Source organism: Lytechinus pictus, chromosome 14 (genome assembly GCF_037042905.1).
Source record: "Lytechinus pictus isolate F3 Inbred chromosome 14, Lp3.0, whole genome shotgun sequence".
NCBI lineage: Eukaryota > Metazoa > Echinodermata > Echinoidea > Temnopleuroida > Toxopneustidae > Lytechinus > Lytechinus pictus.
In genome coordinates, this window is record NC_087258.1 from 11302147 (window position 1) to 11590504 (window position 288358).

Consider the following 288358-nt stretch of genomic DNA (forward strand, 5'->3'; position numbering starts at 1 on the left):
GACGACCTGGGAAAATCATACTGGAGTGGAATTCTGGCAGGTACTTCATAGTTATTGCCCCTTGTGACATGTAATGAGTAATAGAATGTTCTTTAATAGACAAGAAATAATGTATGCAGAGCTTGAGAATGGAGAGAGAGTTGGGTAGTGCCGATATGTGGAAATAGTTTTGTCTTCTAAAGTTGATTTAATTTGGTTCGTGATTGATTTTACCCCTAATTAATCTGGAAAAAGGATTTGTTTATATATATATTTTTTCAATTAGGAGCTGTATACATGTTGAGTGAAATAGTAAAATGATGTCATGCTTCCATACATTGCCATTATACATTGTAAGTTTGAAGGTTTTTTTTTTGTATTCATGGTTTTAGAGTGAAATGAATGATGATAATAATAAAATGCTAGTTTCTGGAAACATTCAAGAAGCTTACAAAGATAAAAGAGAACTCCATACTAACTGTTTTTTTTCTTCAAATTCTCTTTGATATTCAAAGTTACATCGGTGAAAAACCAATTCAATTATGGGGCCTAAGATTTTAGGCTGATAAAAGTAGTGAAAAACAAAAGCGAAAAGAAAAAAAAGAATTGGAAATTTCTTCATGATGGACTTTGAATACTCAGAAATGTTTATCCAATTGGTCAGGTTGATTAATCTCCATTCGTCTTACAAACGGTTTTCTTTTAACCAACAGTTGGTTCATACACGTATATTGACCAACCCAATATCTTTTCACTGTGAGAGTGAATGAATGATATTTCAACAGAAATATGTTCATTATTTGCTCTCTGTGCCTGTACATAATGTACTTGTCACACACTCCTAGTTTTCATTCTTTCATCCTTCGTTCTTACATTCTTCTCTCTTCACCTATCAACTTTTCCACTCATCTTATTGTATATTTGCGTGTGACAAAGAAATAGAATTGCCATATTTCTTCTGTGATCGACCGCCTTCCCTTGGGCGCTTGTAATTATGGGTTAGCTTTCTCCTTTTCATGACACATCAAGCATCCGCAAAAATCTAATGTACCCACCCGCCATTCTATTTTTTGTGCGATATATATTTCGGTCTTTGTATTTAGACTTTATTACTGTTTCATTCTGTATAAAATCAGTATTTTTTATTTCCAGAGACATGTAAACAGTTAAAATGGAATGCAACTTAAAAATCAGAAGAAACTTGAATGTTGGCCAATCAGAAGAGAACATTTTGAAAGCTTTGTTTGATGCTTAGAGTGGTTTTTGAACAAAACTTTTGCTGTGGACAATAGACCACAGACATCTTTGAAAGCCCTTTGAAAGGTTATTACTCCCCTCCCCCTATAAACAAGACAGAAGAGTCAGCAAGACAAAATTGCCTTATTTGTGATATAGCAAGACAAGACAGTTGTCTTTTTTTGTGATGGTGGTTTTGCAAATTTATTTAACTTAATATTTTTAAGACCCCTTGAAAATTGAGGAATAAAAAAGAAGCATCGTAGCATTGAATGACTGAATAGCATTATGTCAACATTGTTGAATCGACAATATAAATTGTGCCTCTTAATTTACTAAAATGAATCATAAAAAGAAGCCTGAGTCTGTTGAATAAGACTACATGCATATACACCAATCGTTGTTATCTGGGGGAAAAAAAGAGTAATATTTTCCACCTACATGTACTTTTGATGCCAAACTATAGTGCATTGATATTTAAAGCATTTATAACAAGATATCCAGGGAATAGATATTTTCCATGCATGTGAAAAGACACTATAGACCTACGGAAGAGTGACTGCAAAATTCATAACAATAAATCAAAAGGAAGGAAGAGAAGGTAGTGAAAATGCGAGAGAAAATACCTTGCATCAAGTCTTTTGTAATTGTCATATTTTTAATCAGTTGGGAATAAGATCTTCTTATCAAAGATGCGATTACGGTACACAGATCATACAACAGTCGAGTGGTACAAAATATGGTGACCCCGTCACCCCCATGCAGTATTTTTATTGCTGTTTAATTTCTGTATGAGCATGCTCTTCAAAATGTACCTTGTCATTGCCGATCTTGATATCTTATCTTGCACTTGAGTTTGTGGAACATCGACATGTATACTGAAAGGGCAAAAGGGCATTATAGACCTTATTGGAAGCGAAAAAATGAACTGATGAATTATGCACCAATTAAAAGCTGAGAAGCTAATGAAAAACAACAAAGTCAGCTTCATGCATTTTTACACCTTACCAGCTGAGTATTTCTTTTAGAAATGTTCCAATTCACTATGTTCAGGAAAGAAGGTAATACATGTTATCGTCATTGGTCTTACTTATGGCTTGTGGTTTTGTATTGATGCAGCAACACCAACACCAGATTTCAACACCATACTTGAAATCACACATTTATAAATGTGAGATTATTCAAGCATGTGTGGGGGAACATACTTGCGCTGATGAAAGTTGTAAATTTAAATCCCCTCTATTTGTTTTATATGAATATGCTTTTTAAAATCAACCCTATGTTGCTGAAAATGGTACTGCCCAGACAGTAGCCTGATACTGAAAATGTGACTATAACCCATTTACCCCGAGGGGTGTCACAAAATATGGAGCAAGAATGGAACCCAGCTTGACACAAGATGGTTGCCTACTGATGGCTGTTCCATTGATTGTCTTCACCCCCCTATGTGGATTTCGTGTAGGCATACATATGTACAGGGGTTGTTTATCTTTGTTTTTCATATGAAATTGTACAGGGTATGTTGAACGTAGTTGGTGTGCCCTTCCTCTAGATTTCTTCTGGTATTGGTAGAACTATTTTTTTTAGAATCATAGTTGTGTAAGCCTTTTTTAAACAGAACAAAGGGCTATTACGGTATTTGTGTCACTATATACCTTCATGTATTTCTTGGTAATTTTTGAACATCTTCTGAACATATTTCTAATTAGGGGTTTAGATTGAGTTGATCATGTGCATATTTATAAATTGGCATTTTGGACTATACAATACACACTAGTGTCAGCTGTATTCTGCATCATATAATATTTTTTAACGTCATATTAAGCAGTGATGTTTGTTTCAAACTTGCATGTATTTGCTATGACAATATGTTTGTGTAATGATCCATCTTGAAAGAGTGAATGAATGTACCTGTCATAAAATTCTTATCTGTAGGCATGTAGGGCCTAATACATGTACATGTACATGTATATTTCATTCATTCAATCATTAATAGGAATCATTACATATTCCATTCTTAATTTCACTGATTTTCGCTGTTTCATTGTCAAGGTTAATGTGTGCATTCTGGACCCAGTATCAAAGCTTAGCAATCAATGAGATTGAATAAGATTTTATGATTTGTTGCATTGGTCATTATGTGCAATCAATATACAAATTAGCTCTGCGATCAGTCACTGGATTTTGTGAATCAGGACCCTTACGTGTATGTGTTCATGGGTCAGGAATGGCTCTTTATCTGGGCAGTGGATAGAGAACAGATTGCGTATTTTAATCAAGGAATATGGCAAGCGAACAGAAGGAAATATCCAAGCAATTTCGCATGACTGCACATGATGGAAGATTGTATGGCAGGAATGATGAATTGTGAGTCAGCATGTTCATGTCAGGTTTGGGGAATTAGCAGTGGTGGGAAAAGAGATGGAAGGGAGTAAGAGACAGAGATGGAGAGACATGAAAAGACAGGGAGAGAGGGTGAGGGAGGGAATGGAGAGAGGAGAGAGGAGAGAGGGGAGGGGGATGATTGGGGGGATGCAGAGAGAAAGAGACAGAGGAGGAGGGGGCACAGAGAGAAAACAAGAGGGTAGATAGAGGGAAAGAGAAAAAGATCGAAGGGGGGGGGGGGATTTGCAAGGAAAGGAGAGGGGTGCAAATAGAAGACAAAGAGGGGGAGAAAGATTGAAAAGACAGAAGGTGCAGTAATAATTATGAGGGGGATTCTATAAGAGAAAGAGAAAGCATTATAGTCTTGAATGCTTTTGTTGAGCTGACATCGCACCACAAAGGGAGATGAACATCGATGATCAATGCTCTGTGAATAGCACAAGGTGTGAAACATGCATTAGCCGCTTGAGATAAACCCATCATGGCCACCGAACATTACCAGGTTGTTATGTACTATGTAGTCTGCTGGTAGTGGTAAACATCCTTGTCTGTTGGTATTCAATATACATGTACTGCTGAAGAATAGGCCTTTTTATCTAAACTTTCCCAACTATTCAGTCTCTCACACCATGGACCTTTAGAGAAGTCCACGCTCACACCCATATGTGTACATAGGCTTGGGAGAATGATCAAAGTGATAGATTTTAAGAGTTATGCTCGGTTCAAGAATAAATGGCATTGTTATTCAATTTCTTGTCAACTGCCTGCATCTGTAGACTAGTTGTCATATGACCAGCTCACCCTGAGTGCCCCCATACTCATGTTTAATCTACATGAGGAGTTAAATGCTCTCTCGCAAAATAATGTTTGGATAGTCACTCAGGGCGCTGAAAAGAAAATTGTCTTCTTTTCAATGCTCATGGTCTAATAAAAGTCTGTCCATCAATAATGTACAGTGTTGTATTTTGTCTGCGTCTGCAGAAATGCTCTCGTATGCCGAATTGATTGATTGACGAGTGTGGTTTAGAATTCAAATACCTTTATGTTAGAAGAATTATGATGTAAATTTTGGCACATTTACACCTGTCTGATGAAGAAAATACTCATCAATTTATGAAGGCTTCAAAATTTTGATATTAACGTAGGCCTACTTATTTCATGCATCCATAATTATTAAAAGCACTGTATAAATGTTGCATATTATTATCATCCACAAGACCTGGAGCCGGAAATTTGTGTCTGTTCCCATGTCATCTGTTTACACGCTGATGTTGGCATTTCATGCAGCATTTTCAAAAGTTTGTTTTTGTAATATCTAACTTGTATAAACCTGTAATTGTATCTTGTGAATCAGTTTTGAGTACCCAATAAAAATATAAATAAAAAAAAAAAAAATGTCATAGGCACTTAAAAATTGGTGTCAAGTCCACTTTGTTATTCCACTTGTGCTAGTGTGGGACTCGCAAACCACATAAAAAAGGTGGGCTACATGTATGATTGAGATAAAGGAGACCTTAATCTGGCTTTAGAAAATTTGATGTTAGACTATAAACTTACACATACATGTAGACCCTATGCATTATGTTGAACCATCTCTGGATTTCAGATGTGAATTGTATTGTGATAGTGCAAGAGACATTGAAAATAATTATTCAATTTAATAGTCTGTTTTGAAGCAGTAGGCCTATATTGTTTGCTTTGAGCAATGTACATGTATGCTTGATACTTTGGTTATGAGTACTTTGCAAGGAATGTTCCTCTAAATACTTGAGATATCATAAATATGCTTATACCTTACAGCTGACCTGGAGGTCATGACCTTTTGAGGTCAAGTTAGAGATACCTATCAAACAGTCAGTCTCACTTGTGTGTCTGTTTCAGTTGTTCAGGAAGGGTTGTTGTTGTTTTAAGTTGCATCTAAGGTTCTGCATTATGTCTTAAATTTTTTTTTTTGGTAATAGGGCCTTCACATTTCAGTTCTTGGGAGCGCAAAGAGTTTACTGTTTTCAAAGAGATCTCTGTTGCATTTGAGCAAGGTAATACAGCATGAACGTATTCAGTACTAGTAGTCATTATTCTACATTGTAAATCAATTGGCAGTTTTGACACCAAGCAGAAAATCTATATTTTATTTATTTATTTATTTATCCATCGATCGGTCTATCTATCGATCTATCTATTGATCTATCTATCTATTTGTTTATTTAAAAGAAATATTTATTAAGATTATAATTTTTTTTATTTTGGGGGAGGCCTCCTAAAACTGCAACATTGGAGAAGCTTTAAAGGAGAATGAAACTCTTGGAGCAAGTTAGCTACTGTGAAAGCAGAAAAATCAAAGAATAAGATCATCAAAAGTTTGAGTGAAATACATGTAGGACTAGCAATAGAAGAGTTATGAGCATTTGAATGTCGAGATCACTAATGCTATGGAGATCCTCCCATTGGCAATGCGACCAAGATCTATGATGTTACAGATGAACAACTCTCCCCTTTTGGACACTGAAAATATACCCCAAAACATCTCTTTTTGCTCATTCTAATCATATGACAAACGATTCATCAATGATATAATGTTGTGAAACCTCTGTACTTGTCCTCTCATAAAGAGAACACCTCACCTTGTGATAGACTCTATAAAAGTGAGAATATAAGTGAAATAAGTACTAAAGTAATGAGGGAGTTGTACGTGTGTGACATCACAGATCTTGGTCGCATTGCCAATGGGAGGATCTACATGGCATTAGTGATCTCGACATTTAAATGCTCATAACTTTCTTATTATTCATTCAATCTTCCTCAAACTTTCAACAATATGTTTCTTTGATTTTTCTCTTTGATATGGATTCAGCTGGTTTCAAGGGTTTCATTCTCCTTTAACATTGCAGTGAATTGGCATTTTCCATAGCGCTTTTGAGAATTTCGTGGGTGCAATAACTGTAATCACCTTCAGCCCTCCCCATGTTATTTTCCTCCTGATTGACACCTACATAATGGCCGTACAGTTTTCTATAATGTCAGGAACAGTGTTTTTGAATGATGGTTTCCTCTGCATGGTCAGGTCTGTAGACAGTGATGATGATCACCCACCTGAACCCTACTATACCTCCTAATTGCTCTCAAGGGAAACCATTATTGACAGCTCTGGATCATCCAGCAACCATAGACACCGTTCTCACTACCTTCCTAAAACTAGTTCACTGGAAACTAGTTCAGTGGAAACTAGTTTAACATGTAATGAGAATGGTTGAAGCGGTCTTCCAAACCGGTTCAGAAAACCACCTCGCGATGTAGTTTTGAAGATCGCTTTGCCTCGTTAAACTGGTTTTAGCATATGTGAAGACAACCATTCTTCAGGAAGCGATCTTCACACATTTCGAGCGCGCTACTCCACACAGTAATTGAATGACCAATTTCTACCCTGGATTTAACACTATACCTCACCCTAAACCTCACCTTCAACATAACATAAAACCAAACTGCATCCCAAACCATATAACTTACTGGTAGACAAAATAAAGCTCACAGCAATTGATGCAGGAGCAATTGTTGTGTCACATTTTACTCAACCTCTAATTCTTGTATGGCAAATGCAAGCACTGGCTAGACACAATTGTAACAAATTGCATTCTATCTTGATCTTTAGTGGGCAGGTTTTGCCTGCCCTAGCATCCTAGGATGATGAGTGTAGATCATTCAACGCTTAAACCCCCATGTCCACTCCTGAAGCATTCTGATCAGGACAGACCAACATCTCAAGTTCAAGATTGTTAGGGCCAATGGGAACAGTTCCTCATCAGCCATGTACAAATAACCCACTTTCAGACAACTCCACTGGTCAAGTTGTGGGCTAAATCGTGTTAGTGAATTATTGAATTTACTCTCCCGGTGATTAGTGATTAATATCCCACAGACTCCCCTGTGGTGACAAAGATAGATGGTGCGATAGCAAATTTGTCTACCTTGTTTTTATTATTCATCAGTCTGTGAAGAGATGATATAATATCCGCAGGTTTTCCATGATATTACATGAACTCGATTGTGGATAGGTGGTTTGTATTATTAAGCAGTTTGTATCATGCCATGTTATGGTATCTTATTAAAAAAAAAAATCCCAATTTATCCAATCAATCAGCAAAATTAAACTGAATGTTGCACGTGGGTATAATACTACATGTAGGTCTTGGTGTTGTTACCTGCAGGCAAATTTCCATTCTCTACTTTTTCCAATCTACCGTAAAAAGTATAAACCAAAGATTATTTAATTGGGAGAAGCTCACAGCAAGGATGGAGAGATAGGCCTCTGTTTTCTTATTGTCAGAGGCTGTAACATCTTTTTCAGAGAGCTGATGATTTCTCTATTGCTACAATACATGTTGGATCCATTGCAAATTCTAGGTCTTCAAGGAGAATCTGTTGACTGTTCAGACTGTTTCATGGAGCATCTTGTCAGTGAATTTTCACTGACCAATGTGCTCTCAGCCAATCAGATGCAAGCATTTCAGTAACTTATAACAAATAGCACATGAAAATCACTGACTGTTTGTATCATGAAATGCTCTCCTGTTGACTGTGTGAGTCTACTCTGTATTCAAGTCTGAGATGGGACTCACATGTCTCATGTTTTCCTAACGAGAGACTGCAAATAGTAACAATGAATTGTAGGGCACATTTCATATTGACATTACAATTTGAAATTGTCTGAGATGGCAAAGTGTATGGGTAATGGTGTTTTAATGTCCATTTGGTCATGTGATTGGCAGCGCCTGTTTGATTTGGGACCCTTTCACATTATTTCTTAAAACCGTTACTGTTGTTTGGGGATGTGGTCTATAGTTGCATAATGCAAAGAGGCCTCTGCATAATTCCCTTGCAAATACATGCATTATGGTAGATTATTACTGTACATGTTTGTTAGGTAATATCATTTATCCACGCTTACTACAAAATTATAAAAGAAATCCTACTTGTTCGTATGATTATTTGGAAAAGTGATAGGGCATTTATCACACGTGAAAGTTCCCCATAATTTCTGTATAGTGAACAAACAAGGTCAGACATTTCTGAAATATTCTGCCCTTTTTTATCATTTCTATATTTGTATCTTGTGAGCTGTCATAGACATCGGAATAAAAAACTGTCAAGAGTGAAATGGGCTTTAAAATTTCGGGAGACTTGTATTTTTTGTTCTCGTCTTTCTGATATGTGCAATCACTAAAATTGTAAGAGAGAAATTTGAAGGACCTTTAATGAAGCATAACATAAATAACAATGGAAGCGCCGTCGTTTAGCGGTGTAGTGGTTCTGACTCTTGCCTTGTAATCAGAGGGTCGTGTGTTCGAATCCCACCATGGCCTAGCGTCTTTTGCCAAGGCCTCAATCCACACTTTGCCACTCTCACCCTGGTGCTAATTGGGTACCGGTAGGAAACAACCACCATTGTGGTTGGTTTTAATAGCAAGTGTGCGCCTAACAGGCTGCTAGAAATGCTATGAATCCATTAACCGGATAATAATAATTGTGAAGCGCTTTGAGTAGTAGATTGATAAAGCGATATATAAATGCCAATTGTTATTATTAATACCGATATACATCTTGAAGGCCTAAGTAGTACATAATGTACATGTACTAGTAAATCATGGAGACAATGTGGATATGTAGCTTCCAGTTGAGTACGCCTGCTTATATTGTGCTTCATTTTTTATTTGCTTGTTGAGAAATACCATAGACAGTCTATCCTCTCCAACCCTCTTTGCCTCTTTTGGGGTGTTAATGTGCTTCCCACTGCATGCACCCAGGGACCCATGAATAACAACATAACACTCCAGACATCTGAGCATCAGAACCTCTCCTCCACGCAGAAATCTCAATTCAGTCCCACACATTCCTTTTCGATGAGGGGGAACTCATTCAGTAGCAGCTCAAATCTATTCCCGACCACTTCAAAAAAGAATGGGGTCGGGAATAGCGGTAGCCTATTGTGCCCGTCACAAGAGCCAGTCCAAGTAAACCCCATTGGGGGACAATAGCGAAGGGGCTGAGGATGCATTGTAGAAGGGAGCAATCTCTGATTGATAGGGTACAACAATGGTTCGGCCACCAAGGGGGGCATTGGGGAAACCATTAGCACTTGAAATAAAACTGCCGTTTCTATGGTTGGGACTGAAGAGTTGGGGGAGGGATTCTTGTTGTGTTATGGTGGGTTTTTTGTGTGTTGCTTCATACGAAGAGAAGTACTGGAAATCGGATTTGGGGGGAGATTTACATTGGAATGGGGGCTGGATGAATGATGATAATGACATAAATAGAAACTAATGATGATTGGAAACAGTTAAGCAGGCCTATCTCATTTTCAAAAGAACAGATAGAAGACTATCAATGTTGTAAGAGGTGAAAGAAAGTGAGAGAGGGAGAGAGGGAAAAAATATTGTATCGTAACAAGTCTGAAGTCACCAAAGCATGCAATATGCTATTTCCCATTCCTACCAAAAAAAAAAATAAATAAATACTGTGTTTTTTTGCCGAGTCTGATGTAATATAAAATAATGAGATAGCGAAAAAAAATGCGAACTAAAAATGAATAAAAAACAGAATTAAAAAAAAAAAAAGATGGGTATGTTATTTGATCATCATACGATTCTGTGACCTGACTGGTTCATTTAATCATAAAAAAAGTGTGCTTTTCTTCTAGCGAAAGCAGATAAAGATGATTCCATAGGCTGTTGAAGCAGATGGATCGACAGAAGCCCGATCAACGATTGACAAAGTCCAGGCAGGGAGCACACAAAACATCCACTGTGGGCAAACTATAACAATTCCCTGCTGTAGACCTGTGGATATTCAGAAAAGGAATTTAGCATGTTGATGCAATTGCACTCCTGGATAAGTTGGCCTATAAATAAAAACCCAGACGCAGAGATTACCCCGAAAGTACAGGCCGAATTACATTTCAACATGAGTTGATGCATAGGGGATGATCGGGAACCATCCCTGCAATGGAAACTCTAATAATTACATAGCTGAAGGGGAATACCACCCGTAAACAAGTCAGAAGCAGGGTTGTGCCGTTTGTTGGATATTTTGGCTAGTTGAAGTGTCATGTACACTTTTTCTTAATTATAAATTAGGAATTACATGTAGCATGATTAAATTTCTTTCATGAACTTGAATAACATTACATTTACTTGATATGAGTCTCATGAGGAGTCAAACCATATTTTATCATGAGAGAGAGAGAGAGAGAAAGAACAAAAATGAAGAAATATCATGGGTGAAATATAAATTCTAAAGGAAAATTGAGTAGATCTGTGGCACATGCTCACTCATCACTGTCTTTTACTGTTATTAAATATAGTGTCAAACAATAGAAAAATGAAACTGTATAGTACTCTGAGGTTTACTTATTCAAATTCATGCAAATCAACCTAATGTTCAGGCATAGAGCTATTATTCTGTGTTTTATAGCTCCATGGTTTAGGTGAACTTGTAAAGTTTCATGTGTAGTAATGTAGATGTTTACCCCCCCTTCCACATCGGGAGACTTACATATTCTAGTCACATGACCGATTTTGTGGACAAATCAGATTACAATCACATTCTTTTATGTTTGGGGATTTTCAAATCAAATGAAAATTTGTTCAGCTTTGTCAGGTTAAATGCTATGTTGCAATCGAATGAAATGGCCCTGTCTCTCAAATTTCATGTGAGGCATGACTTGCAAATTAATGAAAAGGGATGAATTTCATGTTGATCTTGAGAACAGACATTTTTAAATGAAGAGGGCAATATGTTGAGTTTGACAGAAAGGAAGAGGGTGAAATATGGAGTTAATGTAAGATGGAGGAGGGGAGAGGCCAAGAAAGAAGAGGGGAAAAGTATATGAGAAGGGGAAGAAAAAGATGAAGAAGAAGAGGGAGAATAGAGGGATAGAAGGATGAAAAGACGGAGAGGGGGGGGGGTGGAGGGAAGAGAGGGAGGAGGAGATGGAGAAAGAACAGGAGGAAAATGACGATGAGGAGGATAAAGGGTGAGAAGGGAGATCGTGAGGCCGAGTAGGGGGATGTAGTCAAAGAAACACGAATATACTCTTGACAAAAAAATGTGCAAATTCTTAACTCTATGTGGGAGAAATTGCTGGGCAGCGAAAAGTCAGTGTAAAGTCTCTACAATTGGAAGGAGAAAGTCATACAAGTGGAAGAAATAAGAAGTACATGTAAAATGAGCAGTGCATGGGCTGGGGCGAGAAAAGGAAAAGGTATTTTTCCAAGAGTCAATATCGAATTTGCTAACCATCCAAGCAGCTAGAATGAAGATGTTGCTTTTATCGATCAATGTCTGTCTGTTCAAAACCGTTAACCCCATGCATACATTGCCCGATTCATTGTGTTTTATTGACTTCTTTTGCACTACACAATGTATGAGCAGCAATTCTTTTCAATGCCAATGGCAGTATTATACTAGTCTCTTTAAAACTTGTTATGGGAAAGATAGAGCCAATTATCATGAGCTTTTAAGTTCTCATATTTACTTACATGTAGTTAGAAGGAATATAACGGTACAAAGTGCCACTTTCAAATGGTTGCTTCTCACATGGTTTAGCCCAAACATTTTTGTGTGGTCCCATTCATGCATTTCTGCAAGTGTGTGTGGCTCTCTGCAGGCTCGGTCACTCGGGTCAATTTCTTTTTATTTTGGTGATTCCCATTTTTATTTTTAGTATTTGCAAATTACTTTATAGTGTATCATCAGTATTTTCCTTTACTTAAGGCAGTTTCTTCTAACATGTGATCAGAACTGAAGTTTAACCTTTAACTTTGTGAGAATTTATCATATGCCCATATTGGCCACAAATACTTTATTAAGAAACAAGAAGAATTGTAGTAGTTATTAAATTATCATGCGATAGAACATGTGGAAGAATGGAATGTGGTAAATCTGGTTAGGTACATTCTGAGAAACAAATTTTGAAATGAAGAAAATAGATTGGTGGAATTATCTGATTTCTCAATTATGAGCTAATGTTCTGTGCAGGTTGAGTAGTATTAGCCTGTGTGGTAGAGCACTCATGATCTATGCCCTTTTCATTTTTGTTCTTTCGAATGTATTTTTGTATTGTCCTTCCTTGCAGTCATTTTTATCATGACAAAGGTAGTTAGCCTACGGACCACTAATCAAGCAGATAGACCCTATAGAGTAATGTGCAGACAGTGTGTAATGCAGTCTAATGGAAGGTGAATGAGAGGGATGTATGGCATAGACTCTAATGTAAACAAATCTCATTGAGTGACAGATTAGTCTCTTTGACCCCAGCATGGCTGAAACTAGACTTTTAGTGACCCACGTTGACCTTTGAGGAAGGGGGGGGGGGGGGTAGATGGCAGAGTATCAGAGCGTGGACCCTATATACATGTAGGTCTGTGATCAGAGAGAGACAGAGCATGAAAGGGTGGGGGGGGGGTAGAAGAAAAGGAAGGGCATATGAATTTTATAATACATCTCTAGCAATGAAGAAACCGATGATGATTACTTTGGTGGTGGTGATGCTGATTGTGTGATGCTGATGGTGTGATGCCGATGATGTGATGCCGATGGTGTGATGCCGATTGTGTGATGCCGATTGTGTGATGATGATGGTGATGATAGTAATGGTGATAGTGATGGAGACTTTAATAGTAATAATGATGTTGATATCGATTGATGTGAGTGCATGATGATAGCAGTGGTGATGGAGGTTATGATGTGACTTTAACAAGATGGAGCCTTGTTCTTGAAACATTTTACCCAAGAAAACTTGTAAAGCAGTCAAAATTACATCCTGAACCTACACGTATGCGTCCTATGTTAGGTCTGGCATGCTTACTTTCAAATACCCCCTTGGTTTTTGCCCCCATAGCTTCTCTCTAATCTTGATAAAGCTTTCTACCTAAACATAAGCAGCATCTGGGTTCCAGCTGATAAAGTAGTCTTCTCCAAGAATGCTGAAATCACCTCGGTAATATCAAAGGAAAAATTGATTTGTTGGGGGGATAAAGACAAGAAATAAGATATTCATTTTTCTCCAACAATGCCACAACAACTGCTGTGTGAAGTCTGCCTGTGAAAAAAAAAATCACAGGTGGTATTGTTGGAGAAAAATGAATATCATATTTCTCGCCTTGGTCATGTATGTTAGCCTTGAGGAAAGACTATAACATTTCTGCTTCAATTTGTTCATATACTGTATCAATGACCTTATCAATATCAGGAATTATTCATGCTTGTCAAAGGTTTCAATTAATTCTGGAAATACAAATATGAATTGATATGTTTTTTTTATTTCTTGTATGAAAAACAAGTCTCAGCAGATAGTATTTTGAGGCTTATACTATTTAGATTTGAATTTTAATCGATAGGATTTATAGTATTTTAGATTAACATTTATTTGATTTGCCACTTAAAACAACACTCTTCTATTTATTTGGCATAATAGTCAATGTTATATACATGTGTATCCATGGCGACTCTGAAGTATGGGGAATCGCAAATGAACTCTGTCGTGAAGACTTTATTACAAGGTCTTCGTCTGTGATTGCCTGTACTTCAGAGATACCATACGAGTAGTATATACTATTCTCCAAGAGTGGTCTATCGTATCGTCAAAATAAAGTATGTCGCAACTGTTATCAACGTACCTGACTAGTATCTGAGCAGTCTGTTAGATTTCTAGGAATATATACTGGTAATATGGAGAATACTTCGGGGAAGATATAAGTTTTTATCTGTGGGTGTATTTGATTACATGATGAAAATCCAAATGAACTTTGTGTATTGTAAATCATCTTGTGAATCCTCCCCAATCAACTCCCTTCATTAATCCCAATCATTAATCTCTCTCCCCCACAAGCCCCCCTATTAATCCATATATCCTTGCCATCCTCCCTCCCTAGGTCACCACCGCATGAGGAGAGACAAGTACAATAACTGTGAGTTTTTATGCTTTGGATTGATTTTTTTTTTTTTTTTTTTTACCCTCTTCACTTTTCTCCTCTTCTGTCATTCAGACCCTATTCACACAGAATCGGGTTCCTGTCTGGACGGGTCCATACCAGTCTGTGTGTATGTGGATTGGTCCTCTTTGGTCCGGTTCAGATCGGTCCATTTCACCTGGATTAGAATGTCTGTATGAATGGGGTCTAAGCTATTGCAGCACTCACATCCACCTGTTAACTGTACATTTCACCTTCCTAGACCTTCATTTATCTGTTACCATAGAAACAGTAGACATCCACCATGCTCACTCATTTCAAGTTCTTCCAAGGAGTGATACATACATGTAGTAGATTACTTTCAAATATTAATAAGCAATGATTTTCACTCTAGCTTGCAAGCAGCTTTCTGCTTTGGTATCTCATCTCTCTATTTTTTCAATGCACTTTTTCAGATTAAATCGTTTGCAGTGCTTAGGTATATGCCTACATGTAACCTTTTTGACCCTTCACACATAGCATGCAGCAAATCTTTTGCTTTAAGCCTCTTTGTCTTTCAGCTTTGGTTGAATATTTCTCTCTCTTCTTCATTGAAGCCTATTTATAAGGTGTAGTGGACGTAGATCACCACATTGCAACAAGTACAACATTGTAGAAACTTCTCTCTCGCATGTTTGCAGTGCTCATAATTAGAGTAGTTAGTACAAAATAAGACTGAAAGATTTTTTTTTTTTGGGGGGGGGGGGGAGGCAGCACTTTGAAGATGTCATTATTGGTCAATACATGTACACAGGATTTTTAAAGTATAAGTCGTATTAAGGTTATGGATTAGTTACGAAAAACTTGACTTGAACTTCAAAGCCAAATAAAATGCTGATGGGAAAATTTTGGCCGTGTTCTTCCAGAATGAATGATAGCCCCACAGAATACTTAATGCATAAAAACTTATTATCTACATTGTTGAAATTCATATGCATATTACTTCAATTTTTGAAATAACAGAGAAAAGGTGACAAAATGATAACTGTAAAATATTGAAAAAAAATATACCCTTATGGTTGCTATTAAGTCCTTCTTGAAGTTATACATGAACATATTTATAATTTTTCCTTAGCCTGATAATACTCATTGTTATTCACTCTTAAAAAAGGGGGCAACTCTGCAAACTAATTTCTACTCTAAAAAATTTAATTTCCGCTCTTCCTATTTGTTGCTGTGTTTCTCAACTTGGCTTTAGGATTTTGAAATGTTTCCCGCTGTTTGCTTCTAGGTCATGTTATTAGATAAAACTCCTTCCGCACCTTTGCCTGGGGTTTTCGTATACATAGGCCTATATATTATCACATTTCAATATAGACATGCACAATGTAGTGCTAAATAGATACACAGTTGCAACACCATGTAGTTGTCCTTACGATCCTGTAGAAATAGCTAGATAATAACAAAATTTATTGGTATATTATATGTTGAATTTGTTTGTTAATGATTTATCTTTTGTAAAAATAAGATAGAAACCATTAAGCATTTTTTTAAATATGGTATTGGCCTTCTCAATAGATCAGGAAATGCATAATATCATAGAATACACATACTGTGTATTGCAATTAATTTGGACAATTTTCTTTCTGAGCGAATAGTATAATAATCTGTAAATGTAATCACTATCAGGTAACGTCTATAAAAATGAAAATTAATAGAATATGGAATCATTGATGTTACAGAAGGCTTTTTCATGCATTTCAGCATCATGGATATTATATCTCATTGGAGTTTGATGAAAAACATTCACAGTTGGTGGGGTTTGGTTTATGGGGGGGGGGGGGGCCCTGCCGCCCTGGAGATTAGATTGTATGAATACCTTTTAAGCCCCGATTCACATTGCCCCGTATTATGAAGTCAGGTTTAACTTGACCACGGTCTAACTCTATGCTAAAATTATGGGGAGCCACAAGTTCAAAAATTCTGTTTATATTGTATATTTCTTATGTTTACTATTTTGTTTCCTTTTGCTTTCATAATGAATTTTTTTTTTCAGTCATCATTCCCAGACAATTATGAACAATTTGGGTGTCATGAGTTAATATATTGAATGTGTACTGTTAGGGATTTGTGCTCCAATTGGCTCTCAATAGTTAAACCACAACTTTAAACCAGGGTTTAATTTAAACCCAAGTTCAGAATACGGGCCATTGAGTTTAATGATGCTAATCGGGCTTTTATATAGCCACAGTGAATCAGTTCATGTCATATGTGATTCGTGGTGGCTTTCACTCATGTGCCACTGAAGTATGGTCTTCAAAATGCTGAAATGCAAAAAGAAAAAAAGAAAAAAACCCACTTAGGTCTTCTATAGTTACATAGTATTACTACTGGAAGTATGCCTTAAAATTTGTTTAGTGATATCCGATCTTTACTTTGTGTGTGCATCATTTTCTTCTAGTCATATTTCAAAATTTCACCATAAATTCTATTTCTGTCTTATAGTAGTACAGTATGTCACCTATTCATGTGATTATGCGGAGATAGAGTCATTAGCAATGAGAGTGATATTTTCTTAACAATCATGTATGCTTAATCCATACCTAAGGAATGACACCCCTCGAACAAGCAACAATGATATAATATAATTGACATTTAGTTGCACATGGAGATTACATTTTTAATTGTAACATCTTCCGTTTTTTCCTAATTCCCACCATAACAAAGTTGTCCGAAATATGCACAGTATATGTAAGTACTAGCATTTCTCATTTAGTTACATTTGTATTTTGTTTTTACTGCACAATATAATCCATACATCTTTGTTTTCACCTGGATTTTGTGTTTGTATTTAATCACCATTTTAGTATTATTTTACATTTTATTTTTATTTTCACCATTTAATTTTGTTCCAGTTGAAACTGACGATCCCCTATTGTGCATAGATTTACGTAGAATAACACGGTATCCCATATAACACCCATTTCCAAAATTAGTCAATGCACTTTGTCATATTATAGTTTTGTACACCCAGAATATCCCAATTTTATGATTGGTAGCTTTGTTTTGTCAGATACTGTATATAACTTATTGAAATAAAAATAAAGAGTAGAGATTTGTGTTCAACACAGAGACATGTTGAGCATTCTGCCCCCTTTTTGTTTTGGCTGTATGATTGACTGTCAGAGATTGGGCACTAGATGGGGCTATTGTGGTTAGTGTCAAACTCTTGTGCCAACTGGCATATGAAATAATTATTACTTACAAAAAAAAAGAACCATGTGACATTTTATATTTGATAGCTTACAAGTTAAGGTGTAATTAAAAATGGGAATTTGATTATGCAGTGATATATTAAAGTTTCATATTCAGAGCATACATGAAGGAATTTCAAATGTATTCAGAGACTATTTTGAAGATATTTTTTTTCACATATTTTGGGACATTGGGTATTTGGTGGTACATGTACAATGTAGATTATTATAGTAGACGAGTCCTAAGCAATTTACAATGCTTTTAACATTTATTTGTTTGATTTGCTTTTTAATCCGAATCTATGCTTGTTTTCTTTATTTGAATTGTTTTGTTTTCAATGATTTGAATTTGTTGTTTTCATGATTGATTGGTTTTTGCCTATTTGCCACTATTGATTGGATTTTACCATTACTGAAAGTTGATTTGTTATTATTTCATATTTTGGTGGAGTTTTATAATTCTAAGTTCTATATTACTTTTGCATGTATTCCATTTATTTCTTGAGACAAATTAGAAATTGACATCTGATTGTACAGATCTGGAACAACAACATCATTGGTCAAATTATTTTGTAAATACCCTGTTGAGAACTATGCAGGGAGTCACTTTCTTCAATTAAACATGTGTATGTAGCGGATGAAGTCATTATAGTTTTTTGTTAAAGGGTTAATAAAGCAATATCTTCATCAGTATAAAGGGGTGTGATGGAAGGGGGGGGGGGTAGCAAAGATTTCCAAGTGCCATTAGCATTGCCTTTTCTCATTATGCATAACTTCCTATTTGGATCACCACTGATCGTTGGTCATGAACTTTTCCTTTCCACCCTGCGGAGAACAAAACAAGGAACCAATTCCTATTATGATAGGGATGAAGCCCCCTTGTTTTGGTAGGGTAATGCTAATGTAAACCAATCACACTGGAGGTTCTGACCTTTAATTGATGGGAGATCTGTCAGTGAGGGAGCACGTGCTCCACTCTCTCCTGGAGCTGAAGACATTCACAGAATTGTCCACTTTCTTTAATATATTACATGCAGGTTTTTTTATTTTTATTTTTATTTTTTTATAGATATTTCAGTATTTATTGAAAATTCATGTCCTTGTAGACTCCACTTTTTGGCTAGGATGCATTTTTAAATTTGTTATGTTGACAATCTTGTTTTTGTACAAATGCCAATCATAAACTATTAAAATATGCTTGAGATTGATGTGTCTCTGTATAAGCATGGTTTCTGATGAAGCATGAACATGATTACATTTATTTTTCACTTGATTTGACAATTGGTATGTCACCAATAATTATTGTGCGATGAAGGCTCTCTCAAGTCACACTGTTGATGAGCACATGAAAGTTTATCAGGTTGACCTGTCAAATGTAAACTGTGATTAATACCAAATTTTGGCTGGTTAGCTAAAGAGGTAGTCCCAGAATTTTTTTTTTATATAAACTATTCGTCTTAGGCCTTTACAAGAAATACGACCTATATTATTAATGAGGTTTCAACCATTTGTTTCTCGATGATATGCAAATTAGTACTTAATAAAGTCTGTCGCTTATGGAATTTAATGTTTGCATATTCAAAACATGATGTTATTATCAATGATTCTGAAAGTGATTTTTTACCACTTCATCTCCTGCCTACATTTCCTTGCAAAATATGCATTCACGTGCTTGGAAGAATTCTTGTGCCTCAAGAAATGCAAGAAAAAATGGAGATAAAGATCACTTTACAAGTGCCGATTGTCTCCCAGAGCTGTGGGCTGTGTTGATAGAAGTTCTCCTGGGTCATGAATGTATTGTGACAACCCCTGCAGCCCAATTTATTATCCACAAGACATCTTCGGCTAAAAAAGGGACACCATTGAGCTTAGGAAAACATTCATGTGGTGCACCTTCAGAACATTATCAGCGGAGAGATCTCATCCTCAAATTGGCAGTGACACGCATCTGGTGTCACGTCGGGTGGAATTACTCCAAACTGTCACCACCTTTGTCACCCTCACAGCAGTTGGGTAAATGCACTCGATTGCCGGCAGGCCATTCTCCTCCCCTCCGGTCCCATCTGTGTAAATCCGTGTAATGCCTAGAAACCCAAACTTCCCAGTCCCTAGTTGTTTCCGGTGATCACTCTTGGTCCGGGAATAAATAAACAGGGCACTTCACTTGAGCATTTCGTGAAACAAACAGTCAATGATTTTGCACTGACAACTGTTACAAGCTATTGAAATCCTGACATCTGATTGGCTCAAAACAAATTAGTTGGTGAAAATCACTGAAAAGATGCATTAAGAAACACTTCCAAGGTTCTTATCTTACTCTTTTAATGATTACCATTTTTTGTGTCACCAACCTTTGTGAACAATGGTTTCAAAAGAAAAAGGTAATTTCTCTTATTTATGTGCTACCAGAAGCAGTTGACCCCATTCTAATAATTTCAATTCATATTGATTTCATACCCATCGACAGACAGAAAAATTACCCCCTGATGATTGTAAAATGATAAAATAATAAAACCAGTGAAATGAATGAATCTTGCATGAGAAAATCATATTTTTCTTAAAGGACTGTTTCAGTCTTGTGACTTTTTCTTTAAAAAATTGAGTTTTAGTAGGCCTATTATTTATTTGATATCTTTGTCCATACCAAAATATGAGTTCTGAAGCACTGCCCTGAACAACTGTTTCTGAAATGTAAAAAGAGAAATGCTATTTTGTTTATGTTGGGACTGGAGGGACATTTTTAATGAAGTTCATGATTATGGACGGGAAAGTGGGGGGGGGGGGGGGGGGGGGGGGAGGTATTAGGTCTTTTGAATTTATATCTTTTATATTAGGAGGAAAGTCAGACCAATATTGACATTGTAGTTGGAAAATATGGCTTTTGCTGATTTATTTTTAGTCTCTCCAGGGGAAAGGAGCTATTTACCTCTCTGCCTGTGTCATATTATTTGAAATTTTTTTAACGATTAAAAACGGAAGATAACCTTGAATGTATTTTCATGCGATGGTAAGGTCAGACAATTTTTATAATGATAATGATTCCAAGTGGCTGTTAACTTAATATCTCTGGAATTTTAAAAGTATACTAGCTTGGCAATTTCCCCCTAAACAAAACATTATGCAGACATTCTTTTCTCAGGGACTTTGATGCTTTTATAAGTGTTTGAAACTGTGAGTCTCATTGTACTCTTCATGGTCTGTGAAGGAAAATGGATACATTAGAATGTCACGGTCAAAATAGCAGAGGTAATCTTATCAAAATCGGATCAGATTTGTGTTGAGTGATAGTACAGAGTTTGCGATCCTGCCTTCTATATACCATGCGTAGCTGACCGTACCCTCTACATTTTGATCTCTATCATTTATTGATGACATGTATTCTTGTATACATGTAGGGTATCTGATTTGAGGTCTTGGTATTTTAATTGGATAGGATTAATACAGATATAAGAATCTGACATGTGATGTGGAGATCAAAGCTTTCTTATAAATTGTTGTTATTGATTTGAATTTATCTGAGATTGAAAATTTAAATCTCAACTCTTCATCTGGAATCTTGGGTATCCTTTTATTTTTGGTTACTTATACATGTTAGTCTTGCTATGGATTTACATTTCTTGTGATAACAAGTTTTTCTGGATATATTTCATTTATTTATTCAAATGAGATGTTAATTGAGATAAAATACTAATTTAGAAAAGGCAATGTTGTCCAGGAAACTATTTGAAGGCTGTTTTCATTGTTCGTGGTCCCTTTCTTTACTTTTAAGTCTTGCAGAGACTTGAAATGATTAACTTTCCATGAAATTGTAAAAAAAAAAACATAACTAATTTTTAAGACACTAAAATGAGATCACCTGAATCATAAAGCATTCAGGAAAAAAAACTTTACGGTTCTGCAATGGTTTCATGTTCTAGGGATCTTTATTTTTTATTTATTAAACATTAGGAATGTCTATGTGACACTTGTTCCAGACTCAGACTCTTTGAGATGGGCAGGAGGATATTCTTTGCAAACATGCAGAATTCCTAGATTATTCAAGTCACGTCGGCCCAGAATTTGCCTAAAATCTTTGGATGCAGGGAGAAAAAGTCTCCTCCGGTTTAGCCCCTTGATTAAATACTAGCTTCATTTACATTTTTTCTGCAAACATCTTGAAGATAACCCGCAGTGGAAATCAGTCACACAGTTGGATGCTAATGGAGGCTGATTATGCTAATCCTGGACAGAATTATATCACTTGCATCATGGACCTACTTTGCTTGCATCAAAATATTAGGCGTGTTCAGACAATTCTAGATTCATGTAAAGAAACATCATTCAGGAAATATACGGTATGAATTTGGTAGATATTTGCAACATTCAGGGTAGGCCAAAAGTTTAACATTTTTTTCCTTCTTATTTTCAGGGGTTTCTTTTTCACAACCCACTGACAAAATCTGTAACTTTGGATAAGCTTTAACATTGAGCTAAATGGGGAATTTCTGGGGCTCCTTACGCATTTTTTTTTTTTTTTACTTTCCAGGGCTGTTTTGATAGTTTTTAGCATTTTTTTGGAAAAATCGCCCAAGTCCTTGTGTAATCCCCCCCCCGATTCAGAGGGGGAATAATAATTTTTTTTGTAGAGATATGAAATTAATTCTGCTGGTATTGAATTTAGGCCTACTGTACATGTAAATCTATTCTGATCTCTAAATTTTATGGATTTCAAATCGATCCAGGTTGATCACCAGAACACTCACTGATTTATACTTAAAAGATTTGAATTCAATGGTTAAAGATTTATTTTAATCCTTTAGATTTTGAAATCCTTAAGATTCTAATTAAATCCAGGGTTTGACTGCTCACTAACCATAGTATAATATGATTTATTTTGAATGTCTTTATGTCGGTGTGCATATGCCATTGCGTGTCTCCAAGACATAAGATATTTCCATTCCCTAATACAGTTATTGAAATTTTATACATGGCTAAGCACACCCTTTCAAAATGTTCTTCCTGAGTAAACGTATCCTTACCATTTGATGTCTGGAGCTGTGAGGGGTGAACCCCCTCCTGATGTTGCTATTACTCAACCAGTAGGAGGGCTAATAAATGCAAATTATGCAAATAATTGCTCAGCTTGCCATCAGCCTCAACATGGAGTGAGTCATGAACACAGACTAATATTAGTCTAATAATTCCAGACCCATTTCTCAGAAATAAGAAAAATTAATCGTTCATCTTGAAGTGTTAATGCTGAAATTCAACAAAAAGTATTAAGATGGTGTGAAAATATGTACTATTTTCTAAGCATATTCCAGGCAGAAATTTTTATAAGTGTTAAGTTTTATAAATGAATAGACATTACTTATCCAAGACTAGCGGAAGTCTATTGCTGGAAGGAGAAGGGATGGTGTCATCTTTTGAATAATAAAGATGAATATTCTATAATAAATAAAGGCCAAGTCTGACATGACACTGCTTTTCATGAAATTTATTACATTCACTCTGTGGAGCTTTTCATGAAGTGTCTTGTTGGTGTTTTTCATTGATGAATTGCTCTCAGCCAATCAGATACAGGAATTTCAGTAGCTTATCACACAGGCGTCTGTGATTCTTCTTGAACTCCTACTCAAGTTTACGTGAAATCTGACCCAAGTTATGTGGTGTATGGGTAAGGAAGTAAAACTGAAAAATTGATAGAACGGTATAAAAAATTGTTGATCGTATGCATGTTAATTTCACAAGGAGACATGATGATATCATGAAATAATGCCCTCCAAGCTCTTGTCCAGGGAACATGAACTGCAGCTCTCATGAAGAGGGGGTTTATAGCATGAAATAATGCCCTCCTAGCTCTTATCCAGGGAACATGAAATTCCATGCAGTATGTATGACTGTAATTGCAGTTCTCATGAAGAAGAAGGGCTCATAGCATGAAATAACGCCCTCCTGGCTCTTATCCAGGGAACACAGAATTTCATGCAGTATTCCTTGTATGACTATAACTGCATTTCCCAAGAAGAAGGGCTCATAGCATGAAATAACGCCCTCCTGGCTCTTATCCAGGGAACACAGAATTTCATGCAGTATTCCTTGTATGACTATAACTGCAATTCCCAAGAAGAAGGGCTCATAGCATGAAATAACGCCCTCCTAGTTCTTATGAGGGTAAGATGTCATGTCATCTTGTATTCTACCTGTCACATCACTGTGATTGGTAAAACAAACATAAAATCCATAGGGAGATGAACAGGAGCATTATATTTTTATTCAATTAATCCCATTGACTGAGTCATAGCATGTCTATAGAATGACACCTCAGTTTCTGCTCTCACTCCTAGATCTTATTATATGCTGCATAAAAATTATTTGTAATGATCATTTATGTGATTTTGTTGTAGAAATCTAAAACGGTATTTTAGTGAAAGGCATGTTTGAGAATTATATTTTTTACAAACCTGGTTATCTTTATGTGTGGTTTGTAATCTTATTAGTATAGCATTGGTTTACCAGGGAATTATTACTAACAAATCCCTGACAATTTTTTTTTCTGTCAAGGGTGAGATTTGATAAAATATTTATATTTAATATGTAAGCGAAGGAGCAAAGCAACCAAGCTTATTAAAAGGATGTTTTTGCATTTATGATAGCAAGTTTTTTAAATTCTTTTTTGGGGGGTGGGATAACTACTCCCTGTCTTCTGCTGAAATGACTATATAATAAACATAATCTTAGACGAAATTGATTAGGGTTAGATTATAAAGCAACCTGGGATTACCCTTAATATTGGACATAATTTTCGCATATAAATTGTAATTAAAAATAGTTATTCTCAGCATTAGATAATCAACAGTTATTTTTTGAAAATCAAGATGATCAAGAATATTATGATTATGATGGACATAGCAAGTGTTCAGCCAAGGCCTCAGAAACAGAGAGTGCAACTTGGGCCTGCCAGGTGATGTTTGTATCTTAAAATATTAGTAAACATATAAATCAACAAACACAATTCAAAGTGGCCATCTGAGGTCATTGAAGCAATGAAATCACTACTTTATGGTGTAAGTAATTTCCTTTCTAAATGATTGAAAAATGACCGTTGGAATGCCATGTCAAGGTAGTCTTTGGTCAGGCTTTCATGTCTAATGTGATGTTTATATTTTGATGCAGAGTAACTAAATAAATTATTTTGAAGACCCAGGTGAATGAACAGACACAGAGCAATTAGTGAGCAACTCTGGATCTTGTTATGTCAGCTGTTGTTCCTGTATTCATTAATGAATTGATATACTATTTCTCATCTATTTACCATTTAGGACTCATTTATTTTCCATTTAATTCATTCTCTATGTATCTACTTATTTACTCTTTGTTTATTTATGAATTGAATTTATATGTACAGCCAATCATAAATCCCTTCAGACATAGGCCTACTGGTATTCTTTCAGAAGTATTGATTTTTTTTCTTCTTTTTTCCCCCTTCAAATTAGTAACAGCTCAGGAGAATGGGTACCATAAAAAGAGATAATCTCACCAATCAAATGTCTCTATCTTGGTAGTATAAAGCATATACAGTACAGCAACCACACTTAATTTTGTTAGTTTTGTGAAAGGGGGCCCTTGAATGTTGTAAAGTATACCAAGCCGAGTCTGGTCACCAAGACTACCAACTCTCTACCAACAAGTGGTCAAGTGAGGTCACACACACCAGCCAGCGAGGGCGATGTAATCCTCCCTCCCTGGGCTCAGGGGAGGTGCCTGGTGGTATTAGCTCTGACAAAAGACAGAACCAAACTCTGGTGTCTAATCACTTCCCCTTCGTGATCCTCTCCCGCTTCCTCTCCCCCATCATCCTTACCACCTCATCCTCCATACATGTACCTCCTTATCCTTATCGCAGAGACTCACTACTTTGAGCATCCCCTCATCACTTTTCTTCTAGGATTTGGTAACCAGCTTGGAATACATATCATGGTTTTGGGGGCGTGTTGGTTGAAATGTACATCCCATGTGCGCCACATAGTTGAGATTCTGTCACATGTTGTGTTGGTATGCTTTCAACTGTTTTGTAGGTGCTGCCGGAATTTGAAAAGTGCGTTGTGATCATGTTGCTCTATACGATTTCTGGATATTGTTTCTGGAGAGTTTGTTGGATACCTGAGATGGAGGTCTTTGTTCAAAAGTCATGTCCTTGAAATTCTAGATGGATTCAGTCAGAAGAAATGATTTGAAAGTAATCAATGAAATGATCAGTGTCGGTTATACCCAACAAATGTTGCATGTGGTCCAGTATTAAAGTAGTTGTATGCTGGTTGGAAATGCATTTATGAAGTTGAAAGCAGGTATGAGCAGGATAGAAGTTGACAGCCGGATATCTAGTCCTATTATGGAAATGGAATCGTGACTTCGCACCAAGCTCTCAAATATCTGGGACAGGTGCCTAACTGGTTTTTACGTCCTATCAGTAGGATTTGACACCAGTAGTCGGGTGTACTTGCAATATATGCAACCCACAGCATATGGAGATGATCAAATCTGCATGAAGTGTTGTCAGTCAGATGATAAGGCTAATTTAATTTACTTTGTAAGATGTAGTTTAATGCTATGAGTATAAAGGCTGATTATTTCAATTCTTTCGTTTGTTCAGCGTACTATGTATTTTGTTATATTTTTCTTTTACTTTTACTTTAAAAAGTAAAAGAACTTCAAGAATGACAAGAACCAAATCACTTCAGGGGCTATCATCTTTGTGTATTCAAAATGATCTTTATCGGCTTTGAGAGCATACATCGATAAAGGTCTCTTACAGATAGATATTTTCTGTTACATTTGGGCCACGCCATTTCTCTTTCTTGTTTGCAAATAATGCTCTTAACTGTTATTGAAAGCTGTACAGTTTTGTTCGATTTCAATAAGTTAAAAATAAACTCCTCAAAATGCACCAAAATGTTTAAAAGGCCTATGCTTTCATCCATATATTGACCTTCCATTCTTTCTTAGAAAGGAGCTGAAAAAGAAATCACCCAAGATAACAATTCCACTGGCCTTCCAATTTAAATAAGTATATCCCATGTATTCATCCATCTTTTACTAACCTTGTTCTCTATCTATTGATTCACTAAAGTCCCATATTCATCCATTCTTTTGTGATCTGGTCATGGAAGAATATTGTTAATATAGATTTCCAATTTCTCGTCAGCTGATTTGACTTTTATGATCCTTGGATTATCGATGGGTAAATGCATTTATATTTTGACCTCATTTGTCTGTCTGAGTAATGGTACAAGGTCATAATATTTTGTAGATGTAATAGAAATGTCAATAATTGTATTTAATGATAAGTAATGATGATTGACTTCATATGCTATTCAGGTTTACACAAATCCTTTTCAGAGGGCAGTGGAGTGTGTGTTATGTTTTATGCAGGCCTAGGCCTATTTATATAAATGGTTCTTGACTTGATAAATATCAGTCAGAATTGTTTACTTTTTTCCATTGTTATTGATAATAATTTCTACATTTTTGTCTTCAGTTTTGCGAAATACATTCATTTTTTTTACCTTGACCTAGACCTATATAATAATATATCTGTTTGTTCAAAATTGATACAGTTTCATATCAAAATAAGAAGGGATATTAGTCGCGATGGTAAATTAAATTGGAGGGAGTAAGAAAAATACCAAGCAGTCCCTTGGCAAATCTCTAGGCCTACAGGCTCCCATGATATCATAAGGTCAATCACCCTATCAGCTGGATCCTGCTATAAAATGATCAAAAGAGATGAGAAAAAGTTCAAAGCTCTAAAAACCTTCTAAATATCTGAATAGATTGATTGAAAATATAACCTGCTGAACTTTCTGTCTTTTCTTAAACTCTCTTTGATTGTTTTCTCCCCGGGCTACTTTTCCTGCGATGTCTCAAAATATCAATGTTTGTTGTAAATCTTGTAAGCTGGATGAACGCAGAAATGTTGTTTGAGATTAGGTTTATCCAAACCCGGGGTTAGATTCTATTTCATGAACATCTTTAACTTTGATTGACTGGTTGAAATGTGAAGAAATCACCGTATTCTTAGAATTTTTGATGTCATGGAAATTTGTCAGAAGAGAGATTATTTGTGATAGTCGCTTTGTAGTTTGTTCAGAAATAATATACATGTACTTCCATTTGAGTTAGGAAATGAAAGGTACAGAACAGAGCATCCATTTACACATTCTGGCATCTAATACCCTTTTTACACACGCTGAAATTTCCTTAACCCCGTACTATAGATGGGGCTAAATTGCCATTTAACCCCACACTATAGGTGGGGCTAAATTGCCATTTAGCCCCACCTATAGTACGGGGTTAAGCTTAGCCCACTTTCTTTTTACACAGCATTTTTGCAAAGTGGGCTAACCCCACCTTTAGTACAGGATTATTTGGCCCTACAAAAAAGCAGGGTTATCCCAGCAATTGCGGTGCTATTAAAGAGCGATAGTACGGGGTTAAGATCGCTAGTGTAAAACGAAAGTGGGCTAAGCTTAACCACGTACTATAGGTGGGGCTAAATGGCAGTTTAGCCCCACCTATAGTACGGGGTTAAGGAAATTTTAGCGTGTGTAAAACGGGTACGAGTGAATGAGCTACCACTAGTCCGGAGTTAGCGAGTTTCGTGTGTGAAAAGCAAGCATTCCGTATCTGGGGTTAGCAATAACAATTTGGCATGTGTGAAAAGGAAAAAAAATAGTATGGGGTTAAGGATAGTACGGGGTTAGTGATAGTCCGGGGCTAAGAAAATCCTGTGTAAAAAGGGTATGAAAGGAATATGTAGATGTGCAGTTTTCTTCTCTTCATAATATTCTCTTCATCCACACTAAAGTTAATCTCCACTTTCATTGTTCAATTTCATCCAGACGCTATAGCAGACTATTATTCTATACCAAGTCCTTGTTTGAAGCAGTAATATAAAAATTATGTTTTTCATTTGCTTTTCATTATACAATGTTTTTATTATTGTGCAGCATTTCAATAACTTTGCGGGATTGCTCCATGCATATATTATTTAAATATGTTGCACCTAAGCTTTGGTGTTGTAATTCAAAGCATTGTCTATAACGAAGTGGATTCTGTAATTTCCACTAATTGTTATCAATAATCATTGGGCCTAGGATTGGCGGTTACTTGATTTCATTAGGAATATTCAAAGGAAAATAAACAGACATTGGAAATGAGTAATACAGTAATCAAGAAGTGGGCAGCCATCAATGTAGTTTGAACCTTATGAATTAATGATGCAATTGATAAAGTGAATTTGACATTTGTCAAAAATTTAGTCCAAACTTTTTTTCAGTTAGATATTTGAGCATCGTATAGCTTCCCCATTCATAATAAATTGAGAGGAACGGCAGCCAAGACATAAATTCTAGATGACAAAAAGAGTGTGGGATTCTGTTAGACAGCCTCCCTGCATTTCTGTTTTTATTTGCGTATTTGATTTCAGTGGGAAATAGAATGTAATGAGAGCAGATGTTTTATTTATGGATGAAAGACAATATCACACTTTTGGGAGAGCTGTCTTGACCTCTAGAAATATCGATGAAGGGAGGTTTTGAACTCGAAACGATGGTGGTCTTATCGTCACACTCATGTTGATGGTATCCTTGAACATGGAAAAGCTTTGGCTGGAAAAAAAAATGATATAGAAGCCAAGATCTAGAAGGGAAAGAATAGACAATGAACGTTGAATATCTTTTCGATATGGATAATTTTTCCTTCATGATTTTTGTTCAGAAAATTAATGTAAAGGCTGGAAAAAAAAATCAGGCTTGCAGTTGTAATAGGACAATTTATGATTTTATTTTGTTCCATTCATAAGGAAGCAGTGAAATTGATTCTAATGAAGAAGTAAACCTTATTGCCAAATTAAGGATTCTTTTGAAGAATAGGTATTTTTGAGAAAAAGAAAAACTGTGCTGGGTGTACATTAAGTCCCCTACATTTTTTGTGATGCTTGAGTCGTTAATGAAAATTATGCTTTCTGTTGAAAAGCTAATATTTTTAATCATCCATAAAATAGCCTATTGATTGAAAAAGAAAACAAATTATATCATACTTAAAGATAAATTCCAGTTTTGGTAACGATCTCAAAATGACTTTTTACAGAATCTAATATAATGACCACCCAGGTGTCTGTTTGGATGAATAAAAAATATGTGCCAAAGGATTCTGGAAGAAATTGTGTAATTGCTGAGAAATAAGCCAAATAAGCGCGGATTCGGTCACTTCCGTCGGGTCTTTATTCCAGCAATAATAATACACTGTCCCACGTGTGCCTATCTGTGTTGGTGATCTTCAGTGTGAACATTTTTCAGCGTAGATTTCAAGATTTCACAAAGTTCAGTTTATGTAACTGTACCAGATCTAGATCATCGATGATATACTGACAATTAAGCCTGGTTTTACAGACTTTCTCATGAAATCAGTGTTTACTGCAACTACTGGCATTTCTCTTTAATTACAGAAATGTTGCAGTTTTACATTTTATTATCTGACAGTTTCATTGGAACAACCGGAGTTCATTGTGTTTAAAACCAAAGGGGAAGTTAATGTAGTGTTTTATCTGCATTTAAAAAAGTTTCTTTGTTTTGAATTATAGGCTTGTCTTTATGCACTCCTCAGTTCCAATGTATTATATCAAAGACACTCAAACCAGTTCAAACAAACAAAAGAATTGAATGAAACACCCCTGGGGCCCCGTCTTACAAGTAGTTGCGATTGATCCGATGAACCACAACTATGGACGGCTAGTAACGTCAACACCTATTAATGCAAAATAGTATCTAGATATGTATTCATCGTTCTCTTGAAGATGCAGTGTGATTCTCTTTGTTTATAAAGGTGATTGTGCAAATTTCCTGAAGAAAAAATGATGATATAGATGGATTTCCATACAGTTGAGATTGATCGGATCAATCGTAACTCTTTGTAAGACGGGCCCTGCTCTCTCCCTCTATCTTCTTGACCCATTATTTATTGTGTTGAGATATGATTTCATCACTTTGATTTCAAAGACCTTGCGGGCACTGGTGATCCTTTTAAATGTGTCCAAACAGTCTGACCATAGTCAGAATTCCGATCCATGATGATGTTATGATAGTATCAGTGCAGCTGGGCTCCTGTAAATACAAACCCTGTGTACAGTAATTTCAATTTAAATCATATATCTTTGCCTGACGACATTAGGTGGTTTCAAACCGCCTCGATCACAAGAATCCCCGTTAAATTACGAGAACATTTTTAGGCTAAAAAATACCCATTAATTATTCCTGCATTCACACCGCCCCGAAACATACTCTTCGGGATAAATTCCTGAAGTTAGGAGCATGCGCAGTATGGTCTTATAAGCAGGCAAGGCGCGAGATTCAAAACCACTAGCCCAGCAGCCACCCACGGCGCCCGCGCCCAACGACACGCTGGGCTAAAAGTTCCCGTAAATTGCTTTCACATTGCCAAAATACCTGCGACCTTGGAAAAATCCCCGCGAAAGTTCTATTTAGCGGGTATTTTCTTTCGGGGCAATTACGCGTAGTTTGCTTTCACATTACCAAAATACCAGGTATTTTCTGATCGGGGTAAATTTCCCGATCAGAGAATACCTGGAACTGACGAACTTCGAGGCGGTCTGAAACCACCTATTAATATAGCCATGGACCCTACTTAAGCACCAAGTTAATCAATATATCTTCATATTTTTTAAGGTTCTTTAATTGCTACAAGTTCTATTTAATTTTCATTCGTCTTTATTTTTCTTGTATAGTTTGTCTCCTCCAACTTTTTGTCCTCTCTGTATAGCCCGTTATTTTCCCATAAACCCTGTTCATTATTGGTACAGTGGGACTAAATCTCAATCGACTCAAATTTCTGCCACACTTTGGGCTGCACTGTCATAAGTCTTATTTTTTTCCTAACTACAACCATTGGTGATTATGCATAAGGTAGTCTATTTTATCAAGACTGATAGATTTTGATTTGTTTGATAATCTTGCATAACATTTGAATTTGCTAGAATTACTCTTAATTTTGATTTGGGTATGATTTTGAATACCTGTAATCAAAGTGCCTATTTAATAAAACTTTCTCTTTAATGTCACATTTGAAAGTAAGACTTTTAATGATTGAGGAAAACAAAACCACTTCAATTTTCCCAAGATTCTTAACCCCTCTTCTCCCAGTGAAATGATAAAAGGCAAGATTTGATCTAGTAAATACAATATCATATGTCCCACTAATTGACACATTAAGTCAACCACTGTGACTCCCTTATGACTTGTTTATGGATTCAAGTAAACAAAAATATTGAGAAACTGGCTTGAAGTTGATGAATATGTTGATATAACCTTCATCCAAAGGTTCAAAAATAATATGACCAAGGTATTAGAGACATTGACAAGATCAAGTTTATAAATAGGATTTTCACCTTCTTTGCCTCACTCCTCAAGATTTATAAATTGGTTTGGGGTACTTTTTTACTTGTTACATGCAGGAGGGGGGGGGGGTTAGTGTTAATATTGTGCAGTAAAGTATTTACTGAATGAGATATGTAAACATGACTGACAAGGTGTAAATTTATATCCATCCTTTAATGGATCCTGACCATGCAGTTTCAACTATCCACACAGGAGAAACTGCTTTCACCCCAGAAAGTTTGGTCTCGAAACAAAATGCATTGGGTTATTTTCATTCACAGAGTTATTCTTGCTTGCTGGTTATATAAATTCATATAGCCTCAGTAAATGGTTGTGTTCTTGGTATACATTCGTAATTCCGACGCTTCGTAATTCCGAAGGTTCGTACTTCCGAAGGTTCGTAATTCCGAAGGTTCGTAATTCCGAAGGATCGTTAATACGAAAACGAAATAAGGTTCGTAATTCCGAAGGTTCGTTAGTCCGAAATCGAATTGAGGTTCGTAATTCCGAAGATTCGTTAATCCGAAAACAAAATAAGGTTCGTTACGAAATTACGAACGTTCGGAACATCGAACCTTATTTTGTTTTCGGATTAAAGCACCTTCGGAACAACGAACCTTATTTCTTTTTCGGATTAACGAACCTTCGGAACAACGAATCTTATTTTGTTTTCGGATTATCGAACCTTCGGAATAACAAACCGTCGGAATAACGCCACAAATGTTCGGATTAACGAACCCTTTTTCGTTTTCGGATTAACGAACATCGAGGTATAGGCAATTTACGTGGTTCGGAATTACGAACCTTCGGAATTAAGAACCTTCGGAAATACGAAGTGTAACCGTGTGTTCTTGGGATCAAATTTTGCCAAGGATCACGGTTTTGAAATAGTTTGGTTTCAAAACATGCATGGTTATAATGCGATTCTCCATTCAATCGTGCATGATAAAGACTGCAGGCCTACTTATTCTATTGAACAAAAGATATGTTTGACTTTGGCCCTGTAACATATTTACAATGTACATGTATAGTTTTTATACAATTTATTGTAATTTGTTGTGTTTAGCTTTTTATAAATTCACATTATAAATTATGAGCTAATTTAGCAAATAATTTATCATGCAATTTTTCATCTTTTTTATGTAACAGGGAGCTAATTTGCTTGAAAGTAAAATGGATCAATCATGATATTGCTGGATGCTACTATGCTCAGCAGAAGGAATATTTTATAAAAACTTCTAAATCGAGAAAAGGGCCCCATTTTTTGTCTCACCTGCATAGCAGAGTGAGACTATAGGCGCCGCTTTTCCGACGGCGGTGGCGACGGCGACGGCGGCGGCGGCGTCAACACCAAATCTTAACCTGAGGTTAAGTTTTTGAAATGACAGCATAACTTAATATGTATATGGACCTAGTTCATGAAACTTGGCCATAAGGTTAATCAAGTATTACTGAACATCCTGCATGAGTTTCACGTCACATGACCAAGGTCAATGGTCATTTAGGGTCAATGAACTTAGACCATGTTGGGGGAATCAACATCAAAATCTTAACCTAAGGTTAAGTTTTTGAAATGTCATCATAACTTAGAAAATATATGGACCTAGTTCATGAAACTTATACATAAGGTTAATCAAGTATCACTGAACATCCTGCATGAGTTTCACGTCACATGACCAAGGTCAATGGTCATTTAGGGTCAATGAACTTTGGCCGAATTGGGGGTATCTGTAGATTTACCATCATAACTTTAAAAGTTTATGGATCTGATTCATGAAACTTGGACATAATAGTAATCAAGTATTACTGAACATCCTGTGCAAGATCAAGGTCAAAGGTCATTTAGGGTCAATGAACTTTGGTCAAATTGGGGTATTTGTTGAATTACCGCCATAACTTTGAAAGTGTGTTGGTCTAGTTCATAAAACTTGGACATAAGAGTAATCAAGTATCACTGAACATCCTTTGCGCATTTTAGGTCACATGACCAAGGTCAAAGGTCAATGAACTTTGGCTTAATGGGGGTATCTGTTGAATTACCATCATAACTTGGAAAGTTGATGGATCTTTCTCTTGAAACTTGGACATAATAGTAATCAAGTATTACTGAACATCCTGTGCAAGTTTCAGGTCACATGATCAAGGTCAAAGGTCATTTAGGGTCAATGAACTTTGGTCAAATTGGGGTATTTGTTGAATTACCGCCATAACTTTGAAAGTGTGTTGGTCTAGTTCATGAAACTTGGACATAAGGTTAATCAAGTATCACTGAACATCCTGCATGAGTTTCACGTCACATGACCAAGGTCAATGGTCATTTAGGGTCAATGAACTTTGGCCGAATTGGGGGTATCTGTAGATTTACCATCATAACTTTAAAAGTTTATGGATCTGATTCATGAAACTTGGACATAATAGTAATCAAGTATTACTGAACATCCTGTGCAAGTTTCAGGTCACATGATCAAGGTCAAAGGTCATTTAGGGTCAATGAACTTTGGTCAAATTGGGGTATTTGTTGAATTACCGCCATAACTTAAAAAATATATGGACCTAGTTCATGAAACTTGGACATAAGGTTAATCAAGTATTACTGAACATCTTGCTTGAGTTTCACGTCACATGACCAAGGTTAAAGGTCAATGAACTTTGGCCGAATTGGGGGTATCTGTAGATTTACCATCATAACTTTAAAAGTTTATGGATCTGATTCATGAAACTTGGACATAATAGTAATCAAGTATTACTGAACATCCTGTGCAAGTTTCAGGTCACATGATCAAGGTCAAAGGTCATTTAGGGTCAATGAACTTTGGTCAAATTGGGGTATTTGTTGAATTACCGCCATAACTTTGAAAGTGTGTTGGTCTAGTTCATAAAACTTGGACATAAGAGTAATCAAGTATCACTGAACATCCTTTGCGCATTTTAGGTCACATGACCAAGGTCAAAGGTCAATGAACTTTGGCTTAATGGGGGTATCTGTTGAATTACCATCATAACTTGGAAAGTTGATGGATCTTTCTCTTGAAACTTGGACATAAGAGTAATCAAGTATCACTGAACATCCTGTACGAGTTTCAGGTCACATGATCAAGGTCAAAGGTCATGTAAGGTCAATGAACTTTGGCCACGTTGGGGGTATTTGTTGAATTACCATCATATCTCTATAAGTGTATGGGTCTAGTTCATAAAACGTAGAAATAAGAGTAACCAAGTATCACTGAACATCTTGTGCGAGTTATAGTAGTTTTCAAAATCAGCACTGCTGCTATATTGAATCGCGTGATGCAGGTGAGACGGCCAGAGGCATTCATCTTGTTAATTTCTAGACGTTGGTTTGCCTCTATCCATTGAAATTCAGAAGATCTCGTACATGTACACTGCCGATATCCAGGTGATTTTCCTACACATACCATTTAAATGCTAATGGTAAATGTTTACAAAGGACACCTGCTGGCCAAGAATTGAGAATAGCCCCTTGAAAATTGAAGAGGAAAATCTCTTCCATAAGAGATTTAAAGCAGGGTTAGCTACTTGAGTTGAACAATAGAGGGGGGTAGAGAGGATGAGAGTGTCATAAGTGGAAAGGGAATTTAATGACAAATGTTGTTAGATGGATGTGAGTGTAAGACATGCTATTTCTCTAAAAAGAGCAACCTTTTGTCGTGTGTCTTAAATATAGATTAATACTGACTGACAGTTTTTTTTAATTTACTTGGTCCGAATGGTCATCCTAGTATCTGATGAAACTATAGAACTTAAATTTTAAATGATAAGCTGATTCAGTTTCATTTAGATTATAAATGTTCCCTGCCACTATCCAGATCTGTACTTATTTAAACTAGATTTATTGTTCATAGATCAGAATTAGGAATAACAAATGATAACTTTTTTATGGTGAATATTGTTAAAAATCAAATTTAGTTAGGAATTAATTTTGGTTGGAAACTCAATACCCAATGATTTTGCTAAAGAAATATGACCACCTCCCTTGAAAATTGCCTACATTGTACATGTATAAAAGTGAATTTTCAAATATCCTCATTGTTGTAATGCTTGAATTGATGTTTATGGAAAAAGAGCTGTACATTTCATGCAACTAAATATAATCTTGTTATCTATTCATTAGAACAATGTGGCCTAATTAGATTCCGCACTTGATCAATCCATACCCATCCAGATATTCAAATTGGCCACTTCATGTCTGTAGTAACCAGCCTCGCCGGCTAGCCTCGGTGCTGCCAGTTAACATAGAAATCAATACAGCCATTGGTAGCTGGACCTTTGTGTAGTCCCAGGCTAATTGTCCTGGTGTTGGTAATGAGTTCCGGTTGAGGGCGGATGTCTATTGTGACATGCAGTCGATAAATATTGTGAGCGAAGGCGGAGGTGGTGATGGACAGATGGTTTTCTTGGGAATCGGGTCAGAGGAAAGAAAATAAATAATGAAGGAACAAAAGTGACAGAGATAAAGTTTGAGGGGGGGGGGATGGAATGATAATTATAAGATCTAAGGGTCTTTAGCAAAGAATTGATAATTTGAAGACAGTTTGAAATTTCCATAATACCAAGTTATTTTTGGAAATATTCAAAATAAAGACCAATTTTCTGATAAAATAAAGGGGTATGAAGGGGATTTCAAAGGAAGTGATATAATTTAGATTTTATTATTTCAGTAAACGAATGCTATTAAAATCATAGCCAGTGTAAATTCCTTCAGCAAGAAATTTATCCACATTTTGCTGCACTCTACCCAAGTGACGTATGGGTATCCAGGAAGGATTACTGGAAACTTGCTGGCTCAAGAGTAATAATTTTCAAGTTCCTTTGGAAGTTCATACATGTAGAGATGTATGTGATATGCGTTATACATGGGCTGCGTTTATGCGACCTCAAGCCAGAATCATGATTTGAATCATGGTTTGAATCATGATTCAAAACACAAACATGAATCACAATATCACAGAATCAGCGTTTAGACGACCTTCATTCCAATGCTGTTTCTCCTCAGATTCGGGCCAATCCAGTGCGCATCACTAGTGCGCAGTTTGACAGAGGAAGTTTTTCGCACGTGTTTCGGCTCTCGAAAATTCTTTTGCTTCCATCAGAATTCAGTCTATACCTCATTTTGTTTACTTCTATCATAAAGGGTCCATATGCTTCTATTCATCTTGTTAGTTTATCCAAAATGGTGTTTGGAAGTGAATTTCAGCGTAGATCCAATTTGATATTGATACTGTATACTCAACAACAACTGAGATCATTGTCTGTCCAGTTAATCCATTTACTAGAACTTGAAGTTGAAGACATGACCAAAAAATCAAAAGTAGTGGACGATGCGATGACCAACCCAGAACTTGAACATGACAAGAAATGAATTCATAGTACATAGTCATGTACATACAATGAGCATATAGAGCGCCTTGAGCTTGGCAAGAGTCAAACCGAAAGTAGCCCGACGCAACAGTGAGGTCATATAATCATGATTGTAATCACGATATCGTTTATTCGAACATTTTCGTACGTGATTCTGCAGAAACGTCTTTCCAAACGCCCCTTTTTTCGTGTTTCATGTTTGTGATTCTAATCATGATTATATTCAATTTCGACTAAACGCAATCGTGATTCTGCAGAATCATGATTTGAATCATGATTCAAATCATGATTCTAGGGTAAAAAAGTGGCGGATAAACGCACCCATGGACTGAATATCATAATTATTAAAGAAGATCAGTTTGGGAATCTTATGGGGAACATTCCTGTGGTTTTGTCTGTCTATCCATCGTCCCTTGGTGTTTATATTTGATGTTTAGTTTCAGAACAGTAGTTCCTGAAACTCTTTTGAAAGGAACATCAAACGTGAGGGTAGCGCCTTTTCTGACTTGTTCTGCTTTCTCTTCAAACTCTGCTCCATTGTTTTCTACATGGACTAGATGTGTGATAGGTCTGGTTCTATTTACTTTCATTTACCATATTCAAGGCCATAGTTAAGAAGATCTGATCTACTTGTACTTTGAATTATTTTTTGATATGACTACCATGGTACTGTAGTCGTAAAGTATTGAACTTGTAATGTACATTTACCTGTCATGCACATAAAATATTTTTTTTTACTTGAATGATAAGACACTTGGCCTGCCAAGTTACTTCTAAGAGGCTTAACATCAATTTATTCTGTTGGCATTTCGAGAATCCCTTGATTGACCATAATTTCCAGTCATTTTCTGGAGATGTATTTTGAATAAAAAAGGTTTAACGATTAACAGTAATGTTGATTGATCATATAGTTGATTTGAATGATTGATTGCACATAATCATTATGTAATTCATCATATAATCAGCCTTGCAATCGAATGCTTAAGTTTGTGTCCTCAGGGTATAGAAAAAGGATAGAAGATGCAATAGAGAACATCACCCTCACCCTCTGTCTTTATTCTTCACTCGATCATCAACACCCTTGGTCATCACTTCCACTTTCACTAAGATCGTTTAAAGAGCAGGCCATAGTAGAGCGGCACTCCCTCCCATTAGAATCCGATACAGTGCTATTGCAATGGTCTTGACAGAGGAGAAGACATGGTGAGGTTCACAGATGACAGAAATGTTGCAATGTGCTCCTTTCGTTCTGTTGTATCTCTTTCAGTGATGGGGATTTAAGAGGTGGTGCTGAATAAATGTTTTGCGTTGAGGTATTTATCCCAAAGAAACAAGACGTCATTGTTGTTGTTGGTGTGTAGTCGTTGGCGTAGGGTGATGACTTTTAAATGACCCAAAAATCTATTTTCATTCATTCCTTTCGTCAATGTCACAAAAGGTTTGTTTCTCAGTGATTTCATAAGTCATGGGAAAGGGTGTGAGAAAAAATGCTAGAAATGAAGGCGGAACATCAATATAGACGAAGTGAATGTAATTATAATGTGTAGAGGTTCAAATTCTCTCCACTGACTTCAAATATATGTATTATTGGTATTCAGTCCTTTCTTGTGAATTTGAGGAATATTTCCAGAATAGGTCGAAATTGTGAAAGACGAGTTCACATTTGTGAAATTAAGAATCATTCTTGGGATGTATTATGGTATGTTAGCACATACAAGAAGAGATATTCACGGGGGACATATGAAACTTGTAATATAATCTTAGTAACAAGGTTTGATCGAAATTACTTCAGTAAGAACAATAACCCCAATAAATTTAAAATTATTCAAACACTGGATAATCATGTCTTTCATTGCGATTAGATGATGTGTTATTTTTGTAATGAAGAATATGATGCATTCAATTATTTCCTTCAAAGATTTAGCAAGTAAATACACCAATTCGTACAATCCCATGTTACCAACTGATTATCTGTCAGTCATTAATCCATCCTCCCCTTCACCTTCCTAAATCCCCTTTGCCCCCTCTTCAAATCCTGTCGGACAAGTCTTCATTTTATTAGAGAAAATTGACAAACAATTATCTTGTCATCCTCCTCCAGTCACCCACAAACAAGATTATAGTATTGATCCAAGCTGAGAAAAACTTATCCAAACCATTTAGTTAGGCAGACCCTCCTGTCCCTCAAACCCATCAATCATCATCCCCGCCCAGTGTGGGTCTATTTATTGGAAGGGGGGGGGGGGGGCAGCGTAGCTATGGTTGCCTCCTTTAATTGGGTCTATATATGTAGTACGATGGAAAGTAAATTCCCAAATTATACTAGTCAGAAGTGTGAAGTTGACAAATGTGCATTCTAAGGTTGTTAAAATTGCCATTGCTGAAGAGATTTTCCATGAAAATATTTGCCATTTAATAGTCTAATAAAAAGAAAGTTGGAAAATTAATACAAATTCTATCTTTATGATACAAGATAAAAGAAACTTGGCAATTAGTACAAATTCTAGCTGTATGATACATTTCCCCAATCAAACTTATTTTGTCCTTTCCATAGCAATATTTTTGTATTAACCCCTTTTCATTTTGTCTTTATATGTACCAAACTAATAATTGTTTTTCTCCCCCAATGCTATTTGGTCTGTATCTACAGAATTAGTTTATGACACCTTCGGGACAATTTTCATCAAAATGACATTTCATCACCAAAAAATCCTGATAACCTTTAACCTTTGTTAGGGAACCCATACACCCCTAATGATTGGTAGTAGTTTCTAATATCCCCCACCAAGCTTTACATCCCTGCTTGCATTGAGGGTTACTAATGATATTCAGAGGTTGATATCTACTAATGACCGTGTTAAGAGATTTCAATAGTTGCCTAATGGATGTGATTGAGGAAGGAAATTTCAATCCAGTCAAAACTTCATGCAGTTGCCATGAGATGGGGTCATTGATTTGTTATATTAGATAAATATGGTATATAACACTATCTATCCCAAAGTGATATGATGAAATAAAATACATCAAAGCAATGAATGAAAATTGCATTTAAAGATATGCTTCCATCTTTACGAGTTGTATTAGCCAGAGCAGTAAACGGGAAACATTAAAAATGAACAGTGAATAAAGCAGAAGAACATTAAACATGAAGAGTTTTTATGACCGGTTATGGCGACAGTGTTGACTAAGGCTGTTTGGGTTTGCATATTGATTATCATATTCATATGTTGCTAGATACGGATTGAAATCTGTTAGTTTCAAGGTCAATGAACTCTCCAGGTCATTGACATTGATTATGTGACGGGGTCATAGAGCTGTCACAAATGATGCCATTCATCTTTTTCAAAGAGTTATTTCCATTTTCCATTTTTTACGAATGAAGGGTTCTATTAATATCATCTCTCATAATCACTGGAGGTAAACGTAAAATGAATACAGATTTTTTTAACAACCTCCCATAAAATATTGTGAGGTTTATTGACCCTCTGAAAATCATATTGATTAGCATAAAACTAACTTCAATGAAGTGAATTGTGACTCTGGTGTTATTGTAAACACTTGTGGGATTTTGATACAGACATTCAGGGCCAATTACAATGCAAGAAATCTTTTGGAAAATAAAAAAAAGGCAAAACAAATCCATCCACCCCCTTTGAAAGAAGTTATCGTGAAAGGAGACATTTTGATTGGAGCTGAAATGGCAATTTAATGACCATTCACTCAAAAGACAATTTCATGGCGTGCTTTGATGGAGAAGAGTGAGCGTTTTACTCAGAGATAATCATCGGGACAATGGAGTCTATAGACGACCACCTTTCTCTCTCTCGGTCTCTCTCTCAGTACCATGGGTCACGCAGAGAAGTGCAATGCATGTAATTGCTTTTGTGTTTTAGTGGTACGAATGAAAGAAAGAAAGGAGAACCCAGGCTGCTTCAGAATGGTCATCTCTTATTGATAGTGAAAACAGAGTTATAGAGAGACTGTTTGTAGGGATTCAGTTCAGTCTGTTAGAAGCTCTGCTCCTGATGTCACTGCGTCCCACGCATGTCTGTTGGGGTTCAGTCAAAGACAATATTGTTGAATCGGACTATAAGCGTCCATCATTGTTTTTGCGTTGTGAGGCTTTGCTCGGTCAAATATTCTATTCTCTGGAATCATCCTCGGTACTTTTGTTGAAGTTGTGTATGTCTTTTTAGCATTGGACATGCTTTCTTCTTGAACTTTTATAATTGTATGTGTGAGTCACCATAGGAAGGGACCCTTCCAGCATCCTCTCCACTTTGCCACTCAACACAATGAAAGCAGTTATCCTCTAGGACAATAACATTGCACCCTTGAGAAGATAAATGGATATAGAGTGGGGAATGATCTGAAGAGCAGCGTTAAAATCTTCAAACTCCATTGAGGAGACTGAATCGGCTCTAAACCTATTCTCCTTGCATGATTAGACTGGAGACATTTAACAGGAGGGCGCAACGTAAAAAAAAACCTTGTGAACCCAGTTAGTGGGATTCCTGCAGGGGTCCGGCCATTCAGTCATCAGCGACCCTTGTCAAAGAACCTGGAGTAGGGAATACTCTTCTTCAATCCCATTATTCACAGATACATTAGTATTTATCCACCTCGATGTCTATTTATCTTCAGCTATATGGGGGACCTCTTAAATGCATTGCATGTGGAAAGTCCCATTTTGCAAATGATGATGAGGGTGATTCCTTGTCTGGTAATACTAGCTCCAGGATATGTTCCTTATAAACATTCTCAGTGGGGTTAAATCAAAGCCGTTGCTCCAAGCGATCATCAGAGATGTGTCGCTCTGGTGTTGGATGTTAGCAAAGCAGACATGAAACTTGTCTTTCATTGTTGCCAATTTGGTTGGGCAGCCGGTGTAACATTCCACGCGACAGAATGTCAACAGTTGTGATTTTAGATATGATCCCTTCAATGGTCTCGACAGTACAGGATCCGATAGCATCGATGAAGGCATCAATGGTGCATCAACGAGTTGTGAGATGCATTCAGTATCATCTTCAAAATTTTCCTCATGGACCCCATAATGCAGTGTTCCCGTGTTATGGTTATAAGGATATTTGCAAGTTTTTATGAATATTTGAGGATCCGTGCATAGCTTTATTCATAATCACCATTCGCGGTGTGTTTGTGCACAGAATACATACGTGTATGATTTGTATCTGTTGTGGAAACAGTATACATGTATCTATCATTTCTCATCATGTTTTATGTACAGCGATTTGACATTTGCAATTGGCAAAGTTGCCATTTCTTGTCAGTTACGATTGGAAGTGGATTAAACACAATCAGGAATTACCATAAACCTTTTCATTGGATTTCCGCTCCTTGATGAACATCGATTAGCATGAGATTGTTCGAATAAAAGACATTGTGCGGTTATCTTTATCAGAGTAAAACAATTTTCTTATATATCTTGTATGGGGAATTCCGCGATCAAATCCCCACGCTGTTTTTGCCTGCCCCCGATCCTCTTTGCCCGTTCCACCCGCTGCCACCCCCGTAGTGATAACCTCACTTCGGCTCGTTCGGGCGTCCAGATGCACCTCGTAGCGGAGGCCTATACTTTCTATTCTTGCCATCATTATACAGGTATAGCCATGATTCATGTGTTTCTCTCAATATTCTTTACTAATTATTAAATGCAAGCATTATGTATTCAGTCTGTGTAATTCAGGTCCAAATGCACACTTTCAAGAACATTGAAAAACAAATCCTAGTAGTTACACCTTCAGCTATTTTCTAACTCATTTTTGTCACTAATTTGTAAAAATTGCAAAGTTGTTGAACGAAATAAAATTGAATTTATTTTGCAAAACATTTAGATAATTTATAAATCATTATTCTTCATGTATACATATGATAATAAGCCAGGACATAAAAAAAAAAACAAGGAACAATTTACTTGTAGATGAGACCCTGATAAGTTGTACCATTATGGGTAACTTTCAGGCCTGGTATTACTTTCTGTGGAATAATCTTTGGACTCCAGTTTGGAGGACATCTAAATTATGGGTGACGTTGAGCCTGATGACCATGATATTCGCCATTGGTGGCAAGTTTGATATTAGATTATATGTAATTGGGAAAGATATTTGGGGCAGTCCATTGGTTCAGGAAAGTCTTGATTGCTGCTTTCTAAAATAGGATATATTAAAGTGAAGTGCTTGAAATTGCCAAATGTCAGAAAAAAAGCAATTAAAAAAAAAAGTCAATATTCTTTGGTTCTAAAGCTATTAAGAAACCTATATGATTTGAGAAAAGGAATATGAATGACTGCAAATGAATAAAAATGCTAAGCTGGCTTTTTTTAGGTACTATTCTTGATAAAGTTATTAAGTATAAAGTGGTCTATAATTAGTTTCAGGGATCTACGATTTCGCATTTAAAATCTGTAATGTTCAAGCTTCTCTCCTACCGAAGACATTGTGAGGGATAAAAGCATTCATGATCTCAGAAAATAGCCGGGGGATTTGAAATCCATTGGGCGCAAATCCCTGATGGAAATAAGATAGATTGCATCTAATGGAGAGAAGATCTACAAATATCAAGCACTAATGTAACCCTTCCACAAAACTTGTATTGTTGTGTCGGAAGAAAGGGTTTATATCTTTGGAAAGCTTTCCATTTTTATTTAATCCCTTATTGGGGTTCTACGATGATGGGATGACCCATTGATAGATGTTTGTGAATGTTTTTTTTTAAGTAGTCCCCATCCAATGTATTCAATTATGCTATTATGTTAGGTTGAGTGAAGTAATTCTGAGTTACTACTCTTAGAGGCAAGATAGAAATAGAAATGTTAAGCCGTTAAATGCAACTTGGAGGCACTTCCCAAGTTCCCACAGAGAATATGTGCATTTCATGTAAGAAATTGTGATTTTATGTAATATTAATGAAAAATATGATATTATATTCAAGTTGCAGAATGTTAAGGTTTATTATTGAATTCATATTTGGGTTTTAAAAATACATATACTTCAACAGATGTTGTTTATTTTTTACATATTTTGTATTTATGTGTATGCTGAATATATGTTTAGAAGATGCATACTTGTATTGTATGCATATTTGGGACAGGAGCTCTAATGTTCAGTGTATTGTTCTCTTTCTCTGCATGAAATTTGTTAACAATTAATTTTGCTCTCACTTTTCATTTACGTTCATACTTCATACTTCCACCTTTGCACAAAGACTGCTTTCGTATATCCATTGGGTGGTCTTTTATGTACAGGTTTTACTGTAATTCAACTTTCATTGATAATACATGGTTTCTTTGTTCATTATTGGGCCATGGAGAAACCAACCCCTTATCCATGGTAAATGTAGAGCATATGCTACAAATGGCTACAAAGACAATTATTTAATATTCCAGTTATTTCATTTGTTGTGTTTTTTGTTTGTTTCATAAGAAGAGTATAAATTAAATCTGATTAGTTAAGTAACAGTTGTATTTGTATCTTTTTTGTTTGTTTCTTTGCAGTTTCAAGGAGCAAGAGAGATCATCACCATCGAAGCGGGCATGGATACGAGAGTTCGTCAACGTTGATGAGCAGCGACATCGACTCAACGAGCTGCTTTGACTCAACGGACGATGACAGCAGGTTTGTTAAAACTCTTTTGAAGAATTCTGAATTATTTGACTTTCTTCAGCAGATCATCTGCAGATCTATAAATCGAAACTCATAGACCTATGTAAGAGAGAAGTCTACGTTGTCAATTCAGTAGGCATATCAATTAGTATTGAAAATAAACAAACAAAAAAGTTTAATAATAGTCAAAGTGGGTGACATGCGACTCTACGACCTGCTTTGACTCAACAAATCTTTTTAAAACAATTCTGAACTCTTTGACTTCCTGTAGCAGATCATTTTCATATTGTACCTGAGCCAGAACTCCTTACCTACACTGTACTTTATGGAGAAGTCTACCTTTTTTTTCCAATTCAATTTATGAAAGATAGACTAGAATCAAATATGCCAAACTGTGAATTAATCATTAAAATTGAGTGACATCGAGTAGACGAGTTACGGTACGCATGATCGGAACTTGTTCTTACGTGCTAAGTCAGCTACTGAGGTATATATCATCTAGCACTGGGTCACCGATCGTGCACAAATTCATGCATAAATTATGACCAGCTTTATGAACTGGCCCCCAACACCCATCATGTTTAAAATACTCCTTTGAAAAGATTGATGAAGCCTTCACGCAAATTATGAATCATGGAAGTGGCACGATCAAATTACAATATTACGTTCCTATCACTCTATCCCATATCAAATTCAGTCGATGTATGTATTTTGTTATAGTTTACATAGGCCTCCTTTTTAAAATCGCCCCATTCTGTCAATAATCTGGCAGTATACCGTACACAGTGCTGTGAGAGTTCAGATTTTTATCTGATTTCAGATTTTTTTTGTTTTGATTTTCAGCTTAATTTCAGCTTATTTTTGGCCTTCCTCCGTACAAAAAGTATGGGAGCTCTTTCTATTTCAGACTTTTTCAACACTCTTCAGCTCTTTTCAGATCTTTTTATTTGTGACCACTCACACCCCTGACCATACATCCAGACGCTTCAGCAACAGTTTTGCTACGGAGAACAACACGTTATCCTAAATTGAAGTGCCCTCGACAAGACTCAATTTCACCCCTCTTTTAATAATCAAGTTTCTCCCCTTTTCCCCAAAGCAAACTCATCACCTGTGTCATTATTGACATTTATGGAGAAAGAAATTATTCATAATCTGTGTGCAATATAAACTGATAGGTGCATGCCAAGAATCCAAATATTGACAGACCCATATGAAGGTTTTTATGAGGTTTTCATACTGTTGGACAAAGTCCTTGCGTGGAACTTATAGTCTGTTCAGACTAGAGGAAATGGTATTTGAAACTGTTATTGTACATGTAGTGTAAAAGGGGCACAAAATGCATTTTTTATTTAAAAAAATTCTTTATTACACTAGATGTTCCAATTCAATTTATTCCACTCTAAAAGCTATTACTTAGTAAAATGCCAGAAATAGTGGTGGGATTTTCAAAAGCTCAAATAGTGACTTATTCATTAAAAACTTGTCATTAATTTGAAACTTGTTTTGCGGTGTTAAATATGGGATCATACAACTGCCAACATGAAATCAATATTATTTAATAAAGTAGTTTGATGAGTTAGCAATCCCCAGTACATACTAATCTTAAAAACGATCATTTTGACATGAATTGGCTCTGGTTCTTTGAATTTATTTATTCATTTCTTCTTTATTTAACAGGTTAGCCCCATCAGTAATTGCAATACTGTCATACTAGGGGGCCCTGCGTATGAATGAATATAAAGAAAATGTCTTTGTATGTATATTTGGTTAGAAGCATTGCTGATTTCAAATATATTTTGAGGCAAGATGGAGTCCCCCTCTAAAGGATACATTTGTATAATATGCATTATGATATGATTATGATATAAGTTTGAGTGCAAGAAATTTAATTAGTCTAAAAGGGGGCTCAGTGAGGCTTCATATTTATCTAGGAAGTGTGAAAATTTTCTCAAAGATCTTAATCTTTTTGGCATGCTATTGAATTTTGCCTTGGAACATGTAAATATTAACAATTTTATTGTGGGGTTAAATGTGGAATAATTGGTTGAATACCCCAGCTGTCCTTGAAACTTTATTGTATTTGTTTAGTAGTTCTTTCAATAGTGGTATTGTCTGGAAAAATAAAGTATGCATTAATATGTGTATTACAAAAAAGTGGACTTGTGGGGCCCCGTTTCATAAAGGACTTGCAACTGTTATAACTTTGTCATTATGGCAACTACAATGGAAACTTTGATTATGATTGGCTGCTGAGCCCTGTTACCATGGTAGTTGCCATTTTGGCAAAGTTGCAACAGTTGCAAGTCCTTTATGAAACGGGCCTCTGGTAAAGGATGATAAACTTGTAAAGAATGTTTTTTGTTGTTCAAAGAATCATGATTTGTAGATTCTTATCATATAGGCCTATTTAACTTAAGAACTTGAAATTGAATAAATAGATTATTCAGCAATCAAATCAATAAATAATTAAGTTTGTAAATGAGTGAATGAATTATTGGGGGCTGTTTCATAAAACCTATTCAAATATTGCATAATTGTACACACAGCTGGTAACCCTTTCTCCTGCTTAGTGATATATCCCTATAGGTTGTTTCAAACCTCTTCGATCATACGAATCCCTGTTAGATTACGAGAACTTTTTCAGACTAAAAAGTACCCGTTGATTATTCCCGCAGTTCCTGAAGTTACAAGCATGTGCAGTATGGTCTGATGAGCAAGCAAGACTCGAGATTCAAAATCGCTAGCTCAGCAGCCACCCACGGCGCCTGCGCCTAACTGCACGCTGCGCTAAAAGTTCCCGTAATTTGCCTTCACACTGCCAAAATACCTACAACCTTGGAAAAATCGCTGCGGAAGTTCTCGTAATTTTGACAAGTACCTACATGTACTATTCAGCTGGGAGATGACACATAATTTGCTTTTACACTGCCAAAATTACCTGGTATTTTCTGATCGGTGTAGATTGGCAAATTTCTCGATCAGAAAATACCTGGAACTGACGATTTTCAAGGCGGTCTGAAACCACCTTATGTAGCTGACTTGGTATCTACAAATATGTTCCAGTTGTGCATAATATCATTTCCTGAAGTTATGCGTTAAGTCATTTGCACATTTCTCTTAGTGAAATCATACAGTCGTGTGTACCATTACAAAGAGCTTCATGAAATTTATCCAGCTTCTATTAAGCTCTAAAAGCTGAATTTACTCATGAAAAAAAAAAAACATTGATTGTGTGTAACAGAAGTCAGCATTTTTTGGGGGGTATTCGTAATTTAAAGATAAATACCAGTTTTTGTAACGATCTCGAAATGAGTTCGAGCAGAATACAATAAAATTACCACCCAAGTGTTTATATGTATGAATAAAAAATATGTGCCAGGTGGCTCTGGAAGAAAATGCGTAATTGCTGAGAAATGAGCAAAATAAGCATGGAATTCCATCAAATGTCAGGCATTTTTTTCGAGCAATATTAATACACTGTCCCACATATGCTTTTCTGTGTTAGTGATCATCAGCATTATCTGTTTTCAGCCAAAATTTCATGATTTCACAAAGATAAGTTTATTTCAATGTACCAGATCTAGATCTATGATAATGTGGCAATTAACCTTGATTTTCAAGACTTTCTCATGAAATAATTGTTCGCTGCAACTACTGTCTTTTACCTTTAAGCTGTAACCTTCAGGAGCGATGTAATCAATGCACAAAGCCTATTAAAATCACAGAATTCAGGAACTGATGGGTTAAATTTCATCCATATTTTTTTCTTTTTCAGATTCAGCAGTGCCACAGAAAGGAGTAGCTTAGCAAGACCATTGAGAGGACAGAAGAATAAGAAGAGGAGGAGAAGACCGAAGATGCCACCTGTACACAGAGTATGACACTTAGACGTCTTTAACCCTATCTAGGCCGGGATATTTGGGGAGATCATATGGTCGGGGGAGATGAGATAATAAACAGTATAGAATGAATCTACATGTATTACGACCAGCAAAAGTAAAAAATAATCATTCAATTATGATATTGTGCTGAAAACACAATTTGCATTGACTTTGTACACAAAATCACGTTTTTGAGCAATTTTGGGTCTGACATGCACTTACAAAATGTTGCATGATTTCGGAACCGTGTACCTTGGTGTCACAAATTTGTTCTCAAAAGATGTGCAAGACTTTGAAGTAAAAGGTCTGTGAGCGGTGTGTTCAACATATTTTGTGCAGAGTAAATATTGCACGAAATGGCCTAGATAGAAGAATTTTAAATAAAATCAGAAAATAAGAGATAAATAGTAGTCAAAGAAAATCGTCAAAGAATAAGAAAGTATTGAATTTTTGAAATTGTGTGATGTCACATACGAGCAGATTCCCGTATGTCATTTGATATAATTTAAAACTTTTCATTGATTCATGATTGGAAATATTTTACAGAAGGGGGTATGAAATGATGTATCTGATAGGAGGTATTAAAATCATTCTCACTTTTCTGGGGAAATGTTTTTTAATTGAATTTTTTATCACAAGATACCTGGAGAAGCTGCTCACATGAGACTTGACAAAATACTAACTTTGAAAATCCACGACTGTTATTCTTTGAGGATTTTCATCAAACCTTCACAAAGAAATTGATTTTGTCTTTCTGCATTTATCAAAATCAACTAGATATCAGGGTAAAATATTAATTTTTGCATGGACCATTTTGGTTTACCAACTAACCTGATCTGTCCAGCACCTGAGTATTAACAGGGTCCGACGTTGAGCCCATCCCCTCTGATGCTATGTGCAAACATGGAGGAAACTTCTTTCCTCCAAGGTGCAAATACGGAGGAAATCTATGCCTCCATGGTTATAGGAATACATTATAGAGCTCTGGTCACTTTAAGAATGCCCTGAAGGCTGGCCAAGAAGGCAGGAAGTTCAGTATTAATGAACTTAAAACTTTTGGTATGTATTTGGGGGTGTTGGATTTCAAGTGAATACAGTATAAAAAGATTTAAAAAGACTGAAATTGCTTGGAGTTATATATGAATTCAAGCACTGCCCGTCTGCAGTCATTCAGACCTTTAACTAATAACTTACCATAATTCTGATGATATAAATTAAGGATTATAAATTCTTGAAATAGCAGTCCAATAATGCTTGAATCATATTTAAGCCCCTTCTCTCTTGTGTCCATGACTTGTGCAGCTTAAAAAAGCAGGCAGGCAGACATCTCAAACTATTTGGAATATGAAAAAAAAAATCTGTCCTTTAAATACTTCTTTTAATAAAGCAAGAAACTTTGGTATTTGTACTGAGGTATTTTTGTATCAAAATTCTCTCATTTTTAAACCCCCGGCATACTTAAGCTCAAAATAAATCAGTTGAATGTGTTTTCATTAAACAAACACGCTGCATACTAAATTTCCATTTTGTTACTGCAAGTTTGTAAGTTTGATGTAACAAATGTTTGTGTTTCGTTTAATCACATTTTACATTCATTGCATCAACCTTGAACGTTCTTATTAAAGAAGTGATTACAGTCAGCCCTCGTTCACGATGTAAATGTAGTCTTCGGGTAGATTTGGTAATTCCAATATTTGAGCCCACTCAAGACCTTAGAGCTAAGTCATTATCTATTTTGATGTTTATTTCTTTCTATGCAGGCATCATCGTTTAGTAGTATAACAGATTCGACAATGTCACTCAACATCATTAATGTCACATTAAATTTAGGTAAGTTACTTTCTTATTATTATTTGTGAGAATTTCAGCTTCACTGCTACTATTAAAAGTCATCAGTGCTTTGATTGTATTATCAATTAATTCAATTGCAATTATAGAGGAAGGGGTACTGTTTCATAAAGACTTTTTTTTATAATAACAAATACACAATATTTTATAACAAATCTACCATCAGCCAATCAGATAGATGGATTTCAGTAGCTTTTAACTGTATATTGCAAATTTGTTATTACATGTGTTATTAAAATGGCCCCACTTGTTTTGCATTGTTACAAACTATCATTGTCACATTCTATTTCTTTGAAAATTCAAATGTTTAATTAACATCTATGTGACTTAATATAGTGGTGGTGGTGAGGGGGGGGGGGGGGGGGGAAGCTGTTATGCAGCATTGAAAACACTCAACAAATGCCTATTTTTATTATATGCATATACGTTATACATATAAATTGTATTTTCTTTTCCAGATAAAATTAATTTTCTTGGCATCAGTATTGTTGGTCAGAGTAATAAAGGAGGAGATGGAGGCATTTATGTGGGCTCAATTATGAAAGGGTAAGATATTTAATCTTAGCTTATTTTGCTATTTAATGATTTTTTTTCACTTTATTTTACAAAAATACTTTGTTTACATATCCTTTTCTTTTTCTACATGAGTGATTTTTTATCTTTCTCTTTCATGTTGATATGTTCCCTTTTGAAAGTTTCACACTCTATCTACTTTTTTCCGAGGTAGGCAACTTCAAAGAAATTTCCTTTTTAGATGTATTTTCTACAAAATAAAGCAGCCTAAATTAATTACGATACCCCCAAATAAATGAAATATGCAGGATGTAATGAGCATGCCTGATCCGTGACTTAATTATAGCTAATTTATATTCATTGATTGGATATACAAGACTGAAAATAAGTGGAATTTTACTACAAAGATGCCAATTTCTTTATTTGGGTTGTTATTTAGGTAATGCCTTCTTAGGCATTTCCATAACATTGTAATCACAATATTTCCTTTTCGGACAAAGCATGTTTATTCTGCTTGTCCCAACACAAGGTGCACACAATATAGTCAACATGGCTTTTTGGACAATGCAGTTATTTTCACAACATTCAATTTTGTCAAATGAAGAACTGATCACTTTCAATTTTTCTCAACGAGGAGGGGTTAATGACATTTATCATAGGAGCCGCCGGTAGACGAGCCTGCATTTGAAATGCAAACGCCAATACATGCGCAGTTGATGGGTTTCGTAATGGGGTTTGAAAATGTTATCATTGCATTGCCTTTGTGTCAGCGCCCATCTCTTAATCAGTGACTCACATTTTTAGAAATTAACTCGCAAGATATGGCAAGAATGACAACAATGTGTGCTTTTCTCATCTGGAATGTGACTCAATGGAGTAATTGCCGTTAACCTGGCATAGCTATAGGCGATGTTTGATCACCGATATGCACTTTTCTTTCTCAACTTTTCTGATGAAAACCCCAGCAATTTTCTCTGCCATTCGGGAGTAATCATGATTTAACAGAATGGTAATCAAGTTTGGCAGTTTGATGCATAACTCTGGTATTGGCGCAGATAGTGTTTTTCTTGCGTTCTGTTGGCTTTTTTCTTGAAATGATTATTTTAAAGTGGATTCTACTGATGAGTCATCCTGTTTAGAAAGTACAAAGGATGTGATAGAAAATGTTCAAATATAAAAAAAAACATTACTGATGAATAATTCCTCACTATGCCTCGCTAAATTCCACACTTTGTTGAAAACATTATATGAATGTTAACCAAAAAATCAGAAGAATGTTATGTTGATTTACTATTTAAGTAAAAAAAAATATTTTAGAAGATTTTTTTTCTTCATATGATTGTTAATGAATTGGTTCTATTGATTAGTTTTATATACGAACGGCAAAACAGGAATACACTGAAATACAATGATTCCACTTGCAGTAATATGAAAAGGAGGAGAGACCTGCGGGTCACAGTGATTCATTTCACTTTTCGCCTCCCAAGCACAGGTGATTTCAAACAAATAATAATAATAGTAATATAAAAGGCAAAAATGAAAACTGAATACAATGCCTTAATTTGGATTAGGGATGATTCCTAACCAAATTGCACTACAGTGTCGGTCAACATTTATAAATTATATACTACACTCAACAAGACAGAACAGTCAGTACATGTTAGATTTGGACAAGTGACTCCATGGCTAAGGGAGGGGGGGGGGGGTTGGAAATGTGCATAAGTTATGAAATGTGTTACGTCATTGATTGATTCGCAGTTGAGCACAACCTTATCAGCATAATGTGATCAGATCGGTAAATTGCCAATTCGTCTACTGCCAACTTGTCCACTCACCACATGGTCTATCTTCATTCAGGCTAATGCCATTCCGTCCATCAACATTTCGTCTAACAACCATTTGGTCCAATAATCACTTCGTCTAATCACCAGTTTGTCAATGACCATTTCGTCTCATAAGCAGTTGGTCTTATACCCATTTTATTTTCATTCATTTTACCCAATTAACACTTGTCTAATTAGACCAAATGGCATATGGACTAAATGGCTGTTGGATCAACTGGTTATTAGGCGAAATAGTGGTGGACGTAATGGCAATTAGACCATGTGGATAGTGGACAAACTGATGGTAGACCAAATGATAGTAGACGAGTTGGTAATTGGGCGAATTGGCATTAGACCAATTGAGATCTGACCAATACGGTGGTGTATTGTATACCAAGTGAAACTTGTAATTTACATGTGACTTTCAATAAACACCCCCTGGCTGGTTAAATCAATTTATTCTGACTTTTATTTTAATATAACAGGGGTGCAGTTGCAGCAGACGGTAGGATAGAACCTGGAGATATGATCTTACAGGTGAGATGTCTACATTTATAAAACCAATTTACATGTGATGTTTATTTTTTTTCATTGCAGTAACTTACGTTATGATGTGCAGGAAATATTATTTTAGTTCAATGATTTGAAATGCAACATTTAATTGGATTGATTGTAGAACTTTGTGCTCAATTTTGGTGCTTCATATTCTAGATCTCTGTCAGCTTATTTTTTTTTCACATCATTTGTATTTAATTATTTTGTCCTTTCTTCAGGTGAACGATGTGAGCTTTGAAAATATGAGTAATGACGATGCAGTCAGAGTATTAAGAGAAGCAGTTCATCAACCTGGGTAAGTCTATGTAGTACTAGTAGTAGTTGTAGTGAAGGTTTTCATTTCCTGTCTAGTCCCTGACTACGGGAGCGGCCAAATTCACCTCACACTCACAGAGCTCACCCTCATCCCTTCCCTCCACTTTACGTTATTCAGTGCCTCTTCCTTCCTCAACCCAACCCTCCTCCACCTCCACTTGCTATGAAATTGATAATTCTTGTCACGTCTTTGAGTTTTGCTGATTTCTATGGAAACTTTGATATAAGCTAGAAATAATAGTGCAAAGTGGTATGTTGGAGCTGTTCGAGTAGATTTGATTAAGTAAAATTCTGAAACACATTTCCATTAAAAAAAAAACGAATTTAAACCACTGTATTTGTCTTTCCGATGATATTTTCTTATGTATATGAGGAAGGAAGGCACAAAGAGTAATGATGGATGTTAGTATTGACTTGAAAGCAATCAATTTAATTTGTAATCCATAAGTTTTTGTCAATTTGTGATCGCAGCCTGAAATCTTCAAATTCATCAGTTTTGTCTATTTTACTTCTTATTGCTGCATCTCAACATGAACCTGTTAACAGATGAATATTTCTCACATGGCCCCTGTAAACAAACTTAGCATTTGATTGTAGGGCTGTTTTCAGATTGATTACAATGATTATTATGTACAATCAAGCAAACAGTCCAACTGTACGACCAATCGCTAATTTTTGTGTCACTAGCCCCTGGTTAATGAAAATGCAAATGAAGTTTTTGTTAGAATGGCAGAATTGAAACACACATTATAATAATATAATAATAATAATATAGGTATATTTACCCAGGGAAGCCACTTCAGTTCTGAAAACTGTTCTCCCAGCGGGCCCTGCTATCATTATTACCCTGGCTTTAGCTGAGCTGCCTTGGTGCTCAAGCATTCAAGGAATTTCTTCCTACCTGGTACCTCACCTGGGTTGAGTGCAGCACAATGTGGATGAGTTTCTTGATGAAGGAAATTACGCCATGGCTGGGATCACATTCAAATGGCGACATTGTTCTTTGCTTAAAAACTAACTTTATTTCTTCTATTTTTTCTTTGCAGTCCTATTAAATTAGTTGTAGCTAAATGTTGGGACCCTTCACCAAAAGGCTACTTCACCATTCCAAGAAGTAAGTGAATATTATATTTTACCCTCACTGAACTTGATGGCCCACAATTTCACTGATGTGACTATTTCCATTTTATCAAAGGCATTTAATAACTTTGTCCAGGATTGAAACTGATTGATGGGGGGGGGGGGGTTCACAAAGATTTAAGTATGACTTAGAGTCGCACTTAAATGCCGACGCATACATGATATGCAACACGCGATCTTATTGATAGATACACAGTAGTGCGCGTCCTCATGACACGATCTGTCCAATGTGGTCAAGTCAAGCCTTTCATACCGTATGCAACTCTGTATTTAAGTGCGACTCTTAAGTCATACTTAAATCTTTGTGAAACACCCCCTGGTATTATTCACAATAATTGCAGTCATTTGGATCTGACAGGAATGACTTCTGCTTTATAAGCGAAGTGGTCAGTTATTCATCACGATATATGTGATGACACAAAGGTACCACTAAACCAATACCGAATTCTCGCAGCAGGCAAGGTTCTTAAAATGGACACACATCACAATATCTGTAGTTATATTGTAAGCTCTGTGAAATGAGTTTTATAGATTGATTGTATTTTGTAATGATTGGATATATCATGATTGTTTGCAGGTGAGCCAGTCAGACCAATAGACCCTGGAGCATGGGTAGCACACACAAATGCCATGAAAGGTAAGGGTGATTATGATGATGGTGGTGGTGGTGATGATGATGACGATGATGATGAGAATGGTGGTAGTGATAGTGGCGGTGATGGTTGTAGTGGTGGTGGTGGTGGTAGTGAGGATGATGATAATGATGGTGATGATGATGATGATGAAAATGATGATGATGATGATGATTATGGCAATGATCATGATGATGATGAGAATGGTGGTTGTGATGGTGGTGGTGAAGGTGACGATGATGGTGATGATGACGTTGGTGGTGGTGGTTGTGGTGGTGATGGTGATGAATTTAATGATTGTGATGATGATGATGATGACGGTGATGATGAAAATGGTGGTTGTGGTGGTGATGGTGGTGACAATGATGGTGATTATAATGATGATGGTGGTGATGGTTGTGGTTGTAGTGGTGGTAGTTTTGGTGTTAGTGATGATGATGGTGGTGGTTGTGATGATGATGATGATTATGATGCTGCTGCTTGTGATAATGGTGATAATAGTGTTGATGATGATGATGATGGTGATGATGATTGATGATGATATGGTAATGATGATTGGGATAATGATAAATATAACAAAGTGACAATGATGGTGATGATGACGTTGATGCATCGATTAGAGTAAAGTGGAGGGAGGGGGTAAGGGTGAAGTGAAGTGGACTAAACCAGATTTAAAACTTGGATTAATTCTACTGTACTATAATCTCTTTACAGTTGCTGCAGAGTATCAAGGTAGGGCGGGGCCTATGAGTCCATCAATGACCTCTATGACCTCTACAAGCTCTTCCATTACCAGTTCTCTACCAGAGTCAGAAAGTAAGTGGAGTTGCACGTCAAGTTTGGTGATTTGAACATCATTAGTGTCATAAAATATGAATTAAGATGAAGAAAAGGAATGAGGAAGATAGGGGGTTATGGGAGCAGGCTTTTGGGATCAGATGTGGAAAGGGGGATGGAGGAGGAGGAGGGTAAAAATGAGAGTTAGATATAAAGATGGGGAGGAAAAGGGGGAAGGTAGAGGAGTGTAGTGCCAAAAGGATGAAAGGAATAATGGATGAGAATCTAAATAAGAGGATGAAGCAAAGAAGGGAAGGAGGAGGGAAATGTCCGTCAGGTAGGAGAATGGTTGATAAAATAGGTAGGGGATCAGAAAGTGGTGGTAGAAGTCAATAGGAGATGAGGAGGGGAGGGACAGATAAGGGGGATGGTAGGTATGTTAGGGCAATGGAAACTACACCTATGTCAAGATTAGGGGATGTCTAAAGACAAATATATTTGTAGGAGCAATTGGATAACACCATTTTACATCAAATGGACATTACACATAATGGGATCATTTTATCATCTTGCTGTCCATTGTTTTACTTTCCTTTTAAATCCTATAGGGTTAGAAGACTTTGGTCGACTGACCTTAAACACGGACATGACGACCATCGCCAGGGCAATGGCAGCCCCGGACTCCGGCCTCGATATTAGGGATAGAATGTGGCTCAAAATCACCATCTCAAGCGCTTTCATAGGTAGGTATCGAGTTCTTGAGCCATAGACTACAGTGTAGGGCTACCTCAAGAGAAATGCAAGAAATACCAGCACTCCTCAAACTTGAAATGAAGTGTTAATAAGGACATCACAAAAGTTTTGTGAGCATGATTCCAGTGCTCACAGTTTCATCTGATGTCAACCCCACAAAAATTATGACTCGAACTCGTTGAGAGTGTAAGATATGAACAGGGAATTTGTTGTTGATTGCAGGGATTTTCTTCGGGGTCAGATTTCCTTATTTCTGTCAGTTTGTTGCTTCGGATATTGGAATTGGGACTAAGAACCAGTGTGGCTATTTTCTTGAAATCAAGAATGAGTGGGGAAGAAGTGTCTAATGAAGAATGGCTGTGATGAGGCATGGGATGTGTTATATACTGCATGAAACAAGGAATTTTAAGTCCAACTCTTTGGGAGACGGATACTTCTACCTAATGTGGACTATTGACAGATCACAAATTAAGAAGGCTTAGTGTGCATGACACCCATGGACAGATTTATTGCGGAACGGCAAATAATTTCTTTTTTTCGGGAGGGGGGGGGGTTCACAAATTTTTTATCGTCTGACGAAAAATTGTTAAATTGCCGTCGTGCATAGTCTTATTGATTAGTACATGCAGTAGAGCACTTTTCACGAGCATGATGTGCCCAATGCACCTATGAGTTACATACATTTGCAACTGGAGGTTAATTACAACTTTTAAATCTTTGTGAAACGTCTTCAAATCCTTTTTAAGTTCATTGAACAACGCTCTTCTCTAATTGTTTGTTTCAGGTTCTGATGTAGTAGAATGGCTATTCACGCATGTAGAAGGCTTTCAAGACAGGAGAGAAGCGAGGAAGTATGCCTGTAACCTCTTAAAAGCTGGCTTCATCAGACATACAGTCAACAAGATCACTTTCTCAGAGCAGTGCTACTATGTCTTTGGTGACCTTTGCGGAAGTAAGTCTCTCTGATCAGTCTGTTTTGTAATGTTATAGATAGTGCTACTATGTCTTTGGTGTCCTTTGCGGAAGTTTCCTTGATCAATGTGTTGTATAATGTAATAATATGATAATTATACTTGCTTGTATGGCACTTATCACTTACTTTATCAGAAGTCTCCGATTGCTCTACGATAATGAGGAGTAATTTTCCTGGCAGTAACAGAGCAGCTTTTATGTCCTTCTGCATTTCATGGAATAAGTTTCAAATGAATAATAAGATTTTGTGCCAGTGAAGTGTCTAATATATTACAAGGGTAATTTGTGTAGAGAATTGAAATGTTGATTTTAGTGCTAGTTTTATTTGATGTGATGTAAATCATCTTCATCTGATTATTTGTTGATAATCATACACTTTTAACAATATGCTCAAAATAGTCCAATCCCATTTGAATCTTTTAAATGTTTTTTTTTTTGCTTTATCTTAACTGGTGGTGTTTTTCTTCTCTTCTCCAGACCTAGCCTCTCTTTCCTTAGGAGACGAAGCCTCCGAGGCGGACAGGGACACGCTAGCGCCCCTACCCCAGCAGGGCCACTGGATGCCCCCGCCACCCCTCCCCACTGCACCCCCTATGCCTTATCAGATGCCCCCAGGGGTCCCGGGCTACACAAGCTTCGACACGGCAAGTTACACAAGCTTTGGTGCCACAAGCATAGGCAGTGGTAGCGGAGGTAAGTTTATAATGAAGAAGCATATCTAAGGGAATCCCGGTATTCGGAATAAAAAAACATGACTTTTTTTTTAAAAGGCAAAAGAAAAGTGTGTAAATAAAAACTTTGGGCCCCTTTGGCATCCGGGGAGGAGGGGGGGGGGGGAATTTTAATAGGACATTCCTCCTTCCAAAATATTGTAATACATAATTTTCTCTTTTTTATGGAAGGGGGGGGGGGGGGTGTCACAGAAATTTAGAGGAGAAAGTGGCCCCTTGTGGTTCCCCCACTTCTGGTTGATCCTGGATCCGCCACTGATCAAGCTTGTATGAGTATACAGATATCATCCATCATTGAGGGCATTGACAGAAATATTAAAGGAGAAATATATTGATTATGAATGTGGTCTTATTATATATCAATGGAAAGGTAATGATGTGGGGATTATCAGTGGGTCATTAAAAAAAATAATGAAAATAATAAAGGTGAAAATCGCCGATTAAAAAACGCTAAAATGCCTCTCTGAAATATGCCTCGCATCGGTCTCTGAATTGACTCGAATTTGATGACTTCACTGTCTGTACGAGAGGCGTGATTGGCTCTCCCACGTGAAGCTCCACTTGCATGCAAAACCTGTTGCGAGGGTACGTTTTCTCCACACTGTCACTGAATACTTTTACATCTAATTTTAATTTACCTCAACGTTTTCCTTCAAAAAAGGTTTTATCGTAATTCAAAAAATAATACAAGATGTTACTATATTTTTATATAGATAGATAATTCCCGGAGTTTCGTAATTTTGTCAAATTAATGAGATAAAAATTACATCAAACAGAACGAGTGACAATCTATCCCAGCCACATGAAATTTATCGTCGGTGCATATCGTCTGCTGCTATTCGTTGATTTGCCTTCAGGTTCGGATTATATTCACTTGTTTGTAAGTACAGTTATATCATTATTTTCCTTCTTCATAGTCACAGAGGTAAGAGACTTTGTCTGGACAGTGTGGTAATTCATTTTCATGAATTCAATTTGGCCCGCGCGGTGTAGCTAGCACTTTTAGCAGCTACATGAGTTGGTAGCGAATCGGCATGTGATCGTGTTGCAAGTTGAATTGTCCGACTCATCATCATCGGCGTAATTCCCCCAATTTACCTCCAACTATGTCACTTTGTTGTTCATTTCATCATCATTCTCCTCATCTTCAAAATCATCAATTTGAAAATCCAAATCTAGATAAAATTCTGGGTTTTCTTTCATTTCGGGATCGAAGTATTGAGTGACAATGTGGAGAAAACGTACCCTCGCAACAGGTTTTGCATGCAAGTGGAGCTTCACGTGGGAGAGCCAATCACGCCTCTTGTACAGACAGTGACGTCATAAAAAATCCCCAATTTCGCGAACATAATTCTGCGTGTTTGAAGCATTCAGAGAGAGAACTTTAAACTATTAATTAACTGAGTTTCATCGGTCTCCATGATAAATGATGTACACCATCGTGTTCTTCTTATTTTCTCCTTTAATTTGATATATGATTCTCCATTTTTACGATTTTCAATATATTTCTACTTTAAGCTGTTTTAATAACAAGTTTTGATGTTGGCCCTTATGTTTCCAACTAGTAGAGTTTGAGGTTATTTGTCAGGAATGATGAAGTTGTAAAACACAGAGATGAGTATATCTAGGAATAACTCCTCAAGAGCTCCAGAAATTCTTGGTATCGATCGTGTGATTTATTGATTGCAAACTGGGTTGTAGCTCAGCAGCTGAAAGTTGGTGGAATTCACCTAATAATGACAATAAGAATAATGTTATTCTGTTCTTGAATAGCGCATACCACGTTGTCATCTGATGTATCTATGTGGTTCCAAAGAACTTTGTGTATTGATATTATATAAATTTAAAAAGAGCAGTATATTCTATGGCAATGCAAAATATCTGATATGCTAAATCATCTACCTATACATAATAAAATTGCAAGTATAGGCATTGCAATGTTAGCAAATATTACATTTGCAAATTACTATTCAGCTTGGAAAGGGTTCAGTAAACAGGCACTTCACTGATTTTTTTCCTGATATTTTGTGTTCTAGGAAGCAGTGATTCTGGTCATAGCCAAGATAAGATAGCCAAAGCATTGGCATCCAAAGGAGGATCAGGAAGCAAAGGAAGCGGTAGTGAGTCTTCCGACCAAGCATCTACCGTCGCCGGAGACATCCCTCCTGCCCTTATGGGTAGCATGCAGGGCATTGGACCCCCGTCCGTCACGAACACCGGTATGATGGCCCCTGGTGGTGCCCCCGGTGGTAGCATCGGTGCCCTATCCAACCACGGCATCGGTCCCCCGTCGATAGGAGGACAGCATCACAGCATCGGCTTCGGATCTTCCTCTGGAATCCATCAAGGGATCGGCCCGCAGCAAGTGCTGGTCGGACCCCCGCATCACCAAACCCAAGGCATCGGACCCGCCCAAGGCATCGGTCCCCCAAGCCAAGGTGGGCCACCTGTCATGGTACCAATGATGCCTAGACAACTCGGTAGTGTGCCTGAGGATCTATCCGGCAGCAGACAGTCTTTCCGCATGGCTATGGGAAACCCTTGTGAGTTCTTTGTCGATGTCATGTAACACAACATCCTAATGGACTACCCCCAAACCAGCTAGACTAAATCCCTTATATATATATGTTTATCCTAGCGTCATTTACTGATGACACCTTTTGCTTGTACCATATAAATATATTATCTATCTGTGTGTTTTTTGTTTGCGTTGTAGCGAGCATGCCTCTTTCGCTTTTATATGTTTATGTTAAGCCGATAAGTTTGATAAGGGCATAGAGCTAATATATCAAAAAAAAAAGAATCCCTAGATGATAGTTGAGCTTCTTGTGCAATGTTGTATGGTCTTGAAAGAAAATTCACTTGTGTATTTAAATGCTTATATTTTTGTTGCGATAAGCAGTATTCTGTCAAAGTTAGTTTCTTTATTCAATATGTGACTCGTTAACTGTATCAAAGCCATTCTCTGAATAATTTATTGCGAGATGAAACTGAAAAGGACATGAACTATACATATTTGCGATCACAACCTTGCATAAATTCAATCAATAAGTCGGCAATAATAATCTCACGCTTATGGAAAAATACAGTATGTTTAAAAATACTCGACAATCTCGTGAAAATATACTAAAAGCTTTTTGAAATGCATGCTTAGAAGATGTTTACCATTGGAATATTTTGGAAGGATTCAAACATGTACAAAACTTAATGAAGTAAAGTGCATGATATCATACATCTACATAAAATTACTGACTGTTGTAGAATCTTTTTTCTATAAATATGCTTTCTTTAGCAGAATTTTTAAGTAATCTAGGAGCCAGTAATGCAACAGTTTGAAATGAAAGAAAATGAAATGTCTTTCAAGTCAAGTGATATAGTGGTGTGAAAAAAAATCATGTGTTATTGTAAATTTTGTAAAGATTACATTTTTGGTAATCTTTAAATCATGTGATTATACCATTGTTTTGAGAGAATTTTGGATTGTTATAATCTGTGATCTTTCGCAACTTTAAAATACATATAAGAAATGATTCAGGGATTTTATATATCGATTGCGAAAGTACTTGTCCATGAAAATATGGTCAGTTTTGCCTCAGAAATTAGATAATTTGGGATATGACAGTTAGCATGTTCTTTGTCGATGTCATGTAACACAACATCCTAATGGACTACCCCCAAACCAGCTAGACTAAATCCCTTATATATATATGTTTATCCTAGCGTCATTTACTGATGACACCTTTTGCTTGTACCATATAAATATATTATCTATCTGTGTGTTTTTTGTTTGCGTTGTAGCGAGCATGCCTCTTTCGCTTTTATATGTTTATGTTAAGCCGATAAGTTTGATAAGGGCATAGAGCTAATATATCAAAAAAAAAAGAATCCCTAGATGATAGTTGAGCTTCTTGTGCAATGTTGTATGGTCTTGAAAGAAAATTCACTTGTGTATTTAAATGCTTATATTTTTGTTGCGATAAGCAGTATTCTGTCAAAGTTAGTTTCTTTATTCAATATGTGACTCGTTAACTGTATCAAAGCCATTCTCTGAATAATTTATTGCGAGATGAAACTGAAAAGGACATGAACTATACATATTTGCGATCACAACCTTGCATAAATTCAATCAATAAGTCGGCAATAATAATCTCACGCTTATGGAAAAATACAGTATGTTTAAAAATACTCGACAATCTCGTGAAAATATACTAAAAGCTTTTTGAAATGCATGCTTAGAAGATGTTTACCATTGGAATATTTTGGAAGGATTCAAACATGTACAAAACTTAATGAAGTAAAGTGCATGATATCATACATCTACATAAAATTACTGACTGTTGTAGAATCTTTTTTCTATAAATATGCTTTCTTTAGCAGAATTTTTAAGTAATCTAGGAGCCAGTAATGCAACAGTTTGAAATGAAAGAAAATGAAATGTCTTTCAAGTCAAGTGATATAGTGGTGTGAAAAAAAATCATGTGTTATTGTAAATTTTGTAAAGATTACATTTTTGGTAATCTTTAAATCATGTGATTATACCATTGTTTTGAGAGAATTTTGGATTGTTATAATCTGTGATCTTTCGCAACTTTAAAATACATATAAGAAATGATTCAGGGATTTTATATATCGATTGCGAAAGTACTTGTCCATGAAAATATGGTCAGTTTTGCCTCAGAAATTAGATAATTTGGGATATGACAGTTAGCATGTTTATCGTTTGAGTCATGATCTTAGCTCTCTTTTCGTACTTTCTGTCTTTAATACGATGCCTTTGGAAAAAAAATTATATTTTCACTGAAGTACATGTAATATGGATTTCCTTTAAAAATTGAAAATGACTAGGGAAACAGAAAAAAAAAGCTTTGATAATGGAGTAAAAGCTGAGTTTTGGATGTTGTATTTGCATGCAGCCAGTGTATTTTGTGATTGCTGTAAGTCCCATATGTTTATTTTGATGTATTGTTTGATTTTCCCTCCTCACATACACGTACACCTTCCCATATGTGCACCCTACCCTACCATTCTCTAACGCCCACTCTCTTATCCCTCATGGCATTTATGATCATACCAGCATATTATCAATCTTATTTTCTGTTTCTGGAAGTGATCTAACCGTTCTTTAATAAAAAAATACACATTCTTTCTTTCTGTGGATACATGTCTGCACTTTACAAACCCCTGTTATGTTACTACTGGCACCTGTGTTGATGTGTTTTGTTTATACCCGTTAACATTAACTTTTACAGTATAGATCTGATTCTGTGTCGTTACTGAAAATCCCTGACGATAATTATGATAGAATAATGGAAGATAATACTTTGCTAAAAGAGACTTTATGTTACTTGTTTATTCATATGATATGCGAGTTTAAATTAAATTAATGATCCTTCTACTACAGTTTAAATGATAAAGAACATCTTAATTCATTTGAAGAGATTCCTTTGACATTGCATTAAAGCTTGTATTTTGTTTGCAAATTTGTTTTGCCCCATGTTCAAAATTTGTATCACAATGTATGTAGGAAAATTTGTAGATGGTGATATGCATCTACATTGAATAGTTCAATTAGATTTTTATCTTTTGGGAGGATAAAATGAAAGAAAGCAGTTTCACTTAATGTCCAACAAGCAAAAAACATTAAGAAGGAAATGTGTATCCTAAATCTTTAAATCTTGTCATTTTGGACATACATGTAATTTGTCAATGGTATTGAATTCTTGACTTTTCTTTTAAAAAAAAAAAAAAAAATTGCCAAGAAATTATGTCAAGTAAATTTATTTACTTGACAAACTTCATACTTAGATTTTTTATAATTGAAATAATTTATACTTAACATAATTAGCTTAATGCTTAATGCTAATGCGTAGTGCTTGTGATACTGATACAGATTTAAGATGTGTGTTTTATTTTTGTTAAAGTCCACCATATCCCATTTTATCTCTCTCTCTCTTTCTCTCTCACCCCCTAGATTTTGATGATTCGGTCAGCGTGACACTTCTGTGAAGTGCGGAAATTTTGAAATCATTTTAATTAGGTACAGTAATGTTTGATCAATGAAAGATGTGTTGCACTTTGCTTAGATGGCAAAAATACCCAGCTGTTTTTAATAGAATTTACAAGTGAACTTCATATATCTACATATAGTTGGGGGCTGGGTAGGGAAGAGAATAGTCATGGAGAAATAATTCACACAAGCAGTCTCATTAAATTGTGTTTTCTTGGGGATTTAGTAAATGAATGTATGATTTTAAAAATCATTATTAGGTTTAAGTGTTTAGTACCACTTTGTGTTTGTGTTGATTTATTTTCTTTGATCATGAATTTTGAGTTGTGAGTTATCAGATTGTAATATGATTGAAACTTCAGTTTCAGATCAAGCATGAAGTTTGCAACTAGAGTTAAAAATCATGTTGCAGTTTTGTTTCTTCATCCTTTGAGAAATAAGAGAAGATAGGAATTCGAAGTTGAAACTTTGGCAGGCTTCTACTTTACATTTTGTGGTAGTGTTTTTTTTTAAGGAGTCTTGAATTGCAAATATGCAACAAATCACGGGGTACAAGTTCACTTTGCAATGTAGTCGCAGCTATTGATTATTGGTTGGTCGTTTAAAAGAGTTGGAGCATGAACATCATCAAATAATCACCATCAATGCTTGCATGATTGTATCACATTAAAGTTTAATCATTTTATTGGTTGCTTGCCCCCAGTGCACCCCTCTCCCCCTTCCCCAACCACAAAGCCTTCCTGCTCTACCACACAGTACCTGCAATGCATGGCTCATTTTTAGCCCAGTTATTCAGTAACTTGAAAACTCGATATAATTACGTTGAAATACTAGTATGATATTTCATGTATACTTTGAGAGATATTATGCCATTTTGTAACTTCATTGGTAAACATACATGCACTCTTCATCGTCACAATCATGGCTAGTCACGAATCGCCAGAACTAACCCATTTTTGCAATGATCATACTACATGCAGTCATTTCCCAGGTATGATACGGTGGAATTTTAATACATTCATGTATATTGCATCACTGTTGCCATGACGATGAAAATACAGCATGTAAATGGACAGAAAGTGAACCATTTTCTGATGGATGTTTCAATTGGGGTATATTCATTTGGTCAACAAGCATTTGGTCTAATATTGCCATTTGGTCTACATTACACAACTTCTCATTTTTAGTCTAACGCCCAATTTCCTATTCTACTAATTTATTTTGCACTACAGGTACATGTATATCAAATGAAAATTGGATTCATAAACAGTTCATCTAACTATATAGACTAACGGGGTGTTGCATGAAACTTAAAGTTGATCGCAAGTCAATTTCAGGTCCACAAATCAATTGAAAGTCGTGCATTCCATTGCAAATTTGCATTTAATTGATGGTCTGCTTCCTGCATCAACAAGTACAGATTTACTGGCTTTAGTTATGATTGATATATCACTTGTAAATTTGCATCTGAAATTTACGATTGATTGCAAATATTTTCTTGAAACCGCCCCTGAGTGGTGTTAAACCAAGTACATATCAGACAAGATGGTAAATGGACTTGTGGGTGGTCACGGTCTAGTGGTTCTGACTCGAGAGGGTCGTGGGTTCAAATTCTAGTCATGGCGTGTTTTCCTTCTGCAAGAATTTCATCCGCACTGTGCTGCACTCGACCCAGGTGAAGTGGATGGGTACCTGGCTGGAATAATTTAATGCACTGAGCACCAGTGAAAAAGGGGTAGCTTAAGTTAGAGGGGAAATTCACCCTGGCAAACAGATTGTTGTAAATATGGCAGAAAAAAAAAAAAAATATTTGTGAAGGTGTGAGAAAAATCCATCAAAGATTAAGAAAGTTATTAGAATTATATGTTTTTATTTGATTTGGGGGGTAAGACATGTTTAATGAGACCAAATGGAAAGTGGACCAACTGGGTGTAGATCAAGTGGCATTTTACCATTTCAATCATATGCACACTACTTTGACATATCAACCATACTAACACATCATCTCAAAATTCATTCAAAATGACTGCTTGCAAACATAATTAAATCATTGTAAAACAGGACAAGGCTAAATTACTGAGAGAATTTTCCCATTAAGACTAGATCAAACTAAGTGGATACATTTTCAATGATCCCAAACTATGTGATTATTTTTGTGTGTTTTGCCTCCCAATTTTTCCCCTTAGGACGCTAAAGTCTTGCGAATTTATAGAAGCAGCCCCCCTGCCGCGAGCAAGCTGGAACGATGCACCACGAGCTCGTGTCACCCCGTCAGCCCCGCTGCTCTCCCGCACGATCTCCTGTACGAAGCACATTGGTCTGTAACTGTAAACCTCAGCTGTTAATCGTTCAAATGGAAAAAAAATATAGATGAAGAAATGCTTTCTGCTTGATCAACGACAAGTTGTTTAAACTTGATTGAGATTCATTTTAAGTTGGTTGACTGTTGGAGTTTTGTTTTAGATGTTACATTGCTGACAGATTGTTTTTGTTTTTAATTGGAAAGTGTTTTAATATCCGAGCATGGCTTGGCCATTTGCTTTGTTTCAATGTTTTAATTTGTGTTTCACAAGAAGTTTTTTTGTCTGGTGTTTTATTCAACTCATAATTCTCACTTCCGTGTTGTGTTTTGGATGGTTTGCATTGTAACAGTATTCACTCTTTTTTGCAAAAATCAATCATTTTATTTTTGTCTTTGTTTTCTCATTTCTTCTATCTTCCCTCTCATTGATTTCATTCATTCTTTTTTCTTCGTTTCTTTCTATATATATATTTCTTTGTTTTATATTGCTTTGTTTCTTTTTCCTTTTATTTCTTTCTTTACTCTTTTCGATCTTTCTTTTCTATCCTTTCTCTTTCTGTGTCATATGAATTCACTCTCAACATGTATCTTTCTTCATTTATTTATTTGTTTTTTGTTTATTTTGGTCATCCACAATTTTCCCATTTTGATTAATATTTTCTGTGCCAAACATTAGCTTTGCATGATACATCAATGATGTAATCATTTTTTAATCATAAGGGAATAGTCATGCCCATCAAGGTGAAATATATTTCTGCATCTTTTTATTAGAAAATTTAAGGGAAAATGAATGAGAATGCGGAAGGAATGTAATGTTCTTTCTTCATGACTTCTCTGTCCCCCTTTATTATTCTTAAGTCACTTTATTTAATCCCCCCGTTGGTTGCATCTTACTTTTATTTCATATCGCCAATTACGATGGCCATTGGCTTCTAAATATCACCTTTAAAGACCACAATGGACACCCAAAAAACTATACATCATTGGAAACGTATGAAGAAGCATTGTTTGTAGCTTATTACCTTTCCAAATGTGTATAATTTATTAATTTTGTCTTTTTTGTGTCTGATATGGTTATAGTTGTTGAGAGGGGGCAAGAATATCCCCCTGCTTCTTGTGTGATCATCCAAAAAAATTATCCCTCCCTTTTCACTTAATTAAACTGCTCTATTGCTGTATTCATTCATTTAAATGTTCTTTCATTCATATTCATGGAGTCTCCCGTTTTCATGTATTCATTAGTGATTTTTTTTTGGTATTCATTTATGTATTTGGTCATGCATTCATCAATGCATTAGTTAAATCCATTCATTTATGCATTCAAATAAAATGCATTCATCTTTGCATTTAAACATTGAATGAATTTCAAAAGGAAATCATGCCAGTAGGTTCATGTTTAAAGTCCTGTATTCATTGGCGAAAGATATTCACTTCAATTTCCGTATGATAGTATTTATAAGTAATCAAAGCTTCAGTTAATTTCAAGGATGGATAAAGGAAGGCTGGATAATCCATGATTTAACAGTACTACAATAAATCCAAAGATTACATTCATTAATGAAGCCATTTTTATTTCTTAAACTTTATCATCAAGGTAATCAAGTATTTTGTCAATTCTTATTTCTGTCCATCCCTTTCGCTCATCCTTAATTTAATGGGTCTTCTGACTTGTTTGTTCAAATCCAAAATATAGAACTATTAGTGATTGGTTGCTATGGTAACCAAGTGAATTCATACAGCATCTGTTTTGCTTGGATAACTGTACGACTCAATTTTCTTGTTGCAAAGTATTAGTTGGGTATTTCAGTTGTTAATGAATGAGAATGTTGATACATTGCTTGGTGTAAGCTTGAGTCTGAGTGAATAAAACATCCATTAATGATAACATCAATGATAGAAGGGCTGAACAGCCAATCAAGTAGTTACAATCGATGGTAATTACTATCAACTCTACATGTATGTTTTGTGCAATGGCACTTTGCATGTGATTTCTCAAAAAAATTGATTTGTTTTCGCTGACAGCCTACTGAAATATTAATAACAAAAATGATAATAGGTCCATTTTGTAGTGCAGCTACTATTCATATTGTTACTCTGGCTGTAGCTGAGCTACCATGGGTGCTAAGGCCCCCATTCCACAGAAGGGAGACCTTTGAAAGACCAAAAATTGGCAAGGTCTTACAGCAGTCTCCAAGATCATTGTAATTGGTCATCTTTGCGGAATGGCTCGGAAAGACCCCTCTAAGAACTCTGACAGACTGATTGGTACTTCTTGTCTGACTTGGTTTAAACTAGTCCTATAGAGATCTTTCAGTCATCTTTCAGAGATCATTTATGCAACAAGTGATCTTTCAGAATTCTCTCCATGGAAGACTTTTCCTGGTCTTTCAATGATGTTTAAATAATCTCTCCTGGAGTCTTTCGGCGATCTCTGAAAAAATCTTGAGAGACTGTCTAAAGATCATGGAAAAACTAATAAGAACTTTGAAAGTTCAGACTGAGAGACCACTGAAAGACCATCAAAAGACCATCAAAAGACCTTCCTGAAAGACTGTTTTGAACCGTTTCAAAAAGTTTTGGAGATCATAGAGACCACAAAGAAAACTGAAAGATCAATCAGGAATCGTGAAGGACCTCAGAGATCTTTGAAAGTTCATTGGAAGACATTTGAAAGATCAAGCAAGTTTCATGGTCTTTCAGTGGTCTTTCAGAGATCTTGCTCTCTGTGGAATGGGGTTTTTAAAACATTCAAGGGATAAATCCTACCAGATACCCATTCACCTCACCTGTGTTAGGTGCAGCACAATGTGGAAGAGTTTATTGCTTAAGGAAATAAACGCCTGGAGGGAATGTGTTTCCTGGCAATGGCTGCTTTTACATTTCTTTGTTCAGCAAGTCTTGGAATAAACAAGATTTCTTTCAGGCCTCTAAAATTTATGCATTTTAAAAGCAGAATATTATTTCTTATGATTTCTTTGACATTTCAATGTTTCCATCAGGTTGGAAAAGAACAGTAGGCCTATATTTACAAATATTTTTACTTGGGGGTGGGGGGAGCTTTGAGTATTTTTTCTTAAATATTGGCAAATACCAGGTATTTTCTTTTATCTGGGAGGTATGAAAATGCCTAGTGCTGTAAAGTGATTAGCAATGTTTGTTACAGAAACATGATTGAAGTTTGCAGTAAATATTAAAGAAATTCAATATGCAATTTCTTTAGGGGTAAAGTATCTGGTGCTGTATTTGCTCTTGAAAGTTGAGGTACACAGTCTCCTGCGTTACAATTCTCAGCTTAGTCGCCCGTTATCTCTTAGTAATTGCTGATTAGCCAACAGGAACACCGAACCCCTTAGTTGACGGATTTTAGGATATTGATAAGAAAATGCATTTAGAAAATTTGTACCGACGAGTAAAAGTCGTATTGTGAGTATAAAAGAAATTACAATCATGACCTCCAAATGATTAAATTAGGATGATTAAAAAAAAAAAACACCGAATAGTAGATAAATCGTTGTTTCAAGTCAATAATAAATGGTTGTCAAATTAAAAACTGGAAATTTTTTAATTGAGTGGCTTTTCACCAATTATGCATCCAAGTCTTTTGGTAACTGAAATTATTTTGGAATGAATGACTGCGGGTTCCGAGTTGAATTTGTTGTTCTCATACTTACAGTTTATCATGATATTATCGAAAGTAATATATTTTTTATGCCTTTCTCCAACTACAGGTTGGTGCTGGGGGCATTTTAAAAAATAAATACACTTGTTAGTTTAGTGGTTGCCATGTTTGTGTGTTATTGTTTGCATCAAGTGTCAAAATGCCACTATTTTGGACAAGTCTCAATCTACGAGATGGCTGATAGATACATGTTGGTTTTTAAACTAATGAAGAAAAGGATCATGCAAATATTAGAGTAATTTAAAAACAAATTACATCCAAGATTTTTAAATTTTAATAGTTGATTATAGGATTCTGTGATTTTTAGTGTGAATTTATTGGACCAAGAACAATGCAGAATTCACAGATGAAAAATATATATACAGGTATCATACAAAAATGGTCTTGGCTTTTCAACCTATATTTGTATTCAAACCATTGAGCACTGCATTCTGTGGCTCCCATAGAACTTGTACAGGGACCAACCTGTTCCAGTAGGCAATGGGTTAATAGAAAATATATGTGTATTTTGAAAATTAAATTATTGTGTATCTTGCATAAATTATTCAAACATTTGTCTTGTATTGAAGCAGAGGCAACATCATACCCCACAGAAGATAATGCTCATTTATAGACGCATATTTGTTGCATGTATTCTGTGGTTTGGAGCTTTAAAAGAAATCACGTAGAGTAGAATCTTAAAAGCAACAAACATAAAAAAAAAAGAAACTCATGTAAATTAATATTATTTAAAGAAAATATGTGTTGTACATTATTAGCATTGTTTCATTTTATTAGAAGCATGGAATAGATGAATCAGAAGATGAAAAAAAGAAATGCTTCAAATTTTTGTAAAGTGTATATTAAGCAACTTTTTGTGTATGTAGAGAGAGTACTAGTCGGTATTATTGTACTATGCCATTGTTACTGTATTTAAAACGTGCTGCCTATACGGTCAGGTACTCACCATGCATTTTTTTAATGTACAGATGAACGAGTCTGGAGATTAAATGATTTTTTTGTTTTGTTTAAATGCCAAATTGTCACCTTTCTCTCGTGGTAATTTCACTAGCGATTTTATCATTGATTTATCCTGACTCTAATAAAAACTAGATATCAACAACAAAAGGATGGTTTGTTTTTGTTAATTTGTTATATGGGATAGATATTGCCATATTAGAGAGTTTTGTTGTACAGGGAAATTGTGAAAGTGCAAGATGAAGAGAAGGAAAGGAAACCCAGGAAGGATTGGGGGACAGAGAGAGAGAGAAAGAAGAGGGGAGGGGGAGTAGGAGAGAGTGAGTATGGGAGGAAAAGAAGATTAGGGGAGAAATGGAGAGAGATATATAGAGGAAGATAGAAATATGGAGAGTAGGAGAGAGGAAAAAAGTGGGGGGGGGTGTTGAGTAATAAGATGGAGGAAGGAGACAAAGGGGTAAAAGACAGTAAAAAAAAAGAAAGAAGAAATTATGGAAAGCCATAGGAAGTGGGATGAATGAATGAGATGGAGAGAGCTATTTACAGTTATTGCTCCATGGTAATAGAAGCAATGACCATGTAGAAATGATAATGATAAACTCCTGAAAATAATATTGAAACTACTAGAAGTAAGCAGCTTATTCCATAAACAGGTAACTCTACCTAAGTCAACCTTCCATAAGTCAAATAATCGCGTAAGTCAAAGCAATTTTTTAGACCAGGGCTCCGTAACACAAAGATTAGCGATCAATCGCTAAATGAACTGACCAATATCAATGTTACACGTGCATTTGGTTTAAAATACTGACCAGGGACCAATCAGTGCGGTTCTTTCATATTTGCAATCCATCGCAAACCTTTGTGTTACGGAGCCCAGATTATTGAAAATGTTATATACCTCTTCTAAATTGAATTTTTCCCAAGTCGAACATATTTCTCTGGTCCCAAGAGATTTGACTTAGGCAGAGTTACGTGTATAACAATAAGATTAATGTATTCCACACACTAATGGAATTGTGTACATTGTAAACGACACACAACATAACACCTTTTGTGGATAAAGGGACACATCCCACGGTCACAAAGCCATTTAATCATAAATAATCTCACATATACAGATAAATATGGCATCGATCATATCATGGGCGCAAGCAAAGCGAATATAAACCATTCTCAGAAGGCATTCTAATAATAATTAAAAAAAAATGAAATCTTAAGTTGGTAACTTAAATATGAAGATACAATTCATCATGGACCCATTTCATGAAGGAATATGATCATGGTAACTTTGCCATTATGGTTATTATCAACCATGGTAACCGGGATCAGCAACCAATGTGAATCAAGTTTTCCATGGTGGTTACCATCATAGAAAAATACTAGTAATCACAATCAGAAGTCCTTAATGAAACTGGTACCAGAAGTAGCAGCAAAAAGGCATTCTACTTGATTCAAAATAATCTCATGTCTTATTTATGCTATGCTATGGATACTTATACTTACCTGCATACTCTGTTTTGTAGAGCACTGTACTTCATATATATGTTACATAAAATTGAAATCTCTCTACATAAATGATGTTTGACCATTATCGATGCACAGAATTCAATGTTTTTCTTTGATATTACAGCCATAAAACCGATTTCAATCAAATAAAAGTCATCTATGTTTGAAGTTTTGAATTAAACACCTGTATGTGTACTAATTTTCATACCAGCTGGTAAAGTATTTCAAATATCCAACGGGCTAGCTCCTCCAGAAACATGCAAGTGTTTCGTGAGACACAATAGTGATTTTTCACTGATAACTGTTTTAAGCTACTGAAATCCTCAACTCTGATTGGCTGAGAACACAGTAAAAATCACTGACAGTTTGCTTCATGAAAAACTCATATGTATTCTTATTGCATTACTATCCATGAAACTTTCACAAATCAGAACCACATCAATAATTTTGCAAACATTTGATTCTTGCAAAAAAAAATTGTGATTGTCCATCATGCAGCAAAAGATCAAATCTCTAAAGGGCAGTTTGGGCATGCATGGCACTATAAGCCAATATTTGTTTTCCTTTTTATTCTCTCTCTATTTCAGGGAGAACAGGAGTGGGGGGGGGGGGGGGGGGAGGTACTACATATGCAACTCATTAATTTCAATTTGAATTTTGAAGAGGTTTGTAGTGGCGAGCATAGCACACCCCCCCACACACACACAAGTCCAAACCAAGAAAAACATTTTTAAAATAAAAATGAGGTCAAATTCAAAGATGCTTGAAAATGAAATATTGTTAAAAAGTATTTTTTTGCAGCGACTTTCAGCAGCCTAATTCACCAAACACATCAGGGTAATGTTTCATATAGCATCCTGTCATCGCTTTTTACCAAAAAAAGATTGCTCTCAGCCAATTAGAAGCAAGGATTTCAGTAGCTTATAACAGCATCACTTCGTAAAAGGCTCCCTAGGCAATGTGGTTACAACCATGTTACGACCTAGTAATGATGCTTGGCAAATTACATACTACACAACACCTACACAATACATTCAAAATCAACTAACATCTGTATCACAAACTAGAATTCTTGATCTCTGGTGAAAATATACTATGTAGTCTCCTTTCCTATATAAAATACCTGTACAAGCACACAGCAAACTATAAAAGTGGCTAAAAGGATTTGGCTTCATATACTAGCATAGAGATGGTTATATTGTGCAATACTTCTGAACTGTAGTCTATTGCTATAAAGAAAGTGCAGTCACTAAAAAGGGGGAAAAGATTGTGCAAAATTTGTGCAATTCCTGAACTGGGCCCTGGTAATAAAAGTGACTATTATGGTAAGTTTGCAATCCAATGGTAACTTTCATGGAATCCTTGATTTTCATTGGCTGATGAGCATCGTTACCATGGCAGTTACCACTAGATGGCAAAATTACTATGAGAGTAAATTTTATGCAACAGGGCCCTGTGTAGGCTAATACCATAAGTAATTTCTAGTGAACTAAAGTAGGGAAACCTAAATAGGCTTTATACTAGTACATAATTCAACAATAAACCAACAAATTTAAATGTCCAACTTGAATATACTGGGTCTCCATCGGGCCCTGCCTAAAATGATGATATTATAATATTACCCGAGCTTTACCATGGCTACCTCGATGGGGCGCACAAGTATTGGAGGAATTCCTTCCAATCATTTACTGCACCTGTTTGGAGAGTGGCAAATGTAGATAAACACCTTGCCAAAGGACAAGTGCTGCGTTGGGTTTCGAACCCAGACATTGTGGTTCATCATCCGGAGATTTATCCACTCATCTGCAGCACCTCTACAATTGCCTCTTTTCAATGGAGAACACTCTCAACGTGTATTGTGATTTTAGTTTCTATTTTAAATGAGACTTGGAATATTTGGTAAGTTTGACTTGCTATTGTGTTCATGAATAGAAAACATGCACGCTGTCAAGGCAAAGTCACAAAGAGCTATGAAAAAAAATATGAAGGTAACTCAAACAATGCATGCAAGTTAAGAATTTTCAATGAAATATAAGGCTATGAATATCAACCCTTTTCTATGTTTACAAGTGCATCCCAAAAAAAAAAAACAATTGAGAATTTAAAGAAAAATATAATGGAAGTAAAAAAAAACACAAAAAATATACAAAAACATATTTTGTTTCAAGTTGTCAAACTGTCTGAGGCAATAACAAAAACAGCTATAAAGCACATTCAGCCTATATATAGAGATAATACTGATCAATATCTACCAGTTACATCAGCAAACATAAAGAAAAATGTATGCATCATGAAAGCATATACATATGGCACAGACAGCTCATGCAATGCAGAATAAAACAAATAATGCACCAATTGCCTGCTGGAACTGGATTTTTCCTGCGCAAAGCCAATGGGAATAACAGAATTCAGTAGACAATGGGTCAAGAAAACGGAAGAGGGGTGATGATTTTCCATTCCAGATTGGCTGAAAAATGGCACTCAAATTTGCCATATATTGTTTTATGAAATAAAAAAGAGGTTTTGAACTCTTAATATGCTACTGGCGGCAAATGGTACCAAATATTCACATAAATCCCAAAGAGCTTCAATTCTATTGGCATGTTAGTTAATACATGTAGTTCTATTTGATTTTTACCGATAAAAATGTGTCATTAAAAAAAAAATTATGGGTTGATGATATTTCAACATCTGAATATCACAGGAATATCAAGTTATAAATTTCTTTTTTTTCTTTGGCAACAGTAAATTTCATCTAAAACGGGGCATTCCTCACTTTCAAGATATTTTACGTTCTGCACAATATCTGTCACTTTTCTGTTAATAGTGGAAAAGCATCACCCCTAACAAAGTACATGTAGTCAAATGATACAATCAAAGGTTATAATTATTTCTAATATAATCACATTCTCATATAGGAATTACATAGTAACCAAATCACCAGTATGATATCTATTTCTAATGATTATTATAATAATCTATTTTATAATTCCATATTTTCATAAATATTCTATATTCTTATTTACATATACAGTGTATATGATACATGCAGTTTTGGAATAAAACGTATATATGCATACCTCTAATACACATACAAATAAACCCTGAATGCACATAAAGATATGAATATATTCATATTCTTTTAAATATTTGTATGTTCTTTCTTGGAAAAAAAAACATGAATATGCACACATTGTACAATATACTTTAACAATCAATACTTTTTGTTTGTACATAATACCATATAAACACATAAAAAGCAAAATATGCCAGCACAATTTTCAAAAAGGGCTGAATTTGACCTGCCAAAAGCAAAAAAAAAAAAAAAAAATATTGATTGAAATATCACTTTGGTTATAGGCTACCTACAATTATGCAAATCAAAATTTACAAACATAACAGGTTTCCACATTTGAAATTCATGTATGCAATTTGAATATGTACCATTATGCATGGTGCTTTCTTTATTATTTATACACGTGTATACACCACTTGAATAAAGACCAAATTTATACATAATATTCATGAAAAAAAAACAACAAATTTTTGTATTTGTTTTAAGTACATGCAGGTGCACAAATTACCAAGCTGTAAAAATTGCAATAACATTAAACAGAGAAACTACAGGTGGATGTTTCATAAAGGAATTCGTATTAAAGTTAAAAGCGACTTTAACAACGACTGGCAATCCTTTGTTTGCGTTTCGCCACGTTTCTGTCTTGTTCTTTGGCGAAGGTTTAGCGCGTAAGAAAGGTTCACCAGTCGTTCTTAAAGTCGCTCTTAACTTATGAACAGCTTTTTGAACCCCCCCTCCCCGTATGGAGATATACATGTACATCTTCATTGCAATGAGTTTTTCTCTTTCATTAGCAATACATAACCTATCAACAAGCAAAGAATTCTTATAAAATATGGAGTATTTACCCTTCATGTGCATGGCACATATATCATACAATGTCCTGTGTACTTTGAAAGCGAAAGCAAAAAGGTCATCATAGTTTTGCTTTAATTTTCTTGTGGGAAATATATGTTTATTGAAGTATTTCCTGTTCTCATTAACAAGAATGTTTGCTCACAAATGTGACACAAGGATCTGTGCCTTGTTACACAAATATCAGAGAATGATTGTACAGTTGATTTGTGCCACTGATTGTACATGACGATAAATGCAATCAATTGTAGAAATCAACCCTATGATCAAGACTAAAGCTTTGTGATAAGGGGCCCTAATGAGACTCTCTTCCCATAGACAGAAAGCGTTTGTTTCAATACTGATACTTTTGAGCATGGGGAATTTCAACAGCTTACAAGCAATAAGCAAAAGTACTTTTAAGGGATTTTGTAAAAAAAAAAAAAATCAGTGAATATGATTTCATCTTCAAGGTGAAATTATGATAAATTATTTTTACACTTAAAAATGAGCAACTTGGACTGCAATATCATCCACTACTAAGCACAAGAGGCAATAGCACTATAGAGTAAATAATGTGATGTCACGCCCCCCCAAAAGTTTCAGCTAGCCAAGGGTCTATTAAAGATAGCAATGACTTTAGTCCTCTATTCTGCTTATATATGCCTGGTGCAAGGATGTCTTGTTTGGAACCATCGCTTGCTAAGCTAATATTGTTCACATGAAGGATTGACATATTGGCATATACCTTTGCACAGTGTAGATTACACACGTTTGGAACTCACGAAATAGGGATGGCGATAAATAATGACTACAACACACAATGACTTCCACACACGGCAAGTACTTGTACCTGATAAAAATAAGCAGCTCTGAATACCCTCAAACAAATGTCTCTTCTTCTACCACCGTCCCATCCGTCTCCTCTTCTTCCACAAACAGTTGGTCATCACAATGACTTTGTGTCTGATCTTCAGCATCAACATTATCTGGATTTTGATGATTTGGAGACACTGTCTCCTGGATGTCAGCTGATTTGGTGTTGATAACTGCTGCAGAGTTGTCTTGCCCTGCAGGATGGGTTCTTTCATGGCCTCCGGTCGGACATTCCACATCAGGCTCATCAGCTGCACAACCTTCATCAGTATCACCTGTATCATCTCCTGGATGCTGTCTTGGAGTGAGATCATTGGACACATCTTCTGCGATGTCTGCAGTTCCTTCATTATTTGACCTACCATGAACAAGTGCAGTGTCTTCTGCACCATTTCCTTCAATAGTTGCTTGATCCGAAACTTTGGTTGCCAGTCTATCGGATGCTTCTTGATGCTCTACAGGAGATGTTGACTCTGATTTCATCTTGTCAATGTCCTTATCCTCAAATGGACCTTCTGTTCCTGTGAAGACCAATGAAGCCGTTGTCCTGGAGGCTAGCGTGTCCAATCCGCTATCAAACTCCTCCTCATAGTCTATGTCAAGCATGGGCTCCGACATGCAACTGACGGTGTCAGAAATATTGTCCAGGTGTTCGGTCGACTCGAACGAGGCCAGGATGGAATGTGGATCGGGTGCCCTATTATCCGAGTAGCTCAGAGGCCTCTGTGGAAGTGGATACACCTTTGACGGCGATAAATCCATGTCGTCCTTGGATCGTTGCGACGGTGACGCACTATCTCGATGCTGCTTGATGACCAGGTCAATCTTCTTCACCTCCACCGAGAGATTCCGGTTATGACCCGGTGAAAAGGATGACGGGTTGTCTCGGATGATGGGCGAGGCTTCTGCACCCACCCCAGATTCTCTTTGGCCAAGTTTCGACGCAGACGTCCGTCGTTGCTCATGGATCTGGTCACTGATCTGTTCCAGTTTCCGTAGAGCATTAGAATACACTTTCTTTGCAGATGAAACATCCTTCTCTAGTTCACTGACTCTTCTTTTGTGTCTCTGAAACGGTAATAAAGCAAAGAGAATCCTTGGTCAGCATCTAGATTATCATATTCATAAGAATTATTTTTGATGAGATATAAACTTATGTGTATGTCTGATACACAATGATACTTCACATATTGGAATCAGATCAGGGCCCATTTAATAATTTCTTTATCCCCAACAATGCTAGAATTTTATGAGATTTTTTTCTAAACCAATCAAATGGCACCACTTTAGTAGCTTATAACTGCAGCTTGTAACTTGTCATTGAAAACAAGTTTCCATACAACAGGGTCCTTTGGTGGATCATGTACATTGTAAGTCCTGTCCCCAGGACCTGTCTGACAAAGAATTGCGATAGACTGAAATAAAATTCAATCTGTGATAGGAAATTACAATTTCAGTCTGAACTTTTTGTAACATGGAGCCAACAAGAGTTGCAAACCCGGAGCAGGAATGTCAACATGATATCTTTCATTCATGGAGACAGATCCAAAATTACATAAAACTAAATGGTAATGGAAAGTCAAAATGCATGAGAATACTGCTGTTTACTTTTAAAAATATATTATTATGAATACAGATACTTAAATAATATAATTTTTTTTTCTATATAATTTTTTTATTTGGTTGTACTAGTGTTGAAGTGACCAGCACAAAGCCCTGTAACACAAATCGACTGATCAAAGGTTTAACAACTGATTGCGTATAATTATCACTGCAATCAATCGTAAAATTCAGTCCTATCGATCATTAAAAATTTGTGCTGATGGGTTGGGGCCTTGTAACACAATTGCAGCCTTTAAAACCTTTTGATTTTTATTATCAATTGCATTAATTGTCATGTGAAAGCTATTGTACATCAACCGTATGATCAATCGCAAAGCTTTTATAGTGCAGGGCCAAGGTCAATTACCTTTTTAACAGTGAACAAATATCAATCATTCAACAATGAATGGAGTCAAGCTCTGATAATTCTGTAAACATGTTTATATTGGTTTCTTAATATTAATGTCCTCCGCAGTATTACTATAAATCTACAGGTATTTGAAATAAAGCCTACCTCAAGGTTTTGGTTGAATGAAGCTTTCATCTCAAAATAGGGCCTGGAAAAAACAAAAACAAAGATGATCGAAATGCTTTTCATTTTTCAGCAAGAACTCATACATTCTGTGGGTTATTAAAGGTTGTAGTTACAATTACAAATCATAATCTGTTTAAACTGTATAAAGAATTAGTTTTTTAGTAGAGTAAACCTTTTACAAAGGTTGGGGGTTCGGAGGCATTTTTGATGTGCAAGGTTTTGATGCCCTAGCAGTGAAATATCACTTTGAAAATTGGCCATGTTAGCTATTTAAAACATATTTCATTGGTGATTGCAGATTTCATCCCTGATCATACACAATGTATGCATGTTACAGGGACTCTGAGGGAGAATTAAATGTTAAAGAATTACCCCAAAATATGCAAAAGACAATGTAGTATAGTATGTCTAGCAACTGAAGACGGTAAACACTTGTTGGAATGCTTCCCAGGGAGTGGAGAAAGTGCATACATTGTAAGTGGGCAAGTCAGGATCCAATGACTAGCCATTATCAGTAAAGCACATAGAGAAAATGTTTAATGTATTATGAACTAAATAAAAGCAGATTATTATTATTATTATTTATCAAACTGAGATATTGAATTGCTCCTTTGAATGGCATCGAATGAAGCTTTCTCCTAAACCCACCTTGATTTATTGATGTTGCTTCGTAGTGATTTCTGCAGCCTTTTCACCTCTCTCTCTGCCTCATTGAAGTTAGCGGCTGTGCTGAGATGCTCATGAACGCTAAGTGTCCTCTCATTCTCGGCTTCACCAACCTGTAAATGGGTAGTATTATCAGTTACATAGCTGCCAGATTTATGCGTCGCCTCTCAAAAATAACTCACTGAGAAATAAAATTTTTAATTGTACATAATTGTCCAATAAAATCAATGCGTTGATCAAGGCGACGCCTCACATATGTTTTTCATTGTAAAATCACTTCATTTTCAAGAAGTTTCTATATCTATGGAGACTTACAATAGCTCTACCATGAGTCCATCCAAAAACCACTGGTCAACAATTTTTCTAAAAGAACAGGACATAAAGTTGGTCTCTTATCAATAGCTGCCAATGACAGCAAATGAATATTTGTCACTCGACCAGTAGCAGTGAAAAAGATAGATTGGGGCTAGGGGCGATATACAAGTAACCCCTAAAATATCCAAACCAGTTCCTGAAAGTTCCAACATACATGTACATGTATCCCCTGTAAGTTACCACTGGGTTAAATTCAAATGAACATTGGAATGAACAAGAAAAGGAAAAGTAGCCCTTGTAGAGAAAGTTTATTTTTTCTAAATAGAACGCATGTGAGTGAGAACGTATAAACAATAAGGAATGAATCTCAAAAGCAGGGAAGAATTATAATTGAACTACCAGCGCAACGATCCTGGGGAAACTAGTGTTTAACAAAACTGAGGTTGTAATCACTAAGAAAAGGAGAAAAAGATTGTGAAAAATGCAGTGTGTGTAGCCAAAACTGATGAATGCACAGGAGTGACCCATGTCAAGGGAACAGATCATGCTCAGGATTGAAAAATGCTATATTTTCCATCGTAATCATTTCTAATGATGTGTCATGTCTATGAACTCATGCAATTTTTATGTTCATGTATAAGCAAGTCAATGAAATATTTCTATGTACAGGGTGCTACATAACTTTTTAGATGCACTTGCCCAATTCGGGCAAGTAGTTTTGGTCTTTACTTCAAAACACTTGCCCTGACTATAACTTTTACTTGCCCCGGGCAATCGGGCAAGTGCTTATGTAGCACCCTGATGTATATGTACATCATATTATTAATAAGCTGAAATGGAACTGAATTAAATACTTGCCTTCATTGTGGCATGGTTGAGCATCTCCTGCCAGTTGGCATCAAAGGTGCGCCCATCCTGGAACAGACCCTGCTCAGCCAAGTCCACCATTTCCTTGGCCGCTGTCAGCATGCTGCAGGCTCGCTCAAAGCGTAGAGCAGCCTTCTGGGTCTCCAGTTGAAGCTAGAGTGAAAATAATACAGAGAATAGGGGTTTATCATTTGACTACACTCAAATTGAGTGTTTCATCAACATTTGTATGTGAAAACTTTCCTTGATTTTGATTGGTTGAGAAGCAAAGGTAGCTGGCTGTTGCTATGGTAACTGTTGGATAAACAGTCAGATATTGGTCAGAGAAAACGCCGGACACGTTCTTTCATGAAGGCTCTTGAGGGATTATGAATACTTCATTTATCTATTTTTCAACCAGATGAAAACTACCCAACACCTGGGAATGAGCAACTTTTTCAAACTTATAGATTGGCAATTTTATTGTGTTAAGACTCATGGGGGGGGGGGGGTAAGGAGATGTTTCATTAATGTTCTTTGTTAAAATATGCATGAATTAATAACTGTCCATGCAATGCCAGACAAGAAGAACCGAATTGTGATAAAAGAGTTCTCCTGACAATTCAACTAAATAGGAATGAACTTTCTAAATACATGTAATGTAATAAAAAAAACTTTGAGAGTCCAATCTTACTTGTATTCCATTTATTTGTAAAGTGATGCATAGCTCATTGTCAGAAGCTTAATGCAACAGGTCAAATGCCCATTGCATTTGCAATCAAAAGAAAAAAAAATCAGATGCAATTCCAAACCCAACCAATCAGAAAGGCAGATTTTGTGGTTGAATATGATTTTTTGAATTGCATTTGATGACTACACATCTTAAATTTCAAAGAAACACATTCAATGATTCTTTAGTCCACATATTACCGGTATTTTGATACTGTAATGAAATCTCAAGTGCCTGGTAGTCAGTCACTATGATATACAAGTGTAGATGAATTCTGAATGAATGACATTCATCAGTAATTGTCATCTGATATTCAATGAGCAGGATGCTATGTACCAAGACTACCTTCAATAAAAACAGAAAAATCAAGCAAACCTAACATAGAAAAATTTATTGAAGTCATTTAATAATAGAAAAGCTCTAAAAACATTTTTTAAATAAACATTTCATATCATTATTTGTTGGGGCTGCTTGGATTTGATGTAAAAAAAATCTAAAGATTCTTTGAATTTTTTCAGACCTTTATTAATGTTTCTATACATTTTATGCTCAGAAAAATATAATTGACATCAGGATTCTCCCTTTAGTTTGATGTATATTGTCCAAAATAGTAAAAATATGTACACTGTTCAAAAAATGTACCCTACATTACACTAACAAAAACTTGAGTGGTACTGTAGCACAATATAATGGTGCAAATATTGGAGAGACAACTAAAGAGAGAGAGAGAATAATAAAAAAAAACTTTGCGGGATGACAACACAATGCCCTGATTGGAAATGAACTTCAAGTTTGTACAAGCGATCATTATACATGACAATAGCAATGATCAAAGAGTCTGTTTATATAAAGAAACCTCTCAAAACAGCCAGCATAAGCACAGCTTTTCCTTTGTGTTTTTTGTAGAGAGAATTCAATTTCAAATTCATGGTGGCTGATTCAAAAGGTCCCTAACAGGTGAAATATTTTCATTTTATCATTTTTCATTTTTTCATTTTTTTTTTTTTTTTTTTTTGGGGGGGGGGATAGTTTTCACAACTTACTGCCTAAATCTGCAATATTGGGTAAGCTTTAGCATTGCGTTGAATGGGGATTTCCAGGGCTCCTTTGAGCATTTCCGGGGCTAAATTGCCCCCAGCCCCGATGTAAAATTTTCCCTGCCCTGTAATTTTCATTTTTTCATTTTCATTTACTGGTTTTTGCAACATTTTTCATAACAAAATTCTGGACAAGAAAATACATATCTGAAATTTGACATCAAGATAATGAACAATAGTTTTGTATATAAATCATCAAATATATCATACATAAATGAAAAATATTAAGTGGTATTTTTTTGTTACACAATAAATAGGATGGTTGCAAGGGAAACAAGGGTAATAACATGCTCTACCTCATAGGTGGCAAACAGAAAAGCAAAACTATGCCAGCACATGCTGAGTCTAAAATACAGAATCAAAATTTGAAAGATCTCAAATCCTACGGCATGAGCTTGAATTTAGATTCTCTGTATAAACACAAAACACAGTATGTTAAGCTCCTTCTGTGCATAGAAAATCAATCTAGCATGATGAACACTGTCAACATGAGCTACAAGAAGTCTGGGTTTGTAATGTAGGGGTCAGACAAAGTAGGGCTGATTTGCTCAAGAGATACTATCATTGACGTCTGTTAAAAAAAATTAATAGCTAATTATCAGATTCTGAGATCTGACCTACAAAGTCCAACCTCTGCCTACAGTATCATTTCCATACGAAGTGCAAACAGGAGAAAAATCTTGTGTCTCATGTACCCTATATTTGTCCACACAAATAAATCTTATACTGAAATTTATCTCGTTCACGTAGATCATGTAAAATTACATGTATCCCCATTTTAATGAACTCTCTATACATGTACATGTAATTTACTCATAGGATGGAGAGCTTAATTTAATGATTCCGTTATCAAGTTTACAATCTTTTCAATTTAATGTCTCAAATTGAAATAAATACTTGTTTGGAAGTATGTATTAAACAATTAAAATCTGAGTCTATGTTTGATGACATATAATGGTTGGTTCTTGTTCTCTTGGTGAAGAACATAAATTTAAGTTAATATAATTCATATATGGTGGCTAATTGTTAATACCAGCTCAGCTCTTGAAAGGCATAACTCTGAATTAGGAAGTTTAAAGGAAACAAAATAAAACAGAAAATTTTCAGAAATAGGAAACGTTGATTCCTGCTGGAGGGGAATTCCCAATCTAAAAAGAAAGTTTGTTTGATTAAGAGCACAATAACATAACAAAGCCATATTGATTAAAGCCTGGCACATGCTAACCTTGAAACACTCTCCATTGGCAGCATAATGAAAACAACAAATCACTGTTTAATAATGCAAATTGGCAACTTTTCAGTAAATCAATTAATTTAACATCAATACCAATCATGTTTTACATGTATTTTTTCACAGGATGAAAATTAATAAAAAATAATTATTATTGCCAATTTGAGGATTAAAAGGGATTAATTATTGAATGGGTTTAACAAACACATTTTGATTGGGTGAATAGGCACATATTTACCTCTTTAGCCTTCTGTCTGGCTTCATAATAAGGCCGTGCCTTTTCTATCGCACTTCCAATTTTCTTAGAGATCGCATTGAGACTTTGTGTTGACTCTGTGAGAGCCTGCCGAAATGTCGCTCGTACTTCCTGTAGAAGCAAAATGGATGAAAAAAATATATAAAATGAGCACCAAAAAAATATCTGGTGATGCTGCTGTTGCTACTAATTCTTATATACTTTGAATTGTAAGTACTAATTGAAAAAAAAAGATGCACTATTTTTGTATTCCAAGTCAAATTTCTACTAGGTAACGTAAAAGTTACGATCGAACAGATTTCTTTAATCTACATGTAATTCATTAATTCATGCATAGCTAGGAAACTGTTTTTAGTTCCAATATTTCATGCAGTTTTCTTATCTTGAGGAAATTATGAGAAAAAAAGTGGCCTTATTGCTGCTTTCAAAATTTAAATGAACAAATTTTGCTGCCTCTAAATCAATAATAATCATTTACGAATAACACATATTCAATCGAAAGTGGATTTTAAACATAATTTTGGAGCCATCTGAACTCTTCATTCATGCTTATCAAATATTTATAATGACAGTAATGAACAATTACATCATATTTAGAGTTGTATGATCTTCTAAACTTTCATTAACATAAAAACAGGGAGGGAACTGTGAGGGGCCTGATGCCTGTCAGTCAATTAAATATCAATTCATGCCCTGACATTACAATGCACCTGACCGGTGAATCCAACTGGTGGACACCTGCTGTCCACTGACTCACATTTGCTTTTACAGATGCTCAAGGTGCAATTGTCAAACTGAAATTATGGTATAGGTATTTCAATCAGACTTACATCAAGCTGTAGTTCCAAGGAGTTGATTTGGTCTGTCGATGAATTCAAACGTTCAAGTTCCTCCTAGCAAACAAAATTTAGAATGAAAATGAAATATGGTACAAGCTACAAAATGAAAATATTTACTTTGTTATACATATCCATATATACTGCACATGTACACCAACACTGTACGTACATGAACAGATAATGCACAGCCCTACATGTACATAACAGACCTTAAATGTTGATATTTTTATGGCGAGGACACTTTTCCATAGGGAATTACCAAAATTGGAAATATAAAAAAAAGGCACGAAAACATTAAGGCTACTGAGAGGAGGATGAAGATCAATAAATGTAGCAACCAAGATCAGTCTTGGTGCTGGACTTGGGTTCATTGTAATAAGCCCCGCATTGTCATAAAATGTGACTGAAATTATCCCTTGCTGTTGATATTTTTTAGATTTTTTACACAAAAACATGTAGGCCTGGGTGGGAACGGACAGAATACCGGAATCCGTCCGATGTGTGTGGGTTCCGGTTTCGTTTTTTTCGTTCCGGTATTCCGATAAAACAATGTTTACATAACAAATAGTTTATCATTTTCGTCTTCTGAATATCTTAACTTGATTATCAAGTATGTTTTATCCAGTATTCCAATCATAACCCAGGTTTCTTTTTTAAGATGAATGATAGAACAAGATGGCCACGTAAACATAGGCAAGTTTTTTCCATTCTTTTCATATTTTTCTCAATTTTTAAAATGAATGTTTGCTTTAAAAAAAAATGAAATCAATATTGTATAATCTGTGACTTCTTTGCACTTCTCCTTTCATGAATTTATCTATCAGGATACCGCCGGATTCCACAACAAAAAACTTCTGACATGACTCAGGCATAAAAAAATGCGCAACTTCATAATAAATTTCTTTTATTTTTCTAAAGCTTTTGATCAGACATGTTGTTTTACTTCTTTATGCACATGTAGACATACTTGTTCATGGAACGTTGTGGGATTTGTTACATCATACAGTATAAGCTACTCCGTGACCATACACTACATGCAGATATAAAGATTACGATTTATTGATTTTATTGGTAGACAAACTACAAGCAGGCTCATATCTTGCACAACATTCTTTTTATTTATTTTGTATTTTGAGGCAATAATTGATGAAACCAAAGTTACATTTTCCAAAATATAATTTTCTGCCTTTCATAATCAAAGCAAAAGAAGTACATGAATCATCATATAGGGAAAGAGAGAGAGAGAGAGAGAGAGAGAGAGAGAGAGTGAGAGAGAGAGCAGGGGGTGGGGGAGATAAAGAGCAAGTAAAAGGGGGAGTAAAATTGGGGATGAGAACAAAAATATACAAAATTTAAAAATATTCATACTTTGGGACTTTTTCTTTCCTATTTTTATGTCCATTATGCTCTTCCTGGATGCAACAAAGAATCTCATCATGCTCCTCATTCACCTACATGTAGTACACACTGTAGACGGTACGCCCAGTATATTTAAAAAATATGATGCATCCTTTAATAATAAGCTTCAAACAGCTGTTTCCTGTATTGATGCATACCTTTGTTATGAGAAGGCTATTAGGTGTTGTCTGTTATTAGTGAATGCAAGAAAAAAAAATGAACCAAACCATGCTAAAATGAAATATTTCGTCAATAGCGAGTAGCATACTACGCTGATGAGCTACTAAAATGGAGTTGTTTGATTGGAGAGATGCATGTATTATTTTGTATAAGTTATAGAAGTCAAGACTCAACATTAGGCTAGCAATAGCACTGGGTCACCAGAAATTTACCTCGGGCCATGGTTAGTGAAATCTATACAAAAGGCAGTAGCCCATTTGGGCAACCAATTTTTTTGAAGATGTGCACACCTTTTCTCCGTTTTTGCATGCATTGTAGTTTCACTAACTTTCTGCAATTCGGATTGCAAGCCAGTTTACTTACCCTATTTCCTTTGAACTACACACAAACACACAAAAAAATCAGCATACAAACACGTACGTAGTAACAAACTCCGGCTGAATCTATGGCATGTGTATCAAACCTTGAGCTCTGCAATCACATTGCAGCAGAGCCTTGAGATGTACCTCTTCTCAACTCTCCGATACACACATTTTTATAAATTCTTAAACAAATTGAATAATTCCAAGAACCATATTTACAATGTATGTAGATGTACTTCAGTTTAAATTACATGGTAGATCTACATGTACAACTTGAAGATGAAGTACAGTAATAATCACAGGGAATAATTTGGCCTTACAAACTTGAATAGCATTTTTGGTCATAAGAGAAAAGCTCTCAACTAAGTACAGTCCTACATGTACATGTATGTAAAAATATGCTATACAAAAGACTTTATGCATAGCAGTCTTTCAAAAATGTGGAGCAAATTGCGATGTGATACCAGGAAAATTATTCCCTGAATCACAGTGTTAAAATAATGCTTAAAAAAGGGCAATTCCAATGTCAATCATTACACTTACATGTTTTTTATTACTTGGTGCTGTAAGTTTTACAAGGGTGTGACTTTCTGTAAAGTTTATACTATGAATCCAACTTGACAAATAAAGCTTTAGAGCAATACATAGAAAAAGGTTGCCGGCTGTATATTGTGGATGCCATAACATCCTTGAGATCAGTCAGTCGCATTACACAAAAAGGACATGGAAAAAAATGAGTGGTTTCTTTTTGATAGTTCTTTCAAATCAAAACATATGTACATGTATATAGCCAATTTTATTACCTGCAAAACAATACTTACATATCCTACATTACTCTCAAATAATTTGAATTTTGTCAAATGCAGAAAACGTACCGCTACAACTGCAACGGACGGTGGTAGTAGTTCGGCTATTGCTAACCACTTGCTGAGCAACCAAGCATACGCTGAACATACTGTTCATCTTGGTTTAAGGTGCTCAGCCGAGCAAGGAGTTTCACTCATTTGCGCATGCTCAAGGCAGCGTATATCCAGCTAACAGACCAGATTTTGTGCCGCCAGAAGGAGTTCGTAAGAGCCCTTGCGTTATTTTAGTTGCTTCGCTTCAATATACGGCTGGTACCAAACCTAACTTGTTTACTTGACAGCCAATCACGGCTCGCCATTAAGCGTCCATTGTCTAGTTTTGGTTCTATTATATATTGTTTTGCTTTAGCGTTTTAGTGATTCATGCGATTTTACTCCGATGGGTGCATTTCGAAAAGCTTCTGTATGTCCGTTTTTAAGGCTATTTAACGATTTTATGTCTATAATATATCGTATTTATGTTACAATATGGAAAAATATGTTACCCATGTTTTATTTCTTAGCAAAAGGTAGACATAGCCAGAAAAAAAATGCAGCCGAAATTATTATTTCAATTATGCTTGTCGATATTCGTAACAATCTATGCCAGCGACAAGTGCAGAATGCGGCAAACCATGCACACAAAAACAAGATGTCTACATGTATACTATACTATATTATATCCATCTTATGAATATTCATGAGTATTCTAGATAAATGATTAGTCAATTCGCGATCATGTGACAAAGTATAATTTCAATAGGAAAGCACATCGCTGCAAGTAGCTCTGTAGGGGAAGGCGGGGTAAGTTGTGACACTTTTTGCTTTTTGCATGTTAGAATTGATATGACTAATGATCTTGGAGAAATAAGTACATTGCCTTAAAATTAAATTCTTCTGAAATATTTTTCACCTGTATATAACTTTCTACCCCCACACTGAAAGTCACTGTAACCTTTGAAAAAGGAGATGTCAAATGGCTCAACTTGTCCTATGTGTGGGGTAAGTTGAGCCACCTTCTGGGGTAAGTTGAGCCACAAAAACTATGTACAAAATGTATGTCAATTTTTTATTCAAAGTCTTTTCACTCGCTTATTCTCTATAAATATCAACATCCTCTAAAAGTAAAAGAACAGTCATGTAAATTTGCTCCTTTCTTCCTGCATATCGATGGCTTTTTACATTTTTTAAATATTACATTACCATAAGAATTACCATGGCTCAACTTGCCCCATGTTGGTTTGCTCAACTTACCCCGGTCCTAACTTAAAGGGGAATCCAACCCAAACAAAAACTTGTTTTTAGAGGAAAAAGGAAAATCAGACAAGTTGATAGGTGAAAGTTTGAACAATATCGGACAAACAATAAGAAAGTTATGAATTTTCAAAAGCTGTGAATATTGGTAATCATTATAACCATGGAGACTTCAAATTGGCCGCATATGTGATGTCATAGTGATGTAAGGCAAGGACTACTCTTCAATGTACTCCAATACATAAAATGGCTAAAATGAAATTTTTTTTCAAAAGTTTTACTTCAAATTATATTTTTCTTTCATGAGGTCATAAAAAAATATACTACCTGGGCTATATTTAGATTACTGCCCCAGGGGAATGGGTAATTAGGAGAAAACCACAAATCACTGATAATAAAGTACATGGCCTATGGGAAAGTTGTCCTTACCCCTTGTCATAATTTACTTACCCAGTTGCCAATTTGAAATCTACATAGTCTTAGGGATCTCAATTTTAAAACAGCCATAACTTTCTTATTGCTTGTCCGATTGCTTTCAAACTTTCACAATGCTGTTTTGTTTATTTTTCTCCTTTCAAACACAACATTTATGACCAAGGCTGGATTCCCCTTTAATGCGATAATTTCGCATCCACACATTTCTTATGCATCCATCATGTAAACAACTACGACAAGAATGAAGATCCATACCTGGACTAACAATGTTGTTCTTATGTCTTTTTTATATTTAAAGACGTGTTTGTGTAAAAAGCACTTGTCTATTTCACACCCTTTTTTACTTTTTTGGCAGAAATTTGTATTTTTCCCTCTAAAAAATTACTTTTGTTTCAAAGTTGAAAAAAATGTGGTGGGGTTAGGGGTTAAGCAATGGCTCATCAATACATGGCACCACAACGATGTCCAACTCATTCATTATTGGACTGGGGGTGGTGGCTCAACTTGCCCCTATGCTCAACTTACCCCGCCTTCCCCTATAGTTTTCTTCGAGCTCCGTATATTTTTCAATATACTTTCATGGGAGAACTGTGCATGCTCAAGCTTGATATGTTCCCTCAACGTTGAACTGCACATTATGCTCCCTGACTTGACCCAGATCACCCGTAATCGATCGCAAATAAAGTAAAATACCAGCTCTCGCTCAAATTACTACTGTGGAATTGGGTCTAGATTACATTGATGCAGAAAATATAATTCTGACGGCCATTCATACAGGATCCTTAAATTTGGAATGAATATACCTAGCAAGGTGAGTCAAGATCCGATACTAATTCTTAGAGCATAGAATCTATATTTAGCCTGCGCATATTTATTTACATTTTGAGTGCAAATGCATCAACAGCCAACGCAGCACAGTGGACCTCTCATTAAGTGCAGTCGGGTAGAAGCCGCACGCAGCCTACTCAGGAATTGCTTAACATTAGCTCGACAGGCCTAGAAGTCCGGCAACGTTAGATTTGGTCTAACTCAGATTGGTTAAACATCAGCAAGGACTACATGTAGGTCCCCAAGTTAAAGGAGAATGAAACCCTTGAAACTAGCTGAATCCATATTAAAGAGAAAAATCAAAGAAACATATTGTTGAAAGTTTGAGGAAGATTGAATGAATAATAAGAAAGTTATGAGCATTTGAATATTGAGATCACTAGTGCCATGTAGATCCTCCCATCGGCAATGCGACCAAGATCTGTGATATCACACACGTACAACTCCCTCATTACTTTAGTACTTATTTCACTTATATTCTCACTTTTATAGAGTCTATCACAAGGTTAGGTGTTTTCTTTATGAGATGACAAGTATAGAGGTTTCACAACATTATATCATTGATGAATCGTTTGTCATATGATTAGAATGAGCAAAAAGAGATGTTTCGGGGTATATTTTCAGTGTCCGAATGGGAGAGTTGTACGTGTGTGACATCACAGATCTTGGTCGCATTGCCAATGGGAGGATCTCCATAGCATTAGTGATCTCGACATTCAAATGCTCATAACTCTTTTATTGCTAGTCCTATTTTACTCAAAGTTTTGTTGATCTTATTCTTTGATTTTTCTGCTTTCACAAAAGCTAACTTGCTCCAAGAGTTTCATTCTCCTTTAAAGAGGGATATAAAACAAATATATCAGGCGATTCTTTCGAAAGCATAGGGGGAATCATTAATCCTTGGTTGGACTGGCAAATGGAAAACTCAGGGAAAATAGTAATTGCCAGTCCAACCTCGGATAAATAATTCCCACTATACTTTCTCAACGCCTGATATATTTGTATACTATACGTCTAGGTAGAAGGTAACGTCATTCAAGAAGGTGCCACATATTAACAACTAGACCTAAATACCATTAATTTTATTGTGCAGAGGAAAAGATCATCAACGTTCCTCATGGTTCCTGAAGAATGTTTCGCAAGCTGTGACCTGAGACCAACACTCACAGGCACAGACGTCCTGATGGCACCTCACACTGTAACGTTACACAGAATGTTTTGATCTCAGGATAACTTTGAAGCTGCTGAAAGTAAAAGGGATTAGGCCCTAGGTCAATTCAGAGTCAAGGTATGGTACCATTTATGCAAAATTTCAGTGATCTGATCCTGATTTTTTTAATGAAAAAGTAGGCTGTGAAAATCAGTCACAGAGCCTGACTGAACTGACTAAACTTTATAAACTGACCGAACTGAATTTACTCTAGGAGATCGGTGCGGGGCTATTTTATATACTTATAGCGAGGTCGCACGCATGATTTGTCGCGGCACTTTCTTCAGGTCACGACCCAACGCACCATGATTCGTACTCGATTGGTACTCGACCAAAAAAGTGGTAGGTATGTGTGCTGTGGGCTAGACAAAAAACGGGGGCTCTGGAGCGGGCTTATGGTAAAAAGGAGGGTCCTCGGAACGGGCTTCAGAGCTACAAATGTATGTGAAAACGGGGGTCCTTGGAACGGGTCGCCTGCGTGTGAGTGCGTACGCATCCCTATGGAACGGGCATACATGCATGCAGGTAGCCCGGCGGCACGGCTGCCGGTAGACCAAAAGCTTCGGTCTCTGTTATGTTGGTTGTTCCGCTGAACTCCGTTGGCTCCACTCACCAAATACAGAGACCGAAGTTCTAGCTCGATCTGTACAGGGACTCAATGGCCATATGTTAATGTATTAAGTTCGAATAAATCTGGGAAGTGAAGTTGCGCGGCAGCCGAAGCAAGTCACTGTTTTTTCCCCTTTGAAGTTTATTTTCCCCCGTTTTGGTGCATTTCAGGCCAAAAACGGAATAATAATCTTTATTTTGGTAGTACTTTTTATACATTTTTATGAAATAAAGACAAAAATCGATGAGCCCCGTCAGGGGGATTTTGCATTGTTAACCCCCTAATGGTGGCTGCACGATAGCAAGCCATCTGTGCTCGAGAAAAAAAGAAAAAAAAAGGTCGAAAACTCCGCGAAACAGACGGTTGCCGGGTGCGCTCGCACAGAGACGATGGTCGGGAAGCGCTCTGCGGCCGCTTTTCACCAAAATTGCAGCTCATTGTAGCGGATCAATGCGGCCAGAACGACGTAACGAAAAATATGCGAAGCTTTGGAACGGATTTCTTTCTTTTTTATTCTCGATAAAAATGCCATGCTTTGGAGCGGCTTTCTTTGTTCTTTTTCTCAATAAGATAAAAATGCTATGCCTTGGAACAGAAATTTGAGTGTAAAAATGGGGGTCCCCTCCGCGGCACATACCCAACATGCATTATATACTGAGTGCCCCCCATCCTCCCAGGCCACGGCCACGATCTCCATACCATAGTCAAGGCTCCACATTAACTTTTTTTTGTGGTGGCCCGTTAGGGCCACCAAAACCTTCAAATAATTTTTTTTTGTTGCCCGATATTAAAGTTTGGTGGCCCGAAAAATATAAAGAAAAACATTAAAAATGAATAAATGGGTATAAATGGTTTAACCACTGTCAAAAAAAATGAAGGAAAATAATAAAAGGGCAAAAAAAAGTGTGAGAAAATTCCTTCCCTAAATTTGCCAAAATGTTGGAGAAATTCACATTTCATATTAATGAAATGCCTTCCCAAAGAATTTACTTTCTCAAGAGTTGTTTAAGAAGTCATTTTTAAACAAGAAAGAAGGTAACTGTCTGTTTATTTTTGGCTAGAAAAGACCGGAAAGACACAGCTTCAAAAGAAACCAAGTAACAACATACATACAAATGCACATGTGGGACTGTGATGTACTCACCTATGTGTTTTTATGTGTATTATTTTCATTTGGAAATCGGTCTTTTTGAGTCAAAAGAGAGGTCATGATTCCTCTTTTTAATGCTTGCAAATAATCAGGATACACCAGATTTTAGCAAAAAGGTCTGTAGAAGGGCATTTCATTGGTGTAAAATGTGACTTTGACTTGGATTTTCACAGTTCTGTGGAAGATTTCTTAGTAGCAACATTTCGTATTGCAGCTCCCTGAGTGAGTGAGTCTGAATAGGCTGCTAACGCACAGCTGCTTCAAGCATGCATGCAAAGCTCACGCCAGCCGGCCGGCGCGGCAGGCTGGATAAAAGCTACTTAATGCTATAGCGGTAGGCCAACTTTGTGTGTGTGTTTGTGTGTAGATCAACAAAAAGGGCGCATGACGAACTGGCTTGCAATTTGAACTGTAGAAAGTTGATAAATGCGTGCAAAATGGGGAGAAAAATTGCGCTATTCTGAAAATTATTGGTTGCCCGATTCGGGCCACCAAAACTTAATATTTTTCAATAATAGTTGCCCGAGGTGAATTTCTGGTGGCCCCGGGCCACCACTAATGTCGAGCCTTGCCATAGTCTAGACTACGCTTAGACTAGACTAATGGCTTTTTTTACATGACATGTTGCCTTTTTACCAAAAAGTGACAGTTTGTCATTGGCTTTTGAAAGCGAGTATTTATCGCCCAATGCAATGGTTCGGGTAGGTGTAGCGAAGTGTTGTGGAGATGGAGCCTACACGAACATCGCCTGAGGTATGATGGGGTGACCATAATTTGCGCACATTAAAAAAATTATCATGAAGTTGATTTTCAATCAAAGATTTCTCACAGTTCACACTAAAATAATCTAAATTAATCCAAATCATGTAAATACCAGACGGCAGGCATGATCCAAAGTCAAATTCGCTTGACGGAATTATAAAAGCCAAGTAGGTCAAGGGTTTCGCTCGTATCGTGATCTCAAAATTACATGGTGATCCACTACTGCGCGCTCGGCTGATATTAAAGTGTCATAAAAAGTTAGGCTACCTTAATTTGCGCACGGTCGTTGCAAAGCTTTAAAAAAAAAATCAAGCAGACAAAGGTAAGATAATTACATCAGATGGAGGTTAAAATGCCATTAATTCGGTTGGTATCACATTTTACTTACTTATTTGGAGACCTCTGCTTGCAAATTGGCGATTTCTTGATGCTTGTCGAGATCGACGAGAAGATCAGATTTTCTCGGAACGGACGCAAAAGGTAACAAAATTTGCCGATGTTTTGCCAATATTTTCACAATCTGAGACCTTACCTTCAAGAAAATTACCATACTAAGTAATTTTGGGTCGCTCTTTCTGTTGGTGATATCAGTTTTTCAAAATATTAATTAGATAAAGAGATATATGCACAAAATTAGGTAACGCGCGAATTAAGGTCACATCACCATGCATACAGCACCGGTAACCATCCGCGGCCGCGGAAGCTTCGGGCAACTCCGATGAGCCAAGTGTGCTGAAGCTGCAACTTGAGATACCGCGTAAGTTGGGCTCAGAAAAACGACGTTTCGGATCCCAAAACGCAGAGGCTCGTGGCAGAATTACAATTTTTTGAAATATAAAGTACATGAGAAACCAATGAAAAAGTTATGAAAGCATATCAATGGCTGAAAAATGTGAATTTTACCTTGATTCTTGGGTCTATCTCCTCTTCGCATAATTCAGCCATATTCAGCAACCAACGATATGTAACGGTATCGAACAACGCGAGTCGAGTGCGATCGATATTTTTTAAAGGGCAACAAAACAGTCATGTCTGTTTAATTTTTTTTTAATGTCTGTTTAATAGTGTTAGGCTCCCAGTGAACCACTTAAGTTTTTTCGCCCTTTTTTGTGTTATATATTATGGTTATTGCTCATTAATTCTTTTTTGGGGGTATTTTCTTTAAATTTTCTTCATTTGAGGTACATGTCAGGGGCCGCGGAACGGTTTTCAAAGTGGGGGGGGGGGGGGGGCTGACCATGCTAAAAATCACAATCATATGGTCATTTTTACGTTTTTGTACACGGTTTTGGAAAAAAGTGGGGGGCTAAAGCCCCCCAGCCCCCCCGGTTCCGCGGCCCAGTATGTATATGGAAGATTGAGATATGTTTTTGGTTTAGGTTGTATATCTTCATGATCTTTGGTAATTTTATTTCTAATATCGACAATAAAAAAAAGAAATAAAGAAATAAAGAAAAAAAGAACGTAAGAAAGAAAGAAAGAAAGAAAGAAAGAACAAACGAAAGAAAGAACGAACGAAAGAAAGAAAGAACGAAAGAAAGAACGAAAGAAAGAAAGAAAGAAAGAAAGAAAGAAAGAAAGAACGTAAGAAAGAAAGAAAGAAAGAAAGAAAGAAAGAAAGAAAGAAAGAAAGAAAGAAAGAAAGAAAGAAAGAAAGAAAGAAAGAAAAAAATATTCATGAGGCGCATTTCAGTTAAAGTTTATGTTAAAAGTTTTATAGTTTTCTATGATATCGGGGCACTATTTCGTTTCTTTTGTTTTAGCTTGTCAGTTTGTTTCCGTTTATATGAATGCTTTATTTCGAGCCATGAGAATGTTTCACTTCAATGTAGGATGTATAATGTACTATAATACAGGGGCCGCGGAACGGTTTTCAAAGTGGGGGGGCTGACCATGCAAAAAATCACAATCGTATGGTCATTTTTACGTTTTTGTACATGGTTTTGGAAAAAAGTGGGGGGGGGGGCTGAAGCTGTCAAATTTCATTTACAAATTTATTTATTTACCTGAATTATTTTGTTTTTCATTTAAACTTCTTTTACCTTTGAATTTTCCTTCAGAAGTAAGAAAAGAAGACTTTTTGTAAACCCAAGTAAGAAGATTTGCATTATTAATCGGGAGAATTTGTAATTATTCAAATCCTTCTGAAACAAATTATGTTATGGTACCTATAAAAGACATGAATCCTATTTTCAAGGGGTTATTGAATCCTTCACCAAGTTTAATTATGACCTTGACAGGACAAACAGGAAAGGATTCATGTCTTTCAATGGCAATGGTGTATTGAGTCAATTTTGAAGGAGCAAGATATGGCAGATCGGGTAAAATGTATTTAAAAGTTGTAAAGCGAGCAAGCAAAAATCTCCACTTTTTTATTAAGATATCACATTTTGTGATTTGGACATAATTGTCAGAAAATGATATCATATTTCACTTCTATGTTTTCTGTTATTTTTTTTTTTTTTTTTTTTGGGGGGGGGGAGCACCCCGAGCCCCCACCCATCAGTATGCCACTGTTGAAAGGCACCATAACCTTTGTAGCACACAATGAAAGGATTTGAAGAAAAAAAATACCCGCTCTCCCATACTTCGATTAAAAAAAAAATTGTTCTTGCCTAAAGAAGGAATATTCAAAGCTAAAAGAGAACATATTAAAATGAACAACAGCAGAACTATTCAAGCAAATAAAATGATTCGGAAATGATATTTTAACCGCATAATTCGAAAATTATGGCAAAGATAATGAAAACTTTAAGAGGAAGTCTGCTGATTAGCAAGAAGTCCGACCATCATATTTATAATTTTATGCCATTTTGGCGCAAGCCTCCTTTTTAACCCCAGACAAAAACATTCCGTGTTCGCTCAAGCATGAATAAAACTAAATTATTTTAATGGCATTTGAAGGATAAGACTTCAGAGCACCTATTGACACCAAAATATAGAGATCATAATTTGAAACAAAAATTTTATAGACTTTCAGCACTCGTATAGTGCAGTCACTATACAAGCACTGTAAGTGCTAAATTAGCACTTCATTTTTTACTGTGTAGCTTGTATTGCTTGGTTAATGACTTGGTTGAGTTTCCTCTAAAATACCCCTAAATGTGAATTAACTGGAGGTGGTGGTGATGGCGTAATGGTAAAGACGGTGGACTTGGGGGGGGGGGGGGGGTGGGGGACTCAGAAGGGTTGTTGCGGCAGCATCTTCATGAGCATTGATTGTTGCGTCGATTGCATTTATTCATTTCTTTATGCATCTACAGGACCATTTTCCATAAGTTTTTTTTTCAGCGAAATATTTGTATTTTGTTATGGAATTATATGTCAACCTGTCAGGCCAGGCAAGAAAATGGTGGGTGGTTCAGGTTTCAGGAGATAGGGGGGGGGGGGGATCCACGGGTGTAGCCTTTTCTTCAAAATGTTAAGGGGAAGGGGCACCGTTTCCAGGAACTCATTTCTAATATCGTCGTTGCGATTAGATGCATGTTCACAAAATCACCCCCATGCAGATTCAATATGAAGCCAAAAACGAAAAGTTGGCTGGTGTCTTGTAATTGTGGATATAGTTGGTAGGTGGGGGCAGGGGTTGAAGGGGCTGATAGGGCTCTTATTGAGGGAATAGGGTTCGACGTGCCAAAAACCAAAGCGAAAGTGGAATATCTACTTTGTGTTTTTATTGTGATCCCCATCCATTTAATTGTATATAATTGCTTTTTATGCCATTAATTGCGTATTGATCGAATTGAAAAAGTGAAAACGTAGACTATTAGGAGAGATGAGTAATTTCCCCCATTTTAACGGGCGTTATTCAGATTGGTTTTGTTTGGGGAGCAATATAATATTGTCGGCAAAGATCAGCCAATTTGCTATAGGCAAATTTTACAACGGTTATACCTTTCCTCGATATTTTGCACAGTGTAATAGAATATACGGGAGAGGGCGCACTAATTCTTTATGATGCTGCCCACGAGAATCTGGACAGATCAGTGATGCTTCCTGTGCACATCATGATTGATTTCATTTATAGTTTTTAACATCTGTACAGGGGCGGCGGAACCGGGGGAGGGGGCACTTCCCCCAAAAAAAATCCCCGAAGGAAAAAAGTAACCTTTTTTCAAAACGGAAAATGCCCCCTTTTCAAAATAAAATACCCTTTTTGAAGTAAAACATTATTATTTTATATTATAAAATCACAAAATTTTTGACTCGCGCATCACGCTCGCATCAATTATTTTAAGTAAGGTAATCATCCTCTTCATGGTTACAAGAATGCTCAGAATTTCCACACATTGTCGGCTCGCGTTTCGCATCATTAAGTTTAGTAAGTTTTTCAATCTGTTCCTGGTTACAAAAAAGCTTAGAATGACTAGTTTTGAGGTTGGAATATCACAAATTTTCAGCTAGCGCTTCGCGATCGCATTATTCAATTGATAAGATACTTATCCTATTCATTCATGAGTCACTAAATGTAGTGCTTAACAGTTTACTTTTCTGGTCAGTATATTCAAAATTTCAGCTCGCGCTTCGCGCTCGCCTCAACTCTTTAGTTAGATACACAATTTCAAATGACGACAAAAACTGCTCGGAATATTTTATTTTCATGTCTCGTTCTTATATAGGCCTTCAGGAAATGTCCAAAAGTTTGCGTTCGCGATTCGCGCTTGCAACATCATGCAAGGATGCCTTGTTAACAGAAATTAGCGCCATAATTGACCAAAAACGAGTTTTACTACTTATTAGACTTACAGCTGATTTTGTTTTCCAAACCGCTCGCTCGCTACGCTCACTCGCGTCTGAGCGTAACTAGAAATCTTGTCAATCAGAAATCCCTTAAAATGGTTTTGCTCAACTTAATTACTACAAAACACACAACTACTTCACGCAGATGATAATCTCATGGTGAAAATATCCGTTTGCACTAAAATGCCAATTTTGACATATAAGTCCCCTTTTTTGGCTTTGCCCCCCCCCAAAAAAAAAGAAAAACCCCGAAAATATGTTCCACCGCCCCTGCATCTGTAATACCGTGTGTGTAAAAAAAATAAAAAAAACTTGACACCTCACAAATCCTCAATTTAAGGGAAAATATATCATGAACCCATAATTAAAATGTATGTCCCGAAAGAGTATGTCGCCCCAAATAATTTGATACCATATTTATGTGGTATGTGTTAACGCTTGGATGATCAGGATGTATTCTTTGCTGTGATGCAAATTTTGATTTGCGCCAAAGTAAGGCATGAATGAATCTAGATGTCAGTGATGTCATATAATTCTATAAGGGTTGCACTAAAATCCATTTCGAAACACCTTTTCAATAGTTTATATTGTTTAATAAACCCTTTTTTGTATAAATTCTCAAGTTAATTTCATTGATAAGGGATTTGCAAATTATGTTTAGTTACTCAAGTAGGATTATTCAATTCAATTCCATTCAATTCAATTCAATTCAAGGCTTTAATCCAGACACAGCTGCATATGCAGAGGTCCATATCAACAAATAACATACATGTAATATACATCAAGACAAAGATACAAAGATAATACTGGAATAAACAAAGAACAAATAAAGTATAAACAGTCAAAAAGGAGAAAAACAAATCACACTAATAACTAGGAACAAACAATGAATACCTAAAACAAGTGGTTAAGCAGTAAGTGAATAGTACAATGGAAATATTTACATATGGCAAAATGAGTAACTTGTCTCGAAAAAGACAAAGATACAGACCCCGGGGGGGGGGGGCACTCGACCAAAATAGTAGTGGGTGTGTGCCGCGGGCGATACAAAAAAACGGGGGCCTTGGAGCGGGCTAATTGTAAAAAGGAGGGTCCTCGGAACGGGCTTCGGAACTACAAATGTTTGTGAAAACGGGGGTCCTTGGAACGGGTCGCCTGCGTTTGAGTGCGTATGTATCCCTATGGAACGTGCATGCAGCTAGCCAGGCGGCACGACTACCGGGCGCGCTAGCGCAGAGGCGATGGTCGGACAGCGCTCTGCGGCCGCCTTTTACCAAAATTGCGACCGGAACGGCGTAACGGAAAATATGCGAAGCTTTGGAGCGGATATCTTTCTTCTTTTTTTCTCGCTAAGAAGAAAATGCTATTCTTTGGAGCGGCTTTCTTTGTTCTTTTTCTCAATAAGACAAAAATGCTATGCCTTGGAACGGAGATTTGAGTGTAACAAGTGGAATGCCTCTGGCCGTCTCACCTGCATCACGCGATTCAATATAGCAGCAGTGCTGATTTTGAAAACTACTATAACTCGCACAAGATGTTCAGTGATACTTGGTTACTCTTATTTCCACGTTTTATGAACTAGACCAATACACTTATAGAGATATGATGGCAATTCAACAAATACCCCCAACGTGGCCAAAGTTCTTTGACCTTACATGACCTTTGACCTTGATCATGTGACCTGAAACTCGCACAGGATGTTCAGTAATACTTGATTACTATTATGTCCAAGTTTTATGAACTAGACCAACACACTTTCAAATTTATGGCTGTAATTCAACAAATACCCCAATTTGGCCAAAGTTCATTGACCCTAAATGACCTTTGACCTTAATCATGTGACCTGAAACTTGCACAGGATGTTCAGTAATACTTGATTACTATTATGTCTAAGTTTCATGAATCAGATCCATAAACTTTCAAAGTTATGATGGTAATTCAACAGATACCCCCAATTCGGCCAAAGTTCATTGACCCTAAATGACCTTTGACCTTGGTCATGTGATGTGAAACTCAAGCAGGATGTTCAGTGATACTTGATTAACCTTATGTATAAGTTTCATGAACTAGGTCCATATATTTTCTAAGTTATGATGAAATTTCAAAAACTTAACCTTAGGTTAAGATTTTGATGTTGATTCCCCCAACATGGTCTAAGTTCATTGACCCTAAATGACCTTTGACCTTGGTCATGTGACATGAAACTCAGGCAGGATGTTCAGTAATACTTGATTAACCTTATGGCCAAGTTTCATGAACTAGGTCCATATACTTTCTAAGTTATGCTGTCATTTCAAAAACTTAACCTCAGGTTAAGATTTGGTGTTGACGCCGCCGCCGCCGTCGCCGTCGCCGCCGCCGTCGGAAAAGCGGCGCCTATAGTCTCACTCTGCTATGCAGGTGAGACAAAAATGGGGGTCCCCTCCGCGGCATATACCCACTATGCATTATATACTGAGTGCCCCCCCCCCCGGGATACAGACTAATATTAGTAGACCACTAATTACTTATGACTCTGCTAACAAATTGTCATACCAACGCTTCCACAGTTCCGAGGTGTACCTCGTACTGCTCTGTAAGGGGTTAACCAATATATTTACAATAGCATTTTCAGAAATGTCAATTCTCTCAATAAACTTAAAAGTTAGGTTTCTAAGAACGGCTTGACATGAAGGTACATGAGCGTCAGCGAACATTCTACTAGCACTAGAGTGCCTAGGTAACTGAAGAAGCATTCTCATAGCATCGTTATAGGCTACCAACAGTTTCCTTAAACTGCTCTTTTTATATCTGCACCATAAATGATATCATTGGCATCTGGATTCATTTCTTGCAGTCATGCCTTATTTTGGTGCAAATCAAAATTTACATCTTTGCAAAGAATACCTACTGATTATCCAAGCATGGAGACATACCACATAAAAAGGGTATCAAACTATTTTGGGGAAAATACTCTTTCTTGCCATAAATAATTTTTATGCATTCATGACATATTTTTCCTTATATATCAGGGATTTGTGCATGAGGTGTCAAGTTTTTTTTGTCTTACTCAAATGGTATAATAAACTCTCACTGCAAAAATGGACAATTTTCAACAAACGTTGTTACTTTTTTGAACATTTTGTTTTAAAAATGACAAACAAGGGTTATTTAACAATTGTGAAAAATTGTTGGTTGGAAGGTGGATCAACTGTTGATTGATTTTGATTGAATTTATTATTATTTTTCATTTCAAAATCCAACAGATTAACAAAGCAGAACATAAATAACAGAAATGAAAAAAGGGAACTCACTGGAAAGCATCGCTTGTTTACGCGAGTTCCCTGCAATCAATAATTGATTAAAATATTATATGAAATTCAAACTGTAATAAAGAAGGTTCAATAGGATAATAAATAGAATACTACAATGGGGTCAAGCTCTTAAGCTATTATCTTTAGAAACTTTGCGACAAATTAATACAATCATGACAGTATATCATACCCCTATAGTATCTAAAAAAATAAAAAACAAAACAAATAAAAGATTTAAAAAGTGCAAATAGAAAATCAATTAGACATGGAAGGAAAATAGAAAAAACAAAAAATTAATAATGGGGTAAATTGACGGTACTACATTTCTTCCTGAAGCCAAACTGGAAGCTTGGAAGAAAATATGACAACTCTTTAAAAAAAGCCATACGAATATCAGGGCCAAGGAACCGAGGGGGGGGGGGGGGGGGTTAGCCCCATTTTTCAATTAAGGTGTTAAAAAACGTAAACATTACCAGCTGTCAATTTTTGCATGGAATCCCTACTATTTTCAAAATCATTCCGCTGCCCCTGAGTATACATATTTACAAAACAAATACAATACCGTAGTCTAGAGACTGAAGGAATTTGGTCATTAAAGGGGAAGTTCACCCTGGCAGAAATGTGGTTGTAAAAATAGCAAAAAATAATAATAAAAGAAATCGGTGAAGTTTGTGAAGAACATCCACCAAATATTAAGAAAGCTTGTAGAATTTAAAGTTTTTGAATTGTGACGTCATATACGAGCAGCTGCCCCATATATTATGTATATGAAATCCATAAATTTCATTTTTTTATGGTTGGTAGTGACTCATGTTTTTTTTTCTTTCAGAAGCGGGTGCGAAATGATTTCTTTATTGATATACTGATGGCACAATAAAAACTATTTTCAATATTTCTGAGAAAATGATACTTCATTGTTTTTTTGTACCATACGATATATATATAATTATGTGAGGAACCTGCTCGTATATAATGAATAGCTTCTTTATTCTTTGGTGGATTTGCCTCAAACCTTCACACCAATATTTTCTTTATTATTTTTTTCTGCTATTTTCACGATAAACTTTTTATCAGGGTAAACCTCCCCTTTAATTACCAACATCAAGCTTATCACTTTTAAACAGTGGGGGTGATTTTTGCATCTTTCATAACATCCAACAATAACTTATCAAAGGTGTCAGCAACAATTGGTCAGCAACAAATTTTAGTGTCAACTGGGGTATTACATTATTAACTTTGTCACATCTTTTCTTAAAAATCTGAAATAATTATTTCTTGCCTATTTGTAGAAACCAAGAAGATAAAATATTGATTATGCAGGTGTAAAATTCCGTTAAAAAATGTTGCTTGCTGGTGGAAAATTTTAGCAAGATATAATTGTCACCAATTAAGGTAAAATAAGCTTAAAACCTATTAACATTTTTTTTATTCAACAATCTTATTGTAGAATTTTTTTTTAATTTGCAACTGATTTTACATCACTAAGTCCATTGTACGTTTGATAACTTTCAAAGTGTTTTGCATGTCATGTTTGAAGTTTTAAAAACGATCGATAAATAATCTTTCCACTGAACGAATTATTCATGTTAATTTGTTTTCATAATAATATTTTCACTTTGGCAGTTCAGATCTTTTTTGCTTAATATTAATTTTGAAGTAGAGGTTATACACTGTAAAAACGCTGTTTAAAATTTTAAGCACGTTGTTTAAGCCGTCACTCTAACAACTTTTGTTCAAATTTTTTAAACAACTAATTAAACTTTTTAAACGACTGTTTAAACTTTTTAAACAACTTGTTTAAAAAGTTTAAACAATTACAAAAAAGTTTAAACAACTTGTTGTTAGAGTGACAGGCTTAAACAGCGTGCTATTTTTTTTTACCGTGTAGGCCTATATGCATACTTTCTATTTATCGACCTATATACATCGAAAACCATTTAAAAAATGTTTAAAACCTCTACTGCTTTGTTAAAATCATATTTGGTTTAGTAAGAATACTGTAAACCACGTAAATGAGTGAACAGCCTAATTTCAATCTTTGAATAGACACTGGACCAAGATGTGTTATACTGTAGATTGAGTTCGAGGCAAGCATGATTTTTTTTTTGCAGTTATGCACGCAGTCGTACTAGGAACTTGACCGCCGTTGTTCCCGGATTAGACAATTCGAGAGTGTGCCGATTGAAGAAATTGGTATAGGGCGTCATACCTTGAGGCTAATACGAACCACCGGCCTTCATTGTTTGGCAGCATCGTTTCAAGTCCTAAACTACTCATATCTTCAAATCTGGCCATGTTCCTAACCATAATGCAACATTCTCAACAGTGTAGTCTTGGAATAGGCCTGTAGGTCCATAAGAATGGTGACATACCAAATCACTACCATAATAATGAAAACGAGTACATTTCCCCTCTCAAAACCAATTCAGTTCACCTATAAACAAATAATATGTCAAGACAATTCATTCTCTGTATTGTTAATATTTATATCAAAAGATATATTAACACACAGTCAATGAAGCTATTGGTCAGTTCGCTCCCCCTTAACAGCTTAACGATTGATCGTGGGGCAGGATCTAAACTTTTAAAACAACTGTTTAAACCTTTTAAACAACTTGTTTAAAAAGTTTAAACAATTACAAAAAGTTTAACCAACTTGTTGTTAGAGTGACAGGCTTAAACAGCGTGCTATTTTTTTTTACTGTGTAGGCCTATATGCATACTTTCTATTTATCGACCTATATACATCGAAAACCATTAAAAAAATGTTTAAAACCTCTACTGCTTTGTTAAAATCATATTTGGTTTAGTAAGAATACTGTAAACCACGTAAATGAGTGAACAACCAAAGTTCAATCTTTGAATAGACACTGGACCAAGATGTGTTCTATCGTAGATTGAGTTCGAGGCAAGCATGATTTTTTTTTGCAGTTATGCACGCAGTCGTACTAGGAACTTGACCGCTGTTGTTCCCCGATTAGACAATTCGAGAGTGTGCCGATTGAAGAAATGGGTATAGGGCGTCATACCTTGAGGCTAATACGAACCAACAGCCTTCATTGTTTGGCAGCATCGTCTCAAGTCCTAAACTACTCATCATATCTTCAAATCTGGCCAGGTTCCTAACCATTATGCAACACTCTCAGCAGTGTAGTCTTGGAATAGGCCTGTAGGTCCATAAGAATGGGGAGACACCAAATCACTACCATAATAAAGAAAACGAGTACATTTTCCCTCTCAAAACCAATTCAGTTCACCTATAAACAAATAATATGTCAAAACAATTCATTCCCTGTATATAAAAGTTATATCAAATGTTATGTTTTTAGACTATAGCTTATAATAACACACAGTCAATGAAGCTGATGGTCAATTCGCTCACCCTCGACAGCATAACGATTGATCGTGGGGCAGGCCTCTTACGAATGATTGCATTGATTAATGTTTATGATCAACCCCATGATCAATTGCTACGCGTTCATTGTTACGGGCCCTAGGCAATGAAGTCCGAGAGAACTATACAAAGAAACATTGATATAGATCAAGGGTAGGACCATGCACGGCCCGCCCCTGGGTGATCCGCCAATGATATCACAGAAGAAAAGGCACTGGGTTACCTCCCGCCCCTGTAGCCGTGAGATCCGTGATAGCCCCCACTTTGCATAAATTGTTATTTTCGACGAGACTGACATCATGGCCTTGCCGGCGAGAGCCACATTTTCCCCAAAAGGGACATTTTTCTGGGCCCTTGCTATAGGGCCTATATTGATAGTTGATAATCGCATTAAAATCAAATAATATATAACGAAGTCATGTTCATTTGAGTGGTTTAGGGTGATCTGGTGGCTTTCGATTGGAAGAAACATCAAATAATTTAGTCGCCGGGAAGTCCGGCACGAAATCGTAAATGCTTTCCGGGTTTTTTGTTCTGTAGTCGAGTAGTTCTTCCAGGCACTGCAGAGGCACTGGGTTTATATCATAGTAGACGCCATTCACAAAAAGATAGGGCATGGTAGAAAGATATGGAACATACCCTGGGCCAATGATACAAGTATTATCCACCCATTGGCCAATGCAAGGCGCAGGATGAGTGGTATTCGTGAAATTGATAAGCCGGAGACTCGTTGCCCATGTCGAATTGGGAAACCCTCCGGGTACACCCGGGTATCGGTTGACGGTTACCCAATAGTACCGGCTAGGACTCGATGAATCCGAAAGATAGTCCAGGAGATCCATTGCGGTTTGGTTGGTGCGGACGTATGCGACGAACTTCCTCGAGGCAGCAAAATAAGGGGTTCCCAGATAGATCAAAGCAGAGTGGGGTGGGGGGTCTTTCTTCTTCGGTGTCTTTCTCAATCTTCCAGCGATGGCTTCATGGTGATATAGCGTTCTCCCTACGAAAGAATCACTTTGTTCTGGATGTACACCAGGAATGTCATTTCTTCCGTCAAGAGCTTTCAGCTGCCTGACGATTTCCAGATTGGTTTTCAGCGGAAAATCATAGTTTTCGAGATTGATGACATATTTCCATTCATGAGACATGAGATCAGACATACAGCTCATGTCTGCCTTCAGTCTCGAATATCTTATGTATTCAGACTTCGATGCGATAAAGGCATTGTTGAAGCAATTCGTAAGGTTTTTGATAGTCACGTGCAGGTGCCGCGGCGCCTTTCTGTCAATATGAAAACAGTAAAAATTCTGCGGTGCATATATGGCGCGAAAAAGGCGTTCGATTTGAGCTCCATGTTTTATCACTGATATTATGTAAGCAATTGGAAAATTCTGTTCCTCGTCGGAATATGACTTGGTGGGGTACTTTCGTCTATTCTTATATCCCTTACAATCTGATGTCCAACCGTTGACCTCTTCGTTACCAGGCATTTGTATCGATCTGCGATCTCTGATCACTAAAGTTCCTTCTGCGATGGCAAGTTTATCACCAGACAAGATGGCGGAACAATTCGCAGGGTAGGGTTTGTGATATGATGACAAAAGGTCCGACTTCCATTCCCCAGCGAGGAATATGGATTTTAGTCGAAGGTATTTTAACTTCTCCTCAATCGACCCATGGAAATTGTGGACGTCTGGATGACTGGCTTGTGATTTTGCACGAATGTCCAAACTGATTGTCAGCTCGTTCACAGTGTCGGGTTCAACTCTGGATCTCGTGACGAATGCGATGGTGAAACCAACCAAGAACATGCACGTAAGAACCGGCCAAAGGCGAAGGCGCCGCCGGTAATATGTGATATTCAGCATTGCAAAGTCAATTTCTTGCAATTAAAACATCCAAAATATACAAGTTTCGGGATTGTTGTTATTATTAGCAGTTTACCATCGACCACATGCTCACAGAAACAAGATATCCCCTTAACAAGATAAGCAGATTTATACACGTCACAGTGGCTTCAGTCCGGCATTTAACAGTCATGAAGGTCAACCTTGGCTTTTACGTGATGGTATCTAGTTTGTCTATTGAATATTAATGATCAATATTACAAACGGTTTCTCCTCTTGTTTCCTTGTCTGAAATAAGCGGATGATGTCAACGCAAACATGATAGGTAATGTCCCTTCAGTCTACCGGGTGCATGAGGTGGCAGTAGTTAAACTCAGATTAATCCTGTGATCAAAATGTAAGCAAAGTTCCGAATAAATTGTATACACCAGTGCTCCATCGTAGTATGCAAGATAAAAACCTGTTTTGATGAATGCACAAAAATCTGTGCACAGTGGCAGCGTTGAAATATAATAATCATATTGCCGTGAACAATGACTTTGTGAACATGCATTGATGCTTGAAGAGCATGAGGTCACGTTTATTGACAGCAAAGGAGTAGTTCAGATTTGCCTTTTAAAAAGAATAATTATAGTATAAGCATCAAGCGCAATTTATTCGCCAGATCTGCTATCAGTGTCAATAGAGTACAAAATGAAGTAGGGCCATATTTGACGATTTCTGTTCTGTTTTGTGAAGCTTATTCCATTCTTATAAAATATAAATGAATTATGTATCAAACTACCACCAATGTATTCTCATGCGTTTGATCACAATAATCTAATATTGTATATCTTTTGCTATTGAATGATTATGATATATCCAGCCACTTCTGATCTTCTATACACGGTGTAGGGTGCATCAATATATGCATCTCTGTTGATGATAGGACGTGATAGAATGGGTGGTATGAGAGGAGGTGGAGTATGCTAGTACATAAAAAAATGATATTCATCATAGTGATAGAAAATGATCTAACTAATAATACTGTAGAAGCAGTTTGGGTAGAATTATTCCCTAATATAAGTGAGAAACTTAAAGTTGGGAGTCTATACACAGGCGCAACCCGGGGGCCCGAACTAATTTTGGAACCCCTGCAAACCTTTCGAAAAATGGCGCGCCCCGCCAGGCAAACATATGTGCCTTAAATGCATGTTGAAATATCTTATTTCATAATCACGTGAAAAAATATCCATGAATATGTTGTAATACCACTGTTTGAAAAGAATAAATGCGACCAGAAAGCATAGAATTTAAGTATTTTAGGGTTTCAATTTAGTTTAGTTTAATCAGAGTAGGCCTTACCAAAATTATGTTAGCGGGAGCTGTAATTTCTTTATCACGGAGGAATCCAACTTTCGCCAATGGGGGGGGGGGGCGAAAAAATATCCATGAATATGTTGTAATACCACTGTTTGAAAAGAATAAATGCGACCAGAAAGCATAGAATTTAAGTATTTTGGGGTTTCAATTTAGTTTAGTTTAATCAGAGTAGGCCTTACAAAAATTATGTTAGCGGGAGCTGTAATTTCTTTACCACGGAGGAATCCAACTTTCGCCAATGGGGGGGGGGGGGGGCGAAAAATGTATTTATCTATATGTTCCCCGATCGGACATTCTAAGCACTTTTTGTAACCGTGAACATGATGGGTATATACGTATATTTAAACAGTTGATGCGAGCCTTAGCTCAAAATTTTGATATTCTGACCTAAACTTTGGACATCCTAAGCACTATTGGTAATCATGTGCAGGATGGGTATCTTACAATTCTTTTAAGGCGAACGCGAAGCGCGAGCTGAATTTTTTTTGATATTTCGAGACACAAAATTGATCATTGTAAGCACCTTTTGCAGCCATGAACAAGATGGGTATCTATCTAACCAATTGATGCGAGCGCGAATCGCGAGCTGAAAATTTTTGATATTCTGACATACAATTTGGACATTCTAAGCACTATTGTTGATCATGAACAGGTGAGATTTAACAAATCATTATATGCGAGTGCGAAGCGCGAGCTTAACAATGATTATATTTCGACCCAAAACTAGGCATTCTAAGAACATTTTGTAACCATTAACAGGATGGGAATCTATCTTAACAATTATGCGAGCGCAAAGCGCGAGCCGAAAAAGATATTCTGACCTAAAATTTGGACATTCTAAGCAATTTTGGTAATCATGAACAGGATGAGTATGTAATGAAATATTTTATGCGAGCGCGAAGCGCGAGCTGAAATTTTTTTATATTAAGGCCTAACATTGGACATTCTAAGATGAAAAAAAAAGATGAAAAGAAAAAGATGAAAATCCATATTTCATTATTATGAAATACTCCGAAAATTTGCTTTGCCAATATCGATCGTGAGCCCGGCAGCCGCTGTGCAGCGCCAGGTTGACGATGCTCAATCCCTTTTCAAGCACTTAAAAAAAACCAAACTATGAACAGGATTGTCACCTAACTAAACAATCGAGGCGAGCGCGAAGAGCGAGATGAAATTTTTTAATATTCTGACATAAAATGTTGATTTTTTAAGCACTTTTGGTAATCATGAACAGGATGGGCATCTAACTAAGCATTTGATGCAAGCGCTAGCGCCAAACTCATGTGAAACATGAGTTTAGCGCCCCCCATCCGATACATGAATTTGGCGCCCCAGGTCAAACATGACATAGGCGCCCTAAAGGTCGAATAGGAATTTGGCGCCCCCTCCCTAGGTTGAATATGAATTTGGCGCCCCAGGGCCAACACCAAATTGGCGCCCTATGTCGAACATCAATTTGGTGCTCCAATGTCGAACATCAATTTGGCGCCCCCTAGGTTGAACATCAATTCGGCACCCCCTAGGTTGAACATCGATTCAGCCCCTATGTTGAACATCAATTCGGCGCACCCCCAAGGTCCAACATCAGTTCGGCTCCCCCGTATGCCGAACATCAATTCGGCGCCTCTAGGTCGAACATCAATTCGGCACCTCTTGGTATGACATCGATTCGGCGCCCCCTAGAATGAAGATCAATTCGGCGCCCCTGGAACGAACAGCTATTCGGCGTCCATAGGTAGAACATCAATTCGGCGCCCCTCCCCAGGTTGAAGATTTATTCGGCGCCCCTATGTCGAGCATTAATTCGGCCCCCAAGGTCGAACATCAATTCGGCTCTCCCTCGGTTGATCATCACATCGGCGCCCCTATGTCGAACATAAATTCGGCATCCTTCTAGGTCGAACATAAATTCGGCGCACCCCCAAGTAAAGGTCGAACATCATTTCGACGTCCCCGTATGCCTTACATCGATTCGGCGCCTCTAGGTCGAACATCAATTAGGCGCCCCTCTCGGATGAACATCAATTCGACGCCCCTCCCCAGGTTGAAGATTTATTCTGCGCCCCTATGTCGAACTTCAATTCGGCGCCTCTCTATGTCGAACATCAATTCGGCCCCCAGGTCGAACATCAATTCGGCGCCCCAAAGTCGAACATCAGTTCGGCGCCCGCTAAGTCGAACATCGATTCGGCGCCCCCTTCCCCCTTCCCTCTTCTCTTTTTCCTTCTCTCTTCCCACTTTTTTCTTTTTCCTTCTTCTTTTCCTCTTTATTCTCCTATTTTGTTCATCTTACGTTATAAGGCCTTTTATAAAACCATATGGGGAACAACTTTCAGATAACTCCATGATGAAACCTTTAAATCGCATGAATTCGCTTTCAGAATTTATAGAGCTTGGTACGAAGCTGAATTTATGGGTAGGCTAAGATTTATACAAAAAGCCTAATCCTGGAACAATCAGCAAACTTCGAGTACACACACCGAGTTCTTAAGGAGTTTTCACATCCCAAAGCAGGACGAATCCTAGAAAACCTCATATGAATTGAAAATGCAAGTCAATTCACAATTCACAAGCTTGATGGTTTTTGTCGGAAATCGGAGTATCGAAACAGTAGTTGCGTCGTATACGATTTGCAAATATGTAGTTTATCGAGAGTCAAGGACAAAACTGCTGTTTTGATTCACCAATTTTCGACAATGGCTGATACTTTGTTACTCACTGTCATAAAGTGCATTTGACAATACATTATCTATATTCTCGAAAGCGTCCTGTGTTGCGGTTCAAAAACTCCCGAATGTAGTTTACGAATGGGAACGTTCACGAAATACTAAATGCTGTAATACAATGGGCCAACTAATGGAACAAAGTGATCAAATAATTTTAAAATAATGACAAGAAAGTATATTAAGTTGAATGTTATAGAAGCATGATCATGATGATATACCTGCGTTTCAGAATGTTCCTTGGGTATCCCTAGGTAACAGCAAACAACGTTCAAAGTTCTACTATAATAACAATAGGCTGAGAACAGAGACACCTAAACCGGGAGGTCACACCGGCAAATCCTCGTCCGGACCGATCAAAGCTATTACGTTATTTGCAATGACATACCATCGGTCGGTTTGGAGTCGGTTTCGTTGGTGTGACTACCATTCCGTCATTACCATTATCAAGCTTTAAGCCCGCTTTCAGACTCTGAAAAGCCAAGACGGGGAGTGATCACGACGAAATACAAAGAGATGATGGCGAGGGTAATCAAGCAGTGAAACTTGCTTCAACTGCATGTGGATTAATGAAGTCGAAGCTGCCCAATACGCACTCTTCCCAAAAGAGTGTTCTCATTCGAACAACCTGAAGCTTTTGAAAGAGATCATCCTAGTGAAATCAGTGTGGGGAGGAAAGAACCGCCTTTATCAGATTCGATTTCTAGCTTCACACTGTATTTCGTTATTCTGGATTCATCCCCGGTGAACCGGCAGAGATCATGACAACATATCTGGTGCTTCTGCTTTCCCTTTCCGCTCTTCTAGCTCTCACCACAGCTCAAGGTAGATTCAGCCTTTCGAACCAAGGTAAGAGGGGTGGACCCATAGGTCGGGGGAGGGGGAGGGGGGGGGGGAGGGAAATCGCATCTATGATTTTCTTAATGTAAAATTAGTAAACAAAAACAAATAAAAGAAGAAGTAAGGGATGTAGACGAAAGAAGATTTAAAAAAATAGATCGATTTGGGCCCGGTTGCAGAAAGAGTTGTAATCAAACGGAACTCTATATAAAATCAAACGCATCTCGATTTTCAACCAATCAAAAGCGAGCATTTCTTTACTTGCGCTTGATGTTTTGACTTGCGTTTAAACACAACTCCTATTTTGGCAACGGGCCCAGGTCATCTCTCTCTGTAACGCCTATCAATAATTATTGAGGAAAGGGGTATCGTCATGCACCTTTTAATTATATATATATTAAATTTGATGAACCTCCAGTCAACCTTGTGAACTTGTGTTTATTATATATATATATATATGTGTGAAGAGTAGAGTAGAATCAAGGATGAAGCAAAGTATACACTATGTTGTAAAGCTTTCGGCCCTGGCCTTCTTCAGTTTTTATTTGCTAAACAAAACAAATAAAGCAAATCATAGAATAAGCAACAGAACAAACATAATGTAAATAATAGCAAATTAAGAGAAATCATATGGTAATACACGGAATAACAAAGGATCATACTCAACAGAAATAAAAAGTAAGGTGAATTATTACCTGACATGGGTCATAGCAAATTCTTCTGAATTAGGGTTGTGTCGGCCAGGGCCGAAAGCTTTACAACATAGTATATACTTTGCTTCATCCTTGATTCTACTCTACTCTTCACACATATATTATAAACAATGATCAAAGCGATTGGTACATATATCCACGCCTCTCTCGTTATATATATATATATATATATATATATATAAAACACCTTTACTCTACACGTTGTTATCAATAATGCACAAAGCATTTTCATTAATTTGATGCAAGATAAAAGAGCAATGTTCAGAAAAACGCCTCGGTCAAAGGCCGTGCCGGGAATCGAGCCCCGGACTTTCATTATGTGTAGTCGGGCGCCTTAGACAACTTGCCACTGGCACCGCGCCTATATTTGCCCCACCGCTATCGAAATGTCTAGGTATCTCTTCTGGAAATCCTGATCAACATATGCTATTTAATTCATTGCACTGGCATAATACTGTGATTAATATTAATTAACTAGAATTTTGTTTCTTTAATTGATTTAAACAATCTGTATGATATACTCGTAACTGTTATTTTGTATCAACGTATATTTCATATCTTATATTTTTGTGTTTATATTGATTGCGTATAATGGCCTTTTTTTAGGGTTTTCACAATGGTGGTAAACATGTGGTTATAAGCACAGTTACCATGGTTACGTGCCGGATCGGGGCCGGGTTGGGGGATGGGTCTATTACTGATGTATTCTATATTAATATAATTTTTATGCCTTTCCTGTCTGTAATTATGAACCAGTTTTATTTGGCCTATATTTTCAAAGATGTAGACTACAATGTCAAATTCAACCGCTCCCTTTTGGTTTTGCATCCTGTCGCTAGAAAGCGAAAGCCATATGACGATTAATTTGCCCTTGTTATTCTTAAATAGTATTTATATTTATATCTCTGACTAAAAACGGGAGAGGCATTACGGGGAGGGGGGGTGCATAGGCGTCAGCGCAGAGGACTTTCCTTTGTTTATGGGGGGGGGGGGGGTATCTACTGTCGCGTCCCCCTAACACAAAAGATAATCCTCTGCGCTGAAGCCCATGTGGGGGGGGGAGTTGCAGCACTGATTTGGATACTCTAATACTTAAAAAAAAATCCAGATCAGTGCTATAGTTTAATTAGGTGGCCTACAGACTACAGTCGCCCATCCCCTGATTTAAAGTACCGAATACAAAGATGATTAAACAAGGGAAAGGACAAGGACGAAATAAGATTTTTGAGTCCCTCTTATTCAATTGAGGAAAAAAATTACGTCACCTTAGTTTATAGGCTGTCTTATGGTTCCGTGACATTTGCTCTGGCGACAACAATTTGCTCCGATGGGAAATCTGCACGTCAAGCCAAACATAAAATCTAACCTCCAAAACTAAATTAACCCTAATCCTTACCCCCATGTTTACACTGCTCTGAACCAAAGACTATTACAATCCTAATTCTACATTTAAAGCCGGAGAAAATGTCTTAGGAGCAAATGTCGTGTCATCCGTCTAAAGATCCGTTCTAGAAAAATATCCTGGCTCTTTATCTGAATTGAAGCAACATAAGATGTCGAAAAAGAAGGTTTCATTAGTTAGAATTGGAAGGGATCAGTAGGTCTATGAATTAGAAGATCATCGGGGTAGTCTAGTCCAAATTACTCTAAAGCATTCATTTATTCGTTTTTTAAACACATTTTTAAAAATAATACTATTTTGGGGTAAGTTATCATCTTTTTCGTAGCGATAAACCATTTTCCCGCTTGTCAAATTTTTCTTGGCGGACAATTTCCCCCTTTTTTTATCAAAAAATATATAAATTACCAATCAATAAAATTATCCCACCCAATTATGAAAACTCTGAACCTGGATCCTTCCGCTTGTATTCTAGCATCTGCTGTCGCTAATTGCACAAATCTCACAAAATTGATGAGTAGTCTTGAAAACAATAATAAACAAACAAACAAACAAGCGGACACATAGCATTTTTCATTTATTTATAAATTACCAATCAATAAAATTGTCCCACCCAATTAGGAAACCCTCAACCTGGATCCTTCCGCTTGTATTCTAGCATCTGCTGTCGCTAATTGCACAAATATCACAAAGGTGATGACATGCAGATGAGTAGTCTTGAAAACAATAATAAACAAACAAACAAACAAGCGGACACATAGCATTTTTCATTTATTTGAGTGTAGGATTAATGTCCATTGTTGATTAAATGCCTCGCTCACGGGCATGCAGTACATTGGCCGGGGATCGAACCACAGGCTTTCAAGTGCCTTAGACCACTCGGCCACGGCATTTACACAGATCATATCATTGTTAAACGATGCACTGTGAATATGGTAGGCCAACAACAACTGTGGCATAATGGCTATGTTTGGAAACACGTGAGTGTAGGTCACAGTCGAGGTTATTTTGCGTTATGAATATTGTGAACATGGTTAACTGGTTAAGGGCAACCAGATCATAACATTACGGTCAGATTACATATCATGACATTACACCATCAAAGTGTTGCATTCTGGGTAAAGGATTAAAAGAAGTTAATGTTTACTAGTAAGAAGATACATATGGTCGTGTTTATTTTTTCCGGGGGGGGGGGGGCAAAACGCCTAAAACTTTTCGAAGCTAACTCGAAAGCGAGGTTGCATGTGTAATTGAGTTTTATCATACGTGTATCGATGAGATATCATTATTTAGGTCTGGATTGACCTTTAACGTTACCATCCGAAAGACGTGACCTGGGCTCGAACCACAAACCTCTGCATCAATTTGTAACTTCACATGTTGTTTGGATTAAAGGCACACGCCACAACGCTTTGTTTAGAGAGCAAAGCGATCGAGCTTGTCATGGAGGTGCTTTTGCATTTTCTGACGTGAAATTGAAGGATTTTGTGCAAATGCACTTGGTGACTTTTGTGCTCACAACTTTTGAAAAAATTTGCCCGATACTTCATATATGGCCCCCTAAAAAGTTTGGGCTCATTACGCCACTGATGTCGTTTCCCCAATTCATATATTTTTTTCCCAGTTTTCGTCTACTATCCACTTGCTCTAATACATGTGTATTCTAATTATTTGTTTTATATCTATCATGTCGATAATAATACTAATAATAATAATAACGGTATATTTACCCAGGGTAGCCACTTCAGTTCCGAAAACTGTTCTCCCAGCGGGCCCTGCTATTATTATTACCCGGCTAAGCTAGGCTACCTATCAGGTGCACACAGCTTTTTTTTTGAATTACTTCCTGTCGGTACCCATGGTATACCCGATGGTATAACTTATTAACCAAGGCCCCTATAATTATAAGTAGACGAACTCGAATTGAGACCATCTCTGCATGCATGACACTAAATTAGACCTAGTCACTATGATATTTGGGTATTTGGGAAAAACGGTAATAAGACAAAATTGAGAGCAGGCCTATACAACGTGGGTCTAGTCATGATTTTGAATATGATTTTTATTAAGAGTTAGAGAATCTTTTTTTTATAGAACAATTGGATACAAACCTTCCGAAGTAGCTGTAGTACATTGCCTTTATCAAATCAATGAATAAGAGGATATAATGGGTGATAAGTGATAAAAAGGAGGAAGGATTGTTCTGTTATTGCAACACCCATTTCAAGATAGATATGAAGTGATTCTTTCAGAGTGCAACAGGTCATCTAATTATTGGTCCCTAACCTTTTTATATCAGTACCATCTCTCTTTGCACTTTCTTTAGCTGGTGTCTGTTTTAGTCTACCTCGACTTTCGATTGTGTCTTTGTTTGTACTCTCTTTTCATTACAACTTACAAAGTTTGACCCAAAGTAATCAAACTTGAATAAATTATGTAAATCCTAAAGTGCCTCAAAAGGCGACCCTATAATTATACAGCCGAATCAGTAATGTAAATCTCCAGTATAATGCGTCAAGGGAATAAACATATACTAAAGGCGTTTTCAAAGAGAGTTTAAGTAGCTGGAAGCACCAATCAAATAACCAGCCACATTAAATTCGTGTGAAATGAAATAACACACCCCTCAAGTAAGGAATATGGGGGACCATGAGGGTCAAAATTTACAAACTTGAAAACAGTAATCAAACAGCAATTTCGCACTTGGGATAAACTTGATACGGTGAATAATGCCGTGTCATTTAGGATCAAGTTCAGACATATCATTTTAAGGGAAGAAAATAAACGAGAAAAATTATTGATAATTGTATAAATGTGATAAGCGACTGCCATCAATTTGATATGACACAAATGTTTTTGTGTGTGATTGCGTCACGAGGAAAGACGTCTGTATGCTATAAGCATAAAAACCAGGGAACCCCTATTCTTAAATCATGCGGGAGATGGGGGTCGGTACGTTCGAATCCCCCTCGTACCAAAAAGATCTAATCTGTCATTGAATATTGTGGTCGTGGTTGATAAGTATCCATTTATGGGCTTTTATATATACCATTGCTTCCTTCATGTACTTAATGTTAATTAGGGTTTTTTAAATCCTCTGAATCGGAAGTCCTCAGGAGATGATTGTGACCAGGGCTCCCCTCATAATTTATGTCAAGATATATTATTTTCGCTTATCAATTGCAGATGCTGCATTCTGGAACAACCAAGCCCAGACAACACTCCGGAATGCCCTGAATCGCGAACAGAACCGAGGCATCGCGAAAAATGTCATCTTCTTCCTAGGAGACGGCATGGACATCACCTCCACGACCGCTGCCCGAATCCTTCGGGGTCAGCTGAATGGAGAGACTGGTGAGGAGGACTCCTTGGCATGGGATGATTTTCCACACGTGGCCCTGTCGAAGGTGAGACAGCGCGGTCGAAGTACACCAAGGGGCAAACTTACCAAATTTGACGCGGTTTTTTTTTAAAGAGAATGTATCGCTTGTTGCTTTGTCTGGCAGGCCTCGGGCAAACTTGAAAGTGAAGACCAAGAGCAATCTGTCTCCATAAATGTTAATAAACAGGACTACGTACATTTCAGAAAAAAACATGTCGGACAAAATATGTTTGATCTGACAGTTACCATGGTAACAGTGCTTCTGAGCTAATAAAAAATCACGACAAATTTTGATAAAACACACACAAGGGCTATTCACACAGGCGGCTGCGTTGAAGTTGCAAAAGCCCCGACCTTTCGTTGGAGAATGCGAACGCTTATTTACGACGTTAGTTGATTTTGGAAGAGACTTTTGGGCCCGTCGTCATGGTCGTAAAACTCTGTCCTGCAATGCAAATTGTGTGACATGAGATTTTTTTCTTTTCGCATCTTCAACGGAAACATTCAACATGCGTTTCGTGTGCAAAATTCTGGTTGCTACTATGGTAACAGCGATATATCCGATCTAGGACGACTTTCCAAAGCCACATTTGGTTCCTCCCAGAGCTGGAGAGGCCGCCCGGGGGGCCCACTTCCATTGAAGAGTGGATACCAGGCGCGACCACGCGTAAAAAGGGAAAGAGTGGGCAAGTACGTTACGTATAAGCCTATGTAACGTTATAAGGGTGTCAAAAACGATGTTTAAAATACTGAAAAGGAGGATATGTTTTCAATACTTGTAGGGTTTCACAAGCTAAATACTTGTTAAGAGATGCATTTTCATAATCTGGAAAAGCCTTGCTTCCCTTGTTTAGGGTGCTTTTCGAAACCGCATGGTCGTGCCTGGTATCCACTCATCAATGGAAGTGGTCCCCCCCGGGAATTCGAATCTAATCCCCTATTTCTGGGGAAAGTAAAACATAATGCCCGTTACATTGTGTGCTAGAGGCATATCGTTTGTGTAGGAGTAAACAAAAGAAAAAACCCGTGTTCAGACGTATACATGCTGTGTACATAATCAACGCATGCGAAATGGTTTCGGCTGGAGAGGTGATTTGGCCCATTGAATCAATTGCCAGAGATCCACCAATAATCCACATTAAATGCAATATCGATTCGATGGACTGTAATGATCTATATCTAAGCCTTAATTCAGTACCTTTTCCTCACTCAATATGAACTCGATTTGTTTGAAAAACCACTTTCTTATCCATGTCATAATCTATTGTAGGTCCTGCATTTCGAATATCTCCAGCCATCAGTCGTAATGTACATGCATGTATGGTGCGGGTGTCGCGGGAAAGAATTTTGCACACGAAAAGCAGATCTGTAGGGCCTGTAACCCCCCTGTAACACAAAGCTTAGCATTGATTGTAGAGCAGTTTTCTACGTTTGATTCTATTGACTATAATGTACAATCAATCTTAAAAATCAAGTGTATGATTAAGCGTTAACTTTTGTGTTAGGGGACCCTAATATTAGCGTCCGTGAGGATTGCGAAAGGTGGCAAGCGATGGTTTTAATACGCGGCGGATGTATGTTTTATCACCTCTCATGCCCTTGGAACACGTATTCATTCACCTCTGCGTCGCTGATTGCCCCGTACGCGTCGCCGAACGAAAACACACGAAAGCGAACATGAATGTTCTATACGAGCACTCGCAATGTATAACAATCATATTGCAGTATGGAACCTATGCTGCTTAGTCAGAAAAAAAAGAAAACCACCAAGAAGGAGTACGGTAGCGTATATGCGCAGATGCATGGCCCCATATTGTGTCATGGAGTACTTTACCAGTAGCTTCAAGATCGTGCATGCGGCAGCATACAACGAGCTCCATCCAGCTTTTTGATGTCGATGGGTAACTGCAGGTCACACGGGCCTAACTACAACTGGCAGGCCAAAGATATTCATTCGAGCCAACCCATTGCTCAATTTTGAAATTTGATATTGCTGATTGACAAAAATGAATGAATATGATTGACAATCTAACACTGATTCTAGGGAGGGTACCTACTGAACTTCCTTTTTCCAAATTGGAAAGATATATCACAACTTTGGAACTATTTTTTTACTGGCGGAAGAATTAGGGCCATTTTACTCTCTCAAGTGATGAATTTGATCCTGTCAGGTGTAGTCTTCATAAATGCCGATTTATTTTAAAAATGAGCCGGTCGAGGTACCCTTTTCTGGTCAGATATGGAATCTCAGACATATATCCTGTCCACTGGTAGTAAACATTCAACCCTCGAATTTCCTCCTTATTTTTAATGATTTTTTTTTAAGTGCCACTTTAACACACGAGTCTATGGGAAATGAATTAGGCCTGTGTATGATACCTATAATGACCTTGACTATAGCCTACAAGGGGAATTCCCTAGTGGATGAAATACCTGCCCAAACTCTTCAGTAGCAAATTATTTGCACTAGTATACATGTTTCAATCATCATGAGGTCCAAAAACTGACTTAATGGCTATATGCAAGGCTGTATAGGGGGTATATCAGGTAATGAATTGTGATTAGTACCTTTGTGTTTGTATACCTAGGCTAGGCTGTGTAACTTGGGCTAACGTAGTCTCTGTGTTGCATGTTTTCGTGTGTTTTCGTATACCAACGAGCGCTGCTGTTATCGTGTATAGCACCACTAGCGTACCTACGGAGACCTTTTTTTTTTTTTTTTTTTTTTTTTTTTTTTGCTTGTCAATTTTTTCCTGGAACGAAATCTTTTATTTGTGATCGAAGACCTTTTTTTTTTTTTTTTTTTTTTTTTTGTCGCTTGTCAAATTTTTGGGCGGGCGGTTTTGCCCCCCCGTGGAAAATCCTAGGTACGCCACTGATAGCACCCATTACAGGTTACACTAAACATTAGATAAGCCTTGATCAATTGCAATTGGGAAAATGGCTCGTGGGAAAGGGATGGAGAAGAGAGAACTTTAGAATTTGACTGAAGAGTGGTGGATTCAAGAAAGAGGGGGGGGGGGGGGTAGAGTAAGCAGAGTAAGTATGTCTGGGGAGGGGGTGGCTGAGAAGGAGTGCTACTGCTATCTTGTTCTAACTTTTACTTATTTCTAGCCAGACTAGCCCCCATCCCTTTAGAATACAAGCCATCTAACCCCCCTCTCTCCCCCTCTCTCTCTTACACCCCTTGTCATAGGAAGATGTGAATGTATAGTATGCTTGTATATTAATTCTCATTTCTTTTTATTGTTATCTCATTTAACTCATGTAAATCTGGTATTTATATTGTGGGCAGTTCTTGCATCCAGATATGCACACTATGCATATCTACAATTTTGCATTATAGGATTTTGGGCCCTACATTGCATCCATTCATTGTTGAACTACATATATAGGCAGGTATAGGATGTGTGTAAATCCATAGGGCACTAGACATACAGGAGTAACATTAAAATTGTTCATTACATAACACATATGTATACACAACAAAAAAAGTAAGTCCCCCCTTAAACAAACATCAATAATTTCCGAACCAATGCGATTTTTAAATATATTTTTACATGAGCGTGTAGGTAATTTTATAAGCTATCGTCTGAGTAAATGTTATGGACGTATTTTACGTCATGCTTCAGTGAGCACCGTCAAAAGGCAAAAATGTCACTTTTCAAAAGTCACAAGCCAAATATCATTACTTTGATTCCATTTTATTGGAACTAATTCCACATTCTCATCATGAAAAATAGTCAGAAGGCTTGTAAAAGGTACTTTCTAAAAGACGATACAACTTTTTTGGCTAAATTTTACGGTTGAATAAACACAAGTCCAAATTTGCTATAATTGGATTTTGTACACATTTCTATCAATAAAAATGATAGAATATGATGACAGTTATTTTTGGGAAGAGTATCTTCAACAATATTCATCGTTTCACGGTTCAATGAACATTTATTGAAAACAAAAAATACGATTTACAAATATCATAGGCATGTATTGTTTCATTTTGGTAACTGAAAATGATCTTTTCTCAACTTTTTTGTTATTTTCATGACCAATTAACATGCTTCAATGATTCAAGGGCGTTTAATTACACATTCACGCTTGGATGAACATGTGGAATGTGATTAGCTCTTTTTTACGTTATTGGAAAAAATGCAATTTGTAACTATGGATATCTGTCACAAACCTCCTTGCATAGTTCATTTGATTTGATTTTTATGAAAATCCCGATGTTTAATGCATCAGTGAGCACACAATATTCGAAAATTATGCAAATGAGAAGAAAGTTCAATGCCTTGGCCCCACTCTGTGCCGTATTGAAACGTTATTTTGGTGTGCGCGCCTTTTGGATAGTGTTACTCTGAAGCCATGTGCGAAGTTTCATGATATAACTGAAACAAACCCTCATTTTATTTTTGTTAAAAATTTGACTTCCTCTCTCATAGACTTGTGTACACTATCAACCGCGTAGCCAGGATTTCATTTTGGAGGGGGCGGTAAATGCACCATGAAAAGGGTCCCGCCGAGAAAAGGGTATTCTCAAAGATATATTGAATACTTCCCTTGGAAAGATCAGATTTGATTACAAACAATTTAGCGACAGTGCATATCTTTAACTCGCAAAACAGAGGAGAAGAAGTCTATATGCCGGGAGGAAGATATTCCTCCCCGCGCAGAGCAATGAAACTCTGACATTTCAAAGGGCGGACGTTTCATCAAATGCAGATATCTCAAATACCCCATCGGCTCTAATTCAATTGATTTTCTAAGATTATTGAACTTCATTACAAGGAAAATAGTGCGCAAAAAGTTGAAACTTCTGTAATTTATTGAAATTATATAAAAAAAGGATGCCTAATTTCTTTGACTTATCCTGAAGCGCTTCATTTTGAATTATAAAGAAAATTAAGTGTCATTCAAAATTTCAAACTGAGTGCGCAAAACAGGACAGGGGATGAATGTGCAGGAAAATGACATGAAATTTAATAGAATTTGATTAAAAATTTTGTACTTTTTTATTTAATACGACACGAATTTTATACCTTCCTCTTTTAAAATTAGGAACCTGTTTGGTTTATTTATGGTTGTTTAGTTATGAGCTGAAAAGCGGGAGAAGTTGACTTTATGGAGGTGACGGCAGAAATTTATATAAAAATTCTACCCGCCCGGAGCCGACCCGACCAGAAGTTGCGCAATCAATTAAAAAAAAGATAACTTCATATAGTTCGGCCTAACCTTACTCTAATTCCATGCCCTAATGCATACAATTGATCTTTAACTGACAAGAAACACATATAGCTGAGGTGGAAAAACAGGGTTAGAGAAAGGGTGGGGGAAACAATGGAAAACTTCAATATTGTCATTTAACCGCGCACAGCGCGGAAGCAAAATTCACATATAAATTTAGAGCAAGAGTGAAGGAATTTCTCTTTTGAGAAAATAATAAAGAATAAAAAGAAAAAAAAACACAAAGCTACAAAATTCACATATAAATTTAGAGCAAGAGTGAAGGAATTTCTCTTTTTGTTGAGAAAAAAATAAAGAATAAAAAGAAAAAAAAACACAAAGCTACCTTTCTTCCCTTTCCTCCCTTCCCTTTTTCCTTTCTCCTCTCTTTTTTCCCTTCTCTTTTTTTTTCTTTTTGGGGACGTTTTGGGGGGGGCGACCGCCCCCACCGCCCCCCCCTGGCTACGCGCCTGTACACTATGGGTGCATATGTTTAAGAATAAGTAACCCCTTATGCAATATGTTGGAACTTTTTTTCAAGGCTGTCTTTAGCAATGTCATTTGGCAGTAATGTTTATCAACCTATGGGCAGAATTCTGTGCAAAAATGAAATCGATTTGTTTATGGATGAGTGAGCACGCATCAAAGTGGGAAAATTGGTATTTTCAATGTCACAGACTCATTTTAAAGGGTAATAAAGTAAATATTGGGGGAAAATTCGGTTTAAATGTGACTTTAATTGCTGTTGTTTTTATCATCCATCATTTCTTTCACCTCACACTTTCCGAACTTTTAAAATTTTCATGGTTGAGCGAGCACATTCGAAATCTTAGGAATGAAAACTCTTTATACTGCATAAATGTATTCTTTTCCTTACAATTTCTCATGATCAGTTTAATTCATGGACAAATTAGTGGTGGATCCAGAATTTTAAAATGGGGGAGGGGCCTATAATCGGGGGAGACATCAACATTTTCAAATTTTAACATGATCTAACAAGTTGTAGATACTACCATAAACCCCTATGATGATACGTCACAATACAGGGGCCGCGGAACGGTTTTCAAAGTGGGGGGGGGGGGCTGACCATGCAATAAATCACAATCGTGTGGTCATTTTTACATTTTTGTACATGCTTTTGGAAAAAGTGGGGGGGGGGGGTGGCTGAAGCTCCCCAGCCCCCCCCGCTTCCGCGGCCCCTGCAATACATTGTGCTCGCTCAACCATGAACATACGATATCAAAATTGTGTGTGGAGTGGCTAAATGATGGATAGTAAATCAGCATAACACCATAAAATTCACCTAAAATCAACTTTTGCCCAACTTTGTATTTGCACAATCTGAAAAACGACTCTTGTGACTTTCAAAAATTGTCATTTTTAATTCAATCTTTAATTACTCATGCATGATTCAAGCGATCAATCTCATTTTTCACCAGGAGTTGCTTAATGAGTGTTGAAAACCACGAAATATCATATCTCAAAATAATTCCGTTCAAAAGTTACAGCAATTTGATTTAGGGGGGACTTACTTTTTTTGTTGTGTATATATTTCATGCATTTCTTTGTGATAAAGTGAGTGTACAGATGTTAAAGAAAAGACAGGAAGGTAATTTAAAAATAAACCTTCATGTGCCAAATAATAATAAAGGTCATACGGGCCTAACTACAACTGGCAGGCCAAAGATATTCATTCGAGCCAACCCATTGCTCAATTTTGAAATTTGATATTGCTGATTGACAAAAATGAATGAATATGATTGACAATCTAACACTGATTCTAGGGAGGGTACCTACTGAACTTCCTTTTTCCAAATTGGAAAGATATATCACAACTTTGGAACTATTTTTTTACTGGCGGAAGAATTAGGGCCATTTTACTCTCTCAAGTGATGAATTTGATCCTGTCAGGTGTAGTCTTCATAAATGCCGATTTATTTTAAAAATGAGCCGGTCGAGGTACCCTTTTCTGGTCAGATATGGAATCTCAGACATATATCCTGTCCACTGGTAGTAAACATTCAACCCTCGAATTTTCTCCATATTTTTAATGAATTTTTTTAAGTGCCACTTTAACACACGAATCTATGGGAAATGAATTAGGCCTGTGATACCTGCACTATTGATTCACTGTTAACGTCATTTAACTCCTTCCTTAAACTCGGCCAGACATACAATACGGATCAACAGATTGCGGACTCGGCCGGGACTGCGACTGCGTTCTTGTGCGGCGTGAAGGCTAAAGCCGGAACAGTTGGAATCGATGACGGGGCCGAAAGGGGAAGTTGTGCGTCTGTTGCCGGAAGCGAAGTGGAGTCGGTTTTAGTCCAGGCGAGCCGAGCAGGTACAAAATATATCAAAGATGTTACTGCATGAATATTATGTTTCCGTTCATTGTTTTTGTTCATTTTGTTATATTTCTCTCTGAATATCGAGTGACCCAGTAGGCCTATCGATGAACACAATTTAGCACATTTTTTTCCCAAGAAGCATTAGGTGTATAGAGATTTTTGATAATAATATGTAAAATGTAAAGGTATATATTAACAATCGTGTGTCGTATTTTCATTCATATTCATTTAAAGGTGCACGATTCCCGTATTCAGAGGGCGCTGTTGGACATACGTACGCGCTGCGGACGGTGCCGTCGTGCCAGCTGCCCATTGACACCAACTTTACACGATGCGTACGCAGATGCCATTTTCCGATTACCCATGCTCTGATGATTCTCAGATCGCGTACGCTTCGGCTGTTTGAAGATCTTAGCAGGTTGGCTCCGCATCCTTTTGCCGCATAATGTGAGGTCATCAGATGTTTGTGCCAATTATGCCGATGCAGCCAAAATCAGCGTAGCGTGTACGCCTTGTGTGTGCACGTGCTGCATGACTCGCTGATGTTTAACAGCTGCACACAAATGAAGATGGCGGCGAGTACAAAACTGTCCAACCGCGCCGGAGGAGGGGGGGGGGGATCATGCACCTTTAAATGCGTTGCAGTTTTCTCAAAAGTTGTTTTTAGGGGGCGTCAGGTTACGACCCAAATGTGATCTCATTTCTTACATGAATAATAATGTATCTAGAGTTATCAATTATCAAACGATATTTAAAAGGTTGATTTACTCTGTGACGAAATCACTATTTATTAATTACATTACCGTCTTCATGTTATTTAAAAGGCAAAGCTACAGGCTTAATCAGCACTGCTCGCATAACCCATGCGACCCCAGCGGCCGCGTACGCTCACTCACCGGATAGAAACTGGGAGAATGATGGACAGGTGCCCGATGAGGAGGCTCATGATGGCTGTATCGACATCGCTAGGCAGCTAGTTGAGGAAAACAACTTTATTAATGTAAGAAGACTGAGATTTTTTCCCAAGTAGATTATTCCCCCAAATCAAGCAGGAGCATCATTGGAATGGGATCTACAGGTCGTAATCACCAACTATAGGATATAACAATAACAATTTATTATAATAATTGTACACTTACGTTGCACAATTTCTATATGTATTACTGCGCATTAAAAATAATATTATCATTATTACCCCGGCAATAGCCGTGCTGCCTACAGGCGCTCTGGCATTCGAGGAATTTCTTCCTGCCGGGTACCCATTCACCTCACCTGGGTTGAGTGCAGCATAATGTGGGTAACTTTCTTGCTGAAGGAAAACACATCAAATAGACCTATGGTGTTTGTTATTATTTTTCTTTTCTTTTATTATTTATATTGCAATGAATCTATTGAAATGATGATTGCTGATGGATCCATGGTATATGTTGTTTCGCCAAATTAACTGTTGCCAGTTTCAGTTGTATACTTTTAATTCATATGTTTCTTTTTATATTCTTATACTGACCTGGATGGAGGTAAAGGGGTGCTGGAAGGAAGACCTGTGGGTCATGGTAATTTAGTTAACCTTTTCCTAACCCAGGCAGCCCCTTCATCTCTATTCCAGGTCCTTTGTACTATGTCACGTATGTCCTATTGTTTATGTAATTTGTATTGTACTGTAATTTATGTATTTTGAAATGCCGAATAAATAATAATAATAATAAAATCTTTATTCAGAATTCCCCATTAAGAAAAGTGATACTTAACACTATGATTCATAATAACAATTCAAATATTAAACTGGCCCGTATCAAAGCTGGATTTGTTATATGTAGGGCAACTTGTCAAAAGTCTGTGCTTCATCATCTTCATGATCTTGCTGGAATCGGGCTTTGTTTGGTCGAATCCGTCTTTTCGTAGTGGCTTGAAATTTCCCGAATCCCCCATTATTTTGGCCATAATGAAATGTGATGATCGGTGAGGATTGGCAATAAAAAGCTACTTGGCGGATTCCTGCAGGAAAGTTGCAGGTACCTGTTAATAATAATTCATTCAACTGCAGAGGCGTTTTAGGAGCCTTAAACTGTTAAAATAGAAAGTGTAAAACATCATCTCTCTAGCGTCCCTCCAAAATATCATTGTATAATCCGCTTAGACCAAACATTGTTATAAACAAAGAAAAGACTTTCACCCATCAATAAAAAGTAAATTGTTAAGAAATTGCATTTACAGAAAAGGTTTTGTCGATAATCGTCGTTTTTGTAAAGTATTGAATCATAAACCTGTATCGGTCATTTTATATTCATTGTTATTTCCCAATATTCAGGTCATTCTTGGAGGTGGTCGGAGAAATTTCCTTCCCAACACAACCCTTGACCCCGAGTACGCTGCCGAGAACACCACAGGCTCCCGAACAGACGGTCGCAATTTGATCGATCAATGGCTATCAGATAAATTTTTGTTCTCGTCCCAGTACGTGTGGAATAAAACTGCTCTTGAACAAGTCGATCTTTCATCCACCGAGTTTCTCTTAGGTGAGAATTAAATTGACATGCAAAACAACATATTTTGAGCTTTTAAGATTATTTATGATCAACAAGAGCAAGAATAAGACATTAGACTGTCTGCAGGGGCCGCGGCAGCGGGGGGAGGTTGTGGGGGCTGGGGGGGGGGGGGGCTTCAGCCCCCACTTTTTTCCAAAACCGTGTACAAAAACGTAAAAATGACCATATGATTGTGATTTTTTGCATGGTCAGCCCCCCACTTTGAAAACCGTTCCGCGGCCCCTGGTCTGGTCACAAAACTACGGTTAATCTAAGTGACGGTTGACGAAACGGCAATCGGACCAAAATTTTGTTACCAAATGTATGGGTTTAGAGTCATGACTGTGTCAACACGAAATTAGAAAATCTGCATGGTTGAGCAAGAGGAAACAAGCCGTTCTTTTCACAGAACCAGTGTACTTTTATCTGAATAATATGCCATGAAAACTGCAGTAACGTCCCCAGTGGGGGCATTCAGTTTGAATTACATTTTTTGAATTACATCTGTTAATTATTTGTAGGTCTGTTCGAACCGAGCCATATGCAGTTCGAGACTGACAGATTGAATGACACTGCTGGTGAGCCCTCTATCGCCGAGATGACGGAACTTGCGATCAACATGTTGAGCAACGATGAAGACGGATACTTCCTTATGGTAGAAAGTAAGTCGGAGCGATTACAACTAACCGGTTTGCACGAGACCAATCGAACCGAATTTATCCGCGAGACTTGATATTTCGGTATTTCATCCTGTTCTTGAGTATTATGAACTTTAAGTTACATGATGATAAATATGATGCATAGCCTTGTTCCCTTCACCGAACAAAGGCTATTTTGTCGGTAATACCTTGGTCACATTTGCTCTACGGCGGCCGTACGGCAAGTCGAAAACAGCCGTTTTAACATTTGTTCTATACCAGCTACATAATTATAGGTGGTTTGAATAAAAATGAATAAAACGGATGTTTTCGACTCGCCGTACGGCCGCCGTAGGTCATATGTGACCGAGGTATTAACGTAATGAATACTATTATTATTATTTACTTATTTGACCAAATCATGATACAAACATAAATTACTTTTATACATAGCAAAAGCAAACAACACAGAATGGAGCGCAGTGCTACATGCTGGCCAGGGGGTGATAAAAGCATAATAAAAAGCTGTCACTCGGAAGCAAATCACCCCACATGTAGTATTGCGTACAAATATCAACTTACAACACATACGAACTATAAAAAAAATCTAGCTCAGTGTTTAGTGAAATTTCAAAAAAAAACTATAAAAGAATATCGGAAATGCATAAACAGATTGTTTTAAATTTTACTTGAGAATGATTGAAAAGTAATAGTTACAAAGGTGGTGTACTGGTCATTAATAAAAAATACAGACTGGTGAAATAAATAAAAATGATGTGAGTATTGTGTTGTCTGTTCTACAGGCGGCGGAGAGAGGCACCATCGTTGCTTTATGCGTGGAAGGGGTGTTTATCATGTTTATACAGTATGGATCAATTGAATCATCAAAATTTTAGTAGGTCTAATTTAGCCTTCTCGCCGAACGCCCCTGCTTGGTCTGTAACATTAAACATCTATAGGGCCTTAAGAGTTGAAATGGTTATATCATTAATTTCACGAATAAATTATGTCAACACCATGGGACCACCGGGGGTGGGTCAATCTAAAGAAGAACCACAAAAGAGGAATAAAGATGGAAAAATGGAGTGATAATAGGTCTATATAATATTATTATCATAATTATCTTATTCAATTATTAGGCGGACGGATCGACCACGCCCATCATCAGGGTGTCGCCAACAAGGCGCTGACCGATACTATAGCCTTCCATGAAGCAGTCGCAAGAGCCGTCGAGATGACGGATAGTGCCGATACGTTGATTGTGGTAACCGCGGATCACGGGCATGCCTTTGTTATGGGCGGATATCCGAGCAGAGGAAACCCGATATTTGGTATGTATTGATTCAAGGAAGGGTTTATTGATGAATGAATTGATTGAAATAATCGATTTCGAAACAAACCATCAAACAATTGAGTCTGGAATTGAAGTGATGCTATTGTTATTGGCTTCCATCATGTTCATGGCACTATTCATCTGTCAGTCAACAGATAAGCATTTACGTCATTAATGGTTATTTTAATTGTCACCATTGTTTATTTCAGGTTATGATGATAACGTCAATGGCAGCGATGATAAACCTTACTTGACATTATCTTACGCCAACGGTCCTGGTGGGATCCGTCTTGCTGATAGCTACATAGCCAACGGGGAACGACCGAACCACTACAATTCAGAATATAGTGAGTTCAAAGCCCATTATCTTTTAGGGACTTTTCGATTTACACGTTTACCAGACGACTACTACGTACGTCCGAACATCAACCGTTCAGGACTAGCATAGTCGACAGACAGCGTGTGCTTGCGCATGCTCAGCTAGCCTCTGTGTGTCGAGGTGCTTCTACCAAATTTATTTCCTTAAAACAGTCACGCTCTTCGTGTAATCTGCCAAGCCTTACAATTTTGTACATCAGAAGTTTGATAGAGTAACCTATTAGGCCCTTTACATAGAATATAGACATTGTCACATCGCTATAAAAGAAAACCCAAATACGTATTCCTGTTACTCTTGATAGTGGTTTGTTACTGATCCATAGGCTTATATGATAATGTCTTTGCTGCTTTTCTTTTTTTCAGATTCCAAAGATTTCATTCAAGATGCGGTTGTTCCATTATACTCCGAAACACACGGGGGTGCTGACGTAGCGATTTACGCGCACGGTCCCTGGGCCCATCTGTATCACGGTACGCAAGAACAGAACTACATTCCGCACGTCATTCGATACGCAGCATGTTACGGGGATAGCCAGGAGAACGCGTGCACACGCGCAACGGAAGAACCGCCGATGTGTACGGGGAGTGCGCATCATATCGCACTTGCGTCATGCGCGTCGCTAATTTTACCGTTGGTTTCTTTTATTACGCTGTTTTAGAGTAATAAGCGAAAACAGAATGGGGAAAAGTCATTAAATCAGTGAGATACTGTATGATAGCTATTAGTGATATATATGGTTCTCACAATCGTTATAGTAGGGAGTTTGCAAAACTGCAACGAGGACAGATTCAATATCACAGTAAATGTATTGAATATACCCGTCGAATGACAATGAGCAACTGTGAGGTCTTTTTCGAAAGTCGAAGAACTGGAAAAACCATTTCGTCCTAAGTTTCGGAGCTGATGAAAAACTGCAGATACGTCGTTAGTCCGGAGCTGATGTTTTGACTCACCAATTTTCGACAAAGCCTTCTTATTTTTTCTTTATCGTGAAGGGCATTTGACAATACATTTTCTATGTTCTTTAATAAGTCGTGCATCGTGGAGGCGAAAACTCTCTAAGGAGACTTGAGTACCCGGATGTAGATTACTCAGTGGTAAGTGGCATAATAATGCTGCAATCTAATAGCATAGAATACCTAAATAGCGTAAACTAAAATTGCTAAATAAAGTAGAATGAAAAACTGAAGTTTTTACTTCATCCCATGCATTGTGACTCCCACCCGCCCAGGCTACTATAGGTTTCATAGAAGATACTCAATTATTCGCAGTTGTATTTGTTCCTATATTTTTGTACGTAAAGCTATATTCAGAAAAGTACTATTTACCTAGCGTGCAGTAGTTATGTTGTTAGTTGAGATTGAGAATATTTGAAATCGTACTGCCTATAAATATATATGTTGATTTTGAAATGGAAAACGGGTTATTAGATATGATTTGATATCTTTTAATCATACAGCAGTGGAATGTACGTTCTTATTTTTGTGTATTTGTCTTTAAGTATTAACATACACTTACATGTATAATTGGGTGCATCATACTGAATGTTATGGGAAATACTGGAATAAATACAAGACATGAATATTTGCAAGGAAAATTAACACTCACTCAATCTCACTGAGGACGTGATAATTTTAATTGTTTTTATCTTTGTTGAGCAAAAGAAGTATCACATTCAACCCAGGTCCATGGCAGAGAATACTAACAATATACTTATGCCATTGACAGGGTCTAATTCATAGACAATACATACATGCAACATAAAAGCATACAAAGATACATATATAAAATAGAATGAAACTTTTCTGACTTATTTTGATTAAGAGGGTAGTAGGTACTAAAGACGGAACATAAATTATTTCCATGTTGTGATAAACTTAAATATGATTTTTCCTCAAAACGATCGACGAAATATGGTATACTGAATGATTTAGAGTGTAATATTTGGGATCAGTAAAAACTGTAGCAGATATTAATAAGGATCAGTGATTTTGTGAACATAAAAGTGATTTTGAATTAGACCAGAAAATGAAAGTCGATATTTATGATGTTATATTGTATTGTATTGTAATCAGACTTCTAAAAATTACTTGCTATTTTTATTAAATAAAGAACTTTTTATTCTACGGCAATTATATTATCATAATTCCATATACTGAGTATTGCAAATGAGTTTTTCATCATACATTAATAGATTAATGTTAATCAGGGAGTAGCCTAGATAGGCCTATTGACTGTTTGTTAATTCCTCACATCCCATTCATTATCTTATGTATTTTGTCATTTTATCCATTAAAAAAACAATTTTCATTGTTATTTTACTTTATTATGGAATCCTTTTATTGGTTGATCTCGATGCATTGTATCCTATTTGTTGTTTGTGTTTTAGAGATGTGAAATAAATGAATTGGAGAATTGTAGAAAAAAAAACCATGTTAACTCTGGTTTCTCAGACATCTATGACAATAAAATCGGTATCAATATCATTAGTTAAACATAAGTACAACAACAATTAAATTTTGAGTGACTTTCTAGTTCTCTTTTGCAGTTACAATCCGAATTATTGTTCATATAAAAAAGTTTGTTGATAAAACGTTAGTAACATAGAGTACATACTGTATGCTTCGCATTCGCCTAAACCCTGTAAATTATTTTAAATCATTTTTTGTAGTAAATGTTAAACTCACAGAGAGATAAATTGCTATATTGTAACAGTAACATTTTAAACGGTACCCCTTTTGAAAATGACATGATCAAATAAAGTTTACTTTATAGATTTTTTCCAAGAAGAAAAGAAGATGGCTCAGAATCACTGTCTGAAAGGCGATCATATATATTTCCCTGTATGAGATACCAGCAGCAAATTAAAAGTTCGCTTTCTCGCCACCAGAATCAGGACTTGCATTTTCTGCCAACGTCCTCTTGTGGTATAAGAAGGCTTGAAGCGCACGTTTTCCTTGCTGAAATTGAGAAAGGAATAATTAATCAAATACATTTAAAGTGAATTCAACGACACCATAACCCCTCCCAAGAAAAAAAAATACAGAAATCCGGAAATGATTATAATAATGATGCTTTATGCTAGTAATCAGGATTGAAGATGCGGAACCCGTTTTATTAAACTTGATTTAATAACAAATTCGCAATAACAGTTAAAAGCTACTGAAATCCGTCAACCTGATTGGCCGATAGTAAATTTGGATAGAAATGGTGCATTTGTAGTTAGTCTTATAGAAACGGTACCCACAGGGTTAGCCCCCAGTGGTGGATCTAAAATTGACTAATGGTGTGTGGGCGGGGGCAGTTGTGTACACAAATTTTCTACAAAGCCGGGGAAAATGGAGTAAAGGGAGCCCTCGGCCTTTATTGACGATTTTGTTGTTTTATCAAGGGGGGCAATATTGTATTGGTGTGCGAGTTTGCTTTTGTGTTATTTTTTTGTAAATAAATATTACAATATAATGTAAATATTTCTCGTTTCTGAAGAATTAAAACGAAACTATAGTAAGAGTGCAATTTATGAGCCTCCTTCAACTTTTCTCCGACTAGTTTTTGTAGAATAACAATGGAATAAATGAAATAACGCAAAACTAGATGAAATAACGCAAAAGTAGATGAAATAAATCTGATAAATAATAAAAAAAAAAAATCAGTCAATGAAGGAATTGTAGTATAAACAGCTGAATTACCTCAACGAGGAAGTCCCAATCTTCTGGTTCGCCATCGAAGTCAAGACACTTCATGTAAACAGTGTTGATCAAGACTGTTCGTTCATTGTCATCGCTCTGTCAATAAACAGAAAATGATCATGGGTGAAATCAATCCATAAATTTGATGTGAATTTAACAGCAATATACTCGGATCCTAAAACTTAATAAAGATCTTTTTAAACACATAGTTTACCAGCACATTTTGTAATAAAGTTTCGTTGGTGTCCTAACCTCCACACATACTGTCCTAACGTTGCACCCACTAACTATCCCCCCCCCCCGATCAACGCCTCTGTCAATCAACCATTTTTGTCAGATGTCGAAAAACCGAAAAACTTCAAACGGTGCTTGAAATTCCACTTTTTAATTTAGTATATAAGAAAATTCAGCTCGCACACGACGTAAGTTCAGGTTCTGTTCCCAAGATTTCAAATCCACCTGATTGCGCTCAATTTCCCACCCCCATCCCCCGTAGGCAACGTCACTTGACACTTGGGCTACAAGGCGCCGTTTCATAAAGCTGTTCGTATAAGTTAACAGCGACTTAAAGAACGACTGGTGATCCTTTCTTGTGGTAAATGGTATAATATACTGGCGATGCATGGTTTAGCGCGTAAGAAAGGATCACCAGTCGTTCTTAAAGTCGCTCCTAACTTACGAATATCTTTATGAAACGGCCCCCGGTCTGGTACTTAGGATTTTTGCTTCATACGCGACCAACGACGGATTCAAGAACATAGGAAATGTATTGTAAAATGCCTTAAATGACAAAGCACAACCAAGAAGTCTTTGTCGAAAAATTGGCGAATCAAAACTGAAGTTTCGTCTTGGAATCTTGACATACCCGACATAATTTGAAATTTTCGTCAGCTCCGAAACTGCTGTTCCGGTTCACTAGTTGTCGACAAAGACCTCCCAGGTGTTCATTGTCATTTGACCATGTTGACGGGCATTCTCAATATATTTACTTTATTCATGAACCCGTCGTGCTTCGAGGAGCGAAGATTCCCAACTGACTCACCTCTAAGAAGGATCTTTTAACATTCATTACGAGGGACTGAAAGAGGCTTGTGATGAGCTCGGTAAGATTCTTAACATCAATCCGCCCAGCCCCGATGAGATGTGTTTGAATTCCAACCCCATTCCACTCAGCCAGGTTCATCAGTTCGTGGTAGTCTAACTTAACGTAGAAGATAACATCGGTGAACGACTTCAATGATTTGTAAGAAATTAAAAACTTCATGAATCACTGAAGAACTATAACAGTACAACAAACTCCCATTTGGGAGAAGGTGTATTATACACTCTTATTTTTTGAGAAGTAAAATTTAACTCTGAATGGCTACCAGATCAGAGATTCGATCATCAAGAAACTTCCTCATCGATACACTGGAAGAATATCATAAAAGAGCAAAATGAAATGTTCTCCTTTTAAGAGAAGAAACAACTCATGTAGGCCTACGTGCTTTGCATTTAAGAAAATTGTGCATTTCTCTGAATTATGTTTCTGCTTATGGTAGCCGCCGTAAGAACTCGGCAGGACAGTATTTTTGCTGGTAAACGCCAAGCTGGTATATAACCAATTATCTAGGAAACATTTTACGTCTAGGTTAATCAGTCATAGTGGCTGACCAGACGACAGATATTACTCTCGGGCTTTAAAAAAAATCAAAGTGGAGACAATGACAGAGTAAGGATTCGAACTCACAACCTTGCGATTTTGAGTCCAGTTCTCTAACTACTGGACCACACGACCTGAATTGTGTAATTTGTTTGTAAATAAACTTTTAAAGGTCTCTTTTACCCGTCCATCTTTATTGATATCTAGAAGCTCAAACATTTCTGTTGCAGACATCAAACGATCACCAAAGAGCGCCCTCGCGTGAGATGATGTGAACTCATTCGTCTATAAATGGAGATGGCAATGAGAAAAAGGGAGATTGAGGGTTGTAAAAAAGCAATTTTAATCAGTAGTCTGCAAGAATTGGTAATTAAACATTGAAAAGACCTGCATTTTCCATAAAATGTGCATTAATGTCTATTTCATTATAATATAAAACACATAACGGGTGCGTCTCTAAATAAAATACATTGATTATTTTTCATCATAGTACAGTTTCTATTACCACTTTCCCCTCCCTCTCTCTTATACATTCCCACATAATCACACCTACTCCTTTCTCTTCATCTCATCTTGTTTCATATTCAACTCCTATATAACATGACATTGCCCAGGCCCAAATTTATTCGATGAATGTCCTCATTTAACCAAATCTTAAAGACTACCCTAAATACCCAATTTTAATGATACTTCATCAATATTCATTATTTAAAACCTGAAATGATGACAGGAGCAATTTTGAGGAGAGCAATATTAACGTCGGATTAATACCCCCATGAGTGATAAATGAAGGATACTGTAATCGGCTAATCCCTAACATTTTGAAGAAAAAATATACATCAGGAATACCAAAATAAAATTAATGTAATTTTGCCAAAAAATTAAGTTTGTCCTCTGACCTGTGCACAAGCCCGCCGGAACTCGCCAATATCGATATTATCGTTTCCGTCTAGGTTGTTATCGTTAAGAACTTTGACAAAACGAGTCATGGCGTCTGTTTTGATTCGATGCTTCCTAAGTTCACGTTCATGCTGCTTCGTAAATACTTGGTGTGCTCTAAAAAAGGAGAACCGTCAAAATTATACTTAATATTGAGAAGATTGCAGCATCGATCATAAATTATCTAGAAATGCCCTAGGGCTGCTATGAAAAAAGTTACGTAATTGCATTGATTATAAAGATATAACTTATCTTTAAAAAGGACACTTTAACCATGTTAACATATATATATCCCCACTCAAAGGGGTGTTTCCAAGCTTAAAAAAAGTGACAACCCCAAAAAGCACCTCCAAAACAACGACAAACAGAAAACAAAATAATTTGGGATTTCATTACAAGGAAATGTTTAGAATCTGACCCCGAAAACAGGTTAATGATACGCCTCGACAGATGATGACCCCAACTTGCCCAATACATTAAGATTGGCCATCAGGCGAGCGTTTCATGAATTGAGTTGTCAGACGTATTATCGGACAAGTTCTGTTTTATCAAACGGTTACCATAGGAACTGTGCTTGTTAGCCAATCAAAATAAAGGGAAGTTGTCACATCTGACAACTTGTTAGACGAAAATATTGATGAAACGCTCGCCAGAAGAATTCTAATAGCGGACCATTTAGTAAATTATGGGTGTGACCAACTCGGTTATTGCCATGGAAACACATAAGATAGTACTCCATGTTCATGAAACATATTTATAAATTAATTCAATCTTGTAATCATTTAGACATATTTCATTTATTATGAGGTCCACAATGTAATTAATACCAAAATCAAGGTCATTCGAGGTCAACTAGATGTTGAAAAAAAAACTCCGGACGTATCCATTAAATCGGTTGTATAAAATGAAATAAAATGTGATTTGGTAAATAATTATATTCAGTTACCTTGCCAACCGTGTGTTTGGTGTTGGAGCTGGGATCGGAAGCAGGGCTGGGTTTGTTGCGAGAACATGCTGGTCATGATTGCTAAACTGAGATGAATCGGAATATAAAATATTGATTGACTGTTTCATTTTTGTCATTGATCTGTGAATACGGTTATAGATTCTGTCTGGCATGTTTTTTGTATGTTTGTGCCATGCAAGAAGGATGGAAAAGCAAGACAACTTAATGACCTAACTATTCCTTAAAAGTAAACATGAATGATCGGTTGGATGACTATTTTAGATATTACTAATATCATTAAAATAATCAATTAATGCAATTGTCAAAATTACCATGTGGAGGAAAGGGATGCGTATGATTATTATAAAAATCAAGATTAAAGTAGGCCTCTGAGGGAGGGCGCAGTAAAATTGTGACGTCATATTCATAAGTCATATTTGTATTGCTATTTTTTACAACTTTTTTCTATAATGATTTATCCGGAGCTGGAGCGCATTGGGCACCTTGAAAAAATGCATTGTTCGGGTTAGGGGGGGGGGGGGGCTGAAACACACCTCAGAGTAGTTCCTCGAGGTTACGAGAAAAATAAATTCGCAAGACGTATTTCATCCGCACATTGCCATGATTATTTGAATTAAATTCAAGTGAACTTGTAAATTTGATTGCATCAAATTGAAGTAACTTGAATTAAAGAGAGGAGAAAAAGTAATAAAAAAATGAATGTAAGATTGACTGACCAGAATGAAACCTAGAGTCTTCTTATTGAATGTTCCAAAGCGAGCTTTCTTTGTGAGTAGTTTGCCAACATCGTTCAATGGTTGTAACCTACGAAGGAAACTATCTTCCGGCTTCATGGATAACCACCAGCCTATAAATGATAACACATGGAATAGTAAATAATATACCACGCAATGACAGGCTCGCGTAAAACCCCAGTCACATTTAAACGGGGATCCTCAAGGATCAACACGGCTATGCCGGCATGATCCGGGGAGGTCCGGGATAGTTTTGCCCTGGATTAGGCGTCGATGAGCGTTGATGACTGTACTCAAGACAAATACAAGGAATCTATCTACACACGGATCTAAACGCACCATGCAGGCAGAACATGATTGTCTTCTACACGGATCATCATGGCGTCAACAAGAACCCCACGAACCAACACGGCAGCTGTACGGACCAACAGGGAAACTACCCCCCTGAATGCTCGGGGACATCCCGATAGACCGCGGGTCCGATAGACCGCGGGTCCGATAGACCGCGGGTCCGATAGTCCGCGGGTCCGATAGACCGCGGGTCCGATAGTCCGCAGTGTGTGTAAAATTATGATCAGATATATCAAATGTCATCGAGAGGTCCACAGGTCAAATGATACGAGGCCATGGGGTTCTATCAGGTGCGGATCCATGGAGGGCCGAGGGGGAACTGCCTCACCCCCCCCCCCCAACCACCAGCTCAAAAAAAAAGAGGGGGAAGAGGGGAAAAGGGAGAGAATAAAAAAAGAAAGAGGAAGATGGGAAAAGAAGAGAATAGAAAAGAAAGTAAGAAGGAGAAAGGAAGAGAAGAAAAGGGGGAAAGGAAAGACAAAGAAAAAAGGGAGGAGAAAAGGGGAAAGAAGAGGGAAAAAAGAGGAGGGAAAAGGAAGAGAAGAAAAGAAAGGAGAAAGGAAAAGGAAGAAAAAGAAGGAAAAAAAAGAGGAAGAAGAGAAGAATATTTAAATAGAGAGAAAGATGGGAAGAAAGATAAGAAAAGAGAGAGAGAGAGGAAGAGGGGAAAAGAAGAGAAGAAAGAGAGAGAGGGAGGAAGGGGAGGGAGAGAAGAAAAAAGATTAAAATAGAAAAAAGGGAGAAGGAAAGAAAAAGAAAAAGGGAGAAGTAAAGGGGAAAAGAGAAAAAAAGTGGAAGAGGGAAAAGAAAGAAAAAAAAAGAACGGAGTAAGGAAAAGGGGGAAAAGAAGAAGAAAAAAGAGAGAGAGTATTAGTGGGAAGAGAGGAAAAACGAGAAAAGAGAGAGGAAAAGAGGGAAAGAAAAAAGAGAAGAAAAGGGGGAAAGAAAAGATGGGGAAAGAGAAGAAAGGGGGGAAAAGAAGAGGGGGAAAGAAAGAGAAAGGAAGGAAGGGGAATGAGGATAAAAGAAAAAAAAAAGAAAGAAAAGGAGATGGTAAACGGAAGAGGGAGATGTTGACCTGGACGTTGATTTGGTGGCGCCAAAATGACGTTCGAACTATGGGGCGCCGAATTGATGTTCGATCTAGCGGGGCACCAAATTGATGTTCGAACTAGGGGAGCGCTAATTTGAATTTTGACCATAATGCGACAAATACATGTTTCAGAGAGGGGAGGGAGGGCAAAGTTATATTTCACATGGGGGCGCCAAGTTTATGTTCAACCGAGGGCGCCAAATTGACCTTGAACTTAGAGGGCTTCATGCAAATTCATTTTCGACCGGGGACGCAACATTGCCTGTTTATAGTGAAATATATGTCCTGCCAAAAAACTTCAATTAATGTGGCTGAATTAAAATATCCCGTTTTTACGATAACAGAAAAAAAAAATGTTTTCGAGTTTTAAGTCTGTTTAGCGAGATAGATACCCTGTTCAGGGTCACAAAAAAGGGTTATTATCAAATTCAGCTCGCGCTACGCGCTCGCAATATTTGATTAATGAGGTATGTATCCTCTGCTTCAATCCCACATGTAAGTTTTAGTGTTTTTCAAGTCAACATACATAGGTCGATCCAGGGGGCAAAGATTTTGCCCCCCCCCCATGGTGGCGCAAAAAGGGGGTAAGAAACAGAAAAAATGAAGAGAAAAGGACAAGCAATTAGAAAAGGAATTCTACCTTAGTCCTTCTTAAGTCAGTATATACAAAATTGAGCTCGCGCTTCGCGCTGGCATCAATAAATTGTTTAGTTATAATTATACGCATCCCGACCTTACAGTTTTTTATGCGAACGAGAAGCACAAGCTGAAAATATTTTATATTCTAACCTGACAACTGAAAATGTATTTTTCATTTCATCATTATAAAAGTTTTCAGCTAGCGCTTCGCGGTCGCATTCATTTCTTAATAGATATGCATCGTGTTCATCATAACAACTACTAACATAGGCGGATCGAGGCGGCCCGAGGGCAACCTCCCCCCTGTTGACAGAGCAAATAAATTGTGAAAAACGGGGGAAGAAAAAAAAGGGGAAAGAAAGGAGAAAAAAGAAGACGAAACATAAAAGGTGGAAGACGAGTGAATAAAATAAGGTCAGAAGAAGACTTGGAAAACAATTAAAAAAAATATTTGATATCACTATATTAAAGTTTCGCTCCACATCGCGCTCACATTGCCTGTTCGATGAGATACATATCTTGCTCAATAGGCTGATATGTAGTTTAAAATATCAAGTTTTGATATCAATATACAAAACATAATTCAGCTCGGACATCGATCTTTCATTATTTTGTTTTATTTACCAATTTATGTTTTAAGTGCTCTGGAAAATGTCCGTTTTATGGTTTGAATCAACATTTGCAACATTTTGTGCGCTCGCACTATATGCCAAGTAGGCCTACGTATTGTCTTTTTATATTTCATATAAGATTCTCTAAATATACCTTTTCAGGTGTCTCGATTGTAAAAAAAAATAATAAAGGCCTATGAGCTAGCGCTGTGCGCTCGCATTTTGATTGGTGAGTTATGTATACCTATATATTAATTTTATAACAAACTACTTAAATCCCCCCATTAAAAAATTCCGGATCGCGATTTGCGCTCGCATTATTTGCTAAAAATATATCAACCAATTAATGAATCCTATTCATGATTACAAAAATACTTAAAATATCCAGTTTTTAGGCCTCATGCACTGTCAACAAATTTCACACACTCATTAGGCTTTATAACGATTAATAAATATGAAATAAAATTTGTATAAATTCATTATAACTAAATTGTCCCTTTTTCAGAAATAAATATCAACAAGTTTTAGGAAAAGAAAGAGAAGATAGTCATCATTCTTATATGATGACAAAATGTCCTTAGGCCTAAAATGTCTCGATCCTAGGTCAAATAAATAATAAAATATCAGCTCGCGCTTCGCGCTCGCATTATTTATATAGTGCTATCAAATTTCTTTATATACACAGTGCTGTAAACAGTGCTTAAATTGACCCTTTTCATATCGGAATTTCAAATATTATTTTCAGCTCGGGCTCTGCGCTCGCATTATTGATTTTTATGATGAAAAATGAAATGTATTCAGATTGCCAGGATTCTGTCTAACTCTAAAACACGCGCACGCATGTTTTTAGGATACAAAGCTTGATCTTATTCAAAACGTGCTAAAATTATCCAGTTTCGAATCAGAATATCAACAAAATTTTGCTCGCGCTTTGCGCTCGCATTATTATTGTAGGAAGATACCAAAAATCACCCATCCTTTTTCATGATTGACAAACATGAATCGAATGTCCCATTGCGGGATTTGAAATCTCATCTTTTTAGGTTGGAATATCAAAAATGATCAGCTCGCGCTTCGCGCTCGCATTATTTAATCGTTGAAATATGTATCGTCTTAATGGCTAACTGCAAAACATCCTTAACATGTCCCTTTTCGACCAGGCCAGAACGAATATTTAACATTTCTGCTCGGCTTCGCGCTCGTGGTAATTATCTAATTACATACGCTGTTCAGGTTCACAAACATTGCCCAAAATGTTCAATTTTCAGGACAAAATACATGAAATTTCATTTTTAGATTACATAGGGCTTAAGAGATTATTACACATTTATGTTGCTTATAAAGTAAAGCTAGGAAATGACTGTTAGGACATGGGTGTTTTGCCCCCCCCCCCAAAAAAAAAGAGAGAATCAAGACTAAGAAAAAATAGAGAGAAAAGGAAAGGGATTAGGGTGAAATATAATATTATTTTCCAAATATTATGTCAAAATCTATCACAACCTTGTATTTTTGTAATAAAAATGTCAGCATATTTGCTTGCTCGCTTCGCTCACTGGCAACTTCTTATTAATTTTATGCGATACACCATATCGAGCCCCCACGAAATTGTTGGCTCATTTATACGGCACTGGGACAACCCCTTCAAAGAAACTTTGAGCGGCCGATCGGGGAAAATATGGATGAAAAAATGGCCCCTCACCCTAATGGCGGAAGCTTGGTCCGCCCCTGACTTAGGCTTTCATGATAAATCTATTAAAAAAATCAGATCGTGCTTCGCGTTCTCATTATTTATTTAGGCCTTGTGAGATACCTCAATTTGTTTTTAAGAATGAAATATCAGATTTTCTTTGACGTCTACCCCCCCCCTCATTTCATTTTTTTTTAACTTGGTGCCCTCGCCACCCACCCCCCCCCCCTCCCCCCGTGCACCCATGCTGAATAAATACGCCACTGATGAGGAGAATTAGTCGATTGCTTCGAGATTGCATTATTCCCAAGAGGTTATCATTAATATTATTGAAGGGTATTCTAACACAACAGTACAGAAACTACAGCTCCCGTTCACAGAATATTCCAGTAGGGCCTACTCTGGCTAGAAGTTAAACCAAATTGAACCCCCCCCCCAAAAAAAAAAAAAAATCGCTCGTGCTTTGCGCTCCCATTGATATTACATTATATATTCATGGATTTTTTTTTCAAGAACACATGAAAAAGTGGTCTTTGGTTTTGTTTTAATGTGATTATAAGATAATTCAAAATCCATTTAAGGCACTTTAGTTAGCCTGGCCGGGAGGGAGTGGGCGCCATTTTTCGAAAAGTACACATATGGGCGCCAAAAATCAGGTTAAATTTGCCCCCCCCCCCCTCCCTCCCCACGAAATCCTGGATCCGCGCCTGGGTTCTATAACAATAACCCAATTAGGGCAATCACCCCCTGACAACTACTTCAAGGAAAATATTATCCCCATATTTTTACCGGCGGGGACTGATACCCCCCCCCCGGAAATTTACCCTCCAGATAATTACCCCGGATAATTACCCCTAGTATGGAGCCTTGAAAATGCCATTAACGTGACGACATGGCGTGGTACTTTATCTTGCCATGTCTTAATTAATCATTGGCGGCTGAAGGCAAAAATATTTAGGGTGGTCCACCTGAAATTTTGGGATGGACACAGGTAAAAAAATTGACAAGCAAATCAACCAAAATTTATAGGAAGGACCACCAATTTTGAAAATTTTTTGACAAGAAAAAAAAGGTTATAACCAAAATTAGGGGGACAAAAAGATTTTAGGGGGGGTCCACCTCAATTTAGGGGGGGGGACGTAGAAAACAAATTGACAAGTAAAAAAAAGGTTCTCAACTAAAAATCTAGGGGGGACCGCCCCCCACCTCAAATTTAGGAGGAAAGGTCCCCCCCCCCGCTTCCGCCGCCTAAGTAATTAATACGCTTATTATTTCGACATAGCGATATATTCTATCTTGTCAAGTCGATATGTCCACATGGCGAGATATGAAGTGTACAAGTCCCGGCGAGAATCCCGATATATCGCTATGTTGACATGTAACTTATTTAAGTCGACTTGGCAAGATAAAATATCTCGCCATGTTGACATATAACTTTTTATAAGTGGACTGACTTGGCAGGATAACGTATCGCGCCATTATTTAGTCGACATGGAAAGATAAAGTATCTCGCCATGTCGTCAAGTCGATGGCTCCGTATGGCGTCTAGAGGGTAAATTTCCGGGGGGGGGGGGGGTAACAGTCCCTGACGATAAAATATGGGGATAATATTTTCCTTGAAGTAGATGTCAGGGGGCGATTGTCCTTTGGGTCATCGTTATAGAACCCCAATGGACTCGTATCATTGGCCTTTTGACCTCTTGATGGCATTGGATCTCACTATATCCTGACCATAATTTTACACACACCGCGGGCTATCGGACCCGCGGACTATCGGACCCGCGGACTATCGGACCCGCGGTCTATCGGACCCGCGGTCTATCGGACCCGCGGTCTATCGGACCCGCGGGCTATCGGACCCGCGGGCTATCGGACCCGCGGTCTATCGGACCCGCGGTCTATGGGGCTGTAACCGAATGCTCTGCCAACACGGCAGTCTACGAATGACGCCGGATGTTTTTGACCTCCCCCAAACTGCCGTGTTGGCCTCCCGGACGCGCCCCGGCGAAATCATGTTTCCCACCGCAGTTCCGGAAGCCAATATGAATAATTCATGACTTTCGTCTTCGGAATAAGAGTACGCATGCGCATGGACTGTACAAAATTGTGGTCGTTCGCGTTGCCATGATCAGCACCTTCAAATTGCCGTACCGTAACCCTTATTGGCCTTAGCCTAGGCTTAGATCTATATATCGGCCCATCTATAGATCAAATTCTTAAACACTTATCAAATTGCCATTAATGACAGGAAAAAATGCTTGGCTCAGTTGGTACTGGTAGAGCGTCCGTCTCACAACCGGGAGGTCGAGGGTTCAAAACCCCGGCCGCGTCAGACCGAAAGACGTTAAAAGATGGGAGTTGATGCTACCCTGTTTGGCGTTCAACGATTAAAGGTTGCACGGGCCTAATCACAACTGGCGCGGCTGGCAGGCAAAGATATTCATTCGAGCCAACCCATTGCTCAATTTTTAAATTTGATATTGCTGATTGACAAAAATGAATGAATGAATATGACTGACAATCTAACACTGATTCTAGGGAAGGTACCTTCCAAATTGGAAAAATATATCACCACTATGGAACTATATTTTTACTGGCGGAAGAATTAGGGTCATTTTACTCTCTCAGTGATGAATTTGTTGTTGTTGTTGTTTTAGCTTATACGGCGCGTGTCATTCAGTAGTGAATATTTGATCCCGTCAGGTGTAGTCTTCATAAATGCTGATTTATTTTTAAAATGAGCCGGTCGAGGTACCCTTTTCTGGTCAGATATGGAATGTCAGACATTTATCCTATCCACTGGTAGTAAACATTCAATCCTCGAATTTCCTCCTTATTTTTTATGAATTATTTTTAAGTGCCACTTTAACACACGAGTCTATGGGAAATGAATTAGGCCTGTGAGCCCTTAAAGGGATAGAGCCTCGTCGATCTGGCGCTGCACAGCGGCTGCCGGGCCCACGATCAATTGGGCAAAAAAAAAATCGGAGTATTTCATTTCATGTCTATTTCGAACAATAAATCATGGATTTCTTTTTATTCTATATGGCTAGCATGTAGGCTAGCGCATTAACGTTACCTCATATCTGGGCCTGACTGACTATGGTTAACTTAGAATTGGTTAATTCCGAACTTTACGTTTACTTACGTTAGACCAATCCAACATACACTGCCAGTCGAGTGCAAAGACGAGCGCAAAGACCGAGTGCAAAACTATTGCCAAAGACAAGTTGATCAAAAGATAATATATTACGTAATACAGAAAAAACATTTTTTAATTCTACACTCTGATCTCTTCAGATGTTTGTTTTCGTAAATTGTTTGTATACAAAGGACATTCAGAAAACCATAACAAAGGGGTCCCTGGACTTATGCTCTGGCAGTTGAGTGCAAAGACGATCGCAAAGACGAGTGCAAAAGTGTTCAAGTTGAGAAAGAAAAGCTGATCGGAAGATAAGTTACGCAATACAGAAAAGACATATTCTGAATTCTTCTCTCTGCTCTTTTCATAGGTTTGTTTTCATTTTTGTTTACATACAAAGGGTATTTACAATCTAGAAAACCAAAGCGACCTTTGCTGGGCCTTGCTCTAGTTGGTAGTCGATGCAAAGACTAGCCTCTTGTCGAGGCCCTGGCGGCTGCTTTCCGAGCTAAGCGAGTGATTTCCTAATTCGCGAAGCGAGTAAGGCCTGGCTCGCTGCGCTCTGCTTCTCTCTATTCCTCGCTTCGCCCGAGAAGCAGCCACCAGGGCCTCGACAAGAGGCTATGCAAACACGAGCGCAGAGATCGTAATCTACTTGCCAAAAAAGCTGATCGGAAGATAAATATGTTACACACGCGGGGTTACACAATAAATGAGAAAAAAAATCCTCAATCTGCTCTATAAATAATTCTCTTTTTTTTTTTTTTGGGGGGGTAGGGGTATACAACATGTACAATTAAAAGACACTTTGTTCATTTAGCAAATCAAGACCATGTGGCCAATGGACTTAATTTTGATTACTCCAGCGGTCGAGTGCGAAGTCGAACGCAAAACAGAACTATTCTACCCCCAAAAAAAGAATAATATAAATAAATGAATAGAATAAATAAATAACTAAATAAATAGATAAATAAATGAATGATGATGAAAAAAAATAAAAGAAAAATTATCGTCTCGTAAATAAAATGCAATAAAGAAAATGCTACGCACTCTGCCGTAAGGCAGATGTGCACACACAAGGCATTATGAGAGATTGAGAAGGGCAGGACAGTGAGATCACTGACTGGACAGTCGAGTGCAAAGACGAGTGATAAGAAGAGTGCAATATTGCCAAAGACAGCCAATTAAAATATATATGTTACGTAATATAGAATAAGATATTCATAATTCCTCACTACTCTTTTCATATGTTTGTTTTCGTGAATTGTTTATTTCACAAAGGGCATTTAGACATTCAGAAAACCATGCGATGGGAACCTCGCATGGACCTAAAGTTTGCTAAGGAAAAAAAAAACGAGCGCAAAGACAAGTGCAAAACTATTGCCAAAGACAAGTTGATCAGAAGATAGGTGTATTACGTAATACAGAAAAGATCTTCTAAACAAAATTCGCTCTGCTTGTTTCCGTGAACTAATAATCAGAGAATCATTACAATGCTGGGGTACCTGGACTTTCTCTCTGGCAGTCGAGTGCAAAGACGATCGCTAAGACGAGTGCAAAACTGTTGCTAAAGAAAAGCTGATCGGCGGATAAGTTACGTAATACAGAAAATAATATATTCTAAAAACGTTCGCTCTGCTCTTTTCTTTGTTTTCGTGAATTGTTTATATATAAAGGGCATTTGGACATTCAGAGAACCATAACAATGCTGAGGTCCCTGGAGTTTTGCTTTGGCGGTCGAGTGCAAAGACGAGTGCAAAACTGTTGCTAAAAGCTATTAAATCGGAAGATGTTACGCAATACAGAAAGGAATTCTCCACTCTGCTCTGTTCGTAGGTTTGTTTTCGTGTTTTTGTTTAACCCTTTGCGTGCGGGCCCGCGAAACCGGATACCTCTCCCTGCGGCGGAGCCTTTTTTGTTTGGATCTGTGGCGGTGTTTTTTCTAATATATTGCTAATTGCGCCAAAGGGTATTTTAATCAAGCAAATCAGAATAGTGAGGTCATCGGACCTATATACCTCGGTCACATTTGCTTTACGGCGGCATATACGGCGAGTCGAAAACAGCCGTTTTAACATTTTTTTGTACCAGCTACATAATAGGTAGTTTGAATAAAAATGAATAAAACGGCTGTTTTCGACTCGCCGTAGAGTAAATGTGACCGAGGTATTACTCTTGCAGTCGAAAAACGAGTGCAAACTCCTGCCAAAATTGCTGCATAGGGTATTTTGATATTTCTTCTTTTTAAAGAGGCCCAATCAAGTTATTTTGCACTTAAACCTATAAATTGATTCACCTTTTATTCTTCAATTAGTTGTATGTGGGGGGGGGGGGGGGTGTGTCAATTGTTTATTTATTCATTCATTTATTTGTTTATCTATTCAGGTATGTATTGATTTATTTCATTTTATTTTAATTTGTTTTATTTTATTGCTGGCAAAAAGAATACAAACACATAGAAAATTGGAAGACCCGTCGACCGGTGGCAATTAAGGGGTATATAGCCAAAATGAAAATTGTTCCTGAATAGAAAGGTCTCTCGCCGGTCGACAAAAAGAACAACTAAAACACAAAGTATGCCAATATATATATTAGGCATAATTATGTTCATTATTGTGTAACAGCAGAGGTATCGGTGTATCGTAAACAAGCATCCGATATAATATATATACAAAATAAAAATAGTAGCAGTCACATGTATCAAAACAGGTAATGTGTTTTTCGAAAAACGGGAAAAAGCAACTCCTCCGATTTTAAATGATATATTATGTTACTTGATGTGACATCAACCTGTTTGCCCCCCCCCTACATTTCAGCAAGTATATTTGGATCGGTTACTTCGTAGTTCGTTTTTAAATAAGCAATACAGCTAGAGGTCGTAATTTTCTTTATTATCCACGCTTTCTTTACAGATTAACAAGAAAATAAAATATAGATAAATATTTGTCTTAAGGTGCCAGGTGCCCTATTACCGTGCGGAAACGACTACGGGTATATAATCAAGCATAGGATTCTTACTAAGTACCTGTACCCCAACAAACTATATATTTTTGGAAAGCTTATGAGCTGATCTACACAAAAATTTGCACTGTGGCATATTAGCTTTATGCATAAGCAAAATATGGTCATTCAAAGTCATGACTTTAAAAATCATGATTTTTCTCTATATGAACTTTCTATGGTTATAACTTCACAACATAGAGTGTAATTTAAGTTTTGATGGATTAATTTAATTCTCTGACTTCTTTGTGATGAATTTATGATGGCTTTAAGAAATATTCAGAGTAGAATTGTAAAAATTATGGATTAAACAAGCAGTCAGATAATGAGAAATTCAGAAAGGACTTTTATACACAACTCCACCTGTGGGGGTACCATGCACAAAAACTATCATTATTTTGTTGTACTCTTCAAGATACACAATTCTACAAAATTTCATGCAAATCCAATGATTAGAACTCGAGTTATTACATTTTTCATAAAAAAAACCTCAATTTTGTATAATATCACGATAAAGAAAGGGCTATAATACTAATAATAACGGACATTTGTAACGCGCCAAGTCTGTCACATAGTGTATGTAACTTGTAGTCGCTGCCATATTGTGCAATACAGTAGCTCTCCCTATTTGGCCAACAGAGGGTGGTAGTCCACTTTGCTACATGGAATATCTGGGGCTTCAGCCAAAAAAAATCTGGGGATTTTCTGATTTTTTTTAAGGCAGTATCAAAGGTTTTGGGGACAGATTTAATCACTTCCGGTGTGTAAAATACTACTTCCGGTTTGAGAATTTTATGAAAATATGTTTTAACCCCCCTCTTATTAAAAAAAGAGGTAGAATATTGAGATAAAACAAGTTGCATGATGAAGTACACACATGAAACTAGCAAAGGAGACCAAAAAAATAAAATCATTAAAAAAAAAAAAAATTAGGGCACCTGTCACCTTAAAGATCCATCAAAGGGCACACAGTTCTGAAAATTTGACAATTTAGCGAGAGAACAAAGTGCACGAGCTCGCGAAGCAAGCGATCGTGGAGCTATATTTCATTTGTTTAATTATTTATTTTAAAATATATTCAGTCAGGTACAAAAGATCACAAAAAACTGTTTTTCATCAGTGACCTAATGAAAACAGAATCAGGATTACGACAAAAATTATTCACATGTAAATAACATCAAATTCCGAGTCATTATCTAGGCAATGCTTATCCATTAATAAACAAATATTTTTTACATTAATGATAACATGAAAATGTCTATAAAATGTTAAAGCAGAACGGAAAAATATCGATATAAACTACAAATCGTATAATATTTATTCACTGCTAAAATCCACTGAAATTAGCGATAGAATGGAGTGCCCGAACATTAGCACGCGAAGCGTGGGGGGGGGGGGGGGGGGTGGGGTTGGAGGAACAGGGTACCGTTACGATCCGTTACTATTTTTAACAGGGGGAGCTGCATTTTTTGGAACAAATTTTTGACAAGCGAAAGGAAAGAAAAGCTTTTCACTCCAAAGTGAAAGTAACCTAATTGGGTAAGGAACAAATTTGACAAGTAAATAAAAAGGTTTCCACTAAAAATGAATGCGATTTGGATTAAATTTCTACTTTATAGCATACCTACCTGATTTCCCAGGGGGGGGGGGGTGGTGCATATCGGGGGCACCCATCGAGAGCATTTTGCATCAAACCAACTTATTGTCAGGGCTAGTGAATTTTCCGTTAATCGCTGGGGTACGTCCTCGTATAGCCCCCCCCCCTCCGCCCTGAAAGATGCGGCGTGCAAAAGTCGACTTCTGTTGAATTTCCAAACAAAAACGCCCCATTTTGATGGTAAAAAAAAAACGTGTGCAAATTTAAGCACTCGATCGCCCTTGACCACACCCCCAAGGCCAAGGGCTTAACTGGGCCGGGTGCAAGGACAATTTCCGAAGGATCTGCACACGGAACTTGATGAAAAGACATAAAAACCACTCGGAAAACCAGTCTTCATCATTCTGTTGGCTGAACCTGCACCTCTAGAGACGACTTCCTAATTATTCTTAGAATTTCCAGTTTCGATACATCATCACCATGCCTGGACCTGACGTTAAGTGTTTCTGTTGCCGAGGTAAGATATTTCAGTCTATATAAAACAACTATGATCGTTTTAGTGAACCTGTTGAAATGGCGCCACGGAGAGGACGGTGCTGAGGATCAATCGAGGGTTAATCTGAGCACGCGTGCCGCATCTCCCGACGCCTTTGATGCTGCCCGGCGCCAAGTGGTAGATATTACCTAAATATAATTATTCGGCAATTTTGTTTTAATCTGAAAGGAGAATGCCACCTTTCCACAGGGCACATATACAAATCTCCAAGGCCAATTGTGACAATGGGACAGAATCCGTGGGCTGCCTTCGAGGGGTTGTTTTATAACCAGAGGTGATACCACGGGGAGAAGGGGTGCGAGCGTCCCTTACCATATATTGTCATTGTTGCTATTATTAGCGGGGAATAGAGAGAAAAAAATTGAGATGAGAAAGTATGGATAGAAAGAGATAGGAATACGAATAAGGTTAATTGAAATATGGCGTCGCCCATGCGTATCGTACTTTTTGCACCCCTTTCATGGAGAAGTCTAATTTTTTTTTCAATATGATTTCAATAATGTTTCAATAAAGTAGTGTTCATATTCGAAGTTGAATTTTCGCTTTGTTTATGCTCCACCGAGCTATCTTTTTTGTCCTAAATATGTAAACTATTGGATAACGAATGTTATCATACTTTGCTTTATTTGTAGTCTTAAAATAAGATATTTTAAAATATATATTAGTTCCACGCCAGTGACACTTATACTATGTTCTTTTTTATTCCAGATGGCAAAGAGTGTGCCTGTGGGGGTGGAGAGTGCTGCATCACGGGAAAATGCTGCAAGGAAGGAGATGGAACTTGCTGTGGAAAATGTTCAAGTGAGTCGCCAAACAAATTCGACATATCAATAAATCCTGCTTTTGGATTCACTCTAAGCAAAGTACAAACCTATACATTTTTGTGCTGAATAATTGAACCAACCTATAGCTCAATTAATTATAGTTCTAGGCCAACATTGTGCTGTTGGAAATAGGCCCTATTATTAATTATAAATCGACATATATACATTTTTTTTTTCGGGGGGGGGGGGCAAATATAAAGAGTGGCATAAAATTATTCTTTATCACTGGCATGTGTTTTTTATACTACCAGGATGTGACGTCTTAAAATGCTACTCTTGAAAATAGCTTTTATATACCCCGAAAATCCACTTCTTTTTGGATCTGTACGATATAGATGGTCGTTTTCATGCTGACAGTTATGTGTTCCAGTAGTTGCATTTTCATTATCAGAGACTTCTCCAAGCGATGGTATTCATCTAAAGTGATTTTTTTTTAAACCTTTTTTTCAGATGCTGCATGTAAGTGTGCCGATGGCTGCAAATGTGAAGGAGCCTGTGCCTGTACTATGGGGAACTGTACGTGCTAGGTCATCAAGACCATTTTCTTTCCGTTAGGAAGGTGAGTGATCATACGAGTGTGGTTAAAGGTCAAGTACACCACATAAATATGTTGATTTTAATTAATAGAGAAATCAAACTAGCATAATGCTGAAAATTTCATCGAAATCGGATGTAAAATAAGGAAGTTATGACATTTTAAAGTTTCGCTTTATTTTGCACAAGACAGTTATGTGCACGACTCGGTGACATGCAAATGGGGCAGTATGATGTCTATCACTCACTATTTCTTTTTTATATTGTTTAGATTATAAAATATTTTTCTTTTTTTACAGATTTGAAAATAAGGACCGACTTGACTGAACCATATAGTATTAAACGATATGCTAATTCCACATGTTCAGGCAGGAATTAATCGTTTCACTTGACAATGAGGAGAAATTTAGAATATTTCATGTAATAAAATACAAAAACAGTGAGTGAATGACGTCATCAGTCTCCTCATTTGCATACCGACCAGGATGTGCATACAACTGTTTTGTGAAATTTAGCGAAACTATAAAATGTCATAACTTTCTTATTTTACAGCCGATTTTGATGAAATTTTCAGTGTTATGCTTAGTGTATTTTTATCTTTTATCCAAATCAACCTCTTGTTGGTGGACTTGTCTTTTAATTAAAATCTTAATATAAGGAAGACCTGGGGAGCGTTTCATATATTAAAGGACATGTTGGACGTTTTATCCGACAAGTTCTTAGCCAATCAAAATCAAGGAAAGTTGTAAAATTTGACAATTTGCCGGACAAAATATTGAAATATTTTGAGGGTTTTATAGTCGATCAAAGGGAAGCTTGTTCACATGTGACATCACACATCTTTGTCACATTGCCAACGGGAGGATCTCCACAGCATTAGTTTTTTTTCTCGAACCTTTGATCTTATTCTTTGAATTGTCTGTTTTCACTCAAGCCCACTTGTTCCAAAGATTTCATTTCCCTTTAAGTTACTATTCCATGTAATATAGACTCGTGCCGTTAGACATGTTCTGTTTTATTAGTCATGACAATTTTCATTAAGACTAGGCTATGTTAAAAGAGATACAATGAATATCTTTATGTATTATAAACATGGCTTAAAATATGTTTCTTTTTTATCTTCCTCTCTTTGTATTTCCTGTATCTGCAGATTGTCATCTCTTCTGCAAATTTGCTCCAAGCGGATTTCATTTGTGTATACCATCTATCATTTTTGTAACATAATGTACATTTGTTTTTATATTAAAAAATAAATTACACACTAGTAAAAATTTAAGGCGTTTCAAAGAACTTAAATTGCAGAATCACTTACAGGTGCCCCGTGCATCTTACTCATTTTGGAATTATTCTTTCAGGATTCTTTTACTACCTCGAAATTATATTATTTGAACACTGACAATATTCGCTATTAAACATGATGCTAAAATTACGATCGTTTGTACGTTTCTTTAATCAAAGTGGTGAGGTTTTGAATGTATTAGGTGCTATTTGAAATTGAGAGATCGACTTACAAGCAAGAGCTTTTACGTTTTGCAATTAATATAACCCCAAAAGGTCGCAAATGATATACTTTTCCAAGTATTCGTCGAAGATACATAAAACACTGTAAAACCCGAATTTGCATATGTTTTCAAGTTTGGTAATGCGATCGTGAGCTTTTGCTTGTAATATCTGGAGTATTGCATTTGAAAACCACAAAACCAATTTGAGAAATCTATGTATTTTCAATCTACATTCAAGTTTATAAGAAAATTGGTTTATGAAAGTATTAGCGGCAACGATTATTGACTTGAGGGCAAAACGGTTCAAAGAGGAGAGCGAGGGAATAGAAGTATAGACGGGAGGAAAAAAGGAAAAAAAAAGTGTGTGCCCAATGATGAGCAGATGAAGAATACAGAGAGAGAAATGGGGAGGAGTGAGTGAAATGTGGTGATAAGAACATGAAAAACTGAGGAAAAAAGAACGAAAAGTATATAAAATGCCTCTATAATTATTGATGAATACAAAGTTCATGACACTATACCCGCCACATCGTGGCGCCGCCACTGGTTATACGGCTTGTCCCAAAGATCCCATTTTTTTTAATACGCACTGTATAGTTCAATGAGTAATTTCTCAGCGTAAAGGGGACCATGGGCTTATAGGTCCATGCTGAATCAAGTGGAAGTGTTCGTGATCAACATTGCTCAGAGTGTTAAATTTGCATAACGGTTCCCCCAAAGTAGCTCGCACTTCGCGCTCGCACTAATTAGTTGGGGCTTATTAATGCAACGATCTTGTTTGTGTAAGAATAAAGCTATAGGAAGTAACTGTTGACTATCCGAAGTAACTGTTGACTATCCTAAGCTTTAAAGAAACCAACAAAAATCGGCTTTCTGCGGTGAAATGTGGATGTCATTGCTGTACACATGTGTGACCAAATTATTTCCAAACACCCCCTAAACGGGGTTTTCTCTTTGTGCAAAATGCACCCATAAACAATTTTTCGAGGGTTTTATTTACACATTTTGGCCCCTAAACAAGTTATCACCAGAAAATGACCCCGGGGAAAAAGCATGGGCACATACCCTAAACACGTTTGGCTAGTCTTTTAAAAAAGGCTTTGGAAAAAATAAACCCTAAATAAGTTTGACCCCGCGATTGACCAGTCTTTCAAAACCACCCTTTTTCTTGAAAATCGGTGTTTTTGATGCCCGTAACGAGTGCACGCGCGGCTCGCGACCACTGACAACTGGAAAAACACCCCTTAGTTAAGGACGTTCCATAGTTAAAATGAAGTCCATGGCATTTTCACAAAATTTTGCAAAGTTGTAGAGGAAGGTATACCTAAGAGGTGCAAACATTAAAAAATATGGGTTCATGTGTTGTTTCCAAACTATCAGCACTTTTATAAGAGCAAATGTGCTTTTTTTTAAAACACCCCAAAACGTGCCAAAAGCTTTGTATCTATGTGAGGAAAAATCCAAACCACTCTACCATTTCTTTAAACTCGAGGTCATATTCATCATACTTTGCAGCACTACATAGTAAAGTATTTTGATATTGTAGAGGAATGTTTAAAAATGGTCCATGGAATAATTCCAGTTTATTAGCTTCATAAAATAACACATCGGATCTGGATCGGGATATTACGGGTTAACTTTTTTTCGCCCCCACCCCCTTATTGGCAAAAGCTGGATCCGCCCCTGAATTTAGGCCTACTTCAGCACCCCCAGCCAAAAAATTGTTCACAGGGCCCTGCATAGGCCTATATATAGACAGGTCCAGATTTTAAAGTTAATGCGCTAGCCTAGGCTAGCCGTAGCTTAGCCTAGAATTTTCTATTGTCATTAATGGCAATTTGATAGTGTTTAAGAATTAGATCTAGATATAGATCTAAGGCCAATAAGGGTACCGGCAATTCATTCATTCATTCATGGCAACGCGAACGACCACAATTTTGTAAAGATAAGTCCACGCGCATGCATATTCTTATTCCGAAGACGCAAGTCATGAATATTCATATTGGCTTCCACAACTGCGGTGGGAAAAATAACAGCCACCTTTAATTCGCAAACCTCTACAACGCGACATTAAAGTACGGTAACACAAAAGTTAACGATTAATCATAGACTCGATTTTCTGGATTGATTGTACATTATAGTCAATACAATCGAACGTAGAAAACTGTTCTACAATCATTGCTAAGCTTTGTGTTACAGGCCCTATAGATCTTGCTTTTCGTGTGCAAAATTCTTTCATACGATACCAGCATGCCATGCCATGCCATGCCATTTGCCTGCCTGAGCTCGCGGCGGGACTGTACTATCATGACCATCATGTCTCCAGCTGGCTGGAGACATGCGAAATGTAGATTGTGACATAGATAAGAAAGTGTTTTTTCAAACAAATCGAGTACATATTGAGTGAGGAAAAACTTACTGAATTCAGACTTAGATATAAATCATTATAGTCCATCGAATCGATGTTGCATCTAATGTGGATTATTGGTGGATCACTGGCAATTGATTCCATGGGTCAGATCACCTCTCCAGCTGAACCATTTCGCATGCGCTGATATGTACACAGCATATGCAATAGGCTTATTCGTCTGAAACTCACCCAACTTTGCGTTTTTTCCCCTTTCCCTGCTTCTCCTACACAAACGATATGCCTCTAGCACACAATGTAATGGGCATTATGTATTACTTTCCCCCGAAATGGGTGATTAGATTCATTTTTTTTTGGGGGGGGGGGGAACCACTTCCATTGACGAGTGTATACCAGGCGCGACCATGGGGTTTCGAAAAGCACCCTAAACAAGGGAAGCAAGTCTTTTCCATGCATCCCTTAACAAGAATTTGGCTTGTGAAATCCTACAAGACTTTGTATTGGAAATGAATCCCCTTTTCAGTATTTTAAACATCGTTTCTGACACCCTAAACGTTACATATAGGCCTATACGTAACGTACTTGCCACTCTTTCCCTTTTTACGCGTGCTCGCGCCTGGTATCCACTCGTCAATGGAAGTGGGCCCCCCGGGCGGCCTCTCGAGCTCTGGGAAGAACCAAATGTGGCTCTGGAAAGTCGTACTAAATCGGATATGTCGCTGTTACCATAGTACGAACCGCAGATTGATGTTTCCGTTGCAGATGCGAAAGCTAAACAAAATCCTCATGTCACATAATTTAAATTGCAGGACAGCCTTTTACGACGGGCCCAAAAGTCTCTTCCAAAATCAACTACCGTCGTAAATAAGCGTTCGCGTTCTCTAACGAAAGGTCGGGAACTTCGCCTCCCGGACGTTCACAGACCTACACGGACCTCATCCGGCGTCTATTTTGACTGGGGCTTTAGCATGTTTAGGTTGACTGGACATACGCTCAGGCCTTAGTGCAATTTTAGGTAAATGCAGACGAAATAATGAATTATCAATGCGGTCGGAGTGGCGATCATCTGAATAAATGTCAAACAAGTTGATAAAATAACGAAGGAATAGGAAAGGGGAGAATATATCAACCTCATGACGTAACACCAATAAATTAAGAAAAAAAAGCCAAGAGGAGAAGAGGAGGAACCTTACCATCAAAGCAATGAACTGGGTAGTTACAGAGTACACCTCCATCTACATACAGATCAGTACGATCAATGTATTTCCATTGAAATGGGAAGAAAACACCTGTTTGAAAAAAAATGTAGACAAAAATGGGACAAAATTATAGTAAATATACACGTTATACTCATAGTTGATTTTTACTACTTTTGAAAAGCAATAAATTCATAATGAATTTAACCGTTTCGAATTCGACCGATGACGTTTGAATTTCATAATAAACATAGTTGTGAAACCACGTATTTTCCAGACCCCCGTTGCATGAAAGTAACTATTTCGTTAATGTTGTCGTCCAATGGGAGCTACCATGGTAGCAGTGCTCAATCATAATCAAAGATGCCACGGCAGTTACCATGGTTCAAATTGTTATGCAACAGGGCGCACGAGACCGCTCTCCTGTCATAAAAGGTGTAACAAAAAAAATGTATATGTTCAGACTTGTCAAACAATATAAACTCCTATGTCAGACCTTGTTCAAATTTACATTGGATATATTCGTCCAATAATGGAGTATTGTGTACCGGTTTTCAACGGAGCACTAACTGCTAAACAGGTAAAAGACTTAGAAAAATACAAAAAAGAATTTGCAAAATAATTCTTGGCTCAGATTGTATAGACTATGAAAATGCACTAACAAAATGTCTTGAAAGAAGACGAAAAAAAACTGTGTATGGAGTTTGCTTAATCTCTTTTAAAAAAAACCCTCACTGTAATAACTGGCTACCGAAAAGGAAAAATGTCTCAATCTCATTAAGAAGTGTTCCAAACTTTGCTCAGATAAAATGCAAAACAGATCGTTTTAGAAAAAGTGCAATACCATATTTAATTGATTTACTAAATTCTAAATAAATTTTTACTTTCATACCCTTGAAATCAACTCAAATTTTTGCCATTGTTTTAGTCTCCATTTCAATCCAATTGATATTTGAATTTTTAATTGTCCAATATTCATCACTTTTTAATATTGTATTTACATAGTTTCTTTTTCCATTCTATTTTATTATATTTAATGAAGTTTTATGTACACTTGCTCTTTAAAAATATTTATTATCTATATGTACTTTACATGTTTATGTTGCTTTTATCTATGACTTGTGAACGTTTTATTGTAAACATGCTAATTTCAGCCTTCTGGCTGTGTAACATGTATTGTTTTTATACGAAATAAACCATGATTGAATTGAATAACCACTGAGCCACTCTTCCTAGATAGCCTACCCACCTGGAATGGCCATGGACATCCTGACGGCGGCTCTGATCGGCAAAAGGGGCGTGGTCTTCACGTGGCAATACTCCTCCATCTTCAGACTAAGATTGGTGACCACCACGCAAAGCTCCTTGCCTGTCGCCTCGTAGAGGTCCCGAAAGGTAGCATTTGGGCTACCCAATTTCTCCTCCACCACTTCCCCTATCCAGCGGTAGAAGGACCGACCAGGGTGCCATCCGAGATTGCGTAGGACGTTCGGCACCATGCTACACGGGCCACATCGAGCATCTTGATAAAGAAAATGCATGGTACATGGATACGGTCACACTGGTGAAACAGACTGCATACCAATTAAAGTTATTACATTATTTTGAATGGCATATAATCAGTGGGTTTGGTTTCGATTTCGTTGGTGCTGACTGCGGCATTCCGATTCCGCTGATTTGCCCATGGGGGGGGGGGGGGGGGGCTGCTTAGTAAAAAATGTATGATACGTATGTGCCGCGGTCAAGACCACCTTTTCAGGTTAAATTTCTGTTCAAGAGCATCACCAATTTAGAATGCCATAGAAATTCCCATTTTTCCCTTTTCCAGAGACCCACTAATTTGTGTTTTTCGTTCAAATGCGCTACCATAGCCGCTATACCATGAACGATATAATGAGTTCCGGAGACCCCCATTTTGATGTGGTCAGTTCCAGAGCATTGCAATTTTAGCAATCGTTGATCTAAGACCCGTTTCGGAGACCCCCCGTTTTAAGACCAAGATTTAGTTCTAGAGCCCCCTATTTTCGACTTTGGTGTGACACATAAGTATCATGTTAAGGAGACCACACACTTTACGATTGGTCTGCGACTCATTTTTTAATAAAACGTAGCAGAATTTGATGCTAATATTGAGGCTTGGAATATCTTATCTTACTGTGTAATGTTCGAAATAATCGTACGAATAACTATGTTCAAATCTGTGACTATGCTATCATCCTTCTTAGAATAAAATCAAATTTAATATCTAGTCGTAATGACGTCATAGCAGTCGTACGATTGGCTACGTTTTGAAACTAATTTGGCCTTTACTCCAAATTAAAGGCTTGCAATCTTTCAAAATGGTAATATTAGTATTCTTTCAATTAATTTTAACCTCAAATAAAGTGATATGTTTCATTCACGTTTTCAGAAAATGAGCAAAATGCAATTTGTTCCAAAATCGGATCGCGAACAGTCGTAAGGTGTGCGGTGGCCTTTTTAGTAGCCCCCCCCCCCTCGGGTTGATTTTACAAAGACTGTAATTGTCTTTAACTTATTTCCCTTAAAAAGAGAAGAAAATAAATTATCTTTATTGAAGTGATTTGTTTAATGTATTCCCCTACTTCCCACTAACTTTCAACGACTTGTATTTCCGTCAGGCGAGGCTGATTTTTATGATTAATCACACACATATTACTCAATGCAATCAATCAAAGAAATAGCTCCATGATCAATCACTCAACTTTGTGTTACGGGACCCCACAAACATTGCAATGACCATTACTTGGCATTTACAAAATAACATTTTTACCAAAAAAAAAACAGTTCAAAATTTGAGAGTGGGTGCCGTATTTACCTAGTGCATCGTTGAAGAATGGTCCATATTTCATGACATCAAGGAACTTTTCTGAGGTATACCCTAATGCAAGCATAGCAGCAGTGATGGAGCCCACGCTAGCCCCTCCGAATCGACGCAACATTTCAAGATGCCCTAGACGCTCCAGCTCCTTGATAAGAATTTGATAACGTAAAAATATACAACAATAATGATGGTAATATTGATGATCATAATTATAATAATAGTAATAAAATACTACTTCTTCTTCTACTGTAGCTACTACTACTACTACTACTACTACTACTACTACTACTACTACTACTACTATTATTATTACTACTTCTCCTACTAATAATAATGATACTACCACTACTACTACTACTACTACTGCTACTACAACTACTACTACTACTACTACTACTTCTACTACTACACTACTACTACTACTACTACTACTACTTCTTCTACTACTACTACTACTACTACTACTACTACTACTACTACTACTACTACTAGTACTAATAACAATAATAATGACAATAATTGTAATAATATTAAAATATTTTTTCTATAACCCTAATTAAAAAAAAAAATAACATGTACACGTTGCATTCAAATGTTGTTGAAAATAAATCTTATCTACGTAGATCGGGTTTCGACTCTAGTTGATGTGAATCAAAATGGCTGGTCCCTGAAAACGGGTCACCAGTCATGTGTAAAGAACATCTTTATGAAACTGCCCTCGGTTACGATTATCTTTGGATACCCTGCAATATTTTGAGTATGACAGTGAATTACACACTCGAAATGTGATGGATTGCTCCTAAAAATTGTTGCCTATCAAATTTCACCCTTTCTGCAATTCCAGCTTTTCTTCAAAGAAACGATTTGACGATTTACTTTGATGCATTGGCATAAATGCATCTATACAGTCTCAAAGTGAGGGTGAAGAATATGATTTCACATTAAAAAAAAAACTTTTCGGGAATTTCCTTCGCAAAATATAAACCAACAAGGCCACGTCCAACCAAAGTTGTTTTTGATAAAAGGAGATTAAACAGACGACACTGAAAATATCCTCAGAATCGGGATGTAAATGAGAAAGTCTTCAGTTTCATAAGAGTGGCATCAATACCTCGTGATCAGTACAATCGATGGATCCGTTTGACGATTTCATACACTCACGATTTTCCTTTTTTCCCATTTCAAGATATTTCCAACATTTCACTTTCAGATCCTACAGACCCGTATCGTGCTTAAGACATGAACTCTTGGTGATTTACGATGAGAAGCAATGATGGTAAATCTTCAATGAGATGAGTGCGTGCTGAACGACATAGTTTACATTGAAACAAAGTTTTTCAAAGCTTGTGTATACAAATACATCTATACATAAAGCTGAACTTTTCTTTCCTCTCTTTCCTTTACTTTTCTAACTGATATAGATTCAACAAAGAAACTATTCTGTTTTTGAAAAAAGGGAAAGCAAATTAACAAGGCAACAATAGTCAAAACTGACTTGTTTGCCTATTCAAAATAACAACAACAACAACAGCTGTTCGCAAGTTAAGAGCGATTGTAAGAACGACTGGTGAACCTAAACCATCGCAAATGAACATTTTGTTGGATTATTATTTACCACGAACAGCTTTATGAAACGGCCCCAGTGAAATTTCGAAAAGTTCAGAATCTAGTGAATTTTTTAATTTGTTGTAAATTTCAGTGTTTTCATGGGACTGGTTATAATCAAGATATTGAAAGAAAAACGTAAATTAATGTTAAAAATACGTTATATACGAAGACAAAAACTTACTACAATAGCCCCAATATAAGCAGTCCCCTGACTGCCGCCACCCTCAAACACAACGTTCTCATACGGGAAGTCAACATCGGACAGGAAATTGAACGCACTCCCCATCATGTTGGGCGAAATCGACGACGACCTCGGCTGACGGTCTAATGCATCCTCACCGTAGTCGATGACGTCAGGTAACTTGCTGCATGGTTTTCGAAGTCGGCACTCGGCATCTTCAAAGCAGCAATGGCTGGTGCGACGGTTTTCCCGACGTTGTTGAAGTTGAGCTAGATGCGATTCGGCAGCTCCCATTCGGATATTAGATACGTTATTGACTTGAGGTGATAACTGAAGACGAGAGTTCTGCTAGAAAACGTATTGGTACCAACTTGTCACGCATGGGTGAACGTGCACAGTTCTGACGGTACTATGAGATGCTTTGCGTATTCGGCCTATGTGCTCATCGTTGGGAATGGGGGTGGGGCAATGGGATTTAGTTTGAAATGGAATTCACGTAGAGAAACTAAAGAAGATTGGTCATATCAGGTTATATTATGTTGATAATAAAGCACCATCATTATCATTCACTGTATAGTAGCAGCCACCGCAACAACACAGAAGCTTTTACGCTTTAACAGGGACGACACCCTGATATTTTGATAAGAGGATGGGGGGGGGGGGGCTAGAAGAGGTAAAGGTGACTTCATATTTTTTCAATCGCATATACACTGCAAAAAAAAAACGCTGTTAAAAATGAAAAGCAACGCTTTTTAAACATGTCACTGTAACAACTATTGTTTAAACTTTTAAACAAGTTGTTTTAAAAAAGTTTAAACAATTGTTTAAAAGTTTAATCGATAGTTGTTAGAGTGACCGGCTGAAACAGCGTTGCATATCATTTTTAACAGCGTTTTTGCAGTGTATATGCGATTGAAAAAAATGTAGGGGTACTATAGAGTCACACGGCCAAGACCTCCCCCTTTACATTCTTCTAACGTCTTCCCGATTTTTAGAAAGAGTGAGGAAGAGAGATACATTGTAAAAAATGAAGTGCTAATTTAGCACTTACAGTGCTTGTATAGTGACTGCACTACGAGTGCTGATTTTCTAGTTCAAATTTAAACTAGAAAATCATCGCTCGTAGTGCAGTCACTATACAAGCACTGTGCTAAATTAGCACTTCATTTTTTACAGTGTAGAGATAGGGAGAGAGAGAGGGGGGGGGGGGGGGGAGAGGGGGAAGGGAGGGAGGGAGAGAGAAAGAGAGAAAGAGAGCATCTTTATAGGTTCCATGAGCCTTATTACAACAGGAAGGCTATAGATATTCGTTCGACCCAACCCAATCGATTTTTTTAAAGTTTGATATTGCTGATTGACAAAAGTGTATGAATATAATTGAAAATCTAACACTGATTCTAGAAATGGTAACTACTGAACTTCCTTTGCCCAAATTGGGAAGATATATCACTGACTTTGAAAATATTTTTGGACAGGCAAGAGAATTAGGGCTATTTTACTGTTTCAGTTAATAAATTTGATCCCATCATAGTTATCTTCTTAATTGGCGATTTATTGTTAATATGAGCTGGCTACGATACCCTTTTCTGGTCAGATATGAAATGTCAGATATATATCCTATCCAATAGTAGTAAACATTCGACCCTCTAATTTCACGTTTATTTTTTATGAATTTTTCAAAAGTGCCATTTCAACACACAAGTCTATGAGGAATGTTTTACGCGCGTGACACCAGAGGTGGTGGGTGTTATGCGTGGATGTGTAGGCATATAGGGTATCAACACTGACTTCGGCGCAAAATGACGTGTAGCGTCATGACGATGCCGAAATCAGGGTGTCGAAGAGGATCCACCCTATCAAACAGTAGGCATTTGATTAACATGGCTAACTTTTCAAACATCTCTATCCTAGCTGTATTAATACATTTAATCTATTACATAAAAAAATCAAAGCACTCATGATTATAAAACATCGTGAAAATCTGTTTATTTCAATAGGTAGCTTCTCAAATATATATACATTTTTTCAGGCCTCTCTCATTTTATCACCCAACACCTTTCCTCAAAACTTCATAATGTTGTCACGCATCATAGTTGCCCTCAACTTCAATTTAAAATTTGATTCGACGGTTGTTAGGGCAGTAGCCCTGGAGAATAAAAAACAGGTGGAACGCCTCTGGCAGTCTCGCCTGTATTATGTGATTCGATATAGCAGCAGTGCTGCCTTTAAAAACAGCTAATGAATAATTATTAACAAAAAACACTAAAATGATAATAAAATATGTCCACTGACCCAAAATGACCTTTGACCATGTGACCTAAGACATGCGCAACAAAATATAATTCTTACTTGATTATTATGTTGATGTTTCATGAGCTAGATCCATAAACTTTCTAAGTTATGATGCCAATTCAAAACATACTCCCAACACGGCCAGAGTTCATTGACATTTAAATGACCTTTGATCTTGGCCATGTTCCTGAAATGTGCACAGGGTATTCAGGGATACATTGCTGCTCTTATGTCCAAGTTTCATGAACTAGATCCATAAACTTTTAAAGTTATGATGACAGTTCCACAAATACCCCAAACATTACCAGAGTTTGTTGAACCTAAATGACCTTTGACCTTAGTCATGTGACCTGAAACTTGCACAGGATGTTCAAGGATACATGGTTGCTCTTATGTCCAAGTTTCATGAACTAGATCCATAAACTTTTAAAGTTATGATGACAATTCCTCAAATAACCCCAACATGGCCAAAGTTCGTTGACCCTAAGTGACCTATGACCTTCATCATGTGACCTGAAACTCAGGCAAGATCTTAAGTGATACACTATTACCCTTATGTCTAAGTTTTATAAACTAGGTACATATAATTTCGAAGTTATGACAACATTTCAAAAACTTAACCTTGGTTAAGATTTTGATATTGATTCCCCCAACATGGTCTAAGTTCATTGACCATAAATGACCTTTGACCTTGGTCATGTGACCTGAAACTCAGGCAGGATGTTTAGTAATACTTGAATACCCTTATGTCCAAGTTTCATGAACTAGGGCCATATTCTTTCTAAGTTATGATGACCCCAGGTAACAAGCCAACGTTGGCTCCACGTTGGAAACTTGAAAGTCGTTGGACGTTGGGAAAACTTGATGGATTAACGTTGAATCGACGTTGGAAACTAGTTTGATGGAAAGATGATGGACAATCAACAATGACACGACGTTGGCAACGTTGGAAACTTGTTAGTCGGAGAGTTGTTGGACAGTCGACAATGTCACAACGTTGGAAACACGTTTGATTGGATAGTTGTTGAACAGCCAGCAAAGGCACAACGTTGGCAACGTTGGAAACTAGTTCGCTGGAAAGTTGTTGAACAACCGACAATGGCACAACGTTGACAAAGTTGGAAACTAGTTTGTTGGAGATTTGTTGGACGGTCGACAATGGCACAACGTTGGAGACTAGTAAGTTGGAGAGTTGTTTGACAGTCGACAATGTCACAACGTTGGAGACACGTTTGATTGGATAGTTGTTGACAGCCAGCAAAGACACAACGTTGGCAACGTTGGAAACTAGTTCGCTGGAAATTTGTTGAACAACCGACAATGGCACAACGTTGACAAAGTTGGAAACTAGTTTGTTGGAGATTTGTTGGACGGTCGACAATGGCACAACGTTGGAGACTAGTAAGTTGGAGAGTTGTTGGACAGTCGACAATGTCACAACGTTGGAGACACGTTTGATTGGATAGTTGTTGACAGCCAGCAAAGACACAACGTTGGCAACGTTGGAAACTAGTTCGCTGGAAAGTTGTTGAACAATCAACAATGACACGACGTTGGCAACGTTGGAAACTTGTTAGTTGGAGAGTTGTTGGACAGTCGACAATGGCACAACGATGGAAATTAGTAGGTTGGAGATTAGTTGGATAGTCAACGATGACACAAGGTTGGCAACGTTGGAAACTAGTTCGATGGAAAGTTGTTGAACAACCAACTATGGCACAACGTTGTCAAAGCTAGAAACTAGTTCGATGGAGATTTGTTGGATAGTCGACGATGGCACAACGTTGGAAACTGGTAGATTGGAGATTAGTTAGATAGTATACAATGACACAACGTTGATAAAGCTGGAAACTAGTTAGATGGAAAGTTGTTGAACAACTGACACTGGCACAACGTTGGAAACTGGTAGATTGGAGATCAGTAGGATAGTCGACGATGACACAACGTTGGCAACGTTGGAAAGTTGTTGAACAACAGACAATGGCACAACATTGGAAACTAGTGTGTTGGAGATTTGTTGGACAGCCAACAACGCCACAACGTTGGAAACGCGTGTTTGATTGGATAGGTGTTGAACAGCCAACAAAGGCACAGCGTTGACTACGTCGGAAACTAGTTCGATGGAGAGTTGCTGAACAACCGACAAAGGAACAACGTTGGAAACTATTTTCTTGGAGATTTGTTGGACAGTCGACAATGGCACAACGTTGACAAAGTTGGAAACTAGTTTGATGGAGAGTTGTTGAACAACGGACAATGGCACAACGTGGACAGCGTAATTGGAATAGTTTATTGGACAGTTAACATTGACACAATGTTGGAAACTATAGTTTGTTGGATATTTGTTTGACAGTCAACATAATATCCTGGCATAATATACACAGTGTTGAGAACGTTAGAAACTGGTTCATTGGAGAATTGATAATTGATAAAGTTGGCGGAGTACAGCAAGTCTGCATATGCCGACTTAACCCAAGACAAGACAAGACTACTGGCATAATTTCCAATGGGGCCAAGGGGGGGGGGGTCGATCAAGTAAGTTTGCTTGTCTATCCATGTCACCCTTGGTATCCCCCAGCAATAAGGGGAAAAGAAATCGAGAGAGAAGGAAAATAATGGGAAGGGAAAGAGGAACTAAAACTAAGTCTAAGGGGAAAACAAAAATAAAGATGGGGTAGAATAGAGAGGCTGCATGCACCTGGGGATGCAAATGTGTCGATTAATATAGAAAATAAAGAAGAAAAACAAGAAAAAAAATGTAGTTCAAGACCAGAATTTCCAGAAACGCCCTCGTCGATCCTTTGCAGCTGGCAAGGCCTTTCACAGTAAGTACGAGATATGTCATAGGCCTACCGTCACATAACTAGAAGAAATTGAAGAAGGAAATACAAGCATCAAATGTGCCTATTTAAAAATACCATACTATTCTGATGCGCAGAATTAGTCGCGACGTCGGACTCCTTCTGTCATGTCTGTGTAGTCTGCTTCCTTCAATTTTGAACTTGAAGAATCTGGCAGAATTTGGACTGGATAGTGGATATAGATAAGTAAATTCCAGAATATCTAGTGATCTGGAACAGTACTTATAAGCTGTATATTTAGGACCTACAATCTACAGTTGAATTTTCTTTGCACTTGCAGATAATCGGTAACTGCAACCATTGATCCCCTCCGAAAGATCCCGGAGTCAGCTTCTGTGTGCGTACAGTCCGACGCTAGTATATTCGTGTACTGTAAGTAGTAGTAAAGTAGTACTTAACACCAGTCACTGCACAGTATAACATACTAACTAACCTCGTAATTAGCTTGTGTGAGTGACTAATACTAACCTCGCAATACGTGTGAGTGTAACCCAGGGAGCTCCGGCCCGCTGCGCGGGCCGGAGCCCAGGGGCTTACCGTGTAATTCACCGGCCATACCCACGGTAGTAGCGTGAAGTATGGTCTAAATAATTATCCGAATAAATAGTTAAAACAGAAATTTAGCACTTACCACGATTACATGGATGAAGGTCTAACGAGTGGCAGCTTCCTGACATCGAGGCACAGACTGGAACCTAAAAAAACGAAAAGTTAATTCTGTCGCGGTAGCTCTCCTCTTTCAGAATTCAAAACAAAATGGCCGATTGAGACCGAGACTAATACTAGCACTAGTGCATTAGTATACATCTCTATGATATAGACTTTGTCAAATTCGCGCATGCGCCCTACACCCTCGGTACCGGTCTCGAACGGCCATTTTGCTATGAATTCTGAAAGAAGGAGAGCTACCGCGACATAACTTTTTCGTTTTTTGAGGTTCCAGTCTGTGCCTCGATGTCAGGAAGCTGCCAATCGTTAGACCTTCATCCATATAATCGTGGTAAGTGCTTAATTTCTGTTTTAACTATTTATTCGGATAATTATTTAGACCATACTTCACGCTACTACCGTGGGTATGGTGAATTACACGGTAAGCCCCTGGGCTCCGGCCCGCTGAGCGGGCCGGAGCTCCCTGGGTTAGTGTTGGTGTTGTGACAACACCGTACTTGAATCAGGCTGGTGTTATAAGATTGACCTCGGAAAATATGGTGTATTTCCGGCAGTTTGTGTTGAAGGCTGGTGTTGATTGTCATCTGCTGAACCCAACACTGCACTGTGGCTGCATGGTGTTGATGATCTACAAGCAATTTCCCCATTCAGCAACACCGACGTACCCCAGGGATTGGGAGAATCGTGATTTAAAGTTCAGTGTTGGTGTTGATGAACTGTAGCTATTACGAACAGGGGGCGAACACGACGAACCATCTCCGTAAAATTATCTTTTACATTTAAGATGAGAGCAAATCATTAGAGTTTTAATACATTTCAATGAAAAATAATATTACGCTTGGTGTTGGAGCTCAGTTCAGCAGCCCTTTCACGCTCTCAACACCGTACACCGTACTTGAAATCACCCAAATGACTTGCTACCTGGCATTCCTGCCTTATTTATTATACGCTGCCTTGAATTGACTTGGTCGGTCCTGCCTGGCCTAGCCTGGACCGAGTGTTTTCCAACTGCAGTCAAACCTGTAGTTGCTATGTGAGGCATGCTACACTTGACGCTGAAATATCATTTAATAGTTATGGCACGAGCGAGACTAGGCCATGGCCATGCATATTGAGATATCAGTTGACTTCTATCTTAATCAAAAAGAGGCACTCTCTAGTTACAGTAGGCAGTAGCTACGTTACTCTGAGTGAGGCCAAGTTACGCGACCTCCTTTTTTGATTTTGTAAATACTGAGAGACTGCAATTACACATGTGAGTTTTTGTGATGATTACTGACGTTGCAATTGGCATTGCATACCGAGTCATTAAACAATTGTAGACAGAAACAGAGATTGCAACTCGCAAGAAAATGTAATACATCTTAATTTTTATTACATATGCATATGTTTTTTTGGTATTAGTCTTGTTTGAGAAAAAGAGGATGTCAAAAAAGTTTGAATGCTACAAAGGCCTCAATAAATATCACACGTAATTATCTTGATTTCTCTTAATTATGTGAAGAGACTTGTAACAGAAAGAATGAAAAGAAATGAATAGCTGTAATAATAGTTGTAATGTTTTTTGATAGAATCATGAACAGATTACAGATGATGATGGCACAGTGTTGAAAACTGTTTGATGGAGATGGCGCATCGTTGGATTTGTTTAGAATTAGACCAACAAAGAATCAACGTTACAACAACATTTAACCGATATTAGACAAACATTGAATCAACGTTTACGCCAACGTTGGACTAACATTGGACTAAAGTTGAATCAACTTTCCATCAACATTGGACCAACATTATACCAACGTTGGATCAACGTCACCCAACGTTGGACCAACATTGGACCAACGCTGCCATACCTGCCTCATCTGGACAATGATTATGCACTCATGAATATTCATTACATCAGTAAATGACCAAAATTTTAGGTAATATTGCTATAATAATTAGAGTATTTATGTTTATTCAATATTTCCACCATGAAAAGTTTCAGAAAAGTATGTGGCTCCATTACCATATCATATATAATCAAAACATATTATTCTAAGTGAAATATTCAAGGTTAAGTGTGGAAAATGATATTAACTGTATTCTGCCAAGTATAGCAAAGTTGCTCTATATATAGGAGTCAATGACAGGTTACAGTGGATAGGTGTAGGATGATAGGAATAGGATATAGGATTAGGATGTAGGATTTTAGGATAGGATAAGACATATGATGATAAAGATTTGAGTGTAGAGTTGTAATGGTGGACTTCACCTTGAAACCAATTAATGTTTTGTTAATTACTGCCATACGTTGGAATAACGTTGGAGCAATGTTGGAGCAACGTTGTGACAACGTTGTAACAATGTTGGAGCAATGTTGCCAGACAACGTTGGAGCATTGTTGCTGGACAGCGTTGAACCAACGTTGTAAACATAGTTGGACTGACGATGTATGCAAGTGCACGTCCATCGCTGCTTCAACGTTGCCCATCAACGTTGCAGCAACGCTGTTATTGATGACTCAGCCGACATTATACCAACGTTGGAGCATTGATGGTGGACAACGTTGAACTGACGTTGGAAATGTTGTTGGTCTGACGATGTATGGACGTGCACTTCTATCGATGATACAACGTTGCTTACCAACGTTGTAGCAATGTTGTATTTGACTATTTAGCCAACATTGGATCAACGTTGCCAGACAACGTTGAAACATTGTTGCTGGACAACGATGAACTAACGTTGGAAATGTTGTTGGTCTGACGATGTATGCGCGTGCACTTCTATCGATGATGCAACGTTGGCCTGCCAACGTTGAGGCAACGTTGGGAAAAAAATTCCCAACGTTGATCCAACGTTGGTCCAACGCTGTATTGTTACCTGGGACATTACAAAAACTTAACCTTGGTTAAGATTTAAATGTTGACGACGCCGCCGCCGCCGTCGCCGTCGGAAAAGCGGCGCCTATAGTCTCGCTCTGCTATGCAGGCGAGACAAAAACGAATAGAAGTGAACATCTTATTGAATTAGGCGTACCTATAGTTCGTGGGCCTTTAGGGTATTTCTTACAATCAAGATTCTTAATCAGACAAATGTCAAGAGTTGAATTTGGTCACTGATTACAAAAGGGTTTCTATTTTGAAAAAAAAAACGTCATTGTCAAAATTTGTAATACATAAACATAGTTTTCAAAGTTCTGACAAACCATCAAATATATTTTTCAAGGCAAAAACGCGGAGCCTCAATGACTGCGGGACAAGATTTGTCATACTGTCCTCTAGTGTCTGAAAGCAAAATTATTATTTTCAAATGTAACGTAAGAAACGCTTTTGCACGAGTACGTAGAATGCATCTTAAAACAATATCAAGCGAGCACCAATCAACACCAACCGAAAACAAAACAAATAACAAGATACAAACATGAAAAACAGAATGCGAAGCAAATTTTGCATTGTCTCCTATATATACACATATTTACACATATAAATATCATATTTTAACCATGGCAACTTTAGTTCGGAAGCCTTTAGAGTGCCAGAAATACCTGATCCCCAGGGGTGGTACCAGGGCAATTTGATAGGGGTGTCCTATTTGATGAGGGACTCTCCATACCAATTTATATTTAAAACAGCAAGGCTGTGACAGAATGTGCCAGATACCCGCAGAAATGAAAATCATTTTTATTCAAGGACCCATACGGCATCTAAAACCCACGTCAAGCGCGCTGGTACGAGTAGTGAAAATTAAAGGGGCCTTGTGTTTTTTGTAAAATCAGTGCGAGGGAGAGAGAGGGGGGAATCGAGAGAGAGGGGGGAGAGAGAGGGGGGAGAGAGAGGGGAGGGGAGAGAGAGGGGGGGGGGGGAGATAAGAGGGGAGAGAGGGGGGGGGGGTGGTCAGGCGCGCCGGAACACTTTCAGTTTTAGGGGGGCAAAATCCCGAAGGGGGCACAATATTTTTGACAGCGTGAGATACCGAAGCGATCGAGCGGGAGAGGGTGTGGGAGCCCCAACGGTAAGGACTTTGTGTAAAAATGGAGTATAAAAGTTGCGTTTTTAAGAGCATTCAAAAATAAATTTCTTGAGAATTAAACATAGAATTCACTACGAAAGACTATACTCATAATTTATGAGAACCTATGAAATCTACGCGCAAAACGATCGCTTCGGAATGTGGTTTTCATGTCTGAGGCTGATTGGGTTTTTCCTTTAAAAGAACTTCGGTTTCTTGTCCCTTCTGGCATATGGCAGGGTTTTCGTGGATTGTGGAGGACTCTGGCAAACCTCCACTTGCTTGAGTTGACTCTGTAGTGTCCTTTTCCTCTTTCTTGTTTACTTTTGAAAAGTATGTTAGGAGTGATCGAGATCCTTTTGCATTGTCTTGGAGTTCTTTTTGCTCCTTCTGTTTCCTCCCTTCTGACCCAGACTGGTGTTTCTCCATGATCAGGGTCGCAGTTCCAGCAAATGACGAGCCTGGCAAACGAAATTGTTTCAAACCAATGTAATATAGGCCTTTTAAAGACTTTAAGATGACAAACATGACCGTACGCAGCCGGGGGCCACCGATCGAGAGGGCAAAAATTCACAAAATTCACCAAAAGTGTGCACGAAATCCTTCAATTTTATTCTAGAAAATGCAAAATCTCCCCCATCACAAACCCCCTCGCTTTTAAGTTTCTTCGCAAATTTAGGTCTTGCAGCCCCACCCACCCCCGGATTTTTTTAAATTTTTGCATACGTCCATGAATAACAAAAGTTCGGATGAACCAGAGAACATAGCTGCCTCTCGATCTGATAAGTAACAGGTTTTGGAATCTAAAATACAAAAGTGCTATATCATATGAGCTGAAATAGTATCAGACAAAACGCCTGCCAATCATGCCAATGAAAAGGAATCGAGGAAAATAGGGGCTATGAAAATATCTTAGGATTTTTATAGTAGAGCAGTACTGTAACGCTTATTTTTTCTTTTATATTCTTTATTTACATTTTTATTCATATCTCGGATAATATGAGTCGGATCAAGTAGACACTTTCACAGATGATTTTATTTTTTCATGCATAAACATTATCTCTAAGTTGCTTTCGAGTGGGATTCACCATTTTCACAAATTATAAATTATAATCCTCTACACATAATTATTCTGTGTGTTATTTTCTGATAACATGTCTTTATTGAGTTGAAATGACCTTGGTATTTTCTTTAGGGCACTGACTTGTTATCATTGTATTTACTCAATTTATATTTATTTGAAAATGAAATAATTGAAATAAGTTTTCATAATTTAAATCTATATCTTTATTAATCTATACTTACTATTTCAGGGATGACTTACACAGGCAACAAGTATATGAGATATTGACGACCTCGAGATGTTATGGTTTCTGGGCTTGACAGCTATGACATAGATTCCATATTATGTTGCTGGAGTAACTATAGCGTTCACGCGCGTTAGTGATATCGGGTCCGGTCTGAGCGTTTCTGGGCGACCGCGCGTTTGTTAGCCGACACAGCCAGCATGCATTGGTGAACCACTTTCAATTTGCCATTCGGTTTTAGTCTGAAATGTATTCATTAAAATGTTAAACGGTTATCACACTGTAATAAGATGGAAAAGTGGCTTATCAAAGTATGTTTCACAGAGGGACATGTTCGTCAAAAGACGCGAGGCTTTGTAATTGCCCCGTCAGGGGCGAAATTTTTTCATTTTTGACAATGGAAATGACAATTTTAAGGCAGAAAAGTGCCTTCATCGTTTACTTTTGTCCTTAAATAATTTATAATTTTTCTACTTTTAGGGGGGCAAAATCTCGTTTTGCCCCCCCCCAAATTTTATTTAGGGGGGGGGGGGGGGGCAAGTGCCCCCTGCCCCCCCCCCCCGCTTCCGGCGCCCTTGTTACCTACCATTGTAAAGCTTAGAATCCCCTCTTTCATCTGAAATTACTTAAATTATATTTCATTCATGCATGAGTGAGCACAAACAATTTGAAGAGGGGATACCAAAAAGTCACTTGGCGGGCTGTATCTGGGTTTCTAAAAGAAAACCACATTTTAAAAAAGTTCAATATCTGCTCTTTAATTTGATACCTAAATTACAGAAAATGGCCAAGAAATAACAAAGTTCTGGTTATTTCAAATAAAGCTTGAATTTCAATAATTTCATAAAATGAAGAGGTTTATACAGGCTAGCGTTCCGAGTCACTCGACACTCCGTTTTGTTGACGATCAGCCATGCAATAAGTCTTTTGTTAACCGTGCGATAGCTTCTGTGGAAATCCGGTGAAAACACATTTATTTAATGAAATTATGGAAATACAAGCATTGTTTCGAGGGAACAGAACTTTTTTACTCCTCGACCATTTTCTGTGATTAAGGTATCAAATAAAAGAGCAGATATTGAACTTTTTAGGCATGTGATTTTCTTTTTGAAATTCAGATACCCCCCGCCAAATGAGTTTTTGGTATCCTTTCTTCAAATTGTTTTTTCTCACTCATGCGTGAATGAGGAATAATCTAAGTAATTTCAGATGAAAGAGGAGATTCTAAACTTTACATTGGTATGTCATTTATCTATTGTATTTGTGATTAAGTTATGATAAATCATCGATAAATCTCGGTTTCGTTTTTTGTGGGACGCACTGTATAATCTTATCGCCAACATTTTAAAGAAAAAAAAAACACATCAGGATTACCAAAATGAAATTAATGTAATTTTGCCAAAAATTGAAGTTTGCCCTCTGACCTGTGCACAAGCCCGCCGAAACTCGCCAAAATCGATATTATCGTTTCTGTCTAGGTTGTTATCGTTGAGAACTTTGACAAAACGAGTCATGGCGTCTGTTTTGATTCGATGCTTCCTCAGTTCACGTTCATGCTGCTTCGTAAATACTTGGTGTGCTCTAAAAAAGGAGAACCGTCAAAATTATACTTAATATTGAGAAGATTGCAGCATCGATCATAAATTATCTAGAAATGCCCTAGGGCTGCTATGAAAAAAGGTACGTAATTGCATTGATTATAAAGATATAACTTAAAAAAGGACACTTTAACCATGTTAACATGTATATATCCCCACTCAAAGGGGTGTTTCCAAGCTTAAAAAAAGTGACACCCCCAAAAAGCACCTCCAAAACAACGACAAACAGAAAACAAAATAATTTGGGATTTCATTACAAGGGAATGTTTAGAATCTGACCCCGAAAACAGGTTAATGATACGCCTCGACAGTTGATGACCCCAACTTGCCCAATACATTAAGATTGGCCATCAGGCGAGCGTTTCATGAAATGAGTTGTCAGACGTATTATCGGACAAGTTCTGTTTTATCAAACGGTTACCATAGGAACTGTGCTTGTTAGCCAATCAAAATAAAGGGAAGTTGTCACATCTGACAACTTGTCAGACGAAAATATTGATGAAACGCTCGCCAGAAGAATTCTAATAGCGGACCATTTAGTAAATTATGGGTGTGACCAACTCGGTTATTGCCATGGAAACACATAAGATAGTACTCCATGTTCATGAAACATATTTATAAATTAATTCAATCTTGTAATCATTTAGACATATTTCATGTATTATGAGGTCCACAATGTAATTAATACCAAAATCAAGGTCATTCGAGGTCAACTAGATGTTGAAAAAAAAAAACTCCGGACGTATCCATGAAATCGGTTGTATAAAATGAAATAAAATGTGATTTGGTAAATAATTATATTCAGTTACCTTGCCAACCGTGTGTTTGGTGTTGGAGCTGGGATAACACATGTAATAGTAAATAATATACCACGCATTGACAGGCTCGCGTAAAACCCAGTCACATTTATACAGAGATCCACAAGGATCAACACGGCAATGCCGGCATGATCCGGGAAGGTCCGGGATAGTTATGCCCTGGACGCCCTGTTCCTGGAACGCCGTGTGCGGCGCTCTTCACATCTTAAGCTTTTTCGGAACATTTCATATACTTTCGTTAGCAGAATCTTTGTCGTCACTAAATAACGCTCGTTTTTTATGTTGGCACTTTTCATTTTTTCGGGGAAATACATGGATACAACACTTAATGGTTTAACTTTAAAAAAGTTGAAACTGATTAAAAAGAAAATACGTTTTTTTATTATATGTCACGTGATTGATGACGTTTTTTTACCCCTGTACCATAATACGTTCGGGGGGAGCCACTTCCTTTAAAAAAAAGCACAACATGATTGTCCAAGAAAACTCGTAAAGCCGGTTTAAGTTTCATTGTCGGGCGATATCTGTGCGTACAAAAGAATGGGTATCAATAGCAACTAATTTATTATTCTTTATTTTCAATGAATACTCAGGCGTTGTTGTTTTTAGTTGGTTTTCTCATAGTGTAAACAACGTCCCCCGGGTACAGAGGTTTTGTTGCTTTCGGGTACTTTCCGACTTGAGAATTATCTTGTTCGTTTTGATCATCGTACACGTTTTTTATTCGGAAATATTCGGAAAAGAATCACATATGTGCACACTGCATATCGCATATGTGGGTCATCATTGACATTGTTCGCCGTATTATTCAGGGTGATGGGTAAGTGAAAAGTATGGTCGTGTGACCTTACTTCGCGCGTGACCATATTTCGTGGACGGTCGTATATTTCAGAAAGTACTTAATATCGTGAAAATCTGATATCACTACCAGAAAAAGTGGTCAAAATTATCCTGTAGTGAAAGTTTCTAGTTGATAAGATTGGAATTTGTTTAAGCTAGGGCTAGGCGATTGGGCAGGCGCGCGCACCTGCCTCGGCCGATCCTCGCCCATGCGCCCACCACTAACTTAGCACTTAGCTGGCAGGGTAGGAATTCGGACACATCCACACATAAACATCTCCGACTAAAGTGAGTACACTAACTACCCCAACATTCACTTCCAATCTAAAAAAACACAAGGTGAGAGGATGTATTCCCTGTATGGGCAATGCATCCTCTCACCACCCAAATTCTTTTTCCAGCCAAACGTTCTCTGCTCTTTAATTAATGATTAACATGGGCAGTGAAACCTGATCTTATCCTCAGCATCCTAACATAGCTTCAAACCACCACCTCTCTCTAAACAAGTGGAATGCCTCTGGCCGTCTCACCTGCATCACGCGATTCAATATAGCAGCAGTGCTGATTTTGAAAACTACTATAACTCGCACAAGATGTTCAGTGATACTTGGTTACTCTTATTTCCACGTTTTATGAACTAGACCAATACACTTATAGAGATATGATGGCAATTCAACAAATACCCCCAACGTGGCCAAAGTTCTTTGACCTTACATGACCTTTGACCTTGATCATGTGACCTGAAACTCGCACAGGATGTTCAGTGATACTTGATTACTCTTATGTCCAAGTTTTATGAACTAGACCAACACACTTTCAAATTTATGGCTGTAATTCAACAAATACCCCAATTTGGCCAAAGTTCATTGACCCTAAATGACCTTTGACCCTGATCATGTGACCTGAAACTTGCACAGGATGTTCAGTAATACTTGATTACTATTATGTCCAAGTTTCATGAATCAGATCCATAAACTTTCAAAGTTATGATGGTAATTCAACAGATACCCCCAATTCGGCCAAAGTTCATTGACCCTAAATGACCTTTGACCTTGGTCATGTGACGTGAAACTCATGCAGGATGTTCAGTGATACTTGATTAACCTTATGTATAAGTCTCATGAACTAGGTCCATATATTTTCTAAGTTATGATGACATTTCAAAAACTTAACCTTAGGTTAAGATTTTGATGTTGATTCCCCCAACATGGTATAAGTTCATTGACCCTAAATGACCTTTGACCTTGGTCATGTGACATGAATCTCAGGCAGGATGTTCAGTAATACTTGATTAACCTTATGGCCAAGTTTCATGAACTAGGTCCATACACTTTCTAAGTTATGCTGTCATTTCAAAAACTTAACCTCAGGTTAAGATTTGGTGTTGACGCCGCCGCCGCCGTCGCCGTCGGAAAAGCGGCGCCTATAGTCTCACTCTGCTATGCAGGTGAGACAAAAACGCCCATTATCAACCACAATACAATCCATGAAATAAGCACAATTTGAACACAAAACAAAACCAAAAAGCCTGTGTATCCATTGACATCTTTTATGATTGATAAGATATCCACGCATAAAGGATTTGGACATGTTCAAAACCATCACCCCCACCCCATGTGCACCACAAATTCTACACCCTACACATACTATGATAGCCCCCTTTCAGCTCACCAAACGCAACATATGTTATTCATATCTGGTTCCAAAATACACTGGATTAGGCGTCGATGAGCGTTGATGACTGTACTCAAGACAACTACAAGGCATCTACACAAGGATCTAAACGCACCATGCAGGCAGAGCATGTCCTCTACACGGATCATCATGGCGTCAACAAGAACCCCACGAACCAACACGGCAGCTGTACGGACCAACAGGGAACCCCCTGAATGCTCTGCCAACACGGCAGTCTACGAATGACGCCGGATGTTTTTGACCTCCCCCAAACTGCCGTGTTGGCCTCCCGGACGCGCCCCGGCGAAATCATTTTTCCCACCGCAGTTCCGGAAGCCAATATGAATAATTCATGACTTGCGTCTTCGGAAGAGTACGCATGCGCATGGACTGTACAAAATTGTAGCCGTTCGCGTTGCCATGATCAGCACCTTCAAATTGCCGTACCGTAACCCTTAAGTTATTGACCTTAGGCTTAGATCTATATACCGGCCCATCTAGATCAAATTCTTAAACACTTATCAAATTGCCATTAATGACAGGAAAAAATGCTTGGCTCAGTTGGTACTGGTAGAGCGTCCGTCTCACAACCGGGAGGTTGGGGCCCAGGACCAAAATCCAATTGAAACCAGTTGGATTTCCAACTGGTTTCAATTGGTTTCAATTGGTTTTAACTGGTTTCAATTGGTTTTAACTGGTTTCAATTGGTTTTAACTGGAATTTAACAATTTCCAGTTGAAACCAATTGAAACCAGTTGGGCAACTGGAAATCCTAACTGGAACCAGTTGGGTAACTGGAAATGACTTCCAATTGGAAATGATTTCTAACTGGAACCAGTTGAGTAACTGGAAATCCCAACTGGAACCAGTTGGGCAACTGGAAATCCTAACTGGAACCAGTTGGGTAACTGGAAATGACTTCCAATTGGAAATGATTTCTTACTGGAACCAGTTGAGTAACTGGAAATCCCAACTGGAACCAGTTGGGCAACTAGAAATCCTAACTGGAACCAGTTGGCTATAAACTGGAAATGACTTCCAATTGGAAATGATTTCTAACTGGAACCAGTTGAGTAACTGGAAATCCCAACTGGAACCAGTTGGGCAACTGGAAATCCTAACTGGAACCAGTTGGCTAACTGGAAATGACTTCCAATTGGAAATGATTTCTAACTGGAACCAGTTGAGTAACTGGAAATCCCAACTGGAACCAGTTGGGCAACTGGAAATCCTAACTGGAACCAGTTGGGTAACTGGAAATGACTTCCAATTGGAAATGATTTCTAACTGGAACCAGTTGAGTAACTGGAAATCCCAACTGGAAATCCTAACTGGAAATGACTTCCAATTGGAAATGATTTCTAACTGGAACCAGTTGAGTAACTGGAAATTCTAACTTGAACCATTCAGTTGTGTAACTGGAAATCCTAACTGGTACCAATTGGGTAAATGGAGATGACTTCTAACTGGAAAGATGGGTAACTGGAAATGAATTCTAATTGGAACCAGTTGGGTAACTGGAAATTATTTCCAATTGGTTTCCAATTGGAAATTTTCCAGTTACCCAACTGGATCCAATTGAAACCAGTTAATTTGCATATTATTTGCCAGTGTGCACAGATTAATGTTTTATGAGATTAATCATCATTAACAATGTATCTATTTAATTCTTTACAATTTCAAGTACCACACTTTTTAAAGATAAGTATTTAGAATACTTAGCAGTGAAAACCATGTTCATAAATGTTATAGATTATAATTAAAACAGATTAAAGGATAATTAGTACACCACTAACTGTTACCAAATTACATCAAATAAAAGTACATATATTTGAAGATCTTCCATATAATTATATACACATGAAAGTCTGTATTTTATCAATGCCCTTTACATTGGTATTAATAGACATATAACACTGCTTCTGTGTTGGCATGAGAAATAGTTAGTGCAAATGCTAATTAATTTGTAACTAATTAAGTTCGTTCCAACTGGAAGTTCCAATTGGATCCAGTTGGAAACCAATTGGTTTCAACTGGTTCCAGTTGAAACCAGTTGCTTCCAATTGGTTTCAACTGGAACCAATTGAAACCAGTTGCCTCCAATTGGATTCAATTGGTTTTAAAAGGGAAATTGGAACAACTGGAACCAATTGACAACAATTGCCAACTGGTTCCAGTTGCCCAATTGGTTTTAACTGGAACCAATTGGCAACTGGTTTTCAATTGGAACCAATTGGTTTTTAACTGGAACCAATTGGCAACTGGTTTTCAATTGGAACCAGTTGTTCCAATTTCCCTATTGAAACCAGTTGGCCAACTGGTTTCAATTGGTTTTGCCCTAATTGGTTTTAACTGGATTTTGGTCCTGGGGGGGTTCAAAACCCCGGCCGCGTCAGACCAAAAGACGTTAAAAGATGGGAGTTGATGCTACCCTGTTTGGCGTTCAACGATTAAAGGTTGCACGGGCCTAATCACAACTGGCAGGCAAAAGATATTCATTCGAGCCAACCCATTGCTCAATTTTTAAATTTGATATTGCTGATTGACAAAAATGAATGAATATGACTAACAATCTAACACTGATTCTAGGGAGGGTACCTACTGAACCTACTTTTTCCAAATTGGAAAGATATATCACCACTATGGAACTATATTTTTACTGGCGGAAGAATTAGGGTCATTTTACTCTCTCAAGTGATGAATTTGTGTGTGTGTTTGTGTGTATTTGAGTTTTGTCAGACGTGTATCAATCAGTGTTGTAGTGCCTTGATGCTCGGCCTTGGCCTTAAGGCCTACCTTTTCAAAGCCTTGGCCTTGAACATTCAAGCCTTGGCCTTGAGAGGGCCTTGGCCTTGAGGATTTTGAGCCTGAAATTTCAAGGCATTTTCAAGGCATTTTCAAGGCTTTTTCAAGGTATTTTATATTTTGTACTTTCATTTGTTTTTATATAAGTAGTTACAAATGTTTAAATTGTTCTGTATATCTAATGACACGAATGGTCAATACTACCAGTCAGCAGTAGCAGTAGCATCAGCAGTAGTAAGTGTACTTAGCAATGCCATCAATTTTAATTATCAAGAATTATCATCACATAATTAAGTAACAAAGAAAACAGAAGTGATGAAAAATAACATTATTTATTGGTAATATGTTGTTTAAAAATGATGACAATGGCAAAATCAATAATAATGAAAATGATGAAGATTATAGTGATTTTATGACAGGAATAATTCTGACAGATCTGACTGCATTTTTGACAACAATTTTCATACTTTAAGAATAGCTACATGTAACTCTAAAGAATGATAACAAGGTTGATTTCTATTCCATTAGGATTTTCCCTGTATTATCTTTGACCAACAAGAATGTTTTAAGTCTTAATGATATTCTGAAAAGATTTGGTAAACTTGAACACAACAGGCAAGACAGAGGAATGGGAAGAGAGATAGAGAGAAGGGGGAGGCTGATTTGGCAGAATATACTGCTAAATCAGTTAATATGTTGATAGGCAGTACATCTTTTTTCTTTTTTTTTTGGGGGGGGGGTTATAGTGTTTCAGATTGACAAAACAGAGTAAAAAAAAGTTACTTATTTTTAATCATATGGTTCGACAGTGAATTTCATTTCACTACAGTTTCAAGGAAACAAACAAAATATTTGTTTTTGTATCAGTGTGGTTTCATAGAAAACTCTATTTTATTGTTTTAAGAAATAATTAAGATTTAACCTCCCCCAACTAATGGTGTGGGGTGTGCCCCATTTATTTTATATCCTTTTGAATATAACTTTATTTTTTAGTATTCTTTATTCCGGTTTTTGAAGTAAATTAATAGAAGATACAAGAAAAGAGAATAGAAATTTAATATTGGTTGTAAGCAGAAAAAAACATGAAAACTGACAAGAGTCCTAAAAATGACTCATTTTCAGGTCAGCATTTGAAAATTTCAACTTGCGCTTTGTGCTCTCTTGCCCCCCCCCCTGAAAAATTCCCAGTAGGAAAAAGTGCCCGTTTTCCAAAATCGAAAATGCCCTTTTTTCCAAATCAAATGTGCCCTTTTTAAAAAAGAAATACCTTTTTTTATAGTAAAACATAATACATTTTACACAAAATTTTGGATCGCGCTCGCATAAATTATTGTTATGTAAGGTACTCATTCTGTTCCCATTTACAAAAAAAATGCGTAGAATGTCCAACTTTCAGGTTAGAATATCACAAATTTTTGAGCTCGCGCTTTGCGCTCGCATTATGTGAGTTTAATGTATCGTATTTATTAGTCACTAAATGAAGTCTAGAACAGCTTCCTTTTCTGGTCAGTAAAATTTCAGCTCGCGCTTCGCGTTCGCGTTAATTCTTTAGTAAGATGCACATCTTTTTCATGATTACAAAAACAGCTCAGAATATTTAATTTTCATTTCTCATTACACGAAATGTCCAGAAGTTTGAGCTCGTGGTTCGTGTTGGCAACATCTCGCAAGGATGCCCTTTTAACAGTGATTAGTGCCATAATTGACCTAAAATCGAGTTTTACAACTTCAGAATTGATTTTTTTTTCAAAACCGCTCGCTCGCTACGCTTTCTGGCAGAAAAGTTAAAGCCTAAATCAAAATATCTGTCTTATCAATTAGAAATCACTTTAAATAAGCTTTCATTTGACTCATAAGTGTATTTTTAGGCTTTGACACCCCCCCAAAAAACGTTCTGCCTCCCCTGTCCCAGGGAGTGGAAAAAGACATTACGTTGATAATGGGCATGCCAGGATCAGATGACCGTGGTAATGATAATTAGCGCGTTTTCGCCCAGCGTCGTACGACGCTATCTACGACGTAGAACGATCTCTTGGTTCGTGCGTCCGTCGCGCTCAACTCTCGCTTGTAAGCAGTTTCGCAAATCGCTGAACGCGGCCGGATCGACCGCAATGCATGGCTGGCATGTAATGTTGACACGCCAACATATGCATTGTATATGTTCCTACTATGTGCACACAACTGGCAGTGCCATGTGTCTTGCAGTCGCGTCGTCGACCGAGCCATGCAACGGCTTTTCAATCATATTTCAATAATCATACTCGTTTAAACTTCTACTGTAACATTTTGAAATTATACTTAGCTTGATTTTAGTATAATTGAAATGGTACTCACCGAAAAACTCGCATTCGAGTCCATGTTTTGAAGCTTTCAGCTATCAGTGTAGTCAGAGTAGAGTACAACATGTGCATGCACGCGATGGGCGAATGTGTTTACATCGGCTCAGCTTGCTCGCTCTACAAGCGATCTGATTGGCTGTTGACGGCTGTTGACAAATCCTACGTTCTAATGCGGACGCCCGCTAATTTGCGGAAGAACCGTCCGTGATTTGAGCTCAAGAACGCTCGGGCCTCTGTTTCCATGGAAGTTGGCGATTTTTGCACACGACCCTTACGTTCTACGTCGTACGACGCTGGGCGAAAACGCGCTATTATTGCAATGTAAATCGCCTAGAAAAATTATGTATTAAATGTACAAAGGTAACTATATTATTATTTAATAATGTTTAAATCTATCATGAAATTATTTTTGTTTTACATGTACAAGGGTTAAATATTTCGCTCGCTCACACCTTTAATACATTTTGCCCTGTGTGTCATGTCTGCCGCCTAAGCATTGTTGTCTCATTGTTCCATATACATGTATTGAAAGTTTGAAATGCCTTGGCCTTGGCCTTGAGGTTTTCAGGCCTTGGCCTTGGCCTTGGGTTTGCATGCCTTGGCCTCGGCCTTGGGTATTGAAGCCTTGGCCTTGGGTATTAAAGCCTTGGCCTTGGAGGTTTGAGCCTTGACTACAACACTGGTATCAATCAGATATGATTATTTACGTCTGGGACCGACCTTTAACGTCACCATCCGAAAGACGTGACCAGGGCTCGAACCTCGAAATCAATTTGTAACTTCCCCACATTGCTTGGATTACAGGCGCACGCCACAACGCCCAGTTTGATCCCGTCAGGTGTAGTCTTCATAAATGCTGATTTATTTTTAAAATGAGCCGGTCGAGGTACCCTTTTCTGGTCAGATATGGAATGTCAGACATTTAACCTATCCACTGGTAGTAAACATTCAATCCTCGAATTTCCTCCTTATTTTTTATGAACTCTTTTTAAGTGCCACTTTAACACACGAGTCTATGGGAAATGAATTAGGCCTGTGAGCTCTTGAAGGGATAGAGCCTCGTCGATCTGGCGCTGCACAGCGGCTGCCGGGCCCATGATCAATTGGGCGAAGAAATTTTCGAAGTATTTCATTTCATGTCTATTTCGAACAATAAATCATGGATTTCTTTTTTTCTATATGGCTAGCCTGTAGGCTAGCGCATTAACGTTACCTCATATCTGGGCCTGTCTATATATGCCTGCGACTGACTATGGTTAACTTAGAATTGGTTAATTCCGAACTTTACGTTTACTTACGTTAGACCAATCCAATATACACTGCCAGTCGAGTGCAAAGACGAGCGCAAAGACCGAGTGCAAAACTATTGCCAAAGACAAGTTGATCAAAAGATAATGTATTACGTAATACAGAAAAGACATTTTTAAATTGTTCACTCTGATCTCTTCAGAGGTTTCTTTTCGTAAATTGTTTGTATACAAAGGACATTCAGAAAACCATAACAAAGGGGTCCCTGGACTTATGCTCTGGCAGTAGAATGCAAAGACGAGTGCAAAAGTGTTGATAAAGAAAAGCTGATCGGAAGATAAGTTACGCAATACAGAAAAGATATTCTGAAAAAAATTCGCTCTGCTTGTTTTCGTGAATTCATATTCGGAGAAACATTTCAATGCTGGGGTCCCTGGACCGTCTCTCTGGCAGTCGAGTGCAAAGACGATCGCAAAGACGAGTGCAAAACTGTTGCTAAAGAAAAACCGATCGGCGGATAAGTTACGTAATACAGACAAAATATATTCTAAAACAGTTCGCTTTACTCTTCTCTTTGTTTTCGTTAATTGTTTATATATAAAGGGCATTATTTTGGACATTCAGAGAACCATAACAATACTGAGGTCCCTGGACCTTTGCTTTGGCGGTCGAGTGCAAAGACGATAGCAAAGACGAGTGCAAAACTGTTGCTAAAAGCTATTAAATCGGAAGATGTTACGCAATACAGAAAGGAATTCTCCACTCTGCTCTGTTCGTAGGTTTTTTTTCGTGTGTTGTTTAATATACAATTGAGGGTATTTTAATTAAGCAAATCAGAATAGTGAGGTCATCGGACCCTTTACTCTTGCAGTCGAAAGACGAGTGCAAACTCCTGCCAAATAAATTGCTGCATAGGGTATTTTGATATTTCTTCTTTTTAAAGAGGCCTATATATTCACGCTATTTTGCACTTAAACCTATAAATTGATTCACCTTTTATTCTTCAATCAGTTGCATGTGGGGGGGGGGGGGGGGGTGGGTCAATTGTTTATTTATTCATTTATTTATTTATTTGTTTATTCATGTATGTATTTATTTATTTTATTTTATTTTAGTTTGTTCTATTTTATTTCCGGCTAAAGGAATACAAACACATCGAAAATTGAAAGACCCGTCGACCGGTGGCAATTAAGGGGTAGCCAAAATGAAAATTGTTCCTAAATAGAAAATTCTCTCGCCGGTCGACCAAAACAACTTAAATATATATATATATATATATATATATATATATATATATATATATATATATATATTACGCATAATTATGTTTGTGTAACAGCAGAGGTATCAGTGTATCGTAAACAAGCATCTGATATAATAAATACAAAATTAAAATAGTTGAAGTCACATGTATCAAAACAGGTAATGTGTTTTACGAAAACGGGAAAAAGCAACTCCTCCGATTTTAAATGATAATACGTTACTTGATGTGACATCAACCTGTTTGCCCCCCTACATTTCAGCAAGTATATTCGGATCGGTTACTTCGCAGTTCGTTTTAAAATAAGCAATACAGCTATAGAGGTCGTAATTTTCTTTATTATCCACGCTTTCTTTACAGATTAACAAGAAAAAAAAATAGAGATAAATATTTGTCTTAAAGATCCATCAAAGGGCACACAGTTCTGAAACTTTGACAATTTAGCTATATTTCATTCATTTATTTAATTATTTATTGAAATATATCTAGGCAGGTACAAAAGATCAGCAAAAAACTGTTTTTCATCAGTGACCTAATGAAAACAGAATCAGGATTACAACAAAAATTATTCACATGTAAATAAAATCAAATTCCGAGTCATTATCTAGGCAATGCTTATATACATTAATAAACAAATATTTTTACATTAAGATAACATGAAAATGACTAAAATGTTAAAGCAGAACGGTAAGATATCGATATAAACTACAAATCGTATAATATTTATTCACTGCTAAAATCCACTGAAATTAGCGATAGAATGGAGAGCCCGAACACTAGCACGCGAAGCGTGAGGGGGGGGGGGTGGGGTTGGAGGAACAGGGGTACCGTTACGATCCGTTACTATTTTTAACAGGGGGAGCTGCATTTTTTGGAACAAATTTTTGACAAGCGAAAGAAAAGAAAAGCTTTTCACTCCAAAGTGAAAGTGACCTAATTGGGTAAGGAACAAAGTTGACAAGTAAAAAAAAAGGTTTCCACTAAAAATGAATGCGATTTGGATTAAATTTCTACTTTATAGAGCATACCTACCTGATTTCCCAGGGGGTGGTGCCTATCGGGGGCACCCATCGAGAGCATTTTGCATCAAACCAACTTATTGTCAGGGCTAGTGAATTTTCCGTTAATCGCTGGGGTACGTCCTCCTATAGCCCCCCCCCCCCTCCGCCCTGAAAGATTCTGTTGAATTTCCAAACAAAAACGCCCCATTTTGATGGTAAAAAAATAAAACGTGTGCAAATTTAAGCACTCGCCCTTGACCACACCTCCAAGGCCAAGGGCTTAACTGGGTCGGGTGCACAAAATTAGATAACAATTTAGGAAGGATTTGCACACGGAACTTGATGAAAAGACATAAAACCCACTCGGAAAGCCAGTCTTCATCATTCTGTTGGCTGGACCTGCATCTCTAGAGACGACTTCCTACTTATTCTTAGAATCACCCGTTTCGATACATCATCACCATGCCTGGACCTGACGTTAAGTGTTTCTGTTGCCGAGGTAAGATATTTCAGTCTATAAAACAACTACGATCGTTTTAGTGAACATGTTGAAATGGCGCCACGGAGAGGACAGTGCTGAGGATCAATCGAGGGTTAATCTGAGCACGCGTGCCGCATCTCCCGACGCGTTTGATGCTGCCCTGCGCTAAGTGGTAGATATTACCTGAATATAATTATATCTGCATTCGGCAATTTTTTTTTTTAATCTCAAGGAGAATGCCACCTTTCCACAGGGCACATATACAAATCTCCAAGGCCAATTGTGACATTAGGACAGAATCCGTGCGCTGCCTTCGAGGGGTTGTTGTATAACCAGAGGTGATACCACGGGGAGAAGGGGTGTGAGCGTCCCTTACCATAGATTGTTATTGTTGCTATTATTAGCGGGGAATACAAAAAAATGAGATGAGAACGCATGGATAGAGATAAAATACGAAAAAAGTTAATTGAAATATGGCGTCGCCCATGCGTATCGTACTTTTTGCACCCCTTTCATGGGGAAGTTTAATTTTGTTTTTCAATATGATTTCAATGTTTCAATAAAGTAGTGTTCATATTCGAAGTTGAATTTTCGCTTTGTTTGTGCTCCGCCGAGCTATCTTTTTTTGTCCTAATGGTGATTTATAATATATCTGATATGTAAACATTGGATAACGAATGTTATCATACTTTGCTTTATTTGTAGTCTTAAAATAAGATTTTAAAATATATTTTAGTTCCACACCAGTGACACTTATATTATGTTTAACTTCTTTTTTATTCCAGATGGCAAAGAGTGTGCCTGCGGGGGTGGAGAGTGCTGCATCACGGGAAAATGCTGCAAGGAAGGAGATGGAACTTGCTGTGGAAAATGTTCAAGTGAGTCGCCAATCAAATTCGACATATCAATAAATCCTGCCAATGAATTCACTCTAAGCAAAGTATAGGCCTATACATTTTTATGCTGAATAATGAACACACCTAGCTAAATTAATTCTAGTTCAATAGGCCAACATTATGCTGTTGAAACAGGCCCTTTTATTAATTAAAAATATCGACATATCCATAATTGAAAATATTTTTGTTTGGTAACAGAAGATACGTCTCGGAACTCGTAGTGTGTAAGTTTTATTTTTTATGTATTTTTTTTGGGGGGGAGGACAAATAGTAAATGAGTGGCATTAAATTATTATTTATCACCGACATGTTTTTTTTTGTACTACCAGGATGTGACAAAAGATCTTTGATCAGTTGTCTGAGAATGCTACTCTTGAAAATAGCTTTCATACCCCGTAAATCCACTATCTTTTTGAATCTGTACGATATAGATGATGGTTTTCATGCTGACAGTTATGTGCTCCATTAGTGGCATTTTCATTATCAGAGACTTCTCCAAGCGATGTTATTCATCTAAAGAGTGATTTTTTAAAACCTTTTTTCAGATGCTGCATGCAAGTGTGCCGATGGCTGCAAATGTGAAGGAGCCTGTGCCTGTACTATGGGGAACTGTACGTGCTAGGTCATCAAGACCAATTTCTTTCCGTTAGGAAGGTGAGTGATCATACGAGTGTGGTTAAAGGTCAAGTACACCACAGAAATAAGTTTATTTTAATTAATGGAGACATCAAACTAGCATAATGCTGAAAATTTCATCGAAATCGGATGTAAATTAAGGAAGTTATGACATTTTAAAGTTTCGCCTTATTTTGCACAAGACAGTTATGTGCACGACTCGGTGACATGCAAATGGGGCAGTATGATGTATATCACTCACTATTTCTTTTTTTTATTGTTTAGATTATAAAATATTTCTTTTTTTACAGATTTGAAAATAAGACCGAATTGACGGAACCATGTAGTATTAAACGATATGCTAATTCCACATGTTCAGGCAGGAATTAATCGTTGTTTCACTTGACAATGAGGAGAAATTTAGAATATTTCACATTTCATGTAATAAAATACAAAAGAAACGATGAGTGGATGACGTCATCAGTCTCCTCATTTGCATAGCGACCAGGATGTGCATATAACGGTTTTGTGAAGTTTAGCAAAACTTTAAAAATGTCATAACTTTCTCAATTTTGTCCGATTTTTCTCGAACCTTTGATCTTATTCTTTGAATTTTCTGTTTTCACACAAGCCCACTTGTTCCAAAGATTTCATTTCCCTTTAAAGCTTTAAGTTATAATGGTTCCATGTAATATAGACTCGTGCCGTTGACATGTTCTGTTTCATTAGTCATGAAAATTTTCATTAAGACTAGGCTATTTAAAGAGATACAAGCAATTAATATATGTATTAGAAACATGGCTTAATAAGTTTTTTTTTTCTTTTTCTCTCTTTGTATTCCCTATATCTGCAGATTGTCATCTCTTCTGCAAATTTGCTCCAAGTGGACTTCATTTGTGTATACCATATCATTTTTGTAACATAATGTACATTTTTATATTAAAAAATAAATAATTACACTTGTAAAAATTAAGGCATTTCAAAGAACTTAAATTGCAGAATCACTTACCGGTGCCTCGTGCATCTTACTCATTTTGGAATTATTCTTTCAGGATTTTCTTTACTACCTCGAAATTATATTATTTAAACATTGACAATATCCCCTATAAAATATGCTATAAAATTACAATGGTTTGTACGTTTCTTTAATCAAAGTGGTGAGGTTTTGAATGTAGTAGGTGCTATTTGAAATTGAGAGATCGACTTACAAGCAAGAGCTTTTACGTTTTGCAATTAATATAACCCCAAAAGGTCGCAAATGATATATTTTTCAAGTATTCGTCGAAGATACACAAAACACTGTAAAACCCAAATTTGCATATGACTTAAAGTTTGGTAATGCGATCGTGAGCTCTTGCTTGTAATGTCTGGAGTATTGCATTTGAAAACCACAAAACCAATTTGAGAAATCTATATATTTTCAATCTACATTCAAGTTTATAAGAAAATTGGTTTATGAAAGTATTAGCGGCAACGATGTTTGACTTGAGAGCAAAAGAAGGTTTAATATTTTGCTCTCAATTAAAAAATATGATATTGGTGAAACCAACAGCAACAAATTAAGCCAAAAGACGTTCACTTTTAGCCTGAGCTTAAATTTTCTTCTGGTTTTACTAAAAAGTCTTACTATTACACTCAGAATTTTCGTAACCAATCCCAAATTTAAAATGTGAACCTACTCTAATACCATGAAAAATATATAAATCTGTTCACAGAATACAGCAACTTGTAAGACTAGCTGGAACGTTACGTTACATTTAACTGTTTATTGATTGCCTATTCATATACTGATCCTCAAGAAGAAAAGAGAGTTTGTAAAAAGGGTAGGCTCTATTAATACTTGCGATATGGTTTTCGATCGGCAAAGAGGAGAGCGGGGGAATTGAAGTATAGATGGGAGGAAAAAAAGAAAAAAAATGTGTGTGCCCAATGATCATGATGAGCAGATGAAGAATACAGAGAGAGAAATGGGGAGGTAAGAACATGAAAAACGGGAAAAAATAAAGAACGAAGAGTATATAAAATGCCTCTATAATTATTGATGAATACAAAGTTCATAACAGTACCCGGCACCTTTTACCCCGTATCAAAATAAGCCTATCGTGGCGCCACCATTGGTTATATACGGCATGTCCCAAAGATCTGTACTGGGTGACGTAGGTTTCAATCGGCAAACAGGTCGAAGGGGGATTTGAAGTAGATGGGAGGCAAAGGTGTGTCGATCCATGAGCAGGTGAGAGAGAGACAGCTAGAGAGAAATGGTGGGGGGGGGGGGCTCAGTTGATAGGATGGTGAGGAAATCTGCAGGGGAGGAGAGAGTGAAATAGAGAGAATGATGAGAACAGGAAAAACCGTCGGAGGGGGGGGGGAGTATAAAGAAGAACGAAGGTATATAGAATACATAGCTATCCTTCTATTGAGGAAAACAAAATAAATGACGGTACCCACTACCCCCTATCAAAATAAGCCTATCGTAGTCTGGCGCCGGACTGGGAGAATGCGTGGATCATTCCTGATGCAAAAAAAATGCTTATTACCACATTGTCAGCCGCGGAAACTTGGAGGCACTGGGAGCTCCTGCCCCTATTTTATTATTTTTTTTTGTAAACGTCTTAAACGTAAATCACCATAAAATTGTTATATATAGGCCTACATTTTCAACACGTATTTTTTATTGATTTCATCCAAAATCATTTGTAAATCCCAACACCCCTCCCCCTCATACACACACACATTTCACATATCGTTCCTCTGGTCTGATTCTCTACTTTGTAATAATTATGTTTGTACCGTCGTGATGGATATCCACCTCAGTACAGATGGGGGTGTGGCTTCTTTGCCCCCCCCCCAAAAAAAAAAAAAATCATGACCAAGGAAAAAGAATAATGTATGGCAAGACATTTCTCAATAACTGGAGAAACTGAGCACGGCAATAATGAGGAAAAGATAGAAATAATATATTGGGCACACACTAAAGGGGAAACCTGCAAGCATCTGCAACTGTTACACAGCATTAACCTGGGCACCAGAAGCAGGGAAAATGAAAAGGAGAAATGCCAAAACAACTTGGCGGCGAACAGCAGGAAAAGAAAGGACATTGGCTGGATTATGGAGGACGTGGACAGAAGCCAGAGCTGTGGCCTCTGATAGGCAAAGGTGGAGACGTTCGGTGGAGGCCCTATGTGCCACTAGGCATCTGGAGGATGGTAACAGCTCAGGTTACATTATGCATAATAGTATTATGCATAATGTAACCTGAGCTGTTAAATACGCCATATCTACCTCCCTCAATTTTTTGGCTCATTACGCCACTGCCTCCATGATTTGTACCCCATATCTCGTTGCAAGCTTTACTGTAGGTATGCTAAGACATTTCTAAATAACAATAGGCCTACATGCTTATTTTATTTCAAGTTAAACAGCATCATCATAATTATGAGCATATTCATTTGCCTGTATTTAAGCATTAAATAAATGGTTCTTAAAGCATAGACTCTCACAACTCAAGCCTTTAAGGGATAGGCCTATACAAAATATAGTTCAATGAGTAATTTCTCAACGTAAAGGGGATTATGGGCTTATAGTTCCATGCTGAATCAAGTGCACTGGAAGTGTTCGTGATCAACATTGCTCAGAGTGTTCAATTTGCATAAAAGTTTCCCCAAAATAGCTCGCGCTTCGCGCTCGCACTAATTAGTTAGGGCTTATTAGATACAACGATCTTGTTTATGAAAGAATAAAGCTAGGAAGTAACTGTTGACTACCCTAAGCTTTAAAGAAACCAACAAAAGTCAGCTTTGGGCGGGAAATGTGGATTTGATTGCTGTACACATGCGTGACCAAATTATTTCCAAACGCCCCCTAAACGGGTTTTTTCTCTTTTTGCAAAATGCCCCCCCGAAACAAGTTTTTCGAGGTCTTTATTTACACATTTTTGCCCCTAAACAAGTTATCACCAGAAAATGACCCCGGGGAAAAAGCTTGGGCAAATACCATAAACACGTTTGGCCAGTCTTTTAAAAAAACTTTGGGAAAAATATACCCTAAATAAGTTTGACCCCGCGATTGACCAGTTTTTCAAAACCACCCTTTTTCTTGAAAATCGGTGTTTTTTTATACCCGTATATAACGAGTGCACGCGCAGCCCGCGTCCACTGAAAACGGAAAAAACAACATCCCTTAGTTAATGACGTTCCACAGTTTAAATAAAGTCCATGGCATTTTCACCAAATTTTGCAAAGTTGTAGAGGAAGGTATACCTAAGAGGTGCAAACATTAAAAAATATCGGTTCATGTGCTTGTTTTCTAACTATCAGCACTTTTATAAGAGCAAATGTGCTTTTTTTAACACCCCAAAACGTGCCAAAAGCTTTGTATCTATGTGAGGAAAAATTCCAAACCACTCTACCATTTCTTCAAACTCGAGGTCATATTCATCATACATTGCAGCACTACATAGTAAAGTATTTTGATATTGTAGAGGAATTTTAAAAAATGGTCCATGGAATAATTCCAGTTTATTAGCTTCATAAAAAAACACATCGGATCTGGATCAGGAAAATACGGGTGAACTTTTTTTCGCCCCCTCCCCCCCTTATTGGCAAAAGCTGGATCCGCCCCTGAATTTTGGCCTACTTCAGCACCCCCAGCCAAAAAATCGTTCCCAGGGCCCTGCATAGGCCTATATAGACAGGTCCAGATTTTAAAGTTAATGCGCTAGCCTAGGCTAGCCATAGCTTAGACTATAATTTTTTTCTTGTTATTAATGGCAATTTGATAGTGTTTAAAGTACACACCCGAAGAATCAAAAGTATTTTATAATGACTTTTTGTGGTCATCATTGTAAAGGGGAAGTATTACTTATCAGATATATAACTTCACTTTTTAAAATAGTGATAAGAGTTTGCAGAAATCAGCTCTAAAAAATGACTTATTTTCATGGCATATTTCTGCCTTCAACGGTCCTTCGCCGAGCTCCAGCTGAGTGACGTCACACCAAGAGCAGTGAGCAGCTGAGCTGACAGCAGCCCATTGAAGACGATCTTTCCAATCAGCGTTTTTTGCTCTTGAATTGTTTATTCCTCACAAGATTGGTCTTAGTATATAGATAAAAGTTTGAATTTTCTGAACTGTAAAATGAAATGCGCATTTAACATATTTTGGTAACCGATATTTAGCTTAAAAACAAATAATTTTTTTCAAGAAATGTATGTGAATAAACAAAGCATATTTTCACTTAGAAATCACACTTGCGTCACATTGATATTATAATCAATAAAAAGCATAGATATTCTTCTTCACGACTGAACAAAAATTATGAAATTTCATTACGTAGCAAAGTCAAGGAACCCCCCAAAACACGGCAATATCCATCGCGAAATGATTGAAATTGCAGTTGAATTGCCGAAGCATTATGAGGCAACAGCGGCGAACGGACTTTGTTTTATATACCATTAAAAACCCGGAAATGAGAGGCAAATGGTTTGTGGCCAAACCTGTAAGGCCTTCGTTTTGATGAGTGCGGGGACCCTGGTTTGAACCTCTGACTCGGTGAATTTTTTTTATTATTATATTCCTACCCAGCTCTTTTTATTTTCATGTGAGATACTATTCAGACCTGAACTTATTCAATCTTACTTCTCAATTGCTGCTTTTGATTTTCAAGTTCTTGATTAGATTCTACACTTATTTGGGCAGGGATGGGAGGGGTAGAGGATGAGTTAAAAGTCAAGTCCACATCAACTAAAAATTATTTGAATAGAGTAATTTCCCTTGGTTTTTTTTTGTTTTTTTTAACTCAAAACAGTCATACACACAAAACAATGATATGCAAATTAGAGTTATGTCACATCACATTCATTTCATTTTTTTTTGGAATTTTATTATTTAAATTTGAATCAAAGTTTTTATGAAATTTTCTGCAATATTTTATTATTTTTCTTTAAATTCAAATGAATTTTTGGTTGGGTGGACTTCTCCTTTACTCTTCACATGGAATGCATAGCGATGTTTATCCAGAAACAAAATTGTCTTAAAATATGCAAACCAGTAATTGGACACATGCTCACTTTCCTTTCATCCAGGCCACTTCCTCACATCCACCAGGCTTACCGTCTTATAACAAACATGATGAACCATCACACAACTGCAAACAACATTCACAGTGCTTTACAATAAATATTTCACTTTTGTTCATACATGCAATGAATATTGTGGAAAACAAATAAAAGGCGTACCCATATTCAAATATCGTTTAAAAGGACAAATATATTATATCTTTCGAGAAAAAATTGTGACGATATATACACGACACTTAACTTTCAGCAATCAGCATGTTATATAACTGATACAGAGTTGCTAACAAAATATAACTATGGGGCATTGCAAGAAACTTATGTTCAAAGCGTAAGTCTCAAATTCAAATTCAAGCGTAATAAGGTCGAGTTGTACGTGCAATTCAACTAAATGTTTGTGTTTAATCAAAGGACTTACCTTTGATTTGGGACGTGTGATTGAGTAGAAAATTTCTCACAAAATGCCCTAGTTACATTAAAATTGTTCTTTCGTTTTAAATTGTGTGTTCTTATTTTTGTTCTCATTTATCTTCATTGTTGAAAGAAACACCAGACTCTAATTTCAGTCAGGAATCAGTGTAACCACTGCAGTACTGAAATTTTGTCTGGCTTCATGACATCCTAATTCCAAGAATAAAAATAGCTTAATTAAACATTCCTCTGAAACGGCAGATTTTTCAGTCTAACCATAGAGCTATAACCAAGCCAAGCCATTGCCTGGCCAGTTTATTTAGAAATCTGACTGAAGAAAAAATCTGCCGCAAAACCTTCTTAAAAGACTTTACGTAGTCATGCCATGGATGGTATTGGTAGTACAGCATGAAATAATGCATGATTCTAAAATTATATTAGATCTGTATCTGTCATCTGACCTGAATGCATCGTCAGTCAGACGCCAGAACAAGTACAATTTCCAAACCACTGGCGTAAATCCGTGTTGATGGGTGGGGGGGATGACTGAAATATTTTGGCATTTTTTTTGCAATCATGTTTTTAGATATGCAAGGAATTGTCATTGATATGTCCACAGTGGCGTACCGTGGGTCACGGCATGGGGGGGGGGGGGCACCAGCAAAATTTTTGAATGACTGAGTGAGTGACCTAATAGAGACATTTTAAGGACAATGTCATTAAACGGATATGTATCTCACTGATCAAATAATGCGAGCGCGAAGCGCGAGCTGAAATTTTATTTATATTCACACCTAAAAAGGGACATTATAATCGAATTTGTGTAATCATGATAGGTACCTGTCTCGCTTAACAATGCGAGCGCGAAGCGCGAGCTGAAAACTTAGATAATTGAGACCTGAAGTGGGGCATTCTAAGGTTTCTTTGTAGGAATTAACTAGGACCATACGTATTTCATTAACCAAATGATGCGAGCGCGAAGCGCGAGCTGAAAATTTTTGATATTCAGATCAGAAGAAGGGACATTTTAAGGACTGATTTTAGGAATTCATGAAGAGCAGACATATCTCACCAATCCACTAATGCGAACGTAATCACGGACAGGAAATGTTTCATATATACGAAGACCTTAACATGGGGCAATCACTTTTGAGTCATGAAAAAGAAGCATATGTCCCTACATAAAACAATGATAACTCAAGTGCTAGGAAATATATTTGGTTTATATTGACTTGAAAACGGGATGTTTTAGTCCAACAGGATTATATATCTCGTTAAACAGACAATGCGAGCACCAGGAACAATGAAGACGTAGGCCCTGGGCAAATTATGTTTCATAAAGTTATGATAAAAATGTTTCTTATGTAATGTAATTTAACATAATTATAATATAATATAACATTATAATGAATAATATTTTCTTCTTTCCCACTACGTTTCTCTTCCTTTCTCCCTCTTTTCTCCTTTCCCCCCTTTCCCCCCTTTCCCCGTGTTTTTTTTTTTTGGTCAGCCGATGGGGGGGGGGGGGATGTGCCCCCCATGTCCCCTGTAGTTACGCCACTGTATGTCCATATGGCAAATACCCCTCCAATATTATTATCTTTTTTACCCCATGATGGTTTAATGGTTTTATTAGAGATTACATAAAAAAAAAATTGACATTCCATTTAATCCCTTCCCAAAGACCCCAACATTGATGAATTGGAAGAAACGGGGGTTTCTCTTCAATGTTATAATAAGGACATAAGTATTTCGTTTGGAAATGGTGTACTGGCTCTTTATTTGCATTTTATGATTCAATAATATTATTTTATTTATTAAGCGGTATTTTTTAAAGAATTTTCACCAATAAAACAATTATCTCTTGTGATTTTTTTCATTTCTTTCGTAAAAAGTGGGGGGGATGTTTGTACAGGCCATCCCCCCCTCCTCAAAAAGTGGGGGGGATATATCCCCCCCATCCCCCCCGGGATTTACGCCAGTGTTCCAAACATGCTTACCTATGACGCCTTTTGTGGATGGATCAAACAGCGGAACGTGCATCATCGGCTCCCCTGCAGTCCCGGCCCAGCGGCAAGTAGTGAATGGCCCGCTACAGCTTGGAGTTTTTCAATAAACACTGACTCACTGACTCACTCACTGACTCACTCACTCACTCACTCAGTCACTGACTGACTGGAGCAACACAACGACGCCTGTCCAGTGGACAAAATTGGTCTTAACAGTTCCCAATTCATTAAAAACGGGCAAAGTAACACAGTTCTGGTTCACTTTTGGTCTGAAGTTGTCGAAAACAGAAATCGGATACCACATTACATGAAGAAAACGGTAAATTCGGAAGATATTGAACAGGTCAGTAAGGTGAGGCAAAGAGGGATGATGGGCTCGTTGATTGTGTGACGTCATTATTCTCGACTGTTTCCTAGTGCGCGAATGTCGGTCTGGGGGCGGCTGGGGGCTGAGAAGGGTCTCTAATAATTTCATTTCTTGCATTTCCACGACATCTATAAGACTTTTTAGTGACATATTTGTGTATAAAAAGACAAGACCTTTCCATCCATATATAATTTGTCTATAATCATCACTTTCGTGAATTTTCTTCGTGTGTGTACTTTAAGAAAGATTAGATCTAGATATAGATCTAAGACCAATAAGGGTACAGGCAAATTGAAAGTGCTGATTCATTCATTCATGGCAACGGAAACGACCAAACTGAAGTCCACGCGCATGCGTATTCTTATTCCGAAGACGCAAGTCATGAATATTCATATTGGCTTCCACAACTGTGGTGGGGAAAATAATTTCGCCTCCCAGACGTTCACGGACCTATCCGGCGTCTAATTTGACTGGGGCTTTAGCATGTTTAGGTTGACTGGACATACGCTCAGGCCTTAGTGCAATTTTAGGTAAATGCAGACGAAGTCATGAATTATCAATGCGGTCGGAGTGGCGATCATCTGAATAATTTTTTAAACAAGTTGATAATATAACGAAGGAATAGGAAAGGGGAGTATATATCAACCTCATGACGTAACACCAATAAATTAAGAAAAAAAAGCCAAGAGGAGAAGAGGAGGAACCTTACCATCAAAGCAATGGACTGGGTAGTTACAGAGTACACCTCCATCTACATACAAATCAGTACGATCAATGTATTTCCATTGAAATGGAAAGAAAACACCTGTTTGAAAAAAAAATGTAGACAAAATTGGGACAAAATTATAGTAAATATACACGTTATACTTATAGTTGATTTTTACTACTTTTGAAAAGCAATAAATTCATAAGGAATTTAACCGTTTCGAATTTGACCGATGACGTTTGAATTTCATAATAAACATAGTTTTGAAACCACGTATTTTCCAGACCTTCGTTGCATGAAAGTTACTATTTCGTTAATGATGTCGTCCAATGGGAGCTACCATGGTAGCAGTGCTCAATAGCCAATCATAATCAAGGATGCTTTGGAAGTTACCATGGTTCTAATTTAGTACAACAGGGCGCACGAGACCGCTCTCCTGTCATAACCACTAATAAGCCACTCTTCCTAGATATAGCCTACCCACCTGGAATGGCCATGGACATCCTGACGGCGGCTCTGATCGGCAAAAGGGGCGTGGTCTTCACGTGGCAATACTCCTCCATCTTCAGACTAAGATTGGTGACCACCACGCAAAGCTCCTTGCCTGTCGCCTCGTATAGAGGTCCCGAAAGGTAGCATTTGGGCTTCCCAACTTCTCCTCCACCACTTCCCCTATCCAGCGGTAGAAGGACCGACCAGGGTGCCATCCTAGATTGCGTAGGACGTTCGGCACCATGCTACACGGGCCACATCGAGCATCTAAACAATAAAAAAAAATGCATAGTACGTGGGCAGTATTGGGGAAGCAGACTCCACACCGATTTAAGCTATTATAATGTATATTATATTGAATAGCATGAATAAAATCGATGGGCTTGGAGTCGCTTTTGTTGGTGCTGACTGCGACATTATGATTCAGCTGATTTGAAAAAGACTGTATATTGCCTTTCACCAATTTCTCCTTAAAAGAGAAGACAATAGATCTTTATTGATGTGATTTGTTCAATGTATTTTCCTACTTCCTGTCAATGACTTGTATTTCCGCCAGGCGAGGCTGATTTTTATATGATTAATCACACACAATACTCAATGCAATCAATCAAAGAAAATAGCTCCATGATCAATCACTAAACGTTGTTTTACGGGACCCCATATCACATAGCAAGAAGCATTACTTGGCATTTTCAAAAAAACATCTTTACCAAATTTTAGAGGGTGGGTACCATATTACCTAGTGCATCGTTGAAGAATGGTCCATATTTCATGACGTCAAGGAACTTTTCTGAAGTATGCCCTAATGCAAGCATAGCAGCAGTGATGGAGCCCACGCTAGCCCCTCCGAATCGACGCAACTTATCAAGATGCCCAAGACGCTCCAGCTCCTTGATACAGAATTTGATAACATAAAAATATACAAGAATAATGACAATAATGATGGTAATATTGATGATAATGATAATAATAGTAGTAAAATACTACTTCTTCTACTACTACTACTACTTGAACCTTGTAGAAGTACTCTCCCAAAAAGCGTACACGCTGTCCTGGAGAGGGTTGTGCTGTGTCAGGTGCTGCCAGTGCTTCAGGTGATGTGGTGATCCTGTGGTGGTATTCTTGGTGCACTATATACAGTGTGCTAGGTGCAGTGTGCGGGTGGTGCGTGTGTGTCCCTCTTACAACATCTTAAGGGGAGGGGAGGCAACATTTGCTGAATGATAGGCAATGTTGCTCCCCGGAAGCCAGCTATAGAGGTCGAAGTTACAGCAGCGTTTGGGAGAGTATTCCAAATACGGATGGTTCCTGGGAACATACTGTACATGTAGCAGTTCACTCTACAAAAAGGCTGGGTGTACTTGAGCTGATGTCCAGTGTGTTGTGAACGTTGTGGACGAGAACTGCTGCTTAACTTAATCTGATGTGGCATGTTGATGTAAGCATAATTGTGATGAATTTTGTAGAACATCTCACATTGGCTGAGAAGGCGTCTGTGTTGGAGAGTATCCCAGTGAAGAGTTGACAACATCGATGTTACACTGGATTCTCTGCTATAGTCATGAAGGACAAACCTAGCACCCTGACGCTGAATGTTCTCAATAATGTTTACATCTTTCTGTATACTACTACTACTACTACTACAACAACTACTACTACTACTACTACTACTACTATTACTACTACTACAACTACTACTACTTCTACTACTACTACTACTACTACTACTACTTCTACTTATGCTAGTAATAATAATAATAATAATAATAATGATAATAATATAATTATAATAATATCAAAATATTTTTTCTATAACAATAAAAAAATAACATGAACACGTTGCATTCAAATGTTGTTGAAAACAAATTTTATCTACATAGATAGGATATCGACTCGAGTTGATGTGAATTAATATGGATTGTCCCTGAAAACGGGTCACCAGTCCTGTGTAAAGAACAGCTTTATGAAACTGCCCCAGGTTACGATCATCTTGGAATACCCTGCAATATTTTGAGTATGACAGTGAATTACACACTCTAAAGATGATGGATTGCTCTTAAAATGGTTGCCTATCAAATTTCACCCTTTCTGCAATTCCAACTTTTCTTCAAATAAACAATATGACGATTTACTTTGACGCATTGGCATAAGTGCATCTATACAGTCTCAATGTGAGGGTGAAGAATAATGATTTTACCCAAAAAAACCTTATCGGGAATTTCCTTCGCAAAATATAACCCAACAAGGCCTCGTCTAAGCAAAGTTGTTTTGATAAAAGGAGAAAAGAGACGACACTGAAAATATCATCAGAATCGGGATGTAAATGAGAAAGTCTTTAAGAGTGACATGAATGACTCATGATCGGTACAATCGATGGATCCGTTTGACGATTTCATACACTCACGATTTTCCTTTTTTCCCATTTCAAGATATTTCCAACACTTCACTTTCAGATCCTACAGACCCGTATCGTGCTTAAGACATGAACTCTTGGTGATTTACGATGGGAAGCAATGATGGTAATTGTTCAATGAGATGTGTGCTAAAAGACATAGTTTACATTGAAAAAAAGTTTAAATCGTGAAAGTTTCATGGTGAAATATAAAAAATAATAGTAATTGATTGAAATTAAAGGAATGCATCTATCCCGCCTATTCGTATATACAAATACAGCTATACCTGGTGAAATTTTAAAAAGTTCAGAATCTAGTGAATTTATTAATTTGAAGAAAAGTTAAGTGTTTTCACGGGACTGGTTACAAAGCAAAATATTGAAAGAAAATAAAAAAAACGTTATATACGAAGATAAAAACTTACTATAACGGCCCCAATATAAGCAGTCCCCTGACTGCCGCCACCCTCAAACACAACGTTCTCATACGGGAAGTCAACATCGGACAGGAAATTGAACGAACTCCCCATCATATCAGGCGAAATCGACGACGACCTCGGCTGACGGTCTAACGCATCCTCACCGCAGTCGATGACGTCGGGTAACTTGCTGCATGGTTTTCGAAGTCGGCACTCGGCATCTTCAAAGCAGCAATGGCTGGTGCGTCGGTTTTCCCGACGTTGTTGAAGTCGAGCTAGATGCGATTCGGCAGCTCCCATTCGGATATTAGATACGTTATTGACTTGGGGTGATAACTGAAAACGAGAGTTCTGCTTGAAATCGTATTGGTACCGAATTGTCACGCATGGGTGAACGTATACAGTTATGATGGTACTCTGAGATGCTTTGCGTAGCCTATTAGTCCAAAGAGATAAGTATTGTTATAGAGATAAGTATTGTAATCTGTAGCTGCATTGCTGTTCGCTTTGTTTACCATCACCTTTTTACGTTAACTTTTAATTGTTAAATTTGTACCTTATTCTGTAAACGTGTAACATTTAAAATTAGTCTATTGGATACATAAGTTTGTATCTATGAATTTGTTATATCTGTACTTATGTATATCTACTTCGTAATTAAAGGGCCCCAACGAACACCAGTGTTTGTACTGATTGGGCCACCCTTTTTAAATATGTGAAATAAATAAATAAATAATAAATTTGATCCCATCATAGTTATCTTCTTACATGGCGATTATTTTTAATATGAGCTGGCTACGATACCCTTTTCTGGTCAGATATGGAATGTCAGATATTTATCCTATCCAATGGTAGTAAACATTCGACCCTCTAATTTCACGTTTATATTTTATGAATTTTTCAAAAGTTCCATTTCAACACAAAAGTCTATGGGGAATGTTTTACGCCTGTGACACCAGAGGTGGTGGGTGTTATGCGTGGATGTGTTCAATTCAATTCAGTTCAAGGCCACCGCACACCTTACGACTGTTCGCGATCCGATTTTGGAACAAATCGCATTTTGCTCATTTTCTGAAAATGTGAATGGAACATATCATTTTATTTGAGGTTAAAATCAATTGAAAGAATACTAATATAACCATTTTGAAAGATTGCAAGCTTTTATTTTGGAGTAAAGGCCAAATTAGTTTCAAATCGTAGTCAATCGTACGACTGCTATGACGTCATTACGACTAGATATTAAATTTGCTTTTATTCTAAGAAGGATGAAAGCATAGTCACAGATTTGAACATAGGTATTCGTACGATGATTTAGAACATTACACAGTAAGATATTCCATTTCTCAATATTAGCATCTAATTCTTCTACATTTTATTCTGAAATCGGGTCGCAGACCAATCGTAAGGTGTGCGGTCGCCTTTAGGCATATAGGGTATCAACACTGACTTCGGCGCAAAATGACGTGTAGCGTCATGACGATGCCGAAATCAGGGTGTCGAAGAGGATCCACCCTATCAAACAGTAGGCATTTGATTAACATGGATAACTTTTCAAACAACTCTATCCTAGCTGTATTAATACCTTTAATCTATTAGATAAAAAATCAAAGCACTCATGATTATAAAACATCGTGAAAATCTGTTTATTTCAATAGGTAGCTCCTCAAATATATATACATTTTTTTCAGGCCTCTCTCACTTTATCACCCAACACCTTTCCTCAAATCTTCATTATTTTGTCACGCATCATAGTCGTCCTCAAATTCAATTCAAAGTTTGATTCGACGGTTGGTACGGTAGTAGCCCAGGAGAATAAAAAAACATAGAAGTGGACATCTTCTTGAATTACGTGGGCCTCAAGGGTATTTCTTACAATTAAGAGTTTTAATCAGACAAATGTCAGAGTTGAATTCGGTCATTGATTAAGAAAGGGTTCTCTTTTGAAAAAAAAAACGTCATTGTCAAAATTTGTAGTACATAAACATAGTTTTTTAAGTTCTGACAAACCATCAAACATATTTTTTTAAGGCGAAAACGCCCAGCCTCAATGAATTTGAAACAGGATTATGTCATACTGCCCTCTAGTGTCTGATTTTTCGTTTTTGCATGAGTACGTAAAACGTATCCTAAAATCAAGCAAGCACCAATTAACACAGACCAAAAACAACAAAATAACAAGATACAAACATGAAAGAACAGAATGTGAAGTACATTTTGCATTGTCTATAAACTCTTGAAGAAGACGGAGGACCGTCGAAAATTCGAGTGAACAATAAAAACTTTATTGGCAATCAAAGCATTATCGTCAGCATTATTTTATATATATATATACTTTTACCATTTACCATGTCAACTTTAGTTCGGAATTAGTGGGCCATAAAAAAGCTCTCCATACCAATTTTTATTTAAAACAGCAAGGCCGTCGTAGAATGTACCACATACCCGCAGAAATGAAAATCATTATTATTCAATGATCCATACGGCATCTAAAACTCACGTTAAGCGCGCTGGTACGAATAGTGAAAATTAAAGGAGCCTTGTGTTTTTGTGAAATCAGTGCGAAGTTGAGAGGGGGGGGGGGGGAGAGAGAAAAAGTGAGAAGAGGGGGAGAGGGTGGTGATGGATAAATGGGAGAGAGGGTATAGTAAAGGTCAAGTCCACCTCAGAAAAAAAATGTTGATTTGAATCAATAGGGAAAAATCAGACAAGCATAATGCTGAAAATCGGATGTAAAATAAGAAAGTTATGACATTTTTAAGTTTCGCTTATTTTCCACAAAATAGTTACATGCACGATTTAGTCACATGCAAATGCGAGAATCGATGATGTCACTCACTCACTTTTTCTTTTGTTTTTTATTGTTTGAATTATACAATATTTCAATTTTTACAGATTTGACAATAAGTACCAACTTGACTGAACCATAAAATGTTAAACAATGGTAATTCCACATGTTCAGGGAGAAATAAAACTTTGTTTCACAGGATAATGAGGAGAGAATTAGAATATTTAATATTTCATATAATGAAATACAAAAGAAATAGTGAGTGAGTGATGTCATCAGTTCCCTAATTTGCATACCATCCGGGATGTGTGTTGTGAAATTAAGCGAAATTTAAAAATGTCATAATTTTCTTATTTCACATCCGACTTTGATGGAATTTTCAGTGTTATGCATGTTGGATTTTTCTCTTTTTATTCAAATCAACTTTTGTCGGGGTGGACTTGTCCTTTAAAATTTGGAGAGAGGGCATATTAAATCACATCTAAAGAATAAAGACAGGTGAATGAATAAATACAGGTGAATATTACATTATAAGTTCATGATTAGCTGAACTACCTCATCTCTATTGATGAGCCAAATCCCCCTTTACAAGCAGAAGACATATGACTTGCATTATTATAATAGAAATTATCAACAACAATATAGGCCTACAAAACAAACTGTTGACACCAAGCCTCTTACAAAATCCATGCGATATCGCACATAGGCCTGAAACCTATATGATGAAGGGTGATCAGAGCGAAACCAAAGATATCTGGCGCGCTTCTGATGAAACTTAACGAGCTACATTTGGATTAAGACTGAGCAATCTACAATCTGATCTAAATATTCAAAGCTCCTTTTTATCCGAACACCTGATGCACTTCATTTCATTTGAGAGAAAGATCATCGAATTGAAACTCAGGGACTGTTTCAATCAGGTTCAATATTGAGCTTCATACAGTACTGTTCTTCCTGTATTCTTTCCCGGTGGACCTGCGGCGACCATGACTCCATATCGGGTGCTTCTACTTTTCCTTTCCGCTATTCTAAATCTAGCCACAGCTCAAGGTAAGTTAAGGATCCCGAGCCAAGGTATTGCTACGTCACATCAATGAAACCGATTCCAAACTGATATGATATGCCATTCGAAATAACATAATACTACTAATAATGTACTATTTGATTTTATTATTTTTCCTTTCTCTCCTTCTTTTCCTTATGTATTCTTATTATGCGTCGTTTTTTTTTTTTTGGGGGGGGGGGGTTGAAGCATGGCTGAGTGTGTGACTATTTTTTGATGTTTTATTTGTTTTTATGTTTTTATTATAACTTCTTTGAATTATTTTGATTTATTAAAATTGTAAATGAAAAGAAAATAATGTTCAACTTGGGATTTATCTATGGTGTGTTTGCGTTTTTCGATAATTCTATTCATAGATATTTTTAGAAGATTCTGTTCTGTATTACTATTTCCTTTGTGAATATGAATTGTCAAAGAAATGTGTATTGATAGACTCTAAGTTTACTTTTGGAATAATCAAGTTAAAATGTTTATGTACAAATTCTGAATCAATTATGTTAATGATTTCATGTTATGTATTGTTTTCACATGTTATATATGAAGAGGAAGAAATATGATATGATTTTGAGTGATTGTATGTACAATTTACCCTCCCCACACACAAACGTGGTAGAGAGTAATATTTTCCAAGTGTGTATGTGTGTGAGAGAGAGAGAGAGAGAGAGAGGGCCGAAAGGATAATCATTTTGAGTCTTTGTGAAATTTTTTTCCCAAAACATGAAATATCCAACCGATCAGCTATTCTACTTGAGTCTACTTCCACTTTAGCGAAGTGTCCAAATACAATGATTCGATAAAAAAGAATACCAGCTAAGTTCATTTTGGGAGATTGGAAGCCGTGTGTGTGTGTGGGGGGGGGGGGGGGGGCAGCAGTTCCCAAACGCACATTAGCGGACGTGGGTCCCGTTTAATACAGAATCGTTATGATGAAAAATATGACAATTTCAATATCAAGTTGACTATTAGCCAATCAGATTCAATGATTTCAGTAGCTTTCAACTGGTATCGCAATTTTTTTTGTAACAAGTTTTAGGAAACGGGCGCCAGGTTTGTTCTTGATGTTCACTATTGCGTCCTGTTTATGTTTAACCAGTTTCATTTCTTGAAAGCAGTGTGATATAAATGTCCAAACATTTCCTTCTGGTTGTATTTCCTGTCACTAGAAACCGAAAGTCATTAACTCTTCTAATTTGGCCTTATTTTGCCCTCGTTAACACGGTTAAAGTGCACTTGTGCGTATACTAGACAAGTATGCAGATTGAAGCAACATGATTGTCGCATAAGAATTTTTTTATATGCATTCAAAAAGCTTAGCTGTATTCAGCATGTACAGATGACCATGTTATAACTCTCCGCTAAATTATTGGAAGCCGAGGCCCTCGAATTTTATGAACATTTTAATATTCTTATATGTTAAGTGTAATTTTTGTACTCTTTCTTCATATATATATATATAGATCAATAAAAATATTGTGCTGAAAAACTTTAGTTTTCTTAATGACAATTATGAATGATTTAAGTGTCAAATGAGCTGAAACTTGAACTTATAATGTTAGAAATTGTTGTCACAATTGGCTATTCATAGTTAAAAATACTTTAAAGAGCTAGATTGCGCACTAATCAGTGTCTGTTGAAATTAGTATATGTCATATTAAATGAACTCAGTTTGTTTTGGATGCGGGAAGACGCTGGGAGATGGTAACGGTACACTGACAAATATTAGCTATATTGCGATAGATGTTTTGGGGGTTAAATGTGAAAGTAATGGGGAAAAGGAAATATAGACCTAATACCATGTGGACAATGATTACTATCCCCAGACACACCTCTTGTCTTAAAACATATATATTTATGTTATTATTAATAATAAAAATACGCAACATTTATATAGCGCTTAATACAAATGTTTCTAAACGCTGCATACCATTACCTCGGCTTTGGCACGGCTACCCTGATCGGACGCACGATCATTCACGGAATTCTTTCCTACCTTTACTACACTTTGGTGGAGAGTGCCTTGCCAAAGGACGCGAGTGATGCGGTGGGGTTTGAACCCCGCACCTTGTGACTCAAAGTCCTGAGATTTATTCACTGAGCCACAGCACATATCGAAAATGAGGTAGGGAGAGTCATATGATTAAACTAAGAATTATTCATATTTTGTAGATACCCCTTATGCCACATTCCTTAAAACGTAAAGGTCCGATCCATTTGCAAACAGACAAAAGCGCAATCAAAATGAACAATACATATTATATATAGAGTATCGAAGTGTGACGTCATCAATTTTCAAATTTGGCATTTCAGCAGTTTTGATATATTTTGGTAGAGCATGATGAAATACATCCACTACCAAATTTTGGTGCGAATCGGTCCACGGGGGCCTGAGATATGACCTCATGAATACATAATTACCCCCATTGAAGTCAATGTACTGTATTATTGGCCTGGTTTTAAATGTTAGGAACCAGGCCAATAATACATTGACTTCAATCTTCGCTTGGCCTAAACTTCTCAATCAATGTTGACACTCACATGATCGACATTATTAATTTTTCATGAAATCCATGTAAGTTGGAAGTCTTGCAAGTTTCTACACGCATGTCACGAGTAGTCCTCTCTTTTCTATCAATGGTATCAACAAAATATTTCCCATCTAATGACTGCAGAAGCTGCATTCTGGAATAACCAAGCCCAGACAACACTCCGGAATGCCCTGAATCGCGAACAGAACCGAGGCATCGCGAAAAATGTCATCTTCTTCCTGGGAGATGGGATGGACATCACGACCTCGACGGCCTCCCGCATCCTTCAGGGTCAGCTCAATGGAGAGACTGGTGAGGAGGGTTCTCTGATCTGGGATACCTTTCCCCATGTGGCCCTGTCAAAGGTGAGATAGTCTTTGACGTATCAATAGTGTTGTTGAGGAATACCGTGGGTCAGAATTGCCAAACCTGGCCTTGCGTTTCATTACATTATATAAGAGGAGTCACTGCACTGTTTGTGTTCTTTCACTATTAGTGGAAGAATCTTTGAGGTTCCCGGGACCTATTTTACAAATCCACATAGTTCTACCGGGGATTGGAATCCGTAGTTCCATCAGTGTCCATCTTCCAATTAACAGTCAGCCAGCTTGCGATTTATGTCGGTCGTTGAGAGACTTCGGAGAAAGAATAGTGGGAACGCAAATGAGCAATTGAATACTTTTCACATGTGTTTCCATAGAAGATTCACTCCTCGTCCTCTTTACAGGACCATCGGTGTTTTTTCTGAATAATGTCATGAGAACCAAGTATACAGTGTGTTGTAGCGTCCAACTGTGTGCGGGGAAGGGGGGGGGGGGGGTATCGAGTGGTCTTTCATTGCTCTTCATGGACCTGGAAAGCGGGGGTGCTGAGGTCCCAGGGGGTGCTGCGTGTATTATTTTCCATAGGCAGCACCCCCTGGAATTTTGGTTGGTGTGTCACATAAGAGAAATGTATGGAAAATGACCAACATCTTGTGTTGAAACCCTTTTTTTGGCTCACCAAATTTCTTGGCACCAAAATGACCTTCATTTTGTAGTGAAACCATTTTTTGCTTGTCAAATTTACATTGGCGGAGCAAAAAAAAAAAGGGGGGGGGAGGCATTTGAAAAAAAAAAAAAGAAAGGGAAAAGAGAGGAGAAAAGAAGAGGATGAAAAAGAGTGAATGAAATAAGGTGAGGGGACGACTTGGAAATTAAAATGAAAAACCTTTCATGTCACTATATAAAGTTTCAGCTCCGACATCGAGCTTTCATTTATTTTGTTTGATTTATAAATTGATTTTCAAAAAGTGCTTTGTAAAATGTCCGTTTTATTGTCTCAGTATCAACATTTTGAGCTAGCACTGCGCACTCGCGTTATTTGATTTGTCAGGTATCTATTCTGTTCGTGTATTCCATAAAGTCCTCAAAATATCCCTTTTCAGGTTTGATTGTCAAAACCTATCAGCCAGCGCTGCGCACTCACATTTTGATTGGTGAGTAATGTATTTCTCAATAATTCCCTCTGTAATAATAAGCAATTATATAACAAACTACTTAAAATCCCCTTTTCATGACATCGCAATTTGCGCTCTCATTAATTTGTTAAATATATATTAACATGCATCCTATTCATAATTACAAAAGTGCTTAAAATGTCCAGTTTTCAGGAATTAATATCAACAAATTTCGAGCTGTAATTAGGCTTATTAGATTAATATATACAAAAGTTAAATTTTCATGAATTCCTTATAATTAAGTTGTCCTTTTTCAGAATGGAATATCTCGCGCTTAGGAAGAGGAATTGAAGAAAGTCATCATTTTCATATGATGACAAATTGCCCTTAGAATGTCCAGGTCCTAGATCAAAATGAAAACATTAGCTTGCGCTTCGCGCTCACATCATTTATTAAGAGCGATCCATAATATCCCTAGAGGTGTTGTGGCTCAGTGGATAAGTCTCCGGACTGTGAACCACAAGGTTCGGGGTTCAAATCCCACCAAAGCACTAGCGTCCTTTGACAAGGCATTTATCTACATTTTCCACTCTCGACCGAAGTGTAGTAAATGGGTACCCGGTAGGAAGAATTCCTTGAATGCTCTATGCGCCCGATCAGGATAGCCGTGCTAAAGCCGGGGGTAATAGTATGCAGCGCTTAGAAACATTTGTATTAAGCGCTATATAAATGTCGCATATTATTATTATTATTATTATATCCACTTCTCAATTTTCCTACATAGTGCTTGAATTAGTGCTTAAATTGACCCTTTTGCAGACAGGAATATCAAATATTTTCAGCTCGAGCTTTGCGATCACTTTATTTGATTATTGAATATGTATTGCTTTATGGCTAACTACAAACAGTCGTCAACAAGTCCCTTTTCGATCAGTTATATACACATTTTGTTCAGGATCACAAACATTGCCCAGAATGTTCGATTTTCAGGACAAGATACATGAAATTTCAACAAAAAAATAGCTCGCGCTCACACTATTTAAATATGGCTTATGACATTACTATGTTTTATAACAATAAAGCAAAGAAGTGATTGTTACGAAGAAACAAACAGAAATCATCTTTGAGTGGCCGATCGGGGAAAATATGGGTGAAATTTTTGTTCGCCCCCCCCCCCCTTATTGGCGAAAGCTGGATCCGCCCCTGTATTTAGGCCTACTTCAGCACCCCCAGCCAAAAAATCGTTCCCAGGACCCTGTTGCTCTTTGAGCTAACATGAAGCTACAATCACGAATGGTAGTTAAGCTCCCTGATAACGCTTTAAACTTATTTATTGTATTGATTTTACTTCATCTCAAACTCGTCCAGACATACAATACGGATCAACAGATTGCGGACTCGGCCGGGACTGCGACTGCATTCTTGTGCGGCGTGAAGGCTAAAGCCGGAACAGTTGGAATCGATGACGGGGCCGAAAGAGGAAATTGTGCGTCCGTTGCTGGGAGCGAGGTGGACTCTATTCTCGTTCAAGCGAACCGAGCAGGTAAGCTATATACAGATTCTAATGGCTCGAATGCTTTCTGAACTCGACAGTCAAGGTCAAGACCTTGTATCAGTCATTACAAATCGTGATTTTGTTTAAATTAATTTGTTGACTATTTGTTTAAATTTTACATAAATATTTGAAAATCCATATTTTTTATTGTTCGAAATAGAAGACTGAGAATATAAACATTCCGAAAATTCATTTTGCCTAATTAATCGTGGGCCCGGCAGCAACTATGCAGCGCCAGATCGACGTAGCTCTTTATCCCTTGAACGCCAAACAGGGTAGCAGCAACTCCCATCTGTTTACGTCTTTTGTTCTGACGCGGACAGGGTTTGAACTCCCGACCTCCCGGTTGGGAGACGGACGCTCTTCCAACTGAGCCACCACAACGATTATTATTATTTGGGGAATATGGTGCGATGATTTTTCTCACAACGTCTCATATCCACTTGCTCTAGGTCTATTATGCTTAGCTGACCTGTTTATGAATCTAAATTTGACAAATACCGCAACAATTATTAGACGAAGTGAAAATTAGACCATCTGAGATTTTGGCTAAAGTTAGAATAAGTGGGTATTAGACCAAGGTTTGAAGACCAAACGGTAATAACACCAAATGTATAGTAGACCAAATGGGTTTAGCCCGTGTGGTATTAGACTATGCGTATACCAACAGTCTGTAGACCAAGTGGGTATAGACGGCATTACCGTGTATGATAATGAACACTCGAAGAAATAAAATTTGAAATCAACATTTCAAAAGTTGGAGGAATGACAACCTTTTCTAAACGTTGCATTTTATTAAATGAGTGCATGTCGAAAACCTTCGGTGTGTCCGTTCTTAAGGCTATACTTTTGCGTAACCAAACACTTATTTCTCCACTTTAAATTGTTCAACCCAACACTTAAAATGTTGGATTCGCCTTCATGTAAGGTTGGATATAACCTTTAGAAAAGGTTGTCACTCCCCCAACCTTTCAATTGTTGATTTAACATTTCCTTTTTTTTTTAAATGAATGTTTCCATGTGAACATTTGTTACAGATACGTTTCACCTTCGGCTGGGAATGAATTATTGCAACAAACATCTGTTTTATCATTATATTTTTCTATTACTACTGGTGGCAAGAACGACATTGACGGTTTTACATTTGACCCTTTACCTACATATTTTCTTTAGCATCATAGTAATTATCACATGTAAGTACTCAAGTTGATGAAAACAATTACATGTTACCATGTTGACTTTATCAAGTCTCACGTGCCAGAATATAATCGTAACATACAAATGCAATCTCTTTCGCAACAAACTAATGGGAACGAAAAAGATGAACTTGTTAATGAATTGATCCGAACTTTACTAAAACGCTGCACCGCGTGATTCGAGATTTTCCTTGGAAGAACCTAAACTAGAAATTCAATCGGTTAATTATCCATAAGGCATGATAGCCATTAATTTCATTGTGACGTTACTGGAGTGAATGGTGGTAATAAAAACAAGAACGGGGAAGTTCAGGATTATTCCGATCTATTAAAAATGCGGCGCCTTGGTACTTTGATAAGGGCGGGGGGGGGGGGAGGGGGGTAGCCGATCACATAGGACCTAAATGTGACGTCATCTTTTCATTTTAAATAGAGTTAAACGTCCAAGACCTCTCTTTTTATACTGTCTTTACCTTCCCCTTTCCACTCCTTGGAAAATCATGGGGCGGGGAATCGCCCCTACGGAACCTCCCAGTAGTACAACCCAGTCTATGATATAAACAACTAGATTCCGAAGATTGCAAAGAACATTATCCTGGGAAAAATACTCTCTCAGTAATATTACAGCCATGTGTATGGATCAGGGTCAGGGGCGTAACGGGTCGGTGACGGGGGGGGGGGGGGGGGGGAGCCAAAAATTTCCCGGTCATATGGTATGAACAGGATTTTTTATAGGGCGAAACCCGATGCGTGATAAATACAAAACAAAAAAAGAAAGGGCACAGCATGGCGCGCGCAGCAAAAAGTTGCTTAATAATATAAGTTTCGAGCGAGCGAAGCGTACGAGAAAAAAAATCACCTTTTCATGAGAATCTAACTTTGAGATTGATTTTGACATGGTATTCAGAAAATAACATCATATCCTACATCTTCCTTTCCTTTCATCTTTTTTTTTGGTTCTTGGTTGTAGAACTTTCGGGGGCCAGTGCTATGAGGATCGGGCCCGGGGCAATGGCGGCGCAGGCAAAATAACGTTAGGAGGGGCAACACAAAAATATTTTGCATATTTCTCGAAATAGAGCGAGAAGTGCGAGCTATTTTTTTTTAAATGTAGACCCTACTGACTTGAAAAGGGACCTGTTAAGGGCTAGCTGTTTGCATTGGGTCATGAAGATCACCAAATAAGTAATGCGAACTCGAAGCGCGAGCTGAAAATCTTTGATATCCTGAGATGAAAACTGGACGTTCTAAGCACTTTTTGTAATCATGAACTGGATGGCTATCTAATAAAACAATTGATGCGAGCGCGTAGCGCGAGCTGAAATTTTTGATTTATGAAAATCATGAAAACGCAGGATGTGTATCTTGCTAACAAGAATAATGAAAACTCTAATCGCGAGAAGCATATTTTGACTTGAACATCGGATTTTTAAGCCCCATGTGAACAGATAATTTACTTATCTCAGTCAACAGTTACTGCGAGCGCGTAGCGCGAGCGACATTTTGAATTTTATATAATGACCTGACAGATTTATATTAGTGACAACAATAGTTGTTGGGAGCTAACAGTGAATGGATGAGAAAATTTAAAGAACGAAAAAGTGGTTTTCGAGCACTTTGCAGCTTTAGTAGGATGCTTATGACAACATTTACTATGCATTTTTTGTTTGTCAAAATTTCGCGGGAAGGGGTCCAACTCACTGGGAGCAAATGCCCCCCGTGCCCCCCCCCTTGGTGCCGCCACTGGTCTGGGACGGAGCCCCTGGAATCTCGTGATATTTTTCAACATTGGAGATGGCCACTTTTTAAATCAAATCGCGGGAACATACACAACACATATTAACTTCAACTCAGTTGCGGATATTAATGAATTATTTTGAGGCAGCACAACATAGCAAATATGAAAAAAAGTCGCGCCAGAAAGAATTTGCCTTTTAAAATGATTTTGAAATTAAATTCTAATTATGTGATAGTAGCTTTGGAAATTTAGCCAAAGTAACATTAAGAGGCTTTGTACGGTAAATCTAGCCAGTTTAAAGCTTTACTTAGGTTAGAACATAATATACATGATATAAGGGGGATATAACTAGCCCTTGGCTAACCCTTGCCTAAGTATTTTTCTTTGTCCTGATTGTGACCATTATTGCATAAAATTTAGCAAGCTAATTGTAATAGACGCCATCCATCGTTCTTCCCTTTCTCTATATTTTTCAATCCTCGGCAGCCCGGTCGTGTTATTAAGTTTTTCTCTTTTTTTCTTGTCCATTTTCTTCATATTCTTTAAGATCTTCTGATTCAAAATTGCTTGCAGTTCCTATATCCAAGAAATCATGGGGGGGGGGGTCGGTCTTTGCACATGCTGGACAAACCCTGTGGAATCATTTGCCATATTCCATTCGTAGTATATCAAACATCGATTGTTTCAAAATTGCTCTAAAAACCCATTTGTTTAAAATTGCCTTCCAGTAGTTTCCTTTCATTGTCATGACTGTGTTTCTTTTATCCCTGTCTCTTCCTGCTCCGTGTAATTTTTCTTAATTCCTTTTCTCAGCGCCTTGAGCACATAATCAATGTGGATTTGGCGATTTAGAAATACTCTTATTATTATTATTACTATTATTATTATTATTATTTTCATGTTATTATTATTATTATTATTATCATTATTTTCCAATTTAGCTTTTGGCTCTATATACCTTCACTTCCCGTTTCTTTTTGCCTCTTGTTTCTCCTGTTTTTCCCGCCATTCCTGCCCGTGCAGTGGCGTATATACCTAGGATTTTCCACATGGGGGGCAAAACCGTCCGCCAAAAAATTTGACAAGCAAAAAAAAAAAAATGGTCTTCAATCACAAATAATGGATTTCGTACCAGAAAAAAATTGACAAGCAAAAAAAAAAAAAAAGGTCTTCAAGCTAGCCAGGGAGGCAATAAAGGTCTTCAAGCTCGTCAGGGGGGGGGGGGGCAAAAAAGGTATTTCAAGCTCGTCAGGGGGGCAGGAATACGTCCTTTGCATGGGTTGTGGCTCGTCAGGGGGGGCAGACTGCCCCCCTGCCCCCCCCCCGTAGGTACGCTAGTGTGCCCGTGCCAATGAGTCATATCTTTTGATTTTATATCCTTTTCTTGCTAATCATGTAAATGTATTACCGGTATAGTATTTTAGGATATTTTATACTTCCTCACATTCTTCTTTCCTTTCTTTTCCCGCTTTCCTTCAATTTCCCCTATTTATGTTCTTTCTTTCTTTCCCATTCTTTTCATGTTTCTCTTCGCCCCCTTTTTTCTTTCCCTTTCCCTTTCTCTCTTTTCTTCTTTTCCCGTGTTTTATTTTCCCGATGAAATCCGTCGGGGGGCAGCTTGTCCTCCTGCCCATCCCCGCCTGTTTCGCCACTGATCAGGGTCCCGTTTCAAATGCACATTTTCTATAACAAAAATTTCAATCAGCCAATTAGACTGAAGGATTTAAGTAGCTTTTAACTGTTATTCTAAATTTATTATCATAACATGTTTTATGAAACGGGCCACAAAAAAACTATTTCTCTTGTCATTTTAAAGGTAAGGCAACCGGTTTAATCACCACTACTCGCATAACCCATGCGACCCCAGCGGCCGCGTACGCTCACTCACCGGAAAGAGACTGGGAGTATGACGGACAGGTGCCCGATGAGGAGGCTGATGATGGCTGTATCGACATCGCTAGGCAGCTAGTTGAAGAAAACAACTTTATTAATGTGAATACACTAATTGTTCTTAAATAAGCTAAATAATCTTACCCTAAAAGGCAATTAAATTTCGAAAAAAAAAATCAATGGAATTTCACGTGTCAAAACCGAAAACGATTTTCGAAATATCCAATTGACATTTTAATTTAATACTTTATTTATTTTGTATATGGAATCTTATTCACTTATTATTATCATCAATATTGTTATTATCCATATTCTAAATTATTGATAATAAAATTTTAATACCTTTATTATCATTATATTCGTTTCTGTTTTAATTATCATGATGGTTATTGTCATAATGACCGTAATCAAGTCTCTAATTATTATTATCATCATCATCACCATCATCATCATCATCACCATCACCATCACCATCATCATCATCATCATCATCATCATCATCATCATCACCATCACCATCATCACCATCATCATCATCATCATCATCATCACCATCATCATCATCATCATCATCACCATCATCATCATCATCATCATCACCATCATCACAATCATCATCATCATCACCATCATCACCATCATCATCATCATCATCATCATCATCACCATCATCATCATCATCATCATCATCATCATCATCATCACCATCATCACCATCATCATCATCATCATCATCATCATCATCACCATCACCATCATCATCATCATCATCATCATCATCATCACCATCATCATCATCATCATCATCATCACCATCATCATCATCATCATCACCATCACCATCATCATCATCACCATCACCATCGTCATCATCATCATCACCATCATCATCATCATCATCATCATCATCATCACCATCATCATCATCATCATCATCACCATCATCACCATCATCATCATCATCATCATCATCATCATCATTATCATCACCATCATCACCATCATCACCATCATCATCATCACCATCGCATCATTATCATAATAATAATAATAATCATCATCATCATCCCCATCATCATGTATAATGTTGTGGTAAACGAACTATAGGGTATACATGGAATTGACGAATAATCAATAACTATCCGTTATCACCCTATCTGTTTATACTTGCTTGTGAAATATTAGCAACTTCAGTTATACATTCCAATGATATTATTGGTTTACATGTAGAAGGAAAATATAGTAAACTACAACAATATGCTGACGACAAAATTTTCACAGTTGAAATATTAGGTAATTTTGAAAAAATGTCGGGCCTCAAGGTCAATATATCAAAAACTTATGCAATATGGATAGGGAAAAATAGATTTTGTAAAAAGCAACTTCTTCCTGAGCATAAATTAAATTGGGTATCAGAGGGCTACTCTAGGTACTTGGGAATAGATTTTTCTGTTAATCTAGTAGAAATGGTCGACCATAACTATACTGAAAAAAATAAAGAAATAATGAGATGTCAGATTGTCTCATGGGAAGAATTACTGTAGTAAAATCTTTGTTGGTACCGAAATTAAATTATTTATTGCTCTCACTTCCAGAACCAAGTCAGGCAATAATGAAATATATAAATCGTTCATTTTATGCATTTATATGGGGAAACAAACCTGATAAAATAAGTAGAAGGTAAATGTGTCAACTGTATGATAAAGGCGGGGTTAAAATGATAGATATTTTCATACATGCTAAATCGATGAAGATTTCATGCACGATTCTCAAAACAGTTTTACTTTTCATATGTTCAATGTTTTCTTAAATCAAACACACAACCTTCACTTGTACATGGGCTCACATTATTATAGAACATTGGCAGACACGAATTACAATCTATTTTTGGAAAGAAGTTTTACTTGCTTGGTCAGACTTGCTTGAATTGTTAATTGATGACATAGCCTGTCAACCACTCTGTAATAACCTTCGAATAAAAATAAATAAAAAACAATCTATTTCAGGTCTTGGGATTTACGAGGAATACATTTTGTTAATGATATACTTATAAAACAGATGGTACCTTCTTTTCATTCTTTAAATTTCAACGTGATTTTGGTATACAAACCAATTTTCTACAATATTACGGTCTTTGTGGCGCAATTAGGTCTGGTTTTCCCACAGATTCACATATAATTACTAAATCTATTGAACCAATCATTCCTGAATATTTGAACCTTGTTGTGAAAATACGTGTAGGTTGCTCTTTTATATTAATATCGCTCTTTTTTAAACTTTAAAGTAGAAGAATGTAAGGCTCTTGTCAGCTGGAAAGGTCTGTTAGGTTTTCCAGATGAACTTTGGGTTGCTTTTTGTTTGATTCCTCTTCAGGCAACAATGGATGTAAATATAGGGTGGTTTCAAATTAAAATTTTAAACAAAATATTGTATATGAAAGATTCTCTGTTGAATTTTTGTATAGTAGCAAATATGAAATGTACTTTTTGTATTGATAATGATGAAACAATTATGCATATATTTTGCCTTTGTACTCATTCTAATGTAATATGGTCGATAATAGAATCATGGATATTTCAAAATACTCGAGAGGTGATCGTATTAATGAATGAAAACAAATTGTTTGGATTTTGTGGTACAAATAATAATGCTCTTAACTGTATCATGATGATCGTAAGAAAAGAGATATATTTAGCCAAATTGAGAAAAGAGTTACCTTCATTTACCACAATTATGTCCGCTTTAAAACTATATTATTAAATGAAACAATTTTTTTTAATTTCAATATGTTCATAATCAAACATATCATACATGTATCACAAAACATTACAATACGAAATAAATATTGCAAATAATTTGATCACACTGAAAATTACATAATAACAAGACTAATATTACAAAACATTGTTTAATACATGTACATACTTGGAAAAAAGTAATTATAAAAATGAAATAAACGCATCCATTCGTTAATCTAAATCAACCTGTTCCCATTTCTCGAAATGTATTGCCAAGGTATTCCTCTCTAATTTGTGCAATCTTATACTCCTCTTCCCTATATTTTCTACAATGTTTTATTATGGTTTTATTATATATATGAAACAAATTTCAGAGCAAATAAGTTCAGAAAGAAATGGTTTCGTTTCAGAAACTTTTTCGAACAAGCTGGCAATCTGTCACGTTAATAAACACAATTATTACCAATATTTATTTCCTAGATATATGTATCAGATTTCTTATTTTTCTTGAAAAATTTGCTTTGACTGTGACAACTTATTGATTGTATACTAAGTCAGTTTGACTACACAGGTCTATGTATTATGAATTATGTATATAACATGTTTACTGTTTGTCTGAAAAAAATGTAAATGTTTATACAGTGTTATTAGGTTTTTTGAAAGTAAAGAACCCTGTGGAAGGGGGAAAAGAAAGAAAAAAAAAGACTATCGATCGTATTTATCGTATTTTTGTTCTCAATTTCCAGGTCATTCTTGGTGGCGGTCGCGCGAATTTCCTTCCCAATACAACCCTTGACCCCGAGTACACTGCCGAGAACACGACAGGCTCCCGAAGAGACGGTCGTAATTTGATCGATCAATGGCTATCGGATAAAGCTTCATTCCCTTCTCATTACGTGTGGAATAAAACTGCTTTCAAACAAATAGATCCAACGTCAACAGAGTTCGTCATGGGTGAGCATGAAACCGAGTTATAAACATTGTTTCGGAATTGACAAGGATTTTTTTCTTCAAGTTTTTAAGGGGGTATCCAACCTTGGTCATAAAATGTTGTGTTGTAAAAGAGAAAAATAAGAAGAAAAAAAACAGAATGGTGAAAGTATGAAAGAAATCGGACAAGCAATACGAACGTTATGGCCGCTTTAAAATTGAGATCCCTAAGACTGTAAATTTCAAATTGGCAACTGGGTAGGCAAATGTGTAAATTCAGTAAATTATGTACTTTGTTATCAGAATTTTATGATTTTCTCATAAGTACCTAATTTCCTGGGGCAGTAATCTAAATAATTTGAAGTAAAACTTCTCAAAAATGACATTTTAGCCATGTTATGTATTGAAGTGAGTGGAAGAGTAGTCCTTGCCTTGCATCACTATGACATCACAAATGTGGCCGATTTGAAGTCTCCATGGGTAGGCTGATTCCCAAAATTTACAACTTTGAAAGATTCATAACTTTCTTTTCTTTTTCCTCTAAAACAATGTTTGGGTTTAATTCCCCATTAAACGTACAATAAATTTTCAGACGTAAGATAATTATGCAAACACAATATACTTTTCATGCATAACGAGCTGTTTTAATAGAGAGTTTTCGTATCAACGACGCACAATGCCTTCAAGAACATAGACAATGTATGATATTTTTTATTTAAATTTAAATTAACACTAGGTCTGTTTGAACCAAGTCATATGAGATACGAGGTTGAAAGATTGAATGACACGGCTGGGGAGCCCTCTATCGTCGAGATGACTGAATTTGCAATCAACTTGTTAAGCAACCGTGATGAAGACGGATACTTCCTTATGGTAGAAGGTAAGTATGAGACATTAAGCCGGAGTTGCGTGAGACCGAATATCCGGGTCGAAAATATATCCGATACTTAATGTCGTATCGTCGGCAAATAGCTGTGGTGCCGTGGTCTAAGGCGCCCGACTGCACCAATAAAAGTCCGGGGTTCGAAAAAGGCATTTGGAAACAGATGCACTTTTTCTTGTTCTTTATCATGTTTATACGAATGACCCCCTCTTCGATGACTCTTATAATTGACCTACTTCGAAAAAAATGTGCGTCGAACATTTGCATACATAGTCATACATCGAACGTTGTAACGGTTGATTTTGATGTAGTAACTCTCACATTCGCAAGCTTTTGCAACACTCGTAAGAAAGGTTAGAAAATCCAATTATCGCAGCTGCTGTCACATCGTTCCTCGGTGAGACATGTTTTGCGCGCTGACTGGAAATGTCCCGACTTATATGTCGGTATTTTAAAACGTCTCGTTTGTTGATATCAATAATAGTGATCAATTCAGTTGGTAGTTTGAATTAAAAAAAAAAACCCGACATACTATTCATTTATCTTTTCCTTGTTAGGTGGACGGATCGATCACGCACATCATGACAGTGTTGCATACAAGGCACTAACCGATACTATCGCCTTCCATGATGCTGTTGAAAGAGCCGTCGAGATGACGGATAGTGCCGATACTCTCATTGTGGTAACCGCGGATCACGGACATGCCTTTACCATGGGCGGGTATGCGAGCAGAGGGAATCCGATATTTGGTTAGTGGTTTGCTTAATGGATTGATAAATGAATGATCGGGAACAGCACGAGGCTATTCTGATTGTGTGTGTGTGTGGGGGGGGGGGCAATCTAAATCCGACGTCATTGAAAAATGTGCGTTTCACACGTTCATTATCATGAGAGGTCTTCCTTTCCTTGTGGATCGACATCATTATCCCTATAGGCCTTTTAGCATGGAACATAAGATCAGCTATCCAAACAAACATATGGAAAAGTTTGGGGTGGAAATTTGCATTTGCTCAAAATGACCGGGTTCCGCGGGTCACCGACGTACGCCGCCCGCTTCATGAATTATTCATGAGCTCTCCGGTCCAATGCGCACGCCAGCTTACGAAACTACGATACGGACGCGTCCATTATGGAAAATGGGTAAATTATCGTAAAATCTACATGCATACAGAACACTGTAGGCTTGATGTTTATGGCATTTTCTTTCGTTTTTTTTTTATAGTGGGCAGATCTACATGTAAATACAAAAGTTGTTTATGTTGTTTCTGCATATTGTTATGTGAACGTCCTGTCAAGCTGGAATCCCCCCGTAGACACAAATGGTGCTATCCAACCTCTCTTTGTACAGTTATGAGAATGGGCGATCCTGAGCCGACATTGTAGAAAAAAGCACAATTCTCCTCGTTCTGTTCTTAACAATACATATAAATGAAAGTTTCAGACTCTTTGCAGTCTTATGTCACTAGATCAAAATCCAATTTAGCTAAATACCCGAAGTAAATCTCAAATGTTATCTGATTTTCCGAGAATGTCAGGCCGCGCTACATGTAAAATCCACCATGATGAAACTCAGACGTCTTGATACGTCATGACCCGGTATGCTAATGAGGGCAGAGATCGCACTGACGGCTGATTGGGTGAACAAATGAAGGGGTCTTAGTTTTTCTTTATTTCCGTAGACAATTTTTAACCAATCAGCATCATTCTTACATGTATTGTAGAGAAATATATTCTGCACAGATTGGCGGGAAACCGGCTTTCGTACGATGTTTGGTTCATGAGATACAGTCTTTGACAGACCGTCCCACCTCGACACAGCGTGTGCAAACAGGGAAATTTACGTGTAATAATACGCAAATCTGGTGTGGGAGAAGCTCAAACATGTGTTTTATAAACAGCAATTCCGTGGAGCCTGAATCTCTAATTTCTTTAAAATTTGGTATTATCATAAAAAAAGGTGTAGAAAATAGATTTCCACTCAACCGAGCTTCGTAGGAATTTTACTTTTGTATCAATTCACATTTCGGCCCCATTACAACATAATTTCGTATCTAGAGTGCCATAGCTTCTGTACACGTACGCGCGTTCGGTCGCTGCTCGGGAGCAAATGCGACTACTTTTCCATATGTGATCAATAAACAACCAAATCAATCAATCAATCAATCAATAAATAAATAAATCAATCAATCAATCAATCAATCAACAAATCAACCAACCAACCAACCTACCAATCAATCAATCAATCAATCCATCCATCCATCCATCCATCCATCCATCCATCCATCAATCAATCAATAAATCAATCAACAAACCAACCAACCAACCAACCTACCAATTAATCAATCAATAAATCCATCCATCAATCAATCAATCAATCAATCAATCAATCAATCAATCAATCAATCAATCAATCAATCAATCGATCAATTCGATTAATCAATCAATCAATCAATCAATCAATCAATCAATCAATCAATCAATCAATCAATCAATCAATCAATCAATCAATCAATCAATCAATCAATCAATCAATCAATCAACCAACCAACCAACCAACCAACCAACCAACCAACCAACCAACCAACCAACCAACCAACCAACCAACCAACCAACCAACCAACCAACCTACCAATCAACCAATCCATCCATCCATCCATCCATCAATCAATCAATCAATCAATCAATCAATCAATCAATCAATCAATCAATCAACAAGTGATGATGTTTGAAGGATTTGCAGGGCTCTCATTTTGTTTTCCTAATTTTTCTTTGCTATACTTTCTATTTACCCAGTTTATTGTTCTCTCTTTTTCTTCTATACTTTCTCCTTTTCTTGTTATTCCATTAACATGATTGCATTAAATGGACAGATGATATCGTGCATGCAAATTATTTGCAATTGATATTGGAAATCTATCAGCCAATTGATCAATAGAATTTATTTGTGCTATTTTTCACCAACGTTCTCTTTAGGTTACGATGATTGGGGAAATGGCACCGATGGTAAACCCTACTTGACATTATCTTACGCCAGCGGTCCAGGCGGAATTCGTCTTGCAGAGAGCTATATCAACAACGGGGAACGACCAAACCACGTCAATTCAAATTATAGTAAGTTTAATCCAAATAGGACTGGGCTATTTCAAAGGTGTCGACAGCCGTCCGCGCAACTGCGCCGAAGTTTGGCGCGCGAACGTTAACTCTTTGCAACATATTTTTAACAATATTTATATGATTTATGATCTCAATTATATGAATTCAATATGAACATTTTATGCACGAAATATAGCTTATCTTTTGCCCCGGGTCTTTTGCATATCATGTAACACTCACTCTTCTTAATTTTTTTTTCAGATTCAAAAGATTTCATTCAAGATGCGACAGCTCCACTGAATTACGAACCACACGGGGGTGCTGACGTAGCAATTTACGCGCACGGTCCCTGGGCCCATCTGTACCACGGTACGCAAGAGCAGAACTACATTCCGCACGTCATTCGATACGCAGCATGTTACGGGGATAGCCAGGAGAACGCGTGCACACGCGCAACGGAACAACCGCCGATGTGTACGGGGAGTGCGCATCCTACCGCGCATACGCCATGCACGTCGCTTATTTTGTTGTTGGTGTATCTTATAATGATCATGTTTGAGATTTAATTTAAAAAATATATATAAGAAAAAAAGCAAATCCCTCAAAACCGGTCACCCGTAGGTTCTCAGTATTCCTAATATGAAAACACCATCTTCCGCACTATCGTAGTGAGATAGGCCTATAGAGTATAGGCTCGCCAGCGACTTGTTTTTCGTCATTACTTGTGCAGCCGACACGAGAGGGCTGTTTTGGACGCTTTGAATTAGACTACAAATCTTGGACTTATATTAGTATCTTTTAGAGTCTTACCTCAATTTTTTATTTAAATACCTCTTTGAAAAATCGTTCTAGGCGAGACTCGAACCTGCATCAATAGACTCGACTGCAGGATTGGCTTACTGATTGAGCCACACCAATCGAGCTACTCATTGGGTCGGAAATTACGCTATTTCTTAAATGTTCGTGTCGCCATGAATATTCATGAGGCGTATAGTCTGACTAAATAAACGCTATACAGGCAGGAATGCGTAGGAATGGCGTAGAATCAGGCATTCCTGAATGGATTTTTTAAAAATCAAACAGCAAACACCCCACCCATAAAAACCCTAAACAAATAAGAAATAGCCTTTGAAAGCAAAAAAAATCTGAAGAGGAGACCATTTTGAAAAAGATAAATATTGCAGAGCCTTTACACCGCTCGTTTACTCACATGCAGCAATTAGCAATAACAGTTTAAACCGAAAGCAGTAAACTATTACCGGTCTTTGTCTACAAGTGGCTCACTGCATGGACAATGTTTTATTGTAGATATACTTTTTTAAATCAATAATTACGATTATTCTCATGACATTTCATAGGCCTATTAAAAAGTACTAGGATACATGCATTTCACTTTGGGTAGAATTTTAGGTGTGTGGTAGATTTAACTCGTACTAATGATTTGATGATGCTGCGAATTCCAATACGGGAACATTAATCTAGATTTCATTTCATAGTTATTCTTTGCATAACTGAATCATAAGGTGTACATTGCATACCGTGTATGTATTAAGTTAGTAAATAAACTTATCATTATTATAATGATTATTTGTGGTGACTGTTATTGTATACTATGGTTTTCATTATTATTGTAATTAATGCGAAGGGCATATTTTATTGTTTGTAGCCAGAAGAGAAACCTCACTCTTACGAACCCCCTCTCCACTTGGAATATTCCATAGAGTTAAATAGGCCTACACAGTACACACCTTTATGGAATATTCCTATTCTGCGCGTGCGCCTGCGCGCGTCTTTACTGACGTCATCTTGATTCCATTCCTGAACAATGTGTCGGCCGTTTATCATTGCATATATATACACGTATTTAAACAAAAAAAGAATATGTAAGATGTCTATATTTCATTAATTTTTAATGCCTAATGAGAAGGTGTTTACAGAGCCATCTTGTTATGGCATAATTCCAAATCTGAATAAACTTCAATTTTCTTTGATATTTTTTTCAAAGTTTAATCTAACACAGGGCCCTTTATCATGTGTATGACATGAATGGAGGATCCCATGAAAGAACAGCGGAACTACGCGAGTGCCTTTAAGATCCGCCTCGATCCGCTATCCGCCATGTTATGTGTTAATGGATAGTTCTGAATATGCATGTTTGCGTTTTATATGGAAAGAAATACAAACAATTTAACAAACAAAATCTATTTCATCCCCAGCTTTCTTCATATTTAATGAATTGATTAGTTTGTTATACTCTGGCGATTATTATTGTTGTTGTTATCAGGGTTAAGTGTGGTATATATGTTTTTTTGGTCTAGTTCAATACACAATACCGATCAATTGTCTTTCACGTAGAAATATAAACATTTTTCTTCATATTTTTACCTCGAATCCTATCAAGGATGTTCGAAAATAGTATTTCAGGAATATAATTATAACTCCTTTACTTTATACTGATAAAGAATTGAAATTTCTGTTATGGAGTTACCATAGCAGAATATGGAAATACATGGGTTGTACATAAATGGTAAATTTGGTGTGATTTGGATGAATTACTTTTATGTTAATATTTTTTCATAATCATGTAAATGGTATATTTGATGGAAGAAGTAAATGCGGAGATGAAGAGAGAGAGAGAGACTAGATAGTGACGAGAAGAAGAAGAAATTATGTTCCATCACGATAGATAAAAAATAATTATAAACTGCAGCTAGTCGCCATGCCAGAATTGAAACCGATAAATAATTGCGTTTGTGAAATTTTGTTGCAAAATATAGTTATCTATTGCAAAATTCAAGTCGTCATCCCTAACAATTTCAAAAAGTTTTTGCAGTGTAGGCCCATCTGAATCACTCTCCTCCCAATTAAACACATTTCCTTAAAATATTACAAATTTGTCTCGCATTATTCATCGTTCTTAATCATTTCATAATATATCATATTCGTTTCATTAATGTATTGTCACAAACACAAATAGAAAAAATAGACTGCAACTGTCATAAGCATTAATTTTTATTCAAAAAGGTAAAACAATTGCAATACATGTAAATTCAAATTGAATACGAAAAAGTTATTATATATATTCTTTGACACAACTTAACCAGGCACCTCGGTTCACTAAGAGCTTTCACTACTAGAATATTTTTCCTAACAAAGCAAATCTCCTAGAGACCAATGAGAGATCAAAATTGGCAAGATATCTCAATAGTCTTCACGACCTGAACCCTGATGCACAAAACTTACTTTACCATCCGATGGTAAATTGCATGGAATCCTCGATTGTGATTGATTTTTATCCATTGTTACTGTGATAGTTACCATTGGATGGCAAAGTTGGCCCCTTAAGTCGATTGTTAATAATAAATTACTGAGAGAGAGATCACCTTACAAATTGTAAATAAGATCGTCATCTAATGTCTTGGTGAGACTGATCAAGAACTCGGGGGAAAATATACCATTATAAGACCATGTCACTCAAAATATCTGAAAGAACAGAACAGTTCCATCGCAATCTTTCAACTTATCTTAAGAGATCATTCAGGCGATTAATGGGTCTTTAAGAAAAGGGACTATATTCAGATTTACAATCAACTGTAATATTTCTAACATGGTTTGCCATAGACTAAGATTAACAATCAATCGTTTATTTTGATCGAATCTTCCGTTACAGTGTCGTGTTATCTCGGCAATCTTCATACCATTTTTCTCTCTCCAAGTTTCATAAAGGTCTCAAAAGTTTTCCATGATTTTCCAGTGGTTATAATAAAACCTTCTTCAAAAAGGTGGCCGAACTTCCACGAAGGATTATTTAAACATTAGTTAGAACATTGGGAGCCAAGTGATGCTACGGTCATATTTGCAAATCCGACACCAGACCGAACAAAATCTACTACGTCATTTCCAATGACTTACCATCGGTCGGTTTGGAGTCGGTTTCGTTGGTATGACTGCATCTTTAGAGATCACTGAAAGACTAAGGTAAAGGACGGTTCATCGAAGGACCAATTTTCTAGTGGATGACTGAAAAATTATCATGAACCGTTTCAAAATTTAGTAGTTTCCATGGATACCAGAGACCTATAATTTCCTGAAATCTGACGAATCAAGATTGACCTAAGAAATCATTCAAAGTTCACTGAAAGATTGTGAAGAACTATCAATATCCTATCGTCACACCTGTGGTCTTTCAGAAGTCTTGCAGCCGTCAGGTCCATCACATGTAGTCTAGTTTGGACGCTCTTTACGGAATCCTTTATTCGCCTATACACATGATACAAGAACTAGGAAAGCATTTCTTCACCATTTTTCGTCGGGCAAGGACATGTCAGATCTGACAACTTTCCTTGGTTTTGATTGGCTGAGAAGCCCAGTTGTTCTGGTAACTGTTGAATAAAACACACTTTGTCCCTTCATGTAATGTTCCCCAGTTCTCTCTGTGGCGGACATTAATATCCTGTCAATACTGGCCGACAGGTTCACGGGGTAGCGCCACAAATCGTTTAAATGCGTTTACTCGGCGAATGAATAATTCAGTAAGAAATAGCATCAAGAACCCGACTCGTTCCTCTGAAAAATGCGGGTATATCATTGACAAGTATCTTCGAAAGCTCGGAGAGAAGGATGAAACATAAATTGATTACATCGCTCATTGTTGTTTCAATGATTTCGGACATGGGTCAGTGTACTCTGAGCTTTCTCAACTGCCCCTCTCCGTGTCATTTGTCAGAGAGTGAGAGAGAGAGAGAGAGAGAGAGAGAGAGATAAAAACACCACTTTTAATCATGATCATTATGATCTGAACATCCTGATCGATTTAAAGGGCGTGTTTGAATGATTTTGAATTGGCTCGTGTCTGAGAAGTCATGCGTGGGATCAAACTTTCGTGTCAGTCCTGGTGTCATGGATGTGGTAGCATTTAGACTTCCACGAAGTCTAAAGGAAACTTCCAAAGAATATTAGTTACCACTGCCGAATGAAACTAAGAGTGGCGAAGGTTACTACAAGAAATGTCATCATGCCTTTTGGAATGATGATAGCCTCATTATTAAACCAAAGCACCTTTGATATGCAGATCCAAAAAGTACATCGTGTTTTATGAAATTCGAAGAGTCGATTCATTGGTAAACGTTAAGACATTCTTTGGTAAATATTTCTGTCGGTAACCAACTTACTTTGCAGCTTTACAAAATCATGACCATGATGCACACCAAGTCTTTTAGCTTTTTCTTTATAATTTTTTTTATATATTGTCTATTTTTTCAGCATTTGGGAAATCCTGTTTTTAAGATTGTACTGGTCGATCATTCAGGTAAATCCTCTTCAAAAGTGACATCACCAATATTATCAAAGGCATCGTCCTCCGATCGAGTAGGTTCCAAGGGAGCAGCTGATGCCCTTGACACTTTCTTCGCGACTCTCCCCGTACTACTTCTCTTGAAGGTCTGCCATCCTTGTTCAAGGAGTTCATTTTGTTTGGCATCCTCCACTTCAATTTGGTGCCGTCGGCATAATAAATCCATCGCGACCAACACGAAGAAAGACACAACGAGGAAAATACCAACAAACAATGCCCCAACTGTTTCAGGCGATAAACTGGTTCTGAATGAAACACACTCTGAGCCCAACTCAATAGCGGCTGTGTAAGGTGTGACGCAAGCTTGGAAGCGCGTGTTGTCTTTGAGTCCGGAGAGTTGAGTACTGGTGGTGTTCGCAGGGACCTCAAAAGGGACGCAGAGGCGACAGTCAACGCTGATCCGGAATGTCCGGAGTGTGGCGCCCTCAACGGCGATGTCCCACGAAAGAAGGGCAGAATTGTGGGTGATATCCGAAATGGAGACAGTCTGTGAAGCAGCTCGGAGAGATGTCTCTATGATGATAAGAATAGAAATCCAGATGATCCTCGCCATCTTGCCGATAGATGTTCTTATCACGCTACAATGTGGAGATCATTTATGTTACTTGGAAGTTCACATGTCACGTTGACCAACCCTGTAAGACGAAGAAAAAAGTAATAACTAAATGAACAGTAAGAAGTCTTCTTTCCATGAGTAAAAATACGTTTCCTCATTAATGTAACAGACCTTTTTGTCGTACACCTGATATCTATTTTACGAATTTAATATTTCCCTTTTATGTAATTTCATCCGAAGGCACTTAAGAACGTCAGTACATGTAACCAAGGAGATATTACTCAAACTGATGAGGCCACTCTGAATGAATAAAACTGAAAACAATACATAACAAACGTCGAAGGCAATATTCCTTATTCCAATGCAAATCTGGCAAAAAGGTGATAGAAGGACAAGCTGGGGAGTGGGCTGGATACGGGGGTGGGTCTTGACTCTTGAATAAGACGATTGATATGGCATAAGGCATTTTTATGAAACTGCGAAGGCTGAAATGTAAATGTTTGGCAATACTTAATACTTGCTATACATTTTTTTCAAGCACATCTTTCAAATTATTTTTACCAACTCATAAGTGAATATGCACTATATGAGCGTCATAGGATAAAGGCTATTAAAATACGTTTAATGAATCAATAATTATCATGAAGTTTTGATGTACATATAAAAAATCAATCACAAATTATTAATCAAATCAATTTGAATGATTTTTTTTCTAGGATGCACAGTGTATGTGCTTTGGATCCTGGGTGAAGTGCATTTCTATTTTCCTCCTTATCTTTGGATGAACTTCTATTATCACTCCACATTGAAGCGAATACCTGCATGACCAGTGTCGTGTCTTTGTTATGCCCCAAGTGCGAATCTTGGGGGTGGGGATATGATCGGTCTTGATCCCACCTCTTGGAACCTTTTATTTGTATTGCTTGTCAATATTTTCGGTTGAAAAGTGCCCCCTTTCGCTCACATAAATCCTGGATCCGCCCATGGAGTACCATTCCATGTAAAAAGTCGAGTGCCCCCTCCTTGTGAAGTCAAGTAATATATAACACAAAGCGGTCATATACTCATAATCCCCTGATTCGATTGGCAGTTTTATTCGATCCTCAACGATACACAGCCACCCCCATAATTACCAAAGTTATTAATAACCGCACAATTTCATTACGGCTCAGAAAGGAAACTTCAACAAGATCATTATCAAACGCCCAAGGGACTTCATGGGGTTCAAAAGCGGAAGTGATGTATAACGTTATGACGTATGGAGCAAAGTATCCAACATACCAAACAAGGATGTAGCCTAATTTGCAGCAAATTCCACACTTTGTGGCAAAAATATAAAAAATTAGAATGATAAAGTATTCATGTCAGTCCCACAGTCAAACGAGAATCATAATGGTTCTTCTCTTGAGAAAAGTTTTGAAATAATCTTGCCTGTCAGAGAAAAAAGATCTAGTGACTAAATAAAAGTGACTACATAAAATCAAAGATGAAAATTCTGAATTGATTAGCTGTTTACCTGGATACGAAGCTATTCGTGAATCATTTAGTAAACCGAGACTGTACTGGTTGATTCTTACAATGCCATGTTTCTTGCTTGTATTTCATGTAATTTGATTAAAATCTATCATATTACAGAAATAATCTTTATGAGAAGGGTATTCATGCAGATTGAGGAATATGATAATAATAATGATAATAATGATAATGAATAATAACAATAATAATAAACAAAATAATAATGATGATAATAATGATTATAATAATGATGATAATACTAATAATAGTAATAATAATACAAATTATAATAATAACAATAATGATAATAATGATTTACATTATTTTTATAGCGCTTATCACAAAACATGTCTCTAAGCCAGCGCACACATGACATGTATGACTTTCGTATACTGCAAAAACGCCGATGTTAATTCATGTCGTTCACACCAGAGAAGCGTTGAAACAACACCGGTTAAGAATCAAACAGATATTGGTTTAACACTTATTGGTGTTGCCTAAATGCCAAATTGGTGTTAGCCTAACGCCAAACCGGTGCATAGATACCAGACTGGTGTCAAATTATCACCGGCGTTTTCGCAGTGTGTTATGACAATGATGAACAAAGAAAGCATGATAATGGCATGTGAAGAAAGTAAGCCAGAAATAAAGGAAAGGTGAGTTAAAAAAGATAGAATAAAGATAAAACAAAATGGAAAATCATGTTATCCCATGACTGAGACTGAATTAACACAAAAAAGGAGAAGTCACATAGGTGGACATGTTGAAGAAATGAACAAGGAAGTTTAGATTTGGTGAATAATATGCTATGAATGCTATGGCGTTGATTGTAGATGCATGGATTCTTTACCAAATTGGGTTTCGCGATAATTAATGTATCTTCCCGTTTCATTTGTAATAATGCGAATAAATTTATGCTAATAAGCTGAGGCTTAATAGCTCTCGGATTTTCTACGGTGCCCAGAATTCTTAAAGCTTTATTTCTGATTTGTATATGTTGGAAATTGGGGGGGGGGGGGAATAAACCAACATGATGATGAAATAAGTCACATATCCGGAAATAAAATCAATGGTTGGGCATTCCATCGGGCCTTCAAAATGTTATTTGAAATAAAACACCAAATAAAACATCTTTTCTTCTGAAGGAAAGTGCTAGTAATACCATTAAAAATCATTGATGATCATAATATACACCACACTGGCATCAATATGTAACTCACCCGTAGGGCTAGGCATGGGTCAATCCGAAAACATGGAAAAGCCGCCTTTGTATGCGGCGGCAAAGGTGTCCCTCAGTATCCAAAACTGCGCAACGACATGATAATTTCAACTATTCAAGTTCAAAATGGATAATAACTACCAGATAATGACACGAAATCACACAGCAGAGGGTTCGCTTCCTCTAACATGTCTAAGCAGGCCTGTAAATATATCTACGTTAGCTGTCCTTTTCAATTCAACAGTGCAACCGAATCCAACAGATACGAAATATGGATTCGTATTATACAGACATGACAAAATCTCTTCTAGGCTTACATTACATGTGAGTATACAGTTTCGGGTTTCTACACAATACAGACAGAAAACCAACAAGAAAGGCAGAAAAAAGCAACAATACAGGCAAGATCTCAAGCAGAATGGTATCATATTATATGAGTGCTTCCTCCTCTGGCTCAGCATGCATGAAGCCGGGGTAGCGAAAGGATGGCATAGAGGGAACTAACCCCCCATAGGCCTGTAATATTGGTACGTATCGACTGATGAGACTCACAAATGTCGATATTGAATAAATCAACCATTCGGAGATGAAAACTATATACTAGTAATCAATGGATTTCCGCCAGGCCCGTGGAATCGACCACAGAAAAAGATCTAGATAGGCCTACATGTGAAAGATAGAAAGAATGAAAAAATAAGAGGGTCGTGAAGGAATGAGACTGAACGAAGAGAGAAAAAGAAAGAGAGAGAGAGGGAGGGGTGGAGAGAGAGAGAGAGAGAGAAAGCTTGGTAGAATGCTTACCAGGGAGTGGAGACAGTACAAGAATTTATGCGACTATGCTAGTATCTGATGACCGGGGTATATCGGATCTCACTTCTTCTTTCGGTTCTATTGTGATAACCAACTCACCCACTATTATGATACAATAAAAGGCCTATATTATTAATTTTCATCGCCGAGGTCATGACCTAAAAATATTGCTGGTCAGTCAATATCATAAACTGTAACTGGTTCTTAAGGAGTAAGGAGGATGTTATAAAGATTTAGTGCACTCCTTGTAAGCGACCACTGGATTGGTCAAATAATAAAAATTACCGACCAAAATAAAAATCAACCAACAAACTTTGGAACCAATTGTTCTTTTTATTTTGTCTTTTTTTGTCGAAAAACATTCCAAACCAATCAACAATATGCCATTAAAATAATTTAGTTTTGATAGGTCTGGAGTCTGTTTCATTTGTGTAACTATAAGAGTTTAGATATCATCCAATAACTAATGATTATATCCTCGTTTGTTTCCAGTTACCCTTCCAGTGAAACTGGGCCTAATATTACAAGACACCCTTCATTATAAATCTTTAGGGTCAACTTGTTTCTGTTGACAAGGTTGATTTGCCGAAATAAAGAATATAGATTTATTTTTCCCGGATGTGTATTTCGTTGGTTTTGATACTGTTCCATAATCCGTGACTTGCAGGAGAGAGGGTAGCATTACGGGGGGGGGGGGGGCGACCTCCACTGTGAGTATGATGATCTTTCAAGAATTGAAAAAGGAGAAAAGTAAAAATAAAGAGATGAAGATGAAAGAATAAAGAGTATCAGAACGAGAGGTATGGGTCATGTAAATATATACCCCTGCTTAATGGAGAAGATTTTAAATGACATCACCATGATTGATGTCATCTTACCCTATTAAATTACTCTGGCGCCGCCCCTAAGGTAGACTTTGCTCCAATGAGGTCAATCGCACTGTATGGTCATCTTATAGCTTTGTGAGTTATAGACCTGTCTTGATACATATACATTCTGATAAGACAACTGAAAATATATTATAAAAATTTGAAGAAATTACGACGCTTCAATATATTTAGAGTCAGTATTGTTCCTATAGTGGTATGACTTTTGCAATATGTATAGTTGAAAAATATGTTATCATTCTATTTGGAAAATATATATACATCTTAAAACTACAATATAAAATCGACACAGTACGGGTTAAAGAATCAGAAAATGCTTGAAAAGTTATGATGCTTGTTGGCTTGGCTTTTACTGAACTTTTCGTGAGAAGTGCCCACTTCTGCTTTTGCTTCTTTTAAATACCCCCACCCCAACCAAAAGAAAGTTTCTTAGAAATCTTGGACATAAATAAATTCCGTTTTAGGCCCATTCACTTTTTTTCTAGGTCTATATACCTCCAGTTATTGTCGACAATCTTCTTCATGCATGTATATTCAAATAGCTACAGCACTGTCTATGACTTTTTCACAATCATGACAATGGAACCATAATATCTCCCCTTCAGGGGCGTCGATCCATTTTTCAGATTGGGGGGGCAAAATCATGAATCAACTTACCAAAGGCGCTCGATCACACAAAACAAACAAACTCACCCACACACACACCCTTATATGCCTATATATATATATACACACACACACACACACACACACACCCTCACACACACCCACACACATATATATATATATACAAATATGTATATGACTCATGAGATAGAGACACATATCTCACCAACAAATTAATGCGAGCGCGAAGCGCGAGCTGAAATTTTTTGTATACTGATCTGATAACAGGAAAAAGGTGCCTGTTTAGGACTGTTTGTCATGAGGATACATATCTCACTACACAGATAATGCGAGTGCCGAGAGCCGGAGGTGAAATTTCTTTATATTCTGACCTGTAAGCTTGATATTCTATGCATTTTTGGTACCAATGATTAAGATGGGTATCTAAAAAACAATAGATGCGAGCGCGAAGCGCGAGCTGAAAATTTTGATATTTTGATCAGAAAAAAATTGAGTTTAATGGACGTTTTTAATTAAGAACAAGATATATATCCAACAAAAGATTATTGCATATCGAACCGCGAGTTATTTTGAGGCTTAGAACTGAAAACGGGACATTCTATTCACCTATTAATCATGAAAAGTATGGGTTTTTGCTACAGAAATGATGCGAGCGCGAAGTGCGAGCTGAAAATTTTTATATTCCAATCTGAAAAGCGGACATTTTGAGCATGATTTTAAATAAAGAACGAGTTGTGTATTTCGATCTCACTTGCTGATTTCTGTGTAACATTACAATCTTATTTTATTTTTTACACATGCGGAATTATTGGGGGGGCAAAACGATATGTTTGCCCCCCAATATTTTCATTGGTGGGACGATCGCCCCCCTGCCCCCCCAGGATCGACGCCTCTGCTCCCCTTATATGTTCTTGTTCCATTTCTCCTCTCCACTACAGGTCATTAGGCATTTAACGATCATTATCCATACTCCCAATTCCATGATGATGATGGTGATGATGGGTATTAACAATGTACACAATAATAGGTCGTGATCTCGTATCAACAAATGATTATGACTAGTTTATTTGACTGTAATTAATCATTTTTCAGTCGCCGGTAACTATTTACTATGTACATTTAAGGATATAACGATGGATTTAGTAGATAGATAGATAGATAGACGTAAATAGACAAGTATAGATAGATAAATGATTTCATATTTCACTCTTTTCCTTTTCCTTTCTTTCTGTTTTTCAATTTTCTTCTTGATTGTGGAAGTTTGGAGAGGAGGCGGCGGCGGTGGGGGGGGGGTTGTCCCAAACGCCTCATCTTTATGTAAGAAATAGATATAGATAGATAAATATATGGATCGACAGATATAGATAAATAGATAGATAGATAGAAAAGGAGTGAGAGAGAGGTCGGGGAGAGAGAGAGAAGGGGGGAGTGAGAGAGAGGTCGTGGAGGGAGAGAAGGGGGTTTCTGATGGAGTTTATCAACAGTGCCGGTCATGGGCAGTTACACAAAACTTGACAACCATCACAAATTTGAACTTGCTGTTGCCTAGTTTGCCCCAGTGTTTCTTTCACTCTTGCTTCCTCTGACATTTCGAAAGGAACTAAGACACATCCCTGGGGAACACCAACTTAAACCATAGAAAACATCAGACATGGGAAATTATGAATAAAGTGAATCGTTGATAAAATATGCCTTAACAATTGCTTCCAGATGCAATCTAAAACTAAATTGTTAAATCAAAGATTGACTGTGTATACATTATTTTTCAAAATGTGAGATAAAAACCCTTTGTCTGGTGAAATCAACTTTAATGACGCCAAAGCCAACAATTATAGCCTTAACTTTAGCATTTTCATGGGTTTGATTTAACATTTTCAGAATTTGCATGGTCACACCTTTATAGACACCTTTAAATTGCGATTTTAAATTTCAGTTTTAGATTTTAAATAATCATTTTCCTCTCTTTATACTGTACTAAATAAGCATTACTTTCTCATCTTAACATGGTTTATCTCGACATATAAAAGTTGAATTTTTATCGGAAAATTAATAGTTTCTTTTCCGATTCCTTTGAATTTATCAAATTCTGGAAAGTACGCCAATAGTAATATGTATTGTGAATTTAACATCATGGAGCAAAAAAAAAACCAAGCATATAACCCCCAAACAACACAACCCAACCCCGCAAAGCCCCAATTAACTAGTCTATAACAAAAACACAATTAGGTTTATAAAAGAAAACAAGTCTCTTATGGAAACTCACTTGCAATGTTCTTTAATTTCAAGGGATATCTTGTTAGAGGACACAGTGTCAATGACTTAAAACAATTTTTATGGGATAAATAATGACTATATTCCGTTTGAAAAGAAATTACTTAATTGTTGATAGAAACTGCTTATTAAGTGCCCCTCTGATTAATTATCCATTTAAATTTGAAAATACTGATTTTATATTAGCTTTGACTAATGCTCTATACTAGTACTACATGGAATGGCGTAGGAATGGTAAAAAGACATAAACGCTAAATAGAAAACTGCAAGAATATAACAACAACAACAACAACAATAATAATAACAATAATAATGATAATAATAACAGTAATAATAATAACAATATCAATGGTGTTATCTTATGAAGCGCACACACCGTCCGAAGCCGCTCTTTACGCTATAGCCCATCAACAGTTCGTTTTTTTATACACACAAAAAGTCCATAAAAGGGAATACAGGAACCTTTTACTATTTTTTAAAGCCAATGTATACATCATATCAATACAAACGGTTTTTGATATTGTAGACATATAGACAGACAGGATCCCGTGAAAACAAAATGTCGAACCTACTTCTTGAAATAGCATACATTGTAAGTAAAAATACTCACCGCTAAATAGAAACGAATTCCGACCAGTGAACAGAGACCTGTATGGTCCCAAAATAGAATGAACTCCCAGCTTTAGGTGTAATTCAATAGAAAAAAGTGCAAAAATCTCCAATTGTACACGCATCAGAGACGTCAAATTGTTATGCTAATTTTGAATAGCAAAAGGGAATGTTATTGACAATAGAGGCTTGGTATTGACAAGGTTTTGAATATCGAGCATGATCACATCCGATCTTTCCCGAGAGTGCAAGTAACACGGAAATAGTATGAGGGAGAGGAAAGAGAGAAAGAAGAAAAGGAAGTGAAAGAGGGAGAAATAAAGAAAGATCGACAGAAAGAGAGAGGAGGGAGGGAGAGACAAAAAGGGTAGAACTTGAGGGAGAGGAGAGGAGAAAGAGGGGGGAGACGGAAGCAGGGGCTGCGGAAACGGGGGAGGGGGGCTGGGTGGGCTTCAGCCCCCACTTTTTTTTCCAAAAACCGTAGAAATAACCATCTGATTGTGATTTTTTTTTGCATTTTCACCCCCCCCCCTACTTTCAAAACCATTCCGCAGCCCCTTATAGGAAGGAGGGAAGTATAAGTCGATACTATTATCATTAATTGTGAAAGAAGATTATGACCATAATTACGAATCTAATATGTTGAGTTTATAATAAGGTTAACATGATGGATTGGGCAGGGGTGGTGTTAAGGGGGGGGGGGGGTCAGGGAAGACCCCCTTCTTTTATAAAAAAAAATGAAGAACAAACACCGGGAAAAAAGAGAGAGAGAAAAGGGAGAAAAAAGTTAAGAGTATAAAAGGCGAGGTATTGACTGCGTAACTCGATAATACCTCTATTGAGAATTCGATTAAGAAGAGAATCACATCACCCCTGCCCAATCCACTAAACAGAAAGGAAAAAACATCCTGGTGCCGCCTTGGGCTATACGAACAGCCAATGAATATCGAGATTTATTTATCATTATTATTTTTTAATTTAGATCGTTCTTTGGGCCTAATGCTTCAGTGTTTGATAGGGCAAACCAGAGGGGAGAGGGGGTTGAAATTTTTATTATTAATTGAAAATTGAAAATTCAGTTTATAATTACATGATAAACGCTTACTATACTTTTTCACTACGCAACTTTTTTTCTTTACTTTTCTATAAAGAAATGCCGAAAGAAAAAAAAATCATTCAATCAGAAATAAAATTAAAATAAATTATGCTTTTATTGAAATAAAACTAATGCTGGTAATCAAGACAGTACAGTGGATACTTAAAACCAAATCTATAGTACTTTATCAGTAAATGGACGCCACTGATATTAGCGGCTCTATAATTTCTGAAAAAAATAAAAACTCATTTGCAAACATATTGCATAACACATAAGGAAACAGTAAAGATAAAAGATACACATCTATTATATAATACAAATTGTTTCTATTGTTTCTTGATTTTAATTTCACAGCAAGGAACACTTTTGTTGCATTTTTAAAGTGTTATATTGTAATCGTACCTTCGCTTTTTTTTATTTTAAGTACGTGTACCTTATATTTCCACCTATTGTCGATCGCTTCATAGTGTGATATAAAAGGGAAAACCAGAGGGGATGTGGGAGGGGGGGGGGTTAAGTTTTGATAAATAAATTAAAATTGAAAACTAAAATTTATTTCTCTACAGAAATACTCTCACATGCACACAACAACAAACACGTCAATCTACGCAATCCGATGATCATACGTAGTACTTTACACCGATGTTGGATTTATGGTGTAAGTAAAATAAACCCATTAGTCGAACTTCATTGTTATTGTAACCTTTAAAGGACAAGTCCACCCCAACAAAAACTTGATTAGAATAAATAGAGAAAAATTCAACAAGCATAACACTGAAAATTTCATCAAAATCGGATGTAAAATAAGAAAGTTATGACATTTTAAAGTTTCGCTTCATTTCACAAAAGAGTTATATGCACATCCCGGTCGGTATGCAAATGAGGGAACTGATGACATCACTCACTCACTTTTTCTTTTGTATTTTATTATATGAATTATGAAATATTTAGATTTTTTAGTCATTGTCATGTGAAATGAAGTTTCATTCCTCCCTGAATACGTGGAATTTCATTATTTTAACATTTTGTGGTTCAGGCAAGGAGGTCCTAATCGTCAAATTCGTAAAAATTGTAATATTGTATAATTCAAACAATAAAAAACAAAAGAAATAGTGAGTGAGTGACATCATCGACTCTCTAATTTGGATGTAACTGGCTCGTTCATATAACTATTTTGTTAAAAATAAGTGAAACTTTGAAATGTCAGAACTTTCTTATTTTACATCCGATTTTGATGAAATTTTCAGCATTGTGCTTGTCTGATTTTTCTCTATTGATTCAAATCAACATTTTGTTGGAGTGGACTTGACCTTTAAGGATATTATGATAAAATTACAGGGTGTAATTTTAACATCCGTGTGGGAGGTTCTTCGTTAACATCGACTGGTGTAATTATCAACACCCTTGTGTTGTCGCTGCAATTTACACCCTGAATAAAAAAAAAATGGGTATGGGTAGCCGAATAGTCGGGTGTACAACACCAATATCATCAGTCTGCTGCAGTGTCAAATCAACACCGGAATGTGCCATGTGACCACTTTTCATCATCATCACATTATAGTTTATGCATCTGCTTTTGTCACTGATAATTCCTTTGATTTGTTGTTGTTGTTTTGTAATAGTATTTATGAAATTCATTAATGACACGCGTATAATGTTGATATAGATATTCTCTGTTAATACAGATCTGAAAAGTGTTTCATTATTTTTTTTTTCGTCTGGCAACTTTCATTGATTTTGATTGGCTGAGAAGCACAGTTCCTATAAAAACTGATAATACCACGGAGATATAATGTCTAATATTAATAATACTTCTTCAAGATAAAACGTAGTTTGTCGGATAAAACATCAAACTCTCATGAAATGCTTCACTTTCACAAAACATTTCCCAGAGGTCTCTAAAATAATGTTTTTCGAAAATGATGCAGTAACCTGGGCAGGATCAGAGAATGCTTCACTTCCTCAAGGTGTACGATCACCATGATCACCATCAACAGCTTTTAAGAAGTCGCGAACGCTCTCAGTCCTCTTTTTCTTCGACCAGTCTCTCATCTTCTTAGAATCCACCGTTTCATTCAATGTTTGTACCGGAAATACGACCTGGATTGCAAGTGAGATCCCGGCGACGAGGAGTATCCCTCCCGCACAGCCCAAGGCTGCGATGTTGGGCAGACTCCACGTCGCGAACCCCGTCGTGAACGCAACGCATTGATCCTTGGCCTGCGATACGACCACGGAATCTGAGTTGCACTCGTCGTCATCATCATCCCGGTCGAGGCGGACGACGTCCACACAAGCAAAGTATGACGTGTACGGCTGGATACCGGTAAATGTCTTCGAGGTTTCGTTCACAAACATGCAACCTGAACCGACATTGAAGTTGAGACTATACTGAAGTCTGATATAAGATCGCAGTAAGTCTGTTTGGTTTTCGTTGTCGAGTTCAATGATGAGCCAGTTGAATGAAACACTCGTCGTTGTGATGTTATCCACGGTAAGATTAGTGATACGGAGGGCGGACGATGAGGGCACTAGACTTAGTAGAACTGGGAGCCCGAGAAGCAGGGAGACAGAAGTCGGAGCCAAATAGTTTTCCATCACGATGAAAAGTCTATTCAGAAAGAAAACAAGAGAAAGAAGAAGAAAAATTATGATATTAAAAGTATTTCACGTGAGTTAGGAATAGTCATTATATTAAAAAAATCAATTGAAAATTTATGTTTATTTCAAACAGAAATATAATCGTAGGATAGATACATATAACGAATTTAAATAAATAGATATTAATTTCTCTTCATAAGTTAACACAATAAATGTAAAAGCATCTGTGAAGATGTCGGTATTTAATTTCATCAGGCCATGAATTGAACAATGGCATTTATTACCTTTTTTGTTATGTTATATAATGATTCAATTTATATTCTTTCTCATCTGTTGCACCAATTATTGTTAAACACCCATCTACCATAATTCAGTGCCATTAAATAATGAATACATGAGTCAGTGTTTGAAAATGCCAAACATGCATGTTAGACTTAATAAATCAGGCATAAAATTCCATAACTAGGCATTTACAGTAACGATCATCAACTGCGTATAATATGGCAATAATTTTGAGGGGCTGATTTTTATTTTACATGGTGCAATTGAAAATTGGTGCACTTGAAAATTGGCGACCGAGCAAAGCGAACCGAATATCCAACAGTTTAAAAATTAATAATTATTTAGTAATTCTGGCCTGTGAACCCCCCCCATACAATTACCCAAACATAATATAACATTCGTTAAGTGTTGTTTAGCAACCCCTGCAACCTTCTTGATCCCCTTTTTTATATTTTGTATTGTTGAATGTTTAGTTATGTACATGTATTTTCTTCCTTGTTTTGTATTTGAAAAAGTTGCAGAAACAATAAAAGAAATGAAATGAAATGTGATTTTAATTCATATAATGCTGTTCTTATTGAATCGAATAACATACGTTATGGGGTTTTGTAATTTCATGTCAGATTCACACTTTGAACCCTTCAACAATGTAAGTGTATGTTTTCACAGTGTGTTCACAAAATGGACTATATGAAGATGTGATTCCCATTGGTAAAAATGCTCAAATTAAACAGTGTGAAGATATTTTCACATTGTGGACACATCGACAGAGTTAATGTTCATAGTGTTTTCACATGGTCGACTGTGTGATTCACACTGTTAAAATGCTCAAATTTGACCATGTGAATATGAGATCCGTGGTGTTCCACACTGTGAATACAATGTGGGACACTGTTATTTTCAGTAGGGATATACCATAACATGACATTGTAAGGTAATAGCATTACATGACATAATATAACACAATAAAATACAATGCAACCCGACGCAGTACACTATCATAGAATATATTATAATATGCTCCATATTATTATTATTATTAATAATATGGAGCTTTTACATACAGTGTAAAAATGAAGTGCTAATTTAGCATTTTCAGTGCTTGTATAGTGACTGCACTACGAGTGCTGATCTTCTACTTTAAATTTGAACTAGAAAATCAGCACTCGTAGTGCAGTCAATATACAAGCACTGTAAGTGCTAAATTAGCACTTCATTTTTTACAGTATAGCGATTAGCTTCATACAATACAATTTCTAAGCGCTTTACAACTTAAATTGAAGTTGAATAAAACAAGATAAACACAGTAAAAGTAATTAGAAACAAAGTATATGATATTTGATTTATGTTATTGTATGGTATAACATAATTAACACAGCATAGTGTAACATATAATAAATCAAATGTCATAACACAAAATATCATGACATAACAAACATAGCCTAAGTAGCATGATTTATCATAACATATCACAACAAAATAAAACATGACATTACATAACATAACAATGATAACATAACAAAACATAACATAATCTTCCTTTACATATCCGTCAGTCCACCTCCTTCATATCCTTCATATCCCTCCTGAAAACACATCACTTAATATTCTAATTTATTAAGTATTAATTGTAATTATTACCTTTTCTTGACTTAATATTTCTTATCATACGAAGTGTACATGTTCTTTTAGTTTTTAGCGCCTCTAAATATCCATTATTATTATAATTATTGATTAATTAATTAATTTGTATCATGATTTTGTGTTAATTCTTATTTAAAGCGCTTAGAAACACTCTTTAAAACAGAATAAAAATGCAACATATTATTATTATCATTTTTATAATAACTTAACATAATATAAATCAGATATTATTACACAAAGAAACATGAAATAACGTAATGTAACACAACATCACATAACTTTAATGAGATTGAAGCACTCACCTGACACTATGTTTTCCTTTATCTCTTGCTTATCAGCATGATAATGCAGTCAAACTCTCATTTGCTTTGATAGAGTTGAAACCTTCAAACATACTTCAAAAAGTTATGTTTCCGGTAAAATTGAATCCCAACGAATTCATGCAGTCTCAAAGATTATTCCTCAAACTTCAATAAAAAATCTCGGTTAGATCTGGTTATAGCATCGCACATTTCTAGCACGGACCTGGTATAAAAACACGGATAACGTTTCAGTTCCGCGTGATCAGAACAAACATACCACCAGTATAGCACTGCCTATACCAGTCGAAACGCTCAAAATATCCGATCGCAGACATCGAAAAACATGTATATCTATTAACATTCATATTCATATAATATTACAGCCACTGAGCGATCAATCGAGTCAAAGCCAGGGAAAGGCGGAGGTTGAATATAATTCTTCCATGGTTCAAGGACCATCAACAATAGTCTCTTCTGGTGTCTTGGTAACTAGTACGTGATTGGGTGTTGAATTAGAATTATGATCCTGGTTTTGTTTGCATCTTTTTTTTTCAAAGCGCCCAACGCAGAAAGCAGTAGGCCTAAAGCGATGTGAGAGGGGGGGGGGGGGGGGGAGGGGGTGAGGTAGGGGGGGGGGGGAGAAAGAAGCGAAATGGGCACCCTTATGTTTTGCAAATATAAAGTGTAACGAAACTTTATCTTTTTGCTGGGGTGTAGAAAATATGCACAATCGTATTGCTATTTCTAATTTTGCACACTGATTCTCATTGAGTTTTTTGTTCTATACGGTTGTAAACATCTCAAGTAATAATATCCCACAAAACCTCCAACCCCGAAAACCACCTCATCCCCCAGCCCGGGGGGGGGGGGGGGGGCTTCCATTGACGAGTGGATACCAGGCGCGACCAAAGAAACGCGTAAAAAGGATCTCTTTTTCAAGATTGGGCACCTTACGTACGTAACGTAATAAGGGTGTCAATGGAAGAGGCCCGAAGAGGTCAATGGAAGTCGCCCCCCTGGGTCTCCCAGATATATACAAGATTAAAAAGGTGTTGATGTTGCAATGAACTCCCCTCTAAGATCCGTATATATACGACTCATTTTAAATGGATGACATCGTTCGTTAAGAAACCCAGGCACATCTGATCACAATCCGTCTCCAAGCTTACCATTTTTGAGCATCATAAATCGAGTTACTTCGGTAGATTTGATATCGATATCACTGGTAGGACTGCATCCTCGATGACAAATGATTGTGTGTGTGGACAATATTTACTTAAGGTAAACATAATTACTCCGAGCTGTAAAGATGAGTTGATGAGTAACAGCGTGGTTATGAACATGGTGAAGAAGGGCAGTTACATAGTGTGCGTATATAACGTGCGTATTTTGGGGTTTGCGTGGGTGTGTGGTGGTATGAGTTGTCTGTGTGTGTGTGTGTGTGTGTGTGGGTGTGTGTGCGCGTGAGGGTGTGTGTTAAACATCTATAAAATGAGAAGGTAAAACATTACAAACAGTGTCAAGGTATCTATTTTCTGATTCACATCAAGTAGCAGTCGATGTATGCGGGTGTGTGTGTGTGAGTGGGGTGAGGTGACAGCAGATAGTGCGTATATATACATGGGTGATGAGGGTGTGACGATACCCAAGGCAAGATAAAACATGATTTGACTTAAAATGAAGGGGAACAAAATACGTTTGAAAGCAATCAATATGATTTGTATCTGTTTATGTCGCATTATACGGTCGTATCCAAGTTCTGCCTCAAAACAATTTTTGAATTTATTGATTGTAAGATTTTATTTTTTTTGTTTCACGCCCTTCCAACAAAACAGGCATAACATGACAGGAAGAAAAAAAAATGCTTAGTAAGGCGGTAATCGAAGAGATCTATATAGCATCAGAGAAGGTGGTACCAGATACAAGAGTCTTCAGGTTCGAACCACGTTGGGTTCTAATTTTATTTTATTTATTTTTTGCCCTGAAAGTTTTGCCAACATTGTTTATCTATCTACAATGGTGACTAGGTAAAATAAATTATATTTTCGAGCGCGTGATGTTAAGATGGATGAGCTTCAAGGGGAAGGATTTATTCGATATGATGAGGGAAGGAAAAGAATGAAGGAGAAGCAAGTGTATATACATTCTTTAAAATGTTGAGCAACATATACTGTCCACACGACAATATTGGTTAAAACTTTATCCAATTCTGGGTAGTTTTAAACCAATAATGTGTGCTTTGGGTGAAAACTACACAGTATTGGTTGAAAACTACCCAGAGTTTGATATTTCTTTTTAACCAATTGTGTGAACAGTATGTTTCCCAACATCTTAAGAGTGTAGGCATGGAGCTATTGTGTAGGAGAGATAGAGAGGAAATACATACAAACGCACACCCACACACGCCGCGCACACACACATTCTCCCTCCCATACACGTATACATCCAAGTATACACCCATGCACTAACACACGTACCCCACCCACACACCCTTTAAATATGGGCGTATGCTTATTATCTGATTTTGCATTTGTATCTTGCAGACGTTAGCGACTGACTTCTTGCATGTTTGCAGTCTGTGCAAAAGAACCAATTGCCCCCCAATAAAAATGAACTCGCTGTGCTATGTGCTTGGAAAAGATGTATTAAAACAATGATAACTAACACACAACACGGTATTCAAGTACATCTTGTCTATCAAAATATTTCGTTAATGCGATTTACAATAATATCATGTTTAGGTATTTATCCACAAACCCTTCATGATGACCTATCCTATCATGCCTTTTATGATTTTAATCTGTTTGGTAAAATAACCCCGATTTTAGAGGTTTTTAATGATTGAAATAAATCAGTTTGAATATTGAAAAATAGAATTGCAAAGTTCATTTATTTTCATTAAATGATTTTTGGTACATGATAGGCTTTCCAAAATACAGAAAATACTTATTGAATATAAAATACAATCTAATATCATTAATATTCAACCCTAACCGCGATAAGGTATTTTTTATTCTTTTTCATCATATTTGTTGTAAAAAGTACACTTACATATTTCATTTGAGGAAATTCATTTGATGCAGATAAGATACAATATTGATTCGTATAAGTACAAGATAGAAAAATGAACACTTTTTAAATTGACATAACGTAAAAATGTAATTTATTCGAATTGATAGACAATGTAGATATCAACAAAATATATATGGGCTGAATGCAAGTTGCTTATTGTACGGATATATATATATCTATAAGATAATCAACACCAATAATCAGAACAGGATTAATACATATTATTAACTTCTACCAGCGGCCTCTGCACATAGTCGATTTGGATTTGGCGCTTTAAAAATGCTCTTTATTATTATTATTATTATTATATTAATTGTTAATAAAAATGTACGCCATGAAAGGAAATAGTGAAATAATAAATGAGTCAGTGAATTTAATCGATACAAATGAATGTGACAAAAATACAAAAAAAGATGAATAGAGTTCTTGCACCTATACAAGATTATCGACTGACATGATTTTTGTTATTCCATTCAACATCCATTATATAGTACAACATAAAAACAATGATAAAATATCCACCTTCATTATAATAATACAGAACAAATGATCAAAGAATTTTAACGCAGGAAGTCAAAAGAAGCCATTAATTTGTCAAAGCATCTCCCTTCATTACTACATAAAAGAATATGCCCATGAAAAAATACATGGTATACCTTGAAATCCACTACACGCTTCTACATTAAAAAAAAAAGAGTACAAATACATATCTAAAAAATAAGTGCACAGCAGTGAGACACAACGAGGACGAAATTGTTTTATTTTTTTAGATATTGGCATGAATTAAATACTCCGATGGCATCATGATATGGTTGCTGAAAGATTTAAATGCGAGATCCTGGCCTCCTATTGTTCAAATTTTACAACTGGTCATGACGTAAAGTAAAAGTTATAATGAGTATAATTATATTTCAAGAGTAATATCATTAAAATCACTAAAATAACCATATCAACAGATAAGTATGTTTTTTTCATTAGGACATCTTCAAGGCCTTTTTACTGCACTTGTCACATAGGGTAACGGGCTCCTTGCAATTCCAAGCACAGTATCAAAAGAAAGGGCAGGTGAGCTGTCAGGTTTCTTGAAGGTGAATCGTTGCAGGAGACTGGTAAAAGCCAAGAATGTCTCCATTCTGGCTAGCTGCTCTCCGAGACACACACGACGACCTATAGGGGTTGATTTGGAAATTTTGAAAAAATAAATAAAATAAAATACGAGACAGCTCAGCAATAGCTTTCAATGTGAAAATGGAGAATCATGAGAGGGTGGTCAAGATGGATGAGAATGATTTATATAATTGTACCTAGGATAAACTGTTGAAGGGGCATACATCATCATGTACATAACTCTGTAAGATGGTTCCCAGCCTTCATTCAAACCTGTCCAACACACCCCCCTCCCCAGAAATTGACCTGAAAATATTTCCAACCGATAAAAGATGATTGTTATTATGGCTTTTTTTTATTTACCAGAGTCCATTAAATATCCACCGCCCCAACAATATTTTTTTGATACATTATTGTGTTGATTTAATATATACTATAAGCTTTGACACACGTCTCTTTACTGCTGAGAAACAAGGCGTTAAAATTGAGGGATATACTTGATATATTTCTCGATCGATCTGGAAATTAGGTCTACGAGCAATGAAACTAGGATAAAATAACCGCCCTTTAACACCGTAAACAAAAAAAAATCTTAATTTGAATGATGATTTCAGTGAAAGATAAGGCTAGTGACGAATTTTTAGCACGTTTGAAAGCAAACTAGAACATGATTAGAATCACGAACGCTAATCACAATCACGAATTCTAATTCTACCCCGGAGGTGAATTTCAGTGTAAGTTTTACTCAAATTACGGTACGAATTTTGCGTGTGAAAGGCTTGACCTCCAAAAAATCTTTTGGGGGCGGAGCTTACGTGACCTTTTAAGCACTTCCGTAGATCATACAATTGTCATTTACTCATCGTAGTTTGTTTTTGCGATGCAGTGCTTTGATTGACAAGTCACCAAGGACAAATGCCGTCTTCGCTCGGGAATTCGAATTCAAATCACAGTTTTCGAGCGAGCGTGTGAAAGGTCTGATGATTCTAAAGACATTACAACGATGATTCAAGATTCACGCGTGAAAAGGCCCCAAGTCTGTTTAACTTTTTTTTTATTTCAGACCCTCTTTTGATTGGTCTACTTATCCTTCTATCTAAGGTCTAATGGGCGTAGGGAATTCGAATCCAACAAAGATCTGACCGAAGTCATTAGGAAGACTTCTCCTGTCTTACCAGTGCTAAAGAAGATTAGTTCATCTCTCCTTATGAGCTCTCCATCTTCAGTCAAAAATCTTTCAGGTTGAAAGCTACCGGGTTCTTTCCAAAGTTCCTCGCTGTTCAGAACTTCAAAGATGTTAGACACAACGATGGCGCCCTTCGGTATGGTATAGCCTCCTATAATTGTATCCGCAGCAGCTACATGAGGCACACCTAGTGGCGCCACCACAGCAAGTCGTTGGACCTTCCAAATAAAATTGGGAAAGTATTTCATCCACAGCATTTACATAATTATGAGGGTTTTTTTTATTTTGGACTTAATTTACCCTCTTTTTATTGATCCCTTACCCCTCCTCAACAACAACAACAACAACCCAAATCGATGATGACAGCATATTTAGAAATATAAAAGATTCCATTTAGGTTCTACAGTCTCATCCCTTTACTCGATCTGGAAATAAACACTACAAAAGATCTACCTCTGATAAAACAGCCATTGTGTAGGGAAGATCTTTCATATCATCGAGTCTTGGGGTTCGTTGTCTGCCAACCACGTGATCCAGTTCATCTTGAACACGTGACTGGACCTTTGGATATGCCATCATGAATAAAATGCACCACCTCAGAGTAGTACTCGTTGTGTCAGACCCGGCGATGAAGAGATCATCGATGCAGCTGACTAAATTGAGTTTGCTGAATGACGAAATTGTATCCTGAAAAATAAGTTAAGGAACTTCTTAATGATCGATCGAACAGAAACAATTTTATTATATTGTCACCACAATTAGAACAGGGAGTTGTGGGGAGACAACTCCCTGATTAGAACCATATTTTCATTCCCATATATATGCACAGACACCGAAACCGCCCCACACACTCACCCATGTCAGAATCAACTGCCAAACGAATTAATTGATTATATTAAACCGTATCAAAATATCCCACCCTGTTTTTAATCGGGTTTGTATTTGGAAAAGACAAACGTAAAGATGTTCGCTGTTTGCATGTACTGCGATCTTAATACCTAGTCCCAACTGCCAAGACTTGCACCACGATTCAAACAGCGTACTTAATAGTGGAGTAATCGTAGTGATCTTATCAGATCGTATCAGATCATATTAGACCAGGAGCCCGTAGCAGAAAGAGTTGCGATCAAACGCAACTAAACAAATCTTGCGTAACTGGATTTTCAGCCAATGAAGCACCCGTATTCGGGACTTGCGCTTGATATTTAGACTTGAGTTTAAACGCAACTCTTTCTGCAACAGGCCCCAGTTGTGACAATCGAATTGATCGTAGAAAAAAAATGAATGGTTCAAATATTTCCGCGATCAGTTACGAAAGGCAAATCGTTGCTTTTGTATACGATCGCGCGACAGTGGGAACGAGTCCGAGGTATTAATGATTCGGGGCCTATGAGAAATGCGAGAGGCATTCAATGGGCAAAAGTGGTGTTCTTAAAAGCCACCGCACACCGTACGACTGTTCGCGATCCGATTTTGGAACAAATTGCATTTTGCTCATTTTCTGAAAATGTGAATGGAACATATTATTTTATTTGAGGTTAAAATTAATTGAAGGAATATTAATATAACCAATTTGAAAGATTGCAAGCCTTTATTTTGAAGTAAAGGCCAAATTAGTTTCAAATCGTATACAATCGTACGACTGCTATGACGTCATTACGACTAGATATTAAATTCGCTTTTTTCTAAGAAGGATGATAGCATAGTCACAGATTTGAACATAGATATTCGTACGGTGATTTAGAACTTTACACAGTAAGATATTCCAAGTCTCAATCTTAGCATCAAATTCTACTACATTTTATTCTGAAATCGGGTCGCAGACCAATCGTAAGGTGTGCGGTCGGCTTGAGATGTAAAGAAAAACAAAATCAACGCAATATCTGCAGAAATACCCACCTTGGTACTCTCCAATTTATTAAGATACTGGTCGATGAAATCCCTTGGAGTTGCTCGGTCCCAACTCTTTTCATGAGAATCGATTTGAGAATCGACGAAGTCATTCAAAGCTCGGATATTGTCCGTCATTGTTTTAAAGATACCGAATGGTATCCGGGTCATACCCGGAATCGGAACAAACAAAGTCGATCCACCCCCTCCTGTCAATCTCACGTTCGTGTTTATCATATGCAAAAGCTACATGTAAAGAAACATGGGGGAAAGTGCTGTTAGTCCAGTCTCCGAACCCTTCTAACTACAGGTCAGGGCCCTGGGAACTTCTTTGAGTGGGGGTTTCACTCTAAAATGAAGGTCATTTGGGTTATATTAATCAATTATTCACACCTTCCAGAAATCCAGGGGGGGGGGGGGTGCTGCCTATGTATATACACGCAGCACCTCCAGGGAAAATCTTCCCAGGGCCATGCTACAGGTGTAGGATGGCGTTAGGGTGGATAGACCCCCCCCCCCCATCGACCCCATATCCTACCCACCTATCCACCCAACCACCTAGTAGGAAATTACGATATATCTGAATGTTTCATGTACATGAATATTCATGAGGCGTACTCTGAATAAATTAATCAACCATATCATATCGTCATTCCCACTGACCTCTCGCGTTGGGTGCACAAGTACTTACGAAACAATAATATTCGCTCCCCCGGGGTACTAATATTTCCTGCACCAAAGATATGTCACTCAATCTAGCTAAGTAAACAGAACGCAGAATCTTGTCCTAAAATGGGGGCCTTTTAGATTGCTGTACTATAATAAGAATCGACAAAATAAATACAGATTTAGTACCCAAAACACATATTTATCCGCTATTTTTTCAGACGAGGGGGCAGTATTTAGTTCAGATCATTTTGATTTTAAGGCCAATTAACTAAAGGGATGAATATTAAAGGAGATCTATTTTAAGCTCACTTTCTTGAACTCGAGGTCGTCATATTTGTACTGCGTTCCGAAGATAATAGTGCTGATGATGTTTGATATTGCTTGCATGAAGAGAGTATCAGGATCAAACTGAGCCCCTTTCTTTTCTTCGATGGCGGAATTCAGCTGAGACATCTCGGCTGAGACGGTATCTTCGTAGCTCTTCTTACCAACTCCTAGACTTCGAAATACAGAATGAATGAACTTGCGCTGCTCTTTCCAGTTTTCCCCTCGGGAAAAAGCAATACCTAAAGTGGATTTCAAACAGGAAGACTGATCACCATTGAAGAAGGGGGAAGTATGATGAGCACAGTTAAATAGTGTTTGTTGTTTTATAGTGGTGACGTTTTCACATGTTTTACCTGACTTCTAAGAAATATAGGCGCATAATCGTTCTTAAGCAACAAGTGCGCAGATAGTTGTATTATATTCCAAGGAAAAATGATTGATATTTCATAAAACAGAACCAGTGGTGTAAAAGAAGTAGATGATCCCGAACTTACGAGCTGAATCCCGAAAAGATTCAAGCACTGTATTTTTAAAATCATGAGCAATCTAATTTGACTAATATTTCAGTTGTCTTCACTTTCGATAACAATGTTACAAGAATTGTTAGATTATTAGTAATTAGATAAAAGTGAGAATAATTTAGGTTGTTCCAAGTTAATATTTTTTTATAATTGTCAATCGCTATCCTTGCTCGTAAAATCCATATTAAAAATTTATGGCAGTGACCACTCTTATTCCATCAGCTGATCAGCATGATGTTGGTTGTCGGTATGTCTTTAGAGCGAAGTGTCTGCTATTCTTGATTCCCCCTGAATCAGGGGCGGATCCAGGATTTTCCAAGGGGGGGGGGGCATATTTTCCGAAAGAAAATTTTGACAAGCCCCCCCCCCACCACAAATTAAGGATATTTCGTACCCGAAAAAATTTGACAACCCAAAAAAAAGGTCTTCTATTTCAAAAGAGGGGGCACACCTCGTTTTGAAAGGCATTTTTACATTACAAATTTTAATTTTGCTTCTCAAAAAAAAAAGGGGGGGGGGCACGTGCCCCCTGTGTCCCCCCCCCCCTGGATCCGCGCCTGCCCTGAATGAACAGAAGAATTAGGCATTCATCATATTTGGGGGATGAATGATTTTTTTTGTCGCCCGCTGTTAGAGACAGAAATGTTTGGGCGGCAAACAATGAGCTAAAATGAAGTCACATTCAGAAAAATAATGATCAAAGGTTATGTTTGTTTTTTTATATCTCAGGCTTATGATGCTTATGCATTTCTTTTTTGTAATAATACAAAACGTCTACAGTTTTCACAAGGGCGGAAATCTCACCGCAAAGGTAGGGGGACCAGGGGCTGGAAAATTTGACAAGCAAAAAAAAAAAAACAGAACAGAAAAAACCCCAAAAGGTTCTCACCCAAAATGTAAGGTCATTTCGTCCAAAATACATGTTTTATTTCGATTTTGAATGATGTATTTATCATAAAAGACCAAAAATAGTAGGGGGACATTTGATATTGTGTCCCCCCACTATTTTGGGTAGGGGGGACACGTCCCCCTGCCCCCCCCCCGGATTTCCGCCCATGGTTTTTCATTATCACTCGTATTGAATGTAGTATGTTTTGGAAAGGAAACAAATGAAAGGTAATCTTTAAACCTTGGGTCTACAGGGTCTGGGCCTAGTCGGTTGGCAAATAATTACTTCTCAAATGAAAAAGAAAATTGTGGGGAACACGGGAAGATTTTGGAGGGTCAAAATCTTTCAGGCGGGTGTAGAGAGTTAGTAATTACAGTAACTCTGATTATGCTCATATATAGGATCAATTGCGTCGAAATCGTGCATTTTTTAAAATAACAACTTCAATAAATTTCAATACCGCAATTTTTCAATCCATTTAGTTCTTCAATCAGCCGGCTCCTAGGTCGATCCTGAAGATCTGGATGACGGAAGGCTTCCATGATAATGGGGTAAGAGTTTAGGATGACGAAAGGCTTCGTACCAACGTAGAAGGACACGATCTCACCATACTTCTTAGACCATGATGAAAAGAGAGTTAAAGGATTTGAACTAGCCCTACGATAAAAAAAAACGTTATCGGGTCACAGCAAAAGAATAGAAATTGCCATGTAGTTCCATTGTCATTTTATCAAATGATACATCTTTGAAAAAACCGATTGTGACCTTTACCTACTGCAGATGGAGGAAAGAAAATGGAAACATTTTCAATAGGTGTATTAGAATGTATTGAAATGTCTCCCCCAATTAGCGCAGCTCATTTTTGCTCATAGCAAACACAAGGCGTAAAACGTTTTGGATTGATCAACCTGATTACACATTGGAGTGAAAAAAATTGCAAATTTATTGTTACTATCATGAAATAAACAACTCCTGGGGCCCGTTTCATAAAGGACGTGCAACCGTTGTAACTTTGCCATTATGCCAACTACCATGGTAACAGGGCTCAGCAGCCAATCATAATCAAGGTTTTCATGGTAGTTGCCATAATGGCAAAGTTACAACAGTTGTAAGTCTTTACGAAACGGGCCCATGAATCTTGAAATAATAGACAATAGTCAAAGGGGCCAGAACATTACTACCAAAACGTTACATTTAAATGCTTCGTAAAGAAGAGTATGCCATTTTCCTATAGGAAGTTTCGTTTAGAAATCATCAAAGACCCGTGTAATACAGGTTCACCATGATATACTTGTGACGTCTGTTTCAGAACTACGTACCTGAAAAGCCGCCATGCATCGCACAGGAGACGTATTCCAGTAGGACCGGGAGGCATGTTCCTTGGTCGTGATATCAGATGTTTAACGAACCAAACGATTAGAAGACAAATTAGTCCAGAACTCAACCAAGAGCCCAGTTCTAGGTCTGTAATCGTCATGATGGAGCCTAATCAATCAGTGGCGATTTTAGAATTTTCCCCCATATATCTCTTGGAGCTCGAAAGCAAACACTCAAAAGGAAAAGTTCATAATGAGGTAAATGTTAATATGAACAAATCGTTTATACGTGCATCAATGTGAGTACTTATCCTAGTACTTTTGAAAACGTTCCCAAAGTCCAAAGTGCTATCAATCATGTTGACGGTTTCATGATCATGATCATAAGCAGTATAACACATATGTTATTATCGAGCCAGACGGTCAAAGTCACAAGGTTAGAAAACAATTTCGTTCTCCGGCGTCATGGAATCTACGCAAAACCTGAATAAGGAAATGAGGAGAGACGAAAGAAAATGAAAAAGGAGGCGATGTTTGAGGGGAGGAAATAGAGAAATGAAAGATATTAAGAAGTTCTGAACAGCGAAAAGAAAGAAAATGAAATGAAACAACAAGGAAGATAGACAATGACAGAAAACAAGACACACACACACAGCCACTTCTTACTCTCACACACACTCCCACACACATATCATGAGCTTCATTATCATGGTTATCATCACCACAAAACCACCATCATCATTATCATCATCATAATCATTATCATCATCAGGCCTACCGAATTCGAAAGCCAACTCAGCCAACCCGATATAGGACTATAAACGTCTTTTACATTATCTTAATGAGTGCAATCATCTTAAATCACCACCAACACCCAACATCTTCATCAACATCACCTTCATCGTCGTCGTCATCATCATCATCATCATTATCAACATCATCATCGTCAACATAATCATCTTCATCGTCATAACTGTCGTCATCATCATCGTCGTCGTCATCATTTACATCATCATGATGATCTCTACCACCATCGCAGGGCATCTAACCTTATATCACAACCCCAAAACATGGTCACAAGAATGCACGTCCATGATTCCAGAAAGTATTCCTCCCCAAGTAAACAACAAGACAAGACCAATGCAACTAAACACACAATAGTGTCTTGAACGAAAATGTATTGTTTATCAACAGTGTATGCTACACATTAAACGACACTTTGAAGAACAGACTATATGAATAAAATTAATATATTGCAGATTATATTTCGGCTATATTCAGTGCTAAAACACAGTTACACCCTGCAGTTTCTCATTTCTGTGCTACATGTTTTCATACTGTTTTGTAATAAAAGACTATTTGATATGTGCGTCCTCAGTATCATTACGCTTTAAATATCACTATAATCTTGAAACTTTTCAACTCCCCTTCCACTTTGGTTTAGTACGTGTATCAATTAGAAACATTTCCTCTGTAAGAGGTAGTGCTATTCGTAAGAAGTGGCTTCAGGTGATTTCATATCTCGATATAAACATACAAGTATATTTGGTAGTAATTTAACTTCATGTTGAATGGAGGGAACATCATAATACAGTCACACCAACGAAACTGACTCGTTATGTAGAATGGTATACTATCGGTCGGTTCAGAGACGCTTTCGCTGATGGGACTGTAGCATGAAATGGTTCTCACTGTACACATTTTTCGTCATTGAGCAGATATCAAACAAGGATATACAAATATATATATATATATATATATAGGCTATATATATATATATATATACATGTGTGTGTATGTGTGTGTCTATCGACGGCCATGAATACTACCTTTTTTTTCAAATGTTAACAACATCAAAGATTGTTCCCTTCCCTACACCCATCCCCAAGGTGCGCACTCAATCCAACGTGACTCGCAACTTCATGCATGTAACCAACCCTGCCTTGAAGCCAAAGTGTGGCAACGAGTGCGTCATCGTGATCTGTATCATAGAAGAACAACGACCATTTATTTATAATACAAGGATAGTCAAGACTGGGTTTAAATCCCAGTACAAATAATTTTATGTGTCCGTAGTCAACCCCACTCCCGATTTATCCCTCGCAGTATCCGTTTTGTGACTTTAATTCTGGTACCGCCCCCAACTTTTAAAAATCGGGAGCCGCCTATCATGTCTGTAATTGATCCTGATCATCTTCTTCCTCCTCCTCGAACTCACCCTCTTCTTCAGCGGTAGCGTCCTGGTACTGCTGATACTCAGACACCAAGTCATTCATGTTGCTCTCAGCCTCAGTGAACTCCATCTCATCCATACCCTCACCGGTATACCAGTGAAGGAAGGCCTTTCGTCTGAACATAGCGGTGAACTGCTCTGAAACGCGCTTGAAGAGTTCCTGGATGGCGGTACTGTTGCCAATGAAGGTAGCAGACATCTTCAGACCTCTTGGAGGGATGTCACAGACAGCAGTCTTGACATTGTTTGGGATCCATTCGACGAAGTAGCTGCTGTTCTTGTTCTGTACGTTGAGCATCTGTTCATCGACCTCCTTCATGGACATACGCCCTCGGAACATGGCGGCGACGGTAAGGTATCGACCATGTCGAGGATCACAAGCAGCCATCATGTTTTTGGCATCGAACATCTGCTGGGTCAGTTCAGGAACTGTCAAAGCTCGATACTGCTGGCTACCACGACTAGTTAATGGGGCAAAGCCAGGTATGAAGAAATGCAGACGTGGAAATGGCACCATGTTGACTGCTAGCTTCCGCAGATCTGCATTCAACTGGCCAGGGAACCTGAGACACGTCGTGATGCCACTCATGGTTGCAGAGACAAGGTGATTTAGATCACCATAGGTGGGTGTGGTGAGCTTCAGGGTACGGAAGCATATGTCGTAGAGGGCTTCGTTGTCGATGCAGAACGTCTCATCGGTGTTCTCGACAAGCTGATGGACGGATAAGGTGGCGTTGTAAGGTTCAACGACAGTGTCCGACACCTTTGGTGAGGGGACAACGCTGAAGGTCGTCATGATCCGATCCGGATACTCCTCACGGATCTTACTTATGAGGAGGGTCCCCATACCAGAGCCAGTACCGCCTCCTAAGGAATGTGTCAGTTGAAATCCCTGTGAAACAGAACACAAAGAGGAAACATGACGTGATGCTGGCAGCGGGTTTATTAGAGTGGGAATAAATTATTCTAAAAATAAGTTCCTAATTACTCTTGACAGCTTAAAGTAGGCCTAATTATGATTTACTTATACAGGTCAGTTCTTGTTTTAGCTGTATTCTGTCGTACTAGAAGTGTCTTGTTCACAGCATTCATGGTTATGAGAACTTCAAATCATTTTGCCTCATTATCATTTTGACTGACGGTTCTATCATTTACTGGTAACCTTATCATGAGAGTAAGGAGAATAATTTACCTGAAGACAATCACAGCTTTCAGCCTCTTTCCTCACGACGTCTAAGACCGAATCAACCAGTTCTGCGCCCTCTGTGTAGTGACCCTTGGCCCAGTTGTTCCCTGCGCCACTCTGACCAAAGACGAAGTTGTCTGGTCTGAAGATCTGACCGAATGGACCTGACCGTACCGAGTCCATGGTGCCTGGCTCGAGGTCGACGAGTACGGCCCTTGGTACGTACTTTCCACCGGTAGCCTCGTTGAAGTAGACGTTGATGCGTTCGAGTTGGAGATCAGAGTCGCCATGGTAGGTACCGGTAGGGTCGATGCCGTGTTCATCAGAGATCACCTCCCAGAACTAAATGGTATGAAATTGTTAACACTAGTAGAAAGGGGTTTATAGAATACATATCGGCCTAATAATGCCATATCAATGACGTAAAATTTATTTCAATTCAAGTTATAATCAAGTAAAAACTGGCTTCTAGAATTTGTTGTTATAGAGGAAAACCACAATGTATCAAATATTATTATATGAAATCTTTCAATTTTTCAAATAGGGTTATATTTCCGTCCTTCGGGAAAGGAATACTGCTTACGAACTCTGAGTCAGTAACCATGGTAACGGAAATGCACCGACAGCCCTTGTGAACGAAACGAGATCAGACTATGTGAGCTTCACTTTGTCAGGTATTTTAAACAATAACCTACAGTTTTTGAAATGTTACGCCACAGTCTCACTGACTCCAAACCGACCGATGATATTCCATTGGAAATAACGTAAAAGCTTTGATCGGTCTGGAGTCTGTATCGTTGGTGTGACTGCTACGTAATTGCGACAATACACTAGACCAGCCATCATTTTTCAAAGCACTCTCTGTCCAATTTACATTTTTAATTTCTTGAAGAAATTAGACATATCATTGCATTTCCTGTGCACTGTCGATCATTTTGTCATTGGCATCGAACATTAACTGTAAACCCATATGAATTATTGATTACAAAAATGTATATTCATCTGGAGTTCCATTGCATTAATTAATGATAACAAAACAATTAATTAAGATGGACTTTCTATCTTTTATCAAGGTATAAAAAGCACTAATTAAACAAAACAATAAAAAAAAACTAAGTGAACGAGGACGCATCAGATGATGCCTCCCGTGTGAGATGGTTTCCATGGGAACGGTCTTGTTGGTGTCGGCCATGATAGTCAATCCACAACCGGCCAGGACGCAATGAATAGAGAGCATGGTGATAAAAAGCATTCATCGAAAATAAATTTGTCAGGTTTACTTTAGAAATACGCTATGCGAATCGCATCTTTTGTATTTTTAGACACGGAAAGCAGCTGAAGCGGAATTAGCCGAGAGGAAACACGACTAAGTGTCAGTCCGACTGTTTTAACGACCCTTTTATGTTTTTAGTCGGTGAAAAAAACTATTGATAGGCCGGTTAAACGATGTGTATACTGGAGGTGGTGATTGTACAGTGCGTCCCAGAAAAAAGGGAAACCGGGATTCCCATGTCTTTATTCTTCAAAAAAATGAAATATGATATTCCCTGTACATAATCATATACATGTATATAATTATAATGATTCCTCCTTATTTTTAAAATGAGACGAACGCTTCACGCATTAATGAGCAAGACGAGTTTAAAATTTTAATGGCACTTCCAGGTAGAGCAGAAAAAATTCGGACAAGATTGGTTCGTGATCCGACGATCGTGCTTATTCGACGATTGGCTCATTTTAAGATTCTCTCACTGAATCCTCAAATGAGAGTGGATTGAGATTCACACGTGAGTTTCGGCGCAAATCGTTTCTGATATGTCTCAATGTAAATATTTATTGTTTGTCAGTATCTGCCATGCATGAACGATTTGCTGAGCTGTTGGTTTCAAATTGGAGATGAGATTCCAATCTTACCATGAGTATCAAATTTATAGTAAAAAACAGTTTTAACAAATGTGAAATCTATCTCTGGAAACGGGTTTCCTTTTTTTGTGGGACGCACTGTATAAATCTGCAATGAAGGATACTGAGTTAGACTGTACAGTATTCATCTTTACTTCATAAGTATGATATGAGAAAGTGAAGATGTTTCTGACTCACAAAAATAACGCTCTTCTCTATATATTGATTTGTGATCATATTGATGTAACCATAAATCTTGATCTTGGTTATCAAAAATTACAGAATCGATCATGCGGAAAAGTTCGTAAGTCTAGTCAGAGGCGTAGGGGGGGGGGGGGGGTTTACAGAAATAAAATGTGATTAAAACCAAAAAGGAAAATTGAAATGTGTGTAAAAAGTATTGTCCTTGGCGTCAAGGGTGCGTGTGCGTGTGTGTGTGTGTGTGTGGGGGGGGGGGCTTGTAAGGAAAATCTATAAGAAAAAGAGCCCCCCCCCCCGACTGGTAAATCCTGTATCCACCGCTGTATTTTGGGAATGAAGCTTTGAAGCAATCGGTGTCATTTTGGTTCGTTGTTGCATCCTCCAAGACAACAACATTTTCTCTCCAAAAACATAACGATTTAATTTTCCGGATCATTACATTTGTTTCTTTGCATAAACCCCCTTGATCCTACGAGTGAGATGGTTAATCAAATATACAATACATCATAATAATCCAAGTCATAACAACTATGAACGTAGTATAATTAAATCGCAATTCATTTTCAGAACTGTTATCATTATCCTCCGTCATCGAGACAGTTTTATTTTCTGAATATGATAAAAAAAAATCCTTCGACAGTAATGTTGATATTCAATATTATAAAAAAATAATTTTTTTATCAAGAATTTTCAGAAAGTTGTGAGTACTTGCAAAATTCAGTAATTAAAAGTTTGGTGGCAGATATATTTATATATATATATAAATATAACTTTGGAGTTTGTTATTAAGCTGACAATTATCAAGATTTGGCGCGTTTCAACCATACTTATACGACATGCAGAACAGAATGATCAAGATTTTTTTATTACCAAGGCAACAAAAATATCGTGGCGCCATGCACACACACAAAAAGGGTCTAAAGGACTATAATACACAGACAATAGAATGTATATATATATATATATATATATATATTTATTTATATATTTGGTAAAGTTTCACTTCTGCACATATCCATTTAAAGTTATAGTATGTTTACAAAATTGTAAAGTAAAGATTACCAAATTTACTCTCGCACTTCGACCTATTCTATTTCGATTTCACTTTACCAAACATGACATTTTGACATTATTTTTTCTATCACGCCATTTTGTGGTTATTAATACTGTACAGTCTATACTTTCAGCCTTTGATTGCTATGAAATTGTCTAAACAAACCATTTCTATTCAATTCAGTTTTCTCTTTGGCATGGTGTAAAATAAAGAATATATAATTCATAATCACCATCATGTGTCATATCCAATTAACTTTTAGTGTATAGGCAAGGGCGGCGCAAGGTTTATCAAATAGGAAGGAGGGGGGGGGGGGGTAATAAGATAATCTTTATAAATCACAATTGAATTACAGGGGTAAAACAGAACTACACGACCCATACCTCTCTTTTTTATGTTTTCTGTTCTTCTGTCTAGCATTCTTCCGCCTTTTCTTCTCTTTCCTCCTATTTTTTCACTTCTTGAAAATCATAGTGCTGATCGTCCCTAAACCCTCCCCCGGACCACCCACCCTGGCAGGTAGGGTAGTAACGATTTTAAGCTCATTTGAAGTCATGTTTGAAAATGCAAAAATCCATATTTCATGTTACTTCCTAAACCATATAAACATATACTCTGATTTAAGTTTACTATATGAAACAGGATTAACGGTTTATCCGAAAGGAAAACAAAACAAAAACTTATACCGCTATATGAAAAATTGAAAAAACATGGAGTACATATATTTCAATATCTGTCTTTACAATCGTGAATGATTAGGCCTGTTCATATTAATTTTCAAGAATATGTATTATTGTATATTTACCTTAGCTCCGATTTGGTTGCCACACTGGCCTGCTTGGACATGGACGATTTCACGCATATTGATAGCTTTTTGATGAAAAAAAATAGCAAGATCTGAATAGATATTCGAATTATTGCAGGCACTACAACCGGCCTCGTCTGAATGCAAAATATTGAGTAAGTGATATTATCTGAATCGTTGATCTTTTATCAATATCGGCGTTGTTTGCACTTTCCTAGCAGCGGTTTCCACGGATACCCCCAAGGGATCGACTAAAAATCGTTTAATCCAATTTCTGTTCTCGAATGAATAGTTCCTCTTTCGAAGCTGGCTCACTATAAGAATGGCGCCGGGATATATTTCATAGGGGAGGTACATGACGATCTACACGTGACGTTAGTTTTCTAATTTGAATAACATGAATTATAGTGCTGTGACGGCATTATGGTTTACAGTCCTCTTAAGGACTATACCAGGCCGGGACGGATCCAGGATTTTCCAAAGGGGGGGGGGGGCACATTTTCCCGAGGAAAATTTTGACAGGCAAAAAAAAAAGGGGGGGTTCAAACAAAATAAGGACATTTTGTCCACGAAAAAAAAATCGATAAGCAAAAAAAAGGTCTTCACTTTAAAAAGGGGGAGCATACTTGTGTTGTAACGGCATTTTTACATAACAAATTTGAAATGTGCCTCTCAAAGGGGGGGGGGGGGGGGCACGGGCCGGCTTTGCCCCCCCCCCCCCCCTGGATTCGACTGTGGACTACATCATTTAACCTCCACTTTCACGCCTATTCATTTCACCTCTACATCTATCAAATTTGTTATTCCTTTTAAGACTTTCTATAATTTTTCCACAAAAAATTGGTTTTCATTGACAATTATTCATCCGATTGGGTCAGAACAAATTAATTTGTCAGATGTACGTGTAGTGTCGAGGCGATCCCTGAATCATATTTCTGGTAGAATTATGAATGCCTGTATAGGCCCTATAGTTACATTTAATTACATTTATTTATTGACAGAAAAGGATCCACCTCAGGTTTAATATGTGATCCGAGCCACGTACAATATCGTCAAAATGCTGCGCTGTTTTCTGTTTTTTGACACGGATGCGTATAAATATCAATCAAAAAGCAGATCAGTTTTATTGATGAGGTGATCCCTGTATCATATTTCGACAATATGTATTAAATGCCCGTATATATATATGGACTTAACCTTTTTGATAGAAATATACTTTGCGAACCCCGTCACAATACCGTGCTGCTACTGTTTTCGACACGCATGCGTAGATATCAGTTGAAAACACAAAATGTCCATTGACCCGGCAATTTGTTTAACCCAGTCACCAGGGGTGATGGAATGAAGAGAGTACGTGAAAAGAAAATCTGTTTCGTTTGAAAATGAATAATAATTCTGCCCTTCAGAATAGAGTCACTGCACTTTTGTGTTTTTCGTTGCCATGACACCCAGGTATATTTGGATTTACAAAGCGAACTATCGATTGATATCCATTATCACAAATCATATATAAATACAAATGTATATAAATGTATTCGTTTCTTTTAGTGGTCCTAACTAGCATGCTAACAGCTAAATGCTTATCTATGTGGGTATGCGCGTTCTTAGATTTCTTTTTTGTTAGGACAGGTATGCATAGATGTAATTTAGAAGTATAAGACGTACATGTATGACAAGAATGCGCCAATATGGAATACATTTTTTGAAGCGAGAATAATGTATTATAAGGGAATGAAGGAACAATTAAACGAAGACGGCAAAATCAAGAATTCATAAGAAATGCAATTATGTGACATAACTTAGCAACATGTATAATTATTTTGCCACTTAACAAAAAGATAATTCTTAATGCGAAAACGACCTTTCTTATATAGTTAAAATCTAATATCATGCATTTCTCTGACATTTATAATGACTCTCACAGTAGTGAAAAGTACATCCCTTTTGTTGCCGTACTGTACATCATATTGATAAAATCATAAAGATTACAAACTTTCTTATTTGACATTAAAAATATTTCTTTCGGAATAGAAGTTTGGTTGCTAAGAAGCAATGGTGGTTTGGTGATAAAACTATCGGGAATATGATTCAGCATGCATTTATTGTCGTTAAATGCCACGCAGTTATTTCCTAAATCGCTGTATAATTATGTATTGCTTCTCATATTTTTGTTTAGTGCAATCGAGCATGCTGTGTGTGTACATGACTTTTGTGTATAATGTATGAGAAGGTGCGGGTGTATAGGGTGGGATGTACAGTACATGTATGTGTGTATGTGCTGAGCGTGTGAGTGAGTCATGGGGAGGGTTTATGGTAGAGTGTGGGTGTGCGTATGTATGTGTTCGATCTCCGGCACGTCAGTTTTGTTCTTGAGCAATTTTTATATTTATATACAGTACTGTGTTTTTAACATACATAAATCAGAAATGGGTGAAGAGGCAATTTTTAGAGGGTCACAATATGGTGTAATGGAAAGAATTTCTAATTAGAAGGGGAAAAAAGTCGCGAACAAGCGAAATTTGTAACTTTTTAACGATCAAAATCTATTTTTTTGCATAATATTAAAAAATATCACCACATTTCACAAATTTCCCACTTTTTTCCCCTTTTCTTTTTTCTTAGTCCTTCTAGATTTTGGGTGCAATTACTGTGGCGATTTCACAGAAAAAAATATAATTGTTAATGGAATGAACTAAAATAAACCCTAATACAATTAGTAACCGCAACAATAATTGGTGGATAAATCGGATTTTCAGAACGCGCATCACAATGTGTGGGTGCGTCGTGGTTTAGTGGATCTGAATCTCGCATTTGACACAGAGGGTCGTGGGTTCGAATCCTAGCCATTGCGTGTTTTCCTTCAGCAACAAATTTATCCACACTGTGCTGCACTCGACCCAGGTGAGGTGAATGGGTACCCGGCAGGAGTAATTCCTCGCACGCACTGAGCGCCGGTGATGGTAGCTCGAGTTATGGCCGGGGTAATAATAGCACCGCTTTGTATCCTCAGGCAAAAAGCGCTTTATAAATCCAGCTATTATTATTATTATTATATATCTTTTTCTCTCTGTGTGCCCCGGCCCCCCTCTCTCTCCTCCTCACCCTCCGTCTTTGCTACCATCTCTTTGCCTTTTCCACCCCCTCGAAGCCCCCACTCTCCTTTTCGGTCCCTCCAGCTAGCTATCCCCCCTCTCTCTGTCTCTCTCTCTCTCTGTTCCTGCATATCTTCATCGCCCCTTTCTTTTCAGTGGACTTAATTCTGATCTCAGGTTTTATATCTAAAGTTTTGGTTTAACTATGGATAGTGGGACAAGTATCTCTAACAGTACAAGTTCCAATTTATCAGCTAATTTGATACTCGAAAAAATCATTCATAACTGAGTGGGAATAATTACTGAAATAGATTTCTTCATCATTAAAAAAAAAAGGAGGAACGAACCAAGTAGAGATAGGAAAAATAATGTAAATGCAATTTTGACTTTTTTTTGTCTTCCCATCATTTCAACAGAGATTAGACCGTGGCCTAACTTAAACTGGGATTCAGAATACGGGGCATAATCTCTAAACTCAATAAGCATGGAACATATATTAAATGATTAAATGGGAACAGAGTGGCAATTTTCAATTAGTGAACGATTAACAACGATTCGTGGTAGAAAATACAATACATTTTTAATCAAAAGAATCCAGTTTGATCAACAGGATCAAACTTGATCTAACATTTTGAAGATATTGTCACTCCTTGTTTCCTTTAACATGTTTAAATAGTTACATTGTAATATTTATATAGTAAATATGCCATCATTTTCCCTTCCTTAAAATTTTTCGTAAACACATTTTTATTTGAAGATAACATATTTGAAATGATATTTATGTACATTTAAATTTCATTTATACGTAAAATGTGCCCTTCCAGTTTAAACACATGCTGTCCATACATATATACTATAAGTAGGGATTTATATAACAAATGGGGTTCTGATTCGCATATGATAATGCCGAACATATCGCATCCAATTTGCAGAAAAACAATTCTTATACCATGCACAGCATCTTCATATATTTGAATATAGGATAAAAGAGCACTGTTGATTAAATATCTTGCTTACGGTGCCATGGACCTTATAGACCACTTGGCCACGGCATGAAGAGTTTTCAAAAATTTAATCAAAGAATATAGGCCTACGCTCTTAAAATAGTTTGGCAAAACTTTTAACCAACCCTGGGCAACATACTGTCCACACAACTATTGGTTAAAATATGTTCAAATTGGGTAATAAAAACTAATAACTGGGTGATAAATTTGCTCAATTGGATAATACTTACCCAGAATATATAAAATTTTTACCAACATACATTACCCGACACAGTGGACAGTATGTTGCCCAACATTTCAAGTGTGTAAATCCCTTGATATAAATACATATGCATAGAGATAACATTAAATGCATTTATTCATTCTCGCTTTCGATGAATGATTTGAATTTTCTTTAAAGCATTAACGAACCAGCAGCCCTGATAGCGCCACCTCACGTCCTCAACTACTCATACACCTGGCCAGCATCATGAAGCATTCCGAGCTGTTTAGTATTGTGATATAGGCCCACTTGAATGATAGAACACTAATTCACCATAGCCCTGCATGGGAGGCGGGGGTGCTGAATCACCCCTAAAAATTTCCTTGGGGGTGCTGCGTGTAATATTCTCCATAGGCAACACCCAGGTATTCAGGAAGATGTGTAAAAATTAAAAAATTTAACCAAAATGACCTCCATTTTGTATTGCAAACTTATTTTTGCTTTCCAAATTTCTCTGGATCAACATGACCTCCATTTTGAAGTGAAAATCCTTTTTTTTTTTTTTTTTTGCTTTCCATATTTCTCTGGACCAATTTGACCTACATTTTGTAGTGAGAACCCTTTTTTTGGCTTTTCAAATTTACATCACCACCCCCAGTAAAAAAAAGATCGTTCCCAGTGCCCTGTAATTCACCACTCAGTAAATTCATATCACACTAAATGTTACCAAGTAGCAAAAGAAACCATATCAGTTTCTCTGTATGAATAAAACGATATGCTAATTGATTCTCTGTAGTACTACTGATGATTATCTCAAAATGTATATTTTTACGACTAGTTATTTACAGCACACAGTCAATGAGAGACAACAAATTGTTGATCAGTTCGCTTCCCATTTAAAAACCCTTATTCTCATGTATCTGTGACAAACGACCAATGGTCTGTCATTGGAAATATCAATAATGGCTATTGCCGTTCTGGGGTCGGTTTCACCGGTGTGATAGCGGGATAAATGGGAAGGTCACCCTGGGGTAGAAGCAAATTAACGAGTATTTGGCGAATATGGCGAGTTAAGATCTTCAAATTTTGGACGTCGCATACGGTCATCAATCACACCTTGCATTCCATAAAATTTCTTCTCAGGAAGTATCAAAGAAGATTACTAGTGCATTAAAAACTATTATACAACTCCCAAGAATGTTCTGTAATCTGATTGGTCCAAATCGGATCACATGATATTCAGCGAATTGCACTACTGCATCCCAAATGCACTATCCTGCACTCTGACGTCATACCAAAAGTACCATCCTGCACTCTGTGAGGTCAGAGTGCAGGATAGTGCGAGGTCTGGACTTATCTATAATTATGGAGAATTTAGATCAAATATAGCATTCGGGGCAATAACATGGGGCAGGAGGGGGTTGTATAAAACAAACAATGTACGCATTCTTGTGCATAGAGGACCTAAATCAGTAAATAATGAACTCTGTGCTCGACTCGACAAATGGATATACCGCACTCAGTCCTGCGGACCTCGGTGTGGTATATTATACAAATAATGCACGTAAGCGCTGGCATGCAGGGCCAAATAATGAACGATGTGCGAGAAGAGCCAATGGATATACCGCACAGAGGTCCGCAGGACCGAGTGCGGTTTATCCATTTGGCGAGTCGAGCACAGAGTTCATTATTTACGTTTACGTCCTCTATGCACAAGAGTGCCAGGGGCGGATCCAGCTTTTTATAAAGGGGGGGTTGGGGTGGTATGCATGGGAGCGTAGCGACCGAGTCCAAGCGAGCGGAGCGAGCGAGGGGGGAGGGTGTGGGAGGGGGGTGTCCCCCCTCCCACAGTAGGGAAAATTTTTGAAAATCTGTGTGTGAAAATGGCGTTTTCTTGCATCTAAAAAAGATAAGATTTTAAAAAATGGTCCCCGGATTTTTTTTTTTGGGGGGGGAGGTTGCAACCCCCCCAACCCCCCTCTAGATCCGCTTCTAAGTGCGTGCATCGTTTGTTTTATACAACCCCCTCCTCTCCCATGTTACTGACTTGCCCCGAATGCTATTATTTGATCTAAATTCTAGATAATTCTAGATCATTCCAGACCTCGTACTATCCTGTACTCTGACGTCAGAGTGCAGGATAGTACTTTTGGTATGACGTCAGAGTGCAGGATAGTGCATTTTGGATGCAATAGTGCAATTCGCTGAATATCATGTGATCCGATTTGGACCAATCAGATTACAGAACATTCTTGGGAGTTGTATAACCATCGGCTATTCTCGCACATCGTTCATTATTTGGCCCTGCATGCACGCGCTTACGTGCATTATTTGTATACTAACAAGCACAGTTATTGTAAACGCTTCTATAAAAACATGTATAAATAATTTCGGTTATCGTGAAACATAAATTTTTTTTTTTAATGTACATGGAATGGGAGGAGCTACTAGACTATGACCTCAAATATTTTAATTTCTAATTTCAACATGCATAACTCCGTTATTCTTCGTAGGATTTTTGTAAAATATTCCTCATCAGTACATATCTCCATTTTTCTTAAAATCAATTTTACATCAAGGTATAACCTATCCTTTAGAGCAAAGGTTTGTTGTGCATTCCAACTGTTTCCTATTCGCGCCCTTTACAGGTTGTCTTTGATATCCCTTTGGAAATAGTCTGTCGATAGAACTGCATACATTCACTGATCTTGCTCGAAAAACATGAATTCCTGAAAGATAAACATAATTTGAAGAAACATATTTCTGTGATTTTTTTTTCCAACAGGGGAATGATAAATAAGTATAAAATTTGATAGGCCTACATGGGTTATTACCGTTAATCAGTGCATTTAGAAACTTGTCTATGTACCCATGATTGCATAATATTATTGTACATGCACTAATTATCACCATGATCATATTGGTAAACATCTTTACGCTGATTACACAAATACGGACATGAAACATAAAATTGTCCATAAATTATTCATTGCAGGGGGAAAATGAGATGTTCAATTTAAAGAAATAAGTAATTACAGAATGACTAAATAATCAATGGGAATAGTAAAGAGGGAAAATATAGTATAGATATTACCAAAACTATCAATTCTTAAGTTGATCGATTTCAAGAGTTATAGATTTTGAAAAGAAAAAGGAAAGATGTTATACTCACAATTAGAAACAAAGCTCCCATGAGAGTTGCCTTTGCTTTTACATCAAGATCTGAAGGAACTGTTAAAATATTAAATTAATTGCTTAAGATTAGCTTAGTGAGTTTATTATAAAGTTATGGGCTACGATTTGTAAAATTTAAGAATGATAAAATGTAATCATTGTAATCATGGTAATCAAATAAAAATGGCCACATGAGGCTGCCTTGAGAGACACCAGCATGCATGCTTATACCGGTAAAATTTCATCGTTTGTTATTTACGATTTTTTGTATGCCTTTGTGATGTGGCAATATTTGTGCCATATGTATAAGTACTTTTATTTCATGTATACAATTTCAAAATAGATAGACAAAACTACAAAAAAACGATAGAAGAGAATGAATACTTACACGTCATACCAAAGTGATCCGCTTTCGTGAAGCATTCCCTCAGCCAACCTGACCATTGCTTCTGTATGACACCTAGTTCACTACTCAGGTCGTTTGACATCACCTGTAGTAGGTAACCATGACAACAGAGAAAGAAAGATTTTTCTTAAAATCTTTAACATATAAGTTATGAATGATAAATTAATTTGGTGTTGTCATATCAGTAGCCTTGAGGCTAAACAGACATGACGGAGAGAGAAGGGTCATTTTCCTGCACACTGCACATATTATAAGCCGGACTAGAAAGTGTAAGATGTGTATTTTTGTGATTTGAGCTATGAAAACGAAACACGATACGTGCATTTTATGACAGGTATAAGGGTAAGAAAAACGAGTTTCTGGAGTTACAATAAGTAAATATTTCTAACCTGTAAATTCGGCCATGTTTATGGGAATAAGTCTATTTTTCCACAAAATAGGTCTGTTTTTTCCGGCGACCTATGCTATTTTGATATGGGCATGTTGTTGTAAAGGGGTAATATTTAGAATATGTCTTTGGAAGGACTTACTTTAAATTCAACATCACATCTGCAGCAAATGGTTTGACAGATACAGCACGGTCCTCTGATCTTCAGGATCGGGTTCATGTCGGCGTCCATCACATCCATATGAGGGTACCACCAGCTCTTACTACAGACCAAAGAATTGAGTCATCATTAAAGAATTCAGCTTAAGTTTGAAGTAATTACCAATATTTGCATTATCTGTATAGCTGCCTAATTGAAGTTAAGTAGTATCCTCAGATCCCAACAAGAATCTCGATGGCTATATGTAGTATGTAATAAACTTACGATTCTCTTGAAGTATATAGGTTAGTATTAGCATGGACCTACTACTCTGACTAGTAGGGTCATGGTATTAGTCTTTAGGAGACGTGGCAACTCAGTCATAGAGCAGTGGTCACTCGGTGTGCTAGCTCTTACCCCTTGGCAAGGCACCAGTACTTGTTACCAGGTCTCTCGGATACGACCTAAAGCTTTAGATCCTTGATTGCATACAACAACTACAGGCTTATAAATGATTATCAGCAATCAGGTAAACCAAATATAATATACACTGTTAGAAAAAACAAGATTTACAGAAGAAAAATTAAAAAACAACTTTTACAGAAAGAAATAACAAAATCATTCTGTTACTTGTTATAACAAGAATGATTTTCCACAATTTTTCTACAACAGATCTGTTTTAAAAAGGGGAAATCAGTTTTATTGCAATTAATTTGGAAGGGTACATACACCAAATACAAATTTTCTGTTATTTTACACAAATGCATGTAAGCTTACACAGTACAGTAAGATTACAGGTGCTCTCGACTTTGTTTGGAGGGTTTTTTTTTTTTTTTTTTAAGTATAAATTTTCTAACAGTGTACCATCATCACATTTAGCAAATGGAATGTTACATGCAATATGACAGTACACTTATCCCCCATAGAGACCTTTTAACGTATCAATCCTAACGTTAGGGAGTATTCGCTCTTTAACGCACGACAGATTAAATAAATATACAAAATGTGTTGTCAAATGCCCTTCATGACAATGAAGAAACAATAAGTCTTATGTCGAAAATTGGTGAGTGATTACATCAGTTTTGTCCTGGTTTCTGGACAAACGACATATTTGCAATTTTTCGTCTGCTCCGAAACTTAGGACGAAAATGTTGTAACTGTTCCGGTTCATCCATTTTCGACAAAGCCCGCTTGGCTGTTCATTGTCATGAAGGGCTTTTGACACTAGATCTTCGCTGTTCTTGAATCTGTCGTGCGCCGTGGAACTAAAGTTCCTTAATCATGTTAATGTTAAAGATTGATACGTTAAAAAAGTAGTGATTGGGATGAAGACCTTACAGCTGTTCATTGTCATTTGACGTGCATTTTTCAATATATTTACAGTGGTCTTGAATCCGTTCCCGTTGCATTTGCGAATACTACCTTCACAGCAAAAACTGTGGTGTTACCTGGTGTACATAGAGGACCACACCAGCTATTTTACACCGTTGTTAAATAGACAGTCCCGACCTTTCGTTGGAAGAACGCGAACGCTTATTTACGACGTTAGTTGATTTTGGAAGAGACTTTTGGGTCCGTCGCCATGGCCTTAAAACTCTGTCCTGCAATGCAAATTGTGTGACATGAAATTTTTTTTCGTTTCGCATCTGGAACGGAAACATTCAATTTGCGTTTCGTGTGCAAAATTCTGGTTGCTACTATGGTAACAGCGATATATCCGATTTAGGACGACTTTTCAAATCCACATTTGGTTCCTCCCAGAGCTCGAGAGGCCGCCCGGGGGGGCCCACTTTCATTGAAGAGTGGATACCAGGCGTAACAACGCGTAAAAAGGGAAAGAGTGGGTAAGTACGTTACGTATAGGCCTATGTAACGTTATAAAGGTGTCAAAAACGATGATTAAAATACTGAACTTAAAAAGGGATATATTTCCAATACTTGTAGGGTTTCACAAGCCAAATAATTGTTAAAAGATGCATTTTCATAATTTGGAAAAGACTTGCTTCCCTTGTTTAGGGTACTTTTCGAAACCCAATGGTCGTGCCTGGTATCCACTCATCAATGGAAGTGGTCCCCCCGGAATTTGAATCTAACCCCCCATTGCTGGGGAAAGTAAAACATAATACCCTTTACATCGTGTGCTAGAGGCGTATCGTTTGTGTAGAAAGAAACAAAAGAAACCCGCATGTTCACACGTATTGCATACGCTGTGTACATATCAACGCATGCAAAATGGGTTCGGAATGAGAGGTGATCTGACCCATGGAATCAATTGCCAGTCATCCACCAATAATCCACATTAAATGCAATATCGATTCGATGGACTGTAATGATCTATATCTAAGCCTTAATTTAGCAAGTTTTTCCTCACTCAATATGTACTCGATTTGTTTGAAAAAACCACTTTCTTATCCATGTCATATTCTATTTTAGGTCCTACATTTCGAATATCTCCAGCCATCAGTCGTAATACATGCATGTATGGCGCGCGGGTGTCGCGGGAAAGAATTTTGCACACGAAAGGCAGATCTGTAGGGCCTGTAACCCCCCTGTAACACAAATCTTAGCATTGATTGTAGAGCAGTTTTCTACGTTTGATTCTATTGACTACAATGTACAATCAATCTTAAAAATCAAGTGTATGATTAAGCGTCAACTTTTGTGTTAGGGGACCCTAATCAGCGTCCGTGAGGATTGCGAAAGGTGGCAAGTGTTAGTTTTACACCTATATGTGTTATTACAACACCTTTGGTTGTTACATTTACACTCTGTGGTGTCATGTTCAATCTCTGGGGTGTAATTTTAATACCTCAGAGTGTGGTCCTCTATTAACACCAACTGGTGTCAGTTTTAACACCACAGCTTTACAGTGTATAATTCATGAACTTACGTCTGCTTGGCATAACCGATGATGTTACCCGGTGGGGCTTCTATCTGAATGAGGTAGGCACAGCACTCGGTATCGGCGCACCAGCAGCATCCAGCACAGCACTGAAATGGCCGAACAATCTTCATCACCTCCTAGAGAGAACATGGAAAAGGATAAGGGGTTCATAATGAAGAATTCGGAAGAATTTAGAAAGAATTTGTAGCCCGGTATGACCAGAGGACCAGAGGTTAGGCGCCTACAGAATGGACGGAACATTGTGTGTAGGCCTATGTTGAAAGCTAAAACAAATTAAAGCATACCCCGAAAACAAAATTTTGTACGTTTATTCGTGATTAATTTCAAGGCGGACTCAGGACGTCATACAAGAAGACGGGGTGCAAGAATACACTCTTTCATTTTCAAAATTCTCTGACAGGAACGTTTTATCCCTTCAAAGGGGTGAAAACCTTTAAAAGGGTATTGTAATCTCGTAAGGGGTATTTTTCAGACAAGAGGGGACACAATGCAAAGTCTAGACTAAGGAAAGGGTTGTAAAACTCTGGCTTGAATTACCACCACCTAGATATTCCACTGATCATTATTTTGCTACAGTGACACCAGCAAACTGACTCCAAACCGATCGATGATATGTCATTGGTAATAACGTAATAGCTTTGATCGGTATGGAGTCGTTTTCGTTGATGTGACTGCAGCTAACTCACCCGTTGTTCATTATCAATGACATGAATATCGAGACCCCTGCCTTGTCTACACCAGTAACGATGGCAACAGCTCGATTCTGGGAGGAAACAACAAATATAGTAAAGTTTTCAAAAATCTTAATAATAAAAGTACCTGCTATGAAAGATGAAAGAACTGTGTGTATATTTTTATAATGATTTCATACAATATAATTTTTTCAACAAAATGGATGAAGATCTGTTCAGCATTTCAAAATGTCGCTCGCGGGAAAAAAACTTTTTTTTCAGTGGGATATTTTGATTTCATTAATATTGATCCTACTGGAAGAGCAACTGTCAGTAATTGATCAAATTAATAATAATTGATCAATGAGAAAATTTGTGAAAACACAAGTTCATCTGCGTAGTGTTCCTTGTTGTTATGTTTGGTGGTTATTCATTTATCAACATGGATACACCGCGCTACATCATGGAAGTAAAATCCAATACAAAATCTCGGACCCTATTTTAATAACAAACGAAATATTATTTTATGGCAAATATTACTTGAGTCGGTCAGGTGCAATAGGTGTGTAAATGATAGTATAATATAGATATTTACAGCTCAATAGCACAAAGAATGACTGCGATTTTGATAAATACATTTTTTTTTTATATATGTATGGATTTGTGATTTAAGTATTAAAAACATATATTACGCGTGATGATTTACTTAAGACTCACCTTCGAAGGCATAAAATATTTGTTGACCCAAAGAATTCTTGATGGTGTACTTATTCTTCATTTCAATATTTGTTACAGCTATAAAAAGAATATAAGATAAAACTGCTTTAGAAATATGGGTGGTTAGGGAAGATTTTAATCAGATCCAGAAAAATAGGTAGAATTGATACATACCAAAAAATATTAAATAAATACATACATAAATAAATAAATAGATAAATAAATAAAGAAAGAAAAAAAGAAAAAAAAAGAAAGGAAGAAAGAAAAAAAGAAAAAGAAAGAAAGAAAGGAAGAAAGAAAGGAAAAAAGAAAGTAAGAAAGAAAGAAAGAAAGAAAAAAAAAAAAAAAAAAAAGAATCGAAATGATATGAAGAAAAGGAAGGGGGAGAGAGAGAGGGGGCATACAGAAGGCTGGAGAGAAGGACAAGATAGTATGAGAACGCAAGGATTGAGAAGATGATAAATCAAGATATACGGACAAGGGAAAAGTAAAAAGATAAGACTAGAGAAGACGAAAGAGAGAGAGGGGAGGAAAAAAGAGAGAAAGAAAAGTAGAGAAAGGGGGAAAGTAAGAGAAAGATATTGAGAAAGAGAGGCAGAGAGAAAGGGAGGGGATGGAGGGAGGGGGGAGACACACACACAGAAAGAGAGAGAGTGTGTATGTCAGGCATGGATGAGAGGCACAGGGTACGAAAACTAAATTCGGCGCAAAATGACGCATTGCGTCATGACAATGCCGAAATCAGGGTGCCGAAGATTATCTACACTACCAATACGCCTGTGCAAAATTGCTGAAAAACATCTGCACCACATAACGACCGGAATAATAATAGTTGCTGAGAATAATAACTATAAAAAGAGTTGCTGAGAAATAGTTCAGAAAAAGTTGTAAATTGATAAATTACATTCTTATAAGAAATAAACCAGATAACCGATCCAAGGACCTGGGGCCCGTAACACAAATGTTAGCGATTAATCGTTTGCTTGATCTTCACGATTGATTGTACATTGTAGTCTATGCAATCAATCGTGAAAATCAAGCGTACGATTAATCGCTAACCTTTGAGTTAAGCCCCTTTCACAATTGACGTACGACCTGTTTACGACCACCTGCAACATTTTTTTCTTGTTGTTGCACGATCGATCCCTTGGTGTCTTGCGAGCACTCGCAGTCGTTGTAGACGATCGCACAAACTCGAGGTGGTCGGAGGTGATCGTGACTGGTCGCATCTGAACTTTGAACATGTTCAAAATCCAAACGCGATCAAATACGATTGATTCACTCGCAACAGGTCGTACCATCGGTCGGGCGACCATCGTGTTAGTGTTGTTCAACGTTGTACGACTTGGTGCAAGAGGTGGCACAACTAAGTATAGTCGCATTTAGTCGACTGGAGGTCGTACAACACTTGCACATGTGCTGGAGACCTACAGAGACCAGTCTTGCGACTGGGTGCGATAATATAAGACTGTTGCAAGATCGATCGAAATTACGGCTTACAACATTCCACTACCGTTGCATTCGCTTGTATGCGACCGTTCAGCCCCTTTCACAATTGACGTCCGACCAGTTTACGACCGCCTGCAACAGTTTTTTCTAGTTGTTGCACGATCGATCTCTTGGTGTCTTGCGAGCACTCGCAGTCGTTGTAGACGGTCGCACGAACTCGAGGTGGTCGTGACTGGTCACATCTGAACTTTGAACATGTTCAAAATCCGAACGCGATCAAATACGATCGATTCACTCGCATCAGGCCGTACCCGGGGTCGTACCATCGCTCGGGCGATCATCGTGCGAGTGTTGTTCAACGTTGTACGACTTGGTGCGAGAGGTGGCACAACTAAGTAGTCGCATTTACTTGACTGGAGGTCGTACAACACTTGCACATGTGAAAGCGACCTACATGTACTGAGACCTGTCTTGCGACTGGTTGCGATAATAATATGGGCCATAAGACTGTTGCAAGACCGATCGCAACGGCTTACAACATTGCACTACCGTTTCATTCGCATGTATGCGACCGTTCCACTCGCAATCCCTCGTACAACACTCGCATGTGATCGCACGAGCACAATAAGAGCATATGCGACTTACTCGTGCAACGGGGTTTACTGGTTGTTTTTGTTGTACGACAGCTGTTGCAACTGTGAAAGCCTCTGTGCGATCTTATGAGATGACTAGCGATTGATGCCTGTTGCAGCCTGACGCACGACCAAAAGGTCGCAAATGGTCGTACGTCAATTGTGAAAGGGGCTTTACGGGAACCTGGTCACCAGATTTATGCCTTAGCAATCTGCTCTACCTAGTGAACTTAGTTGGAATCCGTCTATTGTCCAAGATTGTAAAGCCCAGCCCCCACTATCTGTTGCGATCCGAATTTAAAAGAAATTGTAATAACAATTGATATGAACATCCCAATCAGGTGGGTGTTTCATAAAGCTGTTCGTAAGATAAGAGCGACTTTAAGAACGACTGGTGATCCTTTCTTGTGGTAAATGGTATATTCATTGGCGATGGTTTAGCGCGTAAGAAAGGATCACCAGTCGTTCTTAAAGCCGCTCTTAACTTACGAACAGCTTTATGAAACGGCCCCCGGGAATATATTAGCGATTAGAGTTCAGAAATTGAAATTCAGTCAAGTTCGAGCCTCCTTGTAGGAATAAAAATTCAATTTAATTCCAAATCGTAATGACGTCATCATCGGCTGCGACTCGAAGCCGATTTGGACTTTACTCCGATCAGAGAGCTTGTCGCAAAGTAAAATTATGAATCTACTATTCCTAACATTAGGCCGACCTTCAAATAACATATTATTTCTTCTTGGAACTTTCATATTTCATGCAAAATGCGATAAAAAAAAAATTCGTCGTATCGGATCGCATAGTGTGCGATGGGCTTAAAAGCTTTTATTCCAGACTTTTCGCATTTACTACGGGGAAACTCTCTACAACGCACCAATTCCTTTGAGAATGCAAGTCAAAAGTCAATGGAGAGCTGAAAGGCTTTTTGTCGAAAGTTGGTGGACCGGGACAGCATCGGAATTTCTTGACTCTGTACAACGACATATTTGCAATTGTTCGTCCGGTGCAAATCTTCGGATGATCTGCTGTCCCAGTCCACCAACTTTCGACAAAAGCCTCTCGGCTCTCCATTGTGATTTCAATAGCATTTTCAAAGAAATCGATGCGTTGTAGAGTCACCTTCGAAGATCTCGACCATCTGGTGAATGAGGATCTGATCGATTTGGACGAGGTATTCGAGACCAGGAGGACATCCGGTGACCTGGCTTGGGTCAGGTTTGGTCATCCATTCCACCTTCTTACCCGGTTGCATCTCAATCTATGCAGGGCAACATAGATAAATTTGTTTATTGATGAATCGATTAATTGGTCAAATTGATGATGATAATAATATTCAGTTCTAGAGATGCGCATATCTCATACCATTAACGTTCTATGCGCTTCCACATTGAATTTGGATATTATGATATTACCCTCGCTTTAGCACGACAAGCCTTTAACAACGCACAAGGCCAGTTCCATAAAATAATCAACCTTTCTGTACGTCCAGCCCCTTTTTTCTCAAGTTTTACTTCACTTTATAAACTGACCAAGTCCTGGTCCTTTGAGAACATTACAGACTGTCGAAAGAACAAGAAATCAGAGAAAGAAAATTTCATGAAGGTCTCACTTACATGGGGTCGGACACACATATTTTATGGAATTGCACACGAGCATTTTATGAATAGGTACCCATTTATCTCATTCTGATTGAGTGCAGTACAATGTGGATCAATTTGACGATTAATTGCTGAGCTGCTTATTGATTTTTTGATTGACGACGACGACGACGAAATCTTACTACTACTACAACAACAATAGATTGTTGCGTCCCCCCAAACACAAAAGATAATCTGCTCCGCCGCCAATGACTACTACTTCTACTTCTACTAAAAATGATAACTTCAATTAAATTAATAATATATATTGTCTGAGATAATCAGAAGACAACTATCCGATTATTGCTAATGTATGTTTATTAGGATTGTACTTTAGTCGATCCCTGATCCATTATAATTTACATTGCATATATTCCATGCAGATTAGGTAAATGAATCTGTATGGAATTACGTAAACCTGTGTAAACAAATGTAAATTTATGTATACCTCCTTTTTGAAAAAAATAATGAATACATTGCCCTGTTTACTTACCGCGTCAAAGTTCGGTGAAGCGGCCATGTTTGAATAGGTCTTTACTTCTCTATAATGTCAGGGATATGAAAATATAAAAAAACAGTGTTACAATGGTACTACCAATTAAGACATATGAATTTGAAAAAAAAAATTATTAAACAATATACGTTCATATCAACAAAAGCCATAGCCGGAAGTATGGGGTTTGACACAATATGAAAGGTCTTTAAAAAATATTGATTTACTATCATGTATCGAAAAGGAAATAAAATGCTTCGAGAAAAATATCAAAATTCATGTCTCGTGATCAACCCGTGTAGATTATCGAATGAATATAGACTTATGTTGTATATCTATTATCTCCAAAACACTCTGACTAATAGAAGTATTTATTACATGATACAGGATTTGCATTCCCAAAAATTCATGAGAACGGCTAATTAGAATGGAATGGATTAAATGTTTTCGAAATGCTTGAAAAGATCAGTTTAGAAACTTACCTATTTATCGGCTTGTTTTCTGATGGGTTAGACATATCCCGTTTAACTGTAAAGTCCTCAAATGACCAGGCGGACTTCACACTTGTTTCGTCGTCTTTTCTTGATACCTTTGTGTAATGTTGCGATTAGCCGAAGCTCGTTGATTAGTTATTGATTAAACTCATGACTAACTTAAAGGATAAAGTCCGGGAATTTCCTACTTGTTCTAGAGCCTCCTAATTATCGAATCTGGTTCCGTTTCATACAAGATTGCCCAATAATGATTTAAACTGTAAATAGCCATTCCATTAGCATAGTCACAACTAATTTGTCTAGTTTACAAATAAGACAATGCCCATTTCGTCTAATATTCCTATAGTACAATACACCAACTTTGTTAAACACTTTCATATTGATGACATAAATTGACAAAATATCAGATGTTATTAATTGTGTGAAACATGGGGAAATGGAGAGCTATCGTCAATGTCAAAGCTAACTTCGGTCAAGCGCAGATTCGGAAGCGGGGTGTGTGTGGGGGGGGGGGGTACCGGGGTTACCCCCTCCACCTAGATCATGTTGTAAAGGATATGCTCTCTTTGAGCATGGCGGGTTGTGATAACCTGGCCTTCTTAAAGTCTTGTTATAATAACAAATGCATACTGTCGGCCAATCAAATTGAATTATATCACTATCTTTAAACTTTCACTACAAATTAGTTATTACATCACGTTTTACGAAACGGCACCCTAGGATATATATTAAACTAAAATATGTGTCGCCCAAATGGAGGCCATGCCGAGGGATGAGTAGAGGCTATACATTATATGGGCTAAAGCATATCCCCTCTTTGCCATTCGTGTTTCTTACTTCCAATTAAATGCCCTATATGCCAAAGGATACGTGAACTTATAATGTGTTTGTATTAAAAAGATTACAATCAGAGACACGATTAGGTAAACGATTAGGTAATAGTAATACTCATCATGCTCTCCTGATTAAACAAAGGATCGTATAATGTGTGAAGTGAACTGCAAACTCGAACTACTTCTAACAATGGCAAAATGAATTTCTTAAAATTACTTCCGTTATTCTGGCTTAATTTATTCTCTGTTAAGAGGGTCTGAGTAAAAAAAAAGTCCATAAAGAACGAGAAAATCGTCCCGTTTGCTTAATTAGAGGCAAAGCTTTGCCATGTCAATGAAATCCATCGGTCAAGTAACCTATATCCGTGGAATTAAGTAGACAATTTTCAACGATGTTAAGATAGTCATGGGCATTCATGTCATTGATTGTTGATTTTTTTTCAAGAAATGCAGACAGATATCAAAGTCCTTGCTATCTCATACGAGTGGGTTTATGAAAAAATTACGTAATGAATGAACAACGTCAACTTCAAGGAATAAAGTCCAGGATAGGCCCCATAGAAAATTGACCAAACCTTGTTTTTTCATATATACAATACTATTTTATGGTTTCTTGTCAATTCGAGGGTGCTGATTATGAATCTGAATGATGCCACTCGTGCATTTTCCGCAAATTGGCAAAATCCAATATGGCCGCCAAATATATGCAAATTACCCATGAAAATCATAAAATTGCCAGCACATTGGTTATAAAATGTATGTATTTGTGTTGCAGGAGTGAAATACTCTCTGAAAAAACGATTTTTGACAAAAAATTATTTTCTAGATATTCAAAATGGCTGCCATAAACCCCATACATTATACATTATGTACAATGCGATTGGAGAAATTAATTTTCACAAGAGTAAGAACTATAAAATGCATGTAATTGTGATCACCGAGTAAAAACATGTTTTCTAGCGAAACATATCATTTCTTTTGTCATGCATGAGATAAATGCTGTATTGTGAAATTCAAAATGGTCCCTATAGGCCCTAACAGTATTATCTACAATGTAAATGGGGACATGTTATTTTGTATGAATTTTACTTGACTATGAATTCCATAAAATCCTGTTGTATGATAAACATTATTTGAAAACATGATTTTTTTTTTAATATAGCATTTCTTTTGCCATGTAAGTGATAAATACTGTATTTTGACATTCAAAATAGCTGATACAAGCCCTATAACTAATGCGTATAGGGAATCCACTTATTACATTATCATAAAATGCATGTAATCGTGATGTATGAGTAAATATATTGTCTTAAACATGATTTCTAAATAAATGCATCACATATTGGTCATGAACTCGAGGTAATAAATGTTGTACTTTGAAACTCAAAATGGCTGCCATGGGTCGTAAAAGTATTATGTACATTGTAATTTGGGACATATAATTTTGACAGAATTTGGCTTTGCTTGACTATAAGTATTGCATATAATTGTGATGTAAGAGTGAAATATTGTCTAAAACCATGGTTCCTAACGAGGTTTATCATATCTGGTGCATTTAAGGTGATAAATGCTGCATTCTGAAATGGAAAATGGCCGCCATGGGCCCTTATTGTATTATGTACAATGTGAATGAGGACAGATAATTTTCACAAAAGGGTATGTGGCGCCGCCATTTTGAATTTGGAAATATAAGATTTATCACCTAAATTTTAGATGATATATTTTGTTAGTAATCATGTTTTCAGACAATATTTCACTCATACAACACCATTTAGTCAAGCAAAGCCCAAATCTGTTAAAATCATTTGTCCCCATTCCCATTGTACATAATACTTTTGGGGCCTGTAGCGGCCATTTTGACTTTCAAAATAGAGTATTTATCACCTACTTGGCAAAAGAACTGATATATCTTGTTAGAAATTATGCTTTCAGACAATATTTTACTCATAGATCACAATTACGTGCATTTATGGTGCTCAATCGTGTGAAAATTTATTTCCTAGCTCGCATTGTACATAATACAATCAATGTCTATGGCGGCCATGATTTTGAAAGTAAAAATACAGTATTAAACACAAACTTTAAACCTGAATGACATATTTCGTTAAACATCATGTTTTTTTTAGACAGTATCCCATTTATTCATCACAAATAAATGCATTTCAGTGCTCACTCTTGTGATTTCTTTGGTCCTCTTTATCATTGTACATAATACTGTTAGGGCCTTTGGCGGCCATTTTGAATATCAAAATACAGCATTTATCACATACATGGCATATTAAATAATATATTTCGTTAGCAGTTGTGTTTTTAGTCAGTATTCCACTCGTTTCTCTTGATAATATGCATTTTAGTGCTCACTCTTGCGATTTTTGTTGGCCCCTTTGCCATATAGTATTTGGGCCAGTGGCAGCTATTTTGAATATTAAATACAACAATTTTCCCATACATGACATCATAAATGATATATCATGTTAGCATTGATGATTTTGATATATGACTTCGTCCATAGATCACAATTACTTGCAGTTTAGTGATCATTTTTGTGAAAAATTAATTTTCCCTATTCATATTGTACATAATAGGGTATACAGAGGTCTGTGGCGGCCATTTTGAATATCAAGAAATAAATATTTTGTCAAAAAATGTTTTTTTCAGAGAGTATTTTACTCCTGCAACACAATTTCATACATTCATGGGCGGAAATCTGTCACCAAAGGTAGGGGGGACCATGCAGGGCCTAGAATAATTTGACAAGCAAAAAAAAAGAAAAAAGAAAAAAGGTTATCACCCAAAATGTAAGGTCATTTTAACCCAAACAAAATTTGACAAGCCCCCCCCCAAAAAAAAAAAAGGGTTTTCACACAAAATGTAAGGTCATTTAGTCCAAAATAATGTATTATTTCGATTGTGAAGTGATGTATTTTTCTCCATCATAAAAGACCAAAAATAGTAGGGGGACATTTGATATTGTGTCCCCCTACTATTTTTGGTAGGGGGGACACGTCCCCCCTGGGATTTCCGCCCATGCATACATTTTATAGCCAATTTGCTTGCAATTTTATGATTTTCATGGGTAATATGCATCATTGGCGGTCATATTGGAATTTGCCAATTTGCGGAAAATGATCGAGGTTACACGAGTGGCATCATTCAGATTCGTAATCAGCACCCTCGAATTGACAAGAAACCATAAAAAAATATTGTATGTATGAAAAAACAAGGTTATGCCTCTTCTATCCTGGACTAATACGTTTGCGATTCAACAGTCAGGTGTGAATGCATTTCGTCACCAAATTAGATTTAGAAAAATCAGGCTTTGTGATTTAGATTATTAAGCGACAGAGGAATCACCAAAGGCACCACCATCATCATCATCATCACTACCACCACTGCCATCACCATCATCATAATCGTCATCATCATTATCATCATCACTTCCACCACCACCTCCACCTCCTCCGCTATCACAATTACAATCACCATCATCATCGTCATCGTCGTCATCATCATTATCATCATTATCATCATAATCATTATCATCATCACCACTATCACCACTGCCATTATCACCATCATCATCATCACTTCCACCCCCACCTCCATCACAATCATCATCATCACCATCATTATCATCATCATCATCATCATCATCACTACCCCCACTGCCATCATCATTATAATCATCATAATCGTCATCATCATTATCATCATCACTTCCACCACCACCTCCACTATCACAATTACAATCACCATCATCATTATCATCATCATCATTTCCACCACCACCTCCATCACAATTATCATCATCATCACCTCATCATTATCATCATCATAAGCATCATCTCCACCAATACCATTATCATCTTTATTTTTATCATCACCATCACCACTGCCATTATCACCATCATCATCATCACTTCCACCACCACCTCCATCACAATCATCATCATCACCGTCACCATCTTTATCATTACCTTCATCACTATCACCACTACGATCATCACCATCATCACGGCTACCATTACCATCGTCCATTCCCAGTCGTCAGTGTGGACTACATTTTACAGGAATCTAAGATCTCACTCACCCTTTTCATCATAAAATCAACACAATACACATCAATATCATAATTTGGTATTAATATACTATAAACATAATTTATTACAACTCTATGTTCACAGCCTCAAAATTACACAGCCAAGTGATGAATTTAACTTTTAAAGCATTAAAAACATTTGCAGTGCAAATAACACAAAATCGTGGAATATAGCAAAATGTCTAACAACTGATCAAGGACATAATACTTTGACGAGGAATTTTGATGACAAAAAATGATCTGGCACCAGCTTTTTAGAGACACAAGGGCATAAGTTCATATCATCACCCAATGACTTATTACCTTCTGGCCCTTTGATTTTTCTTGGATTACTTGAATCCTCATATCAAGTGCTAGTTGCATAAAACCTGTGTCAATCATAAGTTCGTTATGAGCAACTCTGATTGGCTGAAAGACAAGTTGGGTTTAATTTCCCCAAAGTTGCCTTCAAATTAATGTTTTGTGCAACCGACCTTTGATCACATGAAGTATAGCATTGTAAAACATACACAATTCAGTTTGCTACTGAAGAAAAACATTGCTAGGTAAAACAAAATATTTTCTTTTTATTTGAATTGAATTAAACAAGTAGAACATTAAATAAATGCTATAATATCACATTAGCTTATGTTTATTGTTTCATCTTAAAAACCTGTAAAATTGAAAATAGTAATACTGTCAACAATGAAAAAAAACAATGAAGCAATTTGAATGCAATGGCCCGTATTCTGAAGTCGGGTTTAACTAAAACTCAGGTTTAAAGTTGTGGTTTAAGTATGGATAGCCAATTGTAACATAAATCACTAACAGTAGAGATATCATACTTCAGCACATTAGGCTCTCAAATCATTCATAATTGTCTAGGAAGTATAAAAAGATTATTGTCTTCACCATCGATGAATCAGGAAACAGCACAGTAAACATACGAAAAATACAACTTAATAAAAAAAAATTGATGTTTTTGGCTTTCCATACTTAAGCCACAACTTTAATCCTGAGTTTAAGTTAAACCCGACTTCAGAATACGGGCCATAGTCTACAATAAAATATGCACTTATGGTACATGTATATAGAGTATATCATTAACAAAATAAAAATCTAGATACAATTAATTTTTTTGTAAAGACATTTTTTTAGTGAATAAATACAAAATGTTTTGGTTTTGTCACGTTTGAGGCAGCTCAAGCTCTGAGGGTTAAGATTGTCTACAAACCATTGGCATTTTTTTTACTGCACTGTACAGTATGTAGTAAAAACAATAAGGTATAACATTATTATTCAAAAGAGTATATAGACCAAAAGGTGTTTGAAAGCATAATTACAGCCTCTCATGAAAATAGGAAAAGACTCCTGAAGTGGTAAGGCACAACGTCCCAATAGCATTGACTTTTGAAGTAGTCATATATAATGGTATAGATATACCTACAGATATATCTCCATATCTTTTTCAGTACATATCCATGTCTTTTAATATGTGGTTTATCAACATCTTCTCAATTATTCACTTCTATAGGATTGATTAACAAATAACTTGGTTCCGAATATCGATCTCTTCACATATCAGTAGAATGACTCATGAGAACTCAAACAACTTGAACTCACATAATACAAAAACAGCCTCTGAGAAATCAGCAATAACTATCATGAAACCCCCACTCTTTAAAACAACACATTATATCATTGCACAGAATATATCATACTGCACGAGAATGAAATGTTCAGATTTTACATAAGAAACAATAATAGGCTGTTACTTTATTTCTTTCAATTATATCGTGTTAATGTATCTGGTAATTTGAAACAAAGTGCAGTAAGCAATATACAAATAAATATATACATATGTCAGTAATATTAGCATTTTCATACAGCTGTCCAAAAAAAATCATGTACTCTGAATAGAGCGAGGGGTGGGGGAGGGGGGGGGGGGAGGGGTATTTGAGATGAAAACAAAGGGTTTATTTTTCATTTTACCTGAAAAGACTCAAATGAAAGACTCCCCTGATGCATTAATTGAATGGCAAACAATATTTGCATAACTGCAAAACAGTGAAAATGGTGAATATCACTACATGGTAATACTGTGCTTTGGGAATAGGAATGTCTAATTGTATAAGTAAGTTACCAAGGTATTTGAGACTACTATGGCAGAGGTTTGCCAGAATTGTTTACAAACACAAAATAATCAGCTAAATAGGGATACAACTCTTGTAATAGAAACATCTATAGTGAGACGATACATGTAAATTCACCCAATATCACTGTATAAATTAAAAAATATATATATCAATGGTACGGATCTAATTGCAGCAACTATTGTCACATACAAAACAATTTTTTGAAATAGACTACTGATGGAACCTTAAACAGAAAATCACTGCTACAGTTTCATGTTAACTAGTGAACTCATTAATTCGAAAAAATTGAATCGTGCCCAACTACAAAATTTGTCAATGTCATTGCAACACACTGTGAAAGATTATGTATCATTTTGAGGCAGTTTTGTGAAAGTTTTTGTGGTGAAATCTATTCCTATGCGTGATAACTGACCACCTCCTAACCACTGCTCCTGCAGACCTCAGACACAGCGAGACATCTTAGTTATTATTGTTCTTCTGCTGCTCGTATATCATGAATTCCTTTATTTGGGTAAAAGAATATAAAAAAAATACAAAGATCCATTTTATTCTTATTTTCAGGGTAGTGAATAATGGGGCAAATCTGGGAGAAAAAATAGGAAATTCAGAGGGGAAAAAGGGAGAAAAAAATTATAGGCCCTCTTACATACTTTCTACTATTTTCAATATTATTGTTGTTTTCCGTGTAGGGGGTCCTTGAAATGGAAAGTCAACAAATGTCAAAATTCATTTGTATTACATTCGATGCATTAACCCTAATAAGATAAATCCGCCGCGCAAAATTTGTGTACAAATCTAATGCAAATAGTGTTTTTAGCCATAATTCATGAATGCATCACTATTTTTCCTTTTACTAATTAAAATCAATTAATTTCATCTGGTTTATGATAAAAATAAAGTCCCCCACAATTTTCATAGAAAAAAAGTCGAAAAACAAGAAAATACATAGATTTAGAA

At 37.2% G+C, this 288358-nt stretch overlaps 15 protein-coding genes and 1 long non-coding RNA gene across 21 annotated transcripts in view; 4 read left to right on the top strand and 12 right to left on the bottom strand.

Annotated features, from left to right (window-relative positions):
* The window catches only part of LOC129275881 (segment polarity protein dishevelled homolog DVL-3-like), a 22646-nt gene extending 22090 nt beyond the window's left edge, over positions 1–556 (top strand). The window contains exon 4 of the mRNA XM_054912350.2: positions 1–556. This exon is cut by the window's left edge and continues 5537 nt beyond it. The gene's annotated coding sequence lies outside the window, so the exon portion shown is untranslated.
* A 40936-nt stretch (positions 557–41492) lies between these two features.
* LOC129276639 (segment polarity protein dishevelled homolog DVL-3-like) lies at positions 41493–72268 on the top strand. Of its 2 annotated transcripts, XM_054913030.2 has the most exons (16): positions 41493–43230; positions 45122–45242; positions 49009–49108; positions 50875–50944; positions 51421–51508; positions 53784–53835; positions 54072–54148; positions 55215–55282; positions 55886–55945; positions 56655–56756; positions 57326–57460; positions 58255–58422; positions 58920–59135; positions 61210–61716; positions 65145–65210; positions 67367–72268. In XM_054913030.2, the coding sequence occupies exons 1-15, from the start codon at positions 43059–43061 to the stop codon at positions 65177–65179; spliced, it is 1971 nt and encodes a 656-aa protein (XP_054769005.2). In that variant the 5' UTR covers positions 41493–43058; the 3' UTR covers positions 65180–65210; positions 67367–72268. The 2 variants fall into 2 exon arrangements, with proteins under 2 accessions (XP_054769005.2, XP_054769006.2); XM_054913031.2 differs by lacking the exon at positions 65145–65210 and having other exon boundaries at positions 41525–43230.
* A 5704-nt stretch (positions 72269–77972) lies between these two features.
* LOC129276637 (SH3 domain-binding protein 5-like) lies at positions 77973–96540 on the bottom strand. Its single transcript, XM_054913028.2, has 7 exons — positions 96465–96540; positions 86519–86581; positions 85671–85799; positions 82387–82548; positions 81196–81326; positions 80527–80569; positions 77973–79478 (listed from the first exon to the last, which is right to left on the bottom strand). The coding sequence occupies exons 1-7, from the start codon at positions 96504–96506 to the stop codon at positions 78417–78419; spliced, it is 1632 nt and encodes a 543-aa protein (XP_054769003.2). The 5' UTR covers positions 96507–96540; the 3' UTR covers positions 77973–78416.
* A 6966-nt stretch (positions 96541–103506) lies between these two features.
* LOC129276253 (N-acetyllactosaminide beta-1,6-N-acetylglucosaminyl-transferase-like) lies at positions 103507–109305 on the bottom strand. Its single transcript, XM_064109898.1, has 2 exons — positions 107018–109305; positions 103507–106175 (listed from the first exon to the last, which is right to left on the bottom strand). Exon 1 carries the CDS (start codon positions 108854–108856, stop codon positions 107411–107413), a length of 1446 nt encoding a protein of 481 aa, XP_063965968.1. The 5' UTR covers positions 108857–109305; the 3' UTR covers positions 103507–106175; positions 107018–107410.
* Positions 109306–113220: 3915 nt separating this feature from the next.
* Positions 113221–134037, top strand: LOC129276630 (alkaline phosphatase-like). The gene is made up of 9 exons (XM_064109302.1): positions 113221–113769; positions 119059–119279; positions 126647–126821; positions 127653–127828; positions 129137–129344; positions 129875–130015; positions 131131–131322; positions 131534–131671; positions 132066–134037. The coding sequence occupies exons 1-9, from the start codon at positions 113682–113684 to the stop codon at positions 132359–132361; spliced, it is 1635 nt and encodes a 544-aa protein (XP_063965372.1). The 5' UTR covers positions 113221–113681; the 3' UTR covers positions 132362–134037.
* On the bottom strand, positions 133531–148406 carry LOC129275878 (uncharacterized). Of its 3 annotated transcripts, none has more exons than XM_064109303.1 (8): positions 148248–148406; positions 139657–139787; positions 138920–139005; positions 137934–138090; positions 137218–137319; positions 136435–136623; positions 135393–135488; positions 133531–134663 (listed from the first exon to the last, which is right to left on the bottom strand). In XM_064109303.1, the coding sequence occupies exons 1-8, from the start codon at positions 148279–148281 to the stop codon at positions 134568–134570; spliced, it is 891 nt and encodes a 296-aa protein (XP_063965373.1). In that variant the 5' UTR covers positions 148282–148406; the 3' UTR covers positions 133531–134567. The 3 variants fall into 3 exon arrangements, with proteins under 3 accessions (XP_063965373.1, XP_063965375.1, XP_063965374.1); XM_064109305.1 differs by lacking the exon at positions 148248–148406 and adding an exon at positions 147204–147286; XM_064109304.1 differs by lacking the exon at positions 148248–148406 and adding an exon at positions 140014–140110.
* Positions 148407–157445: 9039 nt separating this feature from the next.
* On the bottom strand, positions 157446–163699 carry LOC129274199 (uncharacterized protein YqhO-like). The gene is made up of 5 exons (XM_064109751.1): positions 163406–163699; positions 161611–161761; positions 160024–160296; positions 158772–158867; positions 157446–157540 (listed from the first exon to the last, which is right to left on the bottom strand). Exons 1-5 carry the CDS (start codon positions 163697–163699, stop codon positions 157446–157448), a joined length of 909 nt encoding a protein of 302 aa, XP_063965821.1.
* Positions 163700–173097: 9398 nt separating this feature from the next.
* Positions 173098–176963, bottom strand: LOC129275876 (uncharacterized). The gene is made up of 4 exons (XR_010295697.1): positions 176929–176963; positions 175946–176102; positions 174520–174763; positions 173098–173675 (listed from the first exon to the last, which is right to left on the bottom strand). It is a non-coding gene; the product is annotated as an uncharacterized LOC129275876 (long non-coding RNA).
* Positions 176964–206369: 29406 nt separating this feature from the next.
* On the top strand, positions 206370–229556 carry LOC129275873 (alkaline phosphatase-like). Its single transcript, XM_064109346.1, has 9 exons — positions 206370–206802; positions 209485–209705; positions 212147–212321; positions 217084–217259; positions 220642–220849; positions 221562–221705; positions 222266–222457; positions 224682–224819; positions 225063–229556. Exons 1-9 carry the CDS (start codon positions 206739–206741, stop codon positions 225365–225367), a joined length of 1623 nt encoding a protein of 540 aa, XP_063965416.1. The 5' UTR covers positions 206370–206738; the 3' UTR covers positions 225368–229556.
* On the bottom strand, positions 227796–230746 carry LOC129276250 (uncharacterized; the record flags this gene model as incomplete). The annotated part of the gene is made up of 1 exon (XM_064109752.1): positions 227796–230746. A coding segment is annotated over one exon (645 nt), but the record flags the coding sequence as incomplete, so codon positions are not given.
* Positions 230747–239840: 9094 nt separating this feature from the next.
* LOC129276249 (uncharacterized) lies at positions 239841–244660 on the bottom strand. The gene is made up of 3 exons (XM_064109668.1): positions 244574–244660; positions 241055–242355; positions 239841–240447 (listed from the first exon to the last, which is right to left on the bottom strand). Exon 2 carries the CDS (start codon positions 242340–242342, stop codon positions 241707–241709), a length of 636 nt encoding a protein of 211 aa, XP_063965738.1. The 5' UTR covers positions 242343–242355; positions 244574–244660; the 3' UTR covers positions 239841–240447; positions 241055–241706.
* Positions 244661–247710: 3050 nt separating this feature from the next.
* On the bottom strand, positions 247711–256033 carry LOC129276247 (cytochrome P450 2J4-like). Its single transcript, XM_054912652.2, has 7 exons — positions 255554–256033; positions 254695–254891; positions 252807–253063; positions 251838–252074; positions 250392–250625; positions 249928–250156; positions 247711–248812 (listed from the first exon to the last, which is right to left on the bottom strand). Exons 1-7 carry the CDS (start codon positions 255709–255711, stop codon positions 248631–248633), a joined length of 1494 nt encoding a protein of 497 aa, XP_054768627.2. The 5' UTR covers positions 255712–256033; the 3' UTR covers positions 247711–248630.
* Positions 256034–257388: 1355 nt separating this feature from the next.
* On the bottom strand, positions 257389–263086 carry LOC129276635 (tubulin beta-4B chain-like). The gene is made up of 3 exons (XM_054913026.2): positions 262932–263086; positions 258976–259311; positions 257389–258675 (listed from the first exon to the last, which is right to left on the bottom strand). The coding sequence occupies exons 1-3, from the start codon at positions 262986–262988 to the stop codon at positions 257719–257721; spliced, it is 1350 nt and encodes a 449-aa protein (XP_054769001.1). The 5' UTR covers positions 262989–263086; the 3' UTR covers positions 257389–257718.
* Positions 263087–266577: 3491 nt separating this feature from the next.
* On the bottom strand, positions 266578–281188 carry LOC129276246 (phospholipid scramblase 1-like). Of its 3 annotated transcripts, none has more exons than XR_010295643.1 (11): positions 280323–281188; positions 279841–279889; positions 278830–278968; positions 275630–275707; positions 274928–275004; positions 274227–274357; positions 271340–271460; positions 270792–270894; positions 270402–270460; positions 269281–269958; positions 266578–267113 (listed from the first exon to the last, which is right to left on the bottom strand). XR_010295643.1 is itself a non-coding variant. In XM_064109109.1 (10 exons), the coding sequence occupies exons 1-10, from the start codon at positions 280355–280357 to the stop codon at positions 269929–269931; spliced, it is 822 nt and encodes a 273-aa protein (XP_063965179.1). In that variant the 5' UTR covers positions 280358–281188; the 3' UTR covers positions 269177–269928. The 3 variants fall into 3 exon arrangements, 1 of the variants encoding a protein (XP_063965179.1); XR_010295644.1 differs by having other exon boundaries at positions 269273–269958; XM_064109109.1 differs by lacking the exon at positions 266578–267113 and having other exon boundaries at positions 269177–269958.
* A 3313-nt stretch (positions 281189–284501) lies between these two features.
* On the bottom strand, positions 284502–285205 carry LOC135156719 (prostatic spermine-binding protein-like). The gene is made up of 2 exons (XM_064109753.1): positions 285145–285205; positions 284502–284983 (listed from the first exon to the last, which is right to left on the bottom strand). Exons 1-2 carry the CDS (start codon positions 285203–285205, stop codon positions 284502–284504), a joined length of 543 nt encoding a protein of 180 aa, XP_063965823.1.
* A 95-nt stretch (positions 285206–285300) lies between these two features.
* LOC129276631 (phospholipid scramblase 1-like) overlaps positions 285301–288358 on the bottom strand; it is a 10080-nt gene continuing 7022 nt past the window's right edge. Inside the window, exon 6 of the mRNA XM_064109235.1 lies at positions 285301–287902. Within this exon, the coding sequence (XP_063965305.1) occupies positions 287861–287902 (42 nt within the window). The 3' untranslated portion in view covers positions 285301–287860. The remainder of the gene's footprint in view (positions 287903–288358) is intronic.

Coding starts and splice junctions, on each gene's coding strand:
- LOC129276639 (XM_054913030.2), top strand. CDS start 43,059: ATGGGGAATTCCGCGATCAAATCCCCACGCTGTTTTTGCCTGCCCCCG. Junction 50,945..51,420: donor TAATGTCACATTAAATTTAG/GTAAGTTACTTT, acceptor TTTCTTTTCCAG/ATAAAATTAATTTTCTTGGC. Junction 53,836..54,071: donor CTGGAGATATGATCTTACAG/GTGAGATGTCTA, acceptor TCCTTTCTTCAG/GTGAACGATGTGAGCTTTGA.
- LOC129276637 (XM_054913028.2), bottom strand. CDS start 96,506: ATGGCTGAATTATGCGAAGAGGAGATAGACCCAAGAATCAAG. Junction 86,582..96,464: donor AGATAGACCCAAGAATCAAG/GTAAAATTCACA, acceptor TTTGTTTGCTAG/GAGGAACTTGAACGTTTGAA. Junction 79,479..80,526: donor CATTCAACCAAAACCTTGAG/GTAGGCTTTATT, acceptor TTACCGTTTCAG/AGACACAAAAGAAGAGTCAG.
- LOC129276253 (XM_064109898.1), bottom strand. CDS start 108,856: ATGCTGAATATCACATATTACCGGCGGCGCCTTCGCCTTTGGCCGGTT.
- LOC129276630 (XM_064109302.1), top strand. CDS start 113,682: ATGACAACATATCTGGTGCTTCTGCTTTCCCTTTCCGCTCTTCTAGCT. Junction 130,016..131,130: donor ATACTTCCTTATGGTAGAAA/GTAAGTCGGAGC, acceptor TTCAATTATTAG/GCGGACGGATCGACCACGCC. Junction 131,672..132,065: donor CCACTACAATTCAGAATATA/GTGAGTTCAAAG, acceptor TCTTTTTTTCAG/ATTCCAAAGATTTCATTCAA.
- LOC129275878 (XM_064109303.1), bottom strand. CDS start 148,281: ATGCCTTGTGTGTGCACATCTGCCTTACGGCAGA. Junction 137,320..137,933: donor TCCGGCGGGCTTGTGCACAG/GTCAGAGGACAA, acceptor CTCCATTTATAG/ACGAATGAGTTCACATCATC. Junction 134,664..135,392: donor ATTGGGACTTCCTCGTTGAG/GTAATTCAGCTG, acceptor TCTCAATTTCAG/CAAGGAAAACGTGCGCTTCA.
- LOC129274199 (XM_064109751.1), bottom strand. CDS start 163,699: ATGGGAGCTGCCGAATCGCATCTAGCTCAACTTCAACAACGTCGGGAA. Junction 161,762..163,405: donor CTTATATTGGGGCTATTGTA/GTAAGTTTTTGT, acceptor ATTCTTATCAAG/GAGCTGGAGCGTCTAGGGCA. Junction 160,297..161,610: donor ATTCTTCAACGATGCACTAG/GTAAATACGGCA, acceptor TTCTTTATCAAG/ATGCTCGATGTGGCCCGTGT.
- LOC129275873 (XM_064109346.1), top strand. CDS start 206,739: ATGACTCCATATCGGGTGCTTCTACTTTTCCTTTCCGCTATTCTAAAT. Junction 206,803..209,484: donor AAATCTAGCCACAGCTCAAG/GTAAGTTAAGGA, acceptor TAATGACTGCAG/AAGCTGCATTCTGGAATAAC. Junction 209,706..212,146: donor CCCATGTGGCCCTGTCAAAG/GTGAGATAGTCT, acceptor AAACTCGTCCAG/ACATACAATACGGATCAACA.
- LOC129276249 (XM_064109668.1), bottom strand. CDS start 242,342: ATGGAAAACTATTTGGCTCCGACTTCTGTCTCCCTGCTTCTCGGGCTC.
- LOC129276247 (XM_054912652.2), bottom strand. CDS start 255,711: ATGACGATTACAGACCTAGAACTGGGCTCTTGGTTGAGTTCTGGACTA. Junction 250,157..250,391: donor CAATGGCTGTTTTATCAGAG/GTAGATCTTTTG, acceptor TTTATTTGGAAG/GTCCAACGACTTGCTGTGGT. Junction 248,813..249,927: donor ACTAATCTTCTTTAGCACTG/GTAAGACAGGAG, acceptor CAACCCCTATAG/GTCGTCGTGTGTGTCTCGGA.
- LOC129276635 (XM_054913026.2), bottom strand. CDS start 262,988: ATGCGTGAAATCGTCCATGTCCAAGCAGGCCAGTGTGGCAACCAAATC. Junction 259,312..262,931: donor GCAACCAAATCGGAGCTAAG/GTAAATATACAA, acceptor CATACCATTTAG/TTCTGGGAGGTGATCTCTGA. Junction 258,676..258,975: donor AAAGCTGTGATTGTCTTCAG/GTAAATTATTCT, acceptor TCTGTTTCACAG/GGATTTCAACTGACACATTC.
- LOC129276246 (XM_064109109.1), bottom strand. CDS start 280,357: ATGTCTAACCCATCAGAAAACAAGCCGATAAATAG. Junction 275,708..278,829: donor GATGGTCGAGATCTTCGAAG/GTGACTCTACAA, acceptor TTCTTTTTATAG/CTGTAACAAATATTGAAATG. Junction 271,461..274,226: donor ATCGGTTATGCCAAGCAGAC/GTAAGTTCATGA, acceptor TTTGGTCTGTAG/TAAGAGCTGGTGGTACCCTC.
- LOC135156719 (XM_064109753.1), bottom strand. CDS start 285,205: ATGGACGATGGTAATGGTAGCCGTGATGATGGTGATGATCGTAGTGGT. Junction 284,984..285,144: donor TAGTGGTGATAGTGATGAAG/GTAATGATAAAG, acceptor GATAATGATGAG/GTGATGATGATGATAATTGT.